At 46.5% G+C, this 257,384-nt stretch overlaps 1 protein-coding gene across 1 annotated transcript; it reads right to left on the bottom strand.

Annotated features, from left to right (window-relative positions):
• Nucleotides 1-52,240: 52,240 nt before the first annotated feature.
• TRIM9 (tripartite motif containing 9) lies at nt 52,241-175,361 on the bottom strand. Its single transcript, XM_043515908.1, has 13 exons — nt 174,445-175,361; nt 108,447-108,541; nt 105,084-105,206; nt 90,415-90,525; nt 88,707-88,860; nt 82,076-82,221; nt 74,707-74,845; nt 66,200-66,388; nt 62,962-63,003; nt 62,144-62,167; nt 60,621-60,924; nt 58,600-58,762; nt 52,241-54,415 (listed from the first exon to the last, which is right to left on the bottom strand). The coding sequence occupies exons 1-13, from the start codon at nt 175,223-175,225 to the stop codon at nt 54,353-54,355; spliced, it is 2,334 nt and encodes a 777-aa protein (XP_043371843.1). The 5' UTR covers nt 175,226-175,361; the 3' UTR covers nt 52,241-54,352.
• Nucleotides 175,362-257,384: the final 82,023 nt, after the last annotated feature.

Here is a 257,384-nt window from a genome sequence, read left to right as displayed (position 1 = left end):
CAGAGTAGCAGCCGTGTTAGTCTGTATTCGCAAAAAGAAAAGGAGGACTTGTGGCACCTTAGAGACTAACACATTTATTTGAGCATAAGCTTTCGTGAGCTACAGCTCACTTCATCCGATGAAGTGAGCTGTAGCTCAGGAAAGCTTATGCTCTAATAAATTTGTTAGTCTCTAAGGTGCCACCGGTACTCCTTTTCTTTTTGATGTAAGGAAAGGTTTCAGAGTAGCAGCCGTGTTAGTCTGTATTCGCAAAAAGAAAAGGAGGACTTGTGGCACCTTAGAGACTAACAAATTTATTAGAGCATAAGCTTTCGTGAGCTACAGCTCACACAAGTACTCCTTTTCTTGATGTAAGGAAAGAAACATCAACGCTCCTTCTTAGGAGGGTTTTGTCCACGCCCTCCCCTTGTTCTGCCTGGCCTGCCTTTCCTATAAGGGGTCTGCGTCTTTAACTCCCATTGAAGTCCATGTGAAGACACTACAAGGCCTGGTTCTTGTTGGTTTATAGATGAACGACATACCCCCACATCTCAATGTCTGTACGTGGACCCGTTAACCTTTTACCCCCAATCAGGGAGATTGCAAATTATGTATTCCTTACACTACCCGTTCCGAAACCAAATTTCGCACCCCTTGATAATCTGTACCTTATTCCCTGATAACCAGAAACTTCTATGCTTAAGCTCTGTACCGTTTTCTTTTTACTTCAACGTCATCTTAAATAAAATTATTATACCCCACTCCAGAAATTAGATCTTATCAGGCTTCCAAATATTTGTTGTCTACCTCCATCTTGCCTTGAGGGCAAGTTTCTTGGATGAAATACTATTTCTACTTTTCTGTTAACCTACAGCTATGTTTGAATTGATTCTCTAGTCCTATTACTGTAGCCCATCTCAGTAAAGCCAACAAAATCAAAGAAACGAGTGAGAAAAGTATACTGCTTTCCTCCCCTGGCCAGCCCAAACTGTGGCAGGGTGTGGAGTAAGTTGTCAGTTTCAAGTGCCATACCAAGAACACAGATTTTACATCCTCCATGAAATAAATGCTTTAAGAACAGCTACAAAAATGGTATATAGAAAATGTGAATGAAAACATAGTTGCTACAGGTTTCAGAGTAGCAGCCGTGTTAGTCTGTATTCGCAAAAAGAAAAGGAGTACTTGTGGCACCTTAGAGACTAACAAATTTATTAGAGCATAAGCTTTCGTGTAAATGCATCCGATGAAGTTAGCTGTAGCTCACGAAAGCTTATGCTCTAATAAATTTGTTAGTCTCTAAGGTGCCACAAGTACTCCTTATAGTTGCTACACAATTCAGAGATGTGAAGGCCACTAGTAAAACTAAGCTTGTGTTAATGGCCATCTGCTAACTGCAGTCCCATGTGCTAATTGCCACTAAACTCTTTGGCCCAGTGAGAGTTCCTCCATATTAATCAGAATGTAACGCACCCACCTGGTAAGATGACTGGAAAAATAACTGTGTCCATGGTGTCCATCATTAAGAAGTTTCATGGTTGTCATCCCCCAGACACACACACATTTAACAGGCTAATTTTTCAAATGTTAGCCTCTGATTTGGGGTATCTACATTTTTGGGCTCTTTGATGGGGTATTACATGTTACCAGTCTGGGTTCTAGGAAGTGCCACCCTGGTAGAAGGAGAATCCGCACACCTGCTTTCCATGCTGGATAGGCTAGAATCTGACCAGGACAAATTAAGTGACCGTGGAATAGATGCAGCTGGGCTTATTACACTACATTAAAATAATACGCAGGAAAGAAAAGGGTGGGAGTGTGTCATAAGCAGGAAAGGGAGGGTTTTTATTTGGGACTCTGCTAAAGTTTGCAAATGGTAGGCAAACCTTGTTTTATTTGCAGACCTTTCTCACAGCTGGAAGGGAGAGCCCACCCTTTGACAGGCCCCAACTTTAGCTGTTTAAATCTCAGGGGGAATGGTATTTATATTGACATATTAAGTGGTTAGATGTTTAACTGATGGTCACAATGCACACATGCAATTTATGCATATAGATCAGAGGTTTAATCAGAGGCCAAGCTGAGAGCTATCTGGAAACCTAGCCCAACACATATGGGAATTACATTATGAGATGCTCATTAGGAAAGAAAGAGGTTGCATTCATATTGATTTCTTTTAGTTTAAGTCATAAAGTGAAGAAGGAAGGAAGGCTAATGTTTGCAATCAAGCATGCTTATGCTGTCAAATTGATGAAATACACCCAGTGCTGAAAGAGGCAGTAAATAAAAAGAATTGAAATCTAATAGTGCATTTATAGGGACACTTGACCACAGAGTGGAATAATCAGAAATGTAACTGTTTGGTAATGCACGGACTCCATTCAGCCATTAGCCATACATACCAAGGTCCTACCTTTGTTGTTAAAACAAGGAGAACCAAAAAGGAAGATTTACACAACTGTTCCGACCTGCTGGAAAACCACAGGTCTTGCAATGACTTTCTATTTTACAATGGACTACTAGAACAAGTTTAAAGAGCATCAAAGAATATGGAGAGGACTTTGTATAAATCATAAGAACGGCCATACTGGGTCAGACCAAAGGTCCATCTAGTCCACTATCCTGTCTTCTGACAGTGGCCAATGCCAGGGGCCCCAGAGGGAATGAACAGAAAGGTAATCATCAAGTGATCCATCCTCTGTTGCCCATTCCCAGCTTCTGGCAAATCATATGAACTTTAATCTGTCCAGTTAAGCAGCTAACAGAGAAGGAGAAACTGCAACTTGAGCAAGCATAACTGCAAAACTGGCCAAGGGATTCACCACAATGGGCCCATAGATAGCAAATTGTGGAGGTTAGTTGCTGACCGGATCAAGCCAGCCTGTGTTCAAGGTATGTAACATAAATGTGGTACCAACAGTTATGGCCTAACTTGTCTGACACAAGCTGGTGTGACAAGATGTGTTGCACAAAGAGCCAAGAAAATTCCAGTCCCAGTTGCAAGAACTCAAACCCTGGAGTGGGTTCTTCCCTGATTGGATGGTGAGAAAGGATGACTCTCCTTGTGGTTGGACATTTTGAACCTTCAGAAGAAGTATGGCTCACCATCTGATAGCTTCATGCCAGCACCTCCAAGAAGAGGAATCAAGTTGTACTGTCCAATAGAAACAGGATAAAATGGCCTGTGTTCATCAGCACATTGCTTCCCAAAAGCCAAGGATACCTGGAAGGGACAAGATTCATAGTCCTGCCTGTCCTTTGTTCTGCTTCTGTTTGGCAGAGTCTTCTCCTGCTGTGAATGAACATAGAGCTGAAGATGGACAGGCTTATTAAAGATCTGTTGATAAGTAACACCCACAGGCTTTTTCCTGGATGATGACCCAAATCAGTTAATTTACCACTTCCTAAAACTGAGTAGTTTAACTCAGTTAGTAAGGAAGTGTACGTGCTTGTGTATGTGTTTTAAAGCGTCTCACAGAGTTACAATATGTGACTTTGTTTTGTAACAAGTTCCAATCAAGACTGATATAAATTAGCTTTAAAACTGAATAAGTTACTATAGTTAACTAGGTTTATAGAACACTGGTTCTATAATGGTTAATGGTTTCACACTGCCTTTCAAGTTCTAGACGTAGATAGACATGAAAGAAGAGCAAGTGTGCAAGCTTTTTGACCTACACTCAGGTATGTCTACACTACGAAATTAGGTCGAATTTATAGAAGTCAGTTTTGTAGAAAGCATTTTTATACAGTCAATTGTGTGTGTCCCCACACAAATGCTCTAAGTGCATGTAGTCGGCGGAGTGTGTCCACAGTACTGAGGCAACCGTCAACTTCTGGAGCGTTGCACTGTGGGTAGTTATCCCACAGTTCCCGCAGTCTCCGCCGCCCATTTGAATTCTGGGTAGAAATCCCAGTGCCTCATGGGGCTAAAACATTGTCGCAGGTGGTTCTGGGTACATATCGTCAGGCCCCCCTTCCCTCCCTCCTTTCGTGAAAGCAAGGGCAGACAATTGTTTTGCACCTTTTTTCTTGAGTTACCTGTGCAGACGCCATACCACGGCAAGCGTGGATCCCGCTCAGCTCACTGTCACCATATGTCTCCTGGGTGCTGGCAGACATAGCAGCAGTTTACTGCCTTTTGGCAGCAGACAGTGCAGTATGACTGGTAGCTGTTGTCGACATAGTCCTGGGTGCTTTTTTAACCGGCCTCGATGAGGTCGGGGCGCCTGGGCAAACATGGGAGTGACTCAGCCAGTCATTTCCCTTTTAAGTTTTGTTTCATGGCGATTGAGTCTACCGGCAGTGCACTATCTTTTAATCAGCAGCCAGCAGAAGATGATGGCCAGCAGTCATACTGCACCGTCTTCTGCCGAGCACCCAGGTGATGACGATGGCTAGCGGTCGTACTGCACAGTTTGCTGTCAGCAAGATGTATAAAGATAGATGAAGTGGCTCAAAACAAGAAATAGACCAGATTTGTTTTGTATTCATTTTCTCCTCCCTCCCTCCATGAAATCAATGGCCTGCTAAACCCAGTTTTGAGTTCTGTCCTTGAGGTTTTGAGTTCTATCCTTGAGGGGGCCATTCAGTTTCTCACAAAGCCACCCCCTTTGTTGATTTTAATTCCCTGTAAGCCAACCCTGCAAGCCATGTCGTCAGTCACCCCTCCCTCCGTCAGGGCAATGGCAGATAATTGTTCTGCGCCTTTTTTCTGTGCAGACGCCATACCATGGCAAGCATGGAGCCTGCTCAGATCACTTTGGCAATTAGGAGCACATTAAACACCACATGCATTATCCAGCAGTATATGCAGCACCAGAACCTGGCAAAGCAAAACTGGGCGAGTAGGTGATGTCAGTGCGGTGACGAGAGTGATGAGGACATGGACAGACTTCTCTCAAAGCATGGGCCCGGGCAATGTGGGCATCATGGTGCTAATGGGGCAGGTTCATGTGGTGGAACGCCGATTCTGGGCTCAGGAAACAAGCACGGACTGGTGGGACCGCATAGTGTTCCAGGTCTGGGACAATTCCCAGTGGCTGTGAAACTTTCGCATGCATAAGGCACTTTTATGGAACTTTGTGACTTGCTTTCCTCTGCCCTGAGGCGCAATAATACCAAGATGAGAACAGCCCTCACAGTTGAGAAGCGAGTGGCAATAGCCCTGGGGAAGCTTGCAATGCCAGACAGCTACCGATCGGGAATAAATTTGGAGTGGGCAAATCTACTGTGGGGGCTGCTGTGATGCAAGTAGCCAACACAATCAAAGATCTGCTGATATCAAGGGTAGTGACCCTGGGAAATGTGCAGGTCATAGTGGATGGCTTTGCTGCAATGGGATTCCCTAACTGTGGTGGGGCCATAGACGGAACCCATATCCCTATCTTGGCACCGGAGCACCAAGCCGGCGAGTACATAAACCGCAAGGGGTACTTTTCAACAGTGCTGCAAGCACTGGTGGATCACAAGGGACGTTTCACCAACATCAACCTGGGATGGCTGGGAAAGGTACATAACGCTCACATCTTCAGGAACTCTGGTCTGTTTCAAAAGCTGCAGGAAGGGACTTTATTCCCGGACCAGAAAATAACCATTGGGGATGTTGAAATGCCTATAGTTATCCTTGGGGACCCAGCCTACCCCTTAATGCCATGGCTTATGAAGCCATACATAGGCAGCCTGGAGTCAGGAGCTGTTCAACTACAGGCTGAGCAAGTGCAGAATGGTGGTAGAATGTGCATTTGGATGTTTAAAAGTGTGCTGGCGCAGTTTACTGACTCGGTTAGACCTCAGTGAAACCAATATTCCCACTGTTATTACTGCTTGCTGTGTGCTCCACAATATCTGTGAGAGTAAGGGGGGGATGTTTATGGCAGGATGGGAGGTTGAGGCAAATCGCCTGGCTGCTGGTTACACACAGCCAGACACCAGGGTGGTTAGAAGAGCACAGGAGGGCGTGATGCACATCAGAGAAGCTTTGAAAACCAGTTTCATGACTGGCCAGGGTACGGTGTGAAAGTTCTGTTTGTTTCTCCTGGATGAAACCCCCCGCCCCTTGGTTCACTCTACTTCCCTGTAAGCTAACCACCCTCCCCTCCTCCCTTCGATCACTGCTTGTAGAGGCAATAAAGTCATTGTTGCTTCTCATTCATGCATTCTTTATTAATTCATCACACAAATAGGGGGATAACTATCAAGGTAGCCCAGAAGGGGTGGTGGACGAGAAAAGCACCAGGAGGGGTGGTGGAGGAGGGAAGGACAAGGCCACACAGCACTTTAAAACTTATTGAATGCCAGCCTTCTGTTGCTTGAGCAATCCTCTGGGGTGGAGTGGCTGGGTGGCTGGAGGCCTCCCTCACCGCGTTCTTGGGCGTCTGGGTGAGGAGGCTATGGAACTTGGGGAGGAGGGCAGTTGGTTACACAGGAGCTGTAGTGGCTCCTGTATGCTCCTGCTGCCTTTCCTGCAGCTCAACCATACGCTGGAGCATATTAGTTTGATCCTCCAGCAGCCTCAGCATTGCATCCTGCCTCCTCTCATCACACTACCGCCACCTTTGAGCTTCAGCCCTCTCTTCAGCCTGCCACTTACTCTCTTCAGCCCACCACCTCTCCTCCCGGTCATTTTGTGCTTTCCTGCAATCTGACATTGTCTGCCTCCACGCATTCATCTGTGCTCTGTCAGTGTGGGAGGACAGCATGAGCTCAGAGAACATTTCATCGCAAGTGTGGTTTTTTTGCCTTCTAATCTTTGCTAGCCTCTGGGAAGGAGAAGATCCTGTGATCCTTGAAACACATGCAGCTGGTGGAGAAAAAAAAGGGACAGTGGTATTTAAAAAGACACATTTTATAGAACAATGGGTACACTCTTTCCTGGTAAAGCTTGCTGTTAACATTCCCTATATAGCACATGTGCTTTCGTTCCAAGGTCGCATTTTGCCTCTCCCCAGCACGTGGCTAGCCCCTCCCCCCTCCCTGTGGCTATCAGTGGGGAACATTTCTGTTCAGCCACAGGCAAACAGCCCAGCAGGAATGGGCACCTCTGAATGTCCCCTTAAGAAAAGCACCCTATTTCAACCAGGTGACCATGAATGATATCACTGTCTTGAGGATAACACAGAGAGATAAAGAACAGATGTTGTTTGAATGCTAGCAAACATACACTGCAATGCTTTGTTCTACAGTGATTCCCGAGTACGGGCTACTGGCCTGGAGTGGTAAAGTTTTCTACCATGGTGGATGGAATAGGGCTGCCCTCCCCAGAAACCTTTTGATAAGGCTTTGGGAGTACATCCAGGAGAGCCGCGAATGCCAGGGCAAATTAATCATTAAACATGCTTGCTTTTAAACCATGTATAGTATTTTAAAAGATACATTCACTAGAGGTCCCTTCTCCACCTAGTGGGTCCAGGAGGCAGCCTTGGGTGGGTTCAGGGGGTACTAGCTCCAGGTTCAGGGTGAGAAACAGCTCCTGGCTGTCGGGAAAACCAGTTTCTCTGCTTGCTTGCTATGAGCTATCTACAACCTCATCATCATCATCATCTTCCTCGTCCCCAAAACCTGCTTCCATGTTGCCTCCATCTCCATTGAAGGAGTCAAACAACATGGCTGGGGTAGTGGTGGCTGGACCCCCCTAAAATGGCATGCAGCTCATCATAGAAGTGGCATGTTTTGGGCTCTGACCCGGAGTGGCTGTTCGCCTCTCTGGTTTTCTGGTAGACTTGCCTCAGCTCCTTAAGTTTCACGCGGCACTGCTTTGGGTCCCTGTTATGGCCTCTGTCCTTCATGCCCTAGGAGATTTTGACAAATGTTTTGGCATTTCGAAAACTGGAACATAGTTCTGATAGCACAGATTCCTCTCCCCATACAGCAGTCAGATTCCGTACCTCCCATTCGGTCCATGCTGGAGCTCTTTTGCGATTCTGGGACTCCATCATGGTCACCTCTGCTGATGAGCTCTGCATGGCCAAATAGGAAATTTAAATTCAAAAGTTTGCAGGCCTTTTCCTGTCTACCTGGCCAGTGCATCTGAGTTGAGAGTGCTGTCCAGAGTGGTTACAATGGAGCACTCTGGGATAGCTCACGGAGGCCAATAGCATCTAATTGTGTCCACAGTACCCCAAATTTGACTCAGCAAAGGCAATTTCAGCGTTAATCCCCTTGTCGGGGGTGGAGTAAGGAAATCGATTTTAAGAGCCCTTTAAGTTGAAGAAAAGGGCTTCATCATGTGGACAGGTGCAGTGTTAAATTGATTTAATGCTGCTAAATTCTGCCTCAACTCCTAGTGTAGACCAGGGCTCAGTCTATACAGAGACAAAGTGTGTGAGGTACTATCTTTTGTTGGACTGAACTTCTGCTGGTGAGGGAGACAAGCTTTTGAGCCACCACAGAGCTCTTCTCCAGGTCTGGGAAAGGAACTTCCAGCATCACAGAAAAATGCAAGTTGGAACAGATTGTTTAGCATAAGTAGTTAGCACATTGTAAGGGACCATTCAAGGTAGAGTAGCCCATTAACAAGTCTGCAGTCATGGAACAAAAAGAGGGGGTCAGTGGGTAACAGATTGTTGTGAGAAGCCATATATCCAGTGTCTCTGTTTAGCCCATGATTTTTGGGGTCTAGCAGAGTAATGAATTTAAGCTCCCAGGCTTGTCTTTTGAAAGTGCTGTGCGGGTTTCCTTTGAGATTGAGGGCTGATAGGTAAGATATAGAGTCGATCCAGTCTGTCATAAATGTAGGAGTTTATTGTAGGTAGTTAGGAGTGTTAGGCAGAGCCTTGGGTAAATATTCATTGGGAAATAGGTTTCAGAATAGCAGCCGTGTTACTCTGTATTCACAGGTTTCAGAGTAGCAGCCGTGTTAGTCTGTATTCGCAAAAAGAAAAGGAGTACTTGTGGCACCTTAGAGACTAACAAATTTATTTGAGCATAAGCTTTCATGAGCTACAGCTCACTTCATCGGGAAATAGCTTAAAAAGGATTGACTACAATAGATCCACTAGGAAGGAGACCTTGGTGGATTGGCATGTAGGTAAACTGGCATGACCCCACTGGCATGTAATCTAGTTTTGGATTGTTTTTCCTTTGTTGTGTTAGCAATACCAGAGATGGAGTTGATAACCAACTGGCACAAATGAGGCCCTATTCTGAATCAAAAATCTAAAAAAAAGTCCCCTCCCCAAGATTGTAATTGAGAATGTGTTATTTTCTATTGTGGTTACGTGATTCAGTTCTGAAAACGTGAATGGTTATACCAACCAAATTTCTAGTTTGTGTTAGCCAAGTCATAGTCTAATACTGTTTTTGCCTTCTGATGTCCTTCACTATTAGTTAGTATTGTTAAGAGTAGTTAATAAAACATTATACAAGTAAACTCAGCTCTTGGGTCCTTTTCTTTAGTTATGCAATATAAATTAAAATAACTTTAAGAAAGGTGGGATGGTCAATCAGTTAAGCAGTTGCTTAGCCCAGGTTTGCTTTATACCCTATCTTTTTTACGCAGGAAAATAGGAATCTAGGAGGGTATGTTCTCTGTGTGTTTAGTGAACAATGTGAAAAGTGCACACACCTGAGTAGGAATGAGACAGACATGTCTAAAACTAACTCTTCTCATTTAAAAAAGAGCAAATTAAAGGATTATTATGTAAAGGGAAGCTTAGGCACTATTTGTTCATCAGTAGATGCTAACTCCAGACAGAAGAGAGGCTCACTGATTATAAATGGTATTTAGATGTCAAGGAGAGTGTGCCCTTTAGTTTGCAACAGTATCTTAAATCCATAGTAAGTAATTATGCACTAAGGTCTGACCGTCAATTGCAATGTTACTTTTGCTCTGAAAGGAAGTGAATGGTTTTATTTACATATGTTGAATGAGGATGTTGAAATTAAGTACATGGATGTTTAAAATAGTTTTAAAAGAGCAATAGGTTGGAGGTAGAATCTGTCATTCTGGTGAGTGGATGGTTATAATTTATTACATCAGTGATTCTGTACGTAGATTTTTCCTGCTGCATAAAATAATGAAGCTACTCCAGCAAGAAGGACCAAACAGATCTAATTTGCTCCATGCTATTCACACTCACAGGCTACCACTGCCAAAATGATAAGAAAATTAAGCAAGCAGCCTGCTTAGAGACAAATCAGTCCTAGTCCTTCTGGAATCCTTGCATGCTCAGATTGTTGATGAAGGCTTCTATTACATCAGTGGAGGAAAAGCTAGAAACTGGTGAAACAAGTGGCATCTGTGGCAGTTTTGGGGACCCGATCCTGTGCTGAAAGATTTGAACACTGAGCTCTAATTGCAGTGCCCACTGAGGGAGCTGAGCACTTCATAAAGTCACGTCCACCTGTGATAAAGTTATGGATGGATGCAGCAGAATTAAAATTGTAGGTGTACAAGGAACACACACTAAAGAGCTCTAAGAACTATAAAGGCTGAAGAAAGGACACAGGCCCAAAGTGTGGTTACACGGATTACTGGAAACTCCCCCCACCTCCCCTACCAAAATGCAGAATGTCTGACTACTTAGAGATTTCAAAGAGCGATGAATCTATGGATCCTATTATTTTAACTGCTTGAAGTCTGGATCTTATCCTCAACTTCTGCAAGATGCTGCTGTATTTATAAACATGCACTCATTGTACTCAAGTCTCTGGGTATTTTAAAATTCTTAAGTATAATTAGATTCACAATCAATTTGTGAGAGCATACCATTTCCTTTCACAAGGAAATAAACATACCATCTGAAAGAGGGGAAGATGTGTAAACAAAGATACAAAATGGCCACAGTAGAGTCACAGCAGCTTGCCTCTGCCAAATGTAAAGGACCAGCCCACAGAAAGTCATGCTGGAAAAAGTTCTTATAAGACGGCAGGGCAACCTTACGCTGAGTGATGAGAATTGGTAGAGACTTGGGAGTCCGAAAACAAGACCCTCATGAGGAATGGGATATTTCTGTGTGTTAAATTTCCCCACTATATCTCATGATGCTGGCCACAAGGCAATAATATGGGCAGAGCTGGTCAGAAACTGAAATTTCTGTTCTACAAGAAATCCTGAATTTCCACATACACACACCCAATTGGAATGAAAAGCTGAAATTTCAAAATGTCCCATGGAATGGGAATTCTGAAAAATTTAGATTCAGAACTATCAAAATGTTTTATTTCAATAACATTGAAACATAATATAATATTTAAGAGAACATATTACACATCATGTACTATATAGAAATATTAAAATTAAAATTCCAAATAAGCTGAATCAAAATGATAGTCAAGACAAAATGTTTCAACATTAACAGACCAAGAAAGTTGAAAACAATTTGTTTCAACTTTTTCCCACTGAAAATTTCATTGACATTGACACGTTCCCACAAAATGTTTCAGTTTCAACTAAACTGCATTTCCCAATGGAAAACTGTTCCATTGAAAAGTGCTCGACAGTTCTAAATATGAGAGATCAATCTGTTGTATTTAACAAATCTGAGTTCGGTCACTGAGGGTGTAATTTATGCACACACTAATTGATCTGCTAGCAAACTGACTGAGCCCTGCACTACGCCCAGTAAACTGCCAGTGCCTTTCTGTAGGAGCACTGCAACAGACCTGGAAAGGCTCGGTTTAACATTGCTTTAGTTGTATCTTTATAAGCAGCCCCTTCACTGAGGTAAAAAAAATTATAATTTTAGGTCTGTTCCCAAGAACAGGAGATGATTGGCCATGAGAGAATGAAGTTCCTAAGTGGAAGAATCACTCAATTTGCTTTCTTTTTTGGAACAGTATGAATTTTTGAAATATGTGATTGTCTTGTCCCCCCCACTGAAACAACTAGCTATAGTGATCACACCATATACCGTCAATAAACAATCCAGGTATGGATGGAGATGTGTTTCAAACTTCCAGGGAGACCGAGGAAGACAGAGAACTAGGGGCATGGATCAGTTATAGCCAGAGAAGCTTATAAAGTCTGAGACAAAGGGAAGTCCAAGTCTACATCTGACAGGGAAATGAGTGTGGTGGGGCTTGCACCCTCCTGCAGAAAAAGGGATGGGTCTGTGGGGTGGAAACATGTGGCGTTCCCCTTGTGGAGCGTCCCCTTCTGGGATTCCATCGGGGGCTGGTGGGGTTTGATGACAGCAGAAGAAGCAGAGGGTTCATCCTCCAAACCTGGCAGATTGTCTCACCACTGGGGCTTGGGCAGTCATGCCTAGTGGTCAGAGCTGGAGTCAGCGCCGTATGTCAGAGCCAGGGTCAGGCTTCCAAGAGTGAGTCGAGAGGCAGATCCATCACTACGGCAGACCGGGAAGTCCACCTTGTTACACAAACACTTCCTGGAACACCTCCTGGGCTTCAAGCAGGGACCATGAGGGAAGCTGTCAGTCTGGCCTTGTGATGAGACAGTACTTCCTGTGGTAATGATTTCCACAGGGTCTATATAGTATGTAGCCTTCCACGGCTGCCAGCTAGTGGCCCAGAAGCGTTGGCTGTCCTGCAGACCCAAGTTCCAGTCCCATCCCTGCACAACCTCAGACAGATTCCACCTCAAATCTAGGCCAGAACCACTGGCATGGAGGTTTCTGCAACAGTCCCTGCCTGGTACATTCCCACCCCACAACACTCAGATTCCTGGGAGGGCTGTGGAGAAGTTAACATTCCTTGCCATGGTGATGGTGCAGGGGGGTGGGAATTATCTGCATAGAACAACTAGCCCACCTCATATACAGATTCCTAGACTTGAGAAGGGTCCTTCGGTGGGTGAGAAATGGGAGAGGAAGGGATAATGCCCTGGAGGCAGCCATGTAGGAGGGGACAGAATTGCCTATGGAGTCTGGGGGAATGATCACCTACCCCTGTGTTAGAACCTGTTTAACAAGAGCCACACTCAAATGCCATGAGTGGTTTTTCCAAGTATTTGTTGCCAAACCCAGAGCACACACATAAATAATATCCTTAGCCAGTGTGATGCCGGCAAACCAGGTGCCAGTTCATGCCAAGGCCCCTAGGTCTCAACTGAACATGGAAAAATATGTAGCTGGAACCAGTCTGACTCACCTGTTTTAGAATGAGAAGACTGTGTTTTAGACTTTGTGAAATTCTTGTAAGGCGCTGCATGCATTAATCTCATAATATCCGTATCCCATATTGTAAGGTAATATTTAAGTGTTTGCATTGTAATCCTCTGTAACCATGTAAATCAACAAACTTTAGAAAGACATTGACAAGTGTGAAATTCTGCAGAACAGAGAAGTCCCATTAACACCAGATGAACTATTATGGAACACAAAAGAGGACAAATGACTGCTGATTGTTCTTCCCTTCCCCTTGGAGATGGGAGGACTTCACTTGCAAGACTCCTCAGCTGAGAAGCACCAGGAGGGAATGGGATAAAAACCCCTAACAAGAAGAAACACTGTCTATATGCTGCTTGGCTGCTTGAAGGCACAAGTAAGAGAACTTTGTAGGCAACTTTGTAACCCTAAGGTACAGATAGAGCTTGCTTTTTCTAGAAGCTTTTATTACATTTTAAAATGTAAGATTGTAACTCATTTGTGTATGTATGTTACCTGCTGTCACCTTGTAAAAAACTCTCCATTTCCTTTTTCTAGTTAATAAATCTTTAGCTAGTTTATTATAGGATTGGCTACAAGTGTTGTCTTTGGTGTGAGATCTAAGGTGCAATTGACCTGGGGTAAGTGTCTGGTCGTTTGGGACAGGGAGTAACCTAAATATTGTGTATGGGACCATCTATCACAAAGGTAGGCTTATCTGGGTGATGAGATGGGTGCTCTGATCTAAGGGGACTTTCTGCGACTCCATTGTCAGGCTGTTACAGCGCCTGAGGAGATTACACTTAATAAATTGTTGGTGAAAATAAAGGCCAGGTCTACACTACAGACTTATATCCGTATAACTCAAGGATATGAGAAATCCACACCTCTGCTAGGTGTCTAACCCCCAGAGTAGACAGCACTATATCCGTGGGAGAGCTTCTCCTGTCAACATAGCTACTGCCTCTCATGGAGGTGAATTAACTATGCTGATGGGAGAAACTCTCCTTTTGGTGTAGGAGTGTCTTCACTTAAGCACTACAGGCATGCAGCTGCTCTGATGCAGCACTTTAAGTGTAGACCTGCCCTAAGTAGAGAACTAACAACCAGTTTGGGGTTTGTGCTCTGCTTCTAAACAGTCTGTCCTGAGGCTGGTGCACACCGTCCTCAGTCACTGCAGGGCAACTTGACAGCCAGGTAAATCAATTGAATTATTTCTAAGTCTAGCCCCAGCTAAGAAAAGAAAGTTGCCAACCAAGAAGCTGACACCTGATACTCCGCTCCCCTGTAGACTGTACTGCACATTGAGAGAGAATTTAAACCAGTAATTATACTTTGATATGGCTGCTTAATAGTTTACTCATGACTTCAATTCCAAGGTTTGCACATTGCATTTATTGTTGTTCTGAAAAATAATTAGAATTGCTATACTGTTGCCTGTAGGACAAAATCTGTGAAAAGTAACATTCATGTTTTCAATCCAATGAATTAAATCATTAGTGATTGGCTTAGATTTGCTTTTTGATTGTCTCACTGGCAGTAAGAAGGTTAAACAGATATCTTGAGTCCTAGTAAGTTTTCCCTTTTGAAAGGATAAACATAATTCAGAGACATTAATGGAATTAATATAGCTCCTTTCTGTGATAGCTGTTTTCTTTAGTGCTGGACTCTGATCCCATAATGTGCTCAGATATTAAAATTAATTTTAAATGTAATTTAAATGTTCTAACATTAATTTTAAACTTGCGTTATAAACTTTAAAAACATCATATATATCCCAGACTCCTCTCACACTTTACCACCATTTTAATAGGAGTCCTATCTCTAGTCATATCCTCCTATCATAGTTTGGCATATATTCTTTATTGCACTCACATAAGAAATCTTCTTTCCTGTTTAACTTTAAGCATTTAACTTTGCTATTACAGTATTTAAACTTGAGTGGTTATCATAAACTGTTAACACTGTGTTTGTACAGCGCTTTTCACAATGGGCCCCTGACTTTTGATCAGGTTTCCTAGGCACTACCATAATATAAACAATTAATTATTATAATAATAAATCTGATGCTAGCACAGCCAGTGCAATTAAATAGCATTGTCTAGCAGTGTGTCCAGTGCAATCTGCCAGTCACTCTCAAAAATATGGATCCTCAAAATATTAAATGTTGTACATGGAGTATACCTGCCGCTGCCGACACCTAAGTTATTACTAAGAGAGCAAAAGGAAATTGCTGTGGTGAACTAGGGCTTTTTGGGGTGATGTATAACGGAGTCAGCTTTCTACCCAGCCAAGTTGAGACTCACTTGAGTCTAAGCTGCATAAGTCAGGAGAAAAGCTTCTTCTGTTCTTGCAGTTTTGGACAAAGTAAAAGTAACTAACTACAGAGAGGAGACGTGAACTCAGACTATGAGCTGCATTCCGACTTTGCAATTCCCAGACTGGGGGGCTTCCAGCTTGGCCTGGCACGGCCATGGTCCATGTTCGGGCAGCACTGAGAGCTGACGTAAGATGTGCTACTGCAGTAACACAGAATCCAGCAGTGCTGTTGCTAGCCCATTGGGGACCCTAAGCAGGAATATTTCCCCTACCCCCCCACAACACATGCTAATTAATAGAGGGGTCCCTTGGAGCTGCTCAGGGCCCCTAAGCAATTGCTTAGTCAGTTTATGTCTAGCGCCAGCTCTGATCACCAGGGCATAATAACGGCTTGGTTACTTTTCCTCCTACCTGCAGTAGAACCCACAGGGGGTGCATCAATGGGTGTTCCCAACGTAGAGGGGAGGGAGGTGCATAGAAGCAGGGCAGGATTGAATTTCCCCTTATGAGCCCAGTCCTTGCAGTCCCTCCCCACTGAGGCAAAGCTTCCACTGAAATCAAGAAAAGGAGTACTTGTGGCACCTTAGAGACTAACAAATTTGTTAGAGCATAAGCTTTCGTGAGCTACAGCTCACTTCATCGGATGCATTTGGTGGAAAAAGCAGAGGGGAGATTTATATACACACACAGAGAACATGAAACAATGGGTTTTATAATACACACTGTAAGGAGAGTGATCACTTAAGATAAGCCATCACCAGCAGAAGGGGGGGGGAAAGGAGGAAAACCTTTCATGGTGACAAGCAAGGTAGGCTACTTCCAGCAGTTAACAAGAATATCTGAGGAACAGTGGGGGGTGGGGTGGGGGGGAGAAATACCATGGGGAAATAGTTTACTTTGTGTAATGACTCATCCATTCCCAGTCTCTATTCAAGCCTAAGTTAATTGTATCCAGTTTGCAAATTAATTCCAATTCAGCAGTCTCTCGTTGGAGTCTGTTTTTGAAGCTTTTTTGTTGAAGGATAGCCACTCTTAGGTCTGTAATCGAGTGACCAGAGAGATTGAAGTGTTCTCCAACTGGTTTTTGAATGTTATAATTCTTGACGTCTGATTTGTGTCCATTCATTCTTTTACATAGAGACTGTCCAGTTTGGCCAATGTACATGGCAGAGGGGCATTGCTGGCACATGATGGCATATATCACATTGGTAGATGCACAGGTGAACGAGCCTCTGATAGTGTGGCCGATGTGATTAGGCCTATGATGGTATCCTCTGAATAGATATGTGGACAGAGTTGGCAACGGGCTTTGTTGCAAGGATAGGTTCCTGGGTTAGTGGTTCTGTTGTGTGGTGTGTGGTTGCTGGTGAGTATTTGCTTCAGATTGGGGGGCTGTCTGTGAGCAAGGACTGGCCTGTCTCCCAAGATCTGTGAGAGTGATGGGTCGTCCTTCAGGATACTCTCATAAAGAACCAGCCTTCCACACAAACTTCCTCGTGGTTGGACTTTACAAAAACTAGAGAAGCCATTTACAACACACACTTTGCTTCTCTACAAAAGAAAAAGGACACTAAGCTATCTAAACGACTACATGCCACAAGGGGCCACAACAGCGGGGACGAATTTCCGGACGAATTGCATCCGAGAGTGCTGAGGGAATTGGCGGCTGTGATTGCAGAGCCCTTGGCCATTATCTTTGAAAACTCGTGGCGAACGGGGGAAGTCCCGGATGACTGGAAAAAGGCTAATGTAGTGCCCATCTTTAAAAAAGGGAAGAAGGAGGATCCTGGGAACTACAGGCCGGTCAGCCTCACCTCAGTCCCTGGAAAAATCATGGAGCAGGTCCTCAAAGAATCAATCCTGAAGCACTTAGAGGAGAGGAAAGTGATCAGGAACAGTCAGCATGGATTCACCAAGGGAAGGTCATGCCTGACTAATCTAATCGCCTTTTATGATGAGATTACTGGTTCTGTGGATGAAGGGAAAGCAGTGGATGTACTGTTTCTTGACTTTAGCAAAGCTTTTGACACGGTCTCCCACAGCATTCTTGTCAGCAAGTTAAGGAAGTATGGGCTGGATGAATGCACTATAAGGTGGGTAGAAAGCTGGCTAGATTGTCGGGCTCAACGGGTAGTGATCAATGGCTCCATGTCTAGTTGGCAGCCCGTGTCAAGTGGAGTGCCCCAGGGGTCGGTCCTGGGGCCCGTTTTGTTCAATATCTTCATAAATGATCTGGAGGATGGTGTGGATTGCACTCTCAGCAAATTTGCGGATGATACTAAACTGGGAGGAGTGGTAGATACGCTGGAGGGGAGGGATAGGATACAGAAGGACCTAGACAAATTGGAAGATTGGGCCAAAAGAAATCTAATGAGGTTCAATAAGGATAAGTGCAGGGTCCTGCACTTAGGATGGAAGAATCCAATGCACCGCTACAGACTAGGGACCGAATGGCTCGGCAGCAGTTCTGCGGAAAAGGACCTAGGGGTGACAGTGGACGAGAAGCTGGATATGAGTCAGCAGTGTGCCCTTGTTGCCAAGAAGGCCAATGGCATTTTGGGATGTATAAGTAGGGGCATAGCGAGCAGATCGAGGGACGTGATCGTTCCCCTCTATTCGACACTGGTGAGGCCTCATCTGGAGTACTGTGTCCAGTTTTGGGCCCCACACTACAAGAAGGATGTGGATAAATTGGAAAGAGTACAGCGAAGGGCAACAAAAATGATTAGGGGTCTAGAGCACATGACTTACGAGGAGAGGCTGAGGGAGCTGGGATTGTTTAGTCTGCAGAAGAGAAGAATGAGGGGGGATTTGATAGCTGCTTTCAACTACCTGAAAGGGGGTTTCAAAGAGGATGGCTCTAGACTGTTCTCAATGGTAGCAGATGACAGAACGAGGAGTAATGGTCTCAAGTTGCAATGGGGGAGGTTTAGATTGGATATTAGGAAAAACTTTTTCACTAAGAGGGTGGTGAAACACTGGAATGCGTTACCTAGGGAGGTGGTAGAATCTCCTTCCTTAGAGGTTTTTAAGGTCAGGCTTGACAAAGCCCTGGCTAGGATGATTTAACTGGGACTTGGTCCTGCTTTGAGCAGGGGGTTGGACTAGATGACCTTCTGGGGTCCCTTCCAACCCTGATATTCTATGATTCTATGATTCTATGATTCTAACAGTGGTTCCCGTAACCCACCCAGCAATATTGTTAATCTATCCAACTATACTCTTAGCCCAGCAGAAGAATCTGTCCTATCTTGGGGCCTCTCCTTTTGCCTCTTCACCCCCACGAACATGGTACAGTTCTGTGGTGACCTAGAATCCTATTTTCGACGTCTCCGACTCAAGGAATATTTCCAACACACCTCTGACCAACATATTAACCCACAGAGACCTTCCTACCAACACTACAAAAAGAAGGATTCTGGGTGAACTCCTCCTGAAGGTCGAAACAGCAGCCTGGACTTCTACATAGAGTGCTTCCGCCGACATGCACGAGCTGAAATTGTGGAAAAGCAGCATTGCCTACCCCATAACCTCAGCCATGCAGAACACAGTGCCATCCACAGCCTCAGAAACAACTCTGACATCATAATCAAAAAGGCTGACAAAGGAGGTGCTGTCGTCATCATGAATAGGTCGGAGTATGAACAAGAGGCTACTAGGCAGCTCTCCAACACCACTTTCTACAAGCCATTACCCTCTGATCCCACTGAGAGTTACCAAAAGAAACTACAGCATTTGCTCAAGAAACTCCCTGAAAAAGCACAAGAACAAATCCGCACAGACACACCCCTGGAGCCCCGACCTGGGGTATTCTATCTGCTACCCAAGATCCATAAACCTGGAAATCCTGGACGCCTCATCATCTCAGGAATTGGCAACCTGACAGCAGGACTGTCTGGCTATGTAGACTCCCTCCTCAGGCCCTACGTTACCAGCACTCCCAGCTATCTTCGAGACACCACTGACTTCCTGAGGAAACTACAGTCCATTGGTGATCTTCCTAAAAACACCATCCTAGCCGCTATGGATGTAGAAGCCTCTACACCAACATTCCACACAAAGATGGACTACAGGCCGTCAGGAACAGTATCCCCGATAATGTCAAGGCTAACCTAGTGGCTGAACTTTGTGACTTTGTCCTCACCCATAACTATTTCACATTTGGGGACAATGTATACCTTCAAATCAGTGGCACTGCGATGGGTACCCGCATGGTCCCACAGTATGCCAACATTTTTATGGCTGACTTAGAACAACGCTTCCTCAGCTCTCGTCCCCTAATGCCCCTACTCTACTTGCGCTACATTGATGACATCTTCATCATCTAGACCCATGGAAAAGAAGCCCTTGAGGAATTCCACCAGGATTTCAACAATTTCCATCCCACCATCAACCTCAGCCTGGACCAGTCCACACAAGAGATCCACTTCCTGGACACTACGGTGCTAATAAGCGATGGTCACATAAACACCACCCTATATCGGAAACCTACTGATCGCTATTCCTACCCACATGCCTCTAGCTTTCATCCAGATCATACCACACGATCCATTGTCTACAGCCAAGCTCTACGATATAACCGCATTTGCTCCAACCCCTCAGACAGAGACAAACACCTACAAGATCTCTATCATGCATTCCTACAACTACAATACCCACCTGCTGAAGTGAAGAAACAGATTGACAGAGTCAGAAGAGTACCCAGAAGTCACCTACTACAGGACAGGCCCAACAAAGAAAATAACAGAACGCCACTAGCCATCACCTTCAGCCCCCAACTAAAACCTCTCCAACGCATCCTCAAGGATCTACAACCTATCCTGAAGGACGACCCATCACTCTCACAGATCTTGGGAGACAGGCCAGTCCTTGCTCACAGACAGCCCCCCAATCTGAAGCAAATACTCACCAGCAACCACACACCACACAACAGAACCACTAACCCAGGAACCTATCCTTGCAACAAAGCCCATTGCCAACTCTATCCACATATCTATTCAGGGGACACCATCATAGGGCCTAATCACATCAGCCACACTATCAGAGGCTCCTTCACCTGCGCATCTACCAATGTGATATATGCCATCATGTGCCAGCAATGCCCCTCTGCCATGTACATTGGCCAAACTGGGCAGTCTCTACGTAAAAGAATGAATGGTCACAAATCAGACGTCAAGAATTAGAACATTCAAAAACCAGTTGGAGAACACTTCAATCTCTCTGGTCACTCGATTACAGACCTAAGAGTGGCTATCCTTCAACAAAAAAGCTTCAAAAACAGACTCCAATGAGAGACTGCTGAATTGGAATTAATTTGCAAACTGGATACAATTAATTTAGGCTTGAATAGAGACTGGGAATGGATGAGTCATTACACAAAGTAAAACTATTTCCCCATAATGCATCCGATGAAGTGAGCTGTAGCTCACGAAAGCTTATGCTCTAATAAATTTGTTAGTCTCTAAGGTGCCACAAGTGCTCCTTTTCTATTTCCCCATGTTATTTCTCCCCCCCACCCCACTGTTCCTCAGATATTCTTGTTAACTGCTGGAAATAGCCTACCTTGCTTGTCACCATGAAAGGTTTTCCTCCTCCCACCCCGCTGCTGGTGATGGCTTATCTTAAGTGATCACTCTCCTTACAGTGTGTATGATAAACCCATTGTTTCATGTTCTCTGTGTGTGTATATAAATCTCCCCTCTGTTTTTTCTACCAAATGCCTCCGATGAAGTGAGCTGTAGCTCACGAAAGCTTATGCTCTAATAAATTTGTTAGTCTCTAAGGTGCCACAAGTACTCCTTTTCTTTTTGCGAATACAGACTAACATGGCTGCTACTCTGAAAATTGAAATCAAGGAGAGTTTGCCCAAGGAAAGTATGATACAGCATCTGACTAGCCACAGAGGAGAAGTTTTCATTTGAACCAAGTGTTTCAAAAATGAGCGGCCACTGATTTTGGTGCCCAATGTGAGAAGTTGGAGCTTGATTTTTAGAGGCACTGGGCACCCAGAACTCCAGATGACGTCAGTCGGAGCTGCATATGGCCAGCATCTCTGAAAGCAAGACCCATAATGACTCAACTTGGACACCCAAAGACTGAGGAACCCAAAATCAAGGTCTTCTGCTGAAAACCTGGCAGCTGATGTTTGTGGTGTTTGTGTGAGAATTAAAATCCAGAGGCCTGGGAACACACTGGCCTAAAAACCTGTTATGAATACACTTTAAATACATAAAAATTTGCTCTTGGTAAAGGTAGGTAATATTTGATTGGGGTTTTTTTGTTCTTTAGCCTCTCTTCTTACATAAATAGTGATGGGTAAGTGGGTTCCTTCCATTCAAACAGATAATTTATTTACTAGCATAATTACTACTTAGTGAAAAGCCCGACTTGACACGTGTTCTGCAATCCAGGACACTGGGTTTCTCCTTTATTCTTCCTCCTCTAACAAACAGGCTCATTCTGATTATAAAGCACTTTTGTACAGGTTCTCTCTTGCTATACCTCAGCTTGGATTTGTTTATTTTGGATGGGACCGCTGCCTTTTGACCTAGTTCTGATAACTGTAGCCTACAGTTGTTCTAAAGCTGGAAGCGGGGCACATAGGACCCAAATCTGAACAGGAGGAAGCAGGGTTGGACTGACACAGTTTAGTGGTGATCTGAGTTTGTGATCTTGTGTCACTTAAAAAAAATAAAGCAAGCTCTTAAGCAATGTAGGTGAGCTGCTTGGATTCAGGTGTGACTGTTGCTGCCAGGAATCACCTGCTGCATTGATCTTAGATTTTGTAGTTTGTTGGTCAGCACTTCAGGGGAGTTTGCTGAGTAAAAGCCCTGAACAGCTAGCAGTTTACCCCATCCAGCTCTGTATTTTAAGCCCCAGGCATCTAGGCTGTCTCAGCAGGCCATCAGGTTTATCATAGGTAGTGCAGCCGCAACACCTATTGTTAAGATCAATTAGCACTTTCTAGTTTAAAAGAAAAAAGAAAAGGAGGACTTGTGGCACCTTAGAGACTAACAAATTTATTTGAGCATAAGCTTTCATGAGATACAGCTCACTGCATCGGATTAGTCTCTAAGGTGCCACAAGTACTCCTTTTCTTTCTGTGAATACAGACTAACACAGCTGCTACTCTGAAACCTTTCTAGTTTAAGTTGCTGTGACATATATGAGACCCTGGAAGCATGGATCTTCCACAGGTTGTTCTACTGAGATGTGCCACACGCAATCAGCCCATGGGATGTTCATAGTCTTTGGTGGTTAGAGTCATACTGTGGTCTGTGAAAGCTGGCTGGCCACTGGTAACCCTGTCCTAGCCCATACCACAGGACAGAATGGCAGATACTACACACAAGTCAAACCTGCTGGGATCAGGGCAGTGAATTGCAGGATGACTGCAAGGCTAGATCTGAAGAGGTCTGAAGCGGGAGGGCAGGTATATTACCCCTGTGTCTGGCCATCTTCTCAGTGTTCCACCAAGGGGGTCAAGTGGGGGGTCTCTGCCGAAAGCTAAGAACTAGCTCAGGGGTGGCCAACCTGAGCCTGAGAAGGAGCCAGAATTTACCAATGTACATTGCCAAAGAGCCACAGTAATACATCAGCAGCCCCCCATCAGCTCCCCTCCGCCCCCGCTCCCAGCACCTCAAGCCCACTGGCTGCCCCACCAATTAGAGCCTCCCACTTCCTCCCCGCACCTCCTGATCAGCGGTTTCAGGGTGTGTAGGAGGCTCTGGGGGGAGGGAGGGAGATGAGCTAGGGCACGGCAGGCTCAGGGGAGGGGGCAGGAAGGGGTGGAGTGGGGACAGGGCCTGTGGCAGAGCCGGGGGTGGAGCAGTGAGCACCCCTTGGCACATTGGAAAGTTGGCACCTGTAGCTCCAGCCCCGAAGTTGGTGCCTGTACAAGGAGCCGCATATTAACTTCTGAAGAACCGCATGTGGCTCCGGAGACATAGGTTGGCCACCCCTGAATTAGCTGATCATCCTGGTTATTGTGAGATGTTTGTATGGGAAATAATTTTAGACAGTGAGGTAACATATAGGTTGGGTTTCAGAGGGGCAGCCATGTTAGTCCGTATCAGCAAAAACAACGAGGAGTCCTTGTGGCACCTTAGAGACTAACAAATTTATTTGGGCATAAGCTTTCGTGGGCTAAACCCCACTTCATCGGATGCATGGAGTGGAAAATACAGAGGCAGGTATAAATACACAGCACATGAAAAGATGGGAGTTGCCTTCCCAAGTGTGGGGGGGTCAGTGCTAACGAGCCAATTCAATTAAGGTGGCAGCGGGCTAGTGGGCTCCCAGACTGTTGGGAGTAAAACCTGCTACCACCTGGGGAGCGGGAGTCTAAGAGCTGACCCAAGCAACAGGAGGACAATAGACAGCAATGGAGTTGGCCTGTGCTTACCGTCTGCATTAGATGCAGGCTGGAGATTTACGAAGTGTCACACAGTGGGGTGTGTGAATTGCAGAGGGAAAGGACCTGGCTCACGGAGCACCGGAACGGCGTGCCTGTGTGGCCAGCAGCCGGTGGCAGTGGGGCACGTTTCCCCTGGTGGGCACAGAGAGGGCTCCCTCTTGCTGTGAACGTGTGGTAGTGACTCACCCCACACGCCTTTGATCCCTGACTGATCTTGAAATTCCTTTCCGTATTGTCGTATCTATGTTACGATAAGCCAAGCTGCTCAAGGAAACACTATTATGCAGAAAAGGGAGAAACATGCTCTAAAACAGTTTTTAAAATAGGCCTGGCAGTTGTTGTAAGTTAGCATGAGCATTTGACCTAGGTTCTAGGGGCTCTTTGTAATATGTATCTTGCGACAACAAGAAAACCGCAAAAGAACAAAACCAAGCTTGAAATAACAGATTCTTTGGGGATTTTCGGTACACATAATCATCAGATTAACCATATTAATGTGGGGGAGATATTGGGAAATGTATTGACACAAATACCTTATGTCAACAATTGGAACCTCAGCTCTGGACAGCCACATATAGACATGAGACTAAGAGACAACCTCAGTATCATCACTGGACATGTGTGGGAAAAGGTATAAATTAAGGTGTAAGTCCAACTTCTAATGGGCATATCCGGGTGACAGGCTGGTGGAAGCCTGGATCGTTACCTCTCACTTGTGACCTTCTCCGCTTACTCTTCTTTCCATCCTCTCCCTCTCTGATACATCTAATGGTCTCCAGGAGGTTCTGAGTATGCACAACGCAGGGGCTTGTTTTGCTTAACTTATTTTGCTTTTCTATGATTGCTATTATACATGCATGTATTTAAGTACTAAAAAAGTCCTCATGTCTTTTGTGATTGATCAATCTCATCTCCTGTAATAAACTTATATAACCACCTGAGTAAAACAACCGGTTATTAGTGACCTGTGAATTTTGCACTCTAAATTAATCAAAGGCTACAAGTGGCATTATGAACAGGATTGGTGAGACATGCCGTAGGGATTGCTATGGTTTCAAAGGTCACAACTTTGACCAGGGATGAGGAAGATTTTCCAGGCAAAAAATATCTGGTTTGTCTCCTCAGCCCGTGTAATAATTGGAAAATAATTTGCAGAACTGCAGTGCAGTGAAAAGGAAGTACAGATACTTCCTCTTTTTGAATTCCTCTCTCTAATGTGAGATGACAGAAAGAGTAAAACTCCTCTGTGTTGTTCTGGTCTAAACATGGCTGACGGCATGAAAAGACAGCGAAGGTAGAATTCCTCTGTGTGGTTCCAGCTTAAGACGGCTGATGCCCCATGTGTAAAGTGGGAAGGCGGGAGAAAATCCGGAAATTGGATGCTCCCTGCTGTCAGCCTGGAGACAAAAAAATTCCCCTGGATCTGTGCTGACCATAAGGGGCCACAAACAGGAAAGGAAAACAGCGTTTGGCACTTTCTCTGTTATAAGCAGAGATGCAAAATTCCTCTGGTTCTGTTTGGGCTGCAGACTGCTGAAGGCCCCCTGGGCACACCCAGATATTTCACTTAAGGCAGAAGGAAAAGAGCAGTGGGGAACTCCGTGTTTGGTTAAATTGCAGTGAGTAAGGTGGGGATGCCCTCAGCTGCTGATGCTGTTGTGGTATGTTCAGATGGCCGAGGCTCAGCTAGATGATTTTAAAGCTTTGGAAACATATTATATTTCTACCCAAGAGGTTGGGCTTCCTACCGTGGAGGACGTGGTTAACTGCTCCGAACACTGGATAGTTGTGTGTTTTGTTTACCACAGAAGTGAAGAAAAAGAACAAAGCCAGGAACTTAAAAAAGGGAATTAAATCGGCTTTTAAAGATTCCACTAAACAAAGGAGGATTAAGATCTCCTGGGTCCCTGGGCCACAGCAAGTAGGGGGGCCCCACCACTGGAACAATGGCCTGCCCCACCCCTTCCAGCTGCAGCCCTGCCCATGGCCCCGCCTTCATCTGCCCCCTACACCCCTGTTCCACCCACGGCCCTGCCCCCATTCCACTCCTTTCCACGGTGATCCGGCGCCCATTTCACCCACAGTCCCGCCCCATTCTGCCCCCCCATTCGCTCCTTTCTCCCCCCACACTGTGGCCCCAAGACCAGAGAAGCTCTGTCTCTGCACCATGGCCCCGGGGCCACAGTGGGGAGTGAGAGCTCCTCCAGCCCTGAGGCTATGGCAGGGAGTGAGAGTTCCTGCAGTCCCAGGGCTGCAGCTGGGGTCCGGGAGCTGGGGATTCCCCCGGCCCACCCACCTGTCAATTCTGCTGAGTGCTGGGGTCCGGGTGCTAGGACTTCCCCTGCCCACCCCGTGGCTTCTGCTGGGGTCCAGGCACTGGGGCTTCCCCCACCCCATGATTCTGCTGGGGACCAGGATCAGGATGCTGGGGCTTCCCCTGTCAACCCTGTGGCTTCTGCCAGGGCTCTGGGCTTCCGCTGCTTCGTGGCAGATCTCTGCTGGGGGGCCTATTTTTCCAGGCCCCCCCAATTAGCTGGAGCCCCTGGGCATGGGCCCCATGGGCCTATTGGATAATCCCACCACTGCACTAATGCAGCTGTACCGCTACAGCTGTGCCGTAGTAAGGTCTCCCGCATAGCTGCTCTGCCAGCGGGACAGCACTCTCCTGATGGCAGAATTAAACCATCCCCAATGACTTTGAGCGGTGTTAGCTCTGTCAGCAGGCCTAGGTGCTGGAACTAGGGGTGCTGCCGCACCCCTGGCACCTTGAAGTGGTTACCATCATATCCAGGGTTTACAGTTTGGTTCAATGGCTCTCAGCACCCTCACTAGACAAATTGTTCCAGCCCCCCTGTGAACAGGCGAGCGTCTCCTGCTGACATAGGGCTGTCCACACCAGCACTTTTGCTGGTGAAACTTATGTCGGTCGGGGGTGTGTGTTTTTTTCAAAAGTGGTCGTGCAGACAAAGCCTAAGAACCTGTTTGCCCTAATAATTAAAGTGTTAGATAATTGTAAAGGTGAGATTAATTTGTCTTGTTAAAATAAAGATATTATTCAAGTAATTCTCAGAATAATTTAAAGTTAAAGGTATTAAGTCCTCAATTACAAAGGTACAGCAATCATCAGAATTCCTGTGTGATCTGCAGGTCCACTGGAAGATAAATATGAAATTAAAGAATTAGAGTTATCTTATGTTTGGTTGAAGAAATATGCAGGTGGTGTAAATGTAACTGCTCTGCCAGGTGGAGTCGGCAGCCACAGGGGCCGGGTTCAATATCCAGGGGTCCCTCTTAACAATATAACACAGAACCAGCTCGAGCCCCCACCCCATAGCTGGGAAAATTAAACACCACTCATGGGCACCTTTAAGGCTTGCTCTACATTAGCACTTTTGTTGTTAAAACTTTTGTTGCTTAGGGGTGTGAAAAAATCACCCCCCCCCCCCAAGCGACATCAGTTTCACTGACAAAAGTGCCGGCATGGCCAGCGTTATGTTGGCGGGAGAGACGCTCTCCCGACGACTAGCTACCGCCGCTCATGGAGGGTGGTTTAATTATGCTGGTGAGAGAGCCCTTGCCCGTCGGCATAGGGGGGCTACACAGGAAACCTTACAGCAGCGCTGCTCTAGTGGTAGCGCTGTGAGGTTTGTAGTGTAGACATAGCTTAAGAGACAACACAGCTCTGTGCGCTGGATACCTAGGCAGAGTAAGTGTGTTCATGTAAATACAGTCCGGTCCTGAAGCCTCTTCCCCCCCCAGTTCATTGCTAGCTGTCAGGGGAGAGCTCCTTCAGACCTTGCTTCTACAAAGAAAGGCCGTGACAAGGAAGGAGAAGAAAAGCCTTGAAAATAATAAGTAACAAGCCCGGAAGGAATGAAGTAGGGAGGATGTCTGGTTCACAGAATAACTAATGAGATAGGGAGAAATTTCTACAGAGGCGGCTTCTGGCGGATAGGGATGATTGCAGATCATTTTAAATAAAACTAGGCACTTCCCAACCCCTGGCCCCATGTTAAAGCCTATCAGCAGTTCTCAAACTTCATTGCACTGCAACCCCCTTGTGGCAACAAAAATTACTATAGGAGCTCAGGCCATAGGGGGCCCCCAGGAAGCTAAGGTGCTCTGGCTTCAGTTTCAGCCCCCCGCGGTAGGGCTCAGGCTTTGGCAGGGCTGACATTAGACTCGCTGTGGTCCAGGGCAGAAAGCCACATGCCGGGGTTTGGGGTTCGGTTTTCTGCCCTGGGCCCCTGTAAGGTCTGAGGCCATATTAGGAGAGCAGCAGCCATGAGCCAAGAAGCAGAAAGTTGCATCCTCAATGCAATATCGGGCTGTTCAGAAGGAGCTCCTGTCCTAATAGTACCCACCATCACCAGATAAAGAAACAGATCTTAAGATGTTTAAACAAAACTTTATCTGATAGCATTCTGTCTGGCAAGGAATCACTTACCAACAGTTGTGGGTGTGAAATCTACACATCTTTATTGTTTTGCCTTTATGGTCCCTACTTCTCTAGTCATCTGGATCCACCCACACCCAGATTGCCCCACACAGAAGGCTCTCAACCCACACCTGGATGTCCCCCCCCACTAAGCCCCTCCACACTTGGATCCTGCTGGGCTGAGCCTGCCTGCCCACACCTGGTGCACCTGGCACAGAGGGGCAGGGTCCTGGGATGTTTCTGGGGCAGGCCCGGTCCTTGCACTGTGTCACGGTTGGGTGCAGCCCCACCGCTGAGCCCATGTCCCGGGGGGGAGCTGCACAGTGATCTCCCACTTCCGTGCAACCAGTGGCCTGTGTTCCCCAACCATGGGGGGGCGGGTGAACCCCCACTTTGGGGGGGCTAGCCCGCTGGCTGCGCCCCTTCTGCCTGAGGCCCTGCCCCTTGCATGTTGGTGCCCTAAACCTCCTTCTCCCACAGAACAGGAAGAGCCCTGAGCGTCTTCTTCCCCCCCCGCAACTGGAGGAGCCCCGCCGCCTGCCCACCCCGGCCACGCTGGGCTGCCCCCCTCTTCAAGTGCCAATCCGGTCCCAGCCATGCTGGACTGAGCTGCCAGTCCCCCTGGATGGGCCAAGCACTGGGACGAGCCACCCCCTGGACAGGCCAAGCGTAAGGCCAAGCTGCTCTGCGGCTGAGCTGCCAGCACCCACCCCAAGCACCGGGCCCAGCTGCCGGCCCCCCTGAGTCAGGATGTCAGGTCAAACCGCCCCCGGGATGGATCAAGCGCCGGGCCAAGCTGCTGGCCATGGCCCTGATGAGCACCGGGCCAGCCCCAGCCACACCGGGCTGAGCCGTCAGCCCCCCCGCTCCCAGCCAGCCTTGCCTGGCCAGCCTCTCCCTGTGCCCTGCCAGCCCAGTGCCTGGCCAGGTGAGCTGCCTCACTCTCCCGCCCACCGCTGCCTTGCTACCATCCTTGCTCACTCTCCAGGCCCCGAGAAGGAGGGACAAGGTGAGCAGCGGCCAGCAGGCAGCAGCAGATAGTGGGGGCCTCAGGGAAGGGGAAGGGACTGGGCCACCATGGCCCATGTGTCCAGTGGCGGGTAGGTGGCAGCTGCGCCAGGGAAGGCTTATCCTTCCCTGGCCTTTTATAGCTGCCGCCCATGTCCCCAGTGCCATGCTGGAGCCTCCACATTTATTTAGCAAATAACATTTGGAGAATTTTGCAGAATTTTCAAATATTGTGTGGAGAATTTTTATTTTTTGGCACAGAATTTTTTGGCGCAGAATGCCATCAGGAGTAAATGGTGGATCCCAGAACACTGAACTGAACAAGTACCAGAATGAACCAGTGGATAAGAAAAACCTTATTATACTGGAAAGTAACTGGTTGATGAGTATCGGCTAGAGATTACAGTTTATGTTTTTCTTTTACCTGTAACCTTAGGTTTCCACATGCTTAAACTCACTTTCATTTGAAATCTATCTCAAGCTCTGTTAAATAAACTTCAGTTTGTTTTCACTATAAACCTGTCTCAGGGTATGTCTGCACTGCCATAAAAACCTGCAGCTGGCTCATGCTCGCTGACCCGGGCTTGGGCTAAGGGGCTGTTTAATTGCAGAGCTCTGTGACCTTCCCACCTTGCAGGGTCCTAGAGCCCAGACTCCAGCCAAGCCCGAATGTCTACACCACAATTAAACAGCCCCTATGCCTGAGCCCATCAGCAAGGATTTTAATTGCAGTGTAGACCTGCTCTAAGTGCCTTGTGCTAAGGAGAATATTGGACTGAGGTGAAACCGGTGAACTGGAGATGCACTGCTTTCATGGAGGCACTGTGCATTGTGGGTGACCAAAACATAAGGGACTGGGCACTCAAGTGTAACTAAGTGGGGTGTGTAAATTGCTAGCCTGCACTGGCAGCACCTGTGTTGCCAGCAGCCAGTGGGTGGTGAGTGGAGGGCACGGAGAGGGCACCCTCCGGCTGTGAGCAGGCAGTAGTGATTCACCCCAGACTCCTTGGCTAAGAAAAAGTCTCACAGTCCCCACCCATAGAGAAGTGATGGCTGGATTTAGGGTGACCTGACCAGATGTCCTACTTCATTAGAACTGTCCTGACATTAGGGGCTTTGTCTTACATAGGACCCTATTGCCCCCCACCCCCATCCTGATTTTTCACACTTGCTCTCTGATCACCCAAGCTGGAGTCCTGAGACCTAAAGGGATGCCCTGGAGGAGACCATGGAGCGGGGAGATCGCAGTTAACTCTGGAACTGTCACAGTCCCTATCTATAACTTTGACAGTTCTTAATGCCAGTGTTTCCTGCCTTTTGAGTGCTTTGCATTCTTCCCGAGACTCTTCCCATGTGGAATTCATTCATAGACCCTCACGGAAGAGGTAATGCAAACAGAGCGGGAGATCGGGCTATCCACTAGTCTCAGAGCAACAGACACAGTTTTCTGCCAAAACCAATCTCCTCACCTGCAGAGGTGTTCTGGGCTGTAGCTGTTGGGACTAACAGATCTTGCACATGTGAGCACTTCTGTGATTTGGTCTCAGGTCTCTCTCTCTTGTGCCTATACTGACTCCTGGGTTCAGAACCCACCAAATCCTCTCCATGTGGACGTGGCTTCTGTTTGGCGAGGCTCCCACGTTAACAGAATCCTTCTCTTGCTGGGGTCAGTCATACACCGGCACACTAGATAATTATGACATGCCCTAGATAATTATTACTTGCCTTCTCAAATCCTTTGAGTTCCCTGTGTTAATGACAAGTTGTGTCCTTCCTATGGAAAAGCCAGTGCAGTGGAAGAACCAGCTGAAAAAACTGCTCGTTCTGTTCCCTTGTGTGACATAATACCTAGTACAGGTAGAGTGTGTTGCATATCCGAAGAGCTATACATCAACTAATTAATCTTAGCTTAATTAGTATAAAATGCCATGTTTTGGAAGGGTACAGTGAAAAGCCAATGTTTGAGAGATGTAAAAACCCATTGAGAACAGCAGGTGGGGTAATTTGCCACTTGAACTTTCAACATGCTGCATTGGGATGGGCCCTGTGTTTCTAATGAATAAGAAACATGGAAGGACTCTTGCCTGATTGCAATTTAAGTTAATTTAGAGATGGTGATTTAATTTCCCTCCTTTTGTTCATATGTACTCAGCGGGTAAACACATGCAGGAAAAAAAGGGCTTTATATGAAGAATATGAATTATTTAAAAAATGAAATCACTGTTTCTCATGCACATTAATAAAGTATGTAGTATTTTTTGTCAAAACCTCCTGGAAATACCATCAGGTATCTCTGGGGAGCTTTTTCTAATAGCAAAATGATCTGTCCATGATACATATTTTAATCAGTAGTGGTATCAAACATTTCTATTTGTTTGTGTGTGTGTAAGAGTCCTTAACCCCCTTTTTTAAACCAACAGAAACTCCTGCAATTTTGTCCTATACTTCCTGCCTTCTTCCTCCTCCCAAACACACCACGGATCCTTCACATCATGACAGGAGAGCTAGATGTGGTGTTTCTTTAGCCAGTTATTACTGCTTCTGAATCAAGCAGCTATAGAATAACTCAGTGTTTGCTAACTCTGCAGTAATTCCAATCTCTGACAACCCAGCAGTGAGGTGCCAAGTAGGAGCCTCCAATTCAAGCCACTGTTAAATCTCTGGATTGGCCGCTATTTCAGTATAGCAGGTTCAGGTATTGTTCCCATTGGAGTTAACGACACAGCACTGATAGGGTTCATTGGGAGCAGGATTTTCCCCTGGGTATATTAACACACTTGTATGGTATTGGCTCAAGTGAAGTAAAGGCTTCAAAGTGTGTGGAGGCATTGAAAAGGGAGGCTAGAGTCACGTTAGGGTATTCACTAGCTCTGGTTTGTATTTCACATTTTAATTTGGATTCCCAAATGCTTGGGTGGAACAGGATGCCCCCTCCCCCCCCCACAATCAGCAGCCCTGTTGGAACAGAGTCTGAGTGTAAATATATGAATTGCTGCTGTTAGTTGCTAAACAACACAGGTGCCGATTCACAAATCCCCTTGGGGTCATGCTCCCCCAATTGAAAACCCCCACTCTAGAATATATCTGAGTCTCAGTCAATAGCTTTGCAGTCAAGCCAGTATCCAATATGTTCTGAACTTCATAGTAAACTGACTTAGCTCTAATTTTGTCTCTTGGTGTGTTGCTGAGATATCAGTAATCTCATTCCACTGAGGTATATCAGGCTGCAGACTAAATTTTCTGACCCCCACTTTTACTTTGAGACACTCATTGATTCAGTTTTGACCTATGGGATTTTTGGCTGAGTATGATCCACAAGTGCAGGTACTGTGCACCCTACTGGGTTGCTCAGATACACTTCACAAGGTCCAGGGGCCCAGCGATTTATTTTATTTTCGTGCGTGGAGGTCCCTGATTTTTACTCAAGACTCTGTTGATGTCAGTGGGGAATGCCGCATCCGGCTCCACAGCCGGATATCGCCTGTAGGCGTTTCTCACTGAAATAGCAGTTAGGAATTTCAGGGTGGTGGATCTATAAATTCATCCGTATGCTCCAGTACGTCAGGGTAAATGACCGTGCCACTAAAGCCTTCTTCCCCACTTCAGGGGGCGCTGATGGCATGAATAGTTAATAGGACCCTGATCCAAGGCTGGGCCAGTGGGTTTGGCTTGTAAGGCTTGGAGTTGTGTGCGCCTGTTCTTTATGATCGGAGTTGCAAAGACTTGGTTGCACTGACCTGAGGGATGTCCTTCCCAGAGACACATCAAATGGCAGGTGAGTACATCCAAGTCCAGGAAGAGGGAGGGGCACAAAATATGCTGCTTAAGCCTGCTCTTTCTGGGCTAGCTCAGAACTGATTCCCCCTGAACCATGCTGGCATCCATAGGGACCCTGCCCCTCCTTCTCATGCCCAATCCTGCTCACCTTCCTACCCCTGCCTAGTTATCCATCTTCCAGGTGATGGGTTTGGGCTGGGACTAGTGGTTGGGTCAGGTGACCTGGCATAGTGTGATGGGAACCCAGGGCTAGAACTTCCTATAGGAGGGAGCCTGCCCTAGGGTGAGAGGGAGACCAGGGCTTAGGAAAGACCACGGGGAGAGCTCTTGGAGAGGCTCAGAAGCTGGAGTGGGCCTAGCAGAGCTCCCCTGCTCAGAGGCATCTGGGAAGCTGAGAGAGTGGGGCTCCTACAGGGGATCTAGAGGGGACCCAGTGTCAGAGACATCAAAACAGGAAACTCTCCATGCCAGCCAGAGGGAAAGACCTGACTAGATCTACCTGCTGGAGGAAAACCCTTAAGAGAAAGTTAGAGGTCTAGGGGGCATAGTGGACTGGTGAAGCTGGAGAAGAAGGCTGGGGGAAACTGGCTGTGAGTTAAGGGAGTGTGACTGAAAAGAAACAGGCATGATAGGGTGGATGGCGGGGAAGGAGGGTAGCTGAGGCAGCAGCAGGGTCTGACCGTGGATGAAAAAAGAGTCTGTTACATCTGAGATCATGGCAAGCAAAGTGCCAGGTGCACACCGTCCACACCACATGCCACTGCTTCACCTCACGAGCCCCAACCTATGGCAGCAGCAGTGAGGTTCACAGCTGCTTCACAGTTCACTACGAATCTGCTGCAGCCATAGACAGGGTAGCAGTGGGCTGAGCTGTATGGACCACTCCCACCTCCCCATGGGCAGCACCATTCCTGACTAAGCACAGAGCCTGGTCTCAAGCCCCCTAGTCTCTCTCCCACCCAATTTCCTATCAGACCCACAAAGGCCTCAGTGCACCAGACTCTGGGGCCATGTCTAACGTTCCTCGTGATCTGCCCACTCACACAATGCCATGACCGTTCACAGCACGCCCACCCAGGAGAGCGGCTGTTGAATACCTGATGGTGCAGTGAGCACTGCCTTGCCCAGTCCGGGTCCAAACACACCAGATGTCGACTCACCCACTGGTGAATGTGCGCAACACCCCATAAGCACCCCATCCTGAGGCTGTCTCAGGGCAAAGGCGAGTTAACACCAGCATGAGAACAGGCAGGATTCCATAGGGGCCCAATGAAAATAACGGCCATGGCATGCCCTTGTAGGCACATGCCAACACTGGAGTCATCCCAAGGAGAGCCCCCTTCTTGCCTCCAGGAAGTGCACCCCGAGAAAAGTATCAATTCCTACTCTCCACAGTGCATTCAGAGCACCTGACAGGGAGAGCAAGACATCAGAGTGTGCAGCCAAAACAGCAAGGGCCCTGAGCCAGTGACACAACCACTGAGAGACAGGAGCAGAGAGCCCAGTGGGTGGAGCAGGCTGTGCCCGGACTGGAGAGCTCAGGGCAGAGCAGAGCAGGCTGGAAACTGGTGCAAGAGGTGCATGGTTTTATATATGTCCAAAACTACTATAACATAAAGCTCAAGCTTCTGGAGTGGCTCAGGTCACTTCCAACAAGACGCTCACAGCAAAATAGCTGCTTGGGCAAGGGAAACCACCAAGATCGGGGATCAAATGCCAGGCCTCCATCCACAGATCAGTAGGCCCAAAGCTAGAAACTGTAGCTATCAATGAGATCGGGCCCAAATGCTACATCAGTGGATACCCAGGTACAATTCTGGGGCACAGGTTTCCATTGCACACTCACGGTTGCGGGGAAGTGCTACCCAAGGAGATGGGAGAAGCCTAAAACCGTCCAACAGCGTGGCCCATGGCTTAGACTTCTGTAAAGAGGGGGAAAACATTGCTATACCAACACTAGATGGGGCTGAGAGCACCACCGATGATTAGGGCTGGCCAAGGCCTCCCATTATTAAAGACACTTTTCAGCTGTTTCTAACTTCGCCAAACCTTAACCCTTTGGGCTAAAATTTTCTGGAAAAAAATCAGCCAAAACAGTCCAGCCATTTCTGAGCTCGAGGCTAATGAAAAATAGGTTTTGCTCTGTAGCAGGTCACTGACTCACCAGCGCGGCGCCTCTTGCTGGTTAGTCTGGGAATTAGCTCTTTTCCTGTACTTGGAGCACCCCCTGCTGGCCAGCATCTCCCATGCTTTGGATCAGGAACTTGAAATTTGGCAGGGGAATTGACTTTCATATCAGGGAAAGGCCTGTTGCCATCCTCTTGAAAAGCCATCCAAATGTGGCTAAATTATAAATCTTTGGAAAATTCACCAGGGGGAGGGCATGACTGAGACAGGGATTTGGGATGGGGGAGACAGGGACTGGCTGGGACTGAGAACCAACATTGATGGGGGAAGCTAGGAAGAAGAGAGGACAGATCTGATGAGTAACCAGGGTGCAGGGGGAAAACTGGGGCTGGCTGGGCAAAGAGACTGGAATAAGGAGCCTGGGGAAGGAGGGCACTGACTGAGGATGAGCCTAGGGAGAGAGACTGGAAGCCAGTGGGATTGGGTAATGCGAGCAGGGGAAGCTACTGGAGGTTGGGGGTGGGAAGAAGACAGACAGATCAGACAAGGAACTAGGAGGGGGCAAGTGGAACTGGCTGAGTAAAGAGACGTGATCTGAGCAAGGCAGGGAGGTGGGAAATCTGGCAGCTGTGGGGAGCCTGGGAGAAGGAGTCCAGAGAAGTAGACTAGGATTTCTGGTGCAAGGATGGCTGGGATGGCAATGAGAGGCCTGAGGAGTGGAGACTGGACCAGCTAGGTGCAGAGAGAATGGGACTGGGATGAGAAGCCAGTAGTGGGGTAGAGACAGGACAGGAATAAGTTGGAGAGGATGAGGTGGGATGAAGGGATCAAGCTGGGAATATGTGTGTGTGGGGTGGGGGAATGACAGCAGGCAGAAGAATCTGTGCCCACTAGATCACACTGCCCTCCTGAGCCTGGAATGGAACCCAAGATTCCTGAGTCTTATCATTCCTCTGTTAGCAAGTATCCGAGACAAAGTGTCTCATTCCCTTCATCGGACGCATCTGATGAAGTGAGCTGTAGCTCACGAAAGCTTATGCTCAAATAAATTTGTTAGTCTCTAAGGTGCCACAAGTCCTCCTTTTCTTTTTACTCTTCAGTTTAAAAAAAACAGCATGGCGATGGTTGGGTAACAAAACACAGTTAAGTTTATTAGCACAGACCGGCTATGTAAGTGACACCACACAGAAGGAATTGGGATAGAGATGGTTGCCACCAAACAGTAAACATACACTTATCAGACTAAAATCTCACTGAAGCTAGAGCATTTTGTTCAGAGGTTTTCTCACCACAGTCGTTCTTCCTGGCTGGCCAGGATCCAACACAGAGCTCAAAGCGCTGGGTTTATCTCCTCAAGTGAAGGATGCCAAAATGGCTCTGAGCCTGCTGATAGCCTCAAAGTTTATCTTTGCTTTCGAAGTCGGGAAGCCCTCCCGGTAGGGTTACCAGGTGTCCCGGTTTTATAGGGACAATTCCGATAGTTGGGATTTATTCTTATATAGGCACCTATTACACCCCCTCCCTTTATAGCCTTAGGTGCAGCCCTGTCCTCTTGATTGGTCAAACTGGGAGCACCTGGAGTGCACAGGGGAACCCGCTTCATTTAAAGGGGCCTGCCACCCTGTGACAACAAGGAGCCATAGTTTGACGTTGGTCCCACAATCGCCCACCCAGAGTTGTACAGAATGACAAAAAGAGTCGCCTTCACAACTAGACAGCTTTATCATCACTTGAGGAATTGTACCATACCATGCTGAATTTGTTTTAAATATTGTAAAAGCTATCTGCTAACCACATTTATTTTGCTTTCTGTCATTTCTTATTTTCTTTAAATCTTACTTTGGCTAGTAAAGCCCATACCTTTACAATAATGCTCTAGTCTCTACTTTAGCTAAGGAATAAATATCCAAAGATATAGCGAGAAACTTAGCAGAGGTAGCTGATTAATTACAATTATTTAGCCAAGGTGCGTTTTATAATGAATCTTTCTCACACCTGTGTATCATCACTCGCATTGTGTGAATACCCCATGAGTTAACAGCAGTCACTGTAAACCTCCATGCACCTTTCCCCATAGCCCTACTTATTTTAATACCAGAAACTAGGGTGATCAGATGTCCCGATTTTATAGGGACAATCCTGATTTTTGGGTCTTTTTCTTATATAGGCTCCTATTACCCCCCACCCCCGTCCCGATTTTTCACATTTGCTGTCTGGTCGCACTACCAGAATCCCACATCTCAGTATGGTTAAAATATAATAGAACAAGACTGACTTTAATATTAACTATGACAAAGGTTTATGAAGTACCTGTTGAGTCAGATAATATATGTTTGTAAAAAACAATTAACAACCTACTTTTGGAATCGGTATTATTACAAGTTTCCATTTCCCTATTAACATAGATTAAATCAGTTGTGGCCCCCCCTTAACCCTGTCCAGACACCCCCACCCTCCTTTGGAGCTGGGCTATGGTTGAGGCCGCAGCTGGGGGTGAGTCTGGGGCCATGATGGGGGCCGGCAGCCAGGCTCGCGGCCATGTGTCTCCATTCGCGGCTCTGCCTCTGCCCCCAGCCTCCCCCTCTTCCTGGACTGGGAATGGAGCCGCAGCCGGGGGCCAAGGCTGGGAGTGGAGTCATTGCTGGGCCGTGGTGGGGACCGGCAGGTGGGCCCCCAGCCACATGCTGAGCCATGCCAAGGCTGGGGATGGGGCCAGGCGCAGGGCTGTGAGCCAGCACAGAGCTGGGGGCAGGGAGGGGCTAGGAGGAGCTCCCTCCCTGCCCTGTGGGGGCTGGTGCAGGCCCTCTGAACATTCCTCTGTATCCACTTAGGGGGGTGTGCCCCACAGTTTGGGGCCTCTGGATTAAACACAGGATGCTCAAGACTTAGCCCCCAGTCCTGCAAATGCTTACTCACATGCTTGATTTTAAGCATACAAGTAATTCTACAACCTTCAGTGGGATTCCTCATGTGTTTAAAATTAAGCACGTCTGTCTTTACGTAACCCACTGTTGAGTGTCTTAAGTCACCACTTTCTGATCCCCAGAGGACATGAGTTGTTACAGCCTCTGAGGTTTGGCTCTTGGACTCAAGCTGTAGCCATTCATGCTTTGAGGGCCCAGCTTCAATCTCTGCTGCGCCAGCCAAAAGGGGGCCAGGATCGGGGCTACAATGATATAACAAAACAAGAGGAATGAAATCCTGGCTCCATCAAAGTGGATGGGAGTTTTATCTCAGCTCTTTAAATGTGAATGATTCTCAGGCTCTTCCCAAATATACTAGATAAAATTGTAACATAATGATTAACAGTTGGCATTTACATATTAATAAATCTAGAATGTATGAGTAATAAAACAGTGCATTTAAGCTTCATCAAGTTTTTTATCTGTATATTAGTTTTATTTGTCCCATGTCTGACCTGTTCTGTCCTTTTGTAGCTTGTACAGGACATTGACAAGAAAACTCATATATACACACACACACACATTTGCAAATCCATAATTTTCATTTGTCAGCTTTTCAAGAGTAAATCCTTAGCACAGGACTGTTTTTTGGTATGTTTGTTGTTTTTTTGGCCTGTGTGATTATGGAATGACAATCAGAGAGGGCAAAATGCTTCACGCAACTTCCCATAGAAAACAGTCACCAAAAATTGTTAACCTAACCACCCCCAAAAGCCCCTTTAAGCTATCCCAGCTCTGCTGGTGCTGGCTACAAAGATCATGCTCCGGGCTTTGTCACATGGAAAAAGAGGCCATTGCAATTGCTATTATGTCCTCCAGGCCAAGATCAGCCCCATGGCAAACAAGAGCAACTATATGGCATTCAGCGTACATCTTCCCTCATTTCATTTTTTGAGGGTGGATTAGAGTTTCTCACTCACCCTCTCTCTCTTTCCTTTGTGGTGGTATCTCTTGTTTCTTTCTCCCCTCGGTTCCCTAATATTTTTGTCCCCTAGGACAGCCTCATGCTGAGGAGGCCTTTACTCTGCGTGAAGTCCCACTGGTTCCACCAGGACTACTTGTGGAGTAAGGGCCTCCCCATTGTCTCCCTCGGTTTCCCTCTCTCTTGCTCAGTGTTGCAGGCAGTAGTTGGTGACTGCTGTACGCACACACAGATCATGCCATGCAAAGAACCAAAAGTTTCACTGGCCAATGTACTAATAGAAACTTTCTGAATGGCTAAGTTAATATTCCATTCTTATCAGCTCCACTGTTTCCCAGCCTGCCTGGTGTTTAATGATGGCTATTTATCTCCTTGTGCTTCAGCCATGGTGATCCACCAGCCAATTAAGAGATTGTATTGTATCATTCAGATAAACCGCAAACACCACACTTGGCAATCAGCATCCTGCAAAAATAATTAGGAATCTCATTTCCAAACGATGACTCATTCATTATAGTCTCATTAACTGCATGTTTGACGGGGTGCTACAACCACAGAATCTGAAATAGATCAGACACAAGCAGCAGCTTTTCCATTCAAAAAGCTCCTTTTAAATAGCGTTTGGGTCTAAGGCTGTCATTAATTCCTTCCGGTGTCACACTCTGAGAATTTCAGTATATCTCAGTCAAGGACTCTAAGAGCCAGATCCCCAGCGAGTGTAACATGGCTGAGTTCCACTGACTGGAACAGAACTCACTGATTTACACAAGCTCAGGATCTGGCTGTGTGTTTTGGGACTTTGGAGAAGCAGAGGGCACACTACAGTAGGGTTGCCAACTTTCTAATTGCACAAAACTGAACACCCTTGCCCCACTCCTTCCCTGAGGCCCCACCCCCATCACTCCAGCCCCCTTCCCTCAATTGCTCTCTCTCTTCCCCCCTCACTGACTTTCACTGGGCTGGGGCAGGGGGTTGGAATGGGGGGGGAAGGGTTGAGGGCTCCAGCTGGGGGTCCAGGGTCCAGAGTGGGGCCAGAAATGAGGGATTCAGGGTGTGGGAGGGGACTCTGGTTGGGGCAGGGGTGTGGGAGCAGGTAAGGGCTCCGGGTGTGGGTGCGGGTTCTGGGATGGGGATGGAGATGAGGGTTCTGGGTGCAGGCTCCAATAGGGAGTTTGGGTGCAGGAGGGGGCTCTGGGGTCTGGCCCCTAACTCCTGCTCCAGCCACTGGGCAGGAGTATTCACATCCCAGTCTGTCATAGAGAAGGTAGTAGTTTTAAGCACTAGCAGTAGCAACTGAGCACATTTCATAGCCTTCAAAGAAGAAATTGTTGTGTTGGTTCATTCATTTGGCCCATCAAGTCAATGCTTTTTCCTGCTGTTGTAGCATCAAGTTTGGTATTGTTATATTATATAACTTATTTCATTCTGGAAAGAGTTTAAATATTTGCTCAATCACATAAGGAGGAAAGCTCAAATAACGCAAAACAAGGGCCTGGATTTGTCACCTAACTGCTTTCCAAATGAAACTCATTTACTTACAATGGAGTTCCTTTTTTCTTTTTAGCAAAAACTTTTTAGCAGAATGAAAAGGTTCGTCTATTCCAGGACTCACATCATTAAAACAATAAAAAAACTTTTATAACCATATAGCAGCTGCCATTACACCCAGCAGCCCCACCTGCATGCTGTAGAAGAATGGCATATTATCTGTAAGCTGAAGGGCTTTCCCTCCCCTCCTCTGCCCCCACCCCCTGTTTGGTATCTCAGGGCCAAATGAACTGTCAATGAATTGATAAAACAAAATAAGTTATCCTCTGTCTCTACCTTCTGGGATGCTAAGTACCTGGAATTTTATTGGACTACTTCTAAATATACTGGGCTAATTCTTCCCCCAGCTAAACCTTTGCAAACCAATTAAAGTAATAAGGTTACTCCAGTGCTGGACTGTGGAGGCAAGGATCTACAAGGAAAGATGGCAGTAGTGGTTCACCATAACCACAGGAACATATCTTCTCCTCTCAGAGAATGGTTTTGGAATCACTGCTTCACGTTGTGGTTCTTTGGAAGTGTGATGCTGTATGATTAAAGATGACCATTTATATCATTGATATTACCGCGGTTATACAATTGCAACACATCTTGCACAAAGTGTATCATGTAAGGTGTCAATGGAAAACTTACAATCTATGGAGTATGATTATCCTGATTAAATCCATGTATCATCTTTATATCTGAAGCTATGAATATTGGATATGTACTTGTATCTTAAACACGTTTTGTTCCTGGATGACATCCTCCAGATAGACTTACATCAGGACTAGACAGCTATGTACTGACGGCCCTTTAAGGACACTCAGCTCACAATGGGCCATTGAAGAAATTCATCCCGCCCAGTAAGCCTTTCCTGTGGACACCTCAGAAAGAATATGGGCAATGGCTGCCTCTGTGAGCTGGCAAAGCATGTAAGGACACGTGATACAGACATGTGACCCTGGACTCCATCTTGGTCCAGTAACTCTCCATGCACTAGGTCTGTGGGCTTTGTTTGGGACAGTAAATTTCCATGCACATGGCAAAGGATATAAAAAACCCCTGAACCACCTTGCTTTTGCTCTTTCCTGCTCTAATTCTCTGAACTGTGGATTTTCAGCTAACAGAAGCATCTTGAACTATGGGCTGAGGACCTTCCAGAGAGACTTTACAAGCCATCAGTCTGTTCCATCACAGCTACAAACCCAATATAAGAACTTTGCAATCATTTGTATGTATATGGTCTATTAACCGTTTACAACTCTTCTTTTCTTAATAAATCATCAGTTAGTGTACTAAGGATTGGCTGACAGCGTGATATTTGGGTAAGATCTGAGATTCATATTGGCCTGGAGATAAGCGTCTGATCCTTTGGGATTAGTAGAACCTCACATATGGTGAAAATGTGTTTTCAATAACCCCTCACTATATTAGACTTGGCTGTCTGGATGGGAGCCAATGGCTAGAATGCCTAAAGGGGACTGTGTTTGTTTCCTGGTTAACCAGTGTGGTAGTGCAGAAGCTCTTTTGTTACTGGCTTGGTAAATCTACCTATAGAGTAAACCACCAGCCTTGGGGATTGTCTGCCCTATGTGTGGCATTCCCAGTGTGGCCCATACCAAGCATCCGATCACAAGTGGGCCCAGCTGCCTAAGTTCTTGCTTTGCCACATGCACCTGCCTCCTGCCTTTTACTGCCTCACATTTGAACTTAGCATGGCATTTGTGTGTGTTGGAGATGATATACAATGCATAACATTGTACATTTAAACACAGAAGGCAACAGAGGATTGGCAGAGCCAACCTCCATCCTCACACTAGTCCCCAGCTTCTGTGCCACCTCGATCACTCTCTGGCAGAAGATGGGCCCCTTTTGCAGGGCCAGTACACCCTGTCCCCCTGGGGTAGGGCCAGGGCATGGTAGCCCTATGGTCAAGTCCGAATGACTGTCTGCAACCTCTGGGCTGTGGGGCCCAATGGCTGGCGCCAACAAAACTCCCCTTGGCTGTAGGGAGACACGGCCTTGGGGGCAGCCGGGTAGGGGGACCCAGGCCCTCCCTGCTCCACTGGGTCCCAGTCGAGGGCTTGGTAGTGGCAAATGGGTTCACCACTAAGTCAGTAGGGAATCCACCCACAACACACCAACTGCCTCTGGGACACTGGCTAGTCCCTTCTTGGGCTGCTTCCTACCATAACAGCTCCAGTGTGGGGCTAGTACACCCTGTCACTGCCCCACAGCTGGATCTGTGGATCTCAGGTCTCTTGGGCCCTGAGCACCCCAGGAGCCAGGATTTGAATCCACAAACCAATGTGCTTAATCTGCCCCTGCTTGAAAGGGTCCAAGTCCTTGGATCTCTTCAGAATTTCTCCTGCAGACATTCAGTCAGTACATACCTGGGCCATTGGCCTGTGGGATCTTGAATCTGAATAACTTTTGCTGATGATGCTGTGTTACCAGACAATGGATTCCTTAGCAAATACCATGGCTTACCAGTGTCCCAGCAATTGTTTAGCAGAACTCCCTATTAATTTTGTTGAAGAGCTCTGCTTAAAAACCAGTCTGCACAATGCAGGCCCCTGTAATTATGTTGTAAGTAATTACATGTTTCTGTATTTGGCTTGGTAATTAATTAGGCTCACTGAGTCCAAAGAGCAATTACTATATAATGCAGGCTGTGATTTAGAAAGTGGAAATAATAATTACTGAGTAATTACATGATACTGTATGAGAAAGTTGGTCGCCTCCGTAGAATTAATACCTGCATAAGCCAGGGCTGAATTTGGCCACTGAAATATATTGTTATAATTAAATGGTCTCCAGTTCATATGCGAGTAAAATAACATTATAATCAACCAATGCTATGTCTTTGTCTACTCCAGAATCTAGGGATCAGACATTCTTATGAGCTAGACAGGCCCATAAGCATTAACATAGATAACCCGCCTGGCATTGCAAACATCAGCGTTGGTTGTTTGTATTCTAATGAACTGGGCCTGCCTTCTGATCTTTTTATGCTATGTGAGAGATGCTAACAGAAGTGACAGAAACACCTGTATTACATCTACTAAAATTAGGCAGTTACTGATGGCTTCTTCAACATAACCCCACCTTCCCACCAGGTTCCAGTAGGAGTAGCTCCATTCAGCTTCCCCTCCCCCCCCGCCCACCCTCCCAGACCATTTGCTTCACTTCATTATTGCAGATGTTCTCTTTAATAATTGATACCAAACTTGGGGGGGGGTTAATAAAAAAAATTTCTCCTTGATCCCCTAGCTTGCAGAATGTCTCTTTTCGCAGTGTTCATTTGTAATTCAAATGTAATATTAGCTGATGTTTTATTAATGAAGGCGCACGCAGTCGCAGTAGAAATGGCAGCATCTCAGAGGAGTTCAGCCAGTCCCCAGGAAAGGAGGCAAGAAGGCAAAAAGACCTTCTGGGGTTTCTTATTGAAATCTTGCCCCTGGGCCCACAGGGGTGATGAATAAAAGATGATGCCAATGTGGCCTCTAAGACTGTGTGGGTCACATCAAGGAACTTAGCCAGAAGCTTTTATTGAGACAAAAATCCCACAAATTTAAATTTAAACCTACTTTTTGATTACACAGAACTACGACTGCGTATCCTTTATCATCTTGTGCCAATTTTTACCTTGCAATTTCCTAGCTTGTGACCATAGTTTTAGCAAAGGGTCGTGTGCGAGTTGCCCCCCGCCCCTGAAAGCGGCAGCCCCAGCAGGCATTGTGCCTCAGAGACAGCCCTTTCATCCCTCTCCTGCTCCATCTTTGCACCGGAGGTGCTAGAAATTCACTGCTGGCCTATAGCAACAGTAAATTACTCCCTCACTACTACTGCACTGGCTCAGTTACCAGAAGGTCCGCCACAGAGAAATGCAGCCAGCTGCCCAATGCTCTATACTTGCCATGAAAAGCACTAGGTGGGAGGCTTAGGGAAACCCAGATGTCTGACAAGTGGACCGCATTATTGAGACACAAGTTCAGGCGCTCTCCCAAAATGTATACCCCAGATGCTACAGGTAACCGGCAGCCTGAAGATGGAAGATTTCACGAGTGCTGAATAAGAGCTGGCTCAGATAGGACCTCCCTCAAAGAAATGATCCTCAGCCCTCCTAGGCCATATCACCCTTCAGACCCTGAGGGTTGTGTTCCTTCTGGAAAGCTGCACCCTAAGGGCGGGTCGGAGGGGCCAGGGTGCTTCTAAACTGGACAGAACTGAGCAACAGGAAGCTAACACATAAGTGAACCTGGACAAGCTGTTCTCTTGAAGGCTGGTGCAGTAGGCAGTCAATCTCACAGTAGAAGCTGCTCTCCGTGCAGGAGGAAGCCAGCCTGCAGCTGGGTCTGAACAATCAATCAGATTTCTTGAAAGCTTGTGCAATTAGCCGTCTGTGAAGGACACTAGTTAAGGGCGCCAAGATGTGACGCAATAAGGAAAGCAGTAGAAATCTGAGAGGCATGTGTTGGCTGGCTGGCCAGTAGGAGCCCAACAGAGATCCCTCTTCTGGGCCAGGGAGAATGCAGCCCTAAGCGAATTAGAGGGAAAATTGACAGAGAAAAGCATGGCAGAGAGACATGAACCCTTGCTCAGAGGCCTGAGAAAACAACCATGTTTCTGTTTTACCAAGAGACATTTGGGGTCCCTGGGGCAAAGCAGAAAAATGGAGGGAAAATCTGCTCTTGAAAACGAGGGCAGCAGAGATGATCCTTTCCCTGTGATTGAGAGATGCAAAGAAGCGTGGGTTCCTGCATGCCAACCTTGGAGCCCTCACTCTAGGGCCTGCCTTGGAAGGGAGGCCCTAGGAGAAGGGATTTGTAACAGGGCAGCTTGCCCCTTTATGGTACGTCTACAGTGCAGCTGGCAGGGAGCCTCTCAGTCTTAGCAGACAGACTTGTGCTCGCGGGGATGAGCTAGTGTGTTGAAAATAGTAGGGTGGATACTGCTGCACTGGTGGAGGCTGGGGCTAGCCACCTGAGCTTGGACCAACCTGACCCTGTGTGGGTGTGAGCTCAGGTGGCTAGCCCCAGCCTCTGCCAGTGCAGCAGCTGCCAAACAGCTATTTTTAGCACAGTAGCTGGAGCAGAGCTAGCTCATGTCTGTCTACGAAGGCTGGGGGGCTCGGTCCCAGCCGCAAGGAAGACATTCCCCAAAAGGCCAGAAGTCCTTGGGCCAGTTAGGCCTGTGCAAGGTGTGGAACTTAAAACGGAGAAAAGCCCAGCAGATGAGGGCTTGCTGGGAGGAGACTGAAGGGGCTGATGTGGGATAAGCAGCTGGGCTTCAGCTAGCCTGAAAGAGGCTGGAAGGCCGGAAAACTGAGGCTGCTCTAAGTCTGTTGCTTGCCAGGAGCGAGGATTCACGATGTGACGGAGAGACTGCCGAGACTCATCAAGCCCTCAGATCGCTACCCCTTCCTGCTTCTCCATGTGGGCACCAATGATACTGCCAAGAATGACCTTGAGCAGATCTCTGTGGACTACGTGGCTCTGGGAAGAAGGATAATGGAGTTTGAGGCGCAAGTGGTGTACTCGTCCATCCTCCCTGTGGAAGGAAAAGGCCCGGGTAGAGATCGTCGAATCGTGGAAGTCAACGAATGGCCTCACAGGTGGTGTCGGAGAGAAGGCTTTGGATTCTTTGACCCTGGGATGGTGTTCCAAGAAGGAGGAGTGCTAGGCAGAGACGGGCTCCACCTAACGAAGAGTGGGAAGAGCATCTTCTCAAGCAGGCTGGCTAACCTAGTGAGGAGGGCTTTAAACTAGGTTCACCGGGGGAAGGAGATCAAAGCCCTGAGGTAAGTGGGGACGTGGGATACCGGGAGGAAACACGAGCAGGAATGAGCGAGAGGGGAGGGCTCCTGCCTCATACTGAGAAAGAGGGATGATCAGCGAGTTATCCCAAGTGCCTATACACAAATGCAAGAAGCCTGGGAAACAAACAGGGAGAACTGGAAGTCCTGGCACAGTCAAGGAATTACAATGTGATTGGAATAACAGAGACTTGGTGGGATAACTCAAATGACTGGAGTACTGTCATGGATGGATATAAACTGTTCAGGAAGGACAGGCAGGGCAGAAAAGATGGGGGAGTTGCATTGTATGTAAGGGAGCAGTATGACTGCTCAGAGCTCCAGTATGAAAGTGCAGAAAAACCCGAGAGTCTCTGGATTAAGTTTAGGAGTGTGAGCAACAAGGATGATGTCGTGGTGGGAGTCTGCTATAGACCACCGGACCAGGGGGATGAGGTGGACGAGGCTTTCTTCCGGCAACTCACGGAAGTTACTAGATTGCAGGCCCTGGTTCTCATGGGAGATTTCAATTGCCCCGATATCTGCTGGGAGAGCAATACAGCGGTGCACAGACAATCCAGGAAGTTTTTGGAAAGTGTAGGGGACAATTTCCTGGTGCAAGTGCTGGAGGAACCAACTGGGGCAGAGCTCTTCTTGACCTGCTGCTCACAAACTGGGAAGAATTAGTACGGGAAGCAAAAGTGGATGGGAACCTGGGAGGCAGTGACCATGAGATGGTTGAGTTCAGGATCCTGACACAGGGAAGAAAGGAGAGGAGCAGAATACGGGCCCTGGACTTCAGAAAAGCAGACTTTGACTCCCTCAGGGAACTGATGGGCAGGATCCCCTGGGAGAATAACATGAGGGGGAAAGGAGTCCAGGAGAGCTGGCTTTATTTTAAAGAAGCCTTATTGAGGTTACAGGGACAAACCATCCCGATGTGTAGAAAGAATAGTAAATATGGCAGGCGACCAGCTTGGCTTAACAGTGAAATCCTTGCTGATCTTAAACACAAAAAAGAAGCTTACAAGAAGTGGAAGATTGGACAAATGACCAAGGAAGAGTATAAAAATATTGCTCGGCCATGCAGGAGTGAAATCAGGAAGGCCAAATCACACCTGCAGTTGCAGGTAGCAATAGATGTTAAGAGTAACAAGAAGGGTTTCTTCAGGTATGTTAGCAACCAGAAGAAGTCAAGGAAAGTGTGGGCCCCTTACTGAATGAGGGAGGCAACCTAGTGACAGAGGATGTGGAAAAAGCTAATGTACTAAATGCTTTTTTTGCCTCTGTCTTCACGAACAAGGTCAGCTCACAGACTGCTGCACTGGGCAGCACAGCATGGGGAGGAAGTGACCAGCCCTCTGTGGAGAAAGAAGTGGTTCGGGACTATTTAGAAAAGCTGGACGAGCACAAGTCCATGGGCCAGATGTGCTGCATCTGAGAGTGCTAAAGGAGTTGGCAGATGTGATTGCAGAGCCATTGGCCGTTATCTTTGAAAACTCATGGCGATCGGGGGAAGTCACGGACAACTGGAAAAAGGCTAATGTAGTGCCCATCTTTAAAAAAGGGAAGAAGGAGGATCCTGGGAACTACAGGCCAGTCAGCCTCACCTCAGTCCCTGGAAAAATCATGGAGCAGGTCCTCAAGGAATCAATTCTGAAGCACTTAGAGGAGAGGAAAGTGATCAGGAACAGTCAGCATGGATTCACCAAGGGCAAGTCATGCCTCACTAATCTAATTGCCTTCTATGACGAGATAACTGGCTCTGTGGATGAGAGGAAAGCAGTGGACGTGTTGTTCTTTGACTTTAGCAAAGCTTTTGACACAGTCTCCCACAGTATTCTTACCAGCAAGTTAAAGAAGTATGGGCAGGATGAATGGACAATAAGGTGGATAGAAAGTTGGCTAGATTGTCGGGCTCAACGGGTAGCGATCAATGGCTCCATGTCTACTTGGCAGCCGGTATCAAATGGAGTGCCCAAGGGTCGGTACTGGGGTTGGTTTTGTTCAATATCTTCATAAATGATCTGGAGGATGGTGTGGATTGCACCCTCAGCAAGTTTGCAGATGACACTAAACTGGGAGGAGAGGTAGATACGCTGGAGGGTAGGGATAGGATACAGAGGGCCCTAGACAAATTAGAGGTTTGGGCCAAAAGAAATCTGATGAGGTTCAACAAGGACAAGTGCAGAGTCCTGCACTTAGGACGGAAGAATCCCATGCACTGCTACAGACTAGGGACCGAGTGGCTAGGCAGCAGTTCTGCAGAAAAGGACCTAGGGGTTACAGTGGATGAGAAACTGGATATGAGTCAACAGTGTGCCATTGTTGCCAAGAAGGCCAATGGCATTTTGGGATGCAAAAGTAGGGGCATTGCCAGCAGATCGAGGGACATGATCGTTCCCCTCTATTGGACATTGGTGAGGCCTCATCTGGAGTACTGTGTCCAGTTTTGGGCCCCACACTACAATAAGGATGTGGAAAAATTGGAAAGGGTCCAGCGGAGGGCAGTGAAAATGATTAGGGGGCTGGAGCACATGAGTTATGAGGAAAGGCTGAGGGAACTGGGATTGCTTAATTTGCAGAAGAGAAGAATGAGGTTGATAGCTGCTTTCAACTACCTGAAAGGGGGTTCTAAAGAGGATGGATCTAGACTGTTCTCAGTGGTAGCAGATGACAGAACAAGGAGTAATGGTCTCAAGTTGCAGTGGGGGAGGTTTAGGTTGGATATTAGGAAAAACTTTTTCACTAGGAGGGTGGCGAACCACTGGAATGCGTTACCTAGGGAGGTGGTGGAATCTCCTTCCTTAGAAGTTTTTAAGGTCAGGCTTGACAAAGCCCTGGCTGGGATGATTTAGTTGGGGATTGGTCCTGCTTTGAGCAGGCGGTTGGATTAGATGACCTCCTGAGGTCCCATCCAACCCTGATATTCTACGATATGAAGCAAGAATCTGGTTTCGCACTTGGAACTGGCTGAGGGCTTTGAACTGCCAGAGGCTCTTGGTAGGCAGCTAGGCCTGGCGTGGATAGTTGTGGTGATTGGTGCCCAGGAGCCAGCAGTTAGGTTGCAAGATGGGCTGTTGCTGCTGGCAGCCTGCCCGTAAGGGGGGGCGTGGAGGGTGGAAGGCTAAGCCCAGAAGGGCTGAAGACTCTTGTTTTCAGGCCGAATATTATTGTGGGGAAACTGAGGCAGAAATGCTGCAATACCAAGTTTTGCCATGAGGGGGCGCTCTCTCTTGTAACAGAGGGCTTAACCAGCATGTATATAAAAACAGGGCCTCAGTTTACATTGCATCTGAAAGATTCTTCCCCTTTCCCCAGTCAAAAGCAGGGTGCTCGCTTTGTTTCCTGGGCTGTTTGAACATCGGGATGCAGAGATTTCAAACCTCCATCTTAACCCCGAGACGCCAGGTCCACAGGTGAGCTAGCTGTAGGGAGTGGGCCTGGGGGAGTTTGGCAGCCAGCACAGGGCTTTGCAGTGGCATTAGAGGAAAGGGAAACCACCCAGAAAGGCAGGCTCACCCGGCCCAAGGACGGCAGAGAAGCCTCAGGCCTAAGCACCCTTGGGTCCTGGAGTGGGTGGGGAGGCGGCTACTGAGGGGCTGGACAGCATCAGATCCCTCAGACGAGGAATTGCATTGTTTATATGGGGCTGGGCTAGTGGGGGGAAGCAGAGTCTGAGGAAGGGGTAGGGGGGTCTGGAAAGGTAGGAGGAGGGGCAGGAGAATTACCCACCGAAGCAGAACTTACCAGAGCGAGGGCTGGCCGGGACACCTCGGGGCCCGGACGTGGCGGAGGTCGAGAAGTTGCTGTGGAGCACAGCTGCCAGCTGAAGCAGGGTGCCGGATACCAGGCAAGCCGGTTGCTAGCGCCTGCTGCGGACAGTCACTCCTTTCTTCCAGAGGTTTGAGGAAAACCAGACACATGGGCACCTTTGAGGTGGGCGCACTATGTTCATATCCCCCCGCTGGGGACGCCCGCTCTGTTCAGAGGACTGGCATCCCACTGAGAGGGGGAATTCATGATCTCCAAGCGACTCGCCGACCTCGGTGGATACCCCTTTTGGGGGCTGTGCTCAGGGGCAAACTCTGCCTGACACACTCCCCTTGATCTATAACAGAACATAGTCTCCGTTTCTTTCCCTTCCTTTCTTCTGCGGGGGGGGGGGGAGAGCGAGAGCAGGCAAAGCCCCCATGCTCCCCTGTGGAGGACGCAACAAAAAGGGAGACCTTGAGGCATGTTGAGGCCTTGGATTAGATAATCAGAGGTGGGGAGTGTTGGGGGTTCGGAGCTCTGTCTCCCTCTTACTGCCTTGCACGGGCACACAGTCTTGCCCTGAGAATGGCATCGCACGCCCTGGGGTTGCTCCAGAGAACACAGCTGGGTTTGGACGCACAGCGGGGTTCAGCCTGTCTGGGCAGCAATAGCGTTATTTGTGTATGTGATTATGAGCATGCTGTTCCTAACAACCTCACCGCCTCACTGTTCTGACGGCCTCTCGTATCCCCGCAGGGATCCTGTCAGCGCTACCGCGACACGCTGCAGGGTTAACCCAACTGTCTGCAGTGTATCACTATCACCTGCTCACAGCAGGAGGGAGCAGGGGAAAAACATCTCAGCCACCATCTGCTGACAACAAAGGCGCTCCGCTCCGGGCTCCAGGAGTCCTGCTCTTTCCTAGTTCAAGCTAGTAATTTACACACCCACTTTGTTACACTCAAATGCCCAGTCCCTTGTCTTCTGGAAACCTGCAATGCATGCCAATCCGCTGCCTCTGTAGAGGCAGTGCATCCCCAGTTCACCAGTGTCACCTCAGTTTAACACTCTCCTTAGCACAAGGCACTTAGATGTGTCTATAGTAAAAAGAAAATTGAAGTTTATTTAACAGCGTTGGAGGTAGATCAAATAAAAGTAAGTACAGGGGTTTGGAAACATAAGGTTACAGGTAAAAGAAGAACATAAAAGGCTATCTTTATCCTATGCTTATTAACGAGTTCCTTTCCTGTCTAATAAGGTATTTCTCACCCAATGGTCAGTACTTACCGTGCTTGTCCAGCCCAGAAAGCTAGGATCTCCCTCCTAGGAGACCCTCCCACTGGTAGAGTGTCTCCTCCCTAATGGATAATATCTTGTGCCGTCTTCTTCTCCGATACAGAGTGTGTGTGTGTGTGTGTGTGTTCCCTCTGTTCAGAGACTTTCTTGGGGTATTTTGTCTTTGTAAATGCTCAAGCCTGCATCTGGGCCAGACAGTAAACACAGGGCTTGCGCTGGCCCCATGGATATTGAGTGTTTTCAGTGCTGACTGCGTCAGTTCTGTGACCTCCCCCGCCTCAGGTGACAAGTTTCACTTCCAGCAGTTTTGGAGCGCAATAGCCTATGTGACATCACCCTGAAATGGTTTCCCATACGAACATCTTGCAATAGGCATGACGATCAGCTAGTTCTTAGCTTTCGGCAGGGACCCCGCGAGACATCCTTCAATGAAACACTGAAAAGACGGTCGGCCACAGGGTAATATACCTGCTTGGGCATGTCTGCACAGTTGCCATGGTGGGCTTCCCAGGGGCAGTTTCTGGAAAGGAAGTGGAGAAATGAGTCCTACTGGCTCCTGCTCTCTTCCTTCTCCCATGTGGAGCCCACACACCAGGCCCAGCTTCACTTACTCCCTGGACTCTGTGTACAGGGGGATCCTCCCCGGCCCCTTGCACTGGCTCCTGCTCACACCTGCTTACTGACACACTAGTCCCTGTGTCAATGGCAGTGACACGCAGGCCTCCTTCCCGGGGTCACAGAGAGCGTAGGAGGTGGCCAGCTGGCCTCTAAGTATCTCCTGCTCCATACACAGGAAATTCTGTCACTACAGTAAATACCCCTAGTGACTGCACAAGGAAAACCGAAAGACGCTTTGGGGACCCATGCAGTTCTCTCATAAAAGTCATTTATTAGAACAGCAAACACTTTTCTTTAGTACAGCAGCTGTACGCAGCTATGATTGCAGTACAGTGTAAACTACGTGTTACAAGTCACTAGAAATCTAATTAGCATCATGAACATCATAAAGAACTGGGAATATAACGACTATGAAAAACGAGTCCACAGTGGCCCGGCAACTGAGTCTCATAAGAAATTAAACAAATAACAGATCAGCGTTGTCCCGCAACACAGCTCTTCTGTAGCTGAGATAAACTATTAGGTTTAAATGAACAAGATAGCACCCATTCAATAAATTAGGTAAACTTAATACTAGAACAACAATATAACAAATAAGAACATTCTAAATAGAATGGTAAGCACTAAAAGAAATGATTATCTATTTACATATTTTTTTTGCTGGAACATTATTCCATTAGCTTCCCCTCCCACCCCATCCCCACTTCAACTAACTATGTTTTTTCAACAAACCCAATTGCTTGGCAAATTGGCAAATGGTTGGGCAACAAAACGGAATCTTTCTCCAGCCCCAGAAACTAATCTAGAGAGTGTCATCAACCAAAGGAAAGCGTAATAACATGCGGCATGCAGCCTCTTCACTACAGAAACATAAAAGTTAACGTTCTGGCATTTAAACACAGTGGTAATCATCTGTTGTTTTTACATGTGACATTTGTCTGAATTACCAGAAAGTTAAGTTTGTGAATGGAAGCAGAATGCAACTCGAGTTGATGTTAGGCACAGGTAGGCATGGCAACAAGCATATTTATTCCTGAGAATGTGAATGCCATGGACTGCGATTCCAACTCTCTTTCCTCTTCTCGCTCTGTTCTCTCCTGATCCCCAAGTGATGCTAACCTCGGAACAGAATGAATCCTCTCTACGAAATAAAAAGGACACTGTCGGGTGGTTTTTTAAGGCTTTTTCGCTGTAGCTATAAAAAAATAAATGCTAATATCAAAAGGGCCAACTGCAGGCCCTGTGAGATATGGCAGCACTGTGCCAGCTGGCACCGTTATGTAGAGCGCAGATTATAAAGCCATTGAGTCGGTCCAAATGCTCGTATCAAGTCCTCTCGCAAATCCGCACTGCCGTGCAGTGCTTGGGAACAGGAGGATGGTAAACAGCCCGGTCCACCTACTGAGCTAAACAGAAAAGCCTTTGGAAATGATAAATTATAGTACCAGAGCTGTTCAATTAACATCTAATTATTCTGCTGAAATCAAGTGAGCATCACATCAGAAATGTAATTATCTTCACAGGCTACCTATCCATCTTAATTACAGTGGTCTGATGAAGCCCTGGAAAATCTCTTGGTATTTAAAAGTAATATCTTTGGGCCAAATCCTGCCCAGGGATGCACTGACTTCAGTGTGAGCCACATCCACGCGTGAGGGAAGAATTTGGCCCTATCTGCTATAATAGATATGACAGTCTCCCAATACTTGATGCATTCCACCTGGCTCTGTATAGACTAACTGGTAATACAAGACCAATGTCTACAAATATGCTTGAGGGTACTCCACAAGAAAGGCCACAGGGAAAGAAACATCACTGGAGGTAATTTGACTGGCATCAGCAAATGCTTGCCCACAAAGGGTCCCTCCCCCCACCCCCAAGTCTCTCCCTGGTTTCTTTAGACAGCATCTTTTGTCTGATGTATAACTCAGTCAAAAGTAACTGGAAGGGTTTCACTTGCGATGGCAGCAGCTAAACTGGTCAACAGCAACCACACTGTTATGAGGAAATTAAAAGCCCACATTTAAAAATAATAGCAAATCAAACCAATGACCCAAACCAAAAAGCTGACACAGAGTAACATCTCAGGCTATCTAGGTACTTTATCAGCCAAAGGAGCTAAACAGCAAAGCAAACGCGCACAGTACGGTGCCAGAGACGCCAAGCGGGTTTGCCGTGCGGTCGTGGAGTACAAAGACTGGAGAAGGCCAGTTTCTTCTCTTCTCGCTTTTCTTGTTTTTTTTTTGGTTTTCCAGTTACCAACTGACCAAAGATTCCCCGGCTCCTATAAGGTCTCTTCTTCACAAAGTAAAGCAGCTCTCTTGACTCATCCTGAGAAAAGGCAGCTGGCTTCAGTAATCTCATTACTGCATGGATGCCCTGGACGTATAGAATTCAGGCACCGGCAAACCAGTGTGGAGAGTCACCTGCAACGACAGCCCTGTTACCAGACAGCAATCGGCATTCTTACATACCTGGGGCTAAATCCTGACTTTGCTTACGTGAGTAAGGGGTCTAAACACCATGGCATTCTGCTCTGGCATATAAGAGTGCCCTGGCTGCTCTGCTTGACCAGTGAAACAGGCTACAGGCCACGGCGCATCAGGGCTGTGGCGGACCCGCAGTCCCTGGAGCATGCGTATTGCCATCAGCAGCACACGGAGCAGCAGCAGGAGCAGTGAGAGAGGAGTAGCACAGAGTGCTCGGCAGGACATGCCTCTGGTGTCATTGTGGAGGCACATGGGCTCCCTGACTGGACCTGGCTGATAGTGTACAACTTGCACCGTTATCATCCCATGATGATTCAAGCTTTGTTTCCCATCTTTAAAACCCCCCACCAGTCTTCCAAAACGCCCAGAGGAATCTGCAGCGAGGAAAGGTCCCTGCTGTGATAGAGGGCAGCCAAGTGTATCACCGGGAGCCCTGGGCCCCAGGCCATGCATCCTTCCCCTGTAATATTCATCATCTCTATGCTTCTCCTCCTTGTCCCCTCATTTGGTATTCCCCGCTGCTGCCTCATGCCCAGTGGCGTGTTTGCTGCCTGCTCCTCCTTGTACCCGTTGCGCTGAGAACACCAGAGATGCTCTCCTGACGTCTTTGGCAGGCCTGTCCTGACACGGTACCTTTAGTTCCCACTCATCTTTCCATCCCCGTGCAGAACCAAGAGCAGGACGCAAGGCAAAGGCCACAGAGCAGGAAAAGCTGGGTGGCACCAGAAGAGCATCACCCAGGTGTGGTCGGTAATCAGAGGAGCAGGGATCACATGACTGGGTGCACCAAGCTCCAGGAGAAAGGCTCCGTGGGGATGCTGGGTCCCTAGAACAACTGTGGGCTCCAGGAATTCTGCCTGCCGCCCTGCCCTTAGCGCCTCTGCTGTGTGCCCAGGCATTACTGGTCACTGCTGGTCTGCGGCAGCAGCAGGTCCCCTGGTAGCATTTTCTCTGGGCAGGAATACAGACCTGGGAAGGGGCTTTCCCCTCATTGATAACTGAGCAGCTACAGATGCAGCAATTGTGCAGAACAAGGAGTATGCAATGGAGAGGATTTCAAAGGCACAAAAAGGAATCAGGCACCCAACTCCCTCACTCCCCTTTGTGTCTCTGACAATTTCTGCAAATAAACGGGAGAGAACTTTCTCTGCACAGATTTCACTACAGATACCAGGGAATACAGAAGAGCACTTCTCTTTCATCTGTTATGACATGCGTATTAGAGAAACTGATATTTGCTTTTTTCAGATTCAAAATGATTCACAAAGAGAAGACTTCATCAGCCGACTAGAGAGATGGTCAAACCACTGCTGGATTTCTGTTTAGGGAAAATAACCCATCTGGTTGTTTGAAGAGTTAAAATCCATTGCTGATGTAATAACCTGGTATATGGATTTGTGTACAGGCCCAAAGTCCAGAGTTTGGTCAACAGGTCAGAGGCCTAGCAATAGCTAAGAGAAAGCAGAATAACCAAAGATAATCTTGCTTTTGCAAAGATATGCCTGGTCAGCAAAATGCCAGATGTTGGGGTCAATAATTGTGTCTTATTCAAAGTTGCAAATAGAATAAAGAAGCCCTGTTTCTGTTGTGTTAGTTTCTTCTGTAGGGAGATGTTCTTCCCACACATCCAACCCTGAGTTTATGAAAGGTTCAGACATGTCAGTATAAGATATGGCCTCCTCCCACCTCCTTTTCCCAGGAACCAATGCCTGCTTTAAAACACAAATAAGCAACTTGAAAGACAATCTTTATTGCCATACACTTTCACTGTTTCTTTGCTTTTACCCCTAGATGTGTATCTGTTGGACAATCAAAGGAGCTACTTCATTCCTATGGACCCCAAATTGAATCCAACATATACTCTGTACTAATAGATTTATTAAAGTACTAATTTAATGCTAAATGTTAATTTGTTAACTTGAGACCATGGGCGGAGACACTATGTAACCTTTTGACCATTGGCTACTGTGCTATCATGTCTTGCAGCTAAACCTATCTGGGGGTGTGCAACTGCCTACCCTGTCACTTTTCCCGCCCATGGAAAAATCCATATATTCCATTGTAATCAATTGATTGACAGTGTCTCTGAGCCTAATAAGCGAGGTGACACTCCGTCAGTGCTGTATGTAATAAACTCCTGTGCTTGACCTCTACTGGGTGTGAATTTATGTCCTTCATTGTTCTTGTAATTGGCTGACCTACACTCTCAAAACCTATAAGGATTGCCAGTTTTTGTGAGCAGTGTAACAGAGTCTGTAGCTTGCTTTATTGTCTAGATCACTGATATACATACAACTGTGTAGAGTTGTCCCTTCTCAGATTTATTCTCCTTTCTGCACAGTTTAATTCTCATATTCATCATGGGAAGGAAACATAACTAATTTCTTTACTTACAAAATAACGTAGGGGTTTTAGAGTCAAATTTACAAATGAGTTTATCCAAAATAAAGACTTCTGAATCCTAATAAAGCCATTTGAGTTACTCACACACCTTTGGGGAAAAGGATAATGAATGTCTTGAGTTTATGAACAGTACTTTTATCAGCATGTCCTTGGGCTTCTCTATTATTTGGGGATTTTAAACGTTATCTCTTCTATTGATCTGTCAGGAAGCAATGGGGTTTGATAAATATTCTCCTCTCTTAGGACAAAGTAAAGGATGTAGAGACGGGAATTAAACTCATTGAGCAATGGTGCTTGTATATGTGTATCACACCCATGTACACATACAAAGATACACATACAAGTACCACAGAGTGTTGAACACACTGTCACTGCTCAATATAAAATCATAATGTTACTGAGGACTGCGTTGCTTAGCAATTTAATAATAGTATTCAGAATAATCACCAGAGTCTCAGATCTCCATAAAATCAGGTTAACGCTGGATCAGCTGTGAAGAAAGGGCCAGACTAGGGTTTTTAGAGCCCGTGGAGCACAAAGATGGGGGTGCCCTTTATTCAGGCATAATGCTACCCCAGTAGCTGGGAAAAATTCAAACACCAGCTGCATTCGCTCTGCCCCTAGAAAACGGGACGCAAAGGCTCCTCCCAGGGCTGCTCTCCTGCCACTACAATGGCAATGCCCACAACCTGCCCAAACAGCATGGTGCAGTAATGTTTGCACTTCTAGCCAATTCCCCCTTTGTGCTCAAGGGCTTGATCCAAATCCCACTCTAGTCAATGGGACTCTTTCCATTGATTCATGGGTGCTGGATAGAGCTCATGGCTGCATTGTCTCTCTCTCTCCTGCCTAGGGAAGATTACGTTTGATGTCCATAATATAGCCCCAAATAAATAACTGAACCTACTACGTGGGCACCTCATCAAACTGCCTGCAAGGTCCTGACTTAACCGATTCAAGCTTATTTCTTCCTGGCATCTTCTAGGAAGATTTTAACAAGCCCTTGGCAATGGTGCAGCACTTAGAGAAGCAAAGGGTGATAAAGTGGGCAGACTAAAACAAGGCTCAGTGAGTGTCTGTTGAGCGAATGAAACCAATAACGCTTTGAAGAGGACAATAAGGGGGATGGGAGCAAATAAAAATTGAGCCTAAAAATACCAGAGTAGCTCAGAGCAAGACTAATATTAAACAAACAGTCTTCCAGTCTTCATTGCAGAGACAGAGTTCGTGAATGCTGAAGAACTCAAAAGAGAGCCTGTGTTTGAAATTGCTGTGTGTGGAACAGGATGTAGAACATCCTTGGTATTATGCAAGTGAATTTTAATAACTGGTGCGATTCCTGGAGGATGTAGATAAACTGAGTGGCCAAGCACCACCGAGCCAAAGGCAGTGGCACTCCTGTTCTCCTGCCATCCATGGGAGAGAACAAGTATAAGGTACAAGCTATGTGCTGTCCAAAGGCACATCTTGATGTCAGTGGCTCACCAGTGACCTGGGTCATTACATTTAATCTTCCAAACTGCCCTGTTCCACAAAGGTTCTCACCCCTTCTAGCAGCTGCTGAGGTTTTTCTTACACTATTGAGAACACTCTAGTGGATAAGAATGGTGTTAAATGTACAGAAAGACAGTGCTCCAAAGGCAGGAGGAGTTCACCATCAGGTTCAGATCTTTTATATGCTGCTGTTGTGAAACGGTTTTCTTTGACCAAGCACATACCTGTACATTCCTGTTCAGACTGACGGCAGGGAAGAACAGGCCCTCCATGTTCTCAAAAGCCACAGGACCTTGCTGATCTTCGTTGATGGAAAATGTTAGGGTCCTCCTAGTTAAGTCAAGGAGCACTCCAACTGTGGCACCTTTTGTTATTCCCCCTTCGGTCCTGTTGGGGAAAGAGGAAGTCAGATGATGTGCATCACTTAATGCCATCACTGTCCTTGCTACAAAGTTTGTATGGAATGGCTTCCCTGAAATGCACAAAACAACACCCCCCCCCCCGATCAGAGCCGGATTTACACCTTATGCGCCGCTAGGCACAGCATCTTCAGTGTCCCCACGCCTACAGCTGACCTTCATGTTTCACAGTTTTAGAGAGTATGGTGCCCGTAGAATGCTGGCGCCCCTAATTTGAAATCCAGCCCTGTCCCTGATTCCTGGCAGTGTCCAGTGAAACAGTATAATCTAAAAACACTTCAAGGGACAAATACACGTGAACACAGTAACTGCACAATACAGTAGCCCAATGACGATGGGCCAGATTCTGCCCCTTGGATACACACACAGAGCTCCCGTTATCTTCAATGGAAGTGTCTGCAGGGAGGTGCGTCTCAGGGCGGAATTGTGCCCCAGAGGACAATCACATAGTTTGCAGAGACGTGGGAAAAGACTGGCTTCTCTGAACTTTTAAAACTGCGACTCAGCCATTCATAAGGAGCCACCTGGGAAGTCACTGGGTGTTTGCCAGGCTGAGGAATCAGTATGGATCCCCGAATTTGGCCCAAACTGTGGATTACAGAACCCATGATAAAAGTAGTAAGGCAACCATTACACAATCAGAGCATCTCCCGGAATCATATACACTAGTGCCATAAGACTGTGCCACACACCGAAGTCTGGTGTTCCACAACACATAACGAACATCACAGTCTATCACCACTTTTAAAATTCTAGTCTGTATTACACTGAGTCTCACTTTTCACTTAGAAGCTGAGGCCCTGATCCAGCTCCCATTGCAGACAATGCAAAGACTCCCAAACCCTATGGGTGAGTCCCAAGGGCCATAAAATAGCTTTGCACTGTACAGGAAACTCTTGTTCCCATGTTAAGATTGAGAGTAACAATGGACAGCCTAATGGACCCAACTTAATACCATTACACATTCCTCCACTGTATGGTGCCTGCAGATACTGTCCCTTGTTCCTTTCCCTCCAGGTAAGGAAGCGTCATAGGGAATTATGTGGAGGGAACATGTAGGAGACAAAAGGGTAACATGCTGTCACTTTAAAAGTAAGGCAGAGCCACAGGAGCTATGAGACCCGCTCCACAGTGTATTCTAAGATGGTTGCACATGCCAGTCTCATCTCAAACACAAACACAATCAGAATAATCCTCTGAGCTCAATGCTAATGGCATCCAGGTGGGTCTCACCCACCTACAACCCCCTAGGTTGAGCAGAGCACGTCCATCTACTCATCTGGTCTAGTGGTGGCCAACTGCACTCAGTTGTTAACCATATGCTACCAGTGACAGGGCGGAAGAGCCTGTGGGAAGCATGCACTGCTTACAAAATAAGCATACAATCCTGACACACTGGCCTGCACGGATAAATGGAGACAGAATTTCTACATCTCAGCACAGCACTCTGGATGGTATAAAAGTGATAAAGGTTTATAAGCACGAGTGTGGGATGAGTGCACTACTCACGGGTGTGAAATGTTCTGCACAGATAGAGGGATAAATGCTCAGAGGACTAGGAAGCAGAGAGAGATCAGGATCATTTCATTCTTAGTACAGTAGGTGAAGAGTTCTCGTAGCAGGTACAATACCAAGGATGCCTGAACTGCCCCTAGTTTATGCTAAGCTTAAGGACTTCACTTTAGGCTCTAGGGAGCAAATCCATTCCCAGTATACATGTGTTCAGCTGCCATTGAAGAGTGGCTAACATCAGGATTGAGTTTGGGCCTTGATCTCTGAGAGAAAGACAGTCTAGAGAAGACCTGATTCCAGGGTTTGTGGCATACCTGTTGGTGTGTGAATTGTTGTGCATGAACCAGCTCCGGTTATTGTCCACATACATTGCCCAGGCTTTGTCGTCCTTTCCTAGCATGACATCCTTGAGGACATCAACACGAGCCACGCCAAAGGCCGGGTCTGGGTGGTTATCGTAACGATCGATCGACAGCTCCCAATAATGGAGCCCTTTGGAAAAGCCAGTTTTCCCCAGCACAACCCTGTCATCATAGCTGTTACAGGTGACAGTCAGGTTGTCATTGGAAAAGAGGATGTCAGAGTGTGCAGAGCCGGGATCGAACGAAAACCAGGCCACTGGAAATACACAAAGGATAGCGGTTTAGTACGGCTGAAACAACCCATTCCAGCAACAAAGCCACACAGATGGGATGAGAAGCACCACGCGCCAACTTGCAGGAAGGAAGCTCAACCAGCAGTGGGCTTAGGCTGTGCTTATCACCAAGTACAGCAGGGAACTGGCTCTCTATAAACTCAGAGGAAAGTAAAGAGAGACTGGACTGGCTCAGTAGAATTTACCCTTGGGAGAAGTTCTCCTTGCTCACAAATTATCCCTGTGGGCATGGAATCACTGATGGAGGCTATTGATACCTGGGCCTGGCAACTGGCAGACCAGCAACACCAGAGTCATGGAGCCTGATCCTGCAAACTTTTACACAAAGGTTGGGGGGTGTTATGGGCTAGTGGGTAGGGCACAGGACTGGGATGCTGCAGAGCCCATTTCTATTCCTGGCTCTGCCACTGACTTGCTGTGTGACCTTGGGTGAGACACACTGCTTCCCTGTGTTCCTTTCCACCTGTTGCTGGTCCTATTTAGCCTTTAAGCTCTTTGGGGCCGGGACTGCCTTTCGCTACAGGTTTCTACAGCACCTAGCACAATGGAGACCTGACTTTGGTTGGGCCTCTAGGTAGTAGTGTAATACAAATATCAGTAATAGTTACTCTTACGACTAAAGATTACTCATGTGAGTAACGCTTTGAGGTTCAGGCTCAGTGTGGGAAGTGGGATTAAAGATTAGCAGACACTCTGTGTGAGTGTGCGTGAGGGGGGAGTGTTTGCAGGTCTAGTAATCAACAGCACACACAAAAATCTACATGGATAGGCAGATTAAACAACACCGAGTAACTTCCCTAGCGAGCCCTCAACCTTATTTTTATAAAATCTAGTTCATGTGAGCTCTGAAAAATGTTGAGAATCTCTAAATACACTGTGACTTGGATACAGTAAACCGGACAGGTGAAACATCACTTTTTTGACAATACACAGAGTAACAGAATTTCATAAACCACTATCCACGCTTCATATGTGATTTCTTCTCTCCTGTGGTCTTTTGTCCATTTAATGTAGTTCAAACGTGAACTGACATATCCACAACACAGTCTCACACCTGGGCACATATTCTCACCCAAGTAAACACTGCTTGAAATTAAAACAGAGTTATTCATTGCTTTACTGAGTCTTTTCACGAGCTAGCTCAATTACTGGTTTTATAGCTCAATATAAAGGGTTCCATACCTGCCACCAGTTTTTTAATGTCAACTGTTGTCATTCCAAATGAAAGGCATGCAGGAAAGAAACAGGAAGTAAAATTGGCATTTATTGAAATAAAGAATTCAGAAATATATTTTTGATCACATACTCTTCCATGTACTACATGAATCTTTTTTTTTTTCCATGTCCTGAAATTTGTTTATACACGGACTCACCATGGGCCTCCATTGTAAATGAAGTGTACGTTAAACTACATGGTGCATGAATCATTTGGTGAATTTAGCTGAGGTGGGTCATCTTAAAAGGGTTTGCTTTTTCCAAAACGAATTAAGGGCCCTGATTTTGCAAGCTGCAGAGCACTTGCTATTCCAACAGAAATCACCAAGAAATGCAGATTTTCAGCACCTGTAAAAATCAGACCAAACTCCTGATTCAGCCAGGTCAATGTCTAACTTTGAGTGCATGAATAATCCAATTAGCTTCAATGGGACTAATCATGTACTTAAAGTCTGACACATGCTTAAGTACCTTAGTGAGGTACAGTCCAAATGTATTTTATTTTAAGGATAAAAGTTTGATGGGGAGTCAATTTCCACAGCCCAGCTTCAGGTTTCTCTTTAAAACCAACAAGTGGAAGAACTTAAAATTCCTTTAATACCAAACCAAAATGACCCTTTCTCATTCAAATCACTGGGATGGAATTTGAGAAACAGGGTGTAAAGTAGGAAACAGTCTTTGATTATAGTGAGCTGTTTATTTACTTTGTCAAAAAAAGACTTAACATAAAAATAAAAAAATGACCAACAAAGTATGAACCACTTAATTGTAATAAATATACTTGCCTAATTGAGAGTAAGGCGCTGACTGTGTCTCAAAATTGCATCCTATAAAGAGATACTATATTTCACACATCAAAGCTAAGACGTAACAACCAGTCTCACAAAAAATACTTGTAAATACTTACAAAATTATCCATTTAATCCAAATCACTTGAGGCCTGATTCATTAAAAGCCAAAGACCATGTTCAAGATTTTCAAAAGTGACTAGTGATTTTGGAAAAAGAAAAGGAGTACTTGTGGCACCTTAGAGACTAACAAATTTATTTGAGCATAAGCTTTCGTGAGCTACATCTCACTTCATCTTGAGATGTATTTCACGAAAGCTTATGCTCAAATAAATTTGTTAGTCTCTAAGGTGCCACAATTACTCCTTTTCTTTTTACAGATACAGACTAACACAGCTGCTACTCTGAAACTAGTGATTTTGGGTACCCAATTTAGAGACTCCTGGAAGGGGTCTGATTTTCAGAAAGAGCTGAACACTTGCTCTCTGACAATCAGGATCCTTTAAAGTGTCTCTGGGTGGGAACCTAAAAACCAAAAGTACCCAAAATCAAGATTGAAGATCCTGGCCTCTATTTTCATTAGAGTCCAATGGATTTTACTGGCCTCTGAAAAAGAGCCTCTAGCAGCAAAAAGTAAACGTTTTCCCCATTCAGTAAATCTCCTTACGGACGGCATGTTCAAAAATACTGTCCACAACTTCCTCTGGGGAAAGAAATCAGAACAAGATGGGTAGACAGCATCTGACTTAGAGAGAACTTTCTCCAGTAAGATGGAGAATATCTAGTTATTCTGCAAAAATCATTTGAAATCCACCGCCCCCCCCACAAAAAAGAGCAAGTGGATTAAGGTTGACCGAGCATTTGATCACTTTTCATGTTAACGTAGGTGAGTTTTATGTAGCTACATAACTCTAGTTTAGCTATTGCCATATTTTAAGAATAATTATGCTACAATGCCTCTCAGAGAGAGCTAAGCGTCATTATACAACATTACACTGAACATTTACTGATGGCATTTGGTACTCCTGAAAATTAGAGGCTGATCACTGAGCAGAGCCAGAGTGAGTGTGCACAGGTGCTATGCAACCTCCTTCCATGGTTCCCATGACATATCCTGGAGCTCTTATGCTCAGCCAGGAGACTGCTCTAACTACTGGCTGCAGACAGCTCCAAAGGGCTGAAACAGGGGATTGCATAGTGTAGGAGTTCACCACCCCTCTCCCCTTTTCCCCAGCTTCACTGATGGCTGGGGAGGACGTGGTGTGAAATCCTCCATATTGTCTGTGTGCGAAGGAAGGATTCTCCTTGCACTGAGGTAATCTGACTAGGGTCATTTACATCAACTCTATAGCCAGATTCTGCCAGCATTACAGGGCAAAGTGGCTGCACCACACCGGAGAATTGGGCCCAAATGTATCTAATTTGATGAAGACGCTATTGTAGCTTTGTATTGATTGTTCTTCCCATATTAATCCTTAGTGATTTATCGAGAAAAGGGGATATCTTTGCCCCTGGGGGAAAGAAGAACCAGTGTGGGAGTGATGCGATCCCATTTTGTCGGACTATGTTAGGGTTGGACTGCTCTGGATGGGTCTCAATCCCATTGGTTTCAATCTATTTGCATGGAAAAAATGGAGGCGTTTTCTCTTTGCCAATGTTTTCCTCTAGCACATTCACACTGGTCCCTCCAGTCAGGATACACCTTGTATATTTCTCATTGAGCCTCACGCTGCACTTAACTCCTGCTGTGTAAAACGGTGCAATGGTAGCTGAGGCAGTTTTAATGAATCATTCCCTGTGACCCCTTTTGAAAGGGTTCCCCTCCCCCCAGGTTTCTGGGATTGACTGTAATACAAATTAACCATCAGCAGGACAAATAAGAACAAAGTGGTCAGATGTGTTTGTAAAAATCCAACCTCTGTCCCCCATTCCCACCCGCTTCCTAGATCTCAGCCAGTGATCCCGAAGATACACACTCCACATACAGGTATTGATCAAAGCCGCTACAATAGATCTCGGTACATTGGACACAAAGTCAAAACGTCCAATAACAAAACATAGTTCAAGCCAGCAGCAGTACAATGAACAACAGAAAAGCACAAAGGAAAAAAGGTTGCTGACTGGGGGTAGGGACCCCTGTATGTTCTGGCAATGGTCATGCTGCAGCATTCCTCATTCCGAGTTGTGAGATGGAAACAAAATAAAAGGGACCCCACTCTCCCCTTGCTTAACCAGAGTAAATTGGGGGGTTACACCACTGGAGTGACACTGGTTTAAACCCGGCACGACAGGAGAATGAGGCCCTGGGATCTTAGAAATAAGAAATGTGCAAAAAGTTGATCTCCATGATTACGAAATAGCACCAAAGAGATCAGCTATGCCTGCCACTCCTTGTCCTAGTCCTGTTCACTGCAAGGTAAAGGAGACTCTGGCTGCACTTTGCACAGTGAATCAGCCTAAACCCTTGTCACAAACCACTAAGGCAAGGAATATGGAGGCAGGCAGGATACCTGGGGGGCTGTGTTTATAACCAACTGTCCTGCATGCTACTCGGAATTTAGTCATGTTCTTATTTCCTCCACTCCTCAGAAAAAGAGGCTTTAAATATCAGAGGGCCTGATTTTGCCAGGTATTGAGCACCCACCATGCAAAGTTAAGTCAGTGGGAGCGGTAGATACTCAGCACCTTTAAAAATAAGACTCTACCATCGTCAGATGAGAAGAGTTGTGGCTATGACCCATTCAATGCCCTGCTTGCTTTTGTGTTTGTTAACATACCTTTTTAAAAAGGTCTGTTCGGTCGAGGGTTAATTGAACAGCCTTAAAAAGAGTTGCAATGAACAAATCTTACAGTAGCAGCTGGCTTTCCTGGAACCTTCCCATATCTCCCCAGCATTCCCTCAGAGGCTTGTGCTAGGCGTATTCTTGTAATTCCAGGCTGGCTCCTCCCTTGGTCATAACAGCTATCACATAAGGAATTCTGCACTGCACCGGGGCTTGCTAATCAATGCCATTAATGACAGTGACAATGGTATTGTTGTTACATAGAAATATACACCACAAAGTTACATCATCCAAATTCCCTTCACTTCGGGAGCAGGCCACTGACAAACAGAATAACGTGTCCCCCTGGCATATGAATGTCATGGGGAAAAAACAAAACAAAAAACAAATAAATACTTCGGAGCTGCCCAAAAGCACAGATCAAGAGGAAATGCCAGACGTGCTCGGCTCACCGGCTGAATTCAGAGACTGCAAAGAAGAATGCAAGCTCAGCGGGTGGGACGAGGATCTTAGCTCAAAGTAGGATCTCCCCGAGAAGCTGGGTTGTAGATTAAGTGTGGAGGAGAAAGGACTCATTCTACGGAGCTGAAATCTTTCCAAAGGCACTGGAAAAGGGAGGGTCTGTTCTTCTGACTCTGTGTCTAAATGTAAGATCAATGCAAACCCCACATCAGAAATCTGCGGGCTGACTTCAAATCGTTACCGGAGCCGAGCCCCCGGTGCAAAACACAAACACTTTAGCATGCATAGGCTCAGCATGTGTGCTGGGCAGGAAGCCACAGGAAGTTCTGGAGCACAGATACCACTCAGTAATACCGTATCATTGACACTGTGACCAGTAAACATATCTGGGTCTTCAAAAACATCCCTGTGGAGCTGAAGACAAATCTGATCAGCGTTTCTTAGGCTAAATCCTCTTTTTAGCAAATGCTGGAAGGCGTCACAGTAACGTATCCCACCGCGGGAGATGCACATCTTACCATACCCAAGGCCCAGCAGATCTATTTTAAATGCTATCACATACTCTCTTGTCCATTGTACTCATCATAGAAAAGGGCATGCTGCTCAGGGTTTGTGTTGGGCTGGTAATCTGTCAATGCAGTTCTGCAAGGCTGATCTAAACTATGTTACTAAAAGTGCCCTCAAAAACCCACCTTACCCAAAGATGGTACAGGATGGTGTGTTTAACAACCTCAGAAGAGCCATACTGGGTCGGACCAATGGTCCGTCTAGTCCAGTATCTGGTCTTCCGACAGGGGCCAATGCCAGGTGCTTCAGAGGGAATGAACAGAACAGGTAATCATCGAGTGAACCATCCCCCGTTGTCCATTCCCAGTTTCCCATCTTGGCTAACAGCCATTGTTGGACTTACCCTCCATGAATGTATCCAGCTCTTTTTTGAACCCCACTATAGTTTTGGTTTTCACAACATCCCCTGGCAATGAGTTCCACAGGTTAAGAGTTTCTGGATAACTCTTTGTATCTATCAACACACACCTGATCCTCCCAATAGGAGTTTTGTTAGAGTTAACCTTGTGATCTGAAGGCCTGATCCAATGGCCACTGGAACTTCTGGGAGTCCTCCCATTCACTTCAATGGGCAGCGGATCTGTCTCACAGTGACTGCAGGCTACCACGCTGTGTAGGTGAGATTTCATTGTCACACCATGGCAATCCAGGTCTTTTGTGACCACCCTATTCCCAAAGTGCACTGTCATTATCCTGATGCCTGCCCCGACAGCCTTTCTGCACGTCATAGGCAGGCAGCTGTGGGCAGCTCTTGATGAAGCTGTGAGCATCCCTTGTCTGGTGATTCTGAAAGCTTGTGATACCCATGGGAAACCTGAGCTCCAAACCTTATTCTAGTTTGTTAACCTTTCAGAGGACTTCATGGTAACCTGCTCCACCAGAATGGAGAGTCAAGTCATTCAGAGCCAGCATGCAGCAGCTTGCCCTAGCACAAAGCCTTACATGATAATTGGGTCTTACGATGGCGCCTGGATGCAGCTTGGTCAAATGAGAATATTGAGCTGATAGAAAAGGCAGAGGGACGCTGGGTGATAGCGGGAGGGAAGGAGGAGATGAGATCTGAGCATAAGGGTCTGCAACATGTACACCTGCCTTAAAGGGTACTTGATCTTTTGTGTCTGCCAACCCTACGACAGGGTAACAGCTTTGGAGATGCCTCTGTGCTGTCAGAGACTGCTCTGGCACTCAGTGTCTGGAATGAATTCTGCTCTCACACAGAGTCATGCTGTCACACTTCTGTTAAACCAGATCTAAGGTCTCCATCCCCAGCAATACTGCTCCCTACTGGGGAAGGCAGGTTGCCCGTCATTCCTGCTGTGTTCTAATCCTCACCTTCTGCACTGCTCAGTGAATCCGAGTTACCTCTTGCTTGGCTTGTCCTTTGCCCTCATGAAAACCGGCTGATTGTGTGAGGGTCTGCTTGTGTCCTAATCAGATCTGAAGGTTTTACTGAGCAGTGCACTAGAACCAGGCCGTTCTGTAAGACCTCTCTTGGAAGCCAGTTTCACTGGAGCTCTAAAACCTCTATGAAATCACCTACTCTGGGCACCACAAAGATAAGAAAAGATGGACCGAAAAATAAATCGGGGGCTGAACCTCATCCAAGGATCTCATTAGCAACCAACAGCAGAATTAAGTCTGTCTAGTCCACATTTACAGTACCAATGCCCTGTAAACCTGCTAAGGGAGGGTGACATAAATTGTTATCCGAGAACAGACAGGAGACATGTCTGCTTGAATATCTCTTTCTAGGGCTACCCATACAATAACTTGCCACCAACTTGGGGAGATGAAAGGATCTCAAGCTATCATGCAGCCGCAATGGCGTTCAGTTCCTTGCTAACAACAGCAGACAAACAGCTGCCATTTTTAGGTCGGATGGTTAAATACAGGGTATGTGGCTCTTCCTGTCTGGGAAACAAAAAGGCTACTTGGAGAAAGTTTTTGCTCATCTTGTGGGACTGTCTGCTTAAAATGGCTCTGTGCTTTTAACATCCTCATAGCTAGGAGTCCATCCGACCCTGCTGCAGGCATCTAGCATGACCCTTAAAAGAGCAAACTGTAATCTCTTAAAATGGACAGCAAAATTGCTCTTTAAGACAACCGAGAGCATGTTTATCAGGATTGTCTGTCCGTCAGATTTATGAGGTCCCTACCACCTTGGGAATCTATTGCCTGGGAACAGTCCCATTGGCTTTGAGGAGCATTTTCATGCGTGTGCTTACAGCTAAGCATAGGCTGAAGTACTGAGCTGGATCGAGGCCTATGTCTACAGATGCCGTGACACTTGAGCTTATTACCCTTGCCCTGTTCATAAATACTCGAATCTCTGTGGAACCTGTCTTGAAACTCAACGTTTTTATTTTACAAAACACGCCCTACCAGTCTCCTGCAGCTTGGACCGTCCTATTCTTCATGCAGGGTGAAAGTGCCCAGAGAGATACTAGCACACTGCTACCTCCTCCCCCCTCGGTGAGGTTTCCCCAGATCGTCCCCTCTGAGTCTCCTGCCCCACTTGCTCCTCACACTGTCTCCCTAGTTAAGAGAGAAAACTTATTTCACTGCTCCTGTGGCTGTACGACAGGTCGTGATGGGGGCATGGCACATGAAGCCCCATGGTTCCCTAGGGTCTATTTCAGTGCGCATTGACGTCAACAGAAAGACTCCCTTTGACTTCAGTGGAATTTGGATCAGTACCTTTATGCCAGAGCTGGAAATCAGTAATTAAACAAATGAACCAGACCTCCAAGTGCCTTCAGCTGAGCAGTCAGTAACGAGTTACTAACGAGAGATTAACAACGGTAACAGCATGGCCGTGTTCCGAACCATCTTCTTCTCTTTGCTCCTTCCTCTTCTTTTCTTCTCACTTCCCCTCCTACTAAAATGCTCCAGTCGTTTGCGGAGCAGAGCAGAAGGGAAAAGCACTCTGCCAAACCCATGCTCATGAAAATCTGCACTCAACAGCCCAATTCTGCAGTATAGGTCAGAAATTATACCCCAAACCACTTGTCTGTTCAATGACTCACCCAGATACACTTAAGCTGAATACAGGCACAATTTGTTTCTTTGTTTTGGGCCCAAAGAGTTCGGAGTGCCTCTGAGAGGAGAAAATGCTTTGGGACACATTTAGCTCTTCTTTTTCGTTGGAATAACAAAAAAGGAGCCATTCAGTAAAAAGACTCCACTGAACAAAAGATCTGTTTCTGAAAGCCTGTCTCCTGGCAAATGCTGGAGAGAAGGCTCCAAGCACAACTCCATTGCGCTGGGACCATCAACAGAATCCTTCTGATGGGTTCCTTTATCTGAGGCCTGCGCCATGTGGATAGCCTTGGACCTTTTGGATCCCACAATGCAAATATCCACCCAGAGGAAACCTGAGTCATAGGGATGGAGCAGGGGCTCCTGCACATTCCTGACCTGGGCTAGTTAAAGCAGTTTAACCCTGGCCACCCCAATTGTTTTGGTGGACAAATTCCATTCCCCAGGTTTGAATGATTCATGTAACAAGGGTTTTCCCTTCGCCATTGCTTTGGGCAGGAAGCTGAATATCAAAAGCTGCTTATGGAATAAAAACTGGAGAGGAATGGGAGGCCCTGTTGTGTGTTGTAAAGGCCCAATCCAGCTCCCGGTGCTGTCACTGAGAGTCTCTCTCTTGACGGTAATAGCGGGCCTTGACGATCCTTGGTATGTTCTGCACTATTTTCTCTTTGCAAAATAACTACTAGGGGGTAGAAACTTCCAAAAGTGGCTAACTGAGTTAGGATCACAAATCCCACTGACTTTCACCTGGACTTGTGTTTCCAAGAGCCTTGGGAAATCCCCTACCTTAATCGAACAGTGCAAAGCCTGTAGCGACTGCAGAGTTAGAACCACTGAAGTTCCCATATCCATGGCAGTGGGGAGATGTTCACTGTTCCTTATTTCTCCCTGGAACACGGAACTCTGCAGTGCGCTCCCCCACTGAGGTTTGGTTTTTAGCTTGGTTACATTTCCTTCTGCCTTCTCCAACCGCCGTGATGAATCCCGGCATCCCTCTGGAGTTTCACAGGAAGCACCCCCGTCCAAGCAGCCTGCCATCCTTCCATCCCTGTTCAATTATCCCTGACCCCGGTATGCCTGTGCAGAGTGTGGGACTTAAAAGGAGGAAGAGGAAGGGAGGTCCCTGGGGAAGGTCCCACAATCTCCTGGTTAAGGAGGAGAGCAGATGGGCTGGCTGGGGAGGAGAGTGTACAGGCTGCTCCTGTCTGGGGGCAGGAAGCCTGGCTGAGGACTGTGGTGGGCCAGAGCAGGAGGGGGCTCTCGGACCAGCTCGTTGAGTGGACCAGGACCCAAGTACCTGTTGGTGGGGCACTGAGATAGGTTGTTTGTTGCAGCAGGGGCCAACCTGCCAGGAAGGGGAGCTGAACATTGAGCCTGTGTCCAATACCCCTTTTTCAGGGCTTTGTGGGACTTTTTTGGAAGGACTCTGGTCCCCTGGAAGGGCTGAATGTTTTAAGGTGGCTTGGTCAGAGGAGGCTGCAGATTGTTGTGGGGAAACTGAAGCCGACATGCTGTCACACCAGGTGTTACCAGCTACACACCCAACTCCCATAGCCTAAGGCATGGGGGGGCGGATGTGGGGAAAGGGAGGTGGAAGTGCCATAGCATTGGCTCTCCCTGCGAGGGGGCGTGCTGGGATGACAAGATGTGTAACAAGAGGGGCTCATCATTTCTCTTGCATTGGCTTTTTAGTTTGTGTAACAGGGAGACTTCGAAACAAAACCCACCTCCTTGTGCCCTGGCCAGCAATGGCTTCCCTAGATGGGTGCAGAGCCAGGTGTAGCCAGCTATATACCGTACTCCCATAGCATATGGCATGTGGGGTCATGTTGGGGGCAAGAGACTCAGTTAAGCATCACTGCACTCTGGCAATCTACAGCTGCTGGAACTGCCCTTTGTGTCTGCTGACAGCTGGGTTCAAATTAGAACAGCCCTAAAGCTGCTCTAACTTCCACCACGGGCAGGGCAGGATCAGGGGGCTGAGGGAAGAGTGGGACCTGAAGATGGATCCACAGATTAAGGGTGGCATCAGTAGATGTTTCTCTGCCCTCTGAGTCGGTACTGAACCAATGTCCCCTGAACAGTGTTGAAGGGGCCTGCGCTGCTGGAGATGCTCTCTCATGAGTGGGACATACAGCTAACATCCGCACCACATACTGCCATTAAAGAGCCATGGCTCTTCTGTCAGATATGGATTATAGTGGCAGTGCCTGGGCTAGATTCTAAGGAGGTGTTCTGCCTACCTAAATTCCCTGTTCTCCAGAGCTCCCCAGCGTTCACTGTTCTCACTCAGACAACGTACAGTAAGATCTCATTTTCCTAGAGCTATTCTTCCATGAACAGTCTGGTTTGGGGTCTCTCTTTCCTTCTCTCCCTTTCTGCTCAGTGCTGGGCTTCTCTTTTACACACAGGCAGAGGGCTTTGAAAACCAGCAGTGAGCGGATTTGGGGTTTCTTGGTAAACTGCAGCAATGACTTGAGTTCTGAAGCTGGACACCGCAAGAGATGGTCCTAGACCGACCAGAGGGAGTTCTTTGGGTGCAGATGCAGTATTTTTACACACAGTATAAATATGGATTTAGCAAGGTGGAGGCAAGTGAGGTGCCTCTCTGAATTAAGATTTCCCCATGAAAGGATGGCCTGATTTGGATCTCCCTATGTCCGCTATAGATCAGGGGTGGCCCTCGTGAAGTCCCTAGAGTTATATGGTTATAAAAGCAGCATGAGATCACAGCCTGGTTCAGTGTCTTCAGCTCATTAGGTATCTCCTGGAATACAGCCCCAGTTCTGCCACTCAGGTCGGGAAGGGTACATCTCCATTTCAGGATACAGGCAATTAGACACTCACATCCTGCTGCGGTTACCAGGAATTGAGGACCTTCTAGTACAAGTGCTGAAGAAATGCTCTGGGGGCCAGATCTGCGGGTTTGGCTGAGCTCCACTCAGTGTAGGAGCCAAGGGGTGTGTGGATTTATACAATCCTCAGGGCAGTCAAGGGCCAATCTGACCCCTAACATAAATAAAAGCAGCCCCAGTGCTGCTCTCACTTACGCTGGCTGGTAATGACCCCCTAATGTCTGTGATGCAGCTGGGGGTGCAAGAGGTTATGGTACTCTGGCCACACCCCTGCCGGTCCCTGTGCTGGTGAGGGTTGGGACTGGTTGGTTTTGAGCTGCCACAGCGCTCTAAGCCAGCTGGGGGTCCCTCCACACTTGAAAATCTCTGCTTAGCACAGCTGTCCAGCTTTCCCTTTGGCAGCAGGAGTGGTGCAGAAGAGCTTCGTCGAGGGCCCTAAATGTTCCAACTCTTTTGGAGATGGTTTGTCGTTCTGTACATCCTGTGAGCTCTAGGGAAAATACGGCACTTTTCATGGGCCACACATCGGTCTACGCCAACACACACACAACTCATGCGGACGCCAGCAGGGGACGCATGTATGTGTCGGAGGCCAAGATATGGCCCATGATTTGTAATGAAAAGACTTGCTTCTCCAGCAGCTCAGATAAGGAGGAAGAGCAGCCCTTGCTCCAGCTTCTCTCTGCTCTGTCTTCTGAGACATGTCACTACACTTCATCCATCTGTATTGCCGACATACTCAGAACAAAGGGAAACATCATGGCTTCCTTCTGAACAATAGGCGTCATCTTCTGATGCACGACAAGTCAGAGACGTGAAAATGGCTACATCCGAATCTGCTCCTATGCGTCTGTGCCGATGTTTCTGATCACAACACCTTTTTCCTTGACAACATGCAAAAGCTGCAGCTCCTGCATACGGACAGGCTGTGTTTAAATTGCCTTATGCACCATCAACAGAACGACTAGTTACATTCTGGTTCCAGTATCTCTAGCACTAACGATAACTGCATGAAGTGGAAGGCGAATGGCTTGGTTTTCTAGAGGCAGGCTAAGCTTGCAGTGCTGGCGGTTAGAGACACCTGGATTTGGCTTGAAAAATGGAGCGATGTGGGTCTGGAAATTATGGAAAGAGAATACCTTTAGGTGTGGAGAACTAAAAAAAAAAAAAAAGATCACTTTTCTGCTAATAACTATACTTTAAAGGACTGCAGACGTGCTGGCACTGAGATAACAGCCTTTATCATGAGATTATTACCTGCTGTTTCTAACTCCCAAGTCATTTGTCTAAACTAGCTGTCTGACTCCTGACCTGAATGTCAGAATCAAGCCTATCTTCCAAGATGGATAAATTGCCTGGTGTGACAGATGTATTTAAAGGCAGGAAGAGAAAGGTTTCCCTCTGGTTATGCTTAACAGCAGCATTTAATATTCTAACCAAGGCAGCTGAAGGAGGTGGATGTAATCACCTTTGTACATGGAATTGGTGCGGCTTTGCTGTTATATAGAAAGAACCTCAGACGGTCCCACAGTCTCTCTCATCCTTACAGTACACCACAGAGTGTGTAACTGAACACCAGACATTACAATCATAGCGCAACCAAGCACGATCCTTGGTGTCTCAGGAATTTTTTTTTAAATTTAAAGGGAATTAAAGACATTTGACCTTCATTTTAAAATAATATAACTCCATCCAAGGTGTGAATCTGTCGTCATTCAAATCCTAAACGCTCTTCTGAGTGAGTGCCTGTCATTACATCACCAGCTCTCCTCCCAAGAGGGCGCTGTAATTCACTAAATATATTCAGCGAAGGAAAGGCCTGGAAGACAATTGCTGACACTGCTCTAGCCTGTTGACATAACCTTTAGTCTTCCTGTCACAGTCACTTTTTTTGCAATGTTTGGCTTTTTAAATCTGGAGCCATGGAATTACTCCTTGCATCGCAATGCTAAGCGACGTGGATTTTATGGACCCTATGTGTGGGCAGCACTGTCTCTGGTGTATCATTTCACAATGACATTGCTCAAGTATCTTACCCTCGGAAGTCTGTAGGACCAGCGTCTTGCTGTACTGGCTGACTCCTGTTTTGTTGAAGGCTTTGACGCGAGCACTGTATGTGCTGTTGAAGTGCAGACCATCCACAGTGCACATCGTTTCTTTCCCAACGTACACCTCCTAGTTAGCAAACAAAGAGCTGCGTTAGGATCGGAAGCACACGCTCTGCAGTGCAGACTTCCTAAGAAGATTTGCTGTACAGTGTTTCCACAGCTTGCTCAAACACAGATATGCAAGTAATGCACTTTTTGGTCATGCTTTACGCTGTCTGCCACAGGGCAAGAGATGGATGAGATTCACCAGCGCTGGATAGCACAACATGGTAAGTTTGGGTCTAGATAAAATGATCCTATGGCTTGCCACTGGAGCTCTGACAAACCTACCAGGTAAAACCAGTTGCTGTACAGTAAGGCCATTGCTGTTCATGTTGGACCAAATCCTGAAATCCTTCCTCAAGCAAAACTCCCAGAGAAGTCCAGGGGAGTTTTGCCTAAGTGAAGAAAGATTATAAACTCAATGAAGTTCTGTAATTGGAAACTTGCACCTAGACTCTACTTCCTTGTAAACTTAGGTGGCAGGACCAATGCTTTTCTGAACATACATAAGAATGGCCACATTGGGTCAGATCAAAGGTCCATCTAACCCAGGGTCCTGTCTTCCGACAGCAGTCAATGCTAGGAGCCCCAGAGGGAACGAACAGAACAGGTAACCATCAAGTGATCCATCCCGTCGCCCATTCCCAGCTTCTGGCAAACAGAGGCTACTGAAAGACAGAATTATTCCACAGATCAATTCACCAATGTGTTATTTTGATGCCAGTGTAACTCGGTTCAGATGAACAATGTCACAATGGCCTAATGCTGGAGTGACCAGCAATGAATCAAGCCCACAGACTACTAAATCCTCGAACACGTCAATTACAGTATTTGCTTTTAATCAGAGGGGATGTGATTTAAGCTTCTGCCTGCTTTTGTTTCTGTTGCTGGGGAAGGGGTTTTCTTGGTTTCCTGGGGAAATATCCTCCACTCTCTCCTTTCTTCCAGGAATCCTTTGTGTATCTCTGCTGGGAGTAACAGACTGGAGTAGCGTGCATTTGTTTAAACAGTCTCTGCTTAAATATGGACGTCTTGTTTTCAGGGTACTGCACATTTCTCCAGGCCTTTAGGGCCTAACTGACCCATGAGACTCCTTTGGGAAAAGTCCCATGGACAAAGAACACAAAATTCTGCTCTATATCTTTTCCCTCAATCTTGAGCAGATTAATTAAATTAGGCACCATTACTGGTAGTTACGTAAATTGCAGCTCTCCTCAGGTACTGTGTTACCTGTCAGCACTCAGTAGTTAGCAGTGCAAGCTTAGCTGTGAACTCACTTTACTGAGCAAATGCAATAAAAAGTGAAATACACCTGGCACTGGATTACAGAAAATGCTTCACAGCTGTGTTCTAATGCTCTTACAGAAACGTGGGGTTTATTACTGCCTCACTTAACATACTGGGTTCCCATTTTATCATCACATCACTGTCCAACAGAACACTCATTTGATGTGATTATTAGAAAACAAACTGCCACTGAACAGCTTAATCACTTTGAGTGCCCTGGCATGTGGGTCAGCCCCGACCATAAACACTTCAGCTCACTTTTACATCAATTTTTTCTCGGTCTTTTTTAATGATTTCATAAAATCTGGCTGTTTGGATTTAATGCACTGTCTAACCTAATGATTGGTAAATTAGAGAAAAACCACACCCAGAACTTTCAGGGGCGGGGGCCCAAATCCCTGGATTCAAACTCTTCCCTTCTGGCTTGGGGTCCAACTCAGAACAACTCCGGAGGTGCATACCTTTTGGTTTCAGTTTGGATAAGGCCAATCTCATCCATTGTACTGGAGCCAAAATCTCTAAACTCACCATTCCCATCTTCCCCTGGCCCCTCCAAAATAACCCCAGCTAGTGATGCTCTCCCACATCACGGAGATGTTCATGAGAGTTAACTCATTAGTGAGTGTCAAGTGCTTCGAAATCCCCAGATAGAAAAGAAAAATATTATTCGCTGCAGCACATAAACAGGTCAGATCTGTTTTTGGCAGACTCTGACACGCCTCACGGACAGAGTGCTTGGCTATACATTGATTTGCACTTCTGCATACATGGAAATGGCTGAGATGCTGGCGTGAGGAGAAATAGCAGCTGCATCTCCAAGCACAAGTGGATAACACAGCAGATCTTGTCGGGCATGTCAGGAGCAAAGCCTTAAGGACTCAGGCAAACCCATTATTCTTTATTGTTGCAACTATGGTTGAAAACCCAGAATTGCTCTGATCAGGAGTAATTATTGCTTGAGACAGTCCAACTTGCCAAGTATTTGTCAAATAAACTATGTGATAAGATTTAAATTTTGTATCGTAAATGGCTTCTGAAGACGTGACCCCAGGGTTTGGAATCCACTTAGTGATTTGATTGGCCGGTGATGCTTTTCTTCTGGATAATCTCCACTGTTATCTGAAAGATCCTACGACTTAACGAATAGCTTTGCCACACGGGAGGCAAAGCTGATTCTAAACCATCTTTTGCCTCCCACTATCCTGGGTTAAATGAACCCCCATCACAAGCCTCAGGAGTGCTCTAATCTCTGTCAGCTGGAGCAGTCGTTCATGATGACACCAAGCTGGGAGGGGCTGCAAGCACTTTGGAAGACAGGTTTAAAATTCAAAATGACCTTGACAGATTGGAGAACTGGTCTGAATTCAACAAGATGGAATTCAATAGAGACAAGTGCAAAGTACTTCACTTAGGAAAGAAAAATCAAATGCACAACTACAAAACGGGGAACAACTGGCTACGAGGTAGTACTGCTGGAAAGGATCTGGGGGTTATAGTGGATCACAAGTTGAATACGAGTCAACAGTGTGATGCAGTTGCAAAAAAGGCTATTATCATTCTGGGGTGTATTAACAGGAGTGTTATATGTAAGACACAGGAGGTAACTGTCTCAAGCAGCGTGGCACTGGTGAGGCCCCAGCTGCAGACTGTGTTCAATTCTGGGCACCACCAATGAGGAAGGATGTGGACAAACAGGAGAGAGTCCAGAGGAGAGCCACAAAAAATGATAAAGGTTTAGAAAACCTGACCTGTGAGGAAAGGTTAAAAAAAACAGGGCCTGTTTAGTCCTGAGAAAAGACGATGGGGGAGACCTGATAACAGTCTTCCAATATGCTAAAAGAAAAGGAGTACCCGTGGCACCTTAGAGACTAACAAATTTATTAGAGCATAAGCATTCGTGAGCTACAGCTCACTTCCGAAAGCTTATGCTCTAATAAATTTGTTAGTCTCTAAAGTGCCACAAGTACTCCTTTTCTTTTTGCGAATACAGACTAACACGGCTGCTACTCTGAAACCTTCCAATATGCTGACCATTATAAAGAGGATGGTGATCAGTTGTTCTCCATGTCCACTGAAGGTAGGACAAGAAGTCATGGGCTTAATCTGCAGCAAAGGAGCTTCAGATTAGATATTAGGAAAAACTTTCTAACTGTAAGGCCATTAAACTCTGGAATAGGCTTTCAAGGGAGGTCATGGAGAAAGGCTTTAGTGGGGGACGTATAGCTAAGCACCCCCTTACCACGACTGGGATCATGGCTAGTAATCATCCAGTCTTCATCCATCATCTTGTGCAATGGTGAGCAAGGGCACGGACACATGAGGGATGTACTATCGCCTGTGCATGGCGAGTATCATCATGGGTGACTTCACCCACGCTGCAGCACTGCAGCCCCTTGCAAGGACCAGCAGGTTCCAGCCCTATCGGATGACATGAGCTGGTTTTAAAGCACTAGGTCACTATGCGGCTGGTGGTGCATGACTCCTGAGATCGTGGGCACATTATGGAGGCAGCCCTCTCAGCACTGGGAGAAAGGAGGTGGAGAACTTGGTGCGGCTCGGCATGCAGAGACCCTGTCTGATTCTGGAGTGGCAGGGACTTGAGGCAGCCATGCCCAGTCCTGCCTAATTGGAAGGAACAGGAGGCTTTGACAGTGAGGTAGCTAAAGTAAAAAACTCAGTGGCCTTGAGGCTTTGAGAGTCCTCTAGAGAGGACACTGAATAGCTGAGTTTAATTGTCCTCCAGTCCCATTGTGAATACATTTACTCCTGAGGGCATTCTGGGAAAAAAAATTAAAATTTTCTGCACAAAACAATTAAAAATTCTGTGCACAATATTTTAAAATTCTGCAAGTTTTATTTGTTAATAAATAAATGCAGAGGCTCCAGCATGGTAGTGGGGAACACAGGCCACTGGCTGCATTGAGGTAGGAGATCGCCCTGCAGCCTGCCCATCCCCAGGACATGGACTCAGCAGCGAGGCTGCACCCGACCCTGACACAGCAGGGCCTGGGCCTGCCCCAGAAATACCCTGGGGCTCTGCCCCTCTGCACCAGGTGTGGGACAAGCAGGCTCAACCAGGCAGGATCCAAGTGTGGAGGGGCTCAGTGTGGGGGGGATCCAGGTGTAGGGTGAGAGGATTCTGTGTGGGACAATCTGGGTGCGGGCAGTTCAATGGGGGGTCTAGGTGTGAGGGGGATCTAGAGGCTCATGTTGGGGGGCGGGGTTCCAGGTGCAGGGGCAATGGGACTCTGCAGGGGCTTCCAGGTGAAGGTGGCTAGAGTTCAGTGGAGGAGTCTGGGGGTCTCAGTTGGGAGTTTGGGTGCTGGGGAAGTGGGGCTCAGTGGAGTGGGGATCTGGGTGCAGCTAGTTGGGGGTCAGTGGCATGGGGGCTCAGGGTGGTACATCAGGGTGGGGGGTTAAGTGCAGGGAGCTCAGTGAGGGGTGGTCTGGGTGCAGGGGTGGGAGTCCGGAGGCAAGGGGGCTCCAGATGCAAGGGCTGAGATACAGTGGGGTGGGGTTCAGGTATAGAGGGCTAGGGGGGTTCTGGATGTACTGGGCGAGGCTTGGCAGGGGTGTCTGGGTATGGGAGGTCCAGATGCACAGGGGTTGGGTGGATGGGGGAGCATCTCCCTGTACAGTGACCCCTCCCCCCCACAGCTGAGGAGCAATGGGGGCAGGAAGCAGGGGAGGATGCTGAGCTTCTTGCAGCTGGGGGAGGTTTCTTGGGGTGGGTCTGACATAGCCCCAGCCACTCCTTGCAGGGGAAGAGGAAGTCCCATCCTGTCCTGCCTCCAGCCCAGCTGGAACTGGCACCTGATCCCAGCTCAGGACAGGAGCCACTGGCTGGGGTGTCCCCAGCCCCTTGGTGATTTACCTCTCCGCCAGCTGCCTGAAACAATGTACCTGCTCTGCTAGGGAGTGGTGCGTGACTGCTTTTGCAGTTTCCCTTTGCTTCCCTGTCAGAAAGACATTTTTCTGCAGGAAAGCAAAGAAATCTGCAAAGGACATGAATTCTGCACACACGCAGTGGCGCAGAATTCCCCCAAAAGTAATACATCTGTGGGATTCTGAAACAAAAGGTGATTTCTTTTTACTTCCTGGCCCCAGCTAGAAAGCTTTATTCCCTGCACCTTTCTCTCATTAAACTCAATACATCCCCTCTGTCAACTGCCAAGCTTCTGCTCTGGATCTCGCCTGGCTGTGTCATGTTCAGCTGGAGTTCAGGAAACACAGTGGGCTGCTCTCTCCTGCCTGCTTTGAATGGTGATAAGTATGCTAGAGAATAATTATGAGCATGTCGGATCAGAGAAAAATCACATTTTAATTGTATATTTACAGCAATTTAAAAGTCCCCAAGCCTTAAAAGCCTCTGATTGCCTGTAGTATAGCAAACCGCAATCCTCCATGGGAATTAGCAGCCTTTGCAAGAGATGTTTGGCAGCCTACTTTAAGCTGTTCAAAAAATGCTTTAAAATGAGTTTCTCATTTCAAAGCATGCTGATCATCAAGGCAGATATTATCCAACAACAACAAAATACTCTGCCCTGCAGCCTCAGTTCACCCGACCTCCCAAATACCATTATTTGATGTTAGTGGGAAGGAAGGATGAAGAGTTTGGAGAAGTTCTCAATCACTCATTATAAGGGTTAGGCATAAGCATCACCTGATTCTGCAGCCATTATGCGAGTAATCTTACTGCTCATGTGAATAGGAGCAGCAGGCTTCAGCCTTAAGTGAACTTCCATTCTCCTGTCTACCGCCCAGTAAACAAACTACACACGCATCTGGGGCCAAATTCTGCGCTCGACGACAATGAGAAATAAAGTGAGTCAGACTGAACATTGTAACCAGGGGCAGGATTTTGTGAGTATTTGCAGTGCAAATGCATTTGGAAGTGGATCTGAAAACAAGAGAAAAATCCACCTGCAGTTTGGAAATATTTTCACATAGACAAAAAAGGCAGGAATGCAAACCGATTAAAAAAAAATTGAAGACCAATCCTTAGGTTCAGCCAACTCTGTGCTCCCCTGATCCCACGACTGGCTATTGGTCACCTTGCCCCTATGTGTAACTTAAATTTTTCAGCCACAGGAGGGATCCTTCCAAGTGAAGGTGAGAATTAGATACAATGTCTAAAATGAAAAGTGGAGAGAGAGAGTGTTTCTCCAAGAGGGAACCTGATGGATGTGGTCATGGCTAAAGACTAAAAGCTTAACCGCCTGACAATGAAAGTTACCGGGGCAGCCATTTCCCTGCAGGGTCCTGCTATCACCACTGTATCTTTTCAGGAGTGACTCATGTAGAATTGGTAGGCCCTGTGTAATAATCTATCCTAAGCCACTGCTACAGAACAACTATACGGTGTCTTCCATCATGGCAAGCACTCTTTGGCTGATAGTTTCAACCATCTCTGAACTGGTGTTTACAGTCGATTGTTGTGAGACCACTTCCCCCTGCAAGGTTAGCAGCTGGGTTTTCAATCCACAGACTTTTAAGGCCAGAAAGGACCATTCTGGCTATCTGGTCTGATCTTCTGGGTCACACAGGCCACAGACTATCACCCGCATCAAGTCCATCACAATAAGAATATTCATTGGAATAAAAACCAGACTGAAGCTGTTGACAAAAAGTGAAAGATTCAGTTCACATCTGGGGGAAGCTTATACTGTATAGAAATAAACAACATACAAACTCTTCTAAAAACAATACAAAACCGGCCTGATTCCCCACTGTCTTGCGCCTCGTGGAATCATTTACACCTGTGTAACCTGAGTGAAAACAGTACATGAGGCTTATGATTTCTCTGATTCTATAGGGCCGTAGCAGGCTCTCCAGCCCAGTGTATCTATGCAGAATAGAAACCTGCTTCCTGTCTATCAGCAATGCTCCTGTGTGGCTCACTCATCACTGGCATTGTCTTCCTCATAAGGCATGTTTTATCAATGGAACAGGTGCTCTCAATACCTACCCTGAACTGACCACCGTTCCCGTCATCCAGCTCTAGAATATATCCTTCCACCTGCACTGTCGACAAAGGGGGCTGTTTCCAGGACAACGTGGCGCTGTTGTTGTGGGTGCAACATTCTTCTAGCTGTAGGATTGGGGGTGCCGGCACTGGAGAGGAAGCTAAACAAAAATTAGTGTAACCCTGGCTTCTACGACCATAGTGGACATCAGGCATAGCAAGTGCATTCAAATTGCATGTAAACTCATGCACACTTTCTCCAATATATGGAGGCCATGTTTATAAGCTTGTTACCCAGCCTGCATTTCACACTGGATTTAAGGTAAAATCTCATGGGACTGAGGCACAGAGGAACAAGAAGGGACTGTTTTCTAAACTTACTTCCCGTGAGAAGCTTTGCAGAATTTGGGTTTTCATCAGCTTGTCAACGTGAAATTTTACTGGGGCTACTTCACTTTCTCTTATATTTTCTTTCCAATAAATTTTGGATGAGTGTGAAAACATAGCACCACACCCCCAGCTGTGACAGCGAGGCTCCCATACATAAGCCACCCATCACAACGGCATAACCAAAGACCAGGAAGGTCATAGGAGCACCTTCCCGATGTACTCTGAGAGTCTGGCTGCAGAGGGACAGGCATTATCATTCCCGGATGAGAACATGACCACTGGTTGCAGCGTCAGTGGAAAAAGTGGGTCTAATTCACCTCTCTGTTATCCCAGGTTTCCGCCATGCAAGTTCATTGCAATCAAAAGAGTTACAACATTGTATCAATAGAACAGCAGAGGGGTGAGTCGGGCTCACGGCCTTTGCAATGACTTGTGGCTCAAGGTGTACCTGATCTTCCTCACAGTGGGTCATGAAGGGGCAGTAATTCTGGGGGGCAAGAGGGGGTCGCTGTGATGGGTATGGTGAGCCACATATAACAAGAGATAAATATGTTTTCAATTGTGCTAATTTAGTGCGAGTAAATGTTCTGGGTGGACATCGCTGTTGATCAAAGTTGGCCAATGATCCTCAAAAGAGGTACAGTGAATTTCACCACAAAATCTTGCGACTGTACCTCAGCCACCCCCAGTCACCATTCCAGAAGTGAACATAGTATGGACTCCATGGCTACGTCTACACAGCAGCTAAACATCCACAGGTGGCCCAGATCAGCTAACTCGGGCACACAGGGCTTTGGCTGTAAAACTGCTGTGTAGATGTTCAGGCTTGGGCTGTAGTTCGAGCTCTAGGACTCTGCAAGGGGGAAGGTCCCAGAGCCCAGGCTACAGCCCGAATCCCAACATTGACACTGCCATTTTACAACCCCGCAACCCGAGTCAGATGACCCCGGCCAGCCGCGGCTGTGCTGCGGGTCTATTATTCCAGTGTAGACGTACCCCAAGGGGCATTCATGGCTGGGCTTCTTTGCTGACTCACTCAAGCAAATTGCCAGAGTCCGTTGTAGGGGTAGGTTTTGTTGGTGCTTATGTCCATTAGGAAGTGTACTGAAACCATAGCAACAAATTCATTTCATGGAGGCCGCCAAACAGGGACCAGCCGGTAACTACTTTCAGTCTCCAGTCTTTGTTGGGTTAGAACCAGTGATGGAGAGGAAAAAGGCTGAATAGTCCATAGCCAAACCTCCGTGTGAGCTCCTGCCCAAGACAAAAAGTGATTTCATGGTATTTTCTGCTCCAGCAGAAGTATTAGCTCCTCTGCAATAAACAAAAAGTACAAAGAAGGAGGTCTGCTTCTGCGCTACAAAAGACTTGGGGGAGACCCCACAGGGAAAGGGGACCCGCTTCTCACAGCCCATAGCTGCCCTCACAGTGATACTTAACCTCTCTACTGAAACATTTACCACCACGGGGGAAAAACCCCACCCCTTTCCTTAGTCCAGACTTCACATATTTCAGCCACGTTCCCTATCTATATAGCACTTGCCATCTTGCACGACAGGAGAGAAATGATATGTATTACAATCCAGACTGCTAGGGGAAAACGAGAAGGAATTACTTTTAATGATTCAACACATACAGCTGAGCTGCATCAAAACTTTTTGGGCAGAAGTCGCAGAGGGTCACCTTGTGAATTAGTGCCAGATGGGAGTGATGTGTGGGCATCACGGCACAGGCAGGTTTTAAGGAGTGACAAGTGTCTTGTTCGGTATAATACAGGGGGTAAGTCAGACACCTGTAACATGTAAATTGTGGCTATACCAGCACTGGGAGTGGGGACTGTCTGCTCCGCTGAGGGTGAAGGGAGGCTTTGCGTGTGGGGCAATCCTGGTGCCAGGGGTTTGAGAGATTCTTGGCAAGTTTTGTCCAAACTGGGCCCAAAGGGCCTGGGTGGCTGAACTCCCTCAACAGCTGAACGAATCTTGTTCTCCGACAGCCTGGCGGCAGACCAGATCTCCGGCTTCCGACACGCCTAAAATGCACTGCTCTGTGTTTCCCCGTCTCACAAGGTCCCCAGAGCCACAGGCTGACAGTTGTGCTGCAGCTGGGGCCGTTTAAAGGCACATCCCAGCAAAGCAGCAACTTGGCCGCCTTTCTGGCGGGGTCTTGCTGCTTCACGGCTTCCCCCCTTCCCCAGATTTTCTTGCCTTTTCAGTCTTAAAAGAAGGAAACAGGAAAAGCATAACAGGGGCGTATAGGGGAGGAGAATGGGAGGCGGCAGTGGGGAAGGGAGATGGGGCAGTGTGCAAAGGAAAAGGTATGAATGCTGGAAGAGAAAATGGAACTAACAAGAAAGGGGAAAGAAAAACCACATGCTGGCACTCAGATACACTGGAGGAACCCTCAGCTGCCCTGTTAATGGCCCCCTGGCACTACAAAAGCAGCACCAAGAAGCCAGATCACAAGCCACGGACCGTATCTGGGAGACCTAAGCCATGTGGCTAACGTCTGGGGCAGCCTCCCCGGGGTTATCACGATTTGTCTCGGGGGGTTTCTCCGGTGCACTGTGCAAACAGGCTTTTCTCCAGCAGCTGAGACGTCGTCCTTTCCCAGCAATGTGCTCCCTATGGCTCCAGTGTGACAGCTGTCCAGCGTGTTCCCTTCCATTTCTCAAGTCTGATCAGCCCCCCCTTTACCCAGTATCTCAGCTCAGGATCTTCCCCCACATCGGTGCCTTTAGGGCAGGAGCTGCTTTCTGGGCCGCGAGCAGCTGGCGCTGGTTTGTCATCTCCTGGCTCAGCAGGTTTGTGTTCTGAACAACTGAAATGGCACTTCCTCCCCCCGGGTGGGCAATGCGCCCCTGGTCTCACCGCTGCAGAGGGTGCAACTGCGCTGTCAGCAGGCTACGTGGAAGAGCATGTACACCAGCTGTTACGGCTGCATCATCATCATCAGATTGGAAATCAGCCTATTTACGTCCATATCCTATGTGCCCCTTTCTACGCGACAGGCTGAGCACTAGGTCATGTATTACATCCACCTATGAGCTTGTCTATACGGTAATGCCTCGCTTAACGCCCTCCCGCTCAATGTTGTTTTGATGTTATGTCCCTGCTCCATTAGGGAACAGGCTCGTTTAAAGTTGTGCAATGCTTCCTTATAACTTTGTTTGGCAGCCTGGTCTGTCCACTGCTAGCAGGATTCTGTGGAAGAGCCGCGACTTTAGAAAGGAGCATTGCACAACTTCCTCTTCTCCGCCTCCTCCCGCTCCCTCCCAGCGCTTCCCCTGCTGCCAAACTGCTGTTTGACGGTGCTTAGGACTTTCTGGGAGGGAGGGGGAAGAGCGGGGAAGTGTCGCACTCGGGGAAGGAGGCAGTGACTTCGGGGAGCTTCGCTGCCGGTGGGTGCAGAGCACCTGATAATTTTTCACCGTCAACCTGGACTGAACTCTGCCAGCATTCAGGAGGCTGGAGGGGAGGGAGGAAGAGCTTCACAAATATCACTGATGAATATAGTATTAAATTGTTTGTTTAAAACTTGTACCTGTATTAAATTGCTTGTTTAAAATTGTTTAAAACGTATACTGTTTATGTACATAATGCCTTTTGTCTGGCAAAAAAAAAATTTCCTTGGAACTTAACCCCGCCATTTATATGAAATCTTGTGGGAAAATTGGATTCGTTTAAACATTGTTTCGCTTAAAGTCGCATTTTTCAGGAACAGAACTACAATGTTAAGTGAGGAATTACTGTACGAGACTCTGCTGTCCCCTCGCAGGGACGAAGCGCACTCCCACTCACTCGCCTCATTCCTTCTACGCCCTTTCTTGGCCTGTCCCTCCCTTTCCGAGCGGGCTGGGTAGGGTCCCAGCATGCGCCGCCATTTCCTTCCGTTATTACTTCGCTCCGGAAGGTAGGGGAGGGGCTCAATCATCTTACATCCAATATCAGAGCTCCAGGATACGGCCATTCGGAGCTACATCTAACAGGTCTGCAATGGAAGAAGAATAAGGCCCTGCCCCTCCAAACTGAGGAAGTCGTGGGGACAAGGCAGCAGATGTGCACCCGCTGCTCGTAGCGCTCGGGTAGGGGCAGAGCTGAACCTCTTCCCCCCCACGCCAGCGAGCCGAGCTGGAGCATGCCGCATGCTTTTAAAGACTGAAGCAATTTACTCCTGCCCAGTACAAGAGGGGGCAACAGCGGGATTGTAGCTCTGAGGGGAACCTTTGAGGCTCAGGGCCTCCCCATAGTTTGGTGCAGTTTGTGCAGCACCTATTGCTCAGGCCCACGGCATTCCTGGCCCACGTCTGGAAATGGTATTCATTGTGTGGTTGCCCAGTTATGCGATTCTGGTGAATTCCATGTATTCTTAATGCAAAGGGAAAGGGAAAGACAGCTAAGCCAGCAGCAGACTTGCTTTTGCTAATTAAAAACAAACCCTTAGGCTAAATTATTAATACAAGGGAGGAAGGAGACTTCCCACTGCCTATACGATTTGTGTGCAAGCTGCAGAGAAAGTTCAGCCCTGATTGAGTTTGACCCGAGTTTCAGTCTTCTCTACTCTATTAAAAATGTTGCTGGTGCTTTAAAACAATGGTCCAGTTAACTAATGGTGAGTCATGGGTGTGCTAATTGTCAAGGTGTTTGTCATGTATCAACTAATTGCACAACAGAACATCCAATTGAGACAGCAATGAATACACAGGGCCAGAGCCTGAGCCGGTCACCTTGAAATTACTAGAGCTACACCAATGAACACCACATGAGGAGCTGGCTCTTTGCAGAACGTATGCCAAAGCAGACAATAGGTGTAAGCTTGGCTCCACCCAATCACAGTTTGCTGTTTCGCAGCCAATTAGCATCTTCTTTCAACTGCCAGGGACTTCACAAGTCGGAAATTGCTCACAGGTTGTGACGGATCTCTGCGCTCTGTGAATTAATGAGACTTCGCAGAGGTAGACCACTGCAGAACCAGTTGCCCCCGAGGAGAGAGTATAATCAGGAGGAAATTAAAATTAAGATGAAGTGCTTAAAAAAACAAACAAACAAAAACAAACAAACAAACCCCAAGGAAAAAGCCAAATGATCTGGGTGTTGTGGTTCTTTGCTACAATGTAGCGTGCAGCATGTTTCTGGCATGTCCGAGATGATAACGCTCTCAGGCAAATTTGCATTCTTGTTTGAAAGCTATGCTTTCAAGTCAAGTCATTCAGACTGGAGACAGACAGCCCGTTATCTAGGCAACGCAAACCACCATTCAGCAGCATGTGTGTAAGCTGTGGACATGTGTGAGGGATGTAGGCATTTCTTTATACTACTTCAAAACCCTCCCCACTTCAAACACGTGAGAATTCCCACTGAAGCCAAAGGGACAGCGCGCATCAATCAGTCAAGCAGGATTTGGCTCCAAGCGTGAAAAACCTCGTCTTCTTTGAGATCTGCACAATTGGGGAGCAGGCAGCCTCAGCATCATGGGTTCGGGCCTGTTTCCAAAGCACGGCCAGGTGCAGCTGTGCTCTCCCTGACTCTCGTTTCGAAGAGAACACCCTGGGGAGCCAGAGATGCAGGGACAGCAGGTTGTTCCTCCCGTTAAGACAAAATTGAGCCAGGAGGCAAAGAAAACAAAGGCTGGTTCTGATTTCCTGAGTGATCTCACACGAGTCATTCAGCCTCTTTGTGCCATGGCTTAATAACCCTGGAATTTATGGGTGTTGTGAGGCAAAAGCAATTACAACTTGTGAAGTGCACTGGCCTTTTTTGGAGGGAAGGTACTATATCAGATCCCATTGCTAGGCAGCCCCACCATTGTCAATTGTTTGTACATGGTGCATGCGCACACATGCACTGAGCAAGAGACAGTCCTTGCCCCCAAAAACTTCTCCTCTAGACACAAAGGGTGGCAGAAAGGAAGGATTACTTTACTACCCCGATTTTACAGCACAGAGCGACGGAGTGACTTAACCAAGGCCCCGGAGGGAGCCTGTGGCAGAGCTGAGTATTGAATCTGGAACTCCGGCTCAGAACAGTTGCTTAACCATTGGACGTTCTCTGAGGTTTTAAACCCACCTTCTTAATTTTTATTTGTAAGGAAACAAATCTTAAAAAACCAAAGTCCCTAGTAGATAAAATTAGCGCCAGTGTGTTGCCTCTTTACATCCAGTGATTTTTCATTAAACCCAGAGATTGTGGTGCGCACAAGCCAACGATAGGTGAGTGTTATTTGTTAAATGTACTGAAGATAGGCTTACCTTTCATCTGCACAAAGTCGAGCTGATGGATGGATTGCAGCAAAGGTGCACTGTCCAGGTTTAAATCAAAGTCTGTGGTCATCCTTGGGGTTAGCGTCCCTTTTCCCCACTGGTCCTCGGTCAAGTGCACTCTCCTGATCAGAGCATCGGAAATCTGATTGCAAGAAAGACCTCAGCTATTACACACCACTCCAGCAAGTGCTTTGTGCCCTAGAAAGAGCTGGTTTTTTATGACAGTAAAAGTCAACAGGGCTTGAAATCAAAGTTGCCCACGTTGAGTTTTGGCGTCACTAAAGTTTCATGGTGACTTGAGTTTTGCCATTGACTTCAATGGGGCCAGGGTGTCACCCAAGGGCTCTACCAAGGTCATTCATTTTAGGTTCAGATTTTGTAAAGTACTTCAAGCAGAACCAAATCATGTATCTGGAGCTACTGAGCATCTTAGATAGGCCAAATGAATCAATGCCATCTTATGGGGTGACCCAATGCCCGGAGACGTCAATGCAAGGGCTTTCACTGGCTGCAGTGAGAAGCCCTTCTTATGAACTATTATTGTTCTTGTGAACCACGTATTGAGTCTCTCCCCCATTAGGGTCCTGGAGGGCTGCGTGTTGTAATATTTATTCTGGAGATACAATAAGAATCTTCCTCCAAACTCTTCTCCCTGTATCTGTGTTCCACTGTTCTCACAGGATGAATTCATTCCTGTTTTGCTTCCTACCTTACATGCAGCCTTCTCCAGCCTGTTTCAGTCTCTGACGTCCATGTAAGATTTTTTCTCCTTACAGAGGGCCAGTTTCTGATGTCCTTGCTCACAATGAGTAGTAATTTAGCACAGTGCCACTGAAATCATGCAGAGAAAGGTGCTACTCACGTGGGTTAAGGGTATCAGGACCTGTCTCATAGCTAGTGCCGCTGCGTTTCTTGTGACCAGTATACACTCTTAGAGCACAGAGATATGTCTCCCTTATTCGGTCTTCATTGACAGGTAAAATCTCTAGAAATACACAGCTAATACAGGGTCTGATCCTCCTCATGCTACAGCTGATGTGAGTTTAGCTGCTGAGTTCCAGTGGAACAGGACTGGGCCCCAAAATACTAAGGAATCTTCTTAACATCATGGCTATGCTAGACTGAAATCGGCAGGAAGAAAATCTCCCTAGATGACTGGGCCCAATCCAACATGCCACCTTGTAGCCCTCTTCCACACCCCACAAATCCCTAGGGCTGCATCAGCCCATGGCGCAAGGGAGAGCAACCTTACACTAGCTGATAACAGTGGGGCCTGTTACACTAGAAAGCGGAAGCACCCGGTTGCTGGCCACGTCTCCTCTCCTTGGCCAGGCCCCTGACATGGCTCCTATGCTGGTGGCAGGAAGGGGATGGGGATGACGTAGAGCTTTAATAATCCTTTACAAAGTATTTTTAGACCAGAAAGAGAGAGAGAGATTATTAAGTATTATTAAGTATATATTATTAAGTATTATCTAGTGCCTAAATATTCCTGATGGGATTGGCACATTCTTCTAATGACAACGAATATGGACCAATCAACCTGGGGCTGTACTGCTCCGTGGTGTAGCTCCACTGACATCATCCTAGTTACACCGGGGATGAATGTGGCCTCTGGATCTGCACTCGCTCGCCCTCCCAGCCAGCCCAGCTCTTCCGTCCAAAGGCACCTGGAAGTGAACAGCCACACACCCACCTGTAAAAACCCACTGGGGTCATTCTCTTTTATGACCTCCAGACAATACTCCATCAGGCCTGTGGTCTGGCGCAGCTTGACTGTGCAGTGAGAGATCTGGTCTCGTACTACCTGCAACGAGACGAAGAGAGGAGTTTCCAAGTGCAGGTGGAAGCAGTGAGGGTTGAAGGGCATGCGCTCGCCCCCAAAAGATTAACAGGGGCTTTGCCACTGGGACAGGATCAGACCATGAAAGAATAAGACTGAAGAAATCTATCAAAGGAGCAAAAGACTAAAGAGAACATCAAAGACAGGAGTTAAATAATTGGCCTCCAGAGCCCTGAATCCATGAAGAGCACACAATGGGCATTGGATTCATTATTCAAACTAGTGGGTTAGATGCATCTCTGCTCACTGCACGCCATTAATACGAGGACACAACACAGAAACAGCTGAGTTACTCACTATACGCAACACACGTGGCCTAGCTACAGAGAGACACAGACACTCTGGTAGGGATCTAGTGGCTTCTGCAGCAGAAGACAGGGAGACCCACTAAAGGGTTTCCAAAGTATTCTAAAAGGGGGCTACCTAATTCCTATCATCCTCAGCTGGTGCCGATCAGTGGAGTGACTCTGTTTCCAAGGAAGACGTGCCTGTTTATCAGCTGAGGGTCCGGCCCTGTATTTTTAAACTAAACACATATAAACTTCAACATTATCAATTACTATTAGCAGTAATAACACCTGTCCTATCTAGCACGTTTCATCAGCAGTTCTCAAAGCGCTTTTCAAAAGAGGTCAGTATCACAATCCCCATTTTACAGATGGGGAAACTGAGGCACAGATTGGTGAAGTGACTTGCCCAAGGGCATCCAGAAGCAGAGCTGGGACTAGACCCAAGGTCTCCTAAGTCCCAGTCTAGTGCCCCTATTTACTTACAAGGCTACACTGCCTCCTTCCCCTAGTGGTGAGCTGTAGTGAAAGTAACTTCTTCCCAAATGCCAGTGCTGTCAGTAAAAATAGGGTCCTCAGACGCCTCCTTCCTTTATTTTAGGGGCGACATCTTTCCCCATGAACTCTTTCCACCTCGACAGAGCTCAGATCTCCCTCTGCTTTGAGAGCTACAGGTGGGAAGTGCTAGATAAGAACGAGGTGGCACTACGGATAGTAGCTCATAATGCTGCAGTTTATATTTTTTGATCAACATATAATCATGTCTTCAGTCTTGCATGGTGCTGAATCAGCGGTACAGCGCACATCAGAGCAGGCCCTACGTTTGCAGGATGCAACCACTGGTGTCACTGGGTAAGGAGAACCATGGAAACACATACAAATTAATCCATAGATCTGGAGGACAGGTCAAGGTGAATTACTTAGCGCTACCAACAAATGACCAGCAAGAATCCGTCCGTAAGAACGCCTGGCACTCCACAGATACAGTCACTACATCTCTCTTTACGGTCCCTGTAAAATCACTGCTTCTTTATGTAATTTACTTGGTGGCTCTCCAGACATGTTCTCTATGAAGATGCATCAGTTCAATTGTAGGGGGGTTCCTAGAAAGGGAAGTGCTGCATGACCTAGTAGCAGAATACCAAATGGGTGCACAGACCCTGATCTGCCCAGAAAAATAGCAGCAATTTATACCAGATGTCTATACAGGCAGGAAATCACAGAACATCACTGTGTTGAATCCTAGTAACGGGAACATTAACATGCCCATCTTTGACCCTTCCTCATGGTCTTTTTTCACTGTGAGTCACGGGAATGAGTCAATCTTTCTCAGCTCTGGCCCTTGGGTCTCCTGACAGTGAGTTCTGGGAGATGGTGTCAGTGACTGATGTATTGAAACGTATTCAAGTGTACAGTGCTTACGACTGGCTGGCACTTCAGGGCAAAATTCTCCCCTCTGACTTTTACTGCCAATCTCTTACCTGCCACAATGGATTTTTGCTGCATACTCTGCACTTATTCAGCATACAGGACTTCAGCTGATGTCGATGGAAGTTTTGTACACATGGTATGCAACAGAGATGTTTCGCGGAGGATAAGAGATCTGTAGCACAGGTCAGTGAGAGTAATTTTATCCCTTTGGCTGAATGCGCCAATGGCAGGTCTGAGACGTTTTAAAAAAAAGAGCCCAAAGCTTTGTAAAGTTCTCCTTTAGGCCTCAATCAAGCTAACCGATTCAGTAGATCCTATTTGTTTAATGTGTCATACAGACAATAAAGCATAGAATCATAGAAGATTAGGACGGGACCTCAGGAGCTCATGTAGGCCAACCCCCTGCTCAAAGCAGGACCAAACCCAACCAAATCATCCCAGCCAGGGCTTTGATGGGACGTTCCATCGTCATATGCAGCAACAAACCATTTGAAAAGCCTGCAGTAAATGGAAATGGAGCTCACAGTTTCGCATTCATTGCTAGAGTAGTTAACTATAATATCTATGTACTATGATTCACCAGCCAGGTATGTGAATAGACGGCACTATTGGCAAGATAGCTTCATCTGACGACAAGTGAAATGTATCACCCAAGAATCCTCATTGCTCAGATACCGTAAGGTGGAAATGAAGCATGCTCTAATCTTCTGCCCCCAATGTGACTGGCTGTTAAGAGTGCAATTACTCCTTCAGGCCAATCAAGGAAATCTTGTGTTTCTCAGGTATAAATTTAACCACCTATACAGAATTACATACCACACTGAGAACTGTCCAGAGCTCCATGTAACTCAGGCTGATATGCCCACTTATGCAGCAATGCATTAGTTAAAGGATTGCCAACACATTTTCTATATAGCTCCTGATTTGTATCGACTCTCCACTGTGTGCAAAAACCCTTTTGCTGGTTTTATCCCTCTTTCTAGGAAAACATTATATTCAATTTGATTGCTGTGAAACTGAAGCCAGAGTAATCCCCTTTGGTTTAATTCTCTGGGTCTGAATTTGCTTTCACTTATACTGATGCAAACCAGGTCCAAGTTCACTGAAGTCAGAAGTTGCACCAATGTACTGAAAAGACAACTCTAGTCTGTCCAGGCACCAGCAACCCTAACCATATCAACCCAAGAGGATTCACAACTCCAGAAACAGGGTTAACTAGTGCAATGTTGAGATAAAACCAGCAGGGGGAGCTCACACTATTTTTTTCACAGTAGCAGCCCTGTTAGTCTGTATTCGCAAAAAGAAAAGGAGGACTTGTGGCACCTTAGAGACTAACAAATTTATTAGACCATAAGCTTTCGTGAGCTACAGCATCCGATGAAGTGAGCTGTAGCTCACGAAAGCTTATGCTCTAATAAATTTGTTAGTCTCTAAGGTGCCACAAGTACTCCTTTTCTTTTTACATTATTTTTGGTATGTTCCACTATACCAAAGTGGTAAATGCCAGTTTGCTTTTAATTTTGTGGCAGCATGCAGTAGTGATAGGTTATCTTTCAAGGCCAGGATACAATGCAGAGAGGCTGCCCTCACCAAAGTATGGCAATTAGAAGAGCACATCAGAGTTTTGCCCTAGACATATTAAAGATTTCCCTATAATTTTGAGGAAGATGTAATTCAACACCCAAGTGAGCTGAAATGATTACCCGGAGAGGGAGGAGCACGGCCTAGCGGCCAGGCCGCTAGACTAGAGCCCTGAGTTCTATTCCTGGCTCTGCCATTGACAAGCTGTGTGACCATGCCCAAACCACATCCCTTCTCTGTGCCTCAGTTTCCTTCCTTTGTCTATTTAGATTGTGAGCTCTTTGGGGCAGGGACGTCTCTCACTCTTGGCTTGATCCATGCCTAGCATAGAACCTCTTAGCACGAGTGTAATATAAATGATAATATATTGCCTACCTTCATAAAATACACTGTCTTCTAACACCAACCAGCCCCTCACAACTCTTCTATTCCTTCCGCCAGCAATTTCTCAAGAAGCTCCTCTGTATCCAGCCTTATGAACTGGGGTTTGGCTCTTGTTGTCAAAAAGCTGGTGCCTCGTGGGGAGTGATGTTCCTGGCTCAGCCGCTGTTCTTTCCACAGCACATTGCAGCGAGTGAAGGTCATGGCTTCCACTCATTTTGGTCGCTTGATATACTTTGACATGTTAAATTAGCCAGTTTTAACGACAGCTCCATGCACAGCAGCCGTTTGCAGCACAATGTGTGGCCCTAAACTCAGGGGGCTAAAGTCTGCTTTACCTTTCGGGGGAACGGTGTGTAAACAGATTCCCCGCCAGCCAAGGCGTCAGGATGGTTTCCCTAGTCGCCTGCCTCTGCTCTGCAGTCCAGCTTTTTAAACCATTTCAAAGCATAGTTAGGGCTAGTTTACAATGGCCAGGGGAATCAAGCTCCTGCCTTGCCTACACTGTCAAGGGGAAACAGAAGTAGGACTGGACCCTGAGAGTTTCATCGCCTGAATAAGCTGAGAGTAACTTGTTCACGGGCCAATAAAAATCTAACCCCGTCTATATCTTTAACACTGCTCCTCTGGGACTTGGCATCTCACTCCAAAGCCATCTCTGCAGCTCTCACCATTGCGTCGAGCATATTCACTTCATGTAAAGTCCTGAGACCCAGCATGGGTTATCATTAGCCCTTAGTTTCTTGGTTCATTGGGGCCAATCCCCTGTTGCCTTGTAAGATGGTCTAGTCATTTATGTTGGGCAAAGTGGGTGTAAAAGACTTCTTGGGACAGATTCTTGTCTCAGATGCTTCGGTTCTAAACCCCTGTAATCTGACAGTCTTCAGTGGTGGTACACTGGGGTAAGTAAGGGTATGTCAATAAACAACTCATGGCTGGCCCAGGTCAGCTGATTCAGGCTCATGGGGCTCAGGCTGCTGAGCTGTCAAATTACAGTGTAGACATTTGGGCTTGGACTGGAACTTGGGCTTTGGGACCCTGCAAGGACAGAGGGTCCCAGAGCTTGAGCTCTGGCCCAAGCCTGAACATCTACATTGCAGATTTGTAACTGTGCAGCCCGAGCCCCATGAACCTGAGTCAGCTGACCACATCTTTATCACAGTGTAGACCCCGTGGCTTTCTCAGATTCTCTCCTCATGGCAACCTTTCGAATGACCTGATTCCAGCCATACAGCTGCTCTTGCAGGATAAGAGTTGCTGCCCAGTCATGGAACCTGCTCTGGTTCCTAAAGTGCACGTTGCCCACAACACCAACACGCAGTGAAAGCCACCTGAAGAGACTGTGTGTGTCTCTGTCGGTCGGACCACTGATGGGCTGTGTAATCGCCATGCCAAATAGCAGCGGCCTCCCCTTCATCCCATCCTGCTGTGAAAACGTTCCCTTGGGAAACGCACATACTACTAGGGAGGCAACAAATATGGGATTGGCAAAAAAATCTTTATTTTCTAATCTTCTTTGCGGCTTAAATCTTGGTTCAGTTCTCGCCAGATAAGGAATTCATGTGCTTCTCCCTACAAAGTCAATGCTTTAATATCATCATCAGTGGAACCACCATCTGCTATACCTGGCAATGCATGTAATCTCAGACAGTTTTATTTTGGCTAAGTGTTAAATTAAGAAAATGGTTTCAAGGAGAGACTAAGGTCAATGGCAAGCCAGTCTAACCCAGGAGCCTACTACAGATCAGATGCCCAATGCTGGTTCACATCAGACCTTGCACTCTTCATGCACTGTCTGTTTTACTCGCTGCAAAGCATAACACACTGAAGCGTACGTGCAAAGACAAAGCAAGTGATATATGGATTGCACTTCAGAGCTCAGGCACTGGATGTGTGCGGATGAAGCACTTGACTGAACATGGGAATTTTAAACCTACAATATTATGCAAAGTCAAAACATTTATGATTGTCATCAGCAGTGTGATTAGCTGGGCCTGGACCAGGTCCAACATGTTTATGAAGTAGGATTAATGAAATTACTACGTATGTCAATAGACACCGAGCGTTCAGCTGTGAGCACAACTGTTTTGTAATTTGGGCTCACTGCTCACACCCACAAAGGTGGACTCATCTGTGCAGGGTATGGGAGACTGCACCAGTTTGCAACTGCAGGGCCTCCTGTAATTCATCTGCTTGAGCAGGAGGGAGTGCTGGAGCTTGCATCCCCATGGAAGAGGCTGGGGGCTCCACACTTCAAACCTGCAGATCCCACCAGATTATAAGGGCCTGATCCAAACCCCTCTATGTCAATAGAAGATTCTCATTGACTCCAGGGGGATTGGAAAAGCCCAGAAGAGTCCAGCAACTCTGTTGCATGCATTACTTTGGAACGAGAGCACTGAAAGCAGATTTCAAAAGAACCTCAAGCATTTGACTCCTGCATAAATAAGGAGAAGTCTCCAGAGGGCAGCCTCTGGGTGATTAAGAACATACAGTATTCATCAGTTTACAGATGAAAACTAGGATTGCATTAATTTTGCATGGAAGTAGATAGGTTACAAAGCTCTCCTGCAAGTCCCACAATGCTAGGATACAAACCAAGCCTTGCTGAATTATGGAACACGCTGGGAAGAGGCTAATAGGATGCAACTGATTGGGTAAGTCATGTTGGGGAGTTTGGCAGTGCTGGGCTGGTTGGGAGAGTTCAGAGCAGCTGCATATGATTTGGTGGTGATCTCTTTGACAACGCAAAGGGATTTTTTTTCTTTACATGCTAAAGGGGGGCACCAACTAGAACCCTCTGTTGCTAATTACTGCCTGTCATGAAGCATTTTTGTCAGCCCCTGCAGCTCACTGCAACCTTAAAATAGGCAATTTATTCCAAAGCTTTTCTTCCCGGTAAGATGACATTAGCTGTAATTTACCATTTTAATACAGCCCCTAAAAGACAATAACATCTGCACTTATCTCTGCACAAGTGTCTTCTTTCCTTTTCAGTATTCGACACTAGGTTACTGGATTTTGCAACCTTCACTACCAAACCTGGCCCCCTCAGAGGTCCAAAGGTGAGCTAGGCCAGAGCTACCATGCAGAGGACTCCAGTTTATGCATGTCATGTCCATGCATGAGACTCCAAATCCTGCATGTCATCTGTGATCACTCTCAGGGCTTGTCTCCATGGTGCATTGGTCTGCACCAGACGTGTAAATTTTAGTCTGCACTAGTGTGTTATGAGCTAACTGGCCCATGTAGATCCTGCTGGTGTGCACTAAAAGTTCCCTAGTATGGGTTAACATAATACTGTTTGAAACAGAACTACATTAATGCACATTAAGAAACTTTTAGTGCATGTCAGCAGTGTCCACATAGGTCAGTTAGTGTGTGATATGCTTATGACTAAAGCACCATGTAGACAAGCTCTCGATCTCCTGAGATGATTATTGCAACGGTCAGGAAGAAATCACCCGATACAGCATTAGCCAGCAGCATTATGCTTTTTCCACCAGTGGAGGCCCATCACCAAAGACAGCCCTCAGCTTGATGGACCAATGATTTGATCTGGCATGGAAAAATCTTATGTCCCTATTAGATCTGGCTAAAAATGGCAGTGGGGTGGGGCAGGGATGTTGATTTTTGGCTGAAATTCAATACTGAAAAATTGTGGTCAAAACTAGGAAAAAGTCAATGTGAAATTTCTGCTGTGGTGCCTTATGCTCCTGTTCTCCTTTATAGACTGGGTTCTCTGGTCGGAGTACATCTCCCACAATGCACGATGGTCTACTCTCTTGGAGGCAGACCCTGTGCATCAGGGGAGTCCTTGGCCATCGTGCAGCATGGAAGATGTAAGCTGGTGTAGGAGCCCGGCCCACAGAGGAGAATCATAGAATCACAGAACATTAAGGCTGGAAGAGACCTCAGGAGGCCATCTAGTCCAACCCCCTGCTCAAAGCAGGACCAACCCCCAACTAAATCTTCCCAGCCAGGGCTTTGTCAAGCCGGGCCTTAAAACCGCTAAGGATGGAGATTCCACCACCTCCCTAGGTAACACATTCCAGTGCTTCACCACCCTCCTAGTGAAAAAGTTTTTCCTAATATCCAACCTAAACCTCTCCCACTGCAACTTGAGACCATTACTCCTTGTTCTGTCATCTGCTACCATGAGAACAGTCTAGATCCATCCTCTTTGGAAAACCCCCTTTCAGGTAGTTGAAGGCCTGCTATCAAATCCCCCCTCACTCTTCTCTTCTGCAGACTAAATAAGCCCAATCCCTCAGCCTCTCCTAGTAAGTCATGTGCTCCAGCCCCCTAATCATTCTGTACCCTCTGCTGGACTCTCTCCAATTTGTCCACCTCCTTTCTGTAGTGGGGGACCAAAACTGGATGCATGACTTCAGATGTGGCCACACCACGGCTGAATAGAGGGGAATAATCACTTCCCTTGATCTGCTGCAATGTCCTACTAATGTAGCCCCAATACGCCGTAGCCTTCTGGCAACAAGGGGACACTGTTGACCTCATATCCATAGCTTCTCAATCCACTGTAAAGCCTTCGGTCCTTCTGCAGAACTGCTGCTTAGCCATTCGGGCTCCAGCCTCTAGCGATGCATGGTGATTCTTCTATCCTAAGGTGCAGGACTCTGCAACTTGTCCGTTGTTGAACCTCATCAGATTTCTTTGGACCAATCCTCCAATTTGTCTAGACCCTGGGACCCTATCCCTACCCTCCACGGCGTATCTACCCTCTCCCGCCCAGTTTAGTGTCATTCTGCAAACTTGCTGGGGGTGCAATCCATCCCATCATTTCAGATCCTGAATGAAGAGGTTGAACAAACCGGCCCCAGGACAAGACCCGGGGCACTCCACTCGATACCGGCTGCCAACTGGACATCGAGCCATTGATCACTACCTGTTGAGCCCAACGATCTAGCCAGCTTTCTATCCACTTTATAGTCCATTCATCCAATCCATACTTTTGTAACTTGCTGGCAAGAATACTGTGGGAGACCGTATCAAAAGAATGGAAATATGCGGTACCAAAACTAAATCTCCCATAGTGCACTGCAGTGGCATTCCAAATCAAAGTATTTTGGTTTTCCGGCATTCATTTTTTTGATGAAAAATTGAGAGTTTCCACAGAAAGTAGAGACTACTTGTGAAAAATTCTCTTTACAAAATCCAATTTTCTGTCAAAAACCAATTTTGACAGAACATTTTTTGAGCCGCCTTAGACTCTGAGTTAATAAGGTGATGTTCTTGGTGCCCTGAGAGAAGAGTGCCTAAAATGCTCCCTGCTCTTAAGAGTCCCTTCTCCTTTCACTGAACATTGTCCCACATACCGAGTTGAGGAAATTCCCATATCCTATCCTTCCAGAGGGAAGAACATAGCATCAATGGCAAAGGTTGGTCCTACAGAAAAGGAGGAGGTGGGTCTGACAGTCAGCCTTACCTATTAGCCAGAACAGAGCTACACCAAAATCTTGTGTCAAATCAACAAGGGGTATGACGCATGAGCAAAGACAATACACTGCCCCCCGTCTGCTGTTGGTAGTAACAGAGGCCTGTGCCCTAGAGCGGAGAAAGCTGCATCAGACATCACTGACTTATATTATTGCCTGATGATGCTCCCAAGAGAGGCCGTTCCATAGTGCACTGTGATGATGATAGTTTCACTTAACCAATGAGATTATTTTCAAAATCCAATAGCCCAACTGGAACTTTTCACGAGAAACCCTATAAATCGAAAGCAATGGACCCATAGGGCATCACAAGGCATTTTAATAGCCAGCCAGACTGAAAGCTAAGGCCGGTTAAATTATTGACATTTGCCTTGTCTCTTTCTCTTGTTAAAGCTGCTGTTCATTTCTGGCTGATATAAAAATCAAATACCTAGTGCCCCCCCATTAAACCATTAGAACAGGGGTCAACAACTTTCAGAAAGCGGTGTGCTGAGTCTTCATTATTCACTCTAATTAAGTTTCGCGTGTCAGTAATACATTTTAACGTTTTTTTAGAAGGTCTCTTTCTATAAGTCTATAATATATAACTAAATATGGTTGTATGTAAAAGTAAACAACGTTTTTAAAATGTTTAAGAAGCTTCATTTAAAATTAAATTAAAATGCAGAGCCCACCCGGACCCATGGCCAGGACCCGGGCAGTGAGTGCCACTGAAAATCACCTAGCGGCTGCCTTTGGCATGCGTGCCATAGGTTGCCTACCCCTGCATCAGAACCAAATAAGCAAGAGTGGGGTAAATTCTCTATTGCCTGGAGTCTTTGAACAGCCTGGGATGTCTCTTTCTACACGATGTGCTCTAGATCCCCCACACGGTGGGCCAGATGTGCAGGGTTGAAATTTCTGGCCTGTATTAGAAGGAAGTCACAACAGATCATCCATAATGGTCCCTTCTGGTCTTAAAATTTACAACTGAAACTAAAGAGATGCTGTTTTCTCAAATGCAGACAGAGAAAAGGGTTATCAGTCAGGGGAGGAGGGGCGCAATGCACCTTTCGTGGTACAGAACTAATGGGAGCAGTGGTTTAAAATGCAGGTGGAAAGAACAACTGGAAAGATTCTGACATTCAGGCCTAATTACAATGCCTATGTGTAATTTGTACAAAGTATTTCCTGTTGGACCATGTTTCAGTGGAGATCAGAGGGGGTTGTAACTGGAATTGCAGTGGCATTAATGGTCATCATGATGCCGTAGGTACCATATGTAGGAAACTTGAATAATCTCATTTGACATGAGATGAGATTGAGATGACCTCTCGAGGTCCCTTCCAATCCTATGATTTCCATCTAAGGATTTGTAAGGTGCAGTTCTGAGCCAGATTCCAGTGCAAAATACACAAATGGAGAACAAACTAAAAGCCCCAGAGAAGTTAGTGCTATAAAACAATTTAGTAAAACCAGCAGAAAGCGAAGTGGTATTAGAAGGCTAGAGCGTAAAACCTCATTACTAAAGGGACAACTTAGTGGTAAAAATAATTTTGATAGAAAGTCCATTTACATCTGACTTCTTTAACAGGTTCCCAAGCTCACACATTTTGCAATGCCATCTCTTTCTTCTGCTGTCCTTGCTGCCTCTCCGGATCAATGAGCCGCTCTCTGTTCTAAGCAGAATGAGTCAGATGGCTTCTGAGTCAGGAGCCCCCAAGTTCAACTGCCTCTTACTATTATCCCAGTCCTTACTCTAGAGTCTCTGCAAGATGGTCTTTTGCACTTGGCGTTAGTGCCTTCTCTCCATGTGCAGGCAGAATGCCAAAATACTGTGTCAAGACACTTGAAACCGTTTACAATCAATCCTCCCTCAAGTAGCAGAAAATGAATGTCCAGCCTTTAACCTTCTTCATAGCTTTTCCCTCTCCCTTGTCCACTCCCCAGTACAGTCACCTCCACAAGGTACTCAGATACCTCCCATGGGCACGAGCAAGATATAAAAGACAGAGATAATGTGGGGACTGGAGAGTTTTTGTAAAAGAAAGCACAGGAAGGTCTCATGTTAGCTGCTCAAAGAGTAACATGCTGAGGCCTGGTCTACACTACAGAGTTAGACGTAAGGCAGCTTACATCAACCTAATTATGTCAGTATCCACACTACAGCCTTGCTCCCGCCAGTGTAAGTGCCCTGCTACACCAACATCATAACTCCACCTCCAGGAGAGGCGTGGGGCTTCTGTCGGTGTAGTTAGGACGATGCAGTGCCCGTGCAGACCCTGCGGGTTATTACACTGGCTGTTGGCTGTCATTCTTGTCACTTTCATGGCTCCCTGCTGGTGCTGTGAAATTGACAAGAAAGTCACTCACAGCTGGGGCTGTCACTCTGGAGTGGGAGGTGGGCTCCAGCTAGAGCCCTGCTGCCCTGCAGGGCTCTGCTGGGCTGCCACCTGGGCTCCCCACTCCTCGCTGGGTGCCCTGCTGCCCCTCCCAGTCCGGCTCCCCGCTCCCCTTCCAAGCCGGGCAGCTGCCTGGGCGCCGAGCTCCCTGTTCCCTGCTGGGAGCCCGGCTGCACCTAAGCTCTGAGCTCCCTGCTGAAAGGCCAGCAGCTGCCTGGACTCCCGGCAGGGAGCCGAAAGCCTGATGGGCAGCCAGGCTCCTGGCGGGGAGCTGTGTTCAGGCTCTCAGCTCCCCACTGGTCAGTGGAAGCGCTGCTGGTGAGGACATGCATCCCCGACAGAAAGGGCAGCGTGGACATGAATCACTACAGTTTCAGAGTAGCAGCCGTGTTAGTCTGTATTCGCAAAAAGAAAAGGAGTACTTGTGGCACCTTAGAGACTAACAAATTTATTTGAGCATAAGCTTTCGTGAGCTACAGCTCACTTCATCGGATGCATCGGAGCTGTAGCTCACAAAAGCTTATGCTCTAATAAATTTGTTAGTCTCTAAGGTGCCACAAGTACTCCTTTTCTTTTTGCGAATACACACTAACACGGCTGCTACTCTGAAACCTGTCATTGAGGGCAAAGTCATCCATCCATCCATCCATCCAAAGGTCAGAATGGTCCACTTAGCCTTATATTGAGAGTGTAAGTGAGATAGGGTTATGCTTTGGGTTGCCCCTACATGAATTTCACCCTTGGAGAACTGTGCAGAGAAGCCTGTATGTCACTAACCCAAACTACTGGGCTTTGGACCATATTGGTCTCTTGCTTTCGGACAGCATCACCTCTGCAGCATCTCAAATTTAGAAATAAAACAAGAGTGAGCATTAGAAAATACAGCGTGGCGGGTTATTACAGCTAAGGGTGAAGGGGGATTCTTGGGTGGTGATTTAAAATGATGCTCACAAGGACAGCATTTTTTGTTTCTAAAAACTAAGTCTTTAACATGGAGCATGAATAAGGAGGGGTTTGCTCTGGAAGTTCTGATCTCACATGCATTTTGCAATATCAGGAAAAAGGAGGGGAGCGGGGGGGAAGAAGAGTGAAAAATTGTCCCATTTTAGGTAATTTTCTTCAAATATTTCCACCCGGGGACAAATGTGAGTTGGCTCTTTGGGAAAACATGGCGATATGCCGCTTTGTCAGTGAAAATTGTGTGTGTCAGATAAACTAGGTCAGCGGGAAGCCCCTGTTAACACACATCCTTGCTAAGATGTGGCTCATGCGATGAAACGTTTGAGAAGCCCTAAGCTAGAGCATCCGGTTTCTTCATTGTGAGGGTTGAACGCGAGATTAACGACAATGCCCTTCAGGCTCCCTCAGCTCTCAGGGTGGGAAACCTGGCTAGGTCCATCCTGGGAAAGGTCTACAAAATGATCAAAGCCATTCGGATGGCCCAACACCGTGCTATGTGCCAAACGTATGAGGATGAGAGAGAGAGAGGAGACGTGAAAACTCTGCACCAGGTTTCAGCCGAATACAAACACACTCAGATAGCCCCAGAAAGCTCAGCGTGAGAGGTTGTGTCTTCTCAATACCTCAGGTCTCTGGGTGATCCACTTCAGCGGAATTGCCCTGGGCCTACGTGGCTGGCTTGCTGATGTACAGTTACACCCGCCAAATTGGATACAATGCTAGCACCAACCCGTCAACTCCCCGGCCCACCTGACAGTCTCTGTTTAGCCCAAGCCCCAGAGTCCCTTGGCAGCCACAAGCCAGCTGAAAAGAGCAGGCACTGTTCATCAGGGAAACCGCAGACGTGATGAACTGAAGGGTAACGCTGCCTTCCCTTCTCCTCATGTCCCACTTCAGCTTCACTTCTTGCAACCTCCTCTCCTGGGCTATCTGTCTGGGGATTTCCTGTGGCACCCCTGGAGTACCTGACTGTCATGTTGACCTGATCCCCCAACATAAAGGTTCATGCCATGCAGAGCAACACAATCACTGTCCTCTTCCTGTTGCATTCCTGTACCTGTCTCCTTTGCACCCGGCTAATTTAGGGGCTGATCTTACAAGGTGCTGGGGGCCCTCATCTAGGGTGACCATATTTCCTAAAGTTAAATGGGACACCTGGGGCTTGCCTGAGCTCAAGGAACCTCCGCTCCCTGCCACTCGGGGCTGGGGCTGACTCCCCCCCGACCCAAGCTTCATACCCATGACAACCATGGCTGGGGCTGGCCCCCAAAGCCCTGCTGCCCGCGGCTGGGGATGACCTCCTTAAGCTCTGCACTGCCCACAGCTGGGGCTGAATGCCTGAGTCCCCACTGTCTGTGGCCAGCTTTGTGCCCCGTGCAGCTGTGGCTGGGGCTGACCCCCGCACTGCCAGGCTGGGGCTCGCTCACTCCACCACCCGAGCTCCATGCCCCATGACGCCTGCGGCTGGGGTTGAGCACCTGAGCCCTATGCCTCCCGCGGCTGGGGCCTGCCCCCAAGATCCACTGCCTGGCACCTTGTGTCACCACACCCCCAACGTTCCTCTGTCCCGCCCCTTGGGGGGAAGACCCGACCTTTTGGTAACTGGGAATTTGTTTGTTTGCTCTTTCCCAACTAATCAGGACAAAGCGGGACAAATGCCCATTTTTGTAAAAAAAAAAAAAAAAAAAAAAGTCAGGACGGCCGGGACAGCGCTTACAAACGGGGGACTGTCCTGGCCAGGAACAGGATTTACGGTCACCCTACCTAGCTCATCTCCCACTGAAGTCAACAGAGCTGAGGGCTGTTGTCATAACTGCTGCCGAGCAGGGCCTACTTTAACGGTAAGCTACCTGCTGAACAGTGGGTGAAGGTTCGTGAATTGTCACACACGATCTGCGACAGAACGCTGATTAAGAAAAGATGCGAGGACGACTGAATCACTTCAGTCAGAAAGGCTCTGCTGATTTCACTCAAGGGCTGGGTTAAAATTACGACCGGTAACTAAGAGGCGCAGAGGCCTCAGAAATCAGAAGCTTTGATCTGACCTTCAGCTTGTGCTCATGCTCCTTGTTGACTCGGGACAGCAGCTGGGCTTTCCTCCTGTTGAGTGCGTCAATGAGGGCATCGCACTGTGCCACCAGGCAAGCTTCGAACTCCACGCTGTTCTCCTGTGTTAACAAGCACAGCTCATAGCCCCGGGGATTTCCCTGCGCCTGCTACAGGCCCCTCCAGAGGCTGGAGGGGACCCCCGCACATGTTAACTGCTCCGACTCTCCCACTGGCCCCTTGCCCCTCTAGACATGTCCCTTCAGCCTCTCGTTGGCCAGTCAACTGGGATAGGAGCTGGCTCTCGGGAATGGGTTGGAGTGGAGTCCACATCTGGGTAAGGGTGGGAGGTTTTCCAGCAGCGGACTGGCTGGTCAGGGAGGGCGTGTGGGGTGCGGTGAGGGGAGGGAACTGGGAGTGGGGGGAGCCTGAAGGGGCTGTGCAAAGTTGTCTTGGGGAAGGATAACAGTCAGGAGGCTGGGATGCGTTTCGGAGGTTAGATTAGATGCTGTGAGCAAATATAGAAGGAACTAGAATAGCAGAAACCAGGTGAAGTTTACTGAGGGTGAATATATTTGTCCCAGTGTTTTAAGGGTTAAACAACTTAGTTCTTCCTGCCTTCACCTAGTGAAAGAGTTACTTTGTGCTATATACTAACCCTTAACTGCACGAACTCTGGGTAACAGCTCCGGACCCCTGTGATCGCTCCATATCTAGCAGTGTTTATTCAGATCCCAATCCTGCAAGGCACTACTCAGGGATGTAATTTTACTCCCGTAATCAGGCCCATCGAAGATAATGGGACTAGTGGCATGAATAAGAAATACTTAGAGAGTAAGGGTGACAGGAGCAAGGAGATAATGCAGGATTGTGAAGGCATGAATAGCCACCTGTGAACTTCTCTGAGCCCCCTAAGAGCTGGAGGGCAGGCTACATGGAAGGTAAATTCCTTTAAGTAATTAACCATACACATCTATGCAGTGCTGTAAATGGTTTTCTTGCCTTAGGGCTAATGTGTCTCATCCCCAAAAGATTTCAGTTTTCATCTGTACGTTATCAATGTTATGCTCATTTGAGCCTTTAATAATTCCTTAATTCTGAAGAGTTCCCTGAGCTGTCGGAATTTATATTTGTTTGGGGTGTTAGTTGGGACGGGGAAATCCTGATGTTTTGAGGCTATTTCATTCATTTGGTCATTTCATGTGGTTGCGAGCCTTGATTCCGGGGGTTATCAAACCAAACAGTCACTGCACACAACACTGAGCGGTACCTCTGTACCCGGCGAAGGCACAATCTCGTCCCTACATCCAGCAGAGCTCTCTCAAAAGGCTGCGTAAAATGGGGCCAAGTTGTTAGCAATTGGCCCAGCCTATAACATGAAATCTTGTCAATAACACATTGGTTTTATTCAATCATAAGTATCAGTGCAGTGCTATGGTGACAGTTTTGGGTCATCAGGTCAGAGGTTCCAGTTTACCTTTTGCAGGGTCTGATTCTGCAGCCCTTACTCAGGTGAGACAACTCACTAAATTCAACGGGCTAGGTTATCGTTATCGTTATTTATTTCGTATATTGCAATAGCACCCAGGAGCCCCAGTCCTGGACCAGGACTACATTGCACTAGGTGCTGTACAAACACAGAACAAAAAGATGGCCCCTGCCCCAGAGAGTAGCCCTGTAATCTTCACTGGAGTGCTCATGTGCTTAGAGTTGAGGACATGTTGTTTAAGTGCTTCACTTAGCTGGGGCCTCCCTGAATCGAACATGCTTACTCGTGTGAGCAAGTGAAGCCAGTGGGACAAAGCGTGTGAGGAAGTGCTCACCAGGAAGGGCAAGGGCTGCACTATCTCACCCAGTGGGTCTACTTGCATGAGGAAGGACTACAGGCCGGCTAGACTTTGCCACTCACACTGAATATTACCTTACTCTGAGTAGTCCCACTGGGTTTGATGTGGCGGCTCATAGACTGAGGTACGCCTCTCAGTGTGATTACGTATGGCTGAATCAGGCCCTGAATGAGTAAGTGCTGGAGGATCAGGATCATAATGGGGAGGACACGGCTAATTCAGTAATTGCCTACATGAAATAAGTTCCTGGACATCTAGGCTTTGGAACTATCAAGTGCTTCCATCCACACTGCTCCCCTGGAGATAGGTTCACATCAGCCATGTACAAACGGGGGCAGGAAATCCTGCTGGAAATGGCATCTGAACTAAACCCACCACGCTGGGAGGAAGAAGCTAGGCATAGGGGAAGGCTGCACTTTGGCTGGGAGGGGGCGGGGGAAGTGGGTATTTGAATTTGGCAGCAGCAGAGACCGATTGAGGGATCAGCCGCTGCTGCCTTGGGAAAGACAGAAAGTGGGTCACCATTCCGGAGGCCTGAGTGGACAGCAACACCCGCTGTCCAGCCACAGAGAGCAGCACTTTACACTGTCAGATTTTAAGCCACTTCTGTCTGAAGGTTTGTTAAACATTAACCTTGAAAGCATGTTTTACTGCGGTGCCATGCTCATTCCACTCATGTGGAAGGCTTTGGTTAGGAATCCACATTCATGCCATCCGCAGATCTCCAGGGACAGGGCAGCTGGCATTTAGCCTCCACTGAAAAACCATATGCACCTCTGTCTCCAGCTGGGGATCAGAAAGGGCCAGACTGTAGCCTGCGTCCTGCTCCTGATATCCCTCTCCCACTGAATCACCTTCTGCTGTATGGAAGATCCTGTTGATTTCAGTGCAGTAAGGTACTGCTCAGTGTGAGGGGTCAGAATCTGGCCCCAATGGCCTGATTTTACACACATAACAGCATGACTCCAGAATTCCCAAAGAATAGCTAAAGAATTGAAGCAAAAGAAACTTCAAACAAATTCCCTTAAAAATCGGACCAACATATTTAAGCTCCCACATGTTGTGGACGGGGCTAGGAAGACAAGCCTTTACATTGCTTCTCCTACAATGGCTCACTGACAGCCCTGCTGATTGCAGTTAGAAGCAGAACTGGTATCTGCTGCTAGAGATCCACATTCCCTTTGTCAAAGCCAGGGACAGGCTGAGAGACAGTGTTGCTCTGTGGGCAAGGCAAGTGGAAGACTGGCTGTGATAATTGCCTAGTAGCAGCTACTCCTTGCAGATACACAAGGAGGCATTAGTGACAATCCCAGAGAGAAGGGGAGTGAAGTGGAGCTAGCTCAGCAGTGCAGGAGTCTGGGGGAGAGATGCAAAGGGGTTCCCTTGGTGTGGGGCCAGCAGTGTGTGCGGTAGGGAGGTCACCAGGCAAAGACAAGACACGGAGGTGATGCATGAAGTCACAAATGGCGTATTAACCTGTTGGGGGTTTGTTTCTCTAGCGGGTTGGTATGGTACCTGGATTTGCTGAACCATGTTTCGTAGCTGCACCAGGAACTCTTTGGCTTCCTTGGCTCTGTCTGACACTCCATTCAGTGCCTGGAGAGCTGGCTCTACATGCAGAAGAAATACAAAGCAGGTTAGCAATAAACAGGGCATACAGGAGCAGGCAGTTAAGGGAAGGCATTATTCACACCAAAGAACATGTATTCTGGCCTCAGACCTTAAGTAGAGGAGGCATTGTCTAGCGATTGCTCTGGAGTTCAGGGTCCAAACCCAGACCCCCTTCGGCTGTGTGACCTTGGGCAAATCACTGGAGTTAACCCTGCACTTCAGTTTCCCCAAATGTAAACAGTGAGAGGAAGGATGGTCCAGTGGGTTAGGATACTACCATGGGACTTGGGAGCTTGGATTCAACTCCCCTCAAAACTTTCCTGTGTGACCTTGGCCCAGTCACTTAGGGCTTGTCTACACAAATATTAGTTTGCAGCAAACTAGGATGTGAATCTAGCCTGCACTAGCTTGTTGTGCCTAAGTGTCCATGTGGACCCTGCTGATGTGCATTAACAGCTTGACTGTGTGCTTTAATCTACTCTTGTTTCACTGCAGGGCAGCTCAAAGATGAATGGGTGGGTGTGACGAGCCTTTAGTTGAATAATAAATAGACACAAGGCTGAAAGTTTCAAACTCAGGAGCCTAAAGCCAGATAACTGAATCCACATGCAGGCACCTATGTAAGTGGCCTGAGTTTTATGAGATGAGCACTATCAGTCCCATTGTGCTCGGCACCTTTATCTAAATACTTACGGTAGTTTATCAGCCTGGTACACAAAATGGAACAATTAGTGGCACTCCTGCTCAAAAGGTGACTTTTTGGATGTCAAAGTGACATCTCTTTTAAAACTACCTTACAGTGGTTTCTATGTCCCCATGGCACGATAATGACACCTAACTGCATTGTATTTTGATTTTCCTAGATTATTTATAGATGCCCCCTTTGCCGCAGCACCTGAGCCCCTCATTTAGAGCTATTACAAAAACTTTCAACTAAACAGGTTTCCATAAGAAATGCTATTTTCCCAAAACTGAAATGTTTTTGCAGAAATGTGGCGATTTTTGATGAAATTTTTGAGGAAAACATTTAGAAATTATTTGAAATTGAAATGGACTTTCTTATTTCATGTTGACTACTAATATAGTATAGTAGAGTAACCATCACTTCACTTCTCGAACTCCCTCCTTTTCCCATTTACACAGGGTCGGAGGTGCCAACGATTCTTCGTCACTCCTTACGATCATGGCATGAGTCTGTAGGTCTTGAAGTTCCAGTCCTTTTCTCTTCAAATTTGTCTAGCCAGAGTCTTTCCCATCGTATCCTCAGTCTTCCACGTCCTTTCTTGCTGTCCTCTTCTTCCATACTTTCGTTCTGCTCCCATTTTATCACACGTCCCGCCCACCCTTCATATGTGCACTCTCCAGCCTATCTACCATTAAGAGTCCCACGTTCATCTTCCCCCTAATTTCTTCTACACGCACTGTGACCATCTTCCACTTGCCTGCCATTAATTAATTAAATTTATTAATGTTTCACATTATCTAAACAAAAACCTTTCAATAAGGTTGTTTCAATGTTTCTGAATAAGTTATTTTTGAAAGTTTGGTCCTGTGAGAAATTTTGAAATTGGAACTTTTCATCCTCATTCAGAGGGAAAACATATTTCAAAAGGTTAGAAATTCTCACGAGCTGGAAATTCCATTCTGCAACCAGCTCCACTCAGAATCTTTATATATTTATCCTCATAACTCCCCTGACAGGCAGGGTAGTGCTATTACATCCATTTGACAGAGGGACACTGAAGCACAGAGAGGCTAAGTGACTTGCCTACGGTCATACAGAAAATCTGTGGCGCAGCAAGGAATTGAACACAGCTCTCTTGGGTCTCACGTTAGCACCCTGTCCCTTTCAACACTAACAGTGCAGCAACCTCCCACCTGGTGTACTCCAGCAGGACCTGACAGAGCTGAGTAGCAAAACACGATACTGCTGCTACTACTAAATATCTGGCAGTTTTCATTTTCATAGGGCTTTCCAAACATTAACTAAGGGATCCTCCCATCTCCCCCCTGATTTTGATAAGTGTTATCTCCAGATCTGGGCAACTAATCAACAGCAAACAACCTACTCAAAGGATTTAGCCTCTTTTGTCAGTTGCAAATTGTCAACACACACACACACACACACACACACACACACACACACACACACACACACACACACACACACACTGCAATTTTTGTTTGAAACACACACTGGTTGAACAATTCCTGCGAACAGTGCTTGAGAGCAGGTTCTCTTGCAAGTTGCACGTTATTTAAATTAGAAGGATTCTGACTAGACGCAGAGATGACATGCTATGTTTCCGTTCATGGATTGGATGGCCACAACTCTTTGAATCAGGTCTCCAGTGCGAATGCCCATGAATACAAATGCAACATTCGCTTTCTGGAATACTCCATCACGTTGCCTACAACTCTGCTGTTTCTATGAACATCCCTGCAGGCGAAGGTATTTGCTAGAATATTTGTGGAAAGTGATTGCCAGAGGGACACAAACAGAGCCAATGAAAATTCATTTTGACATCTCAACCATTGTCTTATCAACCCATTTCTGATCATTTGCATCCGACCCCCAGGATAATGAGGCAGAGCAGCCTAGAGAGGGATCAGTGTCCGAGTTGGAATTAGAAGGCAGTCCTGGGTTTGGACAGCTACACCAGGACTCATGCTTAATGCACACAACCCCATCCATGGCACCATTCTGCTAAGTGCACTTTGTGTGCCCCTCTGGAGACACCACATTGACTCTGGTAGCTGTGGGATGCTCCTCACCCCTTAAAATCAGGCCGTACGTGTCTCAAGACAGGCACTCAAAATCAGCAACCCCTTTCAGGCCTGGGATAGGTAGTTGAGCCCCAGATTTCAGCACTCCTTCCCCCCCGCCCATAGTTCCGGGGGTCCCGTTTTAGGGCTTTTGCTGTGGGCTTGTCTCCAAAAGTTTTGCAAAACATAATTGGCAGAAAAACGATTTCAGGGGTAAAACATATTTCTCCTTCACATTATGGAAGTACCTAGAAGCCCCAGCATGCAAGGTGCTGTACTAGGGTGGCCAACTTTCTCATTTGTGAAAATTGGACACTGAGTGCCAGAACCTCCCCTGTCTCCTGCTCCACGTCTTTCCCTTCGGGCCCTGCCCCCACCGCTCCTCTCCCCCCCCCCACCCCGTCGCTCGCTGCTTTCTCCACTCACCCTCCCCCTGACAGCTGAGGGTGGTGGAGGGGTGACTGGAGCAGGATGCTGGAGAGAGGCTGGGCTCTGGGAGTGGGGGGTAAGGGGGACAGGGCGGGGGAGGGAGAGCCGCGCTCTGGGGGTGAGGGTGGGTGACACGGGCAAGGCAGGGGAGCTGCGCTCCGGGGGTGGATGGGGGAGTGGGACAGGATGGGGGAGAGGCAGCCGTGCTCGGGGCAGGATGGGGGAGCCGCCGGCACCTCTCTCCGCCAGAGCCTTCCTGAGTGCTCCTCCAGGCGCCAGCAGCAGCCGCTGCTCTTCCCGCCCTGCCAGTTACTGCAGGTAACGAGACGTCTCGTGGCCAGTCAGCAGTGCTGACCGGACGTTGCCAGATTCCCTTTTTGACCGGATTTGCCGGCAACCCTGTGCTGTCCATGCATACATGTACAATCCCAATCTCCAGCTCCAAGAGTTTACAGTCTGAACAGACAAGGGGGAGACATGGTGGAGGGACTTGCCCAGGGTCTCCTTGCAAGCCAGTGGCACAGCTGGGAACAGAGCCTAGGTCTCTAGAATCCCAGTTCCAAGCTGCAGCTATTGTCCCACCTTATTAACATGAAAGTCTAATACTTCCCCCCCCCCCCCGACACACACACTCTAGAAGTCCCAACCTTCTGACAAGTGGAGCTGTTTTAAAGGGGTCGGCGGTGACAATGACTGCACAGCAGGTGTGCAATGTGACTGCTCCTTCCTCCCTTTTAGCCCTCATTATTGTCCGCGTGGCTGGAGGTCTGCGGCCTGATTGCCGAGAGCCAGCCTTGCCAATAAAATGGAGCTCCGGCTGCAAAACTGCTCACTCCCGTGATTACATCCTTGCAGTCAATCGCTCCTGTGTTATGCAAATAGGGAGCTGACACGATGATGCACAGCAATGCTAAAGCCTGTGCAACATCTGCATAGACAGTGTTGCTCAATGGTGGCAAATGATGAATTATACCAGGGAATTATAGGCAACTGGACAGCAGCAGAGCAGAGGGAACCATAGGTACCGGAAATCCATCGGCTGTAGCTTTTTCCCTTTCTCAGGCCCCAAGAGCTGTCTTTGTTTATCTAATTCAGTGATTCCAAAGAGATCTGCGGAGCTGGGGCTGCAGGTGGGAGGCAGGGCATGGGGCCGTCTTTTATTTGTGGGGATTGAGCTGGAAGGCAGTAAAAACCCTGGGAACCACGTTTTGTCACCAAAAAAAAAAAAAAAAATCAGCTGTACAAATTGGTCCCAGTAGTTCTGTTTGCATTTGCTCCTAGCTAGCAGCTTCTCCCCTGCGCAGAACGGTAGCCCAGTGATTATTGCTTGTTGCTTTAGTTTTGCAACACACTTAATTCTTGCCTTTGAACAGTAATGGAGATGGTCTGCATCCGGGCTCCACGTCACACCCCCCCCCCGAGTAAAACCATGAGCAGACTGCTGGAGCCAGGGAGATGGAATGCCTTTCTCTCCACCACAGTGCAGTAGCCTGTGCTCTCCACATGTCATGTATAAGAGGGCAGAGGTACAATTCAAACAGCTGTCTCTTTAATTTCTGGAAAGGAATGAATGTCGTTTCTTTGCTGTTCACTTTGCAATTCACTTCAAGTAATTTGCTGGCAGTTTTTAGGTTTGTGGGGTTTTTTTTGTGTCAGTCCCTCAAGATGCAGTCGAGATGCAAAGCCAACTGCTGCAGCTATCGAGTCAGTGACATGCACCGAGCTCAATTTGTCCTCTGCATGCTGCGTGTTCCGTGTGCCGCCAGTTTCAACTTTCTGTGCTTTTGCACAATGCTCTTGTAGGCTTCTCTCCATTGGTCCTGATTTCAAGGCGCTATTTTTCCACCTTGGCGTCTTACTCCGAATCTCTGCTCACCACAGGCATGCAAGGGAACAAGATGAAGAGCTATTGACTGACAGCACAGGAAGGAACAGGAGGTCATAGCATGCAGTGCCTGGCAACATTGTGCTAGGCTAAAATTAAAAAAAAAAAAATTGTATCAAAGAGATTAGACTGTAAACGAGTGGCAACAGTTTAATGGTCCAGAAAATCACCTTAGTGCTGCTTTCACAGGAAACTTTAATACAACCTCCATGATTTCTGCATTTCCCATGTAATTTATTGTGGCAGAGTCATTAGGACATGGAGCTAATTGGTAAAGGCGTCTCTAATAAAAACAGCCTCGCTCAGTCAGCACCCCTCCCACAACTGCATCACCATGGGATAAAGGGATGCTGCTGAGACCCATTTCCCAGAGAGCAGCAGGGCCTGATTTGGCTCTCCCTTACCCTGGTGTAAATCAGGAGAGCGCAGTGGAGAAACACTGGTGTAAAAGAGGCGTGGGATCAGAACCAGGCCCTACAGAGTTGACCTCTGGCTAGATCAGCGTAACTGGGTACAGTGGTGGGCCAAATGCTTTGCTGGTGTAAACTGGTGCGGCTCCATTGAAGGCACTGATGCTGCACGTATTTACATCTGGAGAGAATCTGACCCATTCGTTTTTAGTATCTGGGTCTGAGATCCATCATCCAATTACTGTGGATAAAGCAGCCTAGGAAATAAACCGACGGTTCCATTTGCTTCGCTGTTCACCTGTAACGGTCCAGATCCTTTACCACTGCAGTGACTTTCACCCAGCCACAAAGCCTTGTCTTCAGCACCGTGGTATTACCTCCACATTTAGTCCTTACATCAGCATAGAAATGAAACATGCAGCAGCTTCCGGGTGGCAATACAAGACTTGGCTTTCGCCTCCCATCAGCACGTGAACGTTATCTCAGTGCTAGGTGGCCCCCTTCCCTGCAGGATTCTGCTCTGCCAGCCCCCATTACTCCCTTAGCTTTCAGAGGTGGGCGAGAGTCATTTCCTTAATTAAAGCCAAGCCACTTTAATGAAGCAATCTGCACTGTGGAGGCCAGGGGGCTCTGCATCACCTGGCAATAGCCTGTCTTCGGTCACTTATTCTTCCCACTGTAGCCCAATGCCAATGCTTGTGTTTGTCTTTACATAGCTAGCCCTACCTGACTGTCAGGAGAGATGCTAAAGAACCTGCTGATCCACTACTGGGAACCTTCCCCCTACCCAGACTGCGGTGGTGGGCAAGGACCCAGCTAGTGGAGGGCGCTATGTCACCCAGTTCAATACCCTGTCAGTAGAGGGCTCCATAATCCCCAGAGGGTCCAGAGGGTGTATGCAGGGTGGGAGAGGTTGCAGAGGCAGTAGCCCGACAGCTTGCTGTAGAGAGAAGCGTGGATCGCAGGCAGCCTTAGAGGTGGGACTGGACGTAGGACTTGGCAGCACACGATGCAAAGCAGCAGCCCACAAACAGAAGACGTGGGGACAACCCTACACATGACGGCAAAAACGTGGCAGGCCCGGACCCTGCACTGAGACACTATTACCTTTATAGCTCCCTACTGCACCCCCAGGGGCTGCTGGGCTGGGGTTTTGATGAAGTCTTGGAGCCTACGAAATTGTGAGAGCCTGGGCAAAGCCTCCTCTGTGATCCCTGTCAATGTCTGAGTGCCAGGGCTTGCAGAGCCCAGTGCCCAGACAACTTGCAGCACTGGCCTCCAAAACTGCTGCACACGGGCACTCTGCCAAACTCTACAGGGCCCTGGTGAATACCAGCGCTCTGCGGAGGGGTGGCTTACAATACACTTCCAGCTGTGGCCACACAATGTGAGTGTGCGCCTCCAGCCCAGCAGGCTTGAAGAATCTGCTGAGTGAGGATGACAGAGTACAACGATGATACTGAAAATCCCTTTCCAGCAGGGCTGGAGACACATTCAGCACGAAGACCTCCAGCAGATATCTGTACAACCCACAACAATTAGCTACCAACTATCTGCTTGCTGTCCCGGTATACCCAGCTGTGAATGTCTTCGTGGGTGCAGCGCAAAGGGCAATGTCTGACTAGTCCACCTGCTATTGCAAAGAAACGTATTGAGACCGTCTAAAAGCTCCAAGTCATCATGTTTGGTCCATTAAGCAACGTTAATTCGTGCTAAATGACAATGCAGCACCTGTGGAAATGCATGCGGGGGACTTGCATGAACGCAAAACATACTCATTAAGGTTAGTGCAACAACACGGAATACAATCTGAATTCACAATGACAGGGCACAGAGAAACAACGGCTGGCTTTTTAATATGCAGCAGTAGCTGTTAATTGGTCTGTAAACCCCTGCCTGCCAATACATTTCCCAAGAACCTCTGCCCTTGGAAGAGACCCTAACTCTACTACAGGCTTTTGCTTCTGAGGATTTAAATAGTCAGGCGCATGAAACAGACACACAGATTTTACATGAGAAAATAACTCAACAAGCCACACTTGTGTGGGCGTATTTAGTGCAGGCGAAAGACACCAGCAGCGCTGCAGCATCCACAGAACGGGGACAGCATAGGTATGAACTGGGGGAGGGTGTTGTGATGGGGTTTGTACCCTAGACCGGCAGAGAATGAGTTTTCTAGTGCCAGACAGCAATTAGCGCTCCTGCTTGCACCTGAAGGGTGGGCCAGGCCCAGTTTAGGAGTAGGCCCAGTTGTGAGGAGCAGGGCAACTAACAAAGGTAGGACTTCAGGGCAGTAGAAGAGAGGGTCAGCCTTGAGGTCCTCGCCTGAGAAGGGAGCTCTGGAAAGCTATAAGGGAGGAGCAAGCTCTTGTAGTGAGCCTGGCCAAAACCAAGGTGGGACGTTTCTCTGAAAGCTCTGGTCTAGGAGTTATCTAGGGGAAGGTCTATGACCTGCGCTATACAGGTCAGGCCAGATGATCACAATAGTCCTGTGTGGCCTATGACAAGGGCCAGACCCCAGTGAGGTAGCCCCGGAGTTGGGGTTCTGGAGGAAGGAGGCAGGACACACAAAGATCCTTAGAAAGAAAAGGAGTACTTGTGGCACCTTAGAGACTAACAAATTTATTAGAGCATAAGCTTTCGTGAGCTACAGCTCACTTCATCGGATGCATTTGGTGGAAAAAACAGAGGAGAGATTTATATACACACACACAGAGAACATGAAACAATGGGTTTATCATACACACTGTAAGGAGAGTGATCACTTAAAATAAGCCATCACCCACAGCAGGGGGGGGAAAGGAGGAAAACCTTCCATGGTGACAAGCAGGTAGGCTAATTCCAGCAGTTAACAAGAATATCAGAGGAACAGTGGGGGGTGGGGTGGGGGGGAGAAATACCATGGGGAAATAGTTTTACTTTGTGTAATGACTCATCCATTCCCAGTCTCTATTCAAGCCTAAGTTAATTGTATCCAGTTTGCAAATTAATTCCAATTCAGCAGTCTCTCGTTGGAGTCTGTTTTTGAAGCTTTTTTGTTGAAGTATAGCCACTCTTAGGTCTGTGATCGAGTGACCAGAGAGATTGAAGTGTTCTCCAACTGGTTTTTGAATGTTATAATTCTTGACGTCTGATTTGTGTCCATTCATTCTTTTACGTAGAGACTGTCCAGTTTGGCCAATGTACATGGCAGAGGGGCATTGCTGGCACATGATGGCATATATCACATTGGTAGATGCGCAGGTGAACGAGCCTCTGATAGTGTGGCTGATGTGATTAGGCCCTATGATGGTATCCCCTGAATAGATATGTGGACAGAGTTGGCAACGGGCTTTGTTGCAAGGATAGGTTCCTGGGTTAGTGGTTCTGTTGTGTGGTGTGTGGTTGCTGGTGAGTATTTGCTTCAGATTGGGGGGCTGTCTGTAAGCAAGGACTGGTCTATCTCCCAAGATCTGAGAGAGTGATGGCTCGTCCTTCAGGATAGGTTGTAGATCCTTGATGATGCGTTGGAGAGGTTTTAGTTGGGGGCTGAAGGTGATGGCTAGTGGCGTTCTGTTGTTTTCTTTGTTAGGCCTGTCCTGTAGTAGGTGACTTCTGGGTACTCTTCTGGCTCTGTCAATCTGTTTCTTCACTTCAGCAGGTGGGTATTGTAGTTGTAGGAATGCATGATAGAGATCTTGTAGGTGTTTGTCTCTGTCTGAGGGGTTGGAGCAAATGCGGTTATATCGTAGCGCTTGGCTGTAGACAATGGATCGAGTGGTATGATCTGGATGAAAGCTAGAGGCATGTAGGTAGGAATAGCGGTCAGTAGGTTTCTGATATAGGGTGGTGTTTATGTGACCATCGCTTATTAGCACCGTAGTGTCCAGGAAGTGGATCTCTTGTGTGGACTGGTCCAGGCTGAGGTTGATGGTGGGATGGAAATTGTTGAAATCATGGTGGAATTCCTCAAGAGCTTCTTTTCCATGGGTCCAGATGATGAAGATGTCATCAATGTAGCGCAGGCAAGCAGCAGCTGGGTGTCTAGGGAGAAAGCCCTAGAAAGTGGTGCTCAGTACAAGAGCCAAGCAGAACTTGGCTGAGCCTGGGAAGGGGTGAAGGGTCTGCTGAGAAGTGAAGAAAAGGGCCTAGAAACAGGCCAAGATAGGAGGTAGCCAAGAGAGGAGGCAAGAGGCCTTAGCTGCTCACTACAGGGTCCCAGGACTGGAACCCAGGGTACAGAAGGGCCTGGGTTCCCGACCAGCCCCCAAGGACCACGGTGGGAAAGGCCCCTGATACAAAGAGCCATCGACCCTAGAGTCGGGCCGAAGACCGGACGTGAGGCTGTTGAAATGTTTGCTGGAACTCTTGCTTGCCCCGGAAGGTGGGACTCTTAGTGACCTGACCGCAGCGAAGAGTCATGAGAAGAAGCAGACCGCTGTAGGGCAGGAGAGGCTGCCGGCCAAGGGCGCCAGAGGAAGACAGCCAGCAGTGCCACGCCCAGCCACAAGCGGATGCGCCAACTGGTGAGTCACAGGTCTCTGTGTGTGTGTGGGGGGGAGGATCCCAGAGGAAACAGAACAAGTGACAAAGATTTAGAAGGACCAAGTGAGGGTGGGTCGGGAGGCATGAATTGGAGGGAGGCCGGACAACTGAGGTGGGGAGGCATGAACGAGACATGCGCCGAAGACGTGGGAGCACTGCTTAGCTCTCAGGCTGGCAGAAAAGACGTTTTGACAGTCACTAGATTCATGAGGCAGAGTTAAGGTGAAGTTCGGTCTAACATCCTATGTGATGAGCTTGTTTTTCAGCTGATTTCGCTCCACGGCCCAGCTCCTCAGTTGGCGTCTATCGCCGTAGTTCCACTGGCGCCGGCGGGACTGCTCAGGAACTTAAAGTTAAGCCTGTGCTTAAGTGCTTTGCAGTGCGCTCAGCCCCTAGGAGGCTCTGACATGGGACATGAGTGGTGCATGGGTCACTTGTACGGACTGTTTGCACGGGGTGAGCTAGGAGCATTCTCCGCCGTGGGCACTGGTCCTTTCGAAGCAGTGGGATTTCAGTTAGGCTCTGAAACTATGGGCCACTCCTGCCCAGGAACAGGCCGTGAACAGCAGCAGAAGTTGCAAACCAGAGTCAAGGCGAGCAGGTGAATGAGCACAATTAAAATGCAGGAACGCTCTGCTCGTTTTGGTCTTCAAAACGAAAGGCGGCGGCTCCTTTTTGCAAGCCAGCCCCTGCTTGTCCTGACACGCTCCTCTCAACACAGCACCGTTCTGTGCCCTTTGTAATAGCTCTGTATCCCTCCTTTTCAGGGAGGACTTACAAGGGGATTTTTGTCACTCTCGGATTTTCTGCCATCCCAGAGCTGGCATGAATGCACTCCAGTACTGAAACAGCGAAAGCTTGTGTTATAGGGATTGCCTGCCATGCTGTGACTCCGGGAGAGCGATAGGGCAGGGCTGTGGGTTTCCAGGCAGGACAATGTGTGTTTTCTCCTTATTCAGCAAAAATCCAGATTTGCTCTGGTTCTCCTCCCTCTTCTTCAGTTTCACACTGGGGGAGCCCAGTGGACATGGATGGAGTTACTCCAGATTTAGGCTGGAATAAGTGAGAGGAGAATGAGGTCTATTATTTTTAAATCCATTCAGTCTCACTAGACTTTGAATGATAAAACATGACTGAAGGTCTCATTTCTACTAGGAGTTGTGGTAGCCTGATCGGTAATGTTTCCAGCCATGGGAAGGGTTGGGAACTGATATAGCTGGCACTGCAGTGACAGGAGCAAGATGGAGCTATTCAGGGTACTCACTGCGCCAAAAATTCCTTCTTAGGTTCCTGAGCTGGACAACACAAACAGACCTTGCAGTGATCTCAGCTGCTGCTCAAGCTACCCTATCAGCTAGCTATGGGTAAGTGACCAGGAGAGTAGAGAGGACAGTAAGAGGATTCCTTTTTAGGAAGAACTCAGAGAACACAGTATGTGCAAGAACCCATTGTATAATAACATGAGTCCAGGCCATTACAAATTACTGTGCGAATCTGAAAAAAAGAAAAGGAGGACTTGTGGCACCTTAGAGACTAACAAATTAATCTGAGCATAAGCTTTCGTGAGCTACAGCTCACTTCATTGGATAGCCCCTCTGCCTCCATGTGGCAGAGATCCTGGAATACGTCTTGTTCATTTGGACTTTCCTTTGTTGTTGTAACAGAAATTACCTGGGCATCATGCCAAGTATTATAAAAAAAAAAATAACTGCTTCTCTGGCCTATAGCAGCCTTTCTTGAGGCCTTGTTCACGCACCTGAATTGTGCTGTTTAACAAATCAGTTTTTAAACTGAGTTAAATAAACGGGCACAATTGTCCTCTGTGTGGATGCTCTTAAATTGGTTTCCAACTGGTTTATATTGGGTCATCTTAATTCAGATTAAATAATAGTTTCAGTTAAATGGGTGCAACTTTCACATGCCCTGGAAGTTACTTGTGTCCCAGTCCTTACTGGGGCGTGTCCGCCACTTCCAGGGCACCAGGCCTCTATGGCAATGGCAGCAGCACCCTGTCAGAGAACGTGGAATGAGCAAAAATTTGGGAAAGGCACTTGGCATGGTGCTTAGTAGAGGAAGGCAAGCTGGTAAGAATCATCTGGACCCACAGACAAAAAGACAGCCCCTAGTCTCATAGCACAAGAACAACAGGACATGCCTTAGAAATGAAAGGTGGCAAATTCAAAATAGATAAAAGGAAATGCGTTTTCACTGAACGCATCCTGAGACTGAGGAACTCACTGCCACAGAGTAATTGTTGAGGTCAAGAATGTAGCAAGATTCAAAAAGGGATCAGGCATTTATGTGACTATCCAGAGTTACAACACTTAATGTTAACATACATTTTGGAAGAGGTATTAAACCTCATGCACCAGGGTTTGCCAATCTCTAACTACTAGGGATTATGGGAGATCCAAAATGGAGGGTCTGGTACTGGCTATTGTTGGAAACAGGACCCTGGACTAGAAGGATCTCGGGCATGAGAGTCTGGTTTCCGAACAAGCAGGCCTGATGAGAATTACCTCGCTTTAGGCTTTATTGGCTTTCAACAGCACATCGGGAGATTAAAATCTCAATGTATTGGGGACTGCAGACGTGAAAAAGGTCCGACTAGGTGAAAAGCCCACTTAATGAGCCAGCTGGAAGATTTGCCAAATAAACTGTTGACAATGCTCACTGAACCGTCAAGAGAATGCACAGTGAAATCAGGCAGTGTGCCCCTTTTGACTGAGGGCATCCAAAGTATCTCTTGACACATATGAGGAGACATATTTGGATCAACATATTGTTGTAATGTTCTCATCTTAGCAATGTAGACGCCACAGTAACCCTTTAAATCTGGACAGTTGATCAGAGCATTACACCAAAATCACAGAATGATATTCTGCAAGCAACCTCATTCTCTGTGTTAGTGATGGTAATACTGGCCTTTTGATTGTGAGTTTAGCCAATGACATTTTTAAATTAAATGTATCGATCACTATTGTAATGAAGGCAACAATAGAAAAACTGTATTGTAATGCATATTGCAATGTTTTCACTCTCCCTGATGGATAGTTTTGAACCTGGTGGTTCCCAGGAGAATTTTAACTTCCACTCCCCCCTCATTACTCAATATCTCTAAGAAGCTATTGAGAGAACTGGTGAGACAACACAAGCCAACGTGCTAGGAGTACACAAAGCATCCCTCCTGCACCATCCCCAGCTCCTTCAATATCAGCACTTGGATGAAGAGCAGGAGGGATGCTGTCTCCTCTCTAACATCCCTCACCTCTGCGGGCATCTGTCCTCAGCTTGTTAAATTGGGGTCCTTTTAGACCCCTGTGCTTCTGGATGACCAAATAAACAGAGCCGCCAAAATCATCCACTCATGACTGTGATTGTAGAGAAGATTGTGCCCCATCCTAGTGGATTCAGGTCTGGCTATGCATCCAGGGTCTCTAGGGCCGAGTCCTGCAATCTGTGTTACCTAGGAACGGAGCCGTACACCCTGAAAAAGCACCAACAGGTACAAAATGCAGCAGCACATCTGTTTGTCAACACTAAACAGATCACCCGCGTGCTCTGCACTGGCTCTCCATTGAATAAGCAGTCCAAGGTTTCTATTCTGATATTCAAAGCATTGGGATTGGCTCCAGCTACCCTTTCCTCTGCAACCATGACAACCCAGGGCAGCTGCCTTCCACTAGAACAATGATGGGTGAGACTTCTGAGTGCAGGAGCCACCACAGACATACAAGCTAGATCCTGGAGCTCATCGTCAGGGCTCCCCTGCCCTCCCTTGGTTCTTGTCATGCAGACAAGCAGACAGCTAGAGTCCAAAATGCAGGCAACGCGATGTTTATTGGGGTTAACAAGCAAGCATAACCACCGCTCTGTGCACCAGCAGAGCTTCCTTCCCGGTTCCTCCTTCTCAACAGGGCTTAATTATACCGGTAGTGCTCACCCTTGGTACCACCCCTTACAATTGAAGGTCATACTCAGTTTTGGAGGGTCTTGAGTCCGGGGGCTTTGGTCCCACCTCATGGGAGGGGTAGGGAGTGAGGCTATGTACCAGCCAAGGCCACCTCTCCTTTGGCTTTTAGTGTTTCTTATACCTCCCGCCACCATCCTCTTTGTCCCTCCCAACTGGATGCTTGAGGTCGTCTTGAGATAGGAGTCGAGGCAGTCATATATTAAACTCCCACCAAAATCAGCAACCCTTTAGCTCTATTTCTTGTCTTTTCTCATTATGCTAACAAACCCCACCTGGCTGGGCAGAAGCAACACCCAGTGTCTTTGTTCCTTGTTCGCACATGTTAGCAAGGATATAAGAATACAAAAAATCAAACGGGCAAACAAACGCAACATTCTATCTCAGGCAAATATACAGGCCTAAATACTATAGTGCCATCACTAACACTTATGATCTGGGACCTCTCCATATGGAGAACTAAAGGGAGAGCTCATTTCTTCAGCGTAGCTTCATCAACAAGTTCTGCATGTGGGCCTCCCCTGACTGCCCCCCTGTAACTACCCAAGCTGTTTTTCCTACAGGGTGGGAAGGAGGAAGGGAAAAGAGGGAGGTAAATTATTATTATTCATATTTCTAAATACTTGACAGGCACTCGGGTATTACAGTGATGGGGCCCACAAAAGTATCTCCCTCGGTAGGTAGAGTGGTTACAGGTGCTGTACCAATGGGGCGTGTGGCATAAATGAGTTCATACAAAAAGATGAGCAAAAAAGTAATCTTTGACCAGCTCTGCTAGTAACCTTGAATGTCGGAAGAACTATAATGGAGGTTGGGGCTGATGTCATGAGCTGTTTTGTTTTTTTTTAAAAGCAGGAGAGCTACATCCTTCTGCTCTTGCTGCAAGGTTAGTGTGTGTGACACCTGGCTAATTAGAATTGGGTGTTTCATTAAAAAATAAATAGCAGAAGTTGATGAAGCTAAACTGCTGTTAATTGGCTCTCTGTTCTGAGAGGGAGGGTTTGAGTTTAGGACTAAAAGCTTCCTAGCAAGCTCCACCTTAGTGCACCCTTTCAGTAACTTAACTTGCTTGGGCTGACAGGGGATTTGCACTCAGGACCTTCAAGTGCTAAAGACACGAGCCTCTGCCACTTGAGCTAAAACCAAAGGCTCTGTAACTGTGAGTTTGTGTCCAGCCATAAGAGTGGGACAGAGACCCACATTCTCTCAGGGAGGGTTAGAGTCATTTCTTGTATGAGACAGCCATCATACAGTCCCTTATAGCTCAGCCAACCTTTTGGTGCAATTGAAACTAATCTTCAGGCGATTGTATTCTCAGGTGAAAACTATTTGAAAAATTAGAGGTTTCCCATGGTCCTTACCGGGGACGGGTAAAAACTTGGCAGTTTCCACTGAGTTTTTATCCTGCGCTTTTTGGATTAATTCAAACCTGAAATGCAGGTTGTGCCTGCGCACCTAGAGTAATGGAACAGCAACAAAAAAGGACTCCCACAACTCCTCTATGAGCGGAGAACAAGACATTTGCACATCTCCACCAGCCAAGCAGTGCTCAGCATCCCCTGAAGTCCTTACATTCCCGTATTACGCAGAGAGCTGTCTCACGCAGCCCTCTGAATGCTATGGAATGAAGGCTGATGAGGCGGCAAGAAGCACTGAGATCATAGCAGCTTCAATAGGGAAAGGACTGGTTTAATTTGTCTGTCAATGGATCATGGATGGCCTTGCTTAGGGTGCCATAATTGTGCAGCTTCACTTCATGGTGGACAGGAAGGATGGCCTGGTGGTTCAGTCACTGCACTGGGACTTGAGCAATCTGTGTTCATCTCTGCTACAGACTTGCTGTGTGACCTTGGGCAAGTTACTTAATCTTTCTGCTCCACATCTGTAAAATAGGGAGCATAAAATGCCCTTTGTCTTGTTTAGAGTGTGAATTATTTGGGGACAAAGACTGTCTCTTACTCTGTGTGTGTGTGTGTGTGTGTGTGTGTGTGTGTGTGTGTGTGTGTGTGTGTACAGAACTGAGCACAATGGGCCCAGATCCCAGATTGGACCTTTCAGTGCTACTGCAGTACACAGTACTAATACTCTCTTCTTGCCCTGCAAGATCCCAAAAAGATATATTCCTTTACACTAGCCTGGGGAGTGGTACCTGGTGGTAACTGCCTTGATTTCTGAGCAGGTGTCAGGAACAGGGAAGACAGTCCAGTCTCTGCTATGTTCTGCACTAAGATACTGACCAGGAGAAGCTCCATTCATGAGGCTGGAAAAATACAAGAGGTGTCCCCCCTCATCCACTCAGAATGCTGGAGATAGCCCCAAACACATAACAGGGACTTTAAAACATTCCTGCTCTTCCTCTATACACAGGGCTAGAACCGGTTAGCTGGTGTAAATCGGCATAGCTCCATTGACTGCAACAATGCCACCTCAAATTACGCCCTCTCAGGATCCGGCCCATTGTAAAGCGGTGAGTAACTCATGCCAGACAGCTAGGACCTGGTATAGTTTCCTGTACTGTGCCTCCCTGCCCCTTGCAGCTGGCTAGCCTTACGGGTCAAGGCCACACCAGCAGAACCTCTGATTACACATTCCCATTTAATTTCAGATTGGATGCTGGGAGCCTTCCCTGTTGCTACTTCTGACTAATCCCCCAGCGTCTCTCATTCCCTCCTCTCCGAGCTGCTCTGCTCTGCTCTACTAATCCTGTTCCCCCAAAGCAGCATTTGCAACCCATCACAAGGCAGCCAGCTAATTACATTCAGCACACCCTCTAACGACGACAGGCTATTAATTCCAAAGGCTTGTTTCTTGAAGGTCACGGAAGAGAGGGGTTTTCACGGCCACTGACGAAGAAGAAGAGTATTGGAATTCCTTTGCGCTCTGGAAGCCTCGTGGCTGGATGCAGAATACCCCGCTGTGAAACCCAGCGAGCCACTTTGTTTCCCTGGACAGCTGCCCTCGTTGTCAGGCCCACCCTGCCCTCTGCGTGGCTGTCTGGAAATCTCTGTAATGCCTCAGGCTGGGAGCCTGCGCAGCTCCATGGAGCTGATCAAAAGCCACATGAAGTCAATGGAAAGGCTGCCATTGACTCTGAGCTGTGGATCAGGCCCCATGTGCTTACGTGAGAAGCAGACTTGGGTGAATGATGCTTTCTATTGCCTGTGAGTCTGATACAGCCCCACTGTCCCTGTGGTAGTCCCACGTCCTTCCCTCTTTGCACGGTAGATGGGCCCACACATCAGACCTCTCCCCAAATCTGGGGATATTCGGGTCGCAGGTATTTGGCTCAGGCCCACCTTCGCTTTACACAGCTCGCTGTTAGGATGCTCTCCGTCTGAGGTAAAGCTCCTGAGAAAGCAGCAAAGAGCCAGTAGCAGACGGGAGGGTGTGCATTTGTCATTTGATATGTGGGCTGGGACTCTGGGGCTGGGGCTGCAGGATAGGTGCCCCTCCTCCAGCCCCAGCAGGTCCAGGATGGGGGAGGGCTGCCCCAGCTGCACCTGGGACCGGGCCGCTGTGGCCATGCTTGGGGCCAGCCCAGGCCACGCCGCAGCAGAGTTGGGGCTTGGGGAGGGGTGCCCTGTGCCCAGGCTGGAGCAGGTTGGGGGCCGGGCTAGGTGTGGCCTGGGGGAGGGGAATCCCTCCTCTGGCCAGTCCCCAGCTGTGGCAGGTCCCCAGGCAGGTTCTCTGAGCACCTGCATGGCGATAAATAGGGTGCTGTGCAAGCTTACAGGGAACTTAGCTCTCAATCTTTTCAGACTACTGTATCCCTTTCAGGAGTCCGATTTGTCCTGTGTACCCCAAATTTCACCTCACTTAAAAACTACTTGTTTACAAAATCAGACATAAAAATACAAAAAAGTGTCACAGCACCATATTACTGAACAATGGCTGACTTTCTCACTTTTACCATACAATTGTAAAATCAGTCAACTGGAATAGAAATATTGTACTTACATTTCAGGGTATAGTCTATAGAGCTGTATAAACAAGTCATTGTCTGTGTGAAATTTTAGTTTGTACTGACTTCACTAGTGCTTTTTATGTGGCCTGTTGTAAAACCAGGTAAATCTCTAGATGAGTTAATGTGCCTCCTGGAAGACCTCTGCGTACCCCCAGGGGTACCTGTACCCCTGGTTGAGAAGCCCTGTACTAGTCTGCTGTGCATTGCTACAGAAATCAGGCCGCTCATGAAATAGAGCTGCTACAGCCAGTGCCTTTGCTTCATTAAGGTCCTTGGGTACACTTGCAAGGGCTGCTCTTCCTGCGGCTTCACATCCGAGACATGGCTGCATGCCAGCACAGGGCAGGGAAGGGAAAAGAAACTTGGCTTCCGTCTCTCTCAAGTGGCCTGCACTAAATGCCACAAGGTCTTTTTCAGTTCCGTGCCAGCTGTTTCATCATGACAGTGCACTGAAGTGACTATGATCCTTGCTGTGCACTTTGTCATAAACTGCTGGGACCAGGGAGGAGTGTCACAGAGAAATACAGATTACCAAGGATAAACCGTAGCAGCACAGAACACTAAAAGCTATGGAATTAGGTAGTGTGCCATGCCTGTGATGCTGTGCACATAGTGACCCCAAGTGTGCAGATATGCTGCTGCAGACATGGAGACATTGATGGGCGAATAGACTGGCTGCTGGGTGAATTGATACTGTGTGCACAGATACGAGGACAGATGAATGGATGTGTGGCTATGCACAGATTTGATAAGTCCATGATTATGACATGCTGCAGGGTTTGAGAGTGGCATTAAGAATGCAGTAGACACTTCTATTAGCAAAGAGGAATGGGACCAATAGTTATTTACCTTCACTGTCCACAGAAGGTAACATGCAGAATTCCTGACGTTGCACTGTTTTGGTGCCCACCAGTAGCAGAGTGGCAGAGACAGACACACAGTAGTTCTGGTGCACCTCTTGCCTCTATTCTTGGATGCTGTAACGTACAAGGGCAGCTCCATACTGCACTGAGATGAAGTGAGCTGTAGCTCACGAAAGCTTATGCTCTAATAAATTTGTTAGTCTCTAAGGTGCCACAAGTACTCTTTTTCTTTTTGCTAAAAATATGTTTGGCTATTTAGGACAGGATCTTTGCATCTGCTAAACGGGGAACATCAGGTTTTATTCAGCTGGGTATGAAGATTCTCTAGAGTCTGAGAAAGCTTTCACCCTGCAGCAAGCTGTGTTAATACAAAGCGCTGGATACACAGGAGGCTGACAGGCTGAGTTCCTGTATTTGTGTTTTAGTGCAAGAGCTGGGGGGTGGCAGGGGCTCTCGGTTGCCAATATACGTTATATACTATGGTGATGGACAGCAGTACAATACCCTAACATGGATTTTTTTTCTGGGATGTTGGAACCCTGTGATATTGTCACCTTACAACACATGCAGGGGGAAAGATGGATGGGTGAAAGGACTTAAAATCCACATCAGCACCAACCCCCCACACCTCACATCCTGTCAAGTTTTCAGCTTGTCTCCTTATTCCATGGGGGAAAGAATAGTAACTCCCCGGCACTTTCCAGGAAAGAGACTTCAGAAAACAGCCTGGAGATGGGGGTAGCTGTCAAAACCACCACTGGATTTGTATTACCCCATTGACAGGAGCGGTGAGCCAAAATTGGGTCTAATAGTTTGTTCCAGTTAGAAGGAGAAACTGGTGATAGTCGGGTATTTCTCTGACGCAGTTTTATTTACAAAGAATGAACAAAGTCCCGTGCCTCTGAACAACAGAAGGAATCAAAGAACAGGAAAGAACTTCTTTTGCTCACAACCCCAAGAATACTCTTTTCAGTCTGCACCTCTGACCCAAAAGCCTCTCCTCTGGCTTTTTCCAGGGTCAGACACTGCATTCAGCTGCTCCTTCTGCCTGGCTCACTCTCCCATTATCAGTGGAGAAGCAAAACACACACACAAAATACTCAGCAAAGCTGGTCACCCACACAGGCCTGGTCATCCTGGGCAGGTTCACATACCCCTTGTGTCTTAAGCGGGGCCTTGTGCTTAACTTATCCCTTTGTTGTGTGAATGGAAGGGCACATTCACACCCCTCTGTCTCAATGAGGTTTGTGAGCCATCCAGTCTCCAGTACCTCTCAGCATAACAGTATGAAATATTTTCACTTGAGTTTATTTTTGTAATAAAATACTGCATAACATGCTCGTGCTCTGCTGTGATGTTTAGACCAATACGGAAGATGGCTTCTCTGTTAGCCAAAGAGTTCTTGTGATATTTCTCATCAGACTTGTTGGGATGAACACCTGGTCATGGATCCACAAGATCTGCGCTATGCCCAGCTTCTAAACAGTCCCTGGGACGAAACCCTTGAGCGTGCCAGACCCTCAGGGGTTCCACTCTGCCTTAAGGTAGGCTACGTGGCCTCTGGGCTCCAACACTTCTGTTTCACACCATGAGCTCTGCCCTAAAAAACAACGAGAGCCCAGTGGCATCTTAAAGACTAACAGGTTTCCTTGTCAGAGCAGTGGCAGACTCCTCAGCGACCCAGGTCCCTGAGCAAGTCTTTGCAGTGACACCAGGCAGTGCTTTCAAAACAGAGACGGGTTTATTAGCCAACTGGAACAGAGCCTCGGGAAGGCCTTAGGTTAGCACAGAGAAGCAAAGGTTAAGACACCGTCCACATTGCCCAAGTCTGTGCAGTCAGCCAGCCAAGCTGCTGAGGAATCTTAACCCGAACCCTTGAATCTTCTCAATTGCCTATTGAGCTCTAGTGAGCAAAAACTCCTGGCTCTGTCCCCATATAAAACCCATGCAGCAGGCCCCCCTCAACCCTAAGCACTCCAAAACACAATTCTGTCACGTCTGTGATTCACCCCGGTTCGCCTGATAACCAGGGACCACTCTGCATTGTACACCTGTGAGGTCCTCCTGCCACCTGGCACCTCACACAGTGACAAGACAAAGTATGTGGGTTACGAGGGGGGGAAATCTGGACAATTCTGAGCAGCTTTACTTTTCCTCCTCGATGATACAGGCCTTTCTGAGAACTGCCACCATCTCATTAGCCCTTTGGGCGTGCCTTCAATGCTCAAAGATCTAGGACTGGACACTCAATAGGTGTAAATCAGCACAGCTCCATTGATTTCAGTGGCACTCCATGAATCTGCACCAGCTGAGGATCTGACCCATAAAGTAGCTGTCCTAATTACAAGCAGAACTGCTGGCTTCCAATATGCATTCCGCTCGGTCAGCTTCCATTGAGGATGCTCTGCTCTTAACAAGAGGAAGCATATATACTGCACAAAGCGCTCGTGTCCTTCCTCCAGCATCCAAAAGCAAAGCCTGGGCTTCTGTCTCCCAGCTGATGTCATTTCTGTTTGCCCTGGAGTGCCAGGCAGGAGCTCCGTGCCGTTACCAATTCACAGGTGCAGTGATGGCCAATGTCGGAACGGAGCCGGCAGGTTCCTCTGCCAGAATAAAACCCTGTAACCACTTTGGGTGAGGGAGGTTATCTGCCTGCAGCCCTGCCTCCAGCAGCGTGCAGTGTAACAAGCGCTCTCCTGGGTATTTGGTTGGCTTGAGCCAATGTAAAGGCGGCGCTAAATGACGAGCGCTTGTTTTTGGCAGCTAATCTTCTTCCCCCTTCTCCCACTCCCATATCACACCCGCCACCATCTCCAGCCAACAGATTCGGCGTGACTGCCATGAAAAAGGCGGCCGTCATGGCTGTCTAAACAGGAGCCATCAGGAATCCAGCTGCAGCACTCACAAAGGCTGAGGCTGCTGGCCAATCCCAAGGCTCTAGTCAGTAATAGCGAGGAACACAAGCCATCTCAGAGGTAGGCAGCACGGGGCCATTCAAATTCACACAGCCTGGTGCTGCTGGCCAGCTCCTATGTGCAACTGTGAGACAAAATGCACATCTCAGCCAAAACCACCGTGTCCCCTTATTGCCCCCATCCCTAGAAATATACCAGTCCTGTCTGTGCTGAGCATTTCCCCCTTCCCATGGGAGCTGCCCAGGAGTTCGTCAATGCGTCATAAAGCCACAGTATTGTTTACTGCGATGCCTTTCTAAGCACCTTAGCAAGGGCCAGGGTGGTCTACCAAGTGTTGGGGTGAGCGAGGTCAGCTGTTATCCGTTCAGGCCAGGTTAGATTTGTGTAACCCAAAAACTATCAAAAACGCTCAAGCAAACGCAAAGGCTATGCTTAGTAATCAAGAGAGATAGGGATGGGGAATTGTGTGTATAAACCCTGGGTAAGCAGCAGGGATAGGTAGACAGAGCTGTAGTAGCAAAGGGCATGCTCACAGGAAGCTAGAAAGGAAACATTAAAGGCATGTCTATACTGTCATTCTTTTTACACACAAACATGCCTGCCCCACTGGCCCCGCGCACACAGAGAAAAGAACAGTGCATTTCCTTTTGCAGACAGAATACATTCAAATGCCCGGGGCTGTAAATAAGATGGGGATTGATCCTTTACAACCCTTTCAAAAATCCTTTCATTCCCTCTCGTGTGTCTCAGAGATTTCCCTTTCCCTGGGAGCTCAGCTTGACCCCTGGGAGAGACAGTCGGCACTCAGCCTTTTTCTGGCTTCTTATACTGTTGCTGTTAGCAATTTCTAATTTACATTTAAGCCCTAGCATGTTTAATTTCGCACGTTCTTGGTAACGTTCTAATCTCCAGTAGCAGCAATGGGTATGTTCTCTAGTAGCCTGTCCTTACTGGGGTCTGATTCTCATTTACATGGACGCTCCCCGCCACTGCTCTAACAAGGATACTGACGCTCGCTGTAAGCCCCTTAGCACTGCTCGGGGATCGTACCGCAAATGCCAGTCAGGCCCTAAATTCTCTACAGGTTCTTTCTAAAGGTGAGTTTTGAAAATCGCCCGCTGCAACTTTATCACCATCTGCTGTAAGCATAAAGTCAGCTAGGAACTGGGAAAACAATTCAAAGTGACTAAGGCCTTGTCTATACTACAGAGTTTTGATGACTAAAGTTATGCCGCTTTAATTAAAGTGCTTTAATTAAACCGCTGATGCATGTCCACAGGATGCTCCTTGTGTTGGCAGAACGCATGCACACTAGCAGCTCCTACATCGACACAGAGAGCAGTGCACTGTGGGTAGCTATCCCACTGTGCAACTGGCTGCAGGGTGCTTTGGGAAGGGTTTGAAATGCCTCATGAGACAAGATCAATGTCACATGATGCAGGTTTCTCAATCCCATCCTTCCATGGGCATCCTAGTAGACTGCCTGCTGCTCTTCAGCCTTTGTTTGAAGACACTTGCAGATCTGACAAAAGCAGATATCTCGACAACTGGCGTCCGACCAATACGCAAGCGTCAGCGCATACAGCAGATAATGTGCTGATACCAGGAAGCTAGGAGAGGAATAAAAGAAATAAGCTATTTGAGAAATTAGTGCCTCTCTCGGATGCAGTGCAAACTGTTGCGGATAAATCACTGCGAAAGGCAGGCACACACGTTACAACCGTAAATGTGTCATTTTCTGTAATGACTAACTGAGTCACGCCTCGAGAAATGTCGGCATAATGACTGCTGATTACGGCCGTTTGCTCTCTGGCATAGGGCGCGCGAATATATGGCTGTGAATGCGCATCTGGTGGCATTTCCAAATTGTCTGAGAAACGGGGGATTCATTTGTTGAATGTCATCGCTTTTACGGCCTTTGCGATGAATGTGATTGCAGCCGCGGGAAAGGCAGAGAACAGTGTGTGCAACTAACGGTGATTTAGCTCGGCGGGTTGCAGGCAGCTTCCCTCTGGGACTCAGTCTATGAGTAATGAGACAGATCCTCAGCTAGTGGAGATCTGCGTTGCATCACTGAAGTCAATGGAGCGCTGCCGATTTATCCCAGCTGAGGACTTGGCCCATTATTAAGGACCGATCTTACAGGAAGAAAGAGTACATAACAAAACAGTCTAAATTCCTCTCTGGAAAAGCTGAAAAAAAATCCCCTCCCAAAGACAGCGACCCCCCATGTATGCAAGTGTTGCCAGAGAAAAGGAAAAGATACTGGGCTAGACTCTCCAGTTCAGCTGAGCTCTGCTCAGTGCAAGGCACTATGTGTGTGCAAGGGAAAGGTGGCTTTACACCCCCTCCGTAGCCATCCAATCCTCCCAATGGCTAAGCACTGGGACGTTACGCCAATGTAGATTATAACAGCCTCAAGGCTGCTGTAAATAATAGTCACAAGGGGCCATAGTGTCTGACAGAGATTGCTGGGGCAATTGGTCGTCCTGGTCATGCCCCCTTTCCCCTGGCCATGACCCTGCATTGGCAGGATTGGAGATGTTGATCAACCATCTTGCCTTGCAGCCGGTTAGTTTTTAATTCTGCCCCCCTCCACTTTTTCATTTTCCTGCTGGCCCCGATTTTCCTGCCTTGGATGGGGGAGAAGAGTTTCTCTGACAAAACAAGACCCTTTTTTCCTCTCAGGTCTGTTTTCTCTGAGGGCTTGGAGCCTACGGGCAGACAGGCACCATGCAGAGGAACTTTACCACGCATGAATCTCTCCAATAGGTACCTCCATCCACTGTGCTGTCAGAACATTTACCCAGTACATGCCTCGACCAGGAACGCAATCAGCTGCCAGTCTCAGCACACAAGGTAACTTGTGTCAGGAGGCGTGATGTGGTCACATGGACAGGAAACAGTCTGAGCACATTCAGAGTTACAGACTAGTCCCTCAACCAGAGTCATGTCCGTGACCGGTGTCACCACTGAGCTACGCCAATCTGCACCAGCTGCAGGAGCTGGCCCTGGGAGCAACATGTTGTCTAAAAAGCAGCTTCTCATTTACTCTGCCCGGTGATATGCCCACTAAGTGCTAACTCTGGTTTGACACCGGGGTCCCACTTCTTTTGTACGTCAGCTGCTGTTAGAACAGGGGGCTGGGAAATTCAAACTAGCAGAATAGAACCCCATTAAAAAGACTTTGAAAAACCCTGCAATAAGACAGGACTGTTTCAAGGCTGATGGAGGCCCCATACGCCCTGAAAGGACAGAACATCCCCTTTCCAATGAAGCAAGTGTTTGTGAATGGGAGTTAATATGATAATTTTTTACTTTCAGTTTCCTGGGTCATGAAGTAGCCCAGGCTCATTTGTGACTGATGCTTGAGTCAGGAGGATTTGGAGTTAGCTCAGATGGCAAACTCTTACTTAGGTTATAGATAATTTTGGGGCAGAGGGGAATTTTTGTTGTGTGCGCAGAATGGGGCCTTGAGCAGGTCCTGAAAGCACCACTGCAATACAGGTGACATAAAAGAAGAAGAATCCCTCTGCCATCCTTATGGCTCACCTCCTTGGATTTGGCTCTGGAAGATATTTCTGACTTTTTCCATAATTGGTGAGGCATGGCACACATTAGATTTCTAAACTGGCTCTTTTAATTTTCTAAATGAATCAATGGAAATAATTTCATGCATTTATTTTGTTCATTCTTGTGACATTAAAAATCCCATACACCTTTCTCTTTGGACTGAGACCATATTTGCCCAATTATTCTCTCTTAAGACAAGGTATCGTTCCTTACCCTTTCAGATGCTCCACACAGGTTCTGAGCATCATGATAGACTCATTGCTTAGTATGGAGCAGTACACAGGGGAGGCTGCATATGTGGTATCCTGGCTTGCTGAGCTACTGCAATTCTTGTAGGTTCTGATGGGACCTACTGAGATATAGTTTAGTTCATCTGACTCTTCTCAAAGAGCTCCTTGTAGTATTCACCACCATCTGGAACATACTCTATCCTGTGTCACAACTGTGACCCTACCAAAGGTACTGGTGTAAAGGAGGGAAGACTGTGGCCCTGCCAACAGATCTATCCCCCCAATCCTTGATAAAGGACAGTTGTTACAGACACAGCTGATCTTAGAAAAAGTATCAATAAAATACATCTGTTGCTTATATTAACATGCAAACTTCAGAAAGTTGGGTTCAGACATGGACTGAAAAGTGGGGTGTTTATTATTCACATGTATGCAAATTTTCTGTGCTTTTGTTTAGTTTAGGGCCCAATCTCGGCTCCAAGAGCCTAATCATGCAAACATATCCATATATGTGGACGCTATTCCCCTGGTGGTGTCCTGGTAGGGCAAATGGGACTTCCTGAGTAAGCAAGATTCCAGACATACTGGTCTGTTTGCAATCAGATGGATAAAATAAACACTAAAGATGTCCGTACAAACAAAGAATAAGCACCAAATTAATGTCCAGTAAAGACTGGTAAAGGTATCAGTTCAGGCAAAATACAGGTATTGTCAATTCCAGCATGGGATAAATAAAGAGTAATAAGATTCATCATTATAAACTCAACAGGAGCACCAGATCTAATTATAATCTGTATTGGATAGCACCTAAATTGGCTTCTTAGGGAATGTTCTGCAGGTCAGAACACAGAGGCTCCGAAAGCACAATCATCCAAGTCTATAACAGCATCTTAAATTTAATTATGATTGTTTTAAAAGGTAATAAATTCACTGAATTGTATTAAATCAGAGCAGCCAGCAGTTGATAAAACTTAACTTCATACATTAAAAATTACATTTAATAGATAACTTTCATTAGCGCTGAACTTTCATTATACCACTGCTATAGATAACACCTTTCCCTTAGGGTTAATAAATCTACATTCCCACACTCACTGCATTTCCCATATAAAGGAACAGCTACAAGGATCTTATTGGTATCCTGGTTCTTTGCCATATCTGAACACAGGCATTGTTAGCTGACAGGCGTAGTGCATTAATTTCAAACCACAAAGAAGTTGCTGAGGGCCAGGTTTATAAAGGTATTTAGGCACCCCTGGCTGCAGATTAGATGCTTTTGAAAATCCCCCTAACAGCTAGGCACCCAACTCCCATTGATTTCTAACATTCCTTCAATTATGGCAAAGAAAGGATTTTAGCTGATCACAATTCTGAACAAGCAAGCCACTGTCTGCCCACAAAATGGAAATCCTTTCTGGTTTTTTGGGCCAAATTGTCAAAATCCAAGGCTTAAGGTCTGCATGCAAAAATGCGCAGAGACACTCCTGGGAACCATCAGTTGTACGTGGCAATCAGGAGATTGTGCGTGCACATGGCCCTGTGGCCTCCCAAATAGTCATATATACATCCAATCACATGCAGAGAACGGTAGGTGTGCAACTGGGTGTCATGTGTGTGTATTTTTGCATCGGCAGATCTCAAGCTTCCAGTTTTTAAATTTTGTCCCTGTCCATATTCAGCCTAATCACTTCTCTTCCGCCCAGGCACTTCCTCAGTTACTTCCTTTGTAGCTCTGCCCTTCCACTGTTTAAACCTGTTTACACTGATCTGAATTGTGTTTAAGCCCAATGAACTGTTTAAACAAAGATTTACCAGTCCTGGCCCAAGCCCAGAAAATATCCAAGAAAGCAGCAGTGTGGCAGGTCCAAAGACTCATGGGACATTTTTTCTTTCTATACCATTTCATACTGGTGCGCCTTTTGTCATGTCCTATAAAGGTCTAGGTGTTGTGCACCAGTCTACTCAAACAGCCATGACAGTTAACAAATGTCTCCACTTTGCCATTAAATCGCCTGCAAAAGCTGTTTGTTGTCTCACAGGCTCCTCAGCCTTGAATCATCTCCCTTGATTTATGTAATTTAAAGGCTCACATCGCATCAGTGGATTCAGTTTACATTCTCTGGGCCTGATTCTGGTCTGCCTCACCCCAGTATCAATCAGGAGCGGCACCACTGAAGTCAGTGGAATTCCACAGATGTTTGACCAATGGGAGAGGAAAAGGGGGACTACAAGGTGAGCAGCTAGAAGAACCTCTTGTCTAGTGGTTAAAGTACTGATCTGGCATTCAGGAGACCCTGATTCTGCCACCGACTCCCTGGGTGACCCTGGGCAAATCTCTTAATCTCTCTGTGCCTCAGTTCCCATCTTATCTGTTTAGATTGTAAAATCTTCGAGGCAAGGGCCTGTGGCCGTACAGTGCCCATGTTGCATGGTCAGCTTCCTGTTCTTGTGCTAAGCTTATATAGAGCTGTGTACCAGTCAGGACCCCCATCATTCTGCCAATTGGATTCCAGGACTGGAGCCCTTTTTCAGAGTCCAGCTCCTATTCTGACACTAGCTGGTCACTGGATGGCAGGTTGATGCTTACTAGGTGTTCTGGGCCAAGGTGCTCGAAGCACCACAGGCCTGGCAGGAGTACTCTGAGAAAAATGAGTCTTACACACTGCTGTGAGTTATTGGCTTTCTTGAAGGTTAGTGACCCACCTGCAATGGGGACTCCAAGCATTGCAGTCACGGAGGCGGGGAACCCAGCACACCGGAGCTTTGCCTGGGATGGAGTCCGACGGAGGGGCAGACAGTCAGCATTAATAAGCATTACACAAAAACAGCTCATGAATATAAAGTTAGGTGCTTCTTAAAGGGGGACTTTCTACTACCTGGCGAAGGGCCATGCAAAGCATCTTTGTCCTTCAAGAACTCTCTATTCCACAATAACGAAGCAGTTATCTATGTCCCACAGTAACCTCTCGGCTCGAGAAAGCGGAATTTCCCTGGCTAGGCTGTAACAAAGTCTTTTGCAGTCCCTTACAGTAGGGACAACGAGCCCTGTAGAGCAGAGATCAAGACCTGTGGTCCCTGTTACCCAGGACTTCTGTAGCAGAACTAGGAACAGAACTCAGGTCTCTTGGGTCACAGGGGCCTTAAAGACAAGAGAACATCCTGTCTCTTCTTGCAACCATCTGCCTCTTGCACTGTCCATTCTGGAACTCAACTGAGTCAAGGGCTCCTGAAGAGCAAATAGCAAAGTGTTCCTGGAATTAGCGACTTCAGGGAGATATTCAGATGACAGGTCGGTGTCTAATTCCCATTGAAAGTCAATGGTTGGGACTTTCAAAGAATATGGCACCCCTCCCTTCTGTGCCTTTGAAAATCTCCCTGTGAAACCTACACAAAGAGGGGGGGGATCACATGAACATTGTGATCTGACTTCTGGTATTTCCTGATATTCCTGCAAGATCAGAGCATGTTACCAAATGGAGAGCATGAGGTGAGAATCTGGGCCAGGATCTTTCACTGGGGTCAGCAGTGGTCTTAAGCTGAAGACAGTAAACCAGGGATCAGGGTCAGGAGCCAGGAGCCTGGGATCAAGGCAAGTCACAGTAAGGAACAGCAAGGCAGGCTCTAAGGCAGAAGCACACCAAAGATCTGGGTTGCTCACACATCTCACAGAAATGGCTTCATGGTTTATGTGGGGAGTGTCAGCCAATCAGGGAATCACACAGGGCAGTCACTCATGCCCCTTAGGGTGGGACTTTTTGCAGGACTCAGCCTCTCAGGACCTCTTAGTGGCTGCTGTGGCTGGGCCCCTGGTGGCAATGAAGCAGCAGCACCTGCCTCGAACCCCACAGACCCCAAGTCTTGGCCTGTGGGCTCTTAGGCCTGATCTACACTACAGGGTAAGGTCGAATTTAGCCGCGTTAGGTCAATTTAAAAATGACTGCATCCACACAACCAACCCCATTCTGTCGACCTAAAGGGCTCTTAAAATCGACTTCTGTACTCCTCCCCGATGAGGGGAACAGCACTAAAATCAACCTTGCTGGGTCGAATTTGGGGTAGTGCGGACGCAAATAGATGATATTGGCCTCCAGGAGCTATCCCAGAGTGCTCCATTGTGACCGTTCTGGACAGCACTTTGAACTTCGATGCACTAGCCAGGTACACAGGAAAAGCCCCAGGAACTTTTGAATTTCATTTCCTGTTTGGTCAGCGTGGCGAACTCAGCAGCACCGGTGACCATGCAGTCCCCTCAGAATTGTAGAGCATAGAATGTTTCTATGCTTTCCGTATCATCTCCGTCCCTGAAGTTACGCAGATTAGAAGGTAAAAAAAAACGCACTAGCGATGACGTGTTTTCCGAGCTCATGCAGTCCTCCTGCACTGATAGGGCACAGCTTAATGCATGGAGGCATTCAGTGGCAGAGGCCAGGAAAGAATTAAGTGAGCGCGAAGAGCCGAGGCAGGATGCGATGCTGAGGCTAATGGGGGAGCAAACTGACATGATGAAGCGTCTCTTGGAGCTGCAGGAATGGTGCATTCACTGTATAACCCTCCACCCTCCTCCCCATGTTCCATAGCCTCCTCACCCAGACGCCCAAGAATGCGGGTGGCAGAGGCTCCAGGCACCCAGCCACTCGACTCCAGAGGACAGCCCAAGCAACAGAAGGCTGTCATTCAAACAGTTTGATTTTTAGTGTGGCTACAATAAGCAATGTGGCCTTGTCCTTCCCTCCTCCTGCACCCCATCCAGGCTACCTTGTCCGTTACCTCTTTTTTTTTTTAATTAATAAAGAAAGAATGTATGGTTTCAAAACAACAGTTACTTTATTTCAAAGGGGGGAGGGTGGTTGGCTTACAAGGAATTAAAATCAACAAAGGGGGTGGGTTTGCATCAAGGAGAAACACACACAACTGTCACACCGAAGCCTGGCCAGTCATAAAACTGGTTTTCAAAGCTTCTCTGATGCGCAGTGCACCTTGCTGTGCTCTTCTAATCGCCCTGGTGTCTGGCTGCTCAAAATTGTACGCCAGGCAATTTGCCTCAACCTCCCACTCTGCCAGAAACATCTACTCCTTACTCTCACAGATATTATGGAGCACGCAGCAAGCAGCAACAACAATGGGAATGTTGGTTGCGCTGAGGTCTGACCTAGTCAGCAAACAGCGCCAGCAAGCTTTTAAACGTCCAAAGGCACATTCTACCACCATTCTGCACTTGCTCAGCCTATGGTTGAACTGCACCTTACTATTGTCCAGGCTTCATAAGTCATGGGAGCAAGAGGTAGGCTGGGGTAGGTGCGACCGCGTGGTGCTGCCGGCTGGGAGAGCAGACTGAGGCAGAAGCCTCCAGCTTGCATGATATTCCAGGCAGGACTGAACCTCCATGAGACAAAACTTAAAGAAGAGAATGACCTGGAGTCTCTGGCTCCCATTCAGTGCTCTAAGAGGAGAATAGCCATGTCTGCCCATGCGCCCCTGATCGACCTCATCAAGGTCTGCCAGGAGCAACCAGGAGATGTATGACGGCTATCAGTCTTCCTGTACCATCTGCTGCAAAGGCAAGGAGCTGCTGCTGTGTAGCAATGCAGTACTGCTTCTGCCAGCAGCACCCAGGAGACGTACCGTGACAGCGAGCTGAGCGGGCTCCATGCTTGCCATGGTATGGCATCTGCATGGGTAACCCAGGAAAAAAAAAAAAAAAAGCACAAAACCATTGTCTGCCGTTGCTTTCATGGAGGGAGGGGGGCCTGACAACATGTACCCAAAACCACCTGCGACAATGTTTTTGCCCCTTCAGGCATTGGGAGCTTAACCCAGAATTCCAGTGGGCAGCGGAGATTGTGGGAACTGTGGGATAGCTACCCACAGTGCACCGCTCTGTAAGTCGATGCTAGCCACGGTAGCGAGGACGCATTCCGCTGACTTAATGCGCTTAGTGTGGACATATGCAATCGACTGTATAAAATCGGTTTCTAAAAATCAAATTCTATAAAATCAACCTAATTTCGTAGCGTAGACAAGGCCTTACCCTGAGTAATTTGCAAGGCACTAGAGTGAAGCAACCTTGTTACTGAAGACTCGGCACTCAAATTGACACTCAGTCCCTTATATTGTGTTAGATGAGAAGAAAGGGCTGTCGGTTCATTCACTACTAATCAGAAGCTTTGCAACAGCCACAAGAAACAGCCTTACATATTGTGTCTGGGAGGGAAAGGAAGACATCTCATTCAGTGACAAATGCCTGTCTGTTGACGAGATCTATGGTTCTGCCACCAATCTCTTCAAAGTGGAGTCATGACAGTTATGGAATAACTGCCTATTGAGGTAGTTCCTTCCCACCCGCAACTGTAGGTGGTTGGCTTATGTGTAGAAACAGAAAGGTTTCTCTCTCTACTTTTATCCTGTGTAACTGCAGATGTTCCAAATTATCCAAACTAAATATGTGGCGTCCAACAATACCCTGTAAGAACTCCACAGCCACTACTCCAGCACTGAAGTATTGTTGCCTTCTTTCTTTTATCCTGTAGCACAACTTTCAGTGAAGACAGTGGCCAGTCAAGAAAAATCTCTTCCCACAATGCACAATTAGTCTGTGGAACTCATTACCACTAGATGATATTGTGGTCAAGAGTTCAGTGGGATTTTAAAACAGATCTTGGCATTTATATGGATAAAAAGAGTATCCAGAGTTACAATAGTGAGGACTGAAGAGAAAACAGGAATTCTGGAGGTAATGAAAGCCCTCATGCTTCAGGGCATAGGCTGGGTTTGAGGAGACATTTCCCCCATGGGCAGGTTAATCCACAGTTGCTTTCTGCAGAGTTTCTTGCACCTTCCTCTAAAGAATCTGGTACTGGCCAGTGTTAGAGACAGGACATTGGACCACATTTCTGATCTAGTCTGGCAACTCCCATGATCCTAAATTGTATGAAATTGTACACTACACAACACAGTCCTTATCCATCTGTTTTACTGACAGGCCTCTAACAGGACGCGAGTTCCTTGTTCTTGGCTTTTTGATGTTGCTGTTGGCTAGCTCTTTAAAGTTCACATGTAATGGGTAAGGTATGACAAGTAGAAAATTGTGATGTTAATTCCCTAAAGACATTCTTGGCTGCTTTTGGTAGTTTTCAATGAAACATGCACTGGAGTTTGAAGTGCTGCACAGCTGCTGTCACGGAAATGTAATATAGCTACAAGACAGAAAATAGTTACAAACTAAAGCATTAAACCCACTGTGATGGAACTGCAGCTGCTCTTGAATGATTTATGAATCCTGTATATTGGTGATTGGGATATTGGCTGTTTGGATATATTGATCTAGCTTAATAAGGCGCTGCAAGAAAAAAAATCTGGAAAGAAAATTGTTCAGGATAAACCACTTTTCTGAAAACACTTGAGTGTTGTTAAGAGACAATGCCAGGACAGGAAAAGGCCCACGAACATGGGAGATCAAAAGTAGGATAGCAGTTTAAGGGGGTCTCGAGGGGTAGGAGGAGTTGTTCAGAGGACCCAGGTTGAGACACAAGGACCCTGCTGGGTTGTCTGAAGAAATCAGGCCTGCCTAGGTTACCATCAGGGGATGGTTAGCCTGTAGATAAGGTAGACATGCATACAAACTGCTTGTTGTTTTAAAACAAACAATACTTTGACGTAAGAAGGCTGGTTGGTCACTATATTCACCACTGGTCACAGGCTCCCAAAGGGAAGAACAACATGTGCCAGAATTCTGTCGGACCCATTGGGTAAGCGGGGTCGATACACAGGGACAGCAGACCAGACCCAGTCTAGAAATGGGAGAATTGAAGACTACCTCCCTGGGCTAAGTAGACACCTGTAAGAGTGCACTCAAAGAACCCAGGAAGGGGATAGAGGTGATGCTGCTAGCCTTGTAATGGGGACACCTGTTACAAAAAATTAAGGGTCAGCTCCTCGGCTGGTGTAGCTCTAAACCAGTGTAGCTGCCTTGTCCACAATGGAGCTCCATTGATGTACCTGAGCTGGAGATCTGGCATTCAGTGTGGAAGGAAGGTGTTTAACATTGCTCACCGAGTACAAAAAAGTGAAATTCAGTCTGACTCAGGTCCATTCTAAGGGTGATCTGTTGCCCGTAAGCAAGGTGAAACACTTGTTGGAGTCAATGAGCCAAACTCAGCTTTGGCATACCCTGGACTCACCTAGGAGCTGCAGCCGCTTACTCCTGGCCTGGTGTTGGTCCATAGTGAATGTGCATGGGGAGCAAGGACAATGTATGGGGCCCTACAGACTTTTTTCTTTCTGGACTGTTCAATAATTTTCAAGCAATGTGAAGATACTGATTTAAATATATAACAAACAGGAGGGCCCATGTCACGTGCTGCAGATCCTCTGTCACCCTGGGCAATTCAAATGTCTCTGTGCCTGTTCCCCATCTGTAAAATAGGGTGAACATACCAGCTTTCTCCCACCAACCCGTCTGCCTGGCCCACATCGTTTATCTGCTCTCTGGGACAAAGGCAGTCTCTTTCTCCTCTGTGTGCGGACGCTGCCCGATGGAGTGCAAGGCTGGTCCATCAGTTTGGGCTCTAGCCGCAGGAGACCCACACTCAGTTCCATGCTCTGCCACAGGTAACCGTGGCTTAGTCACATAATCTCTCTGATCCTCATGGGGACAATGATGGTAGCACTGCCCTACCTTGCTGGGGGGTTGTGAGGACAAGCACATTAAGGACTGTGAAGTGCTTGGATTTGATGGTTATGGGGGGACTTAAATGTCAGAGACAGCCCCAAACTTGGCTGGGGGGGGGAAGAGGGGTTTGCATTCTCCCATAATACAAACAGATAATCACACTAGTGTCACTGGGAGAAGTGAATGGTGCTGGCAAGCTAGAGCTCTATAGCAGCCGAGCTAGTTTCCAAATATACTGTCTTGTTTTTCAACAAACCACCACCTTTTTTATTACTAAAAAGAAAAGGAGTACTTGTGGCACCTTATAGACTAATACATTTATTTGAGCATAAGCTTTTGTGAGCTACAGCTCACTTCATCAGATGCTATAGCTCACAAAAGCTTATGCTCAAATCAATTTGTTAGTCTCTAAGGTGCCACAAGTACTCCTTTTCTTTTTGCGAATACAGACTAACACGGCTGCTATTCTGAAACCTTTTTTATTACTAGTTCCTATGTTTAACAGGACACACCTGTGTCAAACAGTAAAGGGTAAAACTCAATCAAGATGCATCGGTCTGTATCTCTTACTCTTCCTGCTTTGTTCCTTCCTTGCTCTGCATAACAGAATGGAAGATGTGTCACATGGGAATCAATGCTCCTGAAGAGCGCTTGCTTCCAATTGACTACAAGTCTCTTGTAGATTCTTATCATCCAGCTGGGGTTTCTAGAAAGGGTTTCCATCACCAAGGAGCTGTCAATGGTGCTGAAAATGTCTTAACTTGTTTGAAAAGCACAACAGGACCCTAACTGCTTTTGCCTCAAGTCCGAGTGACTAATTTCCTAGAAATCCTTCACTTCTAGAAGGGCTGGGCATAATCCAAAGGCTTTTGGATTGAACCTACTTGAAAAAACTATCTTTCAACTGCAAACGTGCTTCTTGTTCTAGTTTATTGTATACAAGTGAAGAGAGGAAAGCAGAGGTTTAAAAATCAGCCTTTCCACAGCCTGTGTTTCTAGACTGTCTTTCAGAGTTCTGTCCCAAGGCTCTGTGCAATTAACCAGAACAAATTATCAGCACATGTGAAGAGTTAAAGCTATAGAGACCACACATTTCTTTAGCTTTGTTTTGAACAATGAGACAGTCTGTCAATCCTTAATTACTCAATCCTTAAGTACCACAAGCAGTGAACAGCAAAGTTGAGATTAATTATTAACTTCTAATTATGTAGCTAATGAATTCTGCTCTTTTTCGGTTTGTGAGTTTTCTAGTAACGGTTTTTTATTTTTCTGACCCTGTCTGTTGTTCACAATTGTTTGCCAAATAATTTGGGCAGATAGAGTGCAACCTAGGGTTTGTTCCTGGATTGGCTGCTATGTTTGCTATTAGTTATTTGCACCATATAATTGGTCAGCTAAATCACATGGGAGGGATTGTGCCTGTGCTCTGACTTGACGATTGGTAATAAAAGAGGGCAAGTTTTCTTGCTCCATATTACTTAAGGCAGCTTTTACTTTGTATAACATGTATTCCCCACAGGCTACACATGTTATTATTGGAACACACTGATTCATTTGATATACTTTTAAAAGTAATTATGAGTTTGTGAGTAATTGTGAATGAGAGAGCAGGGCTGAGCCAGACATAGGAATGGAGCCATGTCAACCTAGCACGGAGCAAACAAGAGGAGAGTAAACAGGTGAGTTTCTCAAACGGGAAGAGAATGCATGATACAGCCATTAGAGGAACCAACAGGCTAGCTCTCTTCCATATAAAGACCAGGCTACCAACCCATTAATTTACTGAAAGTTTCTTTCCATTCTGAAGGGCCAAGTGGAGGGACTTGGAAAACCACTGAATTTAGACACCACAATGGTGGGGATTATTTAAGTGTGTAGGGTATATAGCAAGAAATATTTACAAAACCAGGGGGACACAATTTGAGAACAAAAAAAGTAGCCACAAACTACTTTAAGTAACAATATAAAACTAAAAATCAAGAAAATGTAGTCATCATCCACTAAAACCTCTCCATACGCCCTACACTGTGCCCAAAGAACTAGTTCTAGCTTCTGGACTACATTTGAGGAGCTTGAAACAAAAGAATGTTGGACTCAAAGACTTTAGCTATCCATGCATCTGTTGGGTTATTAAAGTTACACCGAGGACAACTTAAAGCAAAGAATTCAATCAATCAGAGGTGAAACCATCCTGGATATATTTCTCACCTAAGAGGACAACATGATTAAGAACCAGATGGTATGGGAAGGCTGGACGTAGTGACTGTGAGTTATCAGAATGCCATATACTCTGGGATGAGTTCATAGCACCTGACAATGCAAAGTTATTAAATATCAAGGAAGCAACTTCAAGGTAATTAAGAAACACACTCAGTGTGGTGCAACCAGAGGACTTATTGAAGTCCTGATGGAGTTTTGGTTTCAAGCTCATGTGGGCTGTAAAACTTTGGTCTTGGGCTGGCTGTTGGGCTTAGTGTGCTGGTGCTGGGTTGGGGGCCTATACTATACTATACTATAAAGGAGGTCAGAGGAGATGATCTAGGGGTCCCTTCTGGCCTTAATCTTTGTGACACTCTGACTCTTTACACTCAGTCCAGGAGCTAGTTCTTTGGCCACAGTGTAGTACATTTTGGGTGTCTTCAGTGGCTGATGACTACTTCTCACCCTCTGGCTTATTTTTATATTGTTCTGTTGTTACTTAGTTTGCTGGTACTTTCTTCAGTATCAAACTGCGTCCTGCTGGTTTTGTGAATTGTCCTGTCTGTGGAAGAAAGTTGGGCCACGCTAAAAGATCCTATATCCTAGATGAAATCATTTTCAAAATAACTTAGGCACTTAGGAACCCAAATTGCATTTGAACATGGGACTTAGTCGCTTTTGAAAATATTACCCACCATAATTAAGGCACAATGGGCCACAGCTCCACTGGAAAAGACATGCCCTTTATGGCCCCATGAGAATCTTCATGAAGGTTTCATGGGAACATAAATTGCACTGGGGAAAGAGGAGGAGGAGGCAAAACTACATAGCAATATAGTCAGGGAAAGATACGTGCAGTTAATGGTAATGCTAAGAAATTGATTAAGAAGAGATGGTCATTCCATTGAGAAATAAGGAAGGCACCTGCATCAACAATAATTGCAAATGGCTGCGCAAATGAACACCTTTTTTAAAAATCGCTCTTTAATAAGAAAAATAATAGATGAGATATGGACAATTAGGAAGTAATGAAGATACTGTCAACACATCTATTAAGAACAAACAGGCAAGTGAACATAGTACCTGAATATATCCATGTCAGCAGATCTGGATTATATGCATTCAGGGGTTTTCAGGAAAGTAGTTAATGAACTCACTGAATCACAGGCAATTACTTATGAAAATGCAGAGAGAACCAGCGAAGTACCAAGGGACTGGAAAAAAATCAAATGCAATACAGTAATAGACTTTCAAAAAGAAAAAGATGCAAGTCTACCAGTTACCCTCCAGTAAGGGCAACTTAAATCTTAATAAAATAATGGACCCAACTGTAAGTGAATAAATCTGAAAACATCTGGATGATGGAAGCAGGAACAGTGTGGTTTTATAAATAACTATGTATGCTCAGTCAGTGGACACAATATGGTAAGACTTTAGTAAAAGATTCATTCATATTGGCTTGGCTATGATCTGAGCATGGCAATAAATGGAAAGCCAGCAGAAGAACCAGCCACAACGGGTAATATGCAAAGCAATGCACTGTGCTGTGCTGTATGCAGGAGGGGGTCTAGTGGAATGCTTCAGATTTTGCAGATGATACTAAATTGTGAGGTTCCGCAAATGTCAGTACAGGCGGAGAAATAACCCAAAGGAACCGTCTGGGACTAGTAATATGGACAGAAAATAATAAAAATGAAACTCAGCCTGAAAAAATACAGCATGTAATAATCTCCATCAGATACATTCAATGGGAGCAAGACACTTGGGAAATAGTAATGCAAGGAAAAACCTAGGGGTGACAGTGAAGAGCAAATAAGCTGTCTTTGCAATAAGTAGGATGGGAGGGTGGGCAAAAAGGTGGCAGAAAGAAGGCTGCCCCCTGAGGATCCAGCCTCGTGTCTTTAGGTCTTGATTCAAGAAAGCATTTAAGCATGTGCTTCACTTAAAACACACAGTAGTCCAACTGAAGTAGTAATGGTGAGGTACCTATAACATTTTTAGACACTCGACAAATTATGAATAAACAACAATAATGGGGTTTTATTTTTTTAGGCCTGGAGGCCAGGGCGCCATTGTGCTAGGTGCAGTACAAACATATAAGAAAGAGGCAGTCCCTGCCCAGGATACCTTACCATCTTTGAGTTAGACCAGAGACAACAGGTGGATACAACAAACAGACAAAGGGAGCACAAGGAACAATGAGATGGTCAGCATGCAAGTGCAGTGGCCACTGCACACCGGGTGGATTCCCACAGTCAAGTTTTTTGTAGCTGTCACCACAACGGAGAGTTTTAAGGAGGGCTTTGAAGGAAGACAATGAGGTGGGTTGGTGGGTGTTTCCAGGGAGCTACTGAACATTTTTAAACATGGACAATCAAGATTGGCATTACTTGTGGAATAAAGGCAGGAGATTGGCATCTCAGTAGAGTATGAGATAATAGGTAAGGTGTGGCTAGGTTGGGAAGGGTCTTGGAAGAGACAAGCAGTTTGTGTTTGATGCAACAGAGAAGGGGAAGTCGATGGAGGGTTGCAAAGAGAGGGGTGACATGGTCAAAGCAGTGGGCTAGGATTTGTCAAGAGCAGAGAGTAGGATGCTGCAGTAGCTGAGACACAAGACGAGATCCTGGATGCGAGATGTAGCTGTGGGGCTGGAGAAGAAAGGTCCAATCTTGGAGCTGTTATGCCAAAAGAATCAGCCAGATTCAGGCACAACCTGGAGGTAAGGATCTAGCACAGAGGTGGGCAAACTATGGCCCGTGGGCCACATCTGGCCCATGGGACCCTCCTGCCCGGCCGGCTCACCCCCGGCCCTTTCCCCGCTGTTCCTCCTCCCCTGCAACCTCAGCTCGGCAGGCTGTAGTGTATTAAACTGCTCCGCATAGGAATGAGCTACTGGTAGCAGTTACGGGGAGCAATGTACTACACTACACCGGTGCAATGCTCTGGGCGGCGCGGCTGTAGTGCCGCCAGCTGCCGGTGCTCTGTGCTGCGTGGTAAGGGGGCGTGGGTGTGGATGGGGCAGTCAGGAAGGAGGGGGGTTGGATGGGCCCGTCGGGGAATAGGGGGATTGGATGGGGCAGGAGTTCCGGGGGGAGAGGGGCCGTCAGGGGGTGGGGGCACAGCCTGGCACAGCCTCCCCTAACCGGCCCTCTCTACAATTTCCAAAACCCATTGTGGCCCTCAGGCCAAAAAGTTTGCCTGCCCCATATCTAGCGAGTGGGCCAAGACAAAGATGACAGCCAAGTTATGGGTCTGAATGACAGGGGAGATGCTGATGGTGTTTACAGTGATGGAGATGTATTGACCTAAATGCCCATTTGAGCAGCCAAACGTGGTTTGGACATTTGGTTTGGTTGCTCGGGTTGGAAAACAGGACTCAGTCCCCAAGGTGAAGGTATGGAAAGCAATGCTACTGCAAGGTAGTTTCTAATCCCGATGGTCATAGTAATACAAGATCAGAGCCTCAGTCCTTGAGTTGTTCATGCTGTCAACTATTAAAAGGTAATATAAAACAAAAGGCAATGAACCATTATTTTTACCTTCTCCCATGTGGATGCAGTAGTTGCTCCTTGTTCAAATGGGGGGGGGGTGAGGGCAGGCTTAGCCATGAAGATGACACAATGTATCTTCCTTTGAATTTTACACTTCCTTGAAAAAGAGCTCTGCACTGCAGTAGCAGATGGGGTATCTCAACACTCAAGCAAGCCTTGGAGGCTTTTAGCTTTCCACACAATACAGGAAGAAAAGGCCACTTAAGCCAAAGTGAGTTCAAAACCATCCCAAAATGACATCTCTGATATTTTTTTTAAAGGAAACCTGAAAATAGGGGAACAGAATCGTTGGAGGCCAGGCCTGATTTCATTCAGTAGGACACCAGAGGATCTTTGCATCAGCAAAAGTTCAGCTCCCCAGCTTTTTTCTTCTTAGATTTTTTTAAACCACTGCTTTACCTTAAGGAAAATGAGAAGTCTCTTGGAATCCGCTCTTTGAGGATTTTCAAACGTTGTTGAGATAGGTGGTTTTGTAACATTCATAAGTTCAAGGTCAAACATAACACTACCCGGGCGAATCTGCAGTGTAATACACAGTGTACTGAGGCGGTGTGCGCCAGAAAAGCCTGAATTCCAATCTGCAGCTACGCCCCAAAGCAAACCAATTTGAAAGAGAATGGGACAGACTCTGGCACAGAAAGCTTAAAAAACCAGTGATGTGCTGGAAGGGACTCATGGGAGACGCATGTTAAAACGCTCTATATTCTCCTTGCTATGCTTCATGGGCAAACAGCAGGGGAAGTGAAACTAACAGAGATTGTTTCACTCCCCCTGTTACTTGCACATGGACAAATGCAGCAGGGAGATTAGTGGAGGGGAGAGAGGAACTGGTCAGGGTGAGGAGTAGCTGTTGACCAGATTGAGTGTAGGTTAAAGGTATCTGACTGGGCACAGGACAGGATGCTCTAACTAAAGGCCACAGTGAACATGTCTCGCTCATAGAACAACCTTGGGGATCTGACCTTATTCTTAATGCAGATTCTCCCAGTGGCCTCTTCGTCTGCCCGGTAAATGGTGGCCATTAAAAATTGTGCCCTGCCATGCAAAAATACAACCCATTTTCCAGGCAGACTTTCAACATCCCAAGCATTCTGGGCTGGTCCATCCTTGAATAAAGAGGTGCTGGTTGCTGGATTGTATCAAAGGCTAAAGAGATCATCTATCTATCTATACACAATCCAAATTTCCCCCTTCTCGGGGCTTGACCTTTTTGGTAATTCAAATCATAGATTATCAGGGTTGGAAGGACCTCAGGAGGTCATCTAGTCCAACCTCCTGCTCAAAGCAGGACCAACTAAATCTCCAACTAAATCATCTCAGCCAGGGTTTTGTCAAGCCTGACCTTAAAAACCTCAAAGGAAGGAGATTCCACCACGACCCCTAGGTAACGCATTCCAGTGCTTCACCATCCTCCTAGTGAAAAAGCTTTTCCAAATATCCAACCTAAACCTCCCCCACTGCAACTTGAGACCATTACTCCTTGTTCTGTCATCTGCTACCACTGAAAACAGTCTAGATCCATCCTCTTTGGAACCCCCTTTCAGGTAGTTGAAAGCAGCTATCAAATCCCCCCTCACTCTTCTCTTCTGCAGACTAAACAAGCCCAGTTCCCTCAGCCGCTCCTCATAAGTCATTTATTCCAGTCCCCTAATCATTTTTGTTGCCCTCCGCTGGACGTTTTCCAATTTTTCCACTTCCTTCTTGTAGTGTGGGGCCCAAAACTGGACAAAGTACTCCAGATGAGGCCCCACCAATGTCCAATAGAGGGGAACGATCACGTCCCTGGATCTGCTGGCAATGCCCCTAATTTCGCATCCCAAAACGCCATTGGCCTTCTTGGCAACAAGGGCACAATGTTGACTCATATCCAGCTTCTCGTCCACTGTAACCCCTAGGTCCTTTTCTGCAGAACTGCTGCCTAGCCATTCGGTCCCTAGTCTGTAGCGGTGCATGGGATTCTTCTGTCCTAAGTGCAGGACTCTGTACTTGTCCTTGTTGAACATCAGATTTCTTTTAGACCAATCCTCTAATTGGCCTAGGTCCCTCTGTATTCTATCCCTACCCTCCAGCGTACCTACCTGTCCACCCAGTTTAGTGTCATCTGCAAACTTGCTGAGGGTGCAATCCACACCTTCCTCCAGATCATTAATGAGGAAGTTGAACAAAACCGGCCCCAGGACCGACCCTTGGGGCACTCCACTTGATACTGGCTGCCAACTAGACATGGAGCCATTGATCACTACCCGTTGAGCCCGACAATCTAGCAACTTTCTATCCACCTTATCGTCCATTCCTCCAGCCCATACTTCTTTAACTTGCTGGCAAAAATACTGTGGGAGACCATGTCAAAAGCTTTGCTAAAGTCAAGGAATAACACGTCCACTGCTTTCCCCTCATCCACAGAGCCAGTTATCTCGTCATAGAAGGCAATTAGATAGGCATGACTTGCCCTTGGTGAATCCATTCTGACTGTTCCTGATCACTTTCCTCTCCTCTAAGTGCTTCAGAATTGACTCCTGGAGGACCTGCTCCATGATTTTTCCAGGGACTGAGGTGAGGCTGACTGGCCTGTAGTTCCCCGGGTCCTCCTCCTTCCTTTTTTTAAAAATGGGCACTACATTAGCCTTTTTCCAGGCGTCCGGGACCTCACCCAATCGCCATGAGTTTTCAAAAATAATGGCCAATGGCTCTGCAATCACATCTGCCAACTCCTTTAGCACTCTCGGATGTTAAGAGTAAGAAACTTAAATCTCAGCCTAAGCTTTCTCCCCATTCTTGGCTTTCCCTAAGGTTTTCCTACAGGACCATGTCTGTCCAGCCCATAGGTTCCTCTGCCTCTGAAAGAATTACTCCAATCCCTTTCATGTCCTGATACCTGCTGCTATGACTCCTCAATAACTGCCCTGCAGCTCCAAGCAGGGTTCAAGCACTTACGGTAAGAATGAGTGAACAGACCACTGCCTGTCACACTGACCAGTATTGTTTCTTTGTCTCCTTATGCTCCGCTGTATGGAGCCATCTGTTGTCTCTTGTCTTACACTTGGATTGTCAGCTCCATGGGGCAGGGACTGACTTTGTGTTCTGTGTTTGTACAGTGCCTAGCACACTGGGGTCCGGGGACGATAACAGAAATAATAAACAACAGAGGAGCCTTGTTTCCTTATAAAGAATCCCAGGCTGCAAAGACTTATTCATGTGCTTAAATCTATGCATGAGTGGTCCCACTGACTTCAGCAAGTCCTTTGCCACACAAATGTCCACTGAAACATATACATAAAGCCAGGCACAATGTATCTAAGATCTAGGCTTCTCCTCTCCATCCACACAGCTAAACCTCTTGTCCAGATTCTCATGTCACTTCCCGACTACTGCCGTGTTGCCCCAATTCTATCCAGTCACACTACTGCTGTAAGGCTCACTTTCCCAGCTGGTCACTTTGACCATCTCTCCCCTCTCTCTGTGTCCTTCCACTGGTTCCCTCTTTTCCACTGCATCAGACATACACGGCTTGTCTTTGGTTTCCTGGCCTAGCCCAACCCTACCTATCGTCTCTCCTACGCTATTGCAATGTCAACTCCCATCTCAGCTCTTTGATGCCATCCTCCATTGTCTGTTTGTTAAACTGTTCAAGCAAGCACCTTCATGCTTTCTCCTGGGCTGTCCCTCATGCTTGGGAGGAACTCCCTGTCCCTATCTGCAAAGCTACCCCATTATCTTCTTTCAGACCCCTCCTTAAACTTCTCCTTTGCCGTGATGCCTACCAAAAACTTGACAACGGTTATGCTATTGGTGCGCTGAGGTCACTGCTTCTCATGTTGATCAACACTGTCTCATTGTTTCCTGGTATTCCCCCATCCAACTTCATCCATCTGTTGTCTCTTGTCTTATACTTAGATTGTGAGCTTCTTGGGGCAGGTGCCATCTTTATTCCCCATGTGTGTTCAGTGCCTAGCACAATGGGGGGCTTGGGTCCATGACTGGGGGCTCCCAGATGCTCTCACAATGTTATGGCTACTAGTGGCAATAAAAAGGTATTATCAAATGGAATAAAAGCAAGGATTCCAAAGCCAAACACAAATATCCACTAAGCATAACAATGACTTTGGAAGTAATAATATATTCACATGTTTGCTTCCAAAGAGCATGGAGCAAAGTCAGAAGATAAATCAGAGGAAAAACTGAAGAGTTTCTCCTTAAAATTCTGGGGGCCTGGGAAAGGCATCTCCAATGCGAATGTGCTGATGAAAAGGTGCTGGCAAAGCTGCAGCCATTCTCATATACCGTCAGACTCTGAAAACGAAGAACCTTATAAATCACCAGATGGGACCGACGGGGGTTTCTGACATTAACATGCCTCGCAAAGCTCCAAAGCTTCCAAAGTCATAAAAGAAATCCCAAAGCATGCAATTAGTTAGGAGCTTTGATCCTTCAAGATTTTGACCATGTCTTAATTATGCCTTCATTAAACTTACTGCCAATATCAAACACATAAGGGAAAAAACCATTAACTAATTAACAGAGCTTACCCATGTGCGTGCTTTCACTTTGAAACCACGTTGTTTATCTCATCAGGGTGGTGGAATTAAGGCTCTAAATAAAGAGCAGCAAAACGTACCTACTGCAAACGTGGGAATTCCAGGAGCAAACGCTGCTGCAGACACTGAGCAATCACAAAAAGAAAAGGAGTACTTGTGGCACCTTAGAGACTAACAAATTTATTAGAGCATAAGCTTTCGTGAGCTACAGCACGAAAGCTTATGCTCTAATAAATTTGTTAGTCTCTAAGGTGCCACAAGTACTCCTTTTCTTTTTGCGAATACAGACTAACACGGCTGCTACTCTGAAATGAGCAATCACAAGCAGTTTTGCTGGGGAATATCACCGAGAAAGCATTTGCATCCAGTTGAGCTCAAAGGCCAAACGGTTGTTTTAAAAATGTATTTACCTTGTTTGATCCTAACTCCAAGAAATAAAACCAGGGCTGCGAATTCAGCAAAACGCTTAAAGACACAGCCTCTGCACAAAGCCCTTCAGTCAATGAGACAGGGAACACTGTGGAGAGTAGGCAATGCAGGAAGTACCGCCCAAGAAACCTAGAGTGACAGTACCCTGCAGCCCTCTGATTGGACAAGTGCCCCTACTTAACCCCAGGGGTTGGCACAGGAAGTTGTCTGGCCAACCACACAGACCTCAGCCTGCTGTAATGCCAGACTTTGTCTTGTCTTTTGCCTCTGACTCCAGCTTGACTTTGACCTTGCTCCTGCCTCCTGATTTTAACTTGGCACTGCCTCTGATCTCCGGTCTTCAACCCCAGCCTGGCTCTGACCCTGACTCTTGTTTATAGGACCTGGCCTTGTGATTCCTCCAACTCCTGCCTGGTGACTCCGGTCCCTAGTGGGCAGACCTCAGCCCAGATGTGACGCCTACGCCCCAGTCCCCGACACTGATGTGTCTCTCCCTGCTCCACTCAAACAGCTAAAACTGAAAGTAAAAACAAACCCTTTGTCTCCGAGTTCTAGCTTAAGACTGGTTCTTACAGTAGCTTCCAGCCTGTTCTATCTTCGCCCTGGACTCTAGGCAACCTGGAGTCCCGAGCCTCTGTCGTCCCTAATACTGTAGTTCAGGGGCAAGTCCTCTAGAGGCTCAGCATGGAGCACCCCCGCCAAAGGGGTTACAAGAAGTTAAATTGTGGGTCCAAAATAATGTAAAGTATTCATTTTTAAAAACGGTGACTGCAACAAAACAATATTGATTAAATTTTAAAATATTAAATATTAAAAACTCTGCACTGCCTTTAGATACCTGACTATTTCTGCTCAGAGTCCTTGGTAATCAACTTTCTGAATAAGCTACATGCTACAGACCAGATTCTCAGCTCATATGAATCAACGCAGCTCCACTGAAGTCAATGGAAGTATGCTGATTTGCACCAGCTGAAGATCTGATCCTACATATTTCCTTATACTTAGACTAAGGCAAAAGTAACTTAGGGTGCATTAAATTATTACCATTCTTTCTTGAGTTTGAAGGAGAAACTTTAGAGTAAAGGCATTGGTAATTGTAAAGTGAAATATAACATGCCACTGGTATAACAGCTCAGCATGCAGTAATAGAGTAAACATACACTGTATTCCTCATGTGTCTTCTTTTCGGATTATACTGGTCTTACTGCTGCTATTAAATATAAAGTCACCTTATTTATTTTTATGCTCAGCATCTCTTACATTAGTATGACAGAGTAATTACTATCTACAGGCAGGGGATTTCTATGTTCAATTAAAGGGAAAAGCTGGCGTGCCTTGGTGGGACTGATAAAATGTCCAGATATGTGCTGTATAAGGCCAAACACAAATATCTACCAAGCATAACTGGGATTTTATGTTTGATAGTGATTACCTATTTATAGTCTCCATGCTATAGATTAAGGACAAAATTCTCAAACACGAATAGTGCTTTTGAGTGCCTCTGATTTTTGGATGTCCACCTGGAGGTGCTTTAGATTTACAGAAGGCAGGTGCCTTTCTGAAATTCAGGCCACTTTGAGGTGTCTCAGGTTTGGCACCCAAAATCACTAATCAGTTTTGAAAATCTCAACCCAGAGTCTTTTTAAATTCAGATTTCTATACACAGGTGAAATGAGTTACTTTGAGATATATTTCAGAGTAGCAGCCGAGTTAGTCTGTATTTGCAAAAAGAAAAGGAGGACTTGTGGCACCTTAGAGACTAAAATTTATTAGAGCATAAGCTTTCGTGAGCTACAGCCGATGAAGTGAGCTGTAGCTCACGAAAGCTTATGCTCTAATAAATTTGTTAGTCTCTAAGGTGCCACAAGTACTCCTTTTCTTTCTGAGATATATAATACACAGGAATGCTCAGAGAATTGCCTTTGCCATTGTGTATAAATTAATGTTTAAGGAGTTCATTTAGATCATGGACTTTGCTTCTGTCTACATTAGTGGTGTGTTCTGAATAGCTCTAGGATCAGTAACTGAAGTCAATGGCATTATAAAGGTGTAAAACCTGCGTGAGATTTTAATCATGCCTTCTCATCAAGACTCATGTCTCTATATATTGCACACAATTGTTTGCCTGCACATTTACCCACCACTTAGAATCAAGGGTTTGAAAAACTGGATGACCCTTGCAGTCCTAACCCACTGCCGAGATTCAGGATTGGGTACTTACAGATCCATTTGTCCACTCACTCACATCTCCCAATCTACCGGCCCACCCAACTGCCCAGCCACTGGCATGCAAAAGTCCTAACAGGGAAAAAGTCAGATGCTTTTTCGAAACAAGAATATCATGACAATCATGAGTCTGATGACAGTTGTAGCAACCTTACTGATGGCAAGTACCTGGCATACAGCAGCAGTCTCCTTTCTTCTGCTAGGAGCAGACTGATACAGTGGGCACAGGCTATTTTCCCAGGTTCCTCATGACACATTACAAGATGTCAAACACTTACTGCACTTGCTACTGTGGAAAGACTCTGATACAGACTGCCACAAATTACCTTGCGCGGTCTCATTCTCCTGAGGTGAACTCCATATAGCTACAAAGGGACCTAACAATTAAAACAGCCCCATAACGCTGCTGTACACTTCCTACCCTAAAACAGCACAGTGAAAGAAATCTGGCTGATGTGTGACGCATGAAAAATTTCGAAGCGCGGCATACAGCCTTCGTTTCTCGGATCTCATTGTAACTCATGGAAACAAAATAGCGAAGCTAATAGAACTGCCCCTATTTACCCAAAAGGGAGATGTGTCTTTGCAGAAATTCTACCCGATTTATTTTCAGAGCCTCAGATGATGTACAATGTGAAATTAATGGCACTATACCAATTTATAACATCTGTGGATCTGGCCCATACTCTATACAAGCAGCACCTGCATATAAATACACATCTACTACCCTGTCTTTTTTCAGAGCCTCATGCCTTATAAATATTGTTCCCCTGTATTGCAGATACTGTAAGTACGTATTTACTGAACGGCAACAGTAATTGTAGTACTTGGACAGATACCAAATAACTGGAAATTGTAATCAGCTGAAGCAGAAGCTAAATAGTAGCTAGAGCGATAAAGAAGAGAGTCACATTTAATATCTACCATCATTTACTGTAGTAGGTTACAAGAAAAAACCCTCTATTATTGACAATCTCAGAAACTCATAAAACAGGACACGTTGCTTCGATATTGCTTTGCTAGTTGCTGAATGCAGTATGAAGAAGCACCATAGACAAAGCATCTGCTTTTTGGCTGAGCACCTTTATGGGAGTTTCAGTCCATTCCTAAGCAGAATCATTCCCTTGTCCATTTTCTGGAACGACACAATGAAACTTTTATCTCTTTTGGGGGGGGGGAATATTTTTTTCTATTCTACAATTATTCTTTTCTTTTAATGCATCCGAAACCAGAGGCCATTTTTGAAAACTTGGGGCCAGCAGTTTTGCCTTAAACTCAAAGAGAGCCATTGGCCACGAACAAAACCTAAGCCTCCCAACTCAGCCTCCGTCCACTGGACTACGCTGCCTCTAGCACTAGCACCAAGATAGTCTGACATGAGTTGGCCTTAAGGTAGAGAGGGAAGGAAGCAGCCAGTGCTGTAGGAAGGGACTAGAAGGGAATAAACCTCTTCATAATTTCCCCTCTTCACAACCCCGACTTGTGTTGGGCCTGCAGAAGTAGAGAGAAAAATTGGATGAACCAGCCCATCCACACAGCTACCACAGGGAGAGGGAGGCGGTGTCTTTTAGGGCCTTGCAAAGACAGAATCCATCACCAACGGATAACGTGACACGGTGCACAGAAACCGACAGAGATGCTAGCCAGCAATCTGTGTCTCAGATTTATTGACCAGTCAGTCATTGGTTAGTAGCTTCAGAAACACAGCATAATAAGCAGCAGCCACTGCACAATCAATGCAATAAAAACCTTCTTGCGGTTCACACTCAATCTACATCGGGGTAGGCAAACTATGGCCCATGGGACCATCCTCCCCCGCTGTCCCCCCATTCCTGCAGCAAGGCCGCCACGCGGGCAACGCGGCTTGCGCCCGCCCACCTCCCAGGTTTTCAAATAAGCCTGTCCTGCCGCTCTGAGCGGCATGATAAGGGTAAGGGTGAGGGGAGAGGAGCAGTTGGATAAGGGGCAGGAGGCCCCAGGGGGCAGTCAGGGGACAGGGGGCGGTCAGGGGACAGGGGGGTTGGATAGGGGGTGGGATCCCGGGGGGTTAGGGGGGACAGTTAGGGATGGGGGTCCCGGGGGGGCAGTCAGGGGACAGGGGGGATTGGATAGGCATGGGAGTCTAGGGAGGCTTGTCAGGGGGCGGGGGTGTGGGGTCCTGGGGGGGTGGTTAGGGGCAGGGGGCCGTCAGGGGGCAGGAAGTGGGAGGAGGCAGATAGGGGGTGGGGGCTAGGCTGTTTGTGGAGGCCCAGCCTTCCCTACTCAGCCCTCCATACCATTTCGCAACCCCAATGTGGCCCTTGGGCCAAAAAGTTTGCCCACCCCGATCTACATCATCATCTGCCATTAGCAAACTGAAGGGAAAAAGGATTTGGGGCTTATTTCTCCTCTACTTTATTATGTAGCTAAAGGCTGAAACTTAAGATAACACTGGGTATAAACCCTTCCCTTATTACAGGATTTCCCAGCTGATTACAATATCTAAGCATTGCACTATGGGGAAAAAACCAAACTAACAGAACTGGCGATGAGAAATGTCACCTGGGTGTTAGTGCGGGAATTCTGGCTGATGCATCGCATATAAATCTATGTCAAGCTCCAATTTGTTTGCATTCCCAGAGAATTCAGCACATCAACCAGATCACGAGGGAGACAACAAAAGCTTCCACAGGACAGAAGGCAGGAACACTAACCCTGGATACCTTGAAGTCCATGTGGTCGAACGCTGCCTTCTTCGGAGAGTTTTGATTTCATTTCCTACAATGAGGCAAACTTAAACCTTTCCCACTCACCGGAAAAAAGAAACTGGCGCCTTTACACAGAGACGCCAGTAAATTAAGAAAAGAATAAGGGGGGAGCCGGATAAATGACAGGCAAGCAGTAAAACACTGCTCTGGGACAATGGAATGGCATTTCAATGGCTTTCTCAGAATGTAAAATTAGGGAAAGAGGACTACGTGCAGAGGAGGGATAGTGAAATACCTGCCATTTTGGGCTACACAGTAATTTGGATTATTTATTATTGGTCATTCTTAGACTTGCACCGAGCCCAGGATTGTGTCCACTTCCATAAACCTGACCAACTTCTCTCTTCTGATTCCTAAATTCAGAACAGCATTTCAGCATGTGCCTAAGTGTCAGTGACTTCACCTTACAATTAAGCTCATGCACTTTCCTGGATGGGCATGGTTTAGATTCTCCAGTTAAAGCCCTTGGTATGTTCTGAGAGAGGATTTCAACCTTGGATTAACAAAGTCCTTGCCCAGTCCCATGGAAGCTTTCAGCATACCTTAATTTTTCAGAAAATGTATAGTAGAAGTATGTTAGGTCCATTTCCATAATCATTATTATATTAATTTACAATACACTAACTCGTAGAGACCCCAGATAAAATCCAGGTCCATTGCACTAAGTGCTGAAGGTACATACAGCAGGAGACAGCCTCTGCTCTTAAGTGTTTGCAAGCAAAACAGACAAGGGGGAGTATTACACCCATATTGCACAGGCGGGAGCTGAGGCACAGTGAATAAGCGACTTGCCAAAGGTCATACAGGGAATCCGTGGCAGAGTAGGAAATTGAATCCACATCTTGTCAATCCCTTTCTAGTTCCTGAATCACAAACCCACCCTTGATCTTTCAAGTATCCTCAGAAGGGTGTCAAAGAAATGGTAACAGTTCCCATTTTTGCTGCATTATAAATCTCTCTCACACATTAACGCAGGTACAGATGTTGAGATCCAGATTCACCAGTATTGTCTAGCTGCTTTGTGCCACTCTGGTTAGATCCAACTCATGGCTGCTTTGAGACAACACAGCACCACAAAGTGTACTGGTGAATCTGGTCCCAGATCAATACCTCTAGTTCTCAAGATCGATATCCTGATATACCAGCATAGAACATTTGCAATTTCAAGTCCTGATTCACCACCAGCTTTTCATTTCAATGGAGTGATGGCTGTATAAAATCAGAGTCATGCAGTGATGACCCAGTCTTTCATTTTCAACAATCAGCATGCAATCCAAATCTGTGTTCTAGAGCCTCTTCTGCAGGTCCATAAAAACTGCTCCCAAAGTGCAGGGCCAACTGGCTCAGAGGAACCGATGCCAACGGCAACTGGTAGACTAAGCCATAACTGCCTAACACAGGCTGCTTGGAGTGAGAAGGTGGGCGGAAAGCAGTATTTTCTCATTAGCCTACAGCTGATGCGTGTGAGCAGAGTGCAAAGGTCAAGAGGTAAGGGGGAGAAGGAAAGTGGGGAAGTCGGAAGAATGCCTTGGCCGAGCTGATCTCCTAGCATATGTTGCTAGGACAACAGAATGGCAGGCAGAATATTCACTGGCCATCTGCTTAGGTTTATGGATTAGTTCATTTGGCTCCGACTACGAACAATATTATCGTAAAGGAGATGTACAAATGTCCCCGCAGCGCTTTCAAAAGCTACATCCATCCTCAAAGAGAGAAACCCCTGAAACACATGCAGTGTTCTCTTCATCTAATGTCTTATTTAAATTCCTATTAATTCTCTTTGAACCACAACAGAAGATCCTATTAGCGTAATACCAGGGTTACAGAGGGATTCCATCACAGAAGAATCCAGGCTCTAAGCGTGGGGTGGAATACAGAAGTAGCTACAAACCGAGAGCTATGGCTTAAATGATGCCACAAATGCATTATTCAGCCTCTAATTGTCAAAACAACTTTAAGCTTTCATTCATTTGCACACCCCTATACAATCCTGCCACAGAGAACTGTGACAAGAGGGGGGGAGATGACAGGCTAACACCCTATGGTCAGCATGTCAAAAAGGGAATGATGGAACTGAATGCGAAGGTTTCGATCATAGGGACAGAGTGTCAGCTGTGCAAACAGCATGGTTTCGCTGATGTTTGTGGAGTTCCAGCTATTTACGCCATCTGCAGATCTGGCCCGTGATTTCTGAGGACTGCTCAAATCAGACTTCAACAGGTGATTTTTCTGTTTCTAAAATGCAAGTGCCAGCCTCAGATGAAACAGATACAGCATTTAAGAATCAGACTGAGAACTCCACAGCAGGCATTCAAAAGCTTGAGCCAGATTCTACACCCAAGAACATCAGTGTTGCTCTATTTGCTTCAATGGAGCCATGCCACTGTACACCAGCTGAAGATCTGAGCCCTCATCTTTGGGCGATGGCTAACACCGTGCACCCCGGGGAGCCTGCAATAGTCATATCAAGTTAATGTTCACGTCTGCTCCACTTTTTCAGATAATAAAAGGCTAGTCATAGGAAAGATGTAATTAGGGCAGGTCTATCGGGTATCGACTTATCGCGTCTCGTCTAGACGCGATAATCGATTCCCGAACGCGCTCCCTTTCGACTCCGGAACTCCGGCTCACAAGAGGCAGAAGCGGAGTCGAAAGGGGAGCGGCAGCAGTCGACTCGCCGCCATCCTCACAGCCAGGTAAGTGGACCTAAGATACGCTGACTTCTGCTACGCTATTAGCATAGCTGAAGTTGCGCATCTTAGGTCGATCCCCCCCCAGTGTAGACCTGGGCTGAGCTTAAAAACCTTTATCTACTGAATGCCTTATTAGGAAACAGGGCACTGATCTATTAGCATTTCTATATTCTTGTAACACAGTCAATTTGATGGCTAATCAGATGCAAAAATGTATCTTTGAAATTAGATGTATTTATTGTGTTTACTGTGTTTTTGGGTAGTTCAACAAGACATCTTGCAGCCTAAAGTCTTGACAATCTAATTTGTTGTTAGGGCAACTGCTGGCTTAAGAGAATGTTCAAAACAAACGTTCACTTTCTTTTTCTAGCTACAAGTTTTGCCCCCTTGTTTAAGATATTATAATACTACATTTCTCCATCCACCTGCCAGGATTATCAATCAATCCCAGAATATTGCGTATTGTAAAACATAAGAGCCAGCTCCTGCACTCGGTTGCACCTGGGTCACACTCAGTTACATACTAACAGAATGATGTGGCCCCATATGTGCAAAATAAAGATATGTTGCAACTTGAGCTATGAGAATTACAGATTTTTCAGTGTGGTGGCTGAACTTAAAGAAAAAAAAAATTGGTTCGGATCAATCCAAAACAGATTTTTTTTTTCCAGTTTCTCTGGTAAACTGGAAAAGTAACACACAAAAATCATTTGGGATCACATGAAACTTTCTGTTCAAACCAAAACAAAATGCTTCATTTCATCTTTGTGGGTTTTATAACATATTTAAAAAAGAATAAAATTGAGTAACATTCCAAAATGAAAAGTCTTTCTGAAACAAAAAAAGTGAAAACATTTTGTTTTGGACTTCTTTTTTTAAAAAAATTTATTCAACCGAAACAATTAGCAGAAATCGACCCAGATTTATCAATTGTTTCGGTCCACCTGCATTGGAATTTTTCAGTGTAAAAATAATTTGCATGAAAAATTTCACCCAGCTCTAATTGCAACCAAATCCCCCATGTGCTTTGCTTGAGATCTAAACAACTGGGAATTCTATGGTCAAACAACAATTATTTAAATGACAGTAGATATTGAATTTCAAAAAGTTACAGCTTTAGAACCATTAAAACACAAATTGTCAACATCATGTCAAAATATACAACATAAATATCCTTAAATCAAACTCCAATAAATTCTCAAGCAGCATTTTAAAAAACAAAAAAACAAAAAAACTTTGCCTATCTGTAAATTTCAATTATTATGGGCAGAAATACTTTTTCACCAGTTTGTGAAATCGACGTTTACCAACATTTATTAATAAAAATTGACTTCTTCCAAGCCTAACTATATTTTCCATTGTCCAAGAAGCTTAGTATCTTTCCCTCATGTCGTCTACATAATAGGAATCATTTAGATCCATTACAATAATTGGAATTCAGATACGTCAGCCTCAGTGTTACCTGCACTGTGTTTGTCAGGGATTAATTATATTAGTCTGGTTTGGTTAATTACTTCACATACTCAAACAATTCTTCCACTTGGAGTGAGTGGGGATACCTTGCATGAGCGTAAGGATGAGCTGGACTGTTTGTAAGGCAATCTACCAACCCGAATAGAGCAAAGGAAACATGAAAATCCTAAGTACAGAGGAAGGCTTAGCCATGATCAAATTGGAAGAAAACTGCTGTCCATTTAATGTTTAAAATAAGAACATCACAACGTGTAGTGTTGTGGCAGTGTAATGACAAGGGGTTGAGCCTCATTTTTAAATGATTCTCTTTGAGAAAAAAAAAGGCGTTTTTTAAAGAAAAAGCACTTGCGTCAAAGGCAGCTGTTAGCCAGTTTGAAAACGACTTTTTTAAAAAAACAACTTGGATGGGAATGCTACCGTGTTATGTCAAATGATGTCAGAAGTTTCTTCACATTCTAAGAAAGAATGTTTCATATTTCAGAATGATTTGTTCTTATGTCTAGAAAGCAAATGCCCTATAAGAAGGTTCACAGCCTCTAAAGACTAGTCCTTTTCTTTTGTTTCTTGAACAACCCTCTTATTTGGTTAAAAGATTAACCACATGTGGTTATTGTCATGGAAATACAGTACAATTTCTCCGTTATGCACAGCCAAGATTTCTAATAGAGTGATGGAAAGGGCAGGATGGGGAGGGAATATAAATTAACAAACGAGACGATCTATTTAAAATATGACCCCTCTGACCGTGGGGGATTGGTTTTTATTGAGGAGTGAGAAGAAAGAGCATGGATGAACAGAAGCGTAATCTCCTTGGGACTGTATTCCTGGCTGAACTCTGCGGGCGTACTCTTTGTTTGTTCTCACTGTGCACCTTGTGAAGCTTAAATATAAACAATGTTTTTTTCACTCTTAACATCTTTTACTTAATACCCTGTGCAATGTTTACACTGCATGTTAAATTGTCTGCTTTCTCATCCCTGGAATACAGAGAATCACATTGCTACCTGCTGCAGCTTCCAATAGAAACACAGGACGTCTCATTCACCTCCCAATGACACTGGTTTTAAACCAGTCTATCTCCACTGACTTCAACTGAGTTACTCCTGATTTACACCAGTGTAAGCGTGAAGCGAATCAGGACTAGGAGATCCTCATTTACAGAAATGGCTGAAATTAATTTTCCATTAAAAACAAGGAATTTGGGCCAGATTTTTAAAGGGATGTAGGTGCCTAAAGATGCAGATAGGCATCTAGTAGGATTTTCCAGAGCACGTAGGCACTTAACTCCCATTGGTCACTAGGCACCTAACTGCATCTTTAGGCACCTGAAGACCTTTAGAAATCTGGTCCTAGATACTCATCTGGTGTAACTCAACATAACTCCACTGAAATCAACTCATTTTAGGAATCACCACTCAGGTCAGTGGAGCAGTACTGATTTACACCATCTGAAGATATGGCCCAGAGTTCATTTTCATTTGCAAGTGCTTTTACTAGCATCCAGTGCAGACAAAGTCCTCCAGAATGTGCTGTAAAACTGGATGTATTAAATCATCTTTGATTAATTAGCTTTTCCGGATTGCATATTATTCTGTTAACTGCAGCATAGCTTGAAAAAAAAAATTGACAGAAAGCCATACGAAACAAACATTTATGGAAAGCAAGACTAAAGACCATCAGGGGCCAGAACCTCAGCTGATGTAAATTGATGCAACTATTGACCTCAATGAAACTTTGGCCTCACTTTGATTTCAAAGGATCTGCGCTCATTTCCATCAGCTGAGCATCTACCTCCAGGAATCAGAAAGAAAAATGAAGGGATCGGGAATGAAGTTAGCCATTGGGAAGCAAGAATGAAGAGGCTGTGGAAAAAAGAACACTGGGATTCTAGTAAAACAAATACAGCTTTGTCTGCAAAGCGACTCCTTGGATTTTTCCCATGAGCATCATGTGTTAAGGGAATCCCTCTAGAGCCGGCGACTATGTCACAAGAAAGTGGTTACCTACAAAAGCTTCTTTCTCCAGCAGATGACAAAGCTGGGCCAGGCAAGTAAGTTAATTAATAATGCTGTCTTCCATTGACTCTGCTGCCTGCTCTGAATCTTACTGTCCCTAAGGCAGATACTAGTGTGTAGGCAGCATTATTCACTTTCTATTTGTGCAGATGAGCAGAGCAACAGGCACAAAATTAAGTTCACAAGAACTTTCGTTTCATGACTCATAAAAAGATTAGTTCTTCTTCGCATCACTTGCCTCATCTGTTCCATCATCATCCTGGATCAACAGATATCCAGATCACACGTTAGTCAATTAGACTCTCCCTACTGACAGCCAATTAAAGATTGGAGTGTCACTTGTAAAGTCCTTGTTTTGCTACTGTGAACCATTTAAATTGCCACAACCCGAGATTCCCCAGATGATGCAGGGGCAAAGATCCACCATCAGACAAAAGGGTTACCGTGGACATGTTTTGGGAGGTGAAATTCTCTCCTGGGCAGATCAACCAGTACAAGGCCCATCACCACTTAAAATCCCACTTGAAACCTATAATCTAGGGCCCAACTTCCACTGAAATTAGTGGGGGTCTTTTCACTGAGTGCACTGGGAATTGGATCGGTCTCCTAATCTGCTCTGTTTTCAGAGTCATGGGTGGACACTCGTCCCGTTCAAGATCTATTGGCTAAAAATGCAAAAGCAATTTTAAGGAGATAGCTGTGGAAAAAATGACAGCCCATCATTCCTAATAATTCACTCCCCACCCTCAGGGGAAGAAGGGTGTTACCTCTTGTTCCATTAAAATTGAGCCTGGATCTAAATTCAGAGCTCTTGCTTAGTTTTCTAGGGAAAACTGTTCAAACAGCTACATAGAGAAAATGCAATTCTAAAAGCCCATTGCAGAAATCTATGGGTAGGTTAAAAATGCCAGCTCTCAACACTGGCTCGAACTCAGAAACGTTTGGTTCACCCGGGTGGTGGGGGCTCCCGTCAGCAGGTCTCTCTCACTTGTGAGCGATGTTACATTAAACACCTGAATGAGGCGGTTGTCAGAATACCTCAGCGAGGGAGAAGAGCTGTTTCAGCTAAAGAACAATGTTGGCAGAAGAACAAATGGGGATGAATGGACCCTGAGTAAATTAAGCTGGAAATCAGAAGAAGGTTTCTAACCAGCAGAGGAGTGAGGTTCTGGGATGGCCTCCCCATAAGAGGAGCGGTGGCAGGAAACCCTAACGGGTTTTAAGATAGAGCTTGATATATTTATGAACAGGATGGTATGCCGAAGTTGCCCATGATAGCTGGGACTGGACTGCATGACCAGGGGGTCCCTTCCCATCCTACGATCTTATGGTCTTACAGGGATGCCAAGTCACATCAGGAAGAAAGAGATGATGGAGGAGGAGAAGAGGAAGATAAGACCACGTTGATGCGCCTGAACGGCTGGGGAAGTCGCATGGCATATTCAAGTACCCAACTCATAGCATACATTGGCTGTGTTTGTTGAGCTGCTTAGCTTGCACTATTAAAAACGAATAAAAAAAAAAAGTGCGTGGAATCCGAAGGAGGGGATGTGACATCTCATTTGATCTCTGCTGTACCTCGGTTTTAGTTCCTTTTTGCTCTTCTTGATACCCCAGCAACACACTAGACTCCGAAAGGGCCTCCTGCTAAGTCCAAGTGAGCTGACTGAAATTTCAGCCCAGCCTACCCCAAAAGATCACTGCTGCAAGCCAGCAGTGAGATTTCTAAATTCCAGCAGCAGGAACAGAACTGCACCTGGCCCCCTTTTTTCTTCCAGTTTCCTTCCTGTATCTTTCTTTCTGCCAGTTGTATACGTATCCTGATTTGTTGCAAATGATTGTGTTTGTGAATAAGCCATAAAATTTGATCCGGATGCCAGTGTATTTGTGCTGCAAGTGACTCAAATATTTCTGTGATCTCCTGTGGCAGTTTCCTGAATGCTATGCCAGGGTAGCTGAATCCCTTAATTGTACAAAGATGAAAAACAAATCTCTGGGTTGCACTAATGTGGGTTGTGATGGGGCATTTGGGACTAAGACTAACGTACAACAGATCTTTCCGCCACACAAATTACACTCCCGACAATATTCCTACCCAATAACCCCAAGCAACCCGAATATCGCCCCCAAACAACACAACACAACAACAAGTACATCTAAAAATGCAAAACCAAAAACAACCCCAAGGAGAGTTTTTACCCCGAAGAGGAAGAAGTGCCAGTGACCTCAGAGAGCTCACTAGGGATTTTGCTATTGCTGTTGATATTACAGTGACAGGCAGCAGGCTAAAACCCTTAGAGAGACTGAAATAACCATGCCATGGACTTTTCAGTGACTAAATCAGAAAACCTGTAAACGTATTTAATCCTCGGCAAAAATCTGTTGGCATTCTTGTGGTATAGCCTTTATGGTGTGTGTCAGTCTTGTCTATTTAGACTGTAAGGTCTTCAGGGAAGGGACCACCTACTACAATGTTTGTACAGCACTTTGCACAATGGGCCCTGTAGTGAGGCGGTAGCCCCACTCCTGAAGAACAGGAGTTAAAAGCAGCCTGTGAAAGGCTAGGTTGATTGGGGGAAGCAGCCACAGCTGGGACCAGGCCCCAATCAGGCCATAGCTGGCCCTATTTATAAGGGCTGTGAGCCAGGAGCCGAGTGAGTCTCTCTAGTTGTGGAGGGAGAAGGACCTGGCTGTCTGGGAGAGAAGGGTACCCAAGGCAGAGCAGTGTTGGGGAATAGGGCAAGGGAGCTGGGGAGCTCCAGCCTGGTAAAACCCCAGGCTGAGGCCTTGGTAAAGGCCCAAAAGGTACAGGGGCTGCAAAGGGGCAGCCCAGGGATAGGCAAAGGCAGCAGGTCCTAACCCCTTGCCAATGATGAGTGGCCATTACAGACTGCAGTCTGCCCCAGTGAGCGGGGGCTAGATGATGACGGGCAGTAGCCACTGAGACAAGGTGTGTTTAGAGGGTTGGAGGTTCCCCTGGGAGGGGAGACCCACGTTGTGGGGGTACTGTGAGGGCAGAACCCAGGATAGAGGGGCACCCAGGTCCGGGAGGGACACAGGGCCAGTGGCAGGTGAAACACAGGCTGGGAGGAGGCGCTCCATATGCTGGAGAGCTAATTCCCAAGATGACGAGCAGGAGGCGCCATGCTGGGTCATCGACTTTGCTACAGGCCCCTATGCTTGGTTGGCCCTTAGGCATTGCTGTAATAAACATGATTAATAATAAATAAAATAATAATAAAATAGTAATTAATAACAAACATATTCTCAGATTTCCCACTGAGATCAAGAGAAGCTTGGGAGGTGCAAGGAATATAGGACTTAGACCCATGTTGTGGTTTTCTCTTTGATAGAACAAGTAATCAGGTTTGTCTGCAGAGAAAATCCTGAGAGCAGCAATTTTTGTATATTTTTAAAATGAGGATGTTTCAGACTGTAAAGCCATTTTCCTCTATGTTCGGATGAAGGCGTTTTCAACAGCTGCCGTGGAAAACAGGACATCTAAGAAAAGGATTTCTCTCTGTCTCTATGTGTACTTTCAAAATCACTTCTCTCTGAAATATCTATGGTTAAAAGTGCCCCAGTGCAGCTAGTGTTTTGAAATAATCATCTGAGAGAACGATACATTCAGCCCGCTTTCAAGGGATGGTGAAAAACTGTGTCACTTGTTAAAGAGCTGAATAGAGAAGTTGGTTGATCTCATTCCTAAGTAAAGCATACTATATTTAACAGCAATTGCATGGGCTGCTGTGTATCAATATATACATATTGCTTTCAAGGCAGGCATTCTTCATAGATTTAACCAATGACCATGGTAATCTTTTATTAAAATTAATGATAACAATGTAGCACAAAGTATATTTTGCATGTATTATAATTATGCAGGTGGTTCACAATGTACAGGCAATCTTTGTCATTCCTTCTTGCAAGCTTCAGAGCGGCATTTGAGCCAATAATCCATCTCTGTCACAGCAAAATGACTAAGCAAATAGGAACAATATTTCTCAGTCTCTGAAAGTAGCTCTTTTAGCCAAGCTTGGTTGCATTTAAGGGCCTGATCCTGTGAGGGTTCCCTGGAAAGGACAGCTGGAGGCCCCTTGGTACCTTCCCAGAGGCACACAGCCCCCCTGCATGATCAGACCTAAAGCTATGGCTATACTGCAGCTGGGAGGTGTAATTCCCAGCTTGGGAAGCGTACACATGCTAACTCTAGTGCACTGAAAATAGCCGTGTGGCTACAGGGGCATTGGCAGCAGCTCGGGCGAGCTGCTTGAGTACAAGCCTAGCTGAAATCCTAGGTACATACTCAGGGAGCTACCCCCAGCTGCCACTCTGCTATTTTTAGCATGCTAGCTGGAGCAGAGCTAGAGCATGTACGTCTATCCACGCTGGGAATGACACCTCCCAGCTGCAGCACAGGTGTGCCCTATGTGTAAATAGTTGCTGTTATTGATTTATTGTGATGTATGAAATCTCAAAGGCACTGACCCACGCTCTGCCTTCTCTGTCAGAAATTCAGTTACACAACCATACCCCCATTCAAATGCCAGCTAACCGACGATCCCCTCCTGCCCTAACACATCCCCAGCGGAAAACAACACTAAACCCCTCTCTGTCACGGCAGGCATCTCAGCAAATCCTTCAAATACCTGCAGACACTTCGGATGACTCAGGAGAAAGCACGATTTAACATTCTGATTCAATTCTCCAGGAGAAGAGGAAATGAGAATGAGAAATAACTTCAAACGGCATTAAAATCTAAATTGTGTGTGCCCGTGTGGCACCGAAGACAAGACTTTACAGAGCAAGAATTCTCCACTAAAGTTTTACTTTAAAAAGACAGTAAAAAGGAAGATACACTAGAGAAGCCAAGCATAATCAAGAGAACAAAAGCCCCAAAGCATGTATGTGTGTGCTTAACTTTAAAGTCACCAGGACTGTGCATGTGCTTAAACTTAAGCACATAATTCAGCGCTTTGCTGCATCAGAGCTAAAGAGCACCAGAAGATAAGGGGTTAACTGGGATAGGCTCAGAGCCAAACCATAATGAAAAAAACCTCTTACCCGTGATGCTCCATTGTTTTGGAGACATTTACATGCATGATTTGAGGGGGGGGTAAGGTCCTCCACTACTGTGTATCAGCAAAGCTCCACTGACTTCAAAGGAGATGTACTGATTTACCCCAGCTGAAGATCTGGCCCTGAAGGGTCCTCCATGTGAAAACAGGATACTCTTGATAAATTAATAGACAATTCTCCTCCCTGGGAAACAGCTGTTTCTCTCACCCATTGTAAAACCTAGCACAACACTCACAGTGTTTGAGGGCTCATGGCATATTAACACACTGCTGGACCACAACACGCACATGAGTTTAATTAGTAGATCTATATGTTAGTCAGGCTGTAAGATGCAACAGCAGGATGATATAGACATCAAAAGATCAGTGTGAAAACTACTAGTTGCTATCAATAATATTATATTCTTATTTAATTTTTATTTTTCTATAATTGTGAAGGATAATATCGATGTTTACTTTTCAGCATTTTTTCCGATTTTTATAGATTTCAATGTCCACAGTTGCTGGAAATTATGGGGAGGGATGGAACATCAGGCAAGGAAGGGGTCAGACAATAATGATTTAATCACAGTAGATGTTGAAATTCAACAAGTTAAAGCTTTATAACCATTGAAATATAAACACAACATCATATGTCCAAATATACAATGTAAGTCTCCTTAAACCAAACTAATAAATTCCCAGGAGGCAGTCTTCTTACTCTGCCTATCTGTAAATTTTGATTATCAATGGAAATATTTTTTGTCGGTTTGTGTGTGTACAGTGAAATCGATGTTTACTGACATTTACCAGTCAAAATCTAATCCTTCCAAGCCTAATAATATTGTATTTAAAATGCAGCCATTGCATCCCAGCTGCAGCAACACTGCAGCTCTCTAAATGCCAGAAGAACAATCCTCTTTCCAACAAACGTACGCTATTGCCTAGTGTAGCACAAGCCTTTAATTCCTTTTCCATTCGGAACAGCACAGCTGTCAAGTGAAGTGACAGCCTGTCAGTACGGAGAACGCCCCGCATGCCCAATTTACAGAGAACTGAATTACAGCACGGCAATCCTGGTGTATTCTCCACAGGGCTGTTTGCCTCCATATGTTGTGTCAAAACACAACATGAATGAATGAAGATGTTCATGGAAAGTATTTCATTAGGGGTTGGGAGAGATGGGCACACATGTCAATATCTCTTACATCACATCTACTCCTTCCAATGTGCCCCACCCTCCAGCTCCTGTTTATTACAGAGGGACAATTATTTCAAGGTTAGCCCAAGTAATGAGGCTGTGCTTTCATGTTTCATCAGAATACACATTTCACTGAGCCCTGTCTGCCTACATCCAAGTCACTTCTGCCCTAGTTACCTTGAACGGGAGGTCACCAACATGCATCTGAGCAGGCATGGTATGGTATTTACCAGCGGTGGATTTACCAGGTCAAATAATGTTTTGGGTTTTTTTTTAAAATCACTCCAGGAAAACCTAGTTAGTCTCCATTTAAGGCATTTTCTATTTTAAAACTGTTTTGTTAATGCACACCACATTACACTTAGTTTTAGTTACCTATTCCAATTGTTGTTACATATGGCTGTAGATTAATTTAGGGTTGTGCAAAGAAAAAAAGTTAAACTACAGGAGACATAATTAATATATATGATTATAATCCTGAGCATCAGAATGTCTGTGTACATTTCGGTTTGGTATTTTCTTAAGGAAGTTATAGGTGTCATGACTCAGATGTGAGTTTTCAAAATTTTATAAACAAGCATCAAAAACATGAAATTGACAGTAATGCAGAGTTGTAGGCTTGAAGCAGCCATCAGAAACATGCAGAGTTGCAGATTACCACTCCGGGTCCTTTTGGCCATGCAGCATCCTGTAGCAGAAGACCAATTTTGATGTAGCGGATAGACCAAGCCTATTCCTCAGTTTTGGATGGATGTATCCAACGTTTGAAAAAGATTCATTCTATGCCCATTGAATTTGCTGGACACTGATGCAACTGCACCACCAGTTCTATGAAGTCAGATGGAATATCAGCATTCTTCAAATTCTTCCATCATGTTACAGGGGAAACTTTTTCCTTCATAGTGGATGAAAACATTGATTTTGGATATGGAGTTTCTTCTACTTTAAATGCAAGTAAATATGGCAGAAAGTCAGGATTTTTGCTGAGCAACCACTGCCTGGCAATTTCTTCTTGTTCAGCTGACAATTTCTTTCCTGCATATTTTGGATGAAGGAGTTTGGTCAACATGTGTACAGGAATAATGGCCTCATGAAATCTCTTTTGTACTTTTGCTTTACGTGCTGCAAGATCTTCATTTATCAGTAGATCCAATCAAATTTCGCATGCAAAAGCAATTGCTGATGTGTCCCTTTGGAGTGTGTCAAATGCCCCGGCAACTGGTTTCAAATGACTGATCAAGTTCTTTGCTTCTTGGTAAATCCCTCGATTAATTATACTGACCACTCTCTCTTCAAGTTCTCCCTCACGATCACTCACAATCCTGAGATAACATGGCCGATTTTTAATGTACATTTCCAGACATGTTATTTGACTGTTCCATTGGGCGTCACCAGGGATTTGGGGTTATACAGATCATTGGCATTCTTTTAACCAGGCTGCAGGCTGATGGTGATTACGAAAATAGTTTTGTAAATCTACAACACGTGTCACCAAAGCACTTGGGGTAAGGTCTTGTTCAAGTAGATTGACTCAGTGTGATGCACATCCATACGTAACTAATGTGTTGTCATCTAGTTCCAAATCACTTCTCATACTTTGCATCATTCTCTCATTGTCTGTCAGGGAGCTCTTAACAACACAACCATACAATTCATTGGTTAAATCTTTGGCTTCTCTTGCCAGCGTAGCATAGTACTTTCCAATCTTCTTATTACTTCCAGTATCAACTGCCAATATATAAATCACAGTTTTCCCTATCTGCACCCAGTTCACTATCACTGGGTCACTGTGCACATTACTCCAGCCATCTCGTATTAACGTACCTGCTTTTCCATGTAATTCATTGGGTGCTTCCACCCTCAAACCATCAGTAACGGTGTCTAACAGTTCACCTGCCACCTGCTTTCGACTGGGTGTTTTGTAGCTTGGCCTGAGGCAGCAGATCATTGCTTGAAACGTTGGATGCTCAACAACAGAAAAGGGAATGTTACAGCCATAAAAAAAATTCTACAATTTTCAAATCTATCTTTCGTTTCAGTTCTGGAGTTGGTTTCGTTACCAACATATGCCTTCGTGGTTGAAAAACCGTGGCACTCATTGTCTTTGGCCAACCTGGATCCGGCTTTCTTTCAATGTGCTTGACAACAGCAGTGCAGTATTGTCAGTACCTTTGTCGTTAGCAGCTGACTCTAATACTCGCACACGTTTAGCCAAAGTCAGTGGTTCCTGTATCTCATTGTCGTTTTCTCTGCATTTTGCAAAATGTTTCCTCATGCGGTCCGCCTTGCCACTCACTTTTTCTTTGCAATTTCGGCATCTAAGACTCTCTGTGCCACCTTCCTGAACTCTCTCAAAATAACCAGGATTTGGGTCAAGCGGTCTTCCACCTTTGCGCATCTTGAAATATTTCAACGTGAGTCACGGTACTCTCGGAGTCCAGCCAGCCAGGTCCAGAGAGAGTACTGGACTGGGCAGTACATTTGACAGTTTACCTCAGAGAGAAACTTCTCAATCTGGAAATCCCCTTTCTTTGTTTACTAAACAAACACCTAATTTTCACAGCTAAACACAGAAGGGGAACTCCCAGATTCAGAAGGTTCTCTTTGAGGTAGCCAAGACAACAGCACTCAGCTTTAAGTAGAGGCTCTTTTATGTTTTATTTTATTCCCTTTCAATTAGAACTAAACAGACCAGATTACTGCAAATCTAGTTTCAGATTGTTAACTACTTTTCACTCATTTTCATTCATGTATTCTAATAAAATCCCAGGTTCTGGATTTAAACCGGTATTCACTAGCTCCCTGGCCAACTCTGCATCTCAGTCCTGGATTAAAAATGAATTTCTCAGCATGGGGGGGAGGAGTGGGAATCGCAGCCTCCTCTCGTTATTCTGCTTCATTACAGGAGACTCCTAACCCGCCCTTTGCCAAAGAAGGTGCATTATAAAGTGGGAGAGCACAAGAAAGCAGCTGACCCGTATACAGTAAAGCATGAAGCCAGGAAGCTGCCCACCCATTCCCAACCTTCCTCCTCATCTCCCCCCAACTCCAGATGATTGAGAGTACACAGAGATGCACAGCCCACACACAGCCCTTCTTCAGCAATGCTGCGTCAAGCCCTGGCACTCTGTGCCCCAGGAGGCCTGCACACTTGTCCTTTGCAAACCGTCATGCCCTGTTACCTGCCTGGCCGGTACTCTGAGCAGATGCATCTGCCCACTCTAGGCCAGCCCCTGCTGTGCTTACCCCTTCCTTAGCCAAAACCCTCTCTGAAGCCCAGGGGAGCCTGGGGAAGGATGAATGACTACAGGCAGCACCAGCCTGGCTGCTTATGGATAAGGTGCAAGAATTACATTGGGGTGCACACCCCCCCCCCCGTTTTCTGCCCATTTCAGAAAGAAAAAGGCCCCGGTTCACAGCGCTGGGGCTAGCAAGGGCGAGCGGACATCAAGCACGCCAGTGCCTAGACCCCACGGAGACGGGCGCTACAGAACAGCCCCGGGGAGGTGGACGGACAGACAGACGCCCCAGCGCTGGCTCCCAGCTGCAGGTCTGAGCCCTGCCAGCAGCAGCACTCACCTTGTGCAGCTTCCACATGGCGCCCAGGGCCTTGACCTCGTGGCTGGCGTGCTTGCCCTCCTCCAGGCACTGGTAGCACACGGGCACCTTGCACGGCACGCAGTACATGCTGTGGTTCTCCAGCTCGTGGTCCGTGCAGGTGGAGATCTTGCGGGGGCTGAGCCGGCGGCTCACCCGGCCCTGGGCCGGCGGCACCAGGCGGTGTTTGGCCAGCGGGCCCCGGGGCGGGTGGCAGCGCAGGCGGCAGGGCTCGCAGTAGAAGACGTCGCACTGCTCGCACATCACCGTGGCCTCCTTGGGCGCCTTCTCGCACAGCTGGCAGCGCAGCGCGGCCGCCTTGCTCTGCTGGTAGCGGTCGATCACCCCCTCCAGCACCCGGTTCTTGGGGAAGCCGCGCAGCCCCCGCTCGTCCAGGATCAGGCTGCGGTGGCACTGCGGGCAGGTGAGGCAGGCGTGGCGGGGCACGGGGGCCAGCGGCAGGTGGGGCGGCGGCGGCACGGCCGGCGGGAAGACCCGCACCCCGTTGGGGGATTTCTGGCACGGGGTGGTGGGCGCGCTGGCGAAGCCCCCGTAGGAGCCGTAGCCGCTGTCCGCCTCGCTGTACAGGCTCATCTTGTCCAGGTCCAGGTAGTCGTAGTCGGAGACGCCCGAGGCCCGGCGGCTCTGCGGGGACTCGGCCTCGGGCGTCTGCACCAGGATGTTGCGGGCGCAGGCTTGGCACAGGCTGTGCGAGCAGGGCAGGATGAGGGGCTCCCGGTAGAAGGAGCCGCACACGGGGCATTTCAGCTCCTCTTCCATCTCTTCCATCGGCGGCGGGGAAGGACGCGGAGCGGAGCCGGCCGGGGAGTCTTTGCGCAGCGCCCTGGCTGGCCAGCGCCCGCCCGCCCGCCTGCAGCCCACCCCGCCGCCGCGCCACTGCCGGCCCGGGCCCCGCCGCGCGCCAGCCCACCGCCCCGCGCGGCCCGCCTCGGCCCCCCCATTGGCCGCCGCCGGCCCCGCCCCCCCGGCGCCATTGGCTCGGCCCGCCCGCCAGGCTCCGCCCCTGCAGACTGCCGGGTGGGAGGGTTGGGGGGCGGGGCGCTGCGGGAGAAGAGGGGAGGGGCTGGGCCGTGTGGGGCTCCGTTCCCAGCTGCCCCCGCGCGGGAGTCTCTCCGGGCCTCAGTTTCCCAATGTTCCCCTCCTGTTGGGTTGTGCGAGTCTGGGGGGGGGGGGGGGGCAGGGACTGGCTCTCGCTGTGCAGCGCCGTGCACAATTGGGCCACTGGCTTAGCTGGGGCCCCGAGGTGCCCTTGTCGTATTAATAAGGGCCCCAAATTCAGCCTGCCCCTTCCTTCCTCCCATTTGCTCCGAAGCCCCCCCCCCCCCCGTGCCCAGGCCCCTGCGACTTCTGCGACCTAAAGTTGGCAGCCAGCCCCCTGTGCTCTGCAGCAGCCTAGGGCAATCCCTTCCTAGGACAATGGGGCAGGGGGAAAAGTGATCATCTGGTACATTGCCAAGACAACAAAATCCGCTCTTCAGAAGTCTCTTTATGAGCAAGGCATAACAATCCCTTCTGGTAGGGATGCTATAGCACCCTCCAGAGAAGGTGACATACTCCACCGGGGCAGGATTGTCTCTCTTCATTATTCCCCCTTGTTTTCAGACACTGGAGCTGAGGCAAGCTTAGTACAAGTCTTACAGTCTCTGGGAGAGAGGTCTGGTGGGCTCCCCTGTTAGAAGTAGACATGGGGACTACAAAGGTCCCTGAACCGAAGCACACCCAGAGCAAGTCTAGCACTGTACGTGTGTATGTGTGACTCTTTCCTTATTGGGTACATGTAGTCTGGTGTTAGGCACAACAGAACACTTTACTGGAGTTTCTCAGGAAAGCTACCTCGGTGAGCATTTGCAAAGTAATGTTAACAGTTTTGCTTCTATCTTATCGCTGAGCTGTGTTAATTTCCTCTAGATATTATTGCAAAACACGCACCTTGAAATGCTTGTATAGTAAGATTCCCTATAAATAGCCTTGTACTGCATTGATTTATTGAGTGAAGAAATCCATAGGGTCTGGAGTAGGGAGGAAACTAATTGTTTCAAAATGCAGAGAACAAAAGTGGAATTTAATTTAAAAAGTGTCTTGCAACCTTTGCATGCTCTGACTTTTATAACTTAAAGCACTTACTGAGTGAGGCACTGCCAATGTGTTCGATGAAAAAAGTAAGATATATAGAGAGTTCTACATTTTTGCAATGAATATGTTTTTCTTTAGACTCCCCCCTTCCCATATGGTATTTACTGTAGGTCCTATACAAGAACTATATAGTGATACAAAATGTACTAGTCCAGCGGATAATCACAGAACCATAGCAATGTAGGTCTTGAAGAGATGTTGAGAAATCACCAAGTCCAGCCCTCTGTGCCAAAGCAGAACCAAATAAACCTAGACTGTCCCTCATAGGAGTTTATCCAACATGTTGTTAAAAATCCCCAATGATGGATATTCCACAGCCTGCTCTTGGAAGCCTCTTCCAGAGCTTAACTATCCATAGAGGTAGAAAATTTTTCCTATCTAACCTAAATGTCCCTTGCAGCAGATTAAGTCTATTACTTCTTGTCCTACCTACTGTGGACATGGAGAACAATTGATCACTGTCCTCTTTATAACAGCCTTTCATGTATTTAAACTTTTAAGCCCTTAACTGTTATCAGGTCCTTCCTCAGTCTTCTTTTCTCAAGACTAAGCATGCCCAGTGTTTTTAACTTTTCCTCATAGGTCGGATTTTCAAAACCTTTCATCATTGTTGTTGCTCTCCTCTGGACTCTCTCCAATTTGTTCACATCTTTCATAAATTGTGGCACCCAGAACTGGACACAGTCCTCCAGCTGAGGCCTCACAAGTGCCAAACAGAGTGGGACAATTACCTCCCATACCTTATCATAGAATCATAGAATATCAGGGTTGGAAGGGACCTCAGGAGGTCATCTAGTCCAACCCCCTGCTCAAAGCAGGACCAGTCCCCAATTAAATCATTCCAGCCAGGGCTTTGTCAAGCCTGACCTTAAAAACCTCAAAAGAAGGAGATTCCACCACCTCCCCTATGTAACACATTCCAGTGCTTCACCACCCTCCTAGTGAAAAAGCTTTTCCTAGTATCCAACCTAAACCTCCTCCACTGCAACTTGAGACCATTACTCCTCGTTTTGTCATCTGCTACCACTGAGAATAGTCTAGATCAATCCTTTTTGGAACCCTCTTTCAGGTAGTTGAAAGCAGCTATCAAATCCCCCTTATTCTTCTCTTCTGCAGACTAAACAAGCCCAATTCCCTCAGCCTCTCCTAGTAAGTCATGTACTCCGGCTCCCCTAATCATTTCTGTTACCCTCTGCTGGACTCTCTCCCATTTGTCCACATCCTTTCTGTAGTGGGGGGAATGAAACTGGATGCAATACTCCAGATGTGGCCACATCACAGCTCAGTAGAGGGGAATAATCACTTCCCTCGATCTGCTGGCAATGCTCCTACTAATGCAGCCCAATACGCCTTTAGCCTTCTTGGCAACAAGGGGACATTGTTGATTCATATCCAGCTTCTCATCCACTGTAATCCTTCGGTCCTTTTCTGCAGAACTGCTGCTTAGCCAATTGGTCCCAAACCTGTAGCGGTGCATGGGATTCTTCTGTCCTAAGTGCAGGACTCTGCACTTGTCCTTGTTGAACCTCATCAGATTTCTTTTGGACCAATCCTCCAATTTGTCTAGGTCACTCTGGGCCCTATCCCTACCCGCCAGCCTATCTACCTCTCCCCCCAGCTTAGTATCATCTGCAAACTTGGTGAGGGTGCAATCCATCCCATCATCCAGATCATTAATGAAGATGTTGAACAAAACCGGCCCCAGGACAGACCTCTGGGATACTCCGTTTGATACCGGCTGCCAACATCGAGCCGTTGATCACTACCTGTTGAGCCCAACGATCTAGCCAACTTTCTATCCACCTTATTGTCTATTTATCGAATCCATACTTTTGTAACTTGCTGGCAAGAATATCATGGGAGACCGTGTCCAAAGCTTCGCTAAAATCAAGGAATAACACGTCCACTGCTTTCCCCTCATCCACAGAGCCAGTTATCTTATCATAGAAGGCAATTAGATTAGTCAGGCATGACTTGCCCTTGGTGAATCCATGCTGACTGTTCCTGATCACTTTCCTCTCCTCAAAGTGCTTCAGAATTGATTCCTTGAGGACCTGCTCCATGATTTTTCCGGGGACTGAGGTGAGGCTGACTGGCCTGTAGTTCCCCGGATCGTTCTCGTCCCTTCCTGAGCACATGGCCCTTTCCCCTTTTAAGGACCTGCTCCTTATGGCCTGCAATTAGAGATGATTTGGCCACATCTCCACCTTGGGCAGTGTCCATGCAGTGTCCATGTATTGGGCGTGTGATCCCTGCCTAATCAGAGTGTCAGACACCTTGTCTACCTGGGAGCTCTTCTGATCTTCTTGCTGCTCAAGCAGCTCATTCATCCCACAAGCATTCAAGGAGGGATGGGGAAAGCCACTTCACAGGTATTCAAAGAGGGAGAAGAGACCAAAAGGGAGTGTGGGGGAAGGTGTAACAGACCTTTTGAACATACAGGTTATACAAAGCATACAGATCACTGCTGCTCCTACAACATACCCCAGAATGATATTTGCCTTTTTTGCAACTGCCTCCCATTGTTGACTCAGAAAGAGTTGACCCACTCTAACCCCCTGCTCCTAACCACCTAGCCAGTTATTCCCCATTTTGTAGCTGTGCGTCTGATTTTTCCTTCCTATGTGAAGTACTTTGCACTTGTCTGTATTGAATTTCATCTTGTTGATTTCAGGCCAATTCTCCACTTTGCCAAGGTCTTTTTGAACGTTTGGGTCTAGGTTGAGCTTGGTGGCCATAGTGCTTGAAGAAGCCGTATGCACGTAAAGCATCCTTTAGCAAGAGGCTGAAGACGATTGGAACGGCTGTGCATAAAATAAACTAGGGTCACATGGACCTGGCCAGATAAGGAACACCTGGCAAATCTCAACCAAAATGCTGTTGTCATCCAGATGAAACAGAAGTGATGCACTGTGGCCCAAACCTAAGGATCCAGAAGTGCTTTTGTATGGCTCACAACACATGTGAATCAAGCCCAGCCATGGTGATAGGACTTCAGCTCATCGGTACCACCTCTCTGCAGCCTGTCCATTGATGAGCACAGCCAGAGCACAACTCTGCAGAGTCCACCACTCAGATCTTCCCAGCACACTCCTAGCATTCCAAAATAGCCATGGCCATGAGCCTATTAATGCTTCCCGCAACCCTCAGAAGCCTCCATCCTCAACGTACAGAGAAATCAGAGTATTGGTGAGAAATTAAATATTATGGCTGTATAACAACTCGCTCTAGCTACCTTTGGTTAGTCACCTGCGCCTTAGCATAGTCTGCATCTTGGGTGGATTAAAGGGATATTGGTGGGAACTGAACCCGCCATTACTACAACTCACCAGCCATTTAGTTCAGAAATTTAAGTTGTGCGCCATGGTCCCACCTGCACTGAACTGCCTTAGCACAGGGCAGAACCCTTGAATGGATTCCAGCAGGGCAGAAGGCAGCAATCCCACCGGGACCATACAACCAATGTAAATGTTATTGTTACTGGGCAACATCTCCCCATGCTCTGCACCACTGCCTCAGGCCACATTAACATAAACCCGAGCTTCCACACGGTATAGACAGTGAATACCTTCCCCCCAGGAGCACCTGCACAGACACCAACGTGGCAATGGTGCCCTCTGTGGAGCACAAATCTCTCCACATCAATCAGGCTGGATTCAGGATGACCCAGAATCATGGAGAAAACAAGTATTAGTGTCCCAAAAGAAGTGTCTATAGCTCATCAACCATTGCTACCCACCATGTCTTCTCGCATGGCTGTCAAGGCCCTAAGATAGAAGACAAAACAGCATCACAAGGACCATAAAATTTAGTTCCTGCAGATGTCAATCAAATATCATTGTGTGTCGCCCTCCACACCAGCTAGACCCAGCAGTAAGCGCACAGTGTGCTCATGGAACAGGCCAGATATTGACAGTGACTATTAGTCTTGGATAATAGGACATAGGTGGTGACAGTCAGAAGACCCCAAGACTTGAGTAGTAGGTGGAGAGTGATGGACAATTTTGACTAGCAGGATATACGGAATGCACTCGCGGACACACACCACTGGAGGCATTTGGTGGTGTGCATTTGTGAGAGTGCGAGCACTGCTGGCCGAGCAGCTTTGGTAGATATCGATAAGGTTAAAGTGGGATTTTAGTGGGGCTGGCTCACTGAGGTTGTGCAGATGCACAATTTGCAGGAGGTGGAACAAAGGGACGGCTCCTTGTGCCATCCCCACCATTGTGCATTCATGCAGGGCTATCCACAGTCAGGTGTATCTAAAATTTCAGGGCTCATCAAATTGCATTCAATGTGTTGGGAGGAGTGGGGATGACTTTAAGGCACACAAGGAATACAAGATTGTCCTTGAGTCGTACAAGGAAGGAAGAATAAATCAAGAGAGAGAAAAATATTTTTCTCTTTGCCCCCTCTTTCTATTTCTTCCTTCCTTTCTCCGTTGCTTTTACAGAGCAAGCTCACAGTGTATGGTGGTAGGGTTGCAAGCTAGTTCATGAAGAACTGAGATGGGATCAAGGTCGCCTCAACTTTTCTTCACACTGGCTGGGCTTTTCTGGATTCCTCGCAGAAGCTCTCAATTTTTGCATATCGATTGAGAACAGGGGGGAAGAAAACAGGTATGTCTGCTTAATTCTGCTGGGTGTCCCTCATTTACAGACACCCGGTATCTGCCCATGGTTGCTTCCACTAGCACATTTCTTTTGCAGCTTGCATCCCTCTAGCTGCCCTTTTGCCTAAGTGAAACCCTCCTTCCTTGTTTTGTCTGTCTGTGTGGTTTTTCTCCATCATTTTTCACTGCGACAGGTAGATGCTGCTATTTCTGTTTTAATTCCATGTGTAGCATATAAATAGGGTAGGTATAAAGAAGCAAAGAGGATGGAAACGAATGCAGCCACCGGATTCTCTAAGAAGACCCCTGCAGTCAGAAACACGTTGCAGTTTTCTTTTTGACACAGCGGCTTCTCTCTTTACTTTTGTCTCAGCAAGAGCGCAATAGTCTCATGCTTTGATGGCCTGCTCCTTACTCTTGTCCTGCTTGTTCTCACCCTGCGAGATGTACATGGTGTAGCTTAAAATCTGCAACAACTGCTTTCCCCAGCCTCGGAATTCATTAGAAAAATGTCACTGTGATCAGCAATTAAAAGTGAAAGGAACAGGAAATTGTCTTATTTTACAGGCTTTTGCTTTCATCATGTCCTGTTTGCCAGGTTCTCCTGAATAAGTAACAGGGGCAACCTTATCACAGCATTAAAATGGCCCGGGCTTATGCTGCCGGAATGAAGAGCCTGTTATTATTTCTGTTGCAACAAAGCTGTGTTTTGGGGTGTGTGGAAAGCACCACACGGCTGACGTAAAGTCAATAGGACTGTTCTTACGAATAAGTGCTATTAGTAAGGGTTGCAGCATATCGTTATGTTTCCACAAGTATTGTAACTATGAATCCCAACTTACTGCTCTCAACCATTCATAGCATGCACCTATGCACCCTCCCAGTCCACAGATGCATTTACATTGTCTGCTGAGAATGCAGATTAAAAATCATGAACAACCCGTGTAGATATTGACATGAGCAATAACAACTCCTCACGAGTTACTAATCATCCATTTGGCCAAGTTCATCCCCTAAAGTCAACACAGTTATTATACCCTGGATGAATTTGGAATCACGTCCTTTTCCAAAGGCTCTCTCATGACCTGTTGTATTAAATACCCTATCTTTCTGTGAGGCTTCTTAAATCGACAGAAAAACAAAGCCCAAAGAAGAGTCATCCTATAAAAACTCTGCCAGATAATCTCAGGAGTCTGCCCTAAACACAAAAGGAGTCCAGTCAGACTCAAGGCTTCAACTCGACCATTCCTCTTTGCATAAGGGATTCGATATGCTGTGAGCAATATTCCATATATCATGGGTTTGATCCTGTGTGGTACTAACTTGAAGCCAGTGACACTACTCATGTGACAGGTTTCAGAGTAGCCGCCATGTTAGTCTGTATCCGCAAAAAGAAAAGGAGTATTTGTGGCACCTTAGCGACTAACAAATTTATTAGAGCATAAGCTTTCGTGAGCTACAGCTCACTTCATCGGATGCATTCGGTGGAAAATATAGTGGGGAGATTTTATATACGCAGAGAACATGAAACAATGGGTGTTACCATACAGACTGTAACAAGAATGATCAGGTAAGGTGAGCTATTACCAGTAGGAGAGCAGGGGGCGGGGGGAACCTTTTGTAGTGATAATCAAGATGGGCCATTTCCAGCAGTTGACAAGAACAGTGGGGCGGGAGGGGAATAAACAAGGGGAAATAGTTTTACTTTGTGTAATGACCCATCCACTCCCAGTCTCTATTCAAGCCTAAGTTAATTGTATCCAGTTTGCAAATTAATTCCAATTCAGCAGTCTCTCCGGAGTCTGTTTTTGAAGTTTTTTTGTTGAAGGGTAGCCAACCTCAGGTCTGTAATCGAGTGACCAGAGAGATTGAAGTGTTCTCCGACTGGTTTTTGAATGTTATAATTCTTGATGTCTGATTTGTGTCCATTTATTCTTTTACGTAGAGACTACGTACTACTCATGTGCTTACAGTTAGGCATGTGCTTAAGTTCCTTGCTGAACTGGGGCCTGCAGTGGGAACTGAGGGCACTCAGCCCCTCGCAAAAGTGCTCAGCACCTTGCAGGATTGAGCCCCATATGAACAGCAGAGTAAGCAGTTTTGCATAGTGGCTATTGTTTGTGATTTAATATCCCATAGGAGTATTTTCCCAGAGGGAGTGTTGGTGCATCTCCATGCACAGATTGTACCCTTTGAGCTGATGGAATGTTTTCTTTTTCCATCTTCCCGTTTTATGTATTCGCTGCACAATTTCTCTGGACAACTCTAGGAAGAGTATAATTGGGAAACATAACATGAGGTGATCAGAGGATGTTCAGTCTGAAAGAACATCTGGTGCAGCCTCAACTTTCAGTAATGACAGGTTTCAGAGTAGCAGCCGTGTTAGTCTGTATTCGCAAAAAGAAAAGGAGTACTTGTGGCACCTTAGAGATTAACAAATTTACTAGAGCATAAGCTTTCGTGAGCTACAGCTTAGACTCCCATTCAGACCAGACATACAGTTTGGCTGGTGGGAGGTAACATGCCCCCTGGACTGCCCGTCCATCACAGTGCTGGCTAAACAGTGATTCTGAATTTCCATCTGATCTGGGGAAACCTGTTCTTCTTCCTCAGTGATCTTTCCCTGCAAATATTCAAGGGACTGTAATGGTCAAAACAGGAGCAGTCTAAGCCATTTTACTGGGCAGGGCAGAAAAAGGGTTTGGCACCTCCCACCCGAGTGACCAAGCCAAAAAAAAAGAGAAGCAAAGGAAAGAAAACCACCACAATCGACCCATGAGCGGAGTAAAAATGGCTGGCCAATCAGAGAGGAGCAAAAATAAATAAAAAAGCTAGTCTGGCGCTCCCTGGAAGTTGCCTCCCAGGATGACCACCTGGCTTTCCTGTCCCTAGAACTGGCCTTGGGTCAAAATCAAACTCATGATGTCATAGCAGGGCCTTGTCAGAGCTGGAGCATCCTCGAGGGAGCTGGAAGTGGCAGGTTGCAGGGAACTGCTTTCATTAAACTGTTTCCTCACGAATAAAATGAATGCAAGGGAGTTTGTCTCAAAGTCCCCGAACTCTCTGTCTCCACTTCTCTATCTCCATGGCGGAAAGAGGCCTGGATGTAAATGAGAATCTGTCTCTCTGTAGCCTCTCTGCCCTGTTATCATTATAGAGAAGTCCCCTACACTCCCCCTTGTGCTTTGTCCTCCTTGTTATGTCATGGTTGTGAGCTTGTGGGGCAGAGACTGTGGGCCACATCTTCAGGTCTGTCAAAGCTGGAGACAGAGGTGGTCTCACCATCTTCGGGGCTCTTGGGAACAGGTCGAGAACCTGGCACAACTTCAATCAGCCTCAGGGCTGGCTGCTGTAACTGGCACCAGCTGGTATAGGCTCTTAGAAGCTTTATCCTGGTGGGGGTCACTGGAGAACTGTGCATTCCAGCTATCCCTGCCCCTTCCTGCAGCATGTCCCCTATGCTGGAGGTTGGAGATAGAAGGTGATGGTATAGCTAGCTGGCTATGCCAACAGGGCATTTCTTCAACCCAGGGGCATCTCCAGCTGCCCATTTCAGACATCGTTAAGTTGTCCAGCAAGCACAGAGCAAAGGGGATTTAACACATTTTGCATGATATAAAATAATAAGGCACTGAGGGCTGTGTATAGCAGAATTACACACAGTGGATTGAGAGATTCCGCCTGTAAAATTTCCCGAACAAAGGGAAGGAGAGGAAAGTGATTGCCTCTATCACCCACAGGTACACTCTTTCGAATGATTTCTGAGCTAATGATCTTGCTTTCCAAGCTAAGTGTGAAAGAGGCAGGGCATACGGTGGGGTGGGGAGTGGCAGCGCTCAGGAAATCGTTAAGATATTCCCATTGGATACTGGAGCAAAAAGCAGCGTGAAGCCGAAGGCTGTCTGTTGCCAATTAATCTGCCATCTCCATCTGCAGTAAGACGATCAGTCTCTGCCCGTCTGCGAAGAGATGCAGCCCATTAAAAATCTCTCAGCAGGTAAAACTCAGAGCCTGGGTGAACCGCCCCCAGATTTTATGAAGTTGATAGATCAGCTGGTGGCAATGTTGCTGGTCACATTTGAAGTCAGAATGGGGCATCTCTCCCTCACCAAGTGATGGAAGCTATTTAACAGCCAGCTCTTTAGCACCCATTCCCTTCTTAAGGAGTGAGATGAAAATCTTGCTTACATGCCCAGATATTTGTTTTTAAAAATGAATCTCCTGGTGTGTGTATTTAAAGACCAGGGAGAAATTCCTTAAAGGGAGAATCACATCCAAAATATAATGTGGGGTTTTGCAAGGCTTAAAGGCAATCAACTAGAATCAAGAGGCTGTATTGCTTTTCAGGGAGCAAGCCTTTTTATCACGACTGAAGGGGAAAGCATGTGTCCTTGCGTAACCCCAGGCAGGCTCTAAGACACTGTACAGGGACACCAAGCTCTGGGGACTCACAAGCAGGTCACCGTCTTTCAAAGTTGGACATTTTGAATTTCAAAAATGTGAGTGTCCGAAGTTGAGAAAGAAAAAATGTCATCCCTTTGTCTTGCTCCTCCTGCTCTCTTCTCCAATAACTCCAGTGAGGTCCTTCTGGTGGTAGATGTGGAGTGCAGTGACTGTGGAGTCAGAGGCCATGTCTACCCTCCAAAGTTACGTCAACTGAAGTCGATGTAATTAAACTGCTTTTGTGTGAGCACACAATGCTCCTTCTGTTGGTGGAGTGTGTCCACAGTAGGTGCTCTTGCACTGACAGAGAGAGCAGTGTCCCATGGGTAGCTATCCCACTGTGCAACTCACCACCATCTGCTGCTGGAAGTTCTGGGAAGGGATCACAGTGCCTAATGGGGCAGGCTCACCGTCCCGTGATGCAGTTTTCTGTGTCCCATCATTCTATGGGCTTCTGACTACCTTTCGTATTGCTTTTCAACAGCCCCCGTAAACTGTGTGCCTGCCATCGCTGCCTGAAAGCACGGATCCTGCACTGCTCTCCAGTCTTGTGATGAGTGTTGTGAACACAATATGACTGATCCTACAGTATTTCATTAGCTGCAAATCTGATGATGGCACCGTGGTGTCTGCCCTGCTGTGCGCCATGGAAAGGAACAATTCCAGATTGCTGTTGGCATTCATGGAGCAGCCACACAGGGTGCACCATCAGTACTGGGCTCAGGAAACAAGCACTGAGTAGTGGGATCACATTGAGATGCAGGTAAGGGATGATGAGCAGTGGCTGCAGAACTTTCAGATGTGCAAAGCCACCTTCCTGGAACTGAGTGCAGAGCTTGCCCCCCTCTTCTAGCGCAGTCACACCAAATTGAGAGCTGCCTTCCCAGTGGAGAAGCGAGTGGTGATCGCTGTGTGGAAGCTGGCAACTCCAGACTGCTACAGATCAATCGCAAATCAGTTTGGAGGTGGGAAGTCCCCCGTGGGGGTTGCAGTCATGTAAGTGTGCAGGGCCATTAATCACCTCCTGCTACAAAGGACTGTGACTCTGGACAATGTGCAGGAAATAATGGGTGGCTTTGTGGCAATGGAATTCCCTAACTGCGGTGGGATGATAGATGGAACACATATCCCCATTTTGGCCCTAGATCACCTTGTGATGGAGTACAGTAACTCTTCACTTAAAGTCTTCCCGGTTAATGTTGTTTTGTTGTTATGTTGCTGATCAGTTAGGGAACATGCTCGTTTAAAATTGTGCAATGCTCCCTTATAACATTGTTTGGCAGCTGCCTGCTTTGTCCACTGCTTGCAGGAAGAGCAGCCCTTTGGAGGTAGCTGGTGGGGGCTTGGAACCAGGGTGGACCGGCAGCCCCCCTATCAGCTCCCCGCTCCCCTAAGTTCCCTGTGCAGCAGCTACTCAGCAGGCTATCAATTGCCGACAGTTCAGCTGTCCCTCCCCACACTGCCATGTGCTGCTCCTGCCCTCTGCCTTGGAGCTGCTCCCAGGTATCTCCTGTTTGCTGTGCAAGTGGGGGTAAGAGGGGTGCTAATGTCAGGGTGTTCCCCTAGCCCCCACTCCTGCCCCCCGTTCCTTTACCCCATCTCCACAGAGCGGAGGGACGCGACAGGGCTCAGGACCGAGGGAGCTTACTGGCAGCAGCTGTCTCTCAGCTTGCTGATCTACTTAAGAAAGCAGTGTATTTAGAGTGGGGTCAGTGTACTTAAAGGGGCAATGCACGTCTCTCACTCACACACACACGGTGTGTGTATCTCTGTCTCTCTCTGCCATGCTTTCTCCCCTCCCTCCATTCATGCTGCCTTGTAGAATGTGAGGCTACCTTAACAACAATGTGTTAACCCTTGAGGGCTCAGCTGAGTGCTAGTTCATCATTTAGCAGTAGGGCATTCCCTGGGAAATATCCCACCCTCTTCCACCCTCTGACTTCACCACCTCAATCAAGCTTCACAATCATCATTGCTGTGTACAGTATTAAACTGTTTGTTAAAACTTATACTGTGTATATATATATATATATATATATATATATATATATATATATATAGTCTTTTGTCTGGCAAAAAGAATTTCCCTGAAACCTAACCACCTGCCATTTACATTAATTCTTATGGGGAAATTGGATTCGCTTAACATCATTTCACTTAAAGTAGCATTTTTCAGGAACATAACTACAATGTTAAGTGAGGAGTTACTGTACATCAAGAGAAAGGGCTATTTCTTTATGGTATTGCAGATGCTGGTGAATCACTGGGGTCATTTCACTGATCTCAATGAGGGGTGGTGCATGACACAAAAATCTTAAGGAACACTGGCCTGTATAGAAAGCTGCAAGCAGGGACTTACTTTTCAGACCAGAAGATTACAATTGGGGATGTGTAAATGCCAGTTGTGATCCTGGGAGACCCAGCCGCTTGCTCCTGGGCTCATAAAGCCTTATATCGGAAACCTTAACAGCATCAAGGAGCGCTTCAACCACAGACTCAGCAGGTGCAGAATAACCATTGAAAGTGCCTTTGGAAGATTAAGGGGTCGGCAGTGCTGTCTTTTTGGCAGGTTAGACTTTAATGAGGAAAATATCCCCATGGTCATAGCAGCCTACTGTGCTCTACATAACATTTGTGAAGCTAAAGGGGAAACGTTTCCGCAGGGATGGAGCATTGAGGTGGATTGGCTGGTGGCTGTTTTCAATGGGCTCAAAGGGGCGCTGTTCAAATTAGAGGGGCTTTGAAGAAGCATTTTGATATGAGCCTCAGTAATGTGCCTTTCTATAATGCTTTGAGCCAGGCATTGCTTTCTTGTACTGTAGTCTGACCCATGTAATGATTGCTCTGTGTTCATTCACTGTTTCTGCAAATACACTGATTGGCACTGTGTATAAATTTCAGCAGCAACCCCTGTGATTTGTAGACAAATAAAAATTCATTTTCTTTCTCTAAGTACATTTTTAATCATCAGCAATACAAACATTTCTATTTTCTAAAAGGGACATAACACTTGAGCACTTTTTGAAATGAGGCTCTCACAGCTGGGTGTATGTCCAGCTGTCATTCTGAAACATGTTCCTAGGGGTGGAGTGCCTGGGGTATTGGGACAGCCTGGGAAGATGAGAGGAATATGTGTGGGGAGTTTGGGGAAGGCATGGAAGGCAGTTCTGTATGGGCTACAGAGGGAGGTAAGCATGCATGTGTTCCACCTGCAGCACAATCAGGGATCTCAGCATGTCTGTTTGGTCCTCCAGAAGCTGTATCATCTTCTCCTGCCCCTATATCATCTGCTTCTGCCCCTGTTTCCTCTCCTGGCTATCCATTCTCAGTCTTTCATTTATAGTCTCTCTCTCTGCTCTCTGCTCGCTAACAGCTGCATCAGACAAATGTGACACCTCCATGAATATGTCTTCCTTACTTCTCCTGGTTTGTCTCCTTATCACTCGGAGCCGCTCAGCTGGTGTTCAGGAGAAAACCTTCAAGGGCACATCTGGAGATGCTAAAGAAATAATAGACAGAGGCACTATTATGAGCCTTGATTCAGACAAGTTAGATAGATCACTTTCTCGCTCTCCCTTGGCAGACACACAGTGCGGCGAGAGCCCTAACCATGGTGAGTTTGGCCCGGGGGGAAAGGCAAGATAAGAACATAAGAACAGTAATACTGGTTCAGACCAATGGTCCATCTAGCCCGGTATCCTGCTTCCTACAATGGTCAAGGGTGCTTCAGAGGGAATGAACAGAACAGGCAATCATCAAGTGATCCATCCCCCATTGCCCATTCTCGGCTTCTGGCAAACAGAAGCTAGGGACACTTCAGATCATGGCTTTGCATGAGAGATGAGAGAAAGGGGGGTGGTGGTGAGTTTCATAGGGATATCAATAAAAGTGCTCAGGGTCACTATTGTGAATACTGACACTGTTTTCCACAGGCGGGGGAGGGGGGTAATAGCAGCTGATATCATGCTCCTTAGGGTACCAAGGATGCAAGGGTGTAACTCCTGCATGTGTGTGGCTACAGATTGGGTCCATATGCCGCTTGCCTGTGTGCCGCTATGATGCCTGCAGAGGTGATTGCTGATTGGCCTGGGGGAAGAAACAAGAAGGAGCCTTCAGCAGAGAATTGCAGAGTACCTCCAGGAAAGTTTCCTAGAGATCTCTACAGAAGACTTCCAGGACATCCCAGTGTGCATCAACAAACTTTTCTGCAGGGCCCCCTCTGCCTCATTGCACAGGGGAATAAGAAGCTGATGCAAACAGTGCAGGTGCTGGTTATTTCTATCCCTCTTCTACCCTGGAACAACAACAACAACAAAAAGCAGAGCTCTACCTCATATCTCCCTGCAATATCAAAGCACAGTGAGTATTTACTGTGGTCAAACGTGGCAGAGCTGGAGTGCTGGGACTGGCTAGATGCCTCTGGACTTAAAAAAAAAGGCCCTGGCTTGCCATACCATAGGCGTCGACTCCGTTGGTTCTCTGGGGTTGGAGCACCCACTGGAAAAAATTAGTGGGTGCTCTGCACCCATGGGCAGCCAAGCTCCTCCCACCCCTGAGCATGCCCAGTCCCCGCTCTGCCACCTCCCTCCCTCCCTCCCAGCACTTCCTGGCTGGCTGCCACCAAACAGCTGTTTGATGATGTATTGGGAGGGAGGAGGAGGAGCGGAAACGTGGCACGCTCAGGGGAGGAGGGTGGGAAGAGGTGGGGCTGGGACAGGAATTTAGGGAAGGAGTTGGAATAGGGACAGGGAGGGGGTGGAGTTGGGATAGAGCAGGATGGGAAAGGGCAGGGCCTCATGGCAGGGATAGAGTGGGGGCAGGGCTGGGGACAGAGGGGAATCGAGCACCCACTGGCGGAAGCAGAAGTCGGTGCCTATGCACCATGTTACCGGATGTCCCTGTCTCCTGTCCCCCATCCTTCTCCAGCTCCACTTCTGCATCCACCACTTTGTCCGTGTGGTTCGCTCCACTGGCCGCTGCCTCCATTCCCCCCTTAGAATCCACAGGGCTCTTGGCGGTGGAGGTGGGGTTACCACTGAGGATGGTATGCAGCCTCTTGTAGAAGCGGCATGTCTTTGGCAACACACCAGACCGACAATTGGCCTCTATTACCTTCTGGTACGCCTGCCTCAGCTCCTTGATCTTAGCACGGCACAGCTGTGTGTCCCTTTTGTGCCCCTTCTCCTGCATGACACGAGCAATCTGCTCATAGGTATCAAAGTTCCTACAGCTGGAGCAGAGCTGTGACTACACCACCTCTTCTCCCCACAGACCCAGAAGATCCAACAACTTCGTTGTACTCCAGGCAGGAGCGTGTTTGCTGCGGGGAGCCGCCGTGGTCAGCTGGGAAGATGCTAGGTGAGCTCTCCACACCAAGCAAACGGGAAGAGCAATTTTAAAAATTGCAGATGATACAAAACGACTCAAGGTAAGTCCCAGGCAGACTATGAAGAGCTATAAAAAGATCTCTCAAAACTGGGTGACTGGGCAACAGAATGGCAAATGAAATTCAATGTTGATAAATGCAAAGTGATGCACATTGGAAAACATAATCCCAACTATACATATAAAATGACGGGGTCTAAATTATCTGTTACCATTCAAGAAAGAAATCTTGGAGTCATTGTGGATAGTTCTCTGAACACATTCAGTCATGTGCAGCGGCTGTCAAAAAAGTGAACAGAATGTTGGAAATCATTAAGAAAGGGATCGATAATAAGACAGAAAATATCATCTTGCCTCTATATAAATCCATGGTACACCCACATCTTGAATACTGCATGCAGATGTGGTCACCACATCTCAAAAATATATATTGGAATTGGAAAAGGTTTAGAAAAGGGCAACAAAAATGATGAGGGGTATGGAACGGCTTCTATATGAGAAGAGATTGATAAGACTGGGACTTTTTAGCTTGGAAAAGAGGTGACTAAGGGGGGATATGATAGAGGTCTATAAAATCATGACTGGTGTGGAGAAAGTAAATAAGGATGTGTTATTTACTCTCTCATAATACAAGAACTAGGGGTAACCCAATGAAATTAATAGGCAGCAAGTTTAAAACAAACAAAAGGAAATATTTCTTCACGCAACGCACAGACAACCTGTGGAACTCTTTGCCAGAGGATGTTGTGAAGGCCAAGACTATAACAGGGTTCAAAAAAGAACTAGATAAATTCATGGAGGTTAGGTCCCTCAATGGCTATTAGCCAGGATGGGCAGGGATGGTGTCCCTAGCCTCTGTTTGCCAGAAACTGGGAATGGGCTACAGGGAATGGATCACTGGATCTGTTCTGTTTATTCTCTCTGGGGCACCTGGCATTGGTCACTGTTAGAAAACAGGATACTCTGGGCTAGATGGACCTTTGGTCTGACCGGGTATGGGCGTTCTTATGTTTAAAGGGGGAGGGGTGCATGCTTGTGTACCTGGCTGCAGGGCAGCGGATTTCAAACTGGTAACCAGAGCAGTCACGATGGGTGTTTTGAGACACCTCCTAGAAGCCTCTTAGGGCAACGTAAGCAACACAGTGTCTACACTGATGTTACGTTGCTCTAACTTCATCACAAAAAGCTCTATGCCTCTCATCCAGGTGGTTTTAGTATGTTGGCATAGCAGAAGTGTTAAATCGGCAGAAGGAGCATTGCAGTGTGTACACCGCCACTGTTTTGTCGACGAAAGCTGATTTTTGCCAACAAAACTGTGTAGGGTGGACGTGGCCAGAGTGGCAGGTACACCTTGCTAACTCCAGCCAGGCTAAAAGAGCCCACAGTGGCTCTCTCTCGTACACTTTCATTTGCGGGTGGAGGAACAAGACAAGGAGGTCTTTCAGGGAAATGCAAGGAACAGTAAAGTTTGGAGAGGAAGCACAGGCTGAGGTTTGTGTTCTGTTATTATCTGAGATACCCGTTTGTGGGTACGTTTGGATTTTTGAATGGGCCTGTCTCTCTTCTCACATACGCTGGGTTTTATACTGATTTAATGCCAGTGACTTCAGTGGAGTTACTCCCAGATGTGAGGGCTAGCTGGACCCATTTCAGTGTGTGCATATTCTGTTGAGAGAGGGTGGAAAGGGACAATCTTGCCTGCTTTACACCACGTTATGACAGTTAAGACTTCATAATTCTATACCCCAGCAATGGGCACTAAAGTCAGTATCTCTACCTTGCTATTCAGGTACATTCCTACTACAGCTGTTCAAAATCTTTCATGTCTCAACATTCCTTGTCAATTTCTGCCTTCATCTCTCTGTGCCTGACGCGCCCCTGTCTGGGAGGGGCGGATAACCCCACCTGCCTCTCAGGGAGCGGGGAGGCTCATTCTGAGTCATGGAGCTTATGACATTACGACAGCTTCGAAAATGCAATTAGACATTCCCTCGCCTTGTGCAAAAGATGATTAAAGGTGTGGGAGATATAACACGGGAGGTGATGTGGGATGTACAGCTGGGCAGATTAAATTAAACACTCCTGTTCTAGTATTAAGGATTATCTAGAAAGAGGTTTCCATTAGCAGGGTCACAGATTCAATGGAATATTGAGCCTTGCTTTGAGTAGTGCTAGAGCCAGCACATAGGTGACCCAGACCTCTGGCTCAATATCAAGACACTGAATACAGAACTGGAGACGCCTCCGTGTGTTAAGTTTCAGGCCGCAGTGACTCCAGGAGATGGTGTCCACAATTAGGTCTTGCAGCTGCCCCTGCCCAATCTCCAGGCAGCCTGTGGGCACAGCTGAGCCCCAGCCTGGATCCTGATTGGCCAGCTGGATTGGCCAAGGCACTCAGCAAGCCGGCTGTCAAGCCCAAAGCAATAACTGATCTCTGGCTTCTCTGCTGCTGCTGTCGATCCTGTGCCTGCCTTGTCCCCAACCCTGCCCCTTCTGCAGCCCCTACTGGCTGTGGTGCCAGACTCTTGGCTCGGGTAGCCGGCTTCCTGGTCCCAGTTCATGACAGGTGGTGTACCTACAGCTGCAGAGCCATGTGAGTGGACCGGCAGAGGGTTCATTTAGCTTGTACCCTTTTAAGTAGATGATAAGATTTGCAAATGTGAAAGGTGAAAACAGGGGCCTACTCCGAAGCCCACCCAGTTAGGAGGCGTCTCACCACGGACCTCAGTGGGCTTTAGATCAGGCCCTACTTGAATTCTGAAATAAATAGGTGCCAAGAGGTTCCCTCTTCCTTCTCAGCCTCAGTCCCAGAGATGAGACTCATGGCTTTCTGACTGACTGGCAATCTTGCTATATTTATGCATTTAATATACAGGGAGTGTGGCTGGCTGGCTCACACAGCATTTGTCCAGCACCACAGCACTGAGATTGTCAGTGAAGACTTCGTGGGTTCTGGTTCCCAACTAGGAACTGCACCCGTGCAAGCCACAAAGCAAGCAGAGGAAGAACGTTGGCTAAGGTGTGCGACAGCACTACAGTGGGCAGTACGAGAGGGGGTGCTCAGCAATAGCTACAGCTGATGGGCAGCAAGTCCTCTGGCAAACAGCCTCAGGCTGCTCTCAGCATGAGGCATCACTTATGTGGCGGCTGGAGGTGGGGCATTGTGGGGCATTGTGTGTCAGGCAGGCACGATATGCTACACCTGCCCTGTGCACCTGCAGGAATAACCTCAAGGCAAGCTTTGCATCCCAGAGCTCCCAGTGCAGGGGGGATTCAGGGACACAGTGGGACAGGCAAGGAGCATTTGGGGTCAGGAGAGGAGTTGAGTTGGTCCTTCTCCCAGGCATGAAGGGGTGTAGCTAAGCTGGTTTGCTTTGCTACCAAGGCTATTTCTCAGCAGGGACCTTTGGCCTGATTTCTGCAAATACTTACGGATGTGAGGCTGGGGCTCAGGAGACCTGAATTCTATTCTGGGCTCTGCCCCTGGCCAGCTGGGTAACCTGGGGCAAGGCACAGGCCTACTCCCCTGCCTCAGTTTCCCCACCTGTAAATCGGACATGATGATTGTGAGCTCCTTGGTCAAAGTGCTTTGAGATCTGCTGATGAACAGTGCTTTATAAGAGCTTGGGATTACTATTCATTTTGCAGAGGCATAGTCTTTATGCCTGGAGTGTACCCCACTGACTATTCTCACACATGAAGTGACCCATGTATGAATTTTGGCAGGCCCGGTGCCTGAGACCGTAAACTCTGGGGTGGTAGCTTTTGGGCCAGATTTTTAAAGGTACTTAGGTGCCTAAAGATGCAGGTAGATGCCTGGTAGGATTTTCCAGAACCCTACATGCCTAGCTCCAATCACTTTCAGTAGGAGTAGGAGTTCAGTAGGAGTCACTTTCAGTAGGACCTAGGTGCTGGTCTCCATTTGTAGGTGCCTAAATCCCTTAAAAAATCTGGCCCGATGTCTCTTTCCATCTATGTAGCATGTACAGGAGCACAATTTGGGTGCCACATCCATACAATAAAATAATAATTATTAATAATAATCAATGCCCATGTGATTACACCAACTGAAATGGACAGGGGCCCATGATTGCAAGTGCAGTCAGTATTTGCCCTTTTGTGCTATTTGGTGGAGATGACTCTTTTCTTTCTTAGGGGTCTGGTTCCTTAGCATAAGGAAACCACCCCTGCCATCCAAATCCCAATAAATAGATTATTACTAGAAGGAGTTGAAATATTTAGTGATTTTTTAACAGTCTGTAATTAAAAACACAACACACACATGCTTGCTGTATTAAAATCATCAGTTGTGTGCCTGTAGTGAAATATAATGGTTAAAAAAAGCAAACAATAACTATAATGCTGCCTTAGGAGGCAACATGCTCTTGTTAAAAACTGACCACTCAGTTGTCATGAAACATTTGTTATAGTATTAAATAATCTCCATTTCTTGCTGTTGGAAGCAGAAGAAAACACTGGAATATTAACAGGGAGAATTTTCGCTTATAGGGTTTAATCAAGCAGCAGCCTGTTGAAGAAGAAGAAGTAGAAGTAGAAGTAGAAGTAGAAGAAGTCTACTGCTGCCTGCTCTGTCTGAAGTCATTCAAGCCCTTGAGTGTGGTCCCCAACAGGCTGTGTAATTTGCTGAGTGAGGATGGAGGAATAATGTGTATGTGTTTGCTGCGGGGGGGGGGGAGGGCGAATTGTGGGTAATCCCTTTGAAATGCCTTTGAAAATATGTGCCATTTAGTGCACTCTAAAAGTAGACAGCAAAATTGCTCTTCAGGAGATTGCCAGGAGCTGGGACTGGACGACGGGGGATGGATCTCTTGATAATTGCCCTGTTTTGTTCATTCCCTCTGAAGCACCTGGCTTCTACCTGAAGTTAGGGTACTGGGCTAGATGGACCATTGGTCTGACCCAGTATGACCCTTCTTATGAGACTCTTGTGAGACTCATAAGTTGGCCTGGCTAGAACCCAGGGAAGTCCTTCCCTCCAGGCTGAATGCTGATGAGAGGCATCCCACAGAAAATCCAAACACTTACATTATGCTTCTGAGCTAGGATTACTCAACGATCAACAACTCTACTGTTGCTAATTAAAAAAAATTAATGGTGCTTGTGAAATTATTTTCTTACTCTCAAGTGTTTTTGAATGACTCCTAATTTTAATCGAGAGAATTAAATCTGGCCCCCAGTTAGCTAATGAATCTGAGGAGTTAAACTAAGAGTATCATGCTCCTTTGACTGTTTCACCTGCACTCTGCCCACTTTATCTCATTGATTCCAAGGCCAGAAGGGACCACTTGTGATCATCTAGCCTGACCTCTTGTATAACACAGGCCACAGGATGTCCCAGAATAAATTCCTTTTTGAATTTGGTTATATCTTTTACAAAAACATCCAGTCTTGATTTAAATCTTGCCAGTGATGGAGAATCTACCACAACCCTTGATAGGCTGTTCCAGTTGTGATCTCCACTGAGATCCACTGTGATCTCCACTTCAAACAGCCCCCATTTTTAAGTGATCGCGTGATCATGATCCAAATTGATTTGTGATGTGCAAGAAGGATATAGTCGGACCAGTAATATTTATATGCTTGATGCTTTAAGCAAGCCAAAGGTGAAAACAAACAAAACAAACAAACCCCGCCTGGTTCAGGAAGGAGGTGAAAGTGTGACAGAGTGTACTAGGCCCAGAGGCCCCTTGCTGGAGGCCTCAGTGTTCTGCCATACGCATTCCAAGAAAGCAGCAGTAGAGGAGTCCTCCAAACAGGGGACTGCAGGGGAAGCAGCCAATCAGAGAGGCTGGAGCGAACACCCAATCAGGGCCCAGGAGGGCCATATAAAAGGAGCTGCAGAAACAGAGACACTCAGTTCTTTGCTGGAATTAGAGTGGTGCAGGTAATACTCCTGGCTGGCCAAAGGGAACTGCAGCACCATGGACAGCTCAGTGCTGACAGGAACCTGGGCAGCAAGGAAAAGCTCCTGGCTGAATGCAGGGCCTGAACTTAGCTGAGCCCTGAGGCAAGGGCAAAGCTTTGGTCAGGGCTGGGGCCATGGGGATGTGGCCCAGGAAAGTGAAAGCAATGTAGTTAAAGGGCCATGGTAGCGGCTATTCTTAGGATCCCTGGGCTGGGACCCTCCTACAAGGAATTGGCCTACAGTCAGACAGTGATAAGCCCCTAGAAGAGGGACTAAACTGCTAAGAAGCCCAGCTGGACAGACCAAGAAGGCAAAACTATAACCTCCAGGGCAGAAGATCTGGGGGTATGGCCCAATAGCAGAGCTGGGACTGTCTAAAGAGTGCAGACACCTGAACAGAAGAGAGGTGTGCTTGCGAGAGGTTGGTGTGACACTGTTACAGAAAGCTCAGTTAAAATAATAGCAAATGAGGAAGCTGATAGCGATGAATACAAATCTGCAGCTAGGAAGTGCGGGCAATTGACAATGGAAGCTAAAGGTATCAGAGTAAAATCTACGGCCAGCAGATTTAAAGACAACAAGAAAGAAATCTTTAATTATATCAGAAGCAAACAAAATCCTAGCAATGATATAGGCCTGACACTAGACAAGGATGGTAAAATTGTCAATCATGATGCAGAAAGGGCAGAAGTATTCAACAAATAATTCTGTTCTGTATTTGAAAAGAAATTAGATTATGTATTCATTAATGATAATACTTTCTATTCCATCTGTAACTAGGGAGGATGTTAAACAGCAACTATTAAAATTAAATATTTTAAAATCTGCAGTATGGGATAACTTGCACCAAAGAGTATTAAGAGAATTGTCTGGGAGCTCTCTGAAGCACTAGAGCCCAACACTATTCAATATCTTTATCAATGACCTGGAAGAAAATATAAAAGCATTGCTTGTAAAACTTGCAGATGAGACACAAACTAGTGGATTGATGAATAATGGTGGGACAGGTGAGGAATCGAGCCTGACCAGGATCACTTGGTTAAGCAGGGGAAGGGGTGCTTGTATGAACAAAGTCATGCATCTAGGAACAGAACGTAAGTGCTGGAATAGATGGGGAATCCTGGAATGCAGTGACCCTGAAAAGGACTTGGGGGTAATGGTGAATAACCAAGTGAACACGATCTCCCAGTGCTGTAACTAAGAGGGTAAACCCAATCCTCAGACGTACAAGCAGGGGAATAGCTAGTAGCAAGAGAAGGCGGTGGTACCTCTGAATCCAGCATTAATGAAACCATTACTGGAATACTGTGTCCAGTTCTGCTGTCAGCACTTCAAAAAGGGTGTTGGAAAAGGCTGACAAAAGATCTACAAGAATGATTCAAAATTACATGCTATGATAGGTTGGGTCACAGAGACCCCTTGGGACTGCCACCTGATGTGCTGAGACTACCTCTGAGCCCGTTTTCCCTGCCAGCTTGGGACTTCAGTGCCCTGCCTTGTTGTGCCAGACGCGCTAGCCTGCTACAAACACAGACCAGGTCTGAACCATGTTCCCCAAAAGCCGCAGACTTAACTGAAAATGGCTTGGAAAGTGATCCTGTCTTCAGCACCCTGACACCCACCTCCGAATGGGATTCAAACCCCAAATAAATCCGTTTTACTCTGTATAAAGCTTTTACAGGGTAAACTCATAGATTGTTTGCCCTCTATAACACTGATAGAGAGATATGCACAGCCGTTTGCTCGCGCAGGTGTTAACTACATGCTCTCGGTTAATAAGCAAAAAGTGATTTTATTAAATATAAAAAGTAGGATTTAAGTGGTTTCAAGTAATAAGAGACAGAATGAAGTAAGTTACCAAAGAAAATAAAATAAAACACTCAAGTCTAAGCCTAATACAGTATGAAACTAAATGCAGGCAAACCTCACCTCACCCTCCAATAAGCTTCCTTGACAAACTAGACTTCCTCATAATCTAGGTCTCACACCCCCGTAGTTACTGTCCTTTCTTTCAGGCATCCCTTTGGAGGGGAGAGGCTATCTTTTGAGCCAGCTGAAGACAAAATGGATGGGCTTCCAGGGCCTCTCTTGTGGGTGGAAACCCCTTTGTTCTCCTGTGTAAAATCCCCTCAACAAGATGGAGTTTGCAGTCACCTGGGCAAGTCACATGTCTATGAATGATTCAGCTTTTTGCAGGCTGACGCTATTGTTTACATGTTAGTTTGAATGTTCCCAGGAAAGCTCAGATGTGGATTGACGTGTCCCAAAGTCCATTGTCAGTTAAGTGTTTCTTGATAGGACTATTCTCAGTAAGTGCCCATTCTCAAGAAGCTGACCAAATGCTTCGCTGAGGCTACTTAGAATCAAACAAATACATAGCCAATATTCATAACTTCAAATACAAAGATGATACACAAACACAGACAGCATAATCATAACCAGCAAACTACAACCTTCCCATAGACACCCCACTTGGCCTCCTCTGTATAAGAACTGGTGCAACCATAGGACTCTGGTTGCAACAATGATCTATACTGTCACAGTTTATGTCAATAACATCACTCATGCCTTATAGTGAGACTTAAGGAACTCAATCTGTTTAGTTTTATTAGAGAAAGTTAACAGGTGACTTGGTCACAATTCGACAGGTACCTTCATGGGAAAGATTTCTGGCCATAGATGGCTCTTCCATATAGCAGAACAAGGCATCACGTGAGCCAAGGCATGGAAGAGAATACAAAGGTGTTTGAGGGAGAATAAGACTGATGGCTAATAAAGGCTGGTGTTGCTAGGTAGCCATCCATGGCCTGTTACCCAATACGTCATGATAGGTATGGGCCTTAAAAGTGAAGACAAGGAGCCAATGAAGGGATGCAAAAATGGGGGTGACATGGTTGGAGCAATGAGCCAGGAAGAGTTTTGCAGCAGCGTTTTGAATGGATGTAAGAGGGATGGGATGGGATTCTCAAGGCGAGAGAGGAGGAAATGAGAAGTTGAGGACTTGGCTGTGCTGCTGGGAGGAAAAAACAGCCTATCTTGGAGATGTTATACAGGAAGAAGTAGCGAGATTTGGACATTGCCTGTTGACTAGGGCAGAGTCCAAGGGAAGGTTACAGGCCTGAGTGACCGGGAGAGTGGTGTTGTCCAGAGTGATGAGGAAAGGAGGGCAGACAGGCAAGGCATGGGAGGAAACATGAAGAGATGCGTTTTGGCCTGCTAGGCTTAGGTTGGTGGCTTGACACGGGATGAGGAGATGTTAGAAAACTTAGCTGGGATGGAAGGAGACAGACTACAGCATTCTCTTTCACATAGCCTAAAGCTGCTATGTAGTATTGCTGGCCACATTCTATTGGTTGCCACATCCTACCCCAGAGATGGCTGCATTGCAGCTGTGGGTGAACTTGTTCTAAATAGCTTGTCATTCTGTGAAACACCTAGAGGCTGGCAAAGCATACAGCATATGTGCCGTGCAGCTGAGTGACAGTTGCTGTAGGAACCATGACTGAATTTTTAGATCAGAGAATTGCTAGAAACATTGTTGTGTGCTTTGAAGTCAAAACAAGACACCTGAACAAACGGAGTACATTTGTGGTACAGAGTCTAGCTCCAGATATGGCTCTAATGATTGGTTGAGCACTAGCCATGTATTTCTGAGGCAGATTTGCAAATTCTTTCCCAAGCCAAAACCACGCATTACCAATATGCTGTTCTGACATGGAAGATTTCTGGAAATTAGTGCATCCCTGACTGGGCAGAGAGAAAGCAGCTGGAATCTGGGAGTTACGTGTAAGAATCTTCCCAGACAGTTACATTCTGCCCATAATATTTACGACTTAAATAATGGGCTGGATTCTCAGCTGATGTACATTGGCTTGGCTTTACTGGAAATAATGGAATTATGGCCATTGCCAGCTGATGAGAATCTGGCTCAATGCCTGAGTTAGGGTCAGGCATGTGCTAAACCAGGCTGGACAGGTCATTCAGCAAAGACATACCTCTTATACAAAAGCCTTACTCCCCTCTCTGAAACCTTGCTGGCAATTCCAGTTTGTTTGATGCTAGAATGTCTTCAACCTCTCTATCTGTCCTAGGCATGTATAAGGCACCTATCGTCTTGGGATTCAAGTGCCAAAGCATGATCAATAATACAGCATTCTGTGACATCACAGATAGCAGGAGTCTCTTAGCAACCCTTGATATCTTGTGATGTCAAAGCATGATGAATTCTGGGATAATTTCAGTGTACCTGTGATGTGTCAGGGAAAATAACTTTGCATGCGCAAAAGGAGAAATATTTATTAAAGGTAAGGACAATGTATTTCTGTACTACAGTCCAGTAAATAGAGAAATTCAGTGCATAAATGGGCATAGGGCAATATTCATTTCAACTTTGCATTTCAATCTTAAATGCATCATTGTGAGAAGAACAAATATGATTCTTAACTCCTGGTTCTGTTCTCATCCAAGTCTGTGCTCACAGCTGCAGAAGATACCAGGATTTGTTTAGGTCATTTGGGTAGGGAAGTGAGTTTTTCTTTCATTCATTATTCTAGTAATGGGAGAGTAATTTCCATTCACCCTTTAAGAAGGGAAATGATCTATCTGTGTGAGTGGATGGGGCATTTCACTGATACAATCTTGGAATCTCTAAGCAAAACTGCAGCCAAATAATCCATGTCATTACCATACCCTCTGCCTACATGCTGCCTGAGATGAAGCGCATGTCACGCCTTTGGCTGAAACCGTCTGTAGAAGAAAAGGCCGAAAGAGAATGAGAGGCTTCTAGAGATATTGCATTTCCTTGAGTATGGCTGGTGTGTCTGATAAAAGTTGTCTGCAATCTATAATGCATTGTGTAATATCGTTGTAATGTTCCCTGGAGTCAAAGAGCTATAAAGTAATTTTTTTAATTGGCTGGGGCTGGAGGTGAAATACTACTGCAAGAGGTGTTTCCATGCTCCACAATGTGAATCTGCAAGGAAACGAGCCTGTACTGCACCTGCACCCATTGTTTACATCTCTGCTGTCTTGTATTCAAATGAGACAATCCAAGCTCCTTCTTCTAGCTGTAGCATCTTCCTCTGAGAAGTAGCAGATGGCAGGGCCCAGCACTTGCTTCATTCCAGTGACTATTGCTGTTACATCCTCCTGAACTAAAGCAGGGTGTGTTGCACATGCATTAGCTGTGTCTAATGGCTGTGTCTGTGGAATGTTAGACCAAGTGCAATGAGAAGATTACAGCTGGAAACGAGAGTCAGTTCTATTGCCGGACATTTCATTAGATTGGAACTTCTCTTTTGCAATGTTATGATAGTAACACGTGTGTTCAACTCGAAAGATTGTGCTTATGGATGACAGGGAGTGTTCCTATTCAGTGTTTGTGTAACCCATGTGGGAAGTATCTATAGATAATGTCCAAAGGCTCAGCCAACCTTAGGGCCAACCTTGTGCTAGGCCATGTTTAAAAACATGTAAGATAGTCTCTGCTCCGGAGAACTCACCATCTAGATAGACAAGAGGGACAGATTTAATATCCCCATTTTATAGATAGAGGAAATGAGACACAGAGGTCAAAGATAAAATTCTCTAATGTACTTATGACTTGGGCTCCTAAGTTCCATTGAAAGTCAATAGCACATAGGTTCCTACGTCACTTAAGCGCTTGTGAAAACTTTACCCTAAATGACTTGCGCAAGATCACTGAGGAAGTCTGTGGCAAAGCCAGGAGTTTATTGCAAAACTTCTTGAGTCTCGACCACAAGATCTTCTTTCCTATCGAACAGATGGCCCTGCTGGTGGATAAAATCCACCAAACTGGTATTATATACTCATCATGTATTGGCAGCAGTAGCTTGTGAGGGCAGGTCAAGAGGCCAGTGACACTATCTCTATGCCAAAGAGGCTGTGAGAGATCGTTGCAATGTGAATATGCAAGGAGCACTCACAGAAAACTCAAAACTCAGAGGTTGATCTAAAATGTTGGGTACATAAATTCACCTAGCCCTAGAGAAGACTAGAGAGATCCCTTAGGCTTGAAATAAGTCAGTAGGGAAACTACATAAGGATTTCTTCCATTACGTTAGACGGTGGTTATATCTTTCATTCTCTTTATTTCAAGTAGTTGCTGAAGGTAGCGCAGAATGCTGTGGGAGGGGGCGGTCAGGGGACAAGCAGTGGGGGGGGTTGGATGGCTCAGGGGTTCTGAGGGGGGCAAGAATTGGGAGGGGGCAGATAGGGGGCAGGGCCCAGGCTGTTTGGGGAGGCACAGCCTTCCCTACCCGGCCCTCCATACAGTTTTGCAACCCCAATGTGGCCCTCAGGCCAAAAAGTTTGCCCACCCCTGGTCTAGGAGGTCACTCTTTGAAAAGAGTCTGGAATAACCACCTTTGTACAAATTGGGATGACTTGTTTAGCTTCTGAGCATGCCCAATGTGAGCCTGAGAAAATTCTGTCCGGTCCTGCTCCCACTGAAATGAATGGCAAAATCTGACCCCACTGGGAATGGGGTTAGACCTGAGCACTCTGTACTTCAATGAAGATATTGGGTCTTTCTTCCAACTAGCCAATGTGTAGTGGCCCTTAGTACATGTTACACCAGTGTGCTGACCGAGATGTTTGGTTAGTACAATAGATCCTCCATCTCCTAGGTGATGGGTGAGCTACTTCTGAGAACACAGGGCTGGATTCTGCCGGCTTGGCTCATATTGAGTAGCACCTGACTCTGCAGGTGGACTCACTGACCTCAGGGGGTTGCTCATGAAGTACACCACTGCTCAACACAAGGATGGCAGAATGTGGTCCATAATGGCTGTTGTGTTTGACTGGTCATTGGTACACTAGCACCTCCTTTGGAAGGTGCTTGGGGTTAGCTTGGTTAACAACTCTGGGTTAGCTCTTGGATTGACTTAGGTACCATTATGGAGAATTAAGACCAATTCCCCACCTATTCTGTTCAACCACTTTTCACAATTTAGGCTCATGTTTGGTGATTTTTCCTAAAGCTCCTACGCAGAGGTGGAGGTCCTGTTGGAAACTCAAGGAGACTTTTGAAATCCCCACCCTTTCTCTGACCATGGGTAGTAAATGACTATACTGCTGGAAGGTAACCTAAGGCTTAGGTAGAATGGCAGCAGACAAGGTTTCTGGCACACCCAGGTGAAAGCCACCCATCAGCAATGCATTTAGTGCCAATAACAACCTCTGTCAGGTCATTTCTTTGTGGAGAAGGGATTTGGGATGGTGAAATGGTTCTGCTTTCAGCTTCTCAAGTCACTCTGAAGACCAAGCATTTCTGATATAATGCACCTGCTGGCAAAGGGAAAATGAGAGGAGATCCTGCTTGAGGCAGCATCTAAGCCAATCCATTACAACAAGAAACCATTGATCCTGGCTGCCACTCCCTCCCCTTGGAAGAAACAGATCCAACTCCCACTAAAATCAATGGGACTTTAATCAGACCCTTACTGAGTGGGCTGAGGATTCACTTTCTGCACAGGAACGCCTGGATGGTGTAAAGGTGGTGTAGCTGACTCTGTACTGCCTCCCCCAGTGTAGGGAGCATATCAGAGGTGGACAGCTGATGGTGCTGCAAGCCCGGGCTTCTAGAACAGCTTGTTGGGCCTGCTCCAGCCAGTGCTAGTGGGAGCAGCCCTGATGTCACTTATTCCCACCCCACCAGATGCACTGAGCACAGCTCTGGATCTGGCTCAGGGACGTTACTGGCAAAGTATTTATCCATTCACATATAGGTACTGCTCGTTGCTAGCAAAACTTACATCATGCGTTGCAATAGACTCCTAAAACCATGCTATTTGCATGAACTGGGCAATGGAAGAGTTCTTGGTTTTTAAAAGGAGAATAATAGGTTTGTTTTCAGAAATGAATTAATAAAAGTGTATATGAAAATGAATTCCTACAGCTAACCTTCCATAACAAACAGCATTAGCTAGAGATTTCAAGGGTAGATAATGAATAAAGAAAAATGGACCAACTAGTTTATTCTAAGGTGGAAAGTATATAGAGCAGTTCATAGCTAAAGACTTCTTTTTGGAAATCAGTTTCAAAGCTTATGGATAAATGAGTAAAAGGCAAAAATCCCCAAACCCACCACTTATCTGACTTCTTCTTCTAGTCTAGTGCAGATATTTGTTGCTACCATAGTAACCAAATTAACTAAAAATAAAAAGCTTTCCCATACATGTCAAACCACAACAAGCTTTTGCTGCCATACAACATAACTGACCTAAAATCTATAATTATTTAACAATGTTCAGTGTTACAGTAATTACTTGGGGAACATTGTCTCTAGGCTAGAGGTCCTGAACAACTTTAATAGTCAATCCGCTTGCCTTTATTCTTTTTATATTAATGTCATTAACATGATAATTAGGTACTTAATGTGACTGTTTAACATCTGCTTCGCTGAGTTATGTTGTTTAATGCAGACTTTTTTTCCAGGAAATCTTATTTCCCATTATTTCAGAATAATACATTGCTAGTCCTAGACCCTGTCTGGTGAGAGTTATTTTAATGAAGTATTGGCTGTGCCATGAACGTCTCCCTCCTCCCCGCCCCTCCAGATCTGCCAGTGTGCCTCAGTCTTGCTTTTGCACACTCGGTCTAACTTGAGCAGAAGCTGATAATCGTGTCAGATCACATATTGGCTGTGAGGTGATCAAAGTCTTAAATGCCATATCCTGCTGTGACAGGGTTGCTGGCCCCTTTAAGAGAAGTCCAGGCCCAGGCTAGACAACCACAGTCCCTGAAGACAGGGCTGTGCAACCCCCAAGCCCAATGGAAGAGACTTTATTTCAAGTTTACTTGTATTTAATAATGTGGAACCACAGCAGGGGAATTTCGTTTTAAACCTTTTTGGGCTGTGTGGAGTTCTTAAGGGGCTCTGAGAAAAGAGAAACTGAGGCAGGGAGTGCCTGCCTCATCACAGTAGGTCAGCGTGTGACATCCACTCAGTTGTAACAACATGTATCCATGCTGTGTGTGCACTGATGGAAACACCTGCATGCTACCAGTGTGAGCTTCTCCGTGTGCTTGACAGGGAATGTCTCCATTTAGGGTGAATGGCAGGGGCAGAGGTGTTCCCTAGATGCGGGAAGCGAAATCCAAGTCTAGCACCAAACTTCTACACCATGTGGCATCTTCACACATACTGTCATTTGACACATTAGCTGGAGTGCTGAGTTACTGCCAGCTATCTTGGAGCATTTCCTAATGGTGCATGGGAACGTGGCAAAGTGATGGATGGCCTGTTCAGGGAGGCCCAATGTGCAGTTCAGTGTTTTGCTGATGGAGATAGCAGGCTTGGTTGATTTAACAGTCCAGAAGCATATGGGCTTGTTTATTGGGTCAACAGCTTCCTAATTGAAGAAACAGGAATGGTGGACCTGGTCCAGTAGTATTGAACAGGCCTTGATTTCTCTTGGCAGCTGTCTGTTTGAAGGAAAAGTGAAGAGTTCTGCAATAGGTCAGTACTGGGGCGGAATCGGTCCTGTCGAGCACAGGGTCAGAGTCAGAATTGGAATCACTAGCTTCAATACTCAGCAAACCCCGATGCAAATAGGATATTTCAGCGTGTGAGGATGGGCAAGCCCATTGGTATGCAGTGACACCCGCAGAGGATCAATGGGGCAATGAAAGTGAGGAGACTATAGCTTACCTTTCTTGCACACATTTTTCCAGCGCTGACAGTCTGTTTCTAATTAAGGTTCTCCCCTTTGGCTGACAAAGCCCCATTTTTCATCCTGCTTGATAGAAGACCACTGCCAAATTGGAAAAGGGTGTTGAGAGGAACCAATCTCCTTTTCAGATTAATAGCTGGGGTAATAGAAGAAGCCAGCCTGGACTTCTGGCTACGCAGCGTCGGAAGGAAGATGGGGCCCAAAGACAGGAAGTGACCTATGTTATCAGCATGAGTGGGTGGGAGCTGAGCAATTTGTGTTTGAAATACTAGCTATTTCCTGAAAAAAGAAAAGGAGTACTTGTGGCACCTTAGAGACTAACAAATTTATTAGAGCATAAGCTTTCGTGAGCTACAGCTCACTTCATCGGATGCATCCGATGAAGTGAGCTGTAGCTCACGAAAGCTTATGCTCTAATAAATTTGTTAGTCTCTAAGGTGCCACAAGTACTCCTTTTCTTTTTGCGAATACAGACTAACACGGCTGCTACTCTGAAACCTAGCTATTTCCTGGTATTTCAATAAAAGGTCTTTTCAAAGGAAGTGGGAAGAATTCTCTGGCACCATCTCTTGCAGAGTGGAGTTAATGACTGTAAACTTAGTGAGATGCCAGCCCAGCCTAGCTCTCGCAAGCCTGGTCAATTCAGACATTCAGCTAGCAGGTGCTGAAGCAAAGAAGCAGCCTGCACAATGTGAGGCAGATAGGAAATGCCTTCAGGGAATCCAGGTCTGACCATGTGAAGCATCTTCCTGGTGGTTCAAGAATGAATTAAGCTATCAGCTCCAGGGACATGTTCTCCCAGAAGGTTCACTTGGCCAGCCCTGAGACCAGCATAATCCATGCAAGAAGAGGAGGTGAAGGCCAGTGCCAGAGGAAAAAGAAGCAGGTTAAGCTCTACCATTAGTGCAAATGGCAATGGGTTTGTTACCAGTGATGCATTGAGCCTCTATTCTTTCTCCTCTGAGCAGGAAAAGCTGATTGCAAGGAGGACCTGTGTGGAAAAGTCACAGATGGCTTATCTTCCCCCAGCAAGGAATAGGAGGTAGTGGAGTAGACTAGAAATCATCTTCCAATTATGTGAAATAGGGAAGTTTTACTACTGGCAGGGCCAGTTCTATGGTCTCTACTGAGACAAAACTCCTCTGGACACTGGAGGGTTATGGCCAGAGCTGTGCCAGAAAGGAGGAGGAGGAATGCCTCCCTAGGTCTCTCAATACCCGTGGGGTGCCCCATTGGCTTCAGTCCACCCATGTGCAGCTCACTACAGGATCAGGACTTAACCGTGAGAGCACGTCTCTAATAGGAGATCACGCATGCATATCCCCTCCAAATCTTCCTGCTGCCGTTGGCTCTGGAAGCTATGGCAACGTTTCCTGAAGATATTCAGGACACAGAGATCTGCATCAGAAGGTACCAATCTGGATGATCAGTCAGAGCACACCAAGAGGGAAGGGAACAAATATCAGAGCGATGATCCATCCAACGTGGGCTCGGATGCTATAGTTTGTACATTCTCAGAACTGTCCGGTGACTAATCGTGGCAGCCTCCAGCATGTCTGGCTTAGTAATAACATGGAGAGAAACCAAGTCTTGTCCATTAGGCAATTTGTGATTTATCCTTTTGCTCGACTTTGTGGCTTCTAAACAGGGAGATGCTTTCTCTTCTGCACCAGGACTAATGAAGTTCTTTGCTATGCATTACCCAAAATGCTAAGTGGAGGCACTTGCTGAAGCAGGGAGGGCAGCACCTTTGGTTCCATGTAGCTAGGTAAAAATCTTGACTCCTCTGCTTCGTCAAAGGAAACGTGACAGAAGGGGAGCAAGTGTCGCCTCGCTCTGGGCTGCTATTCGTCAGCATGGGTGCGTGTGTGGGCAGAGTACATTTTGTACAGAGGAAGCTGGTGCAAAATGCATGAATGATCAAGATACAGCAGCCAAAAGGAGACAAAATAATGGTGGGGCCTAATTTCCATAAAGCACAGGGCACATCCAAACTATGAGTCTATCAGAGGTGCTGAGCGTCCACTAGCTCCCACTGACTTTAGAGTTGAGGGTGTGCAGCATTTCTTAAAACTAGGCCTTCTCTAGCTTGAGTGTGGATGTATTATTTCTGCTCCTGGTGTCTGACCTCCAGCCTGCTGTTGCTTGGAACCCCGGCTTGATCATCTGCTGCGAGGCTGACTTACATTCGGCACAATACGCCTGCTTTTGTGCCAGGGGACTGCTCATTGCCACTCCTCTGATGCCTTCTATTAGCCACAGTTAGGTGGCTCCCAGTGGCAGATAGCTGCCAGGAAATAGCTTGGACTCTCTGGGACTTGAGCTGGAGGTGAAATGGCTGTTATTTCTACCCACCTCCTCTCCCCCAGGAGAAGGTTACTTGAAAAAGGAGACTCAAACTTGCCTACATGTCACGCCTCTCAGTAGGAGCTTCTGCCACACAGCTCCATTCAGTGGCTGGGTAACACTCCATGTAGGAATGTAAAAAATTGGAGGGTCCCTTCCATGCTGGGGACACTGCAAAGATTTGGAGGAAAAGAGATGCTTACATCTCCTTCTTAGCATTGCTCATATTCACTCACCACTAAAGGGCCTCCCATAACACTCCACTTCCCCTGCCTGCGTGCACACCCACCAGATTCTGGTGAGGGGAAAGAATGCTGCTTCCATTAGAGCTCAGGTCACAGTCATGGAAATGGCCCAACCTTGTGCTCTTTGCAATGAGAGTCCTGGAGGGTCCTTCTTTCCCAGATGAAAGAGGGGCAAACAAAGCAAAGACCCTGATTCTCATCATCTGGCCCTAAAGCAAAATGGGGTTGCGTAATGTCACTGACTTTATTCACATCGGGTGCTTGAGATGAATCAAAGAAACATAAGAAGACATTAAGATGAATGGAAATGAGTGAACAGCAGATCAATCAGTCCTGTGGGCTGATTTCAGAAGAAGGTCTGATGAAGTTAGTGGAGATCATGTATGAATATGATCCAGAGTTGAATGTGGTCAAAACAAAAAGTATGGTGTGCAGTAAATCTGACAGCCATACACTAAGTGAAAAATTATTGCTACCTAGGAAGCCTGATTCCAGAAGATGGAAGATCTTCCAGAGTAGCAAGAGCAAAAGAGATCATAAATGATCTGGAAAAAGGGGTAAACAGTGAGGTGGCAAAATGTGCAGATGACAATCTCAATTATCTTTAGTAATTTTGTATCTGTTCATAGGTATCAAAGTTCCTACAGCTGGAGCAGAGCTGTTACTGCACTGCCTCTTCTCCCCACAGACCTGGCAGATCCAACAACTTCGTTGTACTCCAGGCAGGAGCGTGTTTGCTGCGGGGAGCCGCCGTGGTCAGCTGGGAAGATGCTAGGTGAGCTCTCCACACCAAGCAAATGGGAAGAGCAATTTTAAAAATTTCAGATGATACAAAACGACTCAAGGTAAGTCCCAGGCAGACTGTGAAGAGCTACAAAAGGATCTCTCAAAACTGGGTGACTGGGCAACAGAATGGCAGATGAAATTCAATGTTGATAAATGCAAAGTGATGCACATTGGAAAACATAATCCCAACTATACGTATAAAATAACGGGGTCTAAATTAGCTGTTACCACCCAAGAAAGATCTTGGGGTCATTGTAGGTAGTTCTCCGAACACATCCAGTCAATGTGCAGCAGCTGTCCAAAAAGTGAACAGAATGTTGGGAATCATTAAGAAAGGGATCGATAATAAGACAGAAAATATCATCTTGCCTCTATATAAATCCATGGTATGCCCATTTCTTGAATAGTGCGTGCAAATGTGGTTGCCCCATCTCAAAAAAGATATATTGGAAAAGGTTCAGAAAAGGGCAACAAAAAGATAGCATATGACCGTACAAAATGGACGACCAGAGTTGCAAACCTCTAGTCATAGAGATGCCACATAAGGAAAAAGGGGAGCGGCTGGCAAGGCGGCAGGGATAGGCTGGCCTAAGAAATGGATTGTGGGCCTGAGTCTGTTACACAAAGAACCTTTTTATGCCTGCCTGGCAACATAAAGGCGCTGTAAAAACTATCCCTGTGCATCTAGCTATGGTACTGACATGGCTTCAATTACCATAGTATCTGAGCACCTCCCAATCTTTGTATTTACTGTCACACCACCCCTGTGAGGTAGGGCAGGGCTATTTGCCCCATGTTACAGAGAGAACTGACTCAGAGTGAGTTGCCCAAGGTCACACTGGAAGTCTGTGGCAGATGAAGGGATTCAACTCAACTCTCCAGCATCCCAGGCTTGGGCCCTAACCCCTGGGCCATCTTTCCTCCTTGCTATATTACAGGTCTGCTTGGCAGGAGCATCAACCTTCCCAACAGTCCAGTGCTTAGGGTTCCTAAGCCCTTGCCAATGATTGTGAATGGAACATTTAATTTCCTAGATGGCCTTTATTTAACCCCCTCAGCGCCTTTTAATGCCCCCCAGCGATCCTGAAACATGTGCCAGCAAGCAGCTCATCAGCTGTGTTTGTAACTTCACTGTTTTACTATAGGTCATAGGCCCTGGCTTACTGTGGGCATCCACTGGGCTATTTTCAGGGACCATCCTAAACCAGCAGATTTCCTGACAACCCCAGGAAGTGTATTAGAAAGAGCCTTTATAAGTGAGACATGAGCTAGCCGTGTGTCTCCTGTGAAGCCTCTGGCCAGTTCCCGGGGGAACGTCTGTCAGGCAGTGTTGCTGCTAGCTGCATGCTTAGCTTGCATTAATTAGTGTAGGAATGTTGTTAAGAGCACTACTGAAGTGTGTTGCACAGGCTGAGCTTCTCGCTGGGTTTGGGGGTGAGTTATGCTAGCTACATGGCAAAGGATAAAAGGAGTGTGCTAATGGAAATCGGACACATTTACGGCAGGGAGAAACCAGCCCTTTAAAATGCATTCGTTCCAAGTTATAAAATCTGCATTTCAGCTGCCTTGATAGACCCATTACGTCCAGAGCACAGGTTAGTATCTGGGGTTGCAGCATTTTGGGTTTGGCTCAGAGTGAGCACAAATCTTCTAGCTCTAGTTTTAGGGGGTAATGTTTTTGTTTTGTTTTTATGAGCCCTCAGGCTGTTTTCAGTCCTTCTCAGTACATATCTGGCTGCTTTAGGCTGCACGGTTATAGCCAGCAGGGCATCTCTTTCAAGAGCCACAGCCAGAAGTGCTGCCTGGGAGAAAATTGCCTCATTTTGAGGTCCATCTTCTCTCTGATCGCAGAGAAGAAGCAAGTGCCTAAAACTCAATACTGTGACATTGAATGGGATTACCATATGGGCTGACAGCAAGTCTCAGAGCCTGTCTGTCCAGACTCAGGCTACAGTGCTAAAAACATCCAGGCTCTGAAATCTCGTTCAGACTCAGTCTGAAACCTATCCCCTCTCCCGGGTTCCAGAACCCATGCGTCTCGGTGGCTGTTCTTCAGCGCCATGGTGCAAGCCTGGCTTGTAGCCTAGTGGGCTAGTTTGCTTTTATTATATTTACTGCTTTGCATTATATTTTGCTTTGTATTATATTCAGCAGTAATACAAGAAACCTACAGGCCTGTATCCAGGGGTGAAAGTGAGCCGGTAGGGGCCGGTACGGTGTGCCGGTAAGAATCCGCACCGGCCCATACCCAGCCCACATTAAAGCGTTGCCGCAGCAGCACTTCAATGTCCCTGCCCCTTTTGCCTCCCCTGTCGGCGGCCCTGCTGATAGGGTCCGTACCGGCAGGGTCACCGACGGCAGCGGGAGGGGATGGGGCAGCAACGGTAAAGCGCTGCCACGGCAAAGGACCCTGCAGCGCTTTAACGTTCCTGCCCCTTTTGCCCCCCCCCCGGCCGCCGACGGGTGGGAGGGGGCAAAGGGAGCAGCTGCCCTATGGTAGCAGCGGCGTCCGGAGCCCCGGGCCCTTTAAATCAACACGGGAGCCCTGGGCGGCCCAGGCCAGCTGGACTGGAAGGGCTGGCTGGGGAATGCTGATCCCCCAGCCCCGCCCCTTCCACCCGAGGCCCCGCCCTGCCCCTTCCACCCCACCCCGTAGCGGTAAGTGGCCTCAGTTACTTTCACCCCTGCCTGTATCTTGTAAGACATTCGCTTCAAGTTAGCAAAAGGTTTAAGGCCAATGATCTTTGAACAGATAAATGGCCCAATGGAAAAACCCCAAGTATTTGGGGAGCTGAAAATAGAGTTTGAGGGGAAGTTCTGACCACAGGTAAATAATTCAACCACAGAAGTGTCCTGGCAGTGAACTAGCGTACATAACAGGTACATGAGCTACATTTAAGGCTAGCCTGCGTGCTTGCCTATATACATATCTTTTCTTATAAGTTTCTTATTTTCTTATAGGTTTAATTATTTATTTTATTATAATAGGTTTATGTTAAGGTATATTTTGGCTGTAACACAAGGGACCTGCAGGCCACATTCTGAACTGTGAGCTAAGGCAAAGTTAGCGTACATATGTCTGGGACCTTTCACCTAGAGCAGTGCTTCTCAAGCTACCTGATGTGGGGGACGGGCAATTTTTTTTTTCCAATGTGCGTGCAGACCGGCAGCCAATGGCTTGCGGACCGGTGCCAGTCCACAGACCACCACTTTGAGTTGCACTGACCTAGATAAATGGAGCTAAAGCATAAGGTCCATGTATGACTGCGACCTTTAACATAGAGGATGTGTTAAAGCAGGTTGGCATAAGGGCTTTCCTAAGTCAATACCCTTTTAAACTTAACAGGTACACCACAACTTAAAACTTGGAGAAAACCAAAATAACCAGTTAGGACAAAAATAACAAATGTAATATCTAACCACAAAAGGGCCATGGTAACGAACTGACTTATATAATAAGTTAAAATCATTTATATTCTAACCTATAGAAAGAAGACACCCCAATATTAGTGAGGTGAGGAAATACAAATAAGAAGGAAAAAATCCCCTACTGAATATCCATCGAACATAACGGCGTCAGTGTAACATATTATAAAAATGGCATCCCAGCCTAGGGGCAGAGGAAAGAGAGATGTAGTCCTTGGGAGGTGCCAGAATGATGGCCACTGGTGATGATGGGGAAGGTGATGGTGATAAGAAAAATGATGGCTAATATTTCAGGTTGTTCTACAAGGAATGGTGTAAGTATATGGGTGTGTAAATGTACATTCTATAGTATCTCTATCTATCTTACTAAGTAAGGGTGTTTGTAACTGTGCTAAACGTATTAATAAACTATATTTGTAAATATAAAAAAGCTCCTATAGTGTAAGTGATGCAGCTGTGCATATCATGGCTCCCAATTATAGAATAATTTAAATAATACTGGGCCTGATCTTGGGGCAAAAACCTGTCAAGCCTCAAAGTGATTACTTAAGAATTCCCAGTTATTAAAATAATTAATACATAATCTAAAATCAGGCTACAGGCTATAGACCTGGACTCTGAGACTCGCTTCCACGGGTCTCTTTTTGCAGTAGACAAACCCTGAATGCTTCGGCTAGTGCCCTAACCACTGACGTGAGACATTTCTGCAGCCTCACACTCCAGTCCTGATTTTAGACTAAAATCATTGAACAGAAGGCCGTAATACTTGAGCTGTTTTCCCATTGCTGGGAGAACAACTATTCTTAGCCTTATCTTGAGCACAAAAAGCTAATGAGCCGTCCTGTGGCTCAAGCTCCTTGATTCTCTGCACAGCCCATGTTAGAGCACCCTTGGAACCATCAACCAGCTGGAGATAGCTGGCATGCACCATGCTGTGCCCACTTCTCCTCCCATCCCTGGTGCATGCTGTATGCCAGGGGCTGTGGGGATGGGGGCATAGGAACCAGCTACCCCAGACTGCTGGGGGAGTGGCTTGGAACAGAGTCTCTGGCCTGGGGGTGTCTATACTGTAATCACCAGGTATGATTGCAGCTTGTGTAGACAGACCTGATCTAGCTCTAATTTTTCAAGCACAGGTACTGGAGCAACGAAGCCGAGGCCGCATGCATTTCAGTGCGGGTTGCACAAGCCTGCCTAGAAACGTGGGTAATTACTCATGGGGCTGGCCTGTACAGAAGTGCAGGCTGCTGCAGCATCCCAGCACTGGTATTGGAGCTAGCTAGATTACAGCTGCTTGAGCTGTGAGTGATTGCGATATAGATGTGCCCTTAGACTCCCATTGAAAAGCGCAGCACTCCTGTTAACTGAAGGCAGCAATTCTGCAGAGCATAGATGTTACCATTGCTGGAAACCTACTGAACTACCAACATTGGGGCCAGACTGGGAAAAACAAATCCATACCCCAGAATGTTCTGAGACGCGTGGGGAGGATGATTGGGTCAAGGCCTGGAATCTGCTTCTGCAGTTTAACTCCTAGTTTGGGATCTGACCTGAAGGGTCCCACTTTCTGAGTCCAGTTTGGCTGTGGCCCAAGATGGCAGAAACCTCTTGTAAGACCTCAGTGCTGTCTAATTCTTAACCAGAATCTAAATCTTAATTCTGGGTTAGCCTCAAGCCTGAACTCCAGACCGTAGCCTAAATCCAAACACTGCTTCCCAGCCTACAGGGAAAAAAAACAGTGACAGACACAAATGCATCCGATGAAGTGAGCTGTAGCTCACGAAAGCTTATGCTCTAATAAATTTGTTAGTCTCTAAGGTGCCACAAGTACTCCTTTTCTTTTTGCGAATACAGACTAACACGGCTGCTGTTATGAAACAGATGCTGCTGTCTCCCCTGAATCCTGTAAGGTTTTAAAAGTCTGCTTTACCAGAGAAATTAATATACTTACAATTCCACTCCCTGCTTCACTCAACTGACACTTGTATAGAGGCTCCTTGTCTAAGACAATTAATTTGTAACTGGATTTGCCTATAAGTAGCACTTTGCAATAAGTGGCAATTTATCACTAGTTCCTCTGTTTGCTGTATGAATGTTAAGGAGGTGCTCTTTTGCTATTCCTGGGGGTGGGATGGGGGGTGTTATGATGCTGGTTTTGGTGGGACCCAACTGAGAGTTGGGACAAATTCAGGACAAATTGCTTCAAGCGGGGCAGTTACAGCCCCAGGCTGGGGTTTTTCCACCTCTAAGGCAAACCAAACCAAACCAGGCAGCCAGAGAGGACTCTGGTTTTACCTCACTGGCTAACCATAAGTCGCACAAGCAATTCCCTCAGACACTCCAGTTTCCCAGTATCACCACCAGTGCCACTTGTTATGGGGACAAATGGTTATGAAAACCAATACCCCAGTAAAAGAAAACAGGTTCTCTCGATCCCAAAGGACTAAGCCCCAGACTCAGGTCAATATACAAATCAGATCTTACCCGCAATCACACTGTTGCCAATCCTTTAGAATCTAAAGGTTTATTCATAAAAGGAAAAAGATGCAGATGAGAGCTAGAATTGGTTAAATGGAATCAATTACATACAGTAATGGCAAAATTCTTGGTTCAGGCTTGCAGCAGTGATAGAATAACTGCAGGTTCAAATCATGTCTCTGGAAAACATCCACAGCTGGGATGGGTCTTTCAGTCCTTGGTTCAAAGCTTCCGTGTAGCAAAGTTCCTCCAGAGGTATGAAGCAGGACTGAAGACAAGATGGAGGGGCTGCAGCAGGTTTTATTATTCTCTTGCCATGTGGTCTTTCTTTTCTTTGTCCCAAAGATAAACTGCCCATCACATGACCTGGAAAAACCTCAGAGTTCTCTCCATAAGCATGTCCCTGTATGCCTTGCTGAGTCACAAGGTGTGTCTGCCTTTTCTCAGTGGGTCAGTTGTATAGCTGATGGTCCTTAATGGGCCATCCAGAAGCTAGGCAGAGCTGACCCCAACTTGTCTGGGGTGTCACCCAGAAGCACAGCATAAGTTTGAAATACAGACAGTATAGAGCTAATATTCATAACTTTAACTATAAAAATGATACACACAAATGGATAGCATAATCATAACCAGCCAACCATGACCTTGTCTGAGACACCTTATTTGACCCCCTTTATACAAGATTTGGTGCCACTACAGGACCTTGGTTGCAACCATGTTCTATATGGTCCCAGTTCAAGTCAATAATGTGATGGGGGTAATAGGTAACTTTACTGTACCAAGTGTCACTGCTGTCAGCTGATTGCATTGCAAGATTGGTGCCTCCGATTTACTGTTGTGCTTTTAAAACACTTTTTTGAAGCCATGTAATCATAGAACTACAGTGAAGCCTTTAAAAAGTGAGCTTTGTAAATCAACTGAATTGTGATTGGCTGCCACAGAACAGGTCATTTCCTTCCTTTAGCCAATCAGAGCTGTTAATGCCGTTATCAACCCTGCCATTGCAGCGGCTCAGGTGGATCGTCACACGCAGAAGTCAGTGAGGCCCAGGGGCCTGCCCAATTGCAAGATGGGGGATGTAGGGTTTCCACTGTAACACCGTGCATCCACCTGACAAAATAACGGCCTTTCTCCCAGGCAATTAGTTTAAAGGGAACAGAGCCAAGGCCGCAGCGTGGTGTTGCTCTGTGGGCTGTCTTTTGAAGGTGCCTGTGGTGATGTGTGCAAAATTGTGACTTCAACTGAAGCATTCAATGTTTGGGTTAATGGGTTAGTTCACTGTAAAATTTTATGCCCAGATTGTGCTGACCGGGCCTGTCTCATAATCACTTTGTGCCCCCCATCATCTGTCTATATGCTTCTGTTTTCTCTTGTCATACTTAGCCCTAAAGAGCTTATAGACTGTCTTTTTTTATTGCATTTTTGTACAGCACCTAACACAATGAGGCCCTGGTCTTTACCTGCAATACAATAGTAACTATAAGAAGGCCTATTAGTATATATGTGCAAAGGACACAGTTATTTATATTTATTAGGTTAATATGTGTTTAAACCCTTACTGACTGTTAAAGCAACAGCTATATAATGTGATTTTTATTTGCAGTGTAGGGCTAACATTTTCAAAAGGGACTTAGGCACTTAAGTCAAAATTCATTTTCAATGGCAATTAAGAGCCTAAATACCTTTGAGAGCTGGGGCCATAGGTTCCTAAATCCCATTAGCTTTAAGGGATATTTAGGAGCCAGAATCACTTGTGAAATTGGGACTTGGGTGCTTTTGAAAAGATTATCCCGGAGCTTAATGGCTTTCTTGGGAGCCATTCTCTGCATTATAAAATATTATTTCTATTATTGTAATGCCTAGGACCCCCAGTCATAGGCCATGTCCCTAGGGTGCACAGAACAAAGGTCAGTCTCAGCCCAAGGAGCTTACAATCCCAGTGCAAGCTAAGAGACAATAGCTGGATGCAGACAGCCAGGGGTACAAGGAAACAATGAGACAATACTGGTCAGCCTTGATAGGCTGTTGGCTCTGCACACAGCAGCCTGTCATCAAGGTTCATGCAGGCATCGCAGCAAAGGAGAGCTTTGAGGAGGGATTTGAAGGAGGACAAGGAGTGAGTTTGGTGGATGTTTACAGGGAGCTCTTCCCAAGTGTGAGAAGCAGCCCGGGAGAAAGCACAAAGGGGCTGATTTGAAAATGTAACAAGTGGGCACTGGAGGCTGGGATAATGGGCTGAGTGGGGGCAGGAGCTGACATATCGATGGTGACTGAGAGATGGGAGGTAGAGTGGGGTTTGGCTGTGAAGGTCTTGAAAGTGAAGACAAGTAGCTTATGGTTGACATGTTAGAGAACTGGGAGTCAGAGGAGGGATGCAAAGGGTGTGTGTGACATGGTCAAAGCATGGGCTAGGTGAATTATCTTTGCAGCAGCCTTCTGAAGGGATATCGGGGGCAAGGCTGCATTTGTCCAGGCCAGAGAGAAGGAGGTTTCAGTAATCAAGATGTGAGAAGATGAGAGTTGTGGCTGAATGACACACAAATGTATTCATATACTTAAGATTAAAAACTGGACAGTTAATTCACCCATGTACACAGCCTAGCAAAGCTATTAATGCTTGGTAGCTCACCTCGAGCCTTTCTCTGTCAATGAGAATCTGTGGGGGAGGGGGGTGAACTTCTATCACTGATTCCTTTTTATGATCTGTCATGTATATCCTGTCTTCTCCATTGCTGCTGAAACCGGCTCCAGGCTCGGGAGTATAGAGAGGCAGTTGCCCAATGCTCTCAAAGGGGGAAAAACCCAGCCGTGTTCAGCAAGCTTGCAGCAAAGAGCAGTTCTAGCTTTCTGTCTCTGTCCATAAGTGCCCGTTTTATTGCTCTGTACAAACCTATTACAGAACAAACAGGGACATAAAACAGGTATGAATGCAAGTGATCCCCATTCTGCATGTTTCGCATTAGTAGCTTGGATGCTTTAGAGGCTTCTGAGAGCTGTTTTCGAATGCTGATTGCATTTTTCTGCTGTCATGGCAACCTCTATAGATTCTGGTCACGGCTTTGGCCTCCCCTGCTGCAGCTGACCACAGAAACATTACCTAAAGCAATGTCAATCAACAAAGCAATGGGAGATACACGGCCAGAGGTCAGACAGGGTCTCAGGGAGATCCCACGGGATTTATAAAGCCAAGAACATGTTCTGTGAACAGGGATCTCTCTGAATTGCTGATGGACAGAATTTTCCCACTATGGCTTGGCCTGAATTTTTTTTACCTTTTTGGATCTAAAGCAAAACTGTGGGTGGGTGCAGCATACTCATTGCTGGAGAGAATACTTACATAAGTCTTAGCTGACGCAGAGCCTGCTGTAAGCTCCATTGTGTGAAGCCTACACGCCCAGAGATAATTACATAGCCCTGTACCGTCGGCATAAAATAACATGAAGGCTTTAGACACATTTGTTCTGAAATGCTGCTCCCTGGGGCAGTCTCATGAGACACATTTACTATGGCAGGATCCTGGGGGTGGTGGTGGCAGGCCGCCTCTCTCTACCCTGCACCATGTGTTACGGCAGAACATACGGTCTAAGGGAGAGCTGGTGGCTACTTTGTACTGAGAATTTCCGGTTTAAGCCAGCAGGGCAAAAATATTCCATCAGTCTGTGGCTCCAGCTAAGATGCTCCCTGGACTGCCTCTCTGTTTGCTACGCCCACCAATGGGTTCCTCCTGTTTGTGGTCTCCAAGAATAAGTGCAGTCTGTCCTTCCTTCCGTAGATCTCTGAGGTCAAGGCTCCACCCTATGGAGTGGCCTTCGTGATACTTCAGAGACACTGGGTGGCACTGAGCTAGCCCCAGTTAGCCCACATGGTATCTCCTCTGCATGAGCTTGCTGCCAGGATGAACTAGTTCCTCATGCATTGGTTATGAGACCTAGGGCACGTGTGAGTATGGGCTTCTAATTGCCCAATGTCATTCTGAGCTTTGCACGTTGGGCCTGATCTTAAAGCCGTGGGATTCTTTCCACTAACTTCAATAGGCTTTGCTGAGGACCCTTAATGTGGGGAAGGCTCAGAAGAAGCCCGTCTCCAGTTTTTCATTTCACCATTTTGAGAAATGGGCAAATTTAAAAAAAAAAAAGTTGAGAATTGAATGAGGAATTTAAATGATTGAACATTTGGAAATGATTTGACTTCCACTTTGTTCTGTGAGCAAGAGACTGATGAGCTTGGTGATGGCTTTTCTGTTGCTGATTTGGTCCATGAATGCAATATGGTATTGAATGGAAGTGTCACTGCAACGCAGACGGATGAGGAGATACTGTTACCCCTTTGTGACCCAAGCAGCTAGCCAAAATTTGGGGTCCTGTGGGTTGCCTCCATTAGAAGGAGAAATTGATGATGGAATCAGGTTTTTTTTTGATGCAGGCTTGTTTATTTACAGAGAATGTACACAGTCATTTCCTTGAACATGGTAAGAATTGAACAGGAGATGATTTCTTTGCTCACAGTTCCAAGCCCCTTCAACTCAGTGCTCAGAGCCAAATGCTCTCTCTTTACTTTTTTTTGTGGGGGGCGGGGGGGCTGTGTTCCCAGAACATCTCCAGACTCTGCCCTGGGCTTTCTGTCCCTTCTCTGAGTCTGTTTCTGCGGTAGTATTTCACTGCTTGTGTGTCTCCCTCTGTAGCGGGGTGGTCACTGAAGGGGTTAAAGCAGCCCTGGAGGGGGTAGCGGCTGGGAAAAGGGATTAAGAATAGTCGGGGGAAGATGACTATGTAGCTGACCAGAGCTGTGGCTGGCTCAATCAGGCCACAGCTGGCCCTATAAGAGGGGGGTGGGCCAGAAGCTGGAGGAGTCTCACTCTAGCCTGGGAGTGGGAAGGGCTAGCTGCCTGAGAGCGAGGTACCTTAAGCGGAGCAGTGCTGGGGAAGGGCAAAGGGAGCTGGGGAGCTCCAGCCTGGTACACCCCCAGGCTGCAGGCCCAGAAAGGTACTGGGGCTGCAGAGGGGCAGCCTGGGGATAGGCAGAGGCAGCTGGTCCTAACCCCTTGCCAGTGATGAGTGGCCATTACACTGCAGTCTGCCTCAGTGAGTGGGGGCTAGATGATGACTGGCAGTAGCCACTGAGGCAAGGTGGGTTTAGAGGGTTGGGGGTTCCCCAGGAAGGGGCAACCCAGAGTGTGGGGGTACTGCTGGGGCAGAACCCCAGGGTAAAGGGCACCAGGGTCCAGGAGGGACATGGATGCCAGCGGCAGATGAGACACTGGCCTGCAGAGGGCGTGCCGAAGGCTGGAAAGAGCTAATTCCCGAGATGACCAGCAGGAGGTGCCACGCTGGTGAGTTGTTGCTTTGCTTCTCTCTCTCTCTCACACCCCCCCCCGCTCTGTTAAAACAATACGAAGCAAAACCCCACTACCCACATGTTACTTGCACGTGCCTGTGTTTTGTGTGGTGGCCCCTGTTTCAGCTACCTGGTTTCATACAAGAGCTGAATGGTGCGGTGCTCCCCAGGGGGCAGGAATACAGGCCAGGGGCTGCTTTTGGGCACCCTGGCCCCTGCCCAGGGCTGGTGGAGGGTCTAGAGCTCCCCACAGTGGCCTGGGCTCCCTGGGTCGCTCTTAGCATGGCCCAGCTCTGGCTTCTGGCCTGGTCAGGGGGCGGGGCATCAGGGGGCAGAGGCGGGGCCACTGAAAGGGTCTGGGTCTCATGGCAAGGTGGGGCTAAGTTCCCCCCCCATCCTCCTCACTGTGAAGAGGCTGGCATTGCGGGCAGATGCTGCACTTTGCAGCAGATCAGCTCCCCACCATGAAGCTCAAGCCCTGCCTGTGCCACTGTGTGCCTGCCAGAGGCATGCACTTTGTGTGTGGGGGGGAGGGCAACATGGCCCTCTGATATGCAAACTAAGCCCAGGTTAAAAAATGGTGGGCAATTTTAAAAGTGCGGGGACCATGGCTCTCCTGGCCTGGTTCCAGCGCTCCTGATCACAACATGTGGTGTACCTCATCCAGTGCATTAAATGCCCCAGTAACAACGCTGTGGGTGAAACCAGGCAATCACTACACTCTCAGATGAGCTTACACAGGAAACTGATAGAGTTTTTTGTTTTTGTTTTTTGGCTTTTATCATTTTCCTGTGGGTGAACACTTTTCACAAAGCAATCACTCTGGGTCTGACCTATCAGTCCATGTCCTCACAGGAAGCCTGAACAACACTTGCAAAAGACGAGCCTGGGGGCTTAAATTCATTACTCTGCTAGACACTCAAAATCATGGACTGAACAGAGACACTGGATTTATGGCTTATCACAACTAGATGTAACCACTAGTCTAGACCACTAACCCCCTGGTTTTGTCCTATGCCTGCAGAGGTTTTAACAGGCCACTCTACCTTGAATTGTCCCTTACAGTATGTGCTCACTACTTATGCTAAACAATCTGTTCCACCTTGCATTTTGCTGTGATGCTCGGAGTATCTTTCCCAGAGCCGAAGAAGAGCTCTATGTGACTCAAAAGATTTTCTCTCACAAACAGAAGTTGGTCCAATAAAAGATATTACCTCAGCCACCTTGTCTCTCTAACATCCTTGAACTGACACAGTTACAACTACACTGTATGCATAAGCTAAGACAACACAAGGAAATGACTTTCCCAAAAGGATGCTTTAGAGTGGAAGATCAGTATGCATCCTGCAATATTGTCCCTGGCTTACTAGTTCTCTAGTCAGCCATGGAGTCTTTCAGGAAATACTGGAGACAGGACCCACATTTGTAATGTGTAAAACACATGCTCAAACACCCCCTTTCAAAAAAAATCCACACTTTCAGGGCTTTTTTATCCAGGAAAGAGCACAAGCCAATTTTGCTTCCATTGTACGTTGCCTTTTAAAGGTTGTCTCGGCTGATAGAGGAAGGAGTGGCCAGGTACTAGCCTAGCACTTGGGAAAACAGGGTTCATTTTCCTGCTGTGCCCCAGACATCCTCGGTGCCTCAATAACCCTTCTGTAAATTGGGCATAACAGCACTGCACTACTTCAGCAGGGGGCTGGTAAGATAAATGCATGAAAAAGTTGGAGGGTGCTTATACTATGTAATGGGGGCCCTGTAAGCACCTAAAATGTACGATCTGCTTTTGCCATTTTCACAAGCTGAATCACGTCAATGTCTGCTTCAGTCTGATTTGTCAATCAATGTGACTGATGGTCGCTACTAGTTAGTCTCATAAGGCAATGCACTTTGCATTGTACTGACTAGGCTGCAATGAGAGAGCATCTGGTACTTCTAAAGGAGTATGAGAGCATTCACCATCCAAATGTCACTGAATATTCTAACTCTCTTGGGTTCCTTTCAGAATCCCAGCGTATCAAAAAATCTCTGTCGTGCATGACCTGGTCCGTGTTGTGATAACTGGGCCTGCAAATTTACTCTAATTGTGAGCTCAGGTGTGAACAGTATGTGAACGGGCAGAAGATATCACAATAACCTATAACAAATGTTGATGAAGAAGAGAGACTGGACTAATTTAGCCCAAACAAAAAGGGGCTACAGATATTGCTCAAGGACTAGATGTTAAAATCATGCTTGGTAGAACAGAAGATGTTGAATAAGAAATTAAAGAGCCAAAATTGGTGTGTCAGATATTAGACCTAACAAAATAATGAGAGGATGGGCTATTCCACCCATAACTCCCTTGGTAGGATGTTAAAGAAAGAGACTTCAGGGGGGAATATGGAAGAACAGATGGAGGCTATTGGAGCGAGCTTCACCATCATGGCTGCCACTCCCTGTCCCGATTTCCTGGGCCCTTCTCATCCTGATTTTGAGAGAGGACTCGGATGACATCCCTCCAGCTGAAGCCCAAACACCACCTGAGATGAAACAGGATCAGATTCTAACAGCAGCTCCAGCCCATCTCTGCAACTTCTTCTCTTTTCCCCAAAAGAACTGTTGATACCATCTAAGACTGTCAAACAAGGGGGCATTTCCCTCTAAATCTCTCTCCAGCGAATGGAACAAAAAGTGTTGTTAAAATGAAAGCCTTACGAAGTACTCTACATTCCAAATACTTTAACTCTTTTCCCTCCTTTTCTGTATCCTTAATCAAAGGGTAACAGGGTTTTTAATGGTGCATTTACCATGGTCCTAAGCAGGCTGAGGTCTCTGTATACCAAAGCTGGTTGAACACTGTTTAATGTTGGACTGTGACTGGGTTATGTTAACACCCTGGGCCCATTTATTTCATCTGAATTAATGCAACATCACCCACTGCTGCATTTCTCGTACAGGCAGCAAGAGAACAAGTAAGCTTTCTGGGCCAGAGCCAGCTCCCACCAGTGTCAAGGGAAAGGCTTTCATTGACTTTACAGGGGGTGGGAGCTGGTCCATAATCAGGAATCCATAATTCTATTGAAAATATAACACTGAACTCCCGAACAAATCTGAAATCGGACAAGATCCCTTTAGAACTGGGCAGCTCAAGTAATTAATTCAGCTACACAGAAATGCACAGAGCACAGTATTTTCATCATGTGAATTATTTGTAGAAGTTGAAGAAACCCAATAAACCTGGAAAAGTTGCCTACTGTAATTTGGAAATGAAGTAAGCACTACAGGTTAAAGGTCATTGTTCAAACCTTCAAAACGTCAGTTCAGTGCTGCATATTTCCTGCAGGCTTCCATGTAGCGAACAGTAAATAAAGGATTAATTTTCCCCAAATACCACCTGCTTTCTTTTAAGTTAGGTTTTAAAAAATGGATGCAGTCTGTGTGTGGGCTACAGCCGAACTGTTCCTGACTCGCTGGGACTGGCTCATTATATAGACGTCAAAGGTCAGGGATGTGTGTCACCCTGGTTCGTTTCCATCTGTGCTGGCGTTTGTCTTTATGGGTTATTGATGGAATGATTGTCTATATTTTCCCCCCTTGTTTTCATTCCCATGGATCCATCTTCCAGCTTGTTCCTCATATCAGGCTGCTCATTATAGTCTGGGATGAGATAAACTTAACTGATCCTGGCATGTGAGAACAGCATAGCCTTTTCTAATGCTTAAGCTTCCCCTCTAAAATGCTTATGCCCTGGAGAAGAGCTCTATATAAGCTTAAAAGCTTGTCTCACCAACAGAAGTTGGCCCAACAGCAGATTTAATAATTTTATTAAGATGATTTTGAAGTAAAAAGAAAACGGTACAGAGTTTAAGCATAGAAGTTTCTGGTTATCAGGGAATAAGGTATAGATTATCAAGGGGTGTGAAATTCGGTTTTGGAACGGGTGATATAAGGAATACATAATCTGCAATCTCCCCGATTGGGGATAAAAGTTTAATGGGTCAAAGTACAGACATTGAGATATGGGGGTATGTTCATATAATGGCTATGTTCAGGTGTGGAGTATAATGCGTGGATACGATGATGAGGATGGATTTACCATCATTTGGTGGGATTTAATGTTCACGCGTCTTGTCTCTCTAATATAACTGGGTGTTCATTTTTGCTTAACAGGCAGCTGTCAGCAGTGCTGAAATGGACTGGCAGCCTTGGATTGGACAGCACTTGTTGGTTAAGTTTCCACAGTCTGTCCCAACAGCAGCCTCAAACCTGATCCAGAAGGATCACCCCCGTTCAACGATCATGACTCTATTTGGTTTGTACTTAGATCCTATTGTGTGACAGGAGACTGTGCCCTGCCCTGACATATGGCTCCATAGTGTGGTGGTGACAGGATTTAGACCCAACTACCTCAGCAAGACCCGGGTCCCAGTTGGGTTAATGCATGACAGTGTTACAAGAGGATCAATGACATGAAAAGGGGCCCGATCCTGCAGCCCTAGTCACTCGACTAACTTTAGTAGAACTCCTTGTGGGGGCCTAGTTGTGTGCCCCTCACTCAGTATGAGTAGGAACGGACTCAGCAAGCAGTAAATCCATTTATTCATGTCTGAATATTGGAGACATCATTGCAGAATTTTCAATCCATCTCTGACTTCAAGCACTCAGCAGCTGCTGCACCCCATCCACCCATCTCCTGGTTGGTTGTCTCCTACTATGGCGACCCTCCAGGAGGCATCACAAAATTAGTATTGTTGCCAGGCAATTATTCTTGGTGCTCCCGGGTTCAAAGCTTGCTAACTATGTCCCATAACAAGCCTAATTCTGATCTCGCATACATCAGCGGAAGACTGGCATAACTCCACTGACTCTGAGTGGAATTGCTCCTGATGCTCAGGGAGGTGAGATCAGAATTCATCACAACAGCTAGTGGGCTCAATGGAGAGCAATGAAGTTATTTGCCCAATGAACTCTGGGCACAGGTGCTCTCTCCTGGCTGGCTGTCTAGCCCTTTTTAGTGTGCTGGTGTCCTTGCATGCTGGTAACTCTTGTAAGATAGGTCTGTCCTCTCTTGTTGCTTTGATAACTAACGATTTACATAGCTAGGCAACAGAAATGGGCAAATGTTACTGCTTTTAAAGCAAGTCAATTTTAAGAAGTCATGGTGTATTTCAGTGAGCCACCAAGCAGGGCAACAGGAAATGACGTACACATTGGAAGGCAAAAACCAGACAACTGCTGAGTGAAGCATCTACTTGATTATTAGCCCCTAAGGGAAGAAGGATGGTCTTGAGGTTAAGGCCCTGGGCTGGGACTTGGGAGTCCTGGCTCCAGTTCTTGGCTCTGCCAGACCCCCTGCATGACCTTGGGCAAGTCACTTATTGACTACATCTACACTTGCAGTGGTGTGTGGAGTACACCCCTCTAGCAGGGACATAATTAGCAGTGTAAATGGCGAGGCGGAGCTTAGGCGCTGTGACAGGGTCGGGCCAGATGGCTACAGGAGAGTGATAGAAGGCAGATATATTAGCCCCAGGTTAAGTAGGTCCCTTTTCCCTGGGTAAGGTAACAGGGAAGGTTCCAGAACAATCAGGAACTTTCTGGAAACAATTAAGGCAGACAGGCTGATTAGAACACCTGCAGCCAATCAAGAAGCTGCCAGAATCAATTAAGACAGGTAGGCTAATCAGGGCACCTGGGTTTAAAAAAGGAGCTCAGTTTGTGGTGTGCGTGCAAGGATCTGGGAGCAAGAGGTGCAAGAAGCTGAGGATGAGAAGGGGTACTACTGGAAGACTGAGGAGTACAAGCATTATCAGACATCAGGAGGAAGGTCCTGTGATGAGAATAAAGAAGATGTTGGGAGGAGGCCATAGGGAAGTAGCCCAGGGAGTTGTAGCTGTCACGCAGCTATTACAGGAGCCAATGTAGCCACGTGCAATCCACAGGGCCCTGGGCTGGATCCCAGAGTAGAGGGCAGGCCCAAGTTCCCTCCATCCCCCTCAACTCCGGACGAGTTGATACCAGACGAGTCGACCTGGACTTTGGGTTCCACCAGGGGGGAAGGTCTCTGGCCTGTTCCCCGATCCACTAGGTGGTTCAGCAGAGACTGCGGGGATTGTTCTTCTTCCTTTTCCCCATGCTGGCCAGTGATGAAGCTAACTGAGTGAATGGCAGATGTGAGCCACGAAAGTGGCCAAACTGAGGGCTGCCATGAACCTCTGAGGTGAGCAAATCCGCCAATAAGCGCAGGACCCACCAAGGCAGAAGTGCCCACACAGAGTAGGCCCCTAGGTGTGACGCCCATTGCTTAACTTGCTTAGGAGCTTTTGAAAATTCCTCTCTTGTTCTCTCCGGGCTTCAGCTCCCCAGCTGTAAAACAGAGACAATAACCCTTCCTTGGTCTGTCTTGTCCATCTAGCCTCTTGGAAGCAATCAGTGTCTTAATCTGTGCTGTACAGTACTAAGGGCCAGGGGGCCTGATCTTAGCTTGGACCTCTACATGCTGCTGTAATACAAATAAATTATGCATTGGCCCCCTTTGTGTTTGCAGAATGCAGACTGGCTCAGTCCTGGTGCGTGCGCCATGAAGGTGGCTGTCACCACTGCATCTGGCGGTGGGTCCTCGCAGCCAGGGGTGCTGTCAGATCCCTCTCTGGCATGGAATTGAGATGGGGCTGGCATATTCCAAAGCAAACCAAAGAAGGGTTGGAAGAGGAACCCCAGAACCATAAGAACTGTCACACTAGATCGATCGAGTCCAGCAGCTGCCCAGACTGCTGCATGTTTCCTCCTCCAACTGGGAGACACCAGTGGGCCCAACACAGATGCCTGTATCACTCTACTTGCCACCAACCTCTTGCCTCATCTTTAGTTTACCACAACTCTGTCCCATGTCCTCGGTCTATTTGGTCTCACACCTGCAAGACTTGCTAACAGCAGCTAACTGCTGCATTAAAGACTATTGCTGCAGGGCTTAGCATCATCATTGTTATGACTTGCATATTCACCCAGTGACCCTGTTAATCCATTTTTCCATATAGCAATTTATGCAAAAGAGCAGGCTGTGATGGGTTGGGTCACAGAGACCCCGTTTGGACTGCCACCTGATGTGCCAAGACTAGCTCTGAGCCTATTTTCCCTGCCAGCTTGGGACTTCAGTACCCTGTCTTGTTGAGCCAGACTTGGTAGCCTGCTGCAGACACAGACCCAGATCTGCACCATGTCCCCCACAAACTACAGGCTTAACTGAAAACGGCCTAGAAAGTGATTCTGTCTCTAGCAGCCAGATTCCCAGTTCTCAATGGGATCCAAACTCCAAATAAATCCATTTTACTCTGTATAAAGCTTATACAGGGCAAACTCATAAATTGTCCGCCCTCTATATTACTGATAAAGAGATATGCACAGCTGTTTGCTTCCCCAGGTATTGATTGCTTACTCTCGGTTAATTAATAAACAAAAGTGATTTTATTAAGTATAAAAAGTAGGATTTAAGTGGTTCCAAGTAATAACAGACACAACAATGTAACTTGTCAAGCAAAATAAAACAAAAATACAGACGTCTAAGCCTAATACATTAAGAAACTGATTACAGATAAATCTCACCCTTAGAGATATTCCAATAAGCTGCTTTCACAGACTAGACTCCTTTCTAGTCTGGGCCCAATCCTTTCCCCGGTACAGTCCTTGTTCCAGGTGGTAGCTAGGGGATTTCTCATGACTGCAGCCTCCTTTGTTCTGTTCTACCCCCTTATATGGCTTTGGCACAAGGCAGGAATCTTTTGTCTCTCTGGGTCCCCACCCCTTCTTCTAAATGGAAAAGCACCAGGTTAAAGATGGATTCCAGTACTAGGTAACATGGTCACATGTCCTGTGAGACCCTTCTCAGCCTGACTCATAGGAAGGCTTGCAAGTAAACAGAGCCATTTACAGTCAATTGTCCTAGTTGATGGGAGCCGCCAAGATTCTAAACCACCATTAATGGCCCACACTTTGCATAACTACAGTCAGAGTTTGGTTTTTTTTCCCACCAAATGCATCCGATGAAGTGAGCTGTAGCTCACGAAAGCTTATGCTCAAATAAATTTGTTAGTCTCTAAGGTGCCACAAGTACTCCTTTTCTTTTTGCGAATACACACTAACACGGCTGCTACTCTGAAAACAGTCAGAGTTATATTTTATATTCCTAGTTTCAGATACAAGAATGAGACATACATACAGATAGAATGACCACACTCAGCAGATTATAAGATTGTAATGATACCTTACAAGAGACCTTTGCATGAAGCATATTCCAGTTACATTATATCGCACCATTAGCATATTTCATAAAATCTAATGGAGTGCAACATCACACAGGGGTCTTCGGAGAACTGTGAAACTCAACCATTCTAGGTCCTGATCTTGCAAGGAGCTCTGCACTCATGTGGTGCCCCAGTGACGTTAGTGAGTGGCTGTGTGGCTGGAGGGGCACACAAGGCAGGATCAGGGCCTCGGAGAGCTCTGTGCCTCTCTCAGATCCAAATCCATGGAAAGTGTTTTCATGGTTTTCTTTTTCTAACATGTTACAGCTTGGCTGATGCTACAGCTACATCTCTGACCGTGGGTGGCGATTAGCTGGAGTATAAATTGGAGGTGGGTGATTGGAAAGGTGTTGGCAGCACAGATAGGAGAGAGAATAGGATTTGAGCATCTGAAATCTTCATCTATTTATCCCTGTCCATTTGGCAGTATACAATTTAGTACAGTTTAAAAAGGATAAAAGCACCTTCTTTTGGGCCTGAAATTTAACAGCTTTTAAAATATGCTTCCAAAGCCTTTCGGTTTTTCAAATGTTTCTGGCCTAAGGTCGAAAAGTTCCTGCCCCCCCGGGTGATGGGCACATTCCTGAGTTTTGGCTGAGCTTTTCAAAACAGTCTATGGGATTTAGATGCATATCCAGTTCCTATTAATTAAGTGTGTGTGTCTAAACTCCCTAGACCTCACTGAAAATCTCAGCTCTCATGCGTAGGATCTTGCGAACTGGGCTTTGCAGACTGAGGCCGGTAGCATTTTCATCTAACTATGTCAGATTTGTTTTTCTGATATTTTAAATGAGGATAGGAGTACTTGTGGCACCTTAGAGTTAGTCTCTAAGGTGCCACAAGTACTCCTTTTCTTTTTGCGAATAGAATCATAGAATCATAGAATCATAGAATATCAGGGTTGGAAGGGACCCCAGAAGGTCATCTAGTCCAACCCCCTGCTCAAAGCAGGACCAAGTCCCAGTTAAATCATCCTAGCCAGGGCTTTGTCAAGCTGACCTTAAAAACCTCTAAGGAAGGAGATTCTACCACCTCCCTAGGTAACGCATTCCAGTGTTTCACCACCCTCTTAGTGAAAAAGTTTTTCCTAATATCCAATCTAAACCTCCCCCATTGCAACTTGAGACCATTACTCCTCGTTCTGTCATCTGCTACCATTGAGAACAGTCTAGAGCCATCCTCTTTGAAACCCCCTTTCAGGTAGTTGAAAGCAGCTATCAAATCCCCCCTCATTCTTCTCTTCTGCAGACTAACAATCCCAGCTCCCTCAGCCTCTCCTCATAAGTCATGTGCTCTAGACCCCTAATCATTTTTGTTGCCCTTCGCTGTACTCTTTCCAATTTATCCACATCCTTCTTGTAGTGTGGGGCCCAAAACTGGACACAGTACTCCAGATGAGGCCTCACCAGTGTCGAATAGAGGGGAACGATCACGTCCCTCGATCTGCTCGCTATGCCCCTACTTATACATCCCAAAATGCCATTGGCCTTCTGGCAACAAGGGCACACTGCTGACTCATATCCAGCTTCTCGTCCACTGTCACCCCTAGGTCCTTTTCCGCAGAACTGCTGCCGAGCCATTCGGTCCCTAGTCTGTAGCGGTGCATTGGATTCTTCCATCCTAAGTGCAGGACCCTGCACTTATCCTTATTGAACCTCATTAGATTTCTTTTGGCCCAATCCTCCAATTTGTCTAGGTCCTTCTGTATCCTATCCCTCCCCTCCAGCGTATCTACCACTCCTCCCAGTTTAGTATCATCCGCAAATTTGCTGAGAGTGCAATCCACACCATCCTCCAGATCATTTATGAAGATATTGAACAAAACGGGCCCCAGGACCGACCCCTGGGGCACTCCACTTGACACCGGCTGCCAACTAGACATGGAGCCATTGATCACTACCCGTTGAGCCCGACAATCTAGCCAGCTTTCTACCCACCTTATAGTGCATTCATCCAGCCCCATACTTCCTTAACTTGCTGACAAGAATGCTGTGGGAGACCGTGTCAAAAGCTTTGCTAAAGTCAAGAAACAATACATCCACTGCTTTCCCTTCATCCACAGAACCAGTAATCTCATCATAAAAGGCGATTAGATTAGTCAGGCATGACCTTCCCTTGGTGAATCCATGCTGACTGTTCCTGATCACTTTCCTCTCCTCTAAGTGCTTCAGGATTGATTCTTTGAGGACCTGCTCCATGATTTTTCCAGGGACTGAGGTGAGGCTGACCGGCCTGTAGTTCCCAGGATCCTCCTTCTTCCCTTTTTTAAAGATGGGCACTACATTAGCCTTTTTCCAGTCATCCGGGACTTCCCCCGTTCGCCACGAGTTTTCAAAGATAATGGCCAAGGGCTCTGCAATCACAGCCGCCAATTCCCTCAGCACTCTCGGATGCAATTCGTCCGGCCCCATGGACTTGTGCACGTCCAGCTTTTCTAAATAGTCCCTAACCACCTCTATCTCTACAGAGGGCTGGCCATCTCTTCCCCATTTTGTGATGCCCAGCACAGCAGTCTGGGAGCTGATCTTGTTAGTGAAAACAGAGGCAAAAAAAGCATTGAGTACATTAGCTTTTTCCACATCCTCTGTCACTAGCTTGCCTCCCTCATTCAGTAAGGGGCCCACACTTTCCTTGGCTTTCTTCTTGTTGCCAACATACCTGAAGAAACCCTTCTTGTACTCTTGACATCTCTTGCTAGCTGCAGCTCCAGGTGCGATTTGGCCCTCCTGATATCTTTCCTACATGCCCGAGCAATATTTTTATACTCTTCCCTGGTCATATGTCCAACCTTCCACTTCTTGTAAGCTTCTTTTTTATGTTTAAGATCCGCTAGGATTTCACCATTAAGCCAAGCTGGTCGCCTGCCATATTTACTATTCTTTCGACTCATCGGGATGGTTTGTCCCTGTAACCTCAACAGGGATTCCTTGAAATACAGCCAGCTCTCCTGGACTCCCTTCCTTCATGTTAGTCCCCCAGGGGATCCTGGCCATCTGTTCCCTGAGGGAGTTCAAAGTCTGCTTTCCTGAAGTCCAGGGTCCGTATCCCTGCTGCTTACCTTTCTTCCCTGCGTCAGGATCCTGAACTCAACCAACTCATGGTCACTGCCTCCCAGATTCCCATCCACTTTTGCTTCCCCCACTAATTCTACCCGGTTTGTGAGCAGCAGTCAAGGAAAAGCGCTCCCCCTAGTTGGCTCCCCTAGCACTTGCACCAGGAAATTGTCCCTACGCTTTCCAAAACTTCCTGGATTGGTCTATGCACCGCTGTATTGCTCATCCCAGCAGATATCAGGAAAATTAAAGTCACCCATGAGAATCAGGGCATGCGAGTCTAGTAGCTTCCGTGAGTTGCCGGAAGAAGCCTCATCCACCTCATCCCCCTGGTCCGGTGTCTATAGCAGACTCCCACCAGACATCCTCTGTTGCACACACTTCTAAACTTAATCCAGAGACACTCAGGTTTTTCCACAGTTTCGTACCGGAGCTCTGAGCAGTCATACTGCTCCCTTACATACAGTGCTACTCCCCCACCTTTTCTGTCCTGCCTGAATACAGACTAACACGGCTGCTACTCTGAAACCTTTAAATGAGGATGTTTTCTTTATTTGCCCATGTCACTTACAAGACATATGGTTAGAAGCCTCTGAGGAACAGGCAAACGCACAATGGCATTCTAAAGAGGGGGAGTCATTTAATATCTTCTTCTGTGGGAACTGGGGACCGATCATCTGTTCCTCAGTGTGGGCAGAATTTCACAGTGACAGATTTTGAATGTAATGTTTCAAGTTGCATGAGCTGGGGAAGGAGGAACCTGCTTCTCTCTGTCTGACTTATCCAGAACCAGCAGCAGCTTCTGAGCCAGGCTTCAGAGAGGTGATCACTGCAGGCCAAGCAGGTTGATTTGAGAATTTTTGGACACTGGGCAATGATTCAGCAGCAAGCTCTTCCAGGTTCAGTGCATTTCTGTAACAACAGACTTTGTATGTCTAGCAAAACACCAGTACAGCTTGCTAACTGACCCTCTGTAATGAAGCTGCCTCTGGTGGGACACTTCTGAGAGTATCATTTCAGGACAAATGGCTTAGAGCAGGGCAGTTACAGCCCAAGGCTGGAGTTTCTCCACTTCTAAGGCACACCAAACCAGCCAGACTGAGAGGTCTTTGGTTTTACCCCACTGGCTAACAATAAGTCACACAAGCAATTCCCTTAGACACTCCAGTTTCCCAGTATCACCACCAGTGCTGCTCATTATGGGGATGAATGGTTATAGAAAACCAATACCCCAGTAAAGAAAAAAGGTTCTCCCGATTCCAAAGGTCCAAGCCCCAGACCCGGGTCAATATACAAATTGGATCTTACCCACAAATCACGCTGTTGCCATCCTTTAGATATAAATCTAACGGTTTATATATAAAAGGGAAAAGATACAGATGAGAGCTAGAATTGGTTAAATGGAATCAGTTACATATAGTTCTTGATTCAGGCTTGTAGCAGCGGTGGAATAAACTTCAGTTCAAATCAAGTCGCTGGAGAAGCATCCACAGCTGGGATGGGTCTTTCAGTCCTTGATTCAAGCTTCAGTGTAGCAAGTCCTTCAGAGGTCAGAAGCAGGACTGATACAAAATGGAGAGGTATCCAGGGCCCTTTTATATTCTCTCCTCCTGTGGGCGGAAACCCTTTGTTCTTCTGTGCAAAGTCACAGCAACAAGATGGAGTTTGGAGTCACATGGGCAAGTCACATGCCATGCATGACTCAGTTCTTTACAGGCCAATGCTATTGTTTACATGTAGTTTGAATGTTCCCAGGAAAGCTCAGATGTGGATTGTATCTCCCAAAGTCCATTGTCAGTTAAGTTTCAGAGTAGCAGCCGTGTTAGTCTGTATTCGCAAAAGAAAAGGAGGACTTGTGGCACCTTAGAGACTAACAAATTTATTTGAGCATAAGCTTTCGTGAGCTACAGCTCACTTCATCAGATGCATTATGATGAAGTGAGCTGTAGCTCATGAAAGCTTATGCTCAAATAAATTTGTTAGTCTCTAAGGTGCCACAAGTACTCCTTTTCTTTTTGTCAGTTAAGTGTTTCTTGATTGGGCACTTACTGAGAAAAGTCCTTTCTCAAGAAGCTCACCAAATGCTTCACTGAGGCTATTTAGAATCAAACCATATTGAGATACAAGTACATAGCCAATATTCATAACTTAAAATACAAAAATGATACACATATACAGACAGCATAAATCATAGCCAGCAAATCATAACCTTTTTATAGACACCTCACACAACAACCTTTGTGCAATATTTGCTGCAAATATAGAGCAGTGGTTGCAACAATGATCTATATGGTCATATTTATGTCAATAATGTGACATCCTCCTAGGTAGTGCTAAAAACCAGGCCTAGAAATGTAGCTGTTGCTAAGCAGGGTGGGCCAGACCCTCAAGTGTATGGCTACATTGCCATGAAAATCTGCAGCACTGCATCGGGGAACCTGAGTCAAATGACTTGGGCTCACGGGGCTCAAGCTGCAGGGCTAAAAATACCATGTAGCTGTTCGGACTCAGGCTAGAGCTTAGGCTCTGAGCTCCTGCCCCTTCTTGGGTTTCAGAGCCTGGGCTCCAGCAGCCCGAACCTCTACACTGTAGTTTTTAGCCCTGAAAGCCTGAGTCAGCTGACCTGGGCCAGCCGCGGTCATGGGGGTCTTTTATCGCATGGCACAGATTGCTGGGCCAGCTGGAAAGAGAAGTGTGGAGGGTAGCTGAGATGTCAAAGAGGAATTTTCCAGGAGAAAGCAGCCCCTTGGCTAATGTCACCTGAAACATTACCCTTTCCCAAACTCCTCATCAGTCTGCCTTTGTGCAATGTGCCTGCTATTTTGGGGTCCTCTTCAGTAGAAAAGTTGCACATCTCTCTGGCCATGGGAGCCCCAGGTGGCCCTGTTGTACGGTCTGAGCCAAACCCTGTTGGGGTGGGGGGGAATTGTCCTATATTTGATGAACACTAACAGATGTATCTCCTAAAAAATACAATGAAATGTATATAGTAAACAGTATATATCAAAGTTAACTGAAGTCCAAAGAAAGTTTAGTTTGCTTTGAGTTCTGGGCAGGTTTAGATCTATTCTTACCTTATCCAATCTTGTTTGCCCTTCCTAATTTTGTAATGCAATTTATATGTGCTTATGAGTTTCTGCACAAGAGTTGGATATCTGCTGGTGTTGCTCCAGGAAGCCACAAACCAATTAACCAAATCTAACAGGATTAGCTCAAGTCTCCTGCAACTCATTAACAACACTATAATCAATATTAGAATTCTACTTTAGTACAGGATGCAGAATTAATCACATCCTTGCTGGCTATGTGATAAGTGTCCTCAGATCACCCTTTTAGCCTTTTATTTCTCAGCCGCATAGACAAGAGTTTATCTTTCCAGCATCAGGGCATGTATGAGACAGGTCCCAAAGTAGGAGTGTTAAAATTGTTAACATATTTAACATATAGGGATGAACTATAATGTGTCTTAAACAAAGCATATCAAGCTCCAGGTATTTTTGAGGAGAGTTGAGTTAATTAATCATGTAAGAGTTAGACTAGAGCAACTTAAAACAGTTAAATTCAGAAACAATGAATGGTTTCTTAGTAACGTATGAGGTATTCAAATTGTGCCACGCAGCTGGGTGGAATGTTTTGAATTTAGAAATTATGAAAATGTTCATTGAAAATTTTAAATTTTGGGGGGGAGGAATGGGAAAAATTCACTGACTTTTTCATTAAATCCTTCATCCTATAACCCCTCACCCCCCCCCCCCCCCAGTTTCGAGCGTCTCTTGTGTACAGATTAGATGAGACTCGAGTGGAATAAGGAGCCTGAAAACCTTCTTGAAATTGAAATAAAAGTAAATAGGCAATTAACCGGTAAGCAAAAGCTGAGCATGTCACCTCTTCTAAACAACCTGCCAGACAGATGGCTGTGGAGCCACAAACTTCTGTTAAAACAGACCCAGAGTGGGCTTATAGAAACACAAACTCCTGCCATTTCAAAGGAAAAGTAGAGCCATGCTTATACACATCCTGAACTGGGGAGAAAGCAGCTGTCTTTGTGTGACCAACACAGCTCTCATTGCTAAAAGCGGTTCCTCGTACATTGGGGGGGTCAGAGAGATGAGTGTCAAACTCAAGTGGGGAAGAAGTTCTATGTACCACGGAAATGTCACTTCCTCTGACTGGATTTATGGAAAGTGATGTCATAGGTGTGGTTCCTCCACAGATATGTCAGAGATTCTATCTTGGAAGGTGATGTAAAGAGGAGGCAGATGCGACTGGAGAAAAAGCCTCAGCTGGGGTCAGCAGTCTGCTTCTTGCTAGCTGAAAATGTTTGCATGGGGAAGGATGGTCTAATGGTTATAGCACTAGTTTGTGACCCAGCAGACCTCAGTATGGGGTTCTGCTCTGCCACAGACTTTCTGTGTGACCTTAGGCAACTCACTTAACCTCTCTCTTGCTCATCTGTAAAATGGGCCTATTGGCACTTCCCGACCTCCTCTGTGAATAAATACATTGAAGATGGTGATATGCTCAGATGCTGTGGTAATGGGGGATGAGACAAGTAGTGTCAGAAGATGAAAGACTGGAGACTAGATCTGGCCAATAAGGAAGCCCCCTGCTGGAGACTCCTAAAACTTATGCCTTGCTAATGAGACAGCCATGAGCTTGGCCAACACACTGAGTATTGAATCAAGAACATGAGAGCTAAAAGCATAAACGTCTTGAACTAAAGAGTCAAAGCTCTGTAACTGGGAGCTCTAACAGACTAATAGCCTTTGTAGACTGGCACAGAGGGGACTTGTAACACACACTCACCAGTGGGTTACACTAAGTCCCCTATCATGAAACCTTTGGCCCTTCCCCTGTCTTGATCTTCCCCTGCCTTTACATCCTCCTGCATGCATCCTTTTCCCCTCTCCCCCCCCCCACCTCCGCATCAGGACATGGACCCTCCTGTGAAATCTCCCAAAATGCTGTCCCCTCCCTCTCCCCATCCCCTGTACAGTGGAACCACCCTGGTTCCACCATGAGAAGTCCTGAGGAGGAAGGAGCAGAATTCTTGCCATCTGCACGCACTTTGCGAGGGTTAGTTGGTTATAGGTTAATAGGACTCCTGGTACTTACAGCCAAACTGTGAGTGGAGTTTTGGGGATGGGTACAGTGGAGAATGGAGATTGTTACCTATAGGACATTCTTGGGGGTGGGTGGGAAGGAATTAGATGGCCTGTGTACCAGTGGTGATTTTACATATCTATTCTGTTACTGTGGTCTCCCAAGTAAGTGGCTCAGTTCCCTTTCCCCTAATAAAAAGGGCAAACCTGAAGCTACCCTTCTCAACGATATTTGCTTACTGCTGGCTAAATGTGGTGTTTGTTAAAGGGAAGCTGCCCAATAGAATAAGGAAGGAGAATTCGTTCTTACAAGTACGGTCAGCAAAATTCTGTGAAAGGATAAACAATTTGCTCTCCTCGAGCTTGGCTGTTATATAACTGGGTCCCCAAAGCATGATCTTTCCAATCCATGCAGATAAAAATATCTGAGAAACACAAGGCTCCGTGACTACGGCATTGCTAAAATAGACGATGATGCGAATCCCTTCTTAGCTACTGCTTCCTATTCTGCTTTATTTTCTTCTGTGCTTCTCTTAGCAGGCAAGGGAACCAAAAGCAGCCCCTTGGCTAATGTCATCTGAAACATTACCCTTTCCCGAACTCCTCTTGACTCTGCCTTTGTGCAATGGTCTGCTATTTTGGGGTCCTATTCAGTAGAAAAGTTGCACACCTCTCTGGCCATGGGAGCCGCAGGTGGCCCTGTTGTAGGGTCTGAGCCAAACCCTGTTGAAGAAAGTGCAAAGATTCCCGTTGACTTTAATAGGCTTTGATTCAGACTCCTAGTGAAGATGATCAGCCTGGGTGAAATTCATCCTCTGCACCAGGCCTTTGCATGGCTTAAGCCCTACTGAAGTCTGACTTAAATGGTGCATAGCCCTTGAATGGGTCCTTTGCATGTGGAGGCCGATTTGCTGACTGGAGTCCAGAATGCAGATGCAATCCCACCAGGGATCCTGCACTGTGTTGGTAGCAAAGGGGAAGCACGTTTCCTGCACTTCAGAGGGTGGTGTTAAAATAGGGATGGGACATTCGCAGCAGTTGCAGGCTGGGTTCTGAAGCTGCCTACTGTGATGAGTTCAATCACAGAGACCCCCTTGGGACTGTCACCTGATGTACTGAGATTACCACTGAGCCGATTTTCCATGCCAGCTTGGGACTCCAGAACCCTGCCTTGTTGAGCCAGACATGCTAACCTACTGCAACACAGACCCAGGTCTGGTCCACGCCCCCAAAGCTGCAGGCTTTAACCAAAAACAGCTCTGCAGGTTACCTATCTCCAACACCCAGACACCCTGTTCCCAATGGGATCCAAACCCCAAATAAATCCGTTTTACTCTGTAAAAAGCTTATACAGGGTAAACTCATAAATTGTTCACCCTCTATAACACTGATAGAGAGAGATGCACAGCGTTTGCTCCCCCAGGTATTAATCGCTTACTGTGGGTTAATTAATAAACAAAAGTGATTTTATTAAGTATAAAAAGTAGGATTTAAGTGGTTTCAAGTAATAACAGACAGAACAAAGTAAGTCACCAAGCAAAATAAAGCAAAAACATGCAAGTCTAAGCCTAATACATAAAGAAACTGTTTACAAGTAAAATCTCACCCTCAGAAACATTTCAATAAGCTTCTTTCACAGACTAGACTTCTTCCTAGTCTGGGCCCAATCCTTTCCCCTGGTACAATTCTTGTTAGTTCCAGCAGGCATCTTAAGTGAAAAGCAGGGGCTTTCTCATGTCTGGGACCCCTCTTGTTCTGCTCCACCCCCTTTCATAGCTTTGGCCCAAGGCGGAAACCCTTTGTCTCTCTGGATCTCCACCTCTCCTTCTAAATGAAAAAGCACCAGATTTAAGATGGATTCCAGTATCCTGTGACATGGTTACATGTCCTGTGAGACTTCATTCTTCCAGGGCTGGCCAGCACATACCCAGGGTGGTTTGCAAGTAAACACAGCCATTTATAACCAATTGTCCTCGTCAATGGAAGCCATCAAGCTTCCAAACCACCATTAATGGCCCACACTTTGCATAATTACAAAAGGACCTCAGAGTTATACTTCATATTCCAAGTTTCAGAGTGGTAGCTGTGTTAGTCTGTATCAGCAAAAACAACGAGGAGTCCTTGTGGCACCTTAGAGACTAACAAATTTATTTGGGCATAAGCTTTGGTGGGCTAGAACCCACTTCATCAGATGCATGGAGTGGAAAATACAAGAGCAGGTATAAATACATGAAAAGATGTGAGTTGTCTTAAGTGTGAGGTCAGTCTAATGAGATAATTCAGTTAACAACAGAATACCAAGAGAGGAAAAATAACTTTTGAAGTGGTAATGAGTGGCCATGAAGAATTGCCACTTTTAGGTCTGTTATTGAATGACCAGGGAGATTGACATGTTCTCCTACTGGTTTTTCAATGTTATGATTCCTGATGTCAGATTTATGTTCATTTATTCTTTTGTGCAGAGACTATCTGGTTTGTCCAATGTACATGGTAGAGGGGTATTGTTGGCACATGATGGCAATGTGATATATGTGATAACGTTCAAAAACTGGTAGGAGAACACTTCAATCTCCCTGGTCACTCAATAACAGACCTAAAAGTGTCAATTCTTCAACAAAAAAACTTCAAAAACAGATGCCAATGTGAAACTGCAGAACTGGAATTAATTTGCAAATTGGACACCATCAGATTAGGCCTGAATAAAGACTGGGAGTGGTTGGGTCATTACAAAACCTAAATACTAATTTCCCCCTACTGTTACTTACACCTTCTTGTCAACTGCCTGAAATGGGCCACTCTCATTACCACTTCAAAAGTTATTTTTCCTCTCTTGGTATTCTGCTGCTAATTGAATTATCTCGTTAGACTGACCTCACGCTTGGTAAAGCAACTCACATCTTTTCATGTTTTTATATCTGCTTCTGTATTTTCCACTCCATGCATCTGATGAAGTGGGGTTCTAGCCCACGAAAGCTTATGCCCAAATAAATGTGTTAGTCTCTAAGGTGCCACAAGGACTCCTTGTTGTTTTTTCATATTCCAAGTTTCAAATACAAGAATGATACATTCATACAAATTGGATGACCACACTCAGTAGATTATAAGCTTTGTAATGATACCTTACAAGAGAACTTTTGCATAAAGCATATTCCAGTTACATTATATTCACACTCATTTGCATATTTCCATAAAACATATGGAGTGCAATGTCACACCTACCATTGCTGGTGATTTGGCAGACTGCAAGCCCAGCCACCTCCTGCCTGCATTATGGAAGTGGGGTTGGGGAGAGTAGGCATGGTTTCCCCTGACTGCAGGGAAGCAGCTGACCTCAACCTCCCCACACCACTCCAGCTCTGCGCTCCTATCTGCTGACCTGCACTCCACTGGCGATGTGGCTGGGTTCAGATTACCACAGAAACCAGCTGCTGAGAGTGCACTTGCCCATGGGTGACATTTACCCAGTGATGCAGTTTGGTGCTGTTAAGGAACACTGTCATTTGGCCCCCCTTGGGTCTGCACTGAAACGCAGATGAGTTGGGGGGATTGGCAGGAATCAGGCGCAAGAGAGAGATAGCAGCAGTGGCGGGGACATGGAGAGAGTTGGGAGTTGTGGCAGAAAGGTCTGTAACCACTAGAGCACACTCCCCTGCAGAACCTGGAATAGGACCCATGGGTCCCAACATTCCTTTTCTAGCAAATAATGGCAAAGCGTGTCTCTCTCTTCCCTGTTGTGGCAGCTTCTACTGCTACCACTTACTCCGGCTCAAGTGATCGAGGGCTGAGCTATGGATCTAAAGGTCCCAGTCCTGCTGATTATCCCATCTGGGGTATATGCATAGTTCCACATGATTTTGGTTTTTACATTTTTTTAAGTTTTAAACTTTAGGAAATTACATCCAAAAAAAAACTGTGTTAAAAGAACATTATGAAGGTTGCAAAGTCAAGCACCCAACTGTTAAGCAATGCCAGAACGAACGTTGTCCATGCAACCTTAATTTGTCCCCCTTGCGCATGTGTGTTATGATACTGTCTTTAGTTACATGATCACACACTTCCCCTCCCCCCCACCCAGTGATGCCACACAAGTCACATAAATCAAACTCTTCACAGGTGGCCACTGGGCATTCCCCATTTTCTGAGTACCCAACTGGATGCAGCTGGAGTCTGATTTTCAGATGTGCTGAGAACTTCCAGATGCAACTGATGTCAACGGGAGCTCTCTTCTGAACACATAATGCTAGGGACAGCTCTTCAGAGAATGAATGTTTTTCTAAAAGATCTGCTCTAGGAACAATATTGGGGACGTTCTCTGGTCTGTGCTATACAGGAAGTCAGACTGGAGGATATCAATGGTCTCTTCTGGTCTTGGAATCTATGAATCTACGTGGGTATGCTTAAAGCTCAGCCTAGTTACATTCTACCAGATCTCTGGTGTGATGAGGCCGGTATTTACAAAAAAGCTTTCCCCTAGTGTGGTGTTAAAAATACCCATGATCTTTTGATTAAGATTCCTATTTCTTTGAAATCCAATATAGATGGTTATAATTTCTGCGTTAGCGATAATACACAGGTGGCTATTTCAGACAGGTCCTATCATCCTTCTGAATCAGCTGGATAAACATCCAAACTTCTCCTATTCACCAATCTTTGTAATATACAAAAAACGTGCTGTCAATTTCCATTCACCTGTCTTTTGTTTTGCTAATGAGTCTGGGTAACAGAACTTCATTAGCATGTAAAATGAAGCATCTCCCACTGGAAGGTTAGTTGTGCAATGCCTCATCAGCTGCATCGTTCTTGGTTACGGCTCAATACAGAATCCAGCTTTTTTAAAAATGTCAGCAATGCAAATAAACCTGGAATCATGCATAAGGATCTGGAGTTGGTCCAAAAAATTTTGCCCACAGAAATTTTCAAAGAAAATGAAAACAAATTTGTTTTTGTGTTTTTTTTATTATTCTTTTTTTAACACCCAAAACTTGAAAACCAAAATATTTTGGCCAAAAAAAAAAGGGGGAGCTGCAATGCTTCATGGGAATTATAGTTTGCTTCTTCTGTCCCCATTTTCCTCTGTGGGCTGGGATCCCCAGCTGGATCAGATTTCCCTGAACACCTGGCAGTCCCCACTCTTGCTGAGGGGAATCTGTGCACGCTGGAGTCCCTGGCCAGGGCCATGTTACACCAAAAAACCTCATTTTGTCAAAACCCCAATTTTCTGTTAAATGGTGTTGGAATTTTTTGACCCATTCTATTTAGCTAATCAGATTTCCTTAAACTCCAAAGGGCTGGCGGAGAGATCAGGAGGAATGAGTAGAAGTCTGGGGATCAGGAAGTTGGGAGTTCTAATCCCAGCTCTGCCACTGACTTGCTGCATACTCGGAGGCAAGACTCGCTGCCTCAGTTTACCCATAAGTAAAGTAAGGATAATATTTAGCCCCCTATCTCCTAGATGTGTTGTGAGGGCTACATTGTGACATTAGGCACAACCTTCAGCATGGGTAAGAATAAACCCTGGGAGGCCTTGGGACTAGGATATGTCTACACGGTCCCCAGCCAGCAGTGAGCCTCTCAGCCTGGGTCCATCGACTTGGGCTCAGGGGGCTCATGCTACAGTGCTAAAAATAGTGGTGTAAAGGATGTGGCTTGGGCTGGGGGGACTTTCAGAGCCTGAGACCCAACTTCAAAGCACTCTCTATACAGCCCCAGAGACCTGGGCTATACAAATTGTCGACCCAGGCTGGGAGGCTCCCTGCTGCAGGCTGTGTGGGCGTTCCCTCTGATGTCTTGTCTGCACTCAAAAGGTACAGCTATACCAGCTAAACCCCCTACTGGAGATGGGGCTTCTACCGGCAAAAGAGGTCTTCAAATGGAATAAACTACATCAGCAACAAACACAGACCAAAAACCAGCCCCTGCCCAAATGATCTTACAATCTCTGCTGCTTTGCAAATAATTTTTGGAAGCTAACACTTTCCTGTAAGCCCTGGTGGCAGGGAGAAACTGACATTTCTTTCTCCTTACAAAAGAGGAAAACTGTCAGATTGCTGGGGTTGGTACTGCATAGACAGGCTCTGGCAGCTTGTCATGCAGACTTGGACTGTGAGGTTTTATTTGAATCTGACACACACACTCAGAATAAGTTATTTTCTCCCTGAATAAATACTTGCAGTGGATCAGAGAAGGATGAAGTGTTTCCAGTATAACTGTGTTTGTTTAGGATCATTTACATTGGACTACGCTTTTTTGCCCTTCTTACATTGTTTTGTTTTGTGTCACATATCTTTGTCATGCTTGTTTGTTACTTTGTATCACTTTAATGCTCAATCACATGCACACACATACACACTCATACCAGGGGTTCTCAAACTTTATTGCACCACGACCTCCTTCTGACAATAAAAATTACTACACGACCTCAGGAGGGGGAACCGAAGCCTGGGCCCACCCAAGCCCTGCCACCCTGGGGTGGGGGCCTGAAGCCAAAGCCTGAGACCCTCTGCTCTGGGCAGGGGGCCCACGCCAAAGGCCAAGGGCTTCCGCCCCAGGCAGGTGGCCTGTGACATGAGCCCCACCACCTGGGACTGAAGCCTTCGGGTGGTGGGGTTCAAGGCTTTGGCTTTCGCCCCAGGTCCCAGCAAGTCTAAGCTAGCCCACTTTGGGGTCCCTACCCACAGATTGAGAACTGCTGATATAAACAGATCTAAATACGTATTCTGATGTTCTCACCCACCTTGAGTGGTACCTTACTCTGCAAGTAATCCTACTGACTACTCAAGATGAGCAAAGATGGCAGAATCCAGCCCACACTAATTTGATAAGAGCTAGAGAGGGGCCTTTAGAAATAGGCAGGCACAGTGCCTCTTAGCAGGGCCATGGAGTGCAGTCCTCCTAACCCTCTTTGATAAACTTCAGCATGTGCTCCCCACATTGACCATAGGGGGAGGAAGTCTGGCAGGTGCAAAGGAGGGCAGGGACTCCATGTCTCTTCTTTGTGGCCGATGGCTGAAAGTTCCTTGTCCTTTCTCCATTCCTCTCCCTGCACCTGGGCACAATCCAGCCCAGAGTAGATTTCACTAAACTCTAATATGATAACTGGGGTGCCAGTCAGAAGATGGCTAGACACCCCTCTGCAGCTTTGTATTGTCATTTGACTCTTGCAATAGATCTTGCACTCTAAGTGCTCCTGGTGGGAGATTTCAGAGTAGCAGCCGTGTTAGTCTGTATTCGCAAAAAGAAAAGGAGGACTTGTGGCACCTTAGAGACTAACAAATTTATTTGAGCATAAGCTTTCATGAGCTACAGCAACCGATGCATCCAATGAAGTGAGCTGTAGCTCACAAAAGCTTATGCTCAAATAAATTTGTTAGTCTCTAAGGTGCCACAAGTCCTCCTTTTCTTTCTGGTGGGAGATGTAGTTGCTTGTGCAAGGAGTGCCTGTGCAAATGCCCTTTCCTCATGCCCAACTTGGGTGCATCTTTTGGAAAATCTTGCTTGGTTTCCTCCAGTTTGTGAAAGAAAACCCACAGTGACTATTCAGCACTGCACACAATGACATCTTGTCAGAAGTATTGCCCAGCAAGGCTGGATAACTGCAAGATGCTGTGGAGTTCCAGGAAAAGAGGCGCTCAGTTTAAGGAGCTACTCTCTTGCTAGACATAGTGGGCACTCAGTACTATTGAAAATCAGACTCAGGTGCCTGAGTCTCTACTCAACCATCAGCAATGGATGACTAGTGCCTCGAGCACCTGAACCACAAAGTAAGAAAACAGCACTCCTGGGCTGGGCAAGGCATGAGCCAATGAGGGGTAGGTACCTTCATTAGAGAGAGCAATAGGTTGCTCCCGTAATCTTCCTAACAGATGGGTAGTTTCATTCAGCACCCAGTGGGAACAAAGGGCAACCCTGGAGAAGGCAGCGGAACATAAACCACAGCAAAAGTTGGCACTGTGTCATACAGCTGGATTGGGGATGAAGCCCATTCTAGAGGAGGGCAGGGCTGCATTACGTCTAGCGCCAGTGAGAATGAACCTCTTCATTACAGCTCATGTGGCACAGATGTATGGGAACCAGATTATTAATCCCTTTATATCCTGTAATAAATGTCTGTCTCCCCATCCTTTCTCACACTTCCACTAACAACAACAATAAATCCAGGCATTGTTAAAACCTTATTAAAATTCAGTGGAAGCTGGCACTGTGGGCTGCAAAAACCGAGGCTGCTTCTGATGCCAAGCCAAAAAATTTAGGCTGTTCCTCCCAATGAGCCTGTAAACAAACTGTCTGTCAGACATCCAGATGCAGAGATGGAAAATATTCAAGAGCCCAATGGCTGATGGGGCTCGACATGCGTCCATTTATTCTTAATGTCTGTTGTGAATAAACTAAACAGCAATGTTTTCAGAGGTTTATTCCCTAGTCCTGTTATATTAACATAGAGAATGATTTTGCATTCTGGGTCACTAAACAAAAATGAATCTCTCTGACTAGCTAACTGAAAGAACATCAGAACATGCGATCCACAAATAGGGCCAATATTCCTGTTTTCTCTTTCAATTCCATTGCTATCAAAAGTCATAATATATGGGATAATGTACGGAGGCTTGGTCTCCTGAGTGTACATTATACAACAGATTCAGAGAACAGAGTTATCCAAATATCCACAAATATAATAAATACTGTGGACGTGTAACTACCCAGATGTTAGTTTAAAGCAGAAGGGATTATTATAGTTATCTAGTCTGACCTCCTGCATAGCATGGGCCATAAAATTTCACCTAGTGATTCCTACAAGGAGCCCTGTCAGTTGAGGTTGAACAAGAAGAGCCCATCATTTAAAAAGACAACCCATTTAGATTTAAAGACCCTAAGTGATGGAGAATTTACCACATCCCTTGGCAATCCATTCCAATGATTAATCACCCTCCTCGTTAACAATGTGCATCTTATTTCCAGCTTGAATTTTTCTGACTTCAGCTTCCAGCAATTGGGTCTTGTTACACTTGGTCCACTAGATTAAAGAGCCCTTTAGCATCAGAGCTCTCCGCCCTGGGTAGGTAACTGCAGGCAATGATATACTCCAGTGCATATTTAGTTTACTGATCCCTGAAGTGTCTATAGTTCTGTTCCGGAGGCCTGATTCTGCTGCACTCCTTGAGTTTGGCCTGGGTGAGCACCACAGAATAGATCCTAAGCATGCACTCTATGGGTACTGTATTTGGCTGTCTGCTCAGCTGGGTGTGAACTCTCCTGTTTACTCCAGGCTGTAGATTGGCTGTTGGCAGTTCCAGGCTGTGTCTTTCAATCATTGCCTCTGCACAATCATAACTATTGAAGCAACTTCTTCTCCTTTATGGGCTGGATCCTGCTGCCATTGGAGTGAACTGGGGTTTTGCCGCAGAGTTCTATGGGAGCAAGATTTGGGCCTGTATTAACAATCGTGTGGAAAGGTTTGAGTTACAGTGACTGCCTCCTAGGTTTCAGAGTAGTAGCCGTGTTAGTCTGTATTCACAAAAAGAAAAGGAGTACTTGTGGCACCTTAGAGACTAACAAATTTATTAGAGCATAAGCTTTCGTGATGCATCCGATGAAGTGAGCTGTAGCTCACGAAAGCTTATGCTCTAATAAATTTGTTAGTCTCTAAGGTGCCACAAGTACTCCTTTTCTTTTTGCCTCCTAGGGCATCTCTAAGATTAAGAAGTTTATGGGAACTACCAGCTGGGCCATATGCTTGAATTTTTGCTAGTGCATGCTGATCTTACGCCGTGTCTCTGCAAATGACTTTCTCTTGGACACTGGCCAGTAGATGGCTGAAAGGGGGAGGCAAGGCTCTTTTGCTGATATTGCCACCTTTAGCAGGTGTTGGCATTCTCTTCATAGCTGCTGCTGACTCACTGTGGCTAGTTAAAACTGTCCCTGGGAAGTGGGAGTGGCTGTGGGGGCAAAAGGAACTAGGGGCTGGGATAGAGTGGTCTCTGCCAGGGAACCCTGAAATCAGCTTAGCTTGTGGAGAAGGCTCAGGATTATCTTATTACTGACGTTACTAATAAAGCCAAACTCCAAGAAGCACATTTGGACTAAACATATTGGCCTAGATTATCTGCTGCATCCAGCCTCTGCACAATACAGCAGCGGGTAGTTGGGAGGGGCAAGGATCTGGTTGTGGCTCCCTGATTCTCCGCTCTGCTCTGTGCTGGCTCTGGTATAGTTTAGAGCAGCTTTGGGGTTGCTCTGCTCTGTGGCACCTGGCTATTGTTCCCGCAGAAACGTTTTCCAGCTGGGGATTGCCAGAGCATAGCTCATTCTGGCTCCACACCCTTTCACCCCCAGCTTGCCTCATGTCTGCAGGGTAGTGCATGTGCTAGCAATGCCAATGTTACACTCATTGGTTGCTCCAACACACGAGGGGAATCCCAGCTAGACAGCTCCAATGGCTTTTCAATAGCACGAAGAGGTCAGAGAATCAGCTATGTATAGATACAGACTCACTTCAGAGCAGGCGGGAAACTACATTTCCTTACAGGGCTCTCTAAGAAGAAGCTGATGCCCTCCTCACCCCCATTTATTTATTTAGCATTGAAAGTGCCCCAAAGCAAGCTGGATTTCAGTGGGAAATCAGGAGTTTGTGAAGCACAGTGGGAGCTTTCCTCCCCTACAACAGGGTGGGCTGACGAGGGAGTGAGGCATAGGAGATGGAGCAGCATGGGATGAACTGAATGGACACTATCCACCCTTGCTGGCAGCTCCTGCAATCATTAGCAGGCCCACTGAAGAAACAGACGATCTGGCGGTAGCAATGGATGGAATGGCCTTGGCAATTGTCCTCAGCCCAGCACTTACTGCAGGGATTAAAAATAAAACCCCCCATGCACTGAATTCTGATTCCTCAAAGCACTAAAGCAGGTGCTTAACTGAGTCCCTTCCTCTTCAGGGAAGCATTTATAGATTGTGTTCACTGGGCTTTGGATCAGTCCCTAAAGGATGTGCTTGATTTGATGTGCTACGGTCTCGTGAAAGTCAGTGGGCTTTAATCACATGCTTAATTGCCTTGCTGAACTGGGGTTGACATGAGAAGGACTCGGGTGTCTTCCTAATGGTGCACTGGGGAAGCTAATGGGAGACAACTCTGTGCTGATGCTAGGCGACTATTCGGGGAGCGTTGTTTTGCCAGTTCTGAGTAATGAGCCCCCCCATCTGGAGGGAACCTTTGTTTGAAAGGGAGTAAATCACCCCAGAGATTCCCCCCTGGCTGTGTGTGGTTGGAGGAGGGAAGAGGGCAAAGCAGCTGCCAGAAAAATTGATAATAGAGAGAGAGAGGTTCCCAGCTCCATGCCAGACCCAGCTTGTCTGCTGGGATCCAGGGAGAAAGGAACCTTCCACTCTCATAGGAAGAATCCCATGCACCTTTACAGACTAGGGACCGAGTGGCTAAGCAGCAGTTCTGCAGAAAAGGACCTGGGGATTACAATGGATGAGAAGCTGGATATGAGTCAGCAGTGTGCTCTTATTGCCAAGAAGGCTAATGGCATATGGGGCTGTATTAGTAGGAGCATTGCCAGAAGATCAAGGGAAGTGATTATTCCTCTCTATTCGGCACTGGTGAGGCCACATCTGGAGTATTGCATCCAGTTTTGGGCCCCCCACTACAGAAGGGATGTGGACAAATTGGAGAGCGTCCAACAGAGGGCAACTGAAATGATCAGGGGGCTGGGGCACATGACTTACGAGGAGAGGCTGAGAGAACTGGTCTTAGGTAGTCTGCAGAAGAGAGGAGTGAAGGGGGATTTGATAGCAGCCTTCAGCTACCTGAAGGGGGGTTCCAAAGAGGATGGATCTAGGCTGTTCTCAGTGGTGGCAGATGACAGAACAAGAAGCAATGGTCTCAAGTTGCAGTGTGGGAGGTCTAGGTTGGATATTAGGAAATACTATTTCACTAGGAGGGTGGTGAAGCACTGGAATGGGTTACCTAGTGAGGTGGTGGAATCTCCATCCTTAGAGGTTTTTAAGGCCCTGCTTGACAAAGCCCTGGCTGGGATGATTTAGTTGGGGTTGATCCTGTTTTGAGCAGGGGGTTGGACTAGATGACCTCCTGAGGTCCCTTCCAACCCTGATATTCTATGATAGCAGAGCTGCCCTATAGCTCCTGCTGCTTCAGTGCTGCAGTAGCCTGGTGGCTGATGTGCACTGACCACCAAGGGCCCAGCCGCTGGATCTACATTGTCACACAACCCTGCGTCCGTCCCTCCTCTGCAAGGTGCCAGCTGGTGGAGCTGCAGTAATTTCCTGGAGCAGGGGAGGAAGCAAGGAAGGAAGAAATACTTAATCTCCAAGTCTCAATCCTTTCCCAGTGCTCCTCCTGGGGCAGTGTCCCCTCTTCAGCCTAGCCTAGCCGCCAGGGACCAGCGGGGAGAGATGTCAATTTTTCAAGAGGGGAAGGGGGGGAACCACACTAAGCTAATACTAAAATAACTTGCCAACAGGAAACAAATCACTTAGCCACAGTAACTAAGCGACCAAGACAACCCCATTTATTTAATTATAGAATGTGAAATAATTAAACCCCAGCATAGCAATTCAATATAAGTGCCCAAAGTAGCTAACCAAAAAAAGAGAGCCAATGAATCCCGAGCACCAACACCCTGCCAGAATGCTCACAGCAGGGCCCTGGAGTTGCAGGTGTGAAGCAGCACAAGATAAAGATGGTAATTCCTTTGCATTTTAGATCACTACCTGCTGCCTTCTGTTACGGGGTAACTGCTCCATCTAAGCAAATTATAACAGGCAGAGGGGATAAAAAAAATTGATTTAAAAAAAAAATCAAGTTTATTTTTGTGCTTAGCTAGGTATTTCTCTCTCTCTCTCTCTTTTTTTTTTTACAATTTACATTAAATGTAATTTTCTTTTAAAAAATAAACCTTTTTAAAATTAAATTTGAAATTATGACCATTTATGGAAAGGCCTAAACTACTTATAATCTATTCATCATTTAAAAAAAAATACTAAAATGCTGCATCAATGAGCTCTTCTCAGATTTGAATGAGTTAAATATTTCTTTTTTAATTACAGGTAGAACGGGAGCAGGGGAGGCATTTTAAACGTTTGAGTTGAACTCAAACTTTATAAATATGTTACAAAATCACTACACTAAATATCTCCATTTTGATTTGCTGGTGTGACTGTTCTCATGGTACCCTCACTGTGAGTCACCTTGTTACCCCTGCCTCCAGGGTGAGGGTTTGCTGCTTGTGCTCAACCGGGTGCCAGCTCCGTGACACCATGCAATGGGGTGTACCAGGCCCTTTGAGGCCCCCTGCTGGAGGCCTTGTCGTCCTACCACACCCTACCCCAGGAAAGGAGCAGTGAAGGGTCTAGAAAGGCTTTAGGGAAGCAGCCAATCAGAGCCCAGCAGGCTCAGTTAAAAGGCGCTGGAGGGGCCTGAGCAGGTCAGTTCCTGGTGGGGACCAGAGGAGCAAGGAAGGGTGCTCCTTGCTGGTGCCTGGCGTTCAAGACAGAACTAGCAGAGAAGTTCTGGTGGCATTGGCATTCAGTGAGAAAGAAGAGATGTTGAACTTCAGCTCTGAGGGAAGGGTGAAGAGGAAGGGACTAAGTGGGAAGCAGCCTAGGGAAAGCAGCAGTGATCACGAAAGGGAAGCAGTATGTGGCTGTTATCTATAGGGCCTCTGGGTTGGGACCCATCCCAAAGTAGTGAGCTGGCCTGGGTCCCCACTCTGGCCACTGGGGAAGTGGCCTAAGCCCCAAGGAGGGGATAAGACTCAGTACTAGAAGCCTGAGGAAAGGGGCGCTAGAATTTGAACAGGCCTAGAGATGGGACTGAAGACCTTGAGGAGGACCAACCATTTGTTTGGCTATGTTACCCCAGAAGGGGTTCCTTCATGCATTTGTCTGTGTGTGACTTGGATGGAGGACTGAGGCTCTGAAGACCTACCTACCAAGGACAACAGCCAACAAGAGGTGAGTGTGTCCCATCATATACCACCAGCCTGTTAGCCCCCCAAACAATCTCCTCTTGGCTATGCCAGCCCTTATTTTGCCTTGCAGGTTAACAGGCCCTGAGCCCCTTTGAAGTGTTCCCCTGTAGTGTCCAGCATCTGTGCTTCCTCTCCTCATGCACCCACTCCTCTAGCTCCATGTGCAGCTATTTCTGCTGCCTCTTTTTGTAGTGTCCAGTCCCCTTATGCACCCAACACTCGCAGAAATACCAGCACTGCTGTCCCTAAGGGCACAGTGTACACATCAGCTTGAATGAGTCAACTCAGGATCAGCTCCTTGTAGAATACCACAGCAATGATAGCTTTTAAGTTTTTACTGTAAATATAAGTTTATTACCAAAGATTTAAGATTCCAGAGACAGGTTTTAAGGATAATGGAAACAAAAAGGTCACAAATCTAACATGATTGTTAGAGACTGAACTTAACAGGCAAACCTTCTGTCTAAAGAAATTTCTCACTCCAAATATCCTTTGCAGCATTTCAACCATGGTTGGTTGTGATCCTGTTTTCATTAGTGTAATCGCACTGCCCGGTTACTTCCTAGGGGCAGGTTAAAGGAGTGATTTTTCTTGCCTTCTCCTTATGTCCTCCAAAATTCATTATCTGTACCTGCATCAAGATAACCTTCGTGGTTTATTCTCTGGTGTGTTGCCTCCCTATTGATTTCACATCCTCCTTCCTCTGTTGACATTAATATGTAAATAGGGCTTCCATTGTGTTGGCTTACAATGCTTATTTACATGTTGACCATGAGACCAGTGAAGAAACATCTTTTGTCTGACAGAACCTGTTTGTCAAGTCTGCCTTGATACAGACTTTGGAACATATACACAACTCCTTACAGGGTATCTGTACATACATTTCACAAGGATATCAATGACCAGCATGACCCTGGCTTTTATTTAGGACCTCACATGACCTTTGATGAACCAAAATGTACCTATCAGGATATTATTGGAAACCCTCTTGTTAGTTGTCATTGAGGAGTCCATGGGTCACGGCTGATATTGTTTTTCCAAATGGAAGTACTTCCAGGTTCTGGGGAGCAGAAAAGCTTTTGCCTTCATGACTTTTGGTGTCAGAGCAGGCACAGAGAGAATACTTCCTTCATTTGGTTTAATTCATTGAGTTGAGAAGCTGACTGGGAGATGGAAAAAGCAGGAAAGCTTGTTTTCCTCTTCCCATCTATGAATAAAAAGCAGGGGAGAGGATGAGATCTACTAGCTGAAGACATGGGACCAGATTTTCAAGCACCTAAAGATGCAGTGGGCAACAAGGGGGATTTTCATAGCACCTCAGCAGATTGGGAACATGGGGTGGGATTCATGAAGGGACTTACGCGCTACAACACAGCACCTAGGAATTCCCAGGAACACTGTGATCCACAAAGCCTTGGTAGGCACCTGGGCTCCCTATACAATGAAGGTGGGAGAGAGAGACATCTAAGAACGCGATCCACAAAAGCCAGCACGCTGGGCATGGACTGCTTAGCTAGCCAGTAGATCCCAATCAGATGGGAGTGCACTAAGTGTCCCCCCCCCCCGAGATAGGCGCCTAGCTCTACTTAGCGATCCGCAAACAGGCACCTGCCACAGGGAGTCAGATGACTTAGGTGCCTGAGGCGTGTCTTGTGGGAATGAGTTAGGTAGCTGCCTCACTCGACATAATCCAGTCAGCGGAGAACATTGTGGTGAAGGTGCCACCTTAGAACTTCTAGCCCAGTGGTTAGCTTGCTCATCCAGGATGGGAGAGACCTAGGTTCAAGTGCCCTGTCTCTGCCAGAGGAGGAGAAAAGATTTGAGTGGGGGTCTCCCACATCCCCAGTGACTGCTCTAACCACTGGGCTAAAAGTTACAAGGTGGGCTCCTCCCCCTCCTTCTCCCACTGGATTTTGAATGGGCCTGATCCAGTAGGTGATGCCCTCTGAGCACGCTTAATGGTTCAGGTCCCACACGTGACTGAGGCAGCTGACTGCCTGTCTTGCCATGGTTCATGGATAGCACCTGGGGGGGAGATCAGTGTTCAGATGCTTAGAGGGAGGCAGCGGTGCACATCTCAGAGGCAGTAATATGGGTGCAGAGGGAATGTTTAGGTGCCTACGTAGTTTCGTGGATTGCCCTAGCTCCCGTGGATTTCAATGGGAGTTGTGCACTTTTCAAAATTTCACTAGGCAGCTATCTGCATCTTTAGGCTCCTACATACCTTTGAAAATCTTCCCCCATGGTAACCAGGAACAATCTCTCAATTCACTAAGCACAGTGAATGGTAGTTTAACAAAGGAAGGGATTTATTAGGTTTCGATCCAAAATGTTGGAGAAACTTACTTTTTTCCCTTGTGTCTCTAGCATATTCAAAGCAGTTTTAGTTAACTAAAAACAATTTTGAAATGCTTGTTCTGTACACTTTTAATTTAATTCCAGCTTTCATCCAATGCAGCTTGACACAAATCCCAAGTAAAAACTTATCGGGTAAATCAGAAATGTCATTCACCATGTTCTAAATAAAAAATATTTCAACTAAGAAACACTATCTATACACATTTATTTAAGCAATTATGTATCCTGGCTAGCAAAAAGAAGCACCAAACTTATGTAAAATCTATATTTAGTTGCAAATCAACATGTTTTAATGGTTACCAACCGGTGAGAATGAACTTTTTTTAAAGGAAAATAAAAAGTATGAATGCAAAACAGGATTAAAATCAATTTAAATCAGCAAGCAAGAATCCACAATTTAAATCGCTGATTTAAATCCACCTTATCACTGTACAATCAAATGTCACAAAGCCAAGTTACTTGTTAGTCTCAGATTCCAGTTTTAACTCTCCCCTTTCTCTCTCACACTCACACGAGCTCTGACACCAGAGATGCATGCACAAAGGGATTTCAGCTCACGGTGAGTCAGAGCGATAGCTCTTTAATTGCAATGCCAAGAATTAAAATGGCATTGGGTTATTTTTAGTCAGACTTTTATGCACAAGTAAAGAAGCTTTAAAGACTGCTGGAAAAACAAAATGGGGAGGAAAGGGGTACATTGAGTGGTCAAATCTTTGGATGGGCAATGGTCGTACAGCCTGGCTTGAATTCAAGATTTAAGCCCTGGGTGTTTGCAAAACAATAAGACAAATTTTGAGGAAAAGACCTGTGCACAAAACCAGTTGGGTCAATGTGACACACAGCATGCTCCATTTGAGGCAATGTACCGTCAGTGGGGCTAGGGATAAGGAGGCAGGAAAGCAGGTTTCTGTCTCTGGTCTGCTGCTGTGACCTCAAGTATGTCACTTGGCCTGCTTCCTCTGTATCCTTTGTCTATTTGGACTGTACACACTTTGGGGAAGGGGCTGTCTCTTACTGTTGGTACAGTGCTTGGCATGCTGGGGCTTCTAATACACCGATTAATGATATTCCTACACAACTCCAGCTGCATGCATAAATTGCACAAATAGGTGGTGGTTAAAATAAGAACCAGAATAAAAAATGAAGGCAAAACTAAAATGCCAAGTTAATGAGATGCTGCAGCAGACAAGTTGGTATGTTCCTGTTTTGGAGAGCTTTGTATTTCACTGACACCATACGCTTAACATCCTCCACAGGCATGACACACAGCCTGGAGGCTGGGAAGGATGACTGTGGCTCACAGCTTGGTGAGGCTCTAGCTGAGGAGTAGGAGGCCAGCTGGAGCACCCGATAATACTATAGCAGCCAAAATATGTGCCATCGGGCAGTTGTTAGGGGTGATGTTGGGAAACGCAGTGAAGATTTAACTGCCTTAACCACAGAATCCCCCACCCCCCGTTGCAGGAGCAGCACCAGTGAGTATTCACGAACACATGCCCCCCCCCCCGGCCTTTCATCTCAGGCTTAGGCCCCTGGTCTCTTGAGATCTGGGAAATGCCTCTGCTTGTCCAGCCCCTGCAGAGAGAGCACGTAAATTGGCCTGTCAGCCAAAGCTGCAACTTAGGCTCCATTGTCGAATCTCCAAAAGCACGGGAGACAATCAGCGAAACAACTTCACTTACAGCGAAAATCCAATTACTGCAACCCCGGCAGCTTCCTTAGGGTGATTTTTCCCTTGTGTGGCTGCCACCTTTTCAGGACATGTGGCATTGATGAGTGCATTGAAGACCACATACTCTGAAGTTGGAGGCTCAGGTGCCCATGCACGCCCATCTGCATTGATTCACGCTGTGACAATAATGGCATGTGCACACAAGTTGGCTGCCTAAGTGCCTAACTAGCTCCATCTGCATGTGCATATCCCAATGTGCACATACTGCAGTATCCGTGCGCACAAATCCAGATGCTTCAGTTCGTCTCCTGACTCTGAAGATAACTTCAGGCAACCAGTCTACAAAATACCATGCAGCTCCACGTAAATATTACTGTGGAACTCTGCTCTGATTTTTTTTTTTTAAAGTCAGACGAGACCACTGTGATCATCTGGTATGATTTCCTGCTGACACAGGCCAGAGAACTTAGCCAAAATAACTCCTAAAGCAGAGCTTTTAGAAAAACATCCCATCTTGATTTTTAAAATGATCAGTGATGGAGAATCCACCAGGACCCGGTAAATAATAGTGGTTAATTACTCTCACCATTAGCAATTTACGCCTTATTTCCGGTCTGAATTTATCTAGCGTCAACTTCCAGCCATGTTAAACCTTTGTCTACTAGACTGAAGAGCCCATTATTAAATATTTGTTCCCCATATAGGTACTTAGACTGTGATCAAGTCAGCCCTGAACCTTCTCTTTGTTAAGATCAGTCGATTGAACTCCTTGATTCAATCACTATAAAGCATGTTTTCCAATCCTTTAATCAGTCTCTTAATTCCTCCTCTGGTGGCCTCTGTACCTCTCAAACCTCTCTGCCAATTACCCCTTCTCCCCCTCTTGCCATCTCACCTTCTTTCACGCCACCCTCTGGAGCAGGAAGACCCTTCTTGTCCAACAAGCAATTTCCCATCCACATTCAAACCATCCTGAAAATATGCTGTTTCTGCACTGCCTTTCAATGCAAACCTTCTCTTCCCCGCCTCCCCACACCATGCTGTGGGAGTGAGGAGATGGGGAAATTCCCTGCCTGTAGGAAGGTTTGAGTTTCAAACTACCTCTGCACCATCTCTGTCTCAGCTGGGCTGAGCCACCTGTCTGTCTCAGCCTCCATGGGGAAGAAACAGCAAGCTGATTCTTCGATGTTCTGAACAACCATGAGAGAAAATGTTACTGCTCTCTGAAAAATAAGCTACTTTCACCTTTTAGCCTGTCAGGTTCTTAATGTCTCGCTATAACAGACTATTTTATCTTTCCAATTCATTGTCATGTAAACTCGTGATCTTGTCATGACTGTGGGGCGCAGTGTATGGCTGTTAATAGGCTAGGAGGAAGGAGAAAAAATTGTTCTTCTGAACCTCTCAGGATAGGACAAGAAGCAATGGGCTTAAATTGCAAAAAAGAGGTTTAGGTTGGACATTAGGAAAAACTTTCTAACTGTCAGGGTGGTTAAGAACTGGAATAAATTGCCATGGGAGGTGTGGAATCCCCGTCATTGGAGGGGTTTTTTAAGAGCAGGTTGGACAAACACCTGTCAGGGATGGTCTAGATCAGTGGTTCTCAAACTTTTGTACTGGTGACCCCTTTCACATAG

Source organism: Dermochelys coriacea, chromosome 6 (assembly GCF_009764565.3).
Source record: "Dermochelys coriacea isolate rDerCor1 chromosome 6, rDerCor1.pri.v4, whole genome shotgun sequence".
Classification (NCBI taxonomy): domain Eukaryota; kingdom Metazoa; phylum Chordata; order Testudines; family Dermochelyidae; genus Dermochelys; species Dermochelys coriacea.
This window is presented reverse-complemented; position numbering and strand designations above follow the sequence as displayed.

Bases quoted from the DNA above. Each gene is read 5' to 3' on its own strand.
- TRIM9 (XM_043515908.1), bottom strand. From the start codon at position 175,225: ATGCCCCGTGTGCGGCTCCTTCTACCGGGAGCCCCTCATCCTGCCCTG. The intron at 74,846-82,075 runs GTAGGTATTGAG...TTTGCTAACTAG, and splicing joins GGAACGGTGGTCAGTTCAGG to GAGGTGTACGTTGGGAAAGA. The intron at 54,416-58,599 runs GTATGTGCTTGG...CTGTCGTTGCAG, and splicing joins GTCTGAACAGGAATGTACAG to GTGACTCTCCACACTGGTTT.